Source organism: Myotis daubentonii, chromosome 10 (genome assembly GCF_963259705.1).
Source record: "Myotis daubentonii chromosome 10, mMyoDau2.1, whole genome shotgun sequence".
Lineage (NCBI taxonomy): Eukaryota > Metazoa > Chordata > Mammalia > Chiroptera > Vespertilionidae > Myotis > Myotis daubentonii.
The window spans coordinates 19694263-19982620 of NC_081849.1; positions in this window are offsets into that span (position 1 = coordinate 19694263).

Genomic DNA, 288358 nt, shown 5'->3' on the forward strand with positions numbered 1-288358 from the left:
TTCAGAGATTTTGTTTTCTCTCTTTACTTTATGGTTGTAACCCTGTAGCCTTGGATATTTAGGGATATAAATTCACTTTACACTGTCTTTAACAGTTTTCAATACACCCGTGTACCTGAGTAATAATATAGAAACACCACTTACACTCTACAGGTGAGGAAATTGAGGCTAAGAGACTTTTCATGCCATGATTCCCATTTCATTGCTGTGTATGTTGGAGTCTGACATTTTCCATCGTTTTCAGTCTACATGCTGTACAAACGTGCCTTAGCAGGAATAGCTGCAGCTGTAAGAAAATAGAGTGGTTTGGTTACATTGCTCTTCCCATCCCCCATTTAAATCTTATTGCGATTACTCAGGTCTTTCTGGTGCACTAAGATCCCTCCAGATCCATAGTCTCTAAATATCCAACAGCAGAAATTGAAATGTCATTACAGCATATTATGTGAAATTATCTTCCGGGTAACATTTAAAATATTAGTACCTTTTTATAAACCTGGGCAGCCACTGATGTCAGAGTCTAGTTTTATTTCTTTAGTATCTAGACTACTTAACACCATCACAGATTCTCATTAGTTATTTGCTAAATTAAGTTAACTGATCCTGAACAAATTATTTGATGCCATAATTAAGATGAAAAAGCTTTTTCATCTTAATTTTGTGATGGTCTAAGACAGCCGTGGGCAAACTATGGTCCGCGGGCCGAATCCGGCCCGTTTGAAATGAATAAAACTATTGAAATAAAAGACCATACCCTTTTATGTAATGATGTTTACTTTGAATTTATATTAGTTCAGACAAACACTCCATCCATGCTTTTGTTCCGGCCCTCCAGTTCAGTTTAAGAACCCATTGTGGCCCTTGAGTCAAAAAGTTTGCCCACCCCTGGTCTAAGATAAGAACATATGTAGAGTTTGAAGTTACAAAGATACTTCTCTATCACTGACGCTCTATTTTACTGTGCAAATGCTGTTCATTTAACAGTATTTCCTAAGTGTCCACTCTAAGCCTAGCCTGAGACCGGGTGTCACTATATTAACATGTTATTTTTCTTCACTGCCTCCAAGTGAAATCTATATAAAACCAAAGCCATACTTGAGTTATTTCAAAGAAAAACTATTCAGAAAGACAGTTCCATATTTTCAGGCAACTTAGCAGGTCAGATGCCTTTGGGTTCTTTGCATGACTGAGTTAAAGAGCTAGAATGTATATAAAAGCTGAGTGAATTGTGTTTGCAATTTCACTGAACAGCCGTAGGTAAAACCAGACTTTTTTTGGGTTTCAGGTGTAACCCCTGAAGTGGTTGCTTGGGATTAAATTTCAGCTCAGGTGAAATCCATCACTGAAGTTGGACAAGTAGCTTCTATGGCATTTGCGGGTTATGGTTTGGTTTAGATGTTTGTCCACATGAAGACTCTCCCTTTATATATATCACACTCAAATGGAAAAGTAAGCTAAGAAATAGGATTGCATTGTTTTAAAGTAGGAAACTAACTGTTAATAAAACAGCACTTCTATCTGTGACAAAATAAATTTCAAGCCATTCTTTATTGGTAGAAATTTTCCCTTAAAAAAAGCTTTTAAATGTACTTTATGGAGAAGCTAACCCTGTTAAACTAATTAGTAAGAAACTTTTTTTTTATTAACTACTGAAGTTATTTAAGGATGTCAGTGAAAGTGAAAATATTTAAAGCATAAATTTCCTAATTACTGCTGCAACCCAAATTAACATGAAATTATTAAACTCTAAAACACCCATTAGAAAGACTATATGCACCCCCATGTTCATAGCAGTACAATTTACAATGGCTAAGATTTGGAAATAGCCCAAATGCTCATCAGTAGATGAGTGGATAAAAAAAAAAAAAATTATGGTACATTTACACTATGGAATACTACACAGCAATAAAAAGATAGAACTCTTACCATTTGCAACAGCATGAATGGACCTGGAGAATATTATGCTGTGTGAAATAAGCCAGTCAGAGAAAGATAAGTATCATGTGATCTCACTCATATGTGGAATCTAATGAACCAAATAAACTGATGATCAAAAATAGACCCAGAGACCTAGAAGCATGAGCAGATTATTGAACATCAGATGGAAGGCAGGGGAGGGTGGGTGGGAAGAGATCAACCAATGAACTTGTATACTTGTATGCATAACCCATGGTCACAGACAATGGGGTGGTGAGGCCTCAGGGTGTGGGGGGGGGGGGGAGCAGGAGTGGGCTGGAAGAGGTTAATGGGGGAAAAAGGAGAACAATAAATATTTAAAAATAAAAAAATTTTCATAGCATCTGCTGATGAATCATTTGGGACACATTTTCCTGGACTATGCTTCTTTGAAGAGAGGAGGCGAGAGAGAGACAGAAAAATCAATGATGAGAGAGAATCACTGATCATCTGCCTTCTGCACGACCCCTACTGGGGACTGAGCCCCCAACCCAGGCATGTGCCCTTGACCAGAATCAAACCCGGGACCCTTCAGTCTGCGGGCTGACGCTGTATCTACTGAGCCTAACCAGCTATGGCTGGGCTAAGCTTCTTACCAGTGTTGGATGAATAGTCATTAATTATTACTGGGTATCATACATTTCATAGAAACTGTCAGAACATGCAATTAGTCAGGAATGATAAAACAGCAATAAAAGAGTTAGGAATAATGAATTGGCAATATAAGTCATCCATGTGTGACATATACATTTCTTAAAATGTTTTATAGCCTACTGGTTATCAAAGGTAATCATGACTGGTAAAAGCAGATGGGATTTGATTTAGGGACTGTAGAATGTTTAACTCTCACTTGAAAGTGGGCCTCGTTTGTTTGATGATCTTGGCCCTCCCTATATCATAAACCACTCCAGAATTCTCTGTAAGGAAATCTGCTCTAGATCTGGGGCCGTTGTGTGCAGGCATTTATCACAGAGCGTTGTACAAATGCCGAGGCTGTGATAGGATTTCACAGTGTGAACGCAATGAACAGAGTCTCCAGAGACGCCCTGAAAATGTTTGTGGCGGCTGAGTTCCGAGGTTAGAAATGAAGACACAATTGTAAAACTTTAACTTTTGATATACCTTCTCACCTTGCAGCACACAGTGGAAGCTGTCACAGGTAAACATAAATAAGACCTTATTTTTTAGTTTCTGCAAATGAACAAATGGGTAACAACAAAAAGATGACCCCCCAAACATCCCTATTATCAGCAGCATGCTTTCATATTTTTTATTTTGCAGTCACACACATATTAAATATATAACTGTGATTTAGACAATGCTGCTCTAAAAATAGGCTACAGTTCCCATTTTGAAAAAAGTTCAAGCTTGCCAGGCCTAAAATTTCAATCACTACTTAGTAAAAAGTGATGATGCTATGCTCCATTTCACCTTTGACTGTTGAAATCACACCCTAGAGGTAACTACATTATAGTTATGGATGACGTATTTGGGAAATTTCTGTGTGATCCAGAGCTTTGGAAATGCAAGAGAGTATTTTATAGATGTGCAACCAAAGAGGAGTGCACATCTTGTATTTCTCATCTTGTGATTCATGTTACAGTGGCGAGGGGAAGAGAGCTGCTCATTTCTGAATTCTTGAGTGTGGTGACATCTGACATGTATCTGAAATGGGGGATTGAATTTAATACCCATAATTAAGTGTCAACATTCATGCTTCACGCTCATGCTTGGAAATATTATACTGACTTGCAGAAGAGTGGTACAGAACTTGCTGTTCGGTAGCAGAGTTTTAAATGAGCATATTTCAAAGCTCCCTGTGAAAGAATGAATTAGAAATTGGCTTTGACTTCAACTTAGTTGGCAGTTATTGTTTGGCACATAGATCTCACGAGACAGTAGAGTGCAGTTATACAATAGCTGCTTGGAATTCTGCGTAGCATTACATTAATTATATTAAATATAATTCTTAGGTTTTTCCATGCAAATCAAAACTTTTTGAGGGTTTACTTTCCCACTTGTGATGTAAGGCTGGGGCCTCACAGCACTACTGCGGAGAAGGCAGAATTTAGGAGAAGGCGGATGTGGTTTTGACACTATCCAAGGGATTTATTGCTAGAAATACCTCAAGAATCTCATTGTCTCAAGGCTTCATTTATAATAGAGCCCCCTGGTATGGATCCTGTGCATAGCCTTACAGAATAGTTCTAGGTTTCTAGGACAAAGAAAAGTAACTGACATAAAAGAAAAACAGTATTTTTAACATGGGTATTGGTTATGCATAGTAATGTCTTAGTAGGAATGTTGATTGAGTTACGATATTCTAAGCACTGTGCTTGATAAATATTTGTTACACATGAATCACCTTGAGGCTTATCAACATTCAACATTCTGTTCCTGAGACAGCCAAGAGGGTGGTGTAATAGGGCTTCTCAGTTATTTCCCATGCCTTGGTTTCAAAAGGTTAGCCTACTTCATAACCCATAACATATGCTCACTAGTCATGATGAGGCTAACGCTTGTGACTGAGTTTTCCTTGAATTTTTACTCACTTATATGTAATTTTATTTTTGGCCTCCAACACCTCTTATCTTCATCCACTGGGGGTAAAGTGCTAGTTTCTTTTTTTTTTAATATATTTTTTTTTATTGAGTTTTTACAGAGAGGAAGGGAGAAAGATAGAGAGTTAGAAACATCGATGAGAGAGAAACATCGACCAGCTGCCTCCTGCACATCTCCTACTGGGGATATGCCCGCAACCCAGGTACATGCCCTTGACCGGAATCGAACCTGGGACCTTTCAGTCCGCAGGCCGACGCTCTATCCACTGAGCCAAACCGGTTTCGAGTGCTAGTTTCTTTTATCTTACCTGACACTATCTCACTCACTCATTATGGGATAATCCCAAAATTCTTTGAGCCTGAGTTTCTTCATTTAAAATGTTAGAATAATAATTATCAGTTTTATTCTCAAAATAGAATAGAGTATAGTAAATACAATTTCCTAGCATGTAGGGGTGCTATTGTTCCATTACCTCTATCTCGTTTTCCCCCTTTTATAAAATCCAGTTATGTTCCCTTTCAAATTTACTTCTTTGAGACTGATGTATCCCATTTCCTTATATGAAATTTTCTACATACAGTAGTCCCCCCATATCCACAGTTCCACTCGCCATGGCTTTAGTTATCTGTGGTAAATTGTGGTCCAAAATATTAAATGGAAAATTCCAGAAGTAACTCATAAGTTTTAAGTTGCATGCTGCCCTTCTGATGGCATGATGAAGTCTTGCACCGTTGTGCTCTCTCCACTTGGGCTGTGAATCATCTTTGTTCAGCTTTTTTATGCTGTATATATAGTACAATAAGATATTCTGATAGAGGCCACATTCACATAACTTTTATTACAGTATATTGTTTTAATTGTTCTATTTTTAAGGTGTTGTTAACCTCTTACTGTGCCTCATTTATTAACTTTATTTTTTGGGGGGGTTATTATCCTTTAGTTTTAATATGACATTAGTTTTAGATGTATCACATCATTATTCCACATCTGTATACCTAAGGAATGTCACCATAAGTCTAGTAAAACTTGTCACTGTACAAAGTTATTATAATAGTTTTACTATATTCCTTATGCTGTACATTATATCTCCATGACTTATTTTGTTTTATTACTAGAACTTTGTACTTCTTATTCCCCTTTACTTTTTTTGCCCTTCCTTCTATATCCTCTTTTTCTCTGGCAACCATCAGTTTGTTCTCTGTATCTATGAGTGTGTGTGTGTGTGTGTGTGTGTGTGTGTTCAGAGCCTATATATAATGGAAATTGTACAGTATTTGTCCTTCTTTACCATATGACCCAGCAAATCCACTTCTAGGTATTTGTCTGAAGGCAACCAAAACACTAATTTGAAAAGATAAGTGCACCCTATTTGCTTTGCAGCATTATTTATAATAACCAAGATATGGAAGCAACCTAATTGCCTATAGTAGATGGATAGATGAAGAAGGTATGATATACACAAACATACATAATATGGAATATTATTCAGTCATAACAGAGAGTGAAATATTGTTGTTTGTGACTGAACTACTGAATTCTTGAGTGTAGCTACCTTTCCTTATCCCTGTTTTGAGCTGTGTTGTCTTTTTTTCAAGAATGACACTAGAATTTCATCAAGAGTTCAGAGTTTTTATCAACTCTTATCAGCTTCCTCTAATTGTTTTTACATCCCAAAGGGAACGTGAAATCATGTTGAAACTGGCAGAATGAAGGATTGCTCATTGGCCATACAACCACTTCTCTTGTCACACAAGACTTGGAGTGGGGTGAGAAAAGTGTCTGTGAAGGTTTATGGATGTATCTGTCTAATCACCAGCAGTATTCCCTCCTGTATTATGGCAGATAAACAGAAAGAGTTGACAAAAAGGTGCATTGGGCCAAATAACCCAGTGGACTTAGACAGGCATTATTTACAAACGGCATGGCACTTCAGTGTCATTCTGATGCATCCTGGTATTAAAATTGTTTATATTAAATAATTAGAATTTTACTTTTATATAGGGTGGACATAATTTATTGCTTTACACTTCCGTCCCCTCCCAGGCGTTCACCCCACTATTGCCTGTATCCATGGGCTATGCACATAGGCATATCCATTCTTTGGTTGATCTCTTCCCTTCCCCTGCCCCCTTCCCTCTGAGGACCCTCAGTCTGTTGCATGCTTCCATGACTCTGGATCTATTTTGTTTGTCATTTTTGTTGTTGTTGTTTATTATATTCCACCTATAAGTGAGATCATGTGATAACTTGTTTTAACTTCCTTTTACAGTCTACCTTCCTTTAATTCTCTACACAAATCCTGCCCTCCAGCCAAACTGCTTAACTTATTCTCACACAGACTCATCTCTCTTCTTGCTTTTCTGTTTTCGTTCACAATTTCCTTCCTTATCAATAGCTTCCTCCCTGCTCTTATCTCTGCCTATGAAATGCTGATTAATTTTCAATATCAATTTCATATTCATCTTTTCTTTAAATACCTTTAAACTAGAAGCAGACTATCCATGACTGATTTCTTACAATTATCTATTGAATTTTATTGTGGTATTTAAATACTTATTGCTGTTTTGAACAGAGCTCTGGCCCCATACCCTGCTCCAGCTTTCAAATATTTGATTTTAGTGATAAAGATTCTCTCCTTGACCAAATTTTAGTCAGTATCTTCCGAGCCCTGGTCCTTGGGCCCTGTCTTCAGCCTGCCTAGTCCAGTTGTAACAAGGATCCTGCTAAGTTATTTTATTGATAATCCTCTACCCTTGATATCTGATTACCCTGTCGTGCCTTCAGCAGGAGTCCTGTTAAATGGGTTTAGCAAGAATTCCCTTACCCTTGATCTCTCCTCTTTGTAATTTTCGTTACCCCTCACTCTGCTCCTTGACTATAAATCCCTGGCTGTCTTGCTGTATGTGAGCCTGATCACTCTCTCCTATTGTGATAGTCTTAATACCTATTACACCAGTCCCGGATAAAGTCTTTCTTACTATGTTAACGAGTGTCAGAATATGCATTTTTAACAATGGGGAGTGCCAATCATGTTAACGCACACCCTGGGCTATAGGGTATGGATAGAGCACACGTTTAACCACTGAGAATATTTCTAACTTCAGTTCTCGTAATGGAATTACGTGGCTCTAGGCTGCTCAGGACGGTTCCCTGCTACCACCATTTAGAGAAGCTGGCATTAGACAATGAAGATGTCACATGGGCAGAAACAGAGTCCGGGTCTGTCTGCTCTGAATTTCTTCACAGTCATACTTAAGGTCAGTTCTGGTTTTGCCCTTCCCTGTTGTATAAGCAAATAATTTGCTTATTTTATGTATGTATGTATGTATGTATGTATGTATGTATGTATGTATTTATTTAAGCACATTCAACAAGGTTTCAATGTCTTAAAATCAAGATGCCCTGATTGATATATTTACTCACTTATCAGTTTTCATCTACCCTGCTGCGCTATAGATTTGTATTCTTTGTTCCTAATTATGCTATGTGTGGTTATAATTTGTGCTACTCCACAAAACATAGGCTCTCAACAAATATTTATTGATTTATCTCATTTTCTGTGTGCTTGAAAATTTAAAAATTACAACAATTTATTATATTTAGTTCTATTTTTTCTAAATAAGCTATTATTTAGAACATAGGAAATATGGATTAATGTAAAGATAAAATCATCCGTAATTTCAAAACCCAGAGATGACCTGTGATGTACTTCCATCTACCATTTTCTTGAGATCATAATGTATATATTACTTTCCTTATTTTATTTTTTCTCTGAATAATATATTGTGAACATTATTCTGTCAATTAATAAAATCATTCTATCACATAAAGGCACTGCAATTTACATAAATTACTTTTTAAAAGATATCTGGATTGTTTCCAAAGATTCTCCGTTGGTTTCTAAACATATTCCCTATGTTTACATATAACACAAACAAACAAAACTAAACTAAAAATATTAAGATTTTTTTACATGTTTCTCATATGTTTGGCTATTTTCTGATGATGTGTACATTTAAAACACTTTTTGTGCATATTTCAAAATAATTCTTCAGAAATATTGTACAAATTTATACTCCTAAAGTAATACATTAATAATCTTACCTTTCAAAAAAAAATAATCTTACTTTTCACAATTCACCATAGCTAGAATCTGGAAACAGCCTAAGTGCCCATCAGTAGATGAATGGATTAGAAAACTGTGGTACATCTACACGATGGAATACTATGCTGCTGTAAAAAAGAAGGAACTCTTACCATTTGCAATGGCATGGATGGAACTGGAGAGCATTATGCTAAGTGAAATAAGCCAGTCAATGAAGGAAAAATACCACATGATCTCACTCATTCATGGATAATAGAGACCATTATAAACTTTTGAAAAATAATAGATACAGAAGCAGAGCAGCCTCAAACAGATTGTCAAACTGCAGCGGGAAGGCCAGGGAGGGGTGGGGGGCAGGAGGGAGGGGGGTAAGAGATCAACCAAAGGACTTGTATGCATGCATATAAGCATAACCAATGGACATAAGACACTGGGGGGTAGGGGAGGCCAGGGGATTGTCAAGGGCGGGGGAAAATAAGGGGCACATATGTAATACCCTTTGTAAGACTGTAAGCAATGAAATAAAAAATAAAAAAAATAAAATAAAAATAATCTTACTTTTTTCTCAAGTTGCAGCTAAAAACTGGCATCTTGTTGTGCTTAGCTTTACAGTTTTTTAATATATGTATGTATTTTATATTACATAAAAGATATTTATATATTAAATTATATATTATATATAAAAGACATACATGTAACTTTATCTTACAATTTGGCTTAATTGAATTTATGCCATGTTGTAGCAATTTGACAACTTTAAACTTCTTGGAGAACTTTAAAAGTCAAGGTTATTAAGTAGCAAATTAATATAACACTAAACTGTTAAGAGAGCCCTATGGAATGCAATTTTGGACATTTGTTTCAATCAATCAATTTTTCATTAAATTCTTTAAATGATTCAATACTTTTTTTGGATACAAAAACCAATCGCCTTTCTTACTATTTGCCAGAAGATGGCATTATAGTAATAAACTAGGATCTGTATTTTAGGGAATGCAGATAAATATTGTCAAAGGATTAAGATAAAACAATTCTAAGGCTGGACAAATAACTCTAATAATATGCTCACCTTTGTCTTTAATAGCTATATTTTAAAACTAAGAGTTTGCTATGCATTTGGAAGGGGAGGGTTTAAAATATTTTAATTTCTTTCTCATATTTTTACTCTGCTTCCTTTTCAAGTTATAGATCAACTTGGGTATAAAAAGTTTGCCCATTAGTGAATTTTAAAAGCTATAAATCTATATATTTTAAATACTTTGAAAGTTATATGTTTATACAACATACACATAAACATATACACACAAATACAATAGGCACTTTTGTATTTTTGTAAAAAAATACAACTTTTGTAAAAAAGACAACATACACATAAACATATACACACAAATACAAGCACTTCTATGCTGAGATTGAAAATCTGAAATATAAGAAACCAATGCCAAGGCTTGAAATTGTGATGATTCCATGAGACTAACCACATATAGTAGCTTCTGTATTTATAATTATTTATACTTAATAATAGTCCACCAAAATTCACTTGGGGGCATGTTTATATTGCATTTTATTTACAGCAAGGTATAGTCATTCATCAGAGGTTCTGTAACAGATCAAGCCACTACTTTCACTTAATGACAGTAAATATGGGTGTCCTTTAAAAGGCAGCTAATTTAGTATGAACTGGAATGCCTCAATGTGTGCTAATAACTGAACTTTTGTTCAGTATAAAAAATGAACCTTAATAAACCTCTTTCCTTCTGTATTGCTCCTGGCTCCAGAATTTTCTAATGAGGAGTCATGGGAGCTCGGCAACCACTCAGAGGTTTCTAAACCTGACAGTAATTATGTCTAATAAATAGACCGACCAGAGTATTCAGCAAAAGTTCTATGGAGGTATCCAGTATTACCTGGCTGATTCTTCCTAATGACTGGGATACAAATTGCATGCCTTTGGATTGTCCACAGGCACTGGTTCAGGAGAATGAACCATGGAGAGAGTGGTTCATTAGCAACTTTACTAATGAGCAGAAATAGCATCAGGACGTGTTTCATTTTGTTCCTGTTTTGGTATCATTCCTGCAATGCCTTCTAAATCTATGTAAATCACAGATCTGCAATAGGTCAATCTTTTCAAAAAATATGTAGCTCGATAGTTATCCACCGGACTTACTGAGTTTCTTCTGTGGGCAGAGAGTGTTCAGAGTACTCAGAACTGGTGGGTCCATTAAAAAAGAAATAGAAAGCAAGCCTTTTAAAGAAACAGCCATTTAAGTAGGGAGATGGATTAAACATATTCACATTGAAAATAGCACAAAAGAATTTCTATAGCATTAAGTAACATAGTATACAATGATAGAATTGAGTAGTGGCTATTTGACCTCTGATGAATGCTTTTATTAGAACGCTACCAAAATTTAAATGTGCTGTTCATACTTGTGACTATCCTACTATGCAGATATTATTATTTTTGGTAAATGAGTAAAATAAGTCACACTGAGGTTGGCTGACTTCCCTACTCACCCAGCTGATGGGCCTTGGGACTCACCTGTTCTAGCTCCAGAGCCTGAGTTCTTTCCAAAATGCCAAAGAGAGCTCTGAAACCCTTTCAAGGCAGCCTTGCACCCAACTTAGGCTCACACTCACATCGTCTGCCTCCTAACGTGTCCTCACTCTCTTCAAATAAAAACCCTGCAGCAGACTTTCCAGTCCAGAGTTGAGATGGATTTCTGTGATTCATTTGTCACTGTGAGAAAAGATTAGAGCTGAAAGAAAAGCGACTCATCGCATGGCTCATGTTCACTGCTGCGTGACTGGCGGCTTCTAGAACCGAAAAACAGACTTCTCCTTTTCTCTGGGGAAGAAGCAGCACGAGAATATTTCATTCAGTGAACCAAAGGACATTTTTTTTTCTTAAAATCGGACACCCTCATTCTCCCGGGACCACTGTACAGTCGTAGTCCTCAGTCCATAAAACTTCAGACCATCTTTTCCCAAGGGGAGTGCGTTCTCTCCTCGCAACTGTTTGCATTGTTTGCTTCTCTCCTAATGATTTCCACAAAATGATCCTGTGTATTTAGGCCCTTAGAAGAGAGAAGTTGTCCTGTGAAAGCTTTAAAAGCAGAACAGTTAACACCTTAAGCGCCATGTCAGTCACAGGTGACTGACACTATACTTTCCGTCGCGGGGCACTTCACCTGGTTTGTCTCATTCCCTCTCCACCGACTGATGAGATCCGCTGGTTCTTAGTTGTCCTCAGGGTGTGTGCTTTGGAATTGTTTAGAATATATGACTTTGCTAACTGTAAAAAGGCCGCATCGTTACTAGAAAGTGTTTTGTCTAATCTGCATCTATCTAGGTTGCTTATTTTGATTCCTGGTTTCCAGTAAATGGAGCCCAAAACAGTTTGGTGTAATAATTCATGCTTAACCTAGAAATTGCATCTGTAAGTCACTGATGAAACTACGTATTTATCAAACTCTAGTCGACAAATGCAGAGGCACTGAGAGTTATGAATAAAACTACACTGGAAGGCAGTATCACAGAGGTGGAGTCTGACACACCTGAGCAGAAATCACAGTGAAAGCTCAGATAAATTACTTAAATCCCTTCAGCTTTGGTTTCTTCTCAGTGTCAAAGGCTTCTCATAAAAAAAGGAGACACATGTATTACTATTTGTAATACTTTAAATAATAAAATAAAATTTAAAAAAGAACTAAAAGAAATAGCATGTGTGTATTATATTTTAATGCGTATATATGTTATTTAGCACACATTCTAACACTTAGTGCTCAAATGGTAACTTAAATTATTGTGTTTTGCCTTTTTCTTTTATTTGATGGTTTTTAAGTCTATATTCACAATTCAGACATTTGTTCTCACTGTTTTCATCAAAGGTGAATTCAGTTTCTTATATACAGAGAGAATGACCAATAGTCTAGTGCAGCCGTGGGCAAACTACGGCCCGCGGGCCGGATCCGGCCCGTTTGAAATGAATAAAACTAAAAAAAAAAAAAGACCGTACCCTTTTATGTAATGATGTTTACTTTGAATTTATATTAGTTCACACAAACACTCCATCCATGCTTTTGTTCCGGCCCTCCGGTCCAGTTTAAGAACCCATTGTGGCCCTCGAGTCAAAAAGTTTGCCCACCCCTGGTCTATTGCCACAATAATGCTGAATAACAAACAAGTAGAATCCTCAATAAGATACAATAGCTCTGGTGGTGTGGCTCAGTTGATTGGAGTGACAACCCATGCACTGGTTCGATTCCTGGTCAGGACAAGCACCTGGGTTGCAGGTTGATACAACCTGCATGTATGGGAGGCGGCAGATTGATGTTCTTTCTCACCTCTCTCTCCTTCCCTCCTTCCCTTCTTCACTTCCTCACTCTCTAAAATCATTTAAAAATGCAACAGTAAACACTTGTTTTTGCTCACAAGCCCACAGTTTGGTGTTTTTGCTGTGTCTGTGGTCAGCTACAAATTAGCTGGCTTGTCTAGGACTGTCTCAGCCGAGTCACCTGCTCTCTGACCCACGTGGTCTCATCCTCCAGCGGACCAGCCTCTGCTGTTTCCCCCCTAGAAACAGCCCCAGGAAGTGTGCATGCAGTGCTATTGGGGAATAGGCTTGCAACTGGCGGAAGGTCACTTCTGCTTTATTCTTGTGGCTGAAATCTCTATCTCCTGAAGGAAGGAGCAGCTAAGTCCTTCCTAGTGGACATCGGAAAAGGTGAAGAATTTTTAGAACTTACCATAAAGACAAGGTGGCTAAGAAAGATTTCCCCCAAAAGATGCTAATCTGTTTTTTTGACATTTTTGCATCTGTTGCTTTTCAAGTTCTCATGATTTTTACCTTCGTAGCTAATACCAGTAAAAATTATTAATTTACACAAGTAGTAATCGTTTATCGTCATTGACAATATACTATGCACTAAGCATATTGGTATTTCACATCCCTTTCCTTATTTAACTTTACAACCTTTGAAGTAGATATTATTGTTATCACCTCTATTTTAGAGGACAGTAAGCCTTAGAGAATTAAGTAATTTAACATGGTCAGGATGCTATTAAGCAGCAGAGCCAGGATTTGAATCCAGGTTGGTTGGGGTACAGAATGTGCTATATTGGGGTACCACCTTCCTCCCTTAATCCTATTTTATTGACTTTTGCATGTGTCAGCCAAAACAAAGAAAGAAGCAAACACTGACCAGTTAGGTGATTTTTACTTTGTATTCAACACAAATAAATTAATTCTTGTCAGGGGCTGTGATCTTGAGACATAACTATTTTATATGTAATTATGACAAAAAGCTAGAAAATACCTTCGAGGTCCCTATTCCACCAGCCCGGTAGCGGAATTTACACTTTCGGAGCCTAGGTTCTAATTGCCAGCCATGCTCCCATCGCACAATGCACCAACTAACTGTTTCTATCCAGCTTCTTGCTAAAATGTCAGGACTAAAACTGGATTCATTTAAAGGCATACACGAATAAAGGCGAACAAGATATCCCAGGCTGTATTCCTAATTAGAAGATGGAAATGATTGTTATCCTAGAAATTGTAGCATGTTCTCAGTATTTTCCTAGTTTTATTAGATGTTCTGATGTCTCATAGTACCTGAGCCACTGAGACATTTTTTTGGAAGGTTTTCTAGAACATGAAATAACCTTTACACAGAATAAAAAATAATTAGCTTGGATGTATATGAACTATAAAAATTGACAGAATAACCACTAACCTAGGTTTCTTACAAACCTTAGAATCATCCTTGGTTCCTCTCTTCCTTTTACTTCTACCACTCCCTACCTGCGCCAATTTCTCAGTACACGTTTATAAATCTATATATGAAAGCTCTTTCATTGTTAATTTTTCCTCTGCGGTGTCTGCCCCTGTCATGGTCTTGACTCATTATTTTTCTTTTTGGAATGCCCAACAAACTTACAGATTTTCTTGTTTTTAGTGTCTCTTTCACTCACACTGATTTCCATGAACATTTCAAGACAAATATCCCCAATTTCCTTATTTCAATATGTCCTTAAGTGCTCCTATTATTGATTACCCTCATTTTTTCTAGAATTGTCTCTCACAGTATTAGATGGGTTGGAGAAATCTCTATGTGTGACAGAGAAGTCTCCATCTTACTCCAATCATTTTTAGGTGACAGTTGGTCAGGGTTGGGGAAGTAGAGCTAGGTAGAGTAGGGGAGAATGGCCTGATACATAATTCTGATCAAGGGTACAAGGTATTGCCTGCCTCTCACCATATCATCATAGAGGGATTACATGGCTACTATAGGTCGGGTAAGCTGGGGACTAAATCCAGGGAAATTAGTTAACATTTGGAGGGTAAGTACCAGAAAACATAGTTCTGTGCAGGAATCATGCAGTGGGCTGGGATGACTCAGCTGGAGAGGCATAGGCATATGGAACTAAAGCTGAGCTTCCCAAAACCTTAATGAAGAGTGAGGAACTCTCTTCGAATAAACATACAAATATTGAAAAATCTTAGTCCCCTCACCAACTGTGGGTCAGCACACATTTTTTTATGAAGGACCAGGATAGTACAGGTAAATATTTTAGGCTTGGCAAGCTCGGGCATATAGTGTCTGACACACATTCTTATTTTTTACAGCCCTTTACAGATGTAAAAATCCATTCTTAGCTCAGGGGCTAAGACACAAAAATGGAGCTGTGGGCAGGATTTGATCCCTGGGCAGAGTTTGCAGCCTCCTACTCTGGACCTCTGGAGACCCTCCCCGGCACGACGATATGTAGTGGGTGTCAAATAAAACACAGGACACCAGTTCAATTTGTATTTCAGGTAACGAGAATATTTTTGGTGTGAGTATTACAGGTACTTTCTCATGTCCAGGGGAGGCAGTGTTTATGCACTCACTCCTTACTGCCTCCTGGGTCTTTAGCAAAGTGTTCTCAGGCAGGCTTATGTCATACCTGTGAGGCAGGTAATATCCGCATTTTATAATAGGGGGGTGGGTGTTGGGGGAACAAAGCTCAAAATGGCAAAGCAAATCACCCAGGGCAGACTGTTGTGATCTTCCTGTCGGTTTCTGTCTTCCGGGTCCTCTTCCTTCTCTGCCATCCTCTTGGGGGCTCTTCTTGGACCTTCACTTCCATGTCCTCTGGGCAAGGAAGTGGGAGGCACTGGATGGCAAGGGCTTCACAGCCTTGACTATAGTCTCAGATGGTGCATGTGGGGAGAACATCTGTGCCCTGGGGGAGGGATGTGGATGGTCCGTGAGTGTCCAGATGCCATGGAATTAGAGCAGACGGCACAAGGTTGCCTGGAGGGTCCTTCCAGCTCACCAGGGGGGACCCAGAGGAGACAGTAGTCTTCCCCAGGCCACCGCCTCTCTGCCCGGTGCCAAAGCAGGTGGGAGAGGTACCCGGTCCTAGCAGAGCAGTAATGTGATGCTGATTATTTCTAATGATTTACAATAAATCAATTAAATGATGCACTTATAAAAGACTTTTAACTTCTCAAGCAAAGATTCATTTAAGCTATATTTTATTTAGATATTTATCAATAATAACATGATTAGCATAAACCTATTTGGGTACTTAATATTGCTGTGACATTTTTACCGATCAATTTATTTGAGTAAAGAAATTTTATATAGAAAGTATAAAGACAAAAGATTATAGGTCTTATGGTCATAGTAATTAATTATCTGTCAACCTAGTTTGCTTTATCTGTCAAATTCCTTTTCTCTTTTGAAATTATATTACATTCCAAACAAGTAATAGATCTTGATAATGGTTATCCTCTCATGTCATACCTACTTCATATCACGATTGTAGATAAAATTATCCCAGAGTCCAAGTCAGAGAGTAGTACATTTTAGAGTCTTGAAGAACAGGTAGATTCTGGAAAAAGAGGAATCAGTAGTGATGTTTAGGCAAGATAAGAAAGATAAGGGAAAGAAAGAAAGTAATGCAGCTACTATGGGTGATAAACATATTTATATTATGTACATGTATAACCATGTATAGTTGTGTATATATAATTATAGTGGTAAATGATATGGAAAATTATTGATATTACCCTATGGTGTCACTACTTGAAGATGAGCTCACTATCTGGGCCTAAAGATAAAAATGATAACAATTTTTTGCACCATAATATATACATTTTTCCAAGACTATCAGATTATCTATTCCTTTTGGGAAAACCCCCACACAGACTCCTGGTGTATGGTTTAGTCCTGTGGTCCTAATAAGACAGTCACGTAAGAGTCCTGGTTAACTAATCATAAAGAACACCATGTGTGTTAAAGTCCAGGCCAGATGGGGATTGCCAAGCTCAGTTCAATTCTTTTACAATGTCTTTTTATTGCTCATTTGAAACCTGTGGAACAATGTCATCCCAAGAAACTCAATAAAAAATTTCTCAGGATTATGATAAATAGTTTTTGGCATATGGATTACGGTGAATCATAACTTTAGGGGCTTGGCAAATAATAAAAATGCAAAGGTAATTGTGGGCAATGGTTGACAATATGCAGTCCTGGGGCCAGTAGCATCCACATCACCAGGTACCTCTGAAGTAATACAAATTCTTGTGCCACACCGATGACCTCATGAACCAAAGCTTTGGGTGAGGCCATCAATATGTGTTTTAACAAGCTGTACCGATGACTGTGATTCACACTCAAGTTTGAGGACAACCAGCGTAGGATAATGGGGAGTGATAGACTACAATGAATTAGAGATTGAGCGTCCTAAAGCATTCAAGTCCAAGGCCAACAAACTGAGTGGACCATATCAAAATACCACATACGAGGGAATAATTAAACCCCTGGTACATCCGTTTATGTCTGCAGTTTAAAGGCATTTGGACACCTTTTATTTTTAGAATGGTCAAATTTTCATTGGCCATAATTCAACTATCGAGAAAACACTTTGCTGTCCCCAATTATATGTATGCCCTCGAAACAGCACAGTCTTATCCATTCAAGTCAATTGGAGTCAATGGGATTTCATTTAATGAGAATGGTAGACCATGTGTGCACATTTTAATAATAATTTGTCACAACTGGTTTCGTTATTAAAATGACAACTTTATGAAGATTATTAAAAGACTTTCTGAACATCTAATCCAACCTGTTCATTTTATAGATAAGAAAATAAAGTGGAGAGAGGCTAAGCAATGTATGAAAGATCAAATAGCCACCTTGGGTGGGTGGCTCAGTTGGTTGGAGCATAGTCCCATACACCAAAAGGTTGTGGGTTCAATTCCTAATAGGGGCATGTACAGGAGGCAGCTGATTGATGTTTTTCTCTCACATCAATGTTATTCTCTCTTTCTCTCTTTCTCTGTCTCTCTCTCCCTCACTCCCTTTTTCTCTCTAAAAATCAATAAAAAATAAAATGAACTAAAGATAAAATAGTGAATAGATGTAGTAGTGGTCATGTTGTAGTGGTGGTTATGAGGAAAAGTTAAATGAGTGTATACCATACATTTAAAAAGCTGTATGCTTTTTGAAATAAACATTTATATTTATAAATTATCCTAGCTAATAAAAAGGTAATATTCAAATTGACCATCACTCCAACACACAAGATGGCTGCCCCCATGTGGACACAAGATGGCCGTCACAAGATGGCCAGCAGGGGAGGGCAGCTGGAAGGGACTAGACCTGAAAGGGAGGGCAGTTGGGGGCAATCAGGCCTGCAGGGGAGGACAGTTAGGGGTGACTGGACCGGCAGAGGAGGGCAGTTGGAGAGGACCCAGGCCTGCAGGGGAGGGCAGTTAGGGGTAACCAGGCCTACAGAGGAGTGCAGTTAGGGGCAATCGGGCCGGCAGGGGAGCAGTTAGGCATCAATCAGGCTGTCAAGGGAGTGGTTAGGGGGTGATCAGGCTAGCAGGCAGAAGCAGTTAGGGACAATCAGGCAGACAGGCAGGCGAGTGTTTGGGAGCCAACTGTCCTGAATTGTGAGAGGGATGTCCGACTGTCTGGTGGGATCGTGCCTAAATGGGCAGTCGGATATCCCTTGAGAGGTCCCAGATTGGAGAGAGTGCAGGCTGGGCTCAGGGACAGCCCCCCACCCCATGCATGAATTTCATGCACCGGGCCTCTAGTGCATATATAACATCCAGGAAACAAGCATTTTCAGTAAGAAATCCTTTATGAAATTATAATCAAGGCCAGTGTGAAAATGATTTATTATTCACTTCATAAAGGAGTGTTATAAGAATTCTTTAAGCATTCCTATTACAATTAATGCATTTAAATATGTGTAGCATGCAGCATAACCAAATAATTCATTTTTATGTATTTTGATTCTTTTATTTATGAATCATCAGTTAGAGCGCCATATATACTTGGAGTTCCCTTCACTAAATGAAATATTTGTAAGAGAAGGGTTCCTGTTTATCAAGTTCCTGCTGTATCCTACTTTCTAGAACTCTTGGCAGACTGTCAATACTCAATATTTGTTGAATAGATGAAAGCAAAGACAAGTTATTAAATTTTGCTGCCTACTTAGATCCATTTTTATCTGAAATTATGCCCTCATTGCCCAACCGTGCGACAATGGGGCCTGTATCGCCATGCTGTTACTATGGCATGTGTGTATAACAGATGGGACTAGGACAAATTTAGTCAATTACTTCTTTGCCCTGGAAATATGGAATTGGGACATGAAACTGTGTTTGTCATTTGAACTGGATGTTACTTGGTTGGCTATTTTATGTGAATTTTTCAATGGGAAAGTAAATATTGTCCACCTACTATCTCTTAGGTGGTAAGAATACTTAGGTGACAAGCATAAATCATTTATTGGGATGTATAGATTATTCAAAAATTACATAAATCATGTTAATAAATTAGTGTTATACCCAGCCAGTGTTGCTCAGTGGTTGAACGTCTACCTATGAACCAGGATATCAGGGTTCGTTTCCCCATCAGGGCACATGCCTGGGTTGTGGGCTAGGTCCCCAGTGTGGGGCGGGCATGCAGGAGGCAGCCAATCAGTGACTCTCATCACTGATGTTTCTATCTCTCTCTCCTTCTCCATTCCTCTCTGAAATCAATAAGAATATATTTTAAAAAAGAAACTAGTGTTATCAGGAAAAATAAAGCAGGGAAAAGTGATAGACAGCAAAGGAGATATTATTTTAAATTAGGCAATCAGAGACTGATTCTCTAAGCTGGTACCATTTCATGAGAGAGTTGAATTAAGTGAGGAACAAGTCATGTCGATGGCTTGGAGAATAATGATCCAGACAGAAAATAACAAGCACAAAAGCAGGAGGACCAGTTTGGCTGGAGTGCAATGAACAAGGTAGGTGATGGTAATAGGTAAGACTGGAGATATAGTCAGGAGCCAAATCCTTTGGGATTAAAAGATCAACATATTAGTAAGGACTTCGGAATTTCTCTAATGGCACTGTTAAACCCTTTAAAGGTTTTAAGAAGGGGAGTAATTTGTGTTGTCAAAAGGTCATTCTGGGTGACAAAAATGGGAATAGGGAAATGAATCATTTGTTACATTTTTCAAGGAGTAAGGTGATGGTGGTGGATGTGCTGAGAGTTAGATTCAAGATATATTTTAAAAGCAGAACTGAGAGGATTTGCTGTTGGTTTGTATGTGAGGTGTTAGATAAAGAGCTGATTTACTGGGTGAGTCCACCAGGTGAATGTCGTGCCATTTATGGAAATGGAAACACTCGAGGGAAAGCAAGTTAGTTTGGGGTTACAGTGGCAACAGAATCAAGAGTTTGTTTTGGACATGTTAAATTTAGGAGCCTATTTGACATGAGTGAATGCAGTGTGCGGGTGCCAGTAGCTGTATCTAGAGTTCAGCAGAGTGATTGACGGGGCAGTTTTACTGAATTAAAGGGGTGATTTAAAATGTGGTTTAAATGAAATAATAACCTTTTAAAAATCCAAAAGCAAATTATTAATTACCATTAACATAAAAATTTCTATTTCTTTCCTGAGATGTTTTCTCTGGGCTATGAAGGTGGGTAAAAAATGTAAATGTTAAGAGTTAAGTGCACATTCATGCTATTAGTGCTGAAAATAAACTTCCTTTAAGGTCCTTGGTCAGTAACACGGGTTCCCTAAATGATTTACAATGGGTGACCAGAAAGAAATCACACCATTTGACTGAATGTGGTTCAAGTAGAAAGAAATATACTTGGGTCAATCCAATATTGGTCCCTCAAATAAAGGACATATTTTAGGTATATTTGGGCACATTTGGTGCAGGTGAGAATTTAGGAGCTAATAAAGGAAAAAAACTATAATTTCCCTCTCTGATAAAAATGGATAGGACATGCAATGTATGGAAAATAATAAATCAATGTGACCACCTAAAAAAATACAATATTGGTTCCAAGTTGGGGATGATAACTCTCCTAAGAATTATAATCTAACTCGGGGCCCGGTGCACGAAATTCGTGCACTGGGTGTGTGTGTTGGGGGGGAGTGTCCCTCAGCCCAGCCTGCCCCCTCTTACATACTGGGAGCCCTCAGGCGTTGACCCCCATCACCCTCCAATCGCAGGATCGGCCCCTTGCCCAGGCCTGACGCCTCCGACAGGGGTGTCAGGCTTGGACAGGGGACCCCCATCTCTCCCTGATCACTGGCTCTGACCCCCACCCAGGCCTGGGCAAGGGGACCATCATATCCCCCCAATCCCCGGCTCTGCCCCCCACCCAGGCCTGATGCCTCGGCCAGAGGAGTTGACCCTCATCACCCTCCGATCACCAATCACCGGATCGGCCCCTTGACCAGGCCTGAGGCCTCTGGCAGAGGTGTCAGGCCTGGGCAGGGGACCCCCAGCTCCCCGTGGTTGCAGGCTCCACCCCGGCCCAGGCCTAACATCTCTGGCCTAGGCGTCCGGCCGGGCAGCAGGGACCCGCAGCTGCAGCGGCCCGGAGATCGTGGGCTCTGCTTTAGGCCCAGGCAAGGGACCCCTAGCTCCTGGGACTGCCAGCTTCAACCGTGCCCAGCTCCCATCGCTGGCTCCACCCCTACTTCCTGCTATCACTGGCCAGGCGGCAAAGGCGCCTGATTCTCCGATCATGGCTGGGGGACAGGGCAAAGGCAGCCCCAGGGCCGCCTTTGCCCTGCCCCCCAGCTCTTAGCTCCCCCCTGGGTTTCCAATCACTGTCAGTGGCAGGGGGCTTCTTCCTGCTTTCCTTTCGCCTCCCTGCATTGTGCCTACATATGCAAATTAACCGCCATCTTGTTGGCAGTTAACTGCCAATCTTAGTTGGCAGTTAATTTGCATATAGCCCTGATTAGCCAATGAAAAGGGTATCATCGTACGCCAATTACCATTTTTCTCTTTTATTAGATAGGATTTTTACACAAGTCCCTTAGGGGGAGTAGAAAAAAGAGAGTAAGATTAATCTGTAAATAGGCAAAAAAAAAAACTATGCTTATTATTTTGTATTGGTTTCTCATTGAATATAAATTAGAAAACTTGACTGATACTGAATATGGAAAAATTAAAAAACAAAACAAAATAGTGGGGTTTGGGAGGAGCATAATTATGATTCCCAGAAGTGGGGGTCACCCAGTAGGGCTTATGCACACACCTGGTGTATAGGCAGATGATTTCAGGGAGAAGAAACTTGAGTATCTGAATTTGTGGGTATAAGCAGACACCGACGTTGTATTTTAGGGCAATATTAACGATTTTTACATCTTGCTTTTTAAAATAGGTTCAATTTCTTGAGAAATCTTAATGAAATTTTTGTCATATTTTCCCATTAATAATCAGAATAAAATAAAATTTATAAGTATTTATATATGAAGTCCGTCAGGAGAAACTGCAATAACTTAACTGTCTTTCTGTTAAATGGAATAATCTGTTGCAGTTTGTCTTGTGCTCTGGTCATTTGCTATGAAGATGCAGACAGCCTTCTGTTCTTTTGCTCACGGGGTCTCTTAATTCTGCTGCTCCCCTGGCAGTCATTTATTTTCCTTCCCCCTAAAAGTAACAGAGTTACAAATGCAAAACATTTATTTAATTTGTTTAGATTTATAACACCATGCCCATTTTCTAGGCCTTTGGGGGCACGAGCTAGATAAGAACATATGGCATAATCTATTCTTTTCCTCAACTCCAATTATGTGGCAAGGCATTGTTCACATGTCAATGAGGAAATCTCAGATTGCTGTCCTTGGAACAGGGATTTACTGGGTAATGTTCAGTTAAATTTAATAAGGGGGACATTTTCTTTTCTTTCAGCAACCCATCAGGGCCACAGCTTTCAGTCTTTTAGGGATAGTAGGGAACAGTCAGAATTTCTTTTTCCTGGAAGGCTAACTAAACTATTAGCCATTGTTGAGCACATTATTTTTAAAAATATGTTAATAGTGTACTGTAAGTAATGGATAATTTATTCAAATTGCTCATAGTCATGACATTATTTTCAGCACTGATAGTCTTAATTTCCAATTGAAAAGAAGTAAAAAATGTGGCAAGTCAGGGAATATATTTTAAAGGGTATTATTTTATTCAGAGTCAGTATATATTTCTATGTTAATGTTGGCAGAATGCATGGATTATGTCAGACCAGAGTTTCTGAAAACCAAAATCAAGTTGTTGTTTGTTTGTTTTTTAAATCAGAAGCCAAATCTATAAAACATGGGTTTAGGTTAGGGTCTACCTAAGTGGCCAGCATAGGAGGCAAAAGGATGTTGCACTCCTTGGGAGAGTTTTAATTTGATGCTCTCAGTAAGCAGTTAAGAAAAAACCTGAAACATTGGCCAACTTTTACTTCGGCATCTCTGTCGATAGTCAAAAGAAATGAGATTTCTGCTTCAGCCTTTGAAGCATAAACTGGAACGAGTGCCTTCTCCATTCTAAAAACTACACAGGGCTGGGTAAACCATAACTCCTTGGAGCTATCAAAGAGCGGGGGCAGCAAGGCAACCAAGTAGCATGGAATTCAAGGCAGAAATGGCCCTTCCAGGGAGTCACAGCTCATACTGAGCATGAGAGGAAGGGGTGCTACCAGACAAACAGTTAAGAAACACCAGTTGAACATGTTGTTGGAAGCCATGTGTGGGCACCATGTCAGATCATAGTATATCCCTGGCAGCTAGTCTCTGCTAAGCCTCATGGAGTTTGACCTGAGTATGTGCAACTTAGTACATGGTTAGATATTGAAGGAATCCATATAACATATCGGCAGCTCCTCTTCTCTGGCACGCTGTCCTGCAGATAACCCTTGCTGAATTCATTAAATAGTAGCGATAATTTTTGACTATTCAATGTCACTATATGTAAGTACTCACAGTAATTTAAGAACGAATAAAGGTGTGTGTATGTGAATACAAGTAGACACGTTTACTTGAAGCTTTGTAAATTAATGCCATTATATTCTGTAAGGAAGGGAATAAAGAACACCAAGGGATGTTATGTGTGAAGAAATATTTTCCCTCCATGGGGCTATCCACAAAAGTTGTACGGCATAAAGTAGTATGTTTATTTGTCCTAAATAAATCTCCTTGAGTTTGAAGAACTAGGAAAAAGGGTACTAATATCCCTGATTCTGTACAACAAATATGTGATTAAATTATTCACGAGCTTTATATTTTCAGAAGTTTCAAGGAGATGTAATTATTTGGAACTATTTATAACTCTTTACACTGTGCCCAATATGTCTATATGCATTGGCATAAATACTTTTAATGCTAATACAATAATTACACAAAACTTCATTTTTAACAATGTTTTTAATGTTAGAGATTATATGCTGCATAGAGTAAGAAAAACTTTTTCATAACTTTTATTTTATAATTTTTATGACTAAATATATACATTTTCTCTTCTTCTAATTTAAAGTCTTTCAATTTTAGAAAGATGGAGGAGCCTGAAATATTTAACTTTGAAATGCCAGGTTTCTTTGGTTTATAGTTAACATTTGCATAATCTGAAATCACATAAATCCTGCATCTATATGGTATTTAAACAAACACGCAAAAGTGAAAATTTTAACAAATCAAATTAAATACTCTTAACAGACTCAAACAAACACAAGACAAAAATATATCTAGTCACCAACAGATATTTTAAAGAAATTAAACCTCCCCAGCCCTGCTTTTGAGAGAATAAATAGTGGGAAATTGGTAGTGTATTTGGCCATAGATTAAGATGAACTGACATTTTTAAGGTGACTTAAATGGTCTGTCTAAATGAGTTTGAGGCTTGTCAGAAGTTTTTAAGAAAATCTGACTTACTTTAGTAGTTTCTTGAAACTTTAAAAATATTATCACTATAGCCAGTATCCCTGAAATATGCAATATAAATTTCTATGGGAAATGTAAGCAAATAATTTATAGCAATTATGAACTAGAAAATGCAATGAACTTTTCAAGCAAGAGAACTGCCCTATTAAATTATTCCTGAGTTCAACAAAGCAGCAGGACCACTGGGCCTATACATATTCGTTATATATCCAGAATGCTGATTCACTGGGAACTTTGCTTTTATATATACTTTTATTAGTAAAAATTAAGTTCTCTAAATATGTTATAGTAACTCAGAAAGTGAATAAAACTTCCAAATTAACTCATCTATTCTGCTACAATGATATTCCAGTTTTAGTACATGATTGTTTATATTAGAGTACTCAAACCTTTTGAAGTAACATCTCTAACACTTTAGGCAAAACATATGGAAATAATTAAATAGTGAAAGTTAAAGAAAAAGAAAGACTGACTTACCATTTAAAAAATCACTGATAATGTAGGTTTTTAGGGATGAACAATAAATACCACTACTAATGTTATTTATTGAGCATTTATTACATGGCACAAAACTCCACAAGTATCAGAAACTAGAGGCCTGGTGCATGAAATTCGTGCACTGGGATGGGGGTGCTCAGCCCGGCCTGCACCCTCTCACAGTCTGGGAGACCTTGGGGGATGTCCGACTGATGGCTTAGGCCTGCTCCCAGTGGTGCTGCTGTGGTGGCAGGACCGCCGCAGTGCTTGCCAGCCATGAGCCTGGCTTCTGGCTCACTGACCACCAAGGGGCAGCTCCTGCTTTGAGTGTCTGCCCCCTGGTGGTCAGTGCACATCATAGCAACTGGTCGTTCCGCTGTTTAGTCGATTTGCATATTAGCCTTTTATTTTATAGGATACTGGATTGTTATTTGGGCTATCCAGTATTAGTATATATAGTAAGTATAGCTTCAAACATGATGGAAGAATCAGAGACTTACAACATCTAGGCTTAAGTTAGAAAAAAAATAAATGACATAATTTTTCTTCTTCCTTTATTCTCCCCAGAAATATCTCTACCAAGAGGAGCTAATAAGAATAATTTGACTTGAGATTAAATGAAGCATTCTATTCTAGATTGTTTTTCATCAACTAAGAAAAAGTGGGATAAAATTACAACACTCCATAAACTGGAAACTATTCCTCTCTTATCTGACAATTCGTAAGTCTCCTCAGACCTTTTTGTTGGTTTCTTTTCAATTCCATTACGCATACATTAAGCTTCCATAAGACTTTTAGAGCATGTTAAGAATTTGAGGATATTATAAGCCAGGTTTTTCATCTTCAGCACTATTGACATTTGGGGCCAGACAAGTCTTTGTTGTGGGACTGTCCTGTGCATTGTATGATGATTAGCAGGATCCTTAGCTCTACTCACTAGATGCCAGTAGCACCCCATAATCCAGTGTGACAACCAAAAATGTCTGAGATCCTGCCAAATGTCCCCTGGGGAGCAAGATACCTCCCAACTAAGAAACAATGTTATAATGTAAAATTACACAGGGTTTAGAGTTTCCTTGACAAGAAGAAAAAGCAGAGCCATTCTGTTTCCCCAGGAAACCCCCTACAAAAACATTTTAATAGGTGGGAAGAGACAAAGGATAATATAATTATACTAGAGCTCAGAGCATGAAATTCATGCATGGGTACAGTCCCTAGGCATAGCCTGAGATTAGGGCCATCTTCCCCAGCTGCCGGCAGCTGGCCCCGCCCCCCCACTGCAACCCACCACCAGCTCCCCATTCACCTTCGGGTGATCAGAGCCTGCCAGCCAGGGGAAAGAGCCCAGAGGTTGGCTGTTCCCACCTGCTTGCCAGCCCCCACCCCCCGACTGGTTGCCCTCTGTGTGTAGGGTTACCGGCGGGGAGGGGGCCTTGGCCTGGCACTGCTCCCATCTGCCACCACCCACCCCCGGTTTCCCATTTCCCCTAGGGCGATCAGAGCCTGCCTGCTGGGGGAAGCGACTGAGAGGTTGTCCTGCAGGCCACCATTGGGCAATCAGGGACTGCGTGCTGGGGGCAGATCCTGCATTGAGTGTCTGCCCCCTGGAGGTCAGTGAGCATCGTAATGACCAGTTGTTCTGATGTTTGGTCAATTTGCATATTACCCTTTTATTATATAGGATACATTCTACTGGTATGTTTGTATAGCACAGGAATAAGACACTTAAGACTGAACAGAACACCAAATATATATACTGTATTATTTAAGCCAACAATCATGATCCTGTATACTGTAGTTGTTTCTTACTAAATTTGAATTGGTTCTCAGCATTTAAAATTGGAATTATTTTGTTGAAATAATTGATTATGATTTCTGAAAAATCAGAAGTTCTAGCAAAACTATGTCCCAGTTTTTAAAAGAATAATTCACTAGATGTTGCCTTCTTTAGTTAGGACACATGCATTCTAATTTATCACACCTATTTAAAAATATGCATTACATTACCTATCGAGTTTCAATAGTCATTTGAATTTGAAAATCCAATATGTAATAAATCTAATGTTTAATCAAAAGCTGATTAACTTTAAGGAATGGATTCTAAGCTACAAAATTTAGGAAGAAAAAGAGAAGCATTAGTAGAGAAGGGCACATGGTGAGAGGAAAAAAAAAGAGAATGATTTATTATTTTCTTCAATCCAAGGACCTGGTATTAGCTATTATTATAGCTCTTTAGCATATTAAAAAGCTTATTAGGAAATCATTTGAGCTTTTCAATAACTTTATTTGTAAAATCACAGTGGGGTAACTAAGATAGCCTATAGGGTCATTATTGAGGCTGCAGTTATAATACTGAAAAAACAACAACAAAACAAAACAGATGAATCAAGCTGTGGATAAGAGCCACAGTTTAGAGGGTAGTCACCTTCTTCAAATAAATAGAAACTATGGGTTAATTCTCCATGTCACTCAAGAAAATTGCATCTCTGAAAATTTATACTGGAATTTTTATTTTATGGGTGTATTTTCTCTAAGACAGCAGTTATCAACCTGTGGGTCGCAACCCCTTTGGGGGTTGAATGACGCGTTCACAGGAGTCGCCTAAGACCATCGGAAACACATATATGATTACATATTGTTTTTGTGATTAATCACTATGCTTTAATTATGTTCAATTTGTAACAATGAAATTGGGGGTCACCACAACATGAGGAACTGTATTAAAGGGTCGCGGCATTAGGAAGGTTGAGAACCACGGCTCTAAGATGTAATGCATATGGTACAAATTACCACCAAAACAGGTCATATATTATTTCTTATTTTATTTCATATACCTATTGTGGAAAATGTGCCTAAATAATATGCTCTCTTTATAGGATTCTTTTGAAACCAGCTACAGGCATTTTTTTTTTATAGGATTCTTTTGAAACCAACTACAGACCTGGGGTTATGGACTACAGTTTAGTTTCTTTGGTCCAATTTTATATTAGTACTACCCTGGAAAAATGCCTCCTAAATCACAGTAAATAGCAATCTTTCATTGACTCAGATGGGTCAGGTTGGTTCCAAATAAGAATGAAAATGGTATTTAGCAAAATTTTTTAAACCTATGTGTTGTTTTTTTTGTTGTTGTTTGTTTTTTACTGATTTCAGAGAGGAAGGGAGAGGGAGAGAGATAGAAACATCAATGATGAGAGAAAATCATTGAGCTGCTGCCTCCTGCACACCTCTGACTGGAGATCGAGCCCACAAAGTGGACATGTGCCTTTGACCAGAATGGAACCTGGGACCCTTCAGTCTATAGGCCAACACTCTATCCACTGAGCCAAATCAGCTAGGGCTAAAACCTATATTTTATAGATGAAATAATTCTGAGAAAAGTATTATGGCTATGAGAGGAGACTCTGGAGCAACTTTTGAAATATATATACATATATATATATATGTATATATATACATATATATATGTATACACATATATATATATATTTCTAATTTCTACATATTAATCATTGGATGTGTTTTAAGTTTTAATTAACCTGCTTAAGTAAATAAAAAAAAATTAGATGCTATTTGGAATAATCTCAAAAACACTTTCAAATTATTTGCATCTTGTTATGAAATTTAATTTTAAGTAAGTAAAAGATATATTGAAATGTTTCAAATTATTAATATCTTAAAATCATTTAAAAGGCAAAGATAGTGTCATTCATAGCAAATTATTAACTCATTCACTGTAAATATTTAAAATATGAATGTCATTTATTAATGACTTGGGCTTTTGCTTTATTTGTCTTAAAAATCAAACACCAATATTGGGACTTTTAGTGGAGAGAAGGAAATATTACAGTTCTTCTTTGAGGGCCAAGCAAGACATTATTCTACATTAAGAGTTACCAGAAGGAAGGGGTTTGGGAGAAGGTAATAAAGGATAAAGGGAGTCAAATATATGGTGATAGAAGGAAATTGGACTTTGGGTGGTAAATACACAATGCAACAAAATATGATATCCTATCTAATAAAAGAGAAACATGGTAATTAGCCGTATGTCCGCTACCCTTCCCATTGGCTAATCAGGGCGATATGCAAATTAACTGCCAGCCATGATGGCGGCCGGCAGCCAGGCAGCTTGAAGCGAACATGAGGCTTGCTTGCTTCAGTGACGGAGGACTCCAACGTTCCCCACCTGCCTTGCTGGCCTCTGAGCTTGCAGTTTGAAACATTGTTACAAATATAGAAGCTAAACAAACTCCAGAAACCTACTGCCAGGATCTCAGAGCTGGAGTTGAAACAGTGTTTTGATTATAGAACCCAAACAAACCAGATACCTGCTTTCAGCAGCCGAGGCCTCAGAGCTGGAGCCAAGCCTCAGAGCTAAAGCTGGCTCAGAATAAAAAGAAAAAGAAAAAAAGGAGCAGTTGGGAGCTTCAGTCACCCGCCAGCCTGAAAACAGCCCCCAGCCCCTCACCCAGACTGGCCAGACACCCCAGTGGGGACCCCCACCCTGAAGGGGGTGTGACCAGCTGCAAACAGCCATCAGCCCCTCACCCAGGCTGGCCAGGCACCCAAGCGGGACCCCCACCCTGATCCAGGACACCCCTCAGGGAAGACCAGCCGGCCCCCACCCGTGTACCAGGCCTCTATCCTGTATAGTAAAAGGGTAATATGCCTCCCAGCACCGGGATCAGTGGAGCCGCGAGGCCTCCCGACACCGGGATCAGCATGACAGGGGGCAGCACCCAAACCCTCTGATCGCCCTGCGGCTCTGTGTGTGACAGGGTGCAGTGCCCCAACCCCCCCCCCCCCCCCGCCACGGGCCCTGCTCTGTGTGTGACGGGGTAGAGCCGTAACCTCCCCATCAGCCCTGCCCTGAGTGTGACAGTGGCGGCACCCCAACCCCCTGATCGGCCCTGCTCTGTGGGTAATAGAGTGCGGCACCCCAACCTCCCCCTCCATGGGCCCTGCTCTGTGTGTGACGGGGTAGAGCCATAACCTCCCTATTGGCCCTGCCCTGAGTGTGACAGGGTGCAGTGCCCCAACCCCATGATCCACCCTGCTCTGTGTGTGACAGGGGGCGGTGCCCCAACTCCCCTATCGGCCCTACTCTTTGAGTGACAGGGGTGAGCTCCTCAACCCCCTGATTGGCCCTGCTCTGTACATGACAGGGGGGAGCTCCCCAACTCCCTGAGGGGTCCTGCTCTGTGCGTGACAAGGGGGAGCTCCCCAACCCCCTGATCGACCCTGCTCTGTGCGTGACAGGGTACGGAGCCCCAACCCTCCTGATGGGCCCTGCTCTGTGACAGAGGGCAGCGCCCCAACCCCCTCATTGGCCTTGCTCTGTGCATGACAGGGGGTGGCGCCACAACCTCCCCATTGACCCTGCCTTGAGTGTGACAGGGGGCGGTGCCCCAACCCCCCAATCAGCCCTACCCTGAGCGTGACTGAGGGTGGCATCGCACCCTCCCAATCCGCCCTGCTCTGTGCATGACAGGGGGCGGCGCCCCAACTCCCCAATCGGCCCTGCTCTGAGCCTGACCAGGGCCTGGAAGTAGGGATTGGGCCTGCCCTCTGCCACCTGGGAGCAGGCCTAAGCCAGTAGGTCATTATCTCCTGAGGGGTCCCAGACTGCGAGAGGGCACAGCTGGGCTGAGGGACCCCCCTCTCCCCCCCGAGTGCACAAATTTTTGTGCACCAGGCCTCTAGTCCTATATAATAAAAGCCTAATATGCTAAGTGTCTGGTGGTCTGTTCAACTAATCAAAGTATAATATGCTAATGATATGCTAAGGCCACGCAACTGCTTGCTATGATGTGCACTGACCACCAGGGGGCAGACGCTCCAACCAGTAGGTTAGCTTGCTGCTGGGGTCCGGTCAATTGGGATTGAGACAGGCCAGACATGCTCTAGAGACCTCCTGTGGTCCCTCCCCAGTTGGCCAACCTGCATGTCCGTCCCTGGCCCCAATCATGCACTGGTGGGGTCTCTCGGCCTGGCCTGCACCCTCTTGCAATCCAGCACCCCTCGGGGGATTCCAGAGAGCTGGTTTTGGCCCAATCCTGTAGGCCAGGCCAAGGACCTCACTGGTGCACACATTTGTGCACCAGGCCTCTAGTATTATATAATTGTACACCTGAAACCTATATAATTTCAATTAAATTAAATTCAATTAAAGCCAATGTCACCCCAGTAAATTTAATTAATGAAATAACAGATATTTTTTAGAATTTCAGTGCATGAAAATTTTATACATAACTAAGAAAAATAATATTGATTAGATGAATCCTTTAATATACATAATTTATAGTAAGCTAAAAGCTTTTTAATTAAATTTTTATTAGCATTTTTGTTATCAGAACTTCCTACATGTAAAGAAGGCACAGTATTCTAATCTGGTGTGTGTTTTTCCCTTTTATAAAAAGTAGCCTAATATTAGTTAGCAATGGGTTCTCCCATGAGAAACAGAAACCTTACCTAATAGTAACTTAAATAAATGTGTGTGTGTTTTTCATGTAAAAATAGTTTGGAGGTAGGCAGCTGTTGGTCTTAGTTCATTTCAGTTGGTGATTTATTTGGAAAGTAATGGATCACTTCTGTATTTAAGGCACAACAAAGAGGAAAATACAGTCCCAGCCACATGTCCCCCTTTTTATTAGGAATATAAAAGCCTCTCAGAAGCCAGAACTGTGTCCTATGGCATACCCAAGTCTAAAAGGCACTGGAAACCTAAATATTTATATTTCCAAACCTTGACAGTTAGAGTCTAACAGAAAGGTTTGGATCTATGCCTACATAATAATTTAATTTGATCAAATGATATATCATGCTAATGGAATCAAAGAATCAATATTTTATAGGAAGTAAATTTCCCCCAGTAGACTTTAGTCAAAATTCTAGAAGGTTTTTCTTGTAGAAATTGACAGGCTCTTTCTAACATTTTTATGAAAAAATCAAAGGCCATGAATAACCAAGACATCTTGAACAGGAACAATACTGAAGGATTTATATTCCAGATGCAAGCTTTATTACTTAAGAATAGTAGTTAAGACTGAGATGTTAACGGAAGAGCAGACAAGTTGATCAATGAGGTCGAATAGTTATTTTACAAATCAACAACACCTATATGATGTCCTGATTTAGGACAAAGGTCCCATGATAGTGTGGAGAGAAAAGAATGGTCATTTTAACATGGGTTAGTTAAAAATCTGGATGGAAATGAAAATAAACCGTAATTTCTACCTTATACCATGCAAAGAAAATCTGCTCAAGATAGATTGTAAATTTAATCTCTTTTTTGCTCCCCCCCCCTCATTTAAAAAGTGCCTGAAATCAAAGTCCCTATCTATCTTGTTAGGAAGGAATAGATTTAATCTTGGGTGTTTGGATAGGTCTGAGAGAGGAATGAGTAGAGAGTGGACCTTTTAAGTCAATGTGCTGATCGTATGTGGAGAAGTTGCCTGCCACCTCCATGCTTTTACACCCACTTCCTGTCCAGGGGATATACAGAAGGAAATTGGTAGTGTTTGTGTGGCCTCAGGTGATGACATGTCTGAAACTGGCCACACCAGTGACTGTGGTAGAGGATGCGAAGTGATGAGTGCTGTTAGCTGGGTGATGGAGCTGTGAGGCTATGGGAATATAGGACAGGGAGAAGTCCCGTCCAGCTGAGGGGTCAGAAATAATTCTGCTCAAGATAGATTGCAGAGAAATGGACATTTTACTAGGGATAGGTCATTGGGATTTGGAAGCACAGAGATTGTAATATGAGGCATTGGTGGCAGTGAAAATACAATGAGCAGTGATAGAGGCATGAAACAGATATGTTACAATTACCAGGTATAATTTAAATAATGCAGTGAACTCATTAGAATTATTATATAGGAAGCCCATAGATTATAGTAACAAGATTGCAGAAACAGTTCTAGCAGATTTGGTGTAGTGAATAGAGCATTGGCCTGCTGACTGAAGGGTACTGGGTTCGGTTCTGGTCAAGGGCAAGTACCTTGGTTGCAGGCTCCTCCCCGGCCTGAGCCCAGCCTGGTCAGGGCTCTTGCAGGAGGCAACCAATTGATGTGTTTCTCTCACAACGATATTTCTCTGTCTTTCCCTCTCTCTCTAAAAATCAATGGAAAAATATCCTCAGGTGAGGATTAAAAAAGAAATTACAGAAACAAATGGAAAAGTTACTTTTTAATAAATGGAAAGGATTTAAACTATCCACAACCAGATACTAATCTGAAATTTGTGATTAACCTGATGAAAAGTAAAAGTTCTCACCATCACAACTGTTAAACACATGACAAACTATTTAAGAATGATTCTTCCACATCTTTCATATTAAATATAGTCTTAAAATAAATATCACAATAAAAATTGCACATATTCTTGTTTAGCACACATGTTTAAACTAGTCAGATTATGTACTCTAGTTTCGCTAATAAGAAAACATTCAGGACAGCTCCAAGCAAAAACGGGTTGCATAAGATGAATAGGTATTTCATATTGCTTGACACTCCTCTCTTGCAGTAATTCAGTTTTATTTTATATGAAATAGGGAATTTTGCACAGATACAAACTTTCTGTTGTACACTATTCTCCCTTGACATCCATGTCATATTACCTGCTTATTGTACTATTTTTCCCGCTGGTTCTCAGCAGTTAGTCTGCCATCTCAAATTATAAAGTAAAGAGTTTTACGTTATAGATTAAAGACTGGTACCAGATATGGTTACTTACTTACCTGTAATTGCCCATTTTTAATACTAAAAAAAAAATATCCAAAGGAATTTTCCTTTCTACATTTTATTTTGAGTATATTAAAACAACACATTTATAGCATTAAATCAATTTTGTTTTATGGAAAACTTTATGAAGTAGGTCAAACAGGAAAGAAAAACAACTTGACCTGGCTGGTGTGGCTCAGTGGTTGGGTGTCGATCCATGTACCAAGAGGTCGCTGGTTCGATTCCCCTTCAAGGCACATCCCCAGGTTGCTGGCTCAGTGCCCAGTTGGGTGCAGGAGGCAGACGATCGATGTTACTCTCTCACTGATGTTTCTATCTCTCTCTCCCCCTCTCCCTAAAATCAATAAAACATATTTTTAAAAAAGAAAAGCAAAGCAATTTGATAAAAAGTATGAAGATAATATTAGTTTAGTAAAGGAGAGATTGTATAGAATTCACTGAACATCATCCGTTTCATTGCCAACTAATTTTTTAAAAAATATATTTTATTGATTTTTTACAGAGAGGAAGGGAGAGGGATAGAGAGTCAGAAACATCGATGAGAGAGAAACATCGACCAGCTGCCTCCTGCACACCCCCCACTGGGGATGTGCCTGCAACCAAGGTACATGCCTTTGACTGGAATCAAACCTGGGAACTTTCAGTCCACTGGCCGACGCTCTATCCACTGAGCCAAACTGGTTATGGTGCCAACTAATTTTTTTTTAATGTCTTCTCATCATTGTTAAGTAAATATAACAAGGGTAGAAAGATTCTGATATTGACATCCTATGCCTCGACCTGATGGATGCAGTTTATTAGAACTACAAGGAAAAGGAGTTTGTGGGAGTTTATCTTGGAGGGCGAGTCTAACATAGAGTGAGATGCCATTTAGAGTTTAAGATTTTGCACGTTCTATTTTAGTTCTTGTGGTATTTTGCACAAGTCATACATGGGCCAGAAACACAGGTGTAATTAGGGAATTAGAGTTGGATGAGGCCAGCAAGTAGGCAGAATTTTTGTCTATGGGAATAAATCACATCAGAGTTCCAGAAAGGATTGCATTCTTGTATAGCTTTTTGTTTGCCTTCATTTCAATGATTGTCTCTTTTTTTCTTTGCCTAATTTTCTCTAAACTGTTTTCTGGAACTATATTGTTTTTTCTAAATATGTTTTAACTTTCAGGTTATATCATTGGAACCTCCGTTTCTTATCCTAAGATTTTTGTTTTCTTTTCTCCCTGTGTCATCTATGGTATTCTGATGTTTCTTGTTTTGCTTTTTCATTTTATTGAAACATATAATTTAATAGTTTACTGAGAAGGGGCACAAGGGAAGAAATTCTTTTGAAAACATGAGAATGTACCCTCACAATAGATTGAGAGTGTGGTTCAGCACAGAATTCTAAGTTGCAAATTATTTTCTTTCAATGATCGAAAGCGTACTCCATTGTCTTGCTTCTGATGTGGCTGTTGAAGAATTCAGTGACTTGTCTCTCTTGAACTTTCATAATAACATGCCTTGCCATGAATCTTTTTTCATTTCTTTTACCGGTCACTTGTTGAGTTTCCTAATCAGAAATCCTTCTAGAATCGTTTTGTAACTATTTTCTTGATAATATGTCTCTTAGTATTTTTGTTCCCTTTCTGAAACTATACTCATTCTGATGCTGCATGTCCTGGATTGGACCATATGCCATTTTGTTTGCCATCTTTCCTTTCCCCCAATTTCTCAAAGATTTCTTCAATTATATCTCAACTCAGTCTCTGGAATATATTTTTTCTTCAATTATGATTTTAAAAATTATTCAGGAATATTGTACATTTTTATGTTTTGTTTTGTTTGTTTTGGATATTTTCTTTTGACTATTTCTATACCAAAAACAGAATATATTAGTAAATTGTGGTGTATTCAAGCAGGTGGATACTACACAATAATTAAATGCGTAAACAATGGGCAATGTAGCCATCATGGAAATATTTTGAGATTTAATAACCTGGACCTATTAAAAAAATCTGTTGTAAAAAGTCATATTCACAAAAGAATGTATACTGTATTATTTCGTGTATATCAAGTTTAGGAAGGAACAAAAGTTAAACAGTAGATTGGTTTGATAATTATTCATAAGTAGTATAACAGAAAAAGACTAGAATCATAGGCACAGGAGTGGTAGTGAGTGTTTCTGAGGGAATATGGCAGGAGGTTAATACCTGGGTGTTCATCATATCGTGCTTATTGAAATGAACAGAAACCATGGGGCCAGGATGTTAGATGTTTCATGTGTGAGAGGTAGATATAAGGGAGCGAATCCAGAATGTGACAGGGGATCATAAGGAAGGGAGTGCCCAGAAGTAATGAGCCACGGAGTAACACAGGCTTACATGCAGTGGTCTTCCCAATCAAACAGAAAGCAAGATCGTTATCTCATCACATCTGAAAATGCTATGGGAACAGCATTGTCATCAGGAGTACAGTTTGAAAGTTCAAGTCAGTTATTTGACTGGGTAAAACACAGGAGGGTAATGTTTAGGGAGACAATCCATGGGAAGTACAACCTTTGGTTCTGGAATGAGGTAGACTGGGCTAGTCTTTAAAATCTGTGACAGGACAGTGCGCAATTGGCGTTAAGGCAGTTTAGTTTATGGTCAACAGTGAGGATTGTGTTTAAGTTGTGGGGAAGGTGAACATTTCTTTCTTTTGTTGTCAGTTTGATAGGAGTAACTGGTAGCAAAAGTGAGCTCTAATTGGGTGAATTTAAGGCCAAGTTCAAAGCTGATGAGTTTGGCCCTTTGACTTAGTTATTTATTTATCATCGCCCAATGGCCTGGTGATGCTAGTGGATTTCTATTTCTGACACTGATGTACCTCTCAGAATTTGTAATCAATGTGCATCCAGTGACTTTAGGTGATTTTTGTTGTCACAGTTCTAACATAAGCTACTTGGATATCTCTAAGAGCACAATTGCTTTAGATACTTTTCTGCCCTCTTGTAGCTCTTGGTCTGGGGACAGAGGGAAGAATCATCAATAAAAGGCTTTCCTCTACCTTTTTACTTGGTTAAACCCTGAACATCCTACAGGTTCTAGTTTTAACATGACTTCACCAGGGAAACCTACCTTTGTCTCTCAAGTCTGATTTATATACTTCTCTTAACGTCTCCTTCAGTGCTCTGTCCCTCTGTCAGAACACAGATCTCACTAAACTGTCATTGCAGGCTCAACTGGAATGTCAGTGTTTAGTCAGTTTCCTCTAGAAAACGTAAAATATCCTTCTCCTGTAGACATGAACTTCAGCAGTCTCAGAAAATACTGTTATCAAATATTTTATTAATGCCAATCTCTTTATCACACACCACTGGAGAAGTTTTCCTTTTATGATTGACAGCTAAAACCAGACAAGGGCCAACCATTCAACTCTGATTTGATGAAAGAATAACTTCATCTTGAGCTACTGAAAAGAAGAGGTGACAGGAGTGTGTTCCTACAGTATTAATATGTTAAGAGAAGACAAGTAGGATTTTCTTTTCAGCTAAGGCAATAAAATACCGAACCCGTCAGGCTAAGCTAAGCAGGAGTCTGCTGGGTCAGGATTTGGTGATGTCTCTGAGGAACAGCTTCTATAGAATAGAGATTTAAAAAAAAGCACACAATTTAGCAACAGAACTATCTTTGAGTTGCTTCTGAACCAGCCTTCTGGCCAGATGTCTACAGAGTGCTGTACCAATGGACATGCTGCCTTAAGGATGCCTCTTACCTTTGGTCTGTTATACTTTTGATTACTATTCATCACCAAAGGCCTGACTTTCCCAGCAGGGTTAATCATGCCCTCAGTCCTAGAAGCAGGGGATACTCAACCTGAAACTTTTCAGGACAACGCAGTTTACAATTTAGTCAGTAGGGGCAGAATTTGTGCTTCATTCTCTTCCGCTCTCCCAACACCTAAACAGCCACTTGTTTTAATGCCAGAAGGTTAGGGGTATTATCTATATACTAGAGACCTGGTGAACGAAATTTGTGCATGGAGGGAGAGTCCCCTCAGCCCAGCCTGTACCCTCTCCTATCCGGGACCCCTCGGGGGATGTCCGACTGCCGGTTTAGGTAACCAGCAGTCAGACATCCCTCTCACAATCCTGGACTGCTGGCTCCTAATCACTCACCTGCCTGCCTGGCTGGTCGCCCCTAACTGCCCGCCTCCCCCCTGCCAGCCTAGTTGCCCCCAACTGCTCCCCCTGCTGGCCTGGTCACCTGCAACTGCCCCTTCTGCTGGCCTGGTCACCCCTCATGCCCCCTCCCCCCCCCCACTGGCCTGGTTGCCCCATGTAGCCTCTTTGTTCAGTCGTTTGGTTGTCCCTCACTAACCCCCCTGCTGGCCTGGTCGTAGGCAGCCATCTTGTGAGGCTGTGATGGTCAATTTGCACATTACCACTTTATTATCTACACTAATAAAAGATAAACATGCAAATTGGTGTCACTCCACTATGCCCACCAGCCAATTAGGATGACTATGCAAATTAACCCAACAAAGATGGTGGTTAATTTGCATACACAGGCAGGGAGTGAAGACTGAAGGCTTTAGCTGGAGTGAAGAGTGAAGACTGAAGAGGCTTGGTTTCTCCTTTGTGGCCGCAGCAGAAAATCCTAGCCTCGAAGCCTCGCTGCGGCTGGAGGGGAGAAGTCTAGCCTCAAGGCTTGGCTTCTCCGCTGCAGCTGGACCAAAGGCCTGGGTCCCTGGTGCTGGAGGAAAACTGGTGCTGGCAGCCAGGGGATGGAAGGCCTATTGCTTGAATCTTTGTGCAACGGGCTTCTAGTATAGGCTATAAAAAGCCAGCGACCGAAACTCCATAATGACGGAATGACCGGTCGCTATGACACCCAGTGTGGCCAGTGAACCGACCCAATATGGGGGTGGGAGCAGCTGGCAAACCTCCCAAAGCCCCTCCTCTCAGCCAGCCCCACCCCTGATTGGCCTCTCTCACCCCGATCAAGGGCGGGGCGGACGGCCAATTCCACCCCTTGGCCAGCCCTGCCCCTGATCACCCCCCCCACCCCAATAGGGGGCAGGGCTATCTGGCCAACCTCCTGAAGCCCCTCCCTCTGCCAGGCCCCACCCCAGTTTGACCCCTCCATCCTGATCAGGGGCAGGGCCGGCCAGCCAACCACCTGTGGGCCCTCGTCCAGGCCACTGGCCCCCGATTGACCCACCCCACCCCATTCATGAGTGGGGCCAGCTGTCCCACTGCCCACAGCCCCTCCCCATGGCCAGCCCCACCCCTGATCAGCCCCCAGCACCCCAATTGGCCTGCGGCCCCTCCCCCCAGCCAGCTTTCTCCAATTGGCTGTCACCACACCAATCAGGGACAGGGCTGGCCAGCCAACCTCCCATGTACCCTCCTCTGGCTGCTGACCCTCGGCCGGCCCACCACCCACACCCCCTCCCCACGGCCAACCCTGCCTCCAATCGATCTCCCCCACCCCAATCAGGGGCAGTGCCAGCCGGCCAATTGCCTGCGGCCCTTCCCCCGAGCCAGCCAAGCCTTGATTGGCCCTGATCAGGGCAGGCTGGCTGGCCAATCTCCCGCCATCTTCTCCTCCCAATAGGCCTGGCCCTGATCCTCTCTGATTGGGGCCAGGCTGGTCAGACCCCACCCATGCACCAATTCATGAACTGGGCGTCTCATATAGGATAATGTACATGGTGCAGACCAATAAGACAGTTACCTGACCCATGAAAACAGAGGCCAGCCATTATGCTGAACCAGTATGCATCCATTCACCAGGTTACTATAATGAGCTTATTAAAATATCAGTATTTTGGGTCTCTATTTCCATGCATGAACACTACAATTCTGTGGATATATAAAGTAACCCTAAGTGCCAATTGATCATTATGAAATGATGGTAAACAGGGATAGGAAAACAATTTTTGATATTTGCTAACATTTATGTAGGTTTTATTATTTTACTGAATCCCACAATTTGTTCTATATTTCATGGATCATGTAATTGAGGTTTGAGCAACCACATTGGATGACATGTGCATAGAGTGAACTGCTAGGTGTAAGAGACAGAGCAGCTTTCTCATAGGCCATCTTTAATAAGTTAAATCCATTCATTAAAATGTAACTATGAAGTTTACAAACAATGTAGTTCTTAAAGCAAAGTTCTTCACAGGGAAAGAATATCAGACACACAGTTTTTTTGTGCTGTGTTTTTTTTTGTTTGTTTGTGGTTTTTTTTTTTGACATTTCCATGTATATAAAGATTAAGGAAAGCCAGTGCAAAATTCTGATTAAATTCTTGATTCTTATCTAAGGCACAGTAAAGCTCCTGCTGTTAAATACTCTTAGATGCTCGCTGGCTCCAAGCTTCATGAAGTAAGTTGAAGCTTAATGGTACTGTGTCTTTGTATTTAATTACTAATAGTTTAATTTTTAGATCAAAAGCCAGCAATTAAGGGTACCATTGTGAAAATAATATCATAAAATATATGTCCCCATAAAATAGGTAATTTTTAAGAGTCACATTGACCTGGACTGAAATCATTGTAAAATAGAAGTCTGGTGGATTTTACTTGCTCCATCTCTATCTTAAATCAAATCCTAACTTGATGCTAATGTTGTGGTTTATGAAATAAACAAAGTGGAAAGGAGATCCCTAAACGATCAGATAAAACTGGCTTCCTTTGGAGCATGACTTGGGAACTCTTGGTGAGGTAGGAGCTCCTAGGATAGAGTCTGGTCTTCCCAGGTAAGTCATGAAGAGAACTCAGCTTTCCCTAGCCATTCTAGAACATTCTTCCACCCTGTTCAAATTTTGCCTCACTTGCCCACTTGTAATTACTTTCAATGGGAAGCTTTGGCCTCTTGGATCTGTGGATGTAGCCTGAATGGGTTTTGATTCCCCAAATGAGAGGAAATGGCTGTTTCTGTGACTATTCTTGCCTCTTTTCAGGAAGAAATAATCATTAAAGAGAAGAGTGCATTGTTCTTCTTAATACCTTTTACACTATTTTCTGCTCTCTAATTGCATCCTATATTTGAGGAATCCATTCTTTTACTTCTTACATGCTGCCAGAGGCAATAGAAGATTATTGCAGGAGTTAATCACTGGCCTCTCTTTTATTATATAGTTCGCACATAAAGTTTTCTGACCAGAAAGTGAATTAAACTTACTTCCCACTGAGAAAAAGATTTTTACTTATTTCTTTTTAAAAAATATATTTTTATTGATTTCACAGAGGAAGGGGGAGGGAGAGAGAGATGGAAACATCAATGATGAGGAGAGAATCATTGATTGGACTTAGGGCATGTGCCCTGACCAGGAATTGAACCGTGACCTCCTGGTTCATAGGTCGATGCTCAACCACTTAGTCCAACCGGCTGGGATACTTATTTCTTATAACCGACACAAATACGAACCATCTCTATCTACACGGTGGGAAAAAGTAGGTTTACAGTTGTAAGTGACATTCTTTTAAGTTAACAAAGCTATTGTACTAATCATAACTTGCACGTCTTTTTTTTCATATAAATAACTGTAAACCAAATTTTGCCTATCCCTGTATAATAACAATTTGTAATCTTGTGCACATGATTGATAATTTTGCCACCAAACATACAAACAATAAAGGCTATGCATATATCCAGTACACTCTTAAAATGCAAAGGAGTGGTTACCACTGAAAACACAAATTGTACTAGAATAATGCCAACTATATCATAAGTCCTGTATGATGTTATCTGGGAAGTTTGTTCATTAAAAAACACACACATTGTTGAGTATGGTGATGAAGGCAGAGATAGAAGAATCAGATTCAAAATGAAAAATGGAGAAGAGAACAGGGTTATAGAGTAAGTCTGGAAAGAGAATCTGCTGAGACTATTGGAGTTGGGGCAGGGCATACTATGAGCATTCAACTATGTGAAGATGCTCTCTTTCTAGCAATCCTTGGATCAGTCCCAAGAAGCTGCCACTGCAAAGAAATGCTTTTCTTATAGAAGTTTTTGCTAAAGCCATTCTTTTTTATTTAAATACTAGAGGCCCGGTGCACAAAAATTTGTGCACTCAGGGGGACGAGGGAGGGGGGTGGTCCCTCAGCCCGGCCTGTGCCCTCTCGCAGTCTGGGACCCCTCGGGAGATAATGACCTGCTGGCTTAGGCCTGCTCCAGGGTGGCAGAGGGCAGGCCCAATCCCTAGGTGCAGCCCCTGGTCGGGCTCAGAGCAGGGCTGATTGGGGAGTTGGGGTGCTACCCCCTGTCATGCACAGAGCAGAGAGGGTCGGGAGGTTGTGATGCCACCCTCAGTCATGCTCAGGGTAGGGCTGATTGGGGGGTTGGGGCACCGCCCCCTGTCACACTCAAGGCAGGGTCAATGGGGAGGTTGCGGCACCACCCCCAGTCACACACAGTAGGTGGGTTGCTACTGACAGAGCAGAGCCAATCAGGGGGTTGGAGCGCTGCCCCCTGTCACGCAGAGAGCAGGGCCCATCAGGGGGGTTGGGGCTCCGTACCCCGTCACACACAGAGCAGGGCAGATCAGGGGGTTGGGGCACTACCCTCTATCACCCACACAGCAGGGCCAATCAGGGGGTTGGGGCACTGCCACTGTCACTCTCAGGGCAGGGCTGATGGGGAGGTTATGGTTCTATCCCATCAGACACAGAGCAGGGCCCGTGGGGTGGGGGTTGGGGCGCCGCCTGGATCAGGGTGGGGGTCCCCACTGGGGTTCCTGGCCAGTCTGGGTGAGGGGCTGAGGGCTGTTTTCAGGCTTGCGGGTGACTGAAGCTCCCAACCGCTCCTTTTTTTCTTTTTCTTTTATTCTGGGCCAGCTTTAGCTTTGAGGCTTGGCTCCAGCTCTTAGGCCTCCGCTGCTGAAAGCAGGTTTCTGGCCTTTGTTTACCTTCTGTATTTGAAACAATGTTGTGATCCTGCTGGCTGAAGCCCGACAGACTAAAGCAGGTTTCTGGGGTTTTGTTTAGCTTCTATATTTGTAACATAGTTGCTTAGAGTTGCAGCTCAGAGGCCTGCAGCAGCAGGCGGGGAACGTTGGAGTCCTCCGTCACTGAAGCAAGCAAGCCTCATGTTCACTTTAAGCTGCCTTGCTGCCGGCCGCCATCTTGGCTGGCAGTTAATTTGCATATCTCGCTGATTAGCCAATGGGAAGGGTAGCGGTCGTATGCTAATTACCATGTTTCTCTTTTATTAGATAGGAAGATTAACATTTTCATTTAAAATACGTTCAGTCTAATACTGTCATTTAAATACATGTGAAGATCATTTCACCTCGATCAAGTATGTGTGCTGCATTAAGAACATTGCCATGGAAAGATCAATCACACCTTATTTACATGGGATTTACCTATGTATAAGGATGAATTAATTTTAGAGGTGACTACCTCAAATATTGCTTAAGTGGGTTGCTACTGACTAAATGGACAATTTATTTTGAACATCTTAATAATTAAATTATTTAGACTATAACAAGAGTATTATTTATTTAAAAATCCTTAAGGCAATATTATGAGTGATGTTAGGATGACAGCAATGAATACAGTCAGATGTGTGGGTAATCTGAAAGCCAGAAATTGCTTATCTCACCCTCTTTGCAATGGAGAAATGTGTAAAAGCTAGAGGTATTTTTTTAAAGAAGTGGTTTTAAAAAGTCTTAAGCAAATACTTAGGCACCAAGGAAATAGTAAGCTTTTCCATGGAAGGATTTTTAAATATATATATATTTTATTGATTTCAGAGAGAAAGGGAGAGGGAGAGAGAGAGATAGAAATGTCAATGAGGAGAGAGAATCATTGATTGGCTGCCTTCCACACCAGACGCCCCCCCCCCCCCCACTGGGGATCAAGCCCGCAACCCAGGCATGTGCCCTTGACCGGAATTGAACCTGGGACCCTTCAGTCCGCAGGCTGATGCTCTATCCACTGAACCAAACCAGCTAGGGCTGCCATGGAAGGATTTTTTGACCCCAGCAAGATCCAATTCCAAAATGTCACCTACTAGATCCTGCAGCTGTGAGTAAGTCAGTCAGAATAAGAAAGCAAACCTGGGTAGAAAAACTAGACATAGGAGGTATCCTTAGATACATGCTTAGATAGGACGAAGGAAAAATTAAAGGTAAAAGGACAGATGCATTGACAAGGCCAGGGGATTAGTGCAAGTGGCCACAATCTGTACCTATGCTGGGCAAACATAGCAATTCTGCATGAATACTTGTCATTGAAGCCCTTTGTTCTTCCTCATTTATCACTGACTGTAAATATAGTCATAGTAATCCATCTTAGTGACGAATGGCAGTTAAATTGATTCTCACACATTCCTTTTCTAAACAGACCACATCAACATATTTGGCCATATTTAGATTTAATGTGATGCTAAATCAACCAATCAAATGAATATTTTAGTCAAATTGACCTTTTTAACATGGACGTAATCAGTGGTTCTATAGGTGATCACGAGAGTGAGCAAGTGGTTTGCAATTATGAAAAGATCTTTTAAATATATGCACAGATACATCCCAGGCATCATACTTCCTTTTCACACTAAGTGATGGCATTATTTTTATTATTTTTCCAGCCTTTTCTCTACTTTCCTAGTCAAAATTGACATATAAGAGTGTGCTGGAAGCCGATCGACCCTTGCTGCTTGACGCAGTCCCTGCAGGGATGTTTCAAGGGACCTGCGTATATTCATACTGTTCTTAATATGTTTGCTCCCCCTCTTAATGCTATGTGTTTTAAACAGGACCACCTCCCCGAGAAAGGTTGTTTCCCCAGGTGAGGATTTTTATCAGTAAAACCCCTTAACTAAGTGCCAGGCGGGTAGTTAATCACTTTACGAACAATCACATTTAAGCTACATAATCTTTACTTAGAATAATCTCCTTCAGTTACTTCCTTGTAGCTTAATAGAACAATAGAGTAACCTTGGAATGAAGATAAGAAGCTAACCTTCGGAATTGAGTGGATAGGATTAAGATCAAATAGTATAAATACAAGTGTAAGAGGACAATAAAGGGAGGAACCTGGCTAAGAGGAACCTGGCCATGATGATCACCTGAATGCTGCCTCCATGTCCTTCCTTCTTCGCCGACTTCGTCCACACCTGGGGGAACCCCTGGACCTGTTGGGCCTGGACCCCATCCCTTCAAAATTTTAAGGCCATTATGATCATGTTTTGTCAAGGACACCTTTGTACACAACTAGCCTTCTATTCTTGGGAAACATTAAACACAGAATTGCTAGAGCCCAGAGCTGGAGAGAATTGAAAGGGCAAGGACTACGCCCTCCATCTTGTCCCAGGGTAAGGGCTATGCCCTCTATCTTACCCTGGATCCTCAATTTTTGGGCAGCCATGTGCTCGGCAAGGCTTCTTCCCAGAAGCCCAAGCCTCTGCTAGCCACACCCAGGATTTCTTTAAACTAACCAATGACAATCAAGGGAAGTTCGCACCATAGATTACCCCCTATAAAGCCCCTCTTCCCACAGGGCTAGCTCTCTCTGCCACTTGGCTTGCCGTTGTGTCGGTGAGTGTGATCGGGGAGCCAAGCTAGCTTGAATAAAGACTCTTTGCTTTTCCATCAGACTCGGCTGGCTCCCTGGTGGGCTTTTGGGGATCTTGAAATCTGGGCATAACAAGAATAAAAGATTACCTAATCCAATTTTTATATTATTGATGCCCATCCTTTTCCCCTTCCCACACCTTTATCACCTCAGCATTTATTGCATACAACCCACAGATTCTTGTGGCACTATGCAGAATACATTCATTGCCTAACAAATAACATCCCTTCAAAACACTCCACATTTAATTTCATTAAGCTTATAAACTCAGCCATGATACCACAAAGATCACAAGTTAGTATGACATTCTGAATGGTCTTCTCTCCTTAGAGTTCTACATGCAATTTTCTTATTTCAACATTTTAAATTTATGTCATGAAACCATTAAACTAATCCAGTGGTGTGCGGTGGCAGAGGGCTACCTGCTTTGAGTAGTGCTCAGTTCATTATGATTTTTTTTTTTTTAGAGAGAATGGAAGAGACAGGGAGAGAAACATCACTGTGAGAGCAAAATATCAATTGGCTGCACACACTCGGGGCCCTACAGGGAATTGAGCCTGTAACCTGGGCATGTGCCCTGACCAGGAATTGAACCAGCAACCTTTAGGTGCACAGGGCTATGCCTAACCAGCTGAGCCAAACCAGCCAGGCTCATTATGAGTTTTTAAATGAATAAAAGATCATAATAACTGTCAAAGTAAGTACATTTGCTTAAATAAAGAATCTTTTAAAAGTTGTAAAAAAATCTGCATTTTATTATTATCAAAAGTAAAAAAAGAAAGGGGGGGGGGCTGTGAAACTTAAAGAAACCTTACAGGATAAAAAATATTCACAGTAAATGAAATGTAGTAAGGGGCTACTTAAAATGAATACAAATCAGTGTTAAAGACTGAAAACCATCTGCATGAGATAACTTAAAAACCTAGAAATTACTTCAGATGTCTGTAGAGTTGGGCAAATTTGCAAATCCCTATCTATTTGGTCAAGTAACTCAATTAATTTTACTATTAGAAATTCAACTAGATATTTAACAGCTAATAATGGAGACATGGGGGAGGAATAAGGGGAGAGAAGAGAGGAAGAGAGAGGTATGAAGGGAAAGTAGAGGGGACAAAAGGGAAAGAGGAAGGAGGGAAAAAGAGAAGAGAAGAAGGGGAAAGAGAAAGGTTGTGTGTAAAGAATGCCAAATTAATTTATACTCAGATCTGTTTAACCTCAAATAGACACAAATAAATAAAATAAAATAAAACAAAACAACAAAAGTCTGATGAGCAGTTTTACTTTTTACTTTGAATGTTTTTATCCTTGGTTTTGGAGGCACACCCAGAGGAAAAGTCAAGGAAAATAGAACCAGCTATTCATAAAACAATCTGTGGGTAGACATTTGACTATGAACTCTTAGGGAATTATTTCACCTTTACGTACCGCTTTGATGCTCTTCCCTTCTCTATGTAGACCTGAGTTTTTGACCATCTTATTTTTCTTTTTTTTTTTTGTAAAGAACTTCTTTTCACACTTCTTATAAGGCAGGTCTACTGGTAACAAATTCAATTTTAGTTTCAGAAAATCTGCACTTCTTTACTTTTGAATGATAATTTAATAGGACTCAGAATTCTAGTTAGTAGTTTTTCCCCCTGCATACTTTAACTATTTTACTCCTCTCTCTTCTTCTTTGCGTTGTTTCTGAGAAGTTAGATGTAATCTTTACCTTTTTTTTTTCTCTATAGATAAGGTGTTTTTTCCTCTAGCTTCTTTTACGGACTTTTCTTGTATCTTTGATTTTCTATTGTTTGAACATAATATGCTGAGGTGTTGTTTCTGGTGGCATTTATCCTGCTTAGTGTTCACTGAGTTTACTGGATTTGAGATTTGGTGACTGACATTAATTTGAAGAAATTCCAGTATTTCTTGTGTTGCATTCTCTCTTTCATCTCCTTTTGGTATTCCCATATACAAATGTTACATCTTTTGTAGTTGTTCCATAGTTTTTTTTTAAAAAATATATACTTCCTGTTTTTTCAATCTTTTATTTTTGTTTGTTTCCCAGATTTTGAGGTGTTTATTGAGATATCCTCCACTGAAAGATCATTTCCTCAAGCCGTGTTTAGTCTACTAATAAACCCATCAAATTCATTTTTCATTTTCGTTACAGTGTGTGTTTTCTTAATCCTAAGTAAGTACCAGTACTTCTTTCTTAGGATTTCTTAGTTCTCTTTTCTTGCATGGCCCATTTGTCTTTGCATGCTGTCTGCTGTATCCAATACAGCCCTTAGAATATGTATCATGGATGTTTGAAATTCCCAGTCTGATGATTACAACATCCCTGCCATGTCTGGTTCTGATACTTGCTTTCACTTCAATTTTTCATTTTACTTTTTTGCCTTTGGGAATTCCTTGTAATATTTTCTTAATATCCAGAAATCATGTACTGGCTAAAAGGAACTGTTGTGAATAGGCCTTTAATATTGTGGTAGTAAGGTGGGGGTGGGGAAGGGAAACATTCTTCAGTCTCATGATTAGGTCTGTTTTTGTTAAGAAGAACCCAAGTGGTCTGGTGTATTTGAAAATGGTTTCTTTTTCCCTCTCCCCACGGGAAGCCTGAAGGGATTCTTCTCTGATATTTACTGTGAGAACCCGGCCACAAGTCTCACAAGATTGTAGCAATTTCCCTATGACTGGGTTCCCCTGTCGTTTTTAACTCTCAGAGTTGTCCACACGGAGGCTCCAGCGATTCCCAGTTACAGTTGGGCCTTCCCCACCTGGGTTGTGGTCCTGAGTCTCTGGTTGGGTGAGCGATGACACCCTGTTTTCATCTGTGAGACTACAGACTTGGGGTCAGTGATTTGCCCTATATCCTCATCTCTCCTGTTAATCCTAGGAGAGTTGTTGATGTTTCAGCTTTTACTTGCAGAGCTGAGTGGTGACTTTCAATCACCTTACATATGGCACTGGAAACTGGAAGTTGGTTTCTTATTTTGCACACTTTTTCTTTGCTTATATTGCTGTGGAATTAACATTTTTTGGAGATGTGATGTGAAAATGTCACCTGCTATGTAAATGCAAGCATGAAGAAATGCTCTGCCATTTGCAGTGAACTGCTATCTCATTTTAAAGACACCTGATCATTAATGAGAATTATGTCTTTTTTCTATGTTAGAAAGGAATATTATATCTAGAGGAAACATAATCAAAGCAACACAGTTCAGAAATGCAGCCATTGATTTACTTATAATGGTAACCTTTGGGCTATGATAAACAAAGAATGTAAGTGGAGTGTCATTTCCTTTGGGCTAAGACTTTTACTGTCATTTCAAAAATTAAGGCATGGTTAACCATGGACAAAAAGTTAACTGAACTGCAGTTGTTCTTGATAACTTCCTAGTTCTACTGTCTCTTGTCTTTCCCCTTTAATGGTGTCTCCTCTTCCTGCTGCAAGATTCCTCTGCTTTAATGCATCTATGACAATCATCCACCTCTCCTATAGCTCTATTCTCATTCCCATATATTATCTGCCTCTGTAGCTGTCAGTCTCACTAGACTGAGCTCTTTGAGGACAGGTACTACTTATTTATGATTATATTTTCGATGTCTTTAAGTACTACCAAATGAACATAAAATCTCTTCCAGTACCTCTAAGCCAACATCAGAACTCTTCTGGAATGAAGGTTATACCACACAATAACTGAGCGTCAATGGAATTTGCACAAGTTAACTGGCCCCAATCCAACCAATGCCAACCAAGAATTTATGAAGCATTTATTGGGCATCTACTTAGTTCAAATACTCTTCCAGAAACTGGGAATATACTGGTGAACAAAATTGGCTATGGTCTTGACCTCATGGCACTTGAATTCTAGTAGTATGTAGGATGACATGTGAATAAATAAAGATATACAAGGGAGGGAAAAAGTAGGTTTACATTTGTGAGTACACAAAACAGAGTTTATTTGTGTATTATTATTTAATTATTTTTTTTTTATAGGAACAATTGTAAACCTACTTTTGCCCCATGCTGGAGTATTACAAGTACAAGAATACAGACAAAGCATAATGGGAATATAGGTTGTGACAGGGTACTATTTTGGCTAGATGGTCAAGTAAGGTAGAATGGTCCTTTCTAGAATACTTGCAATTTTTTAAAATATACTTTTATTAATTTCAGAGAGGAAGAGAGATAGAAACATCAATGATGAGAGAGAATCATTAATTGGCTGCCTCCTGCAACCCTCTACTGGGGATTGAGCCCACAACCCAGGTACATGCCCTGACCAGGAATTGAACTGTGACCTCCTGGTTCATAGGTCAACATTCAACCATTCAACCACACTGACAGGGCCTTGTAATTTTTAATTTATGGATTTGCTTTCCCATTTAATGTCTTGCATTTCCTATCTTATTAAATGCTCAGTTCCCTTTTTGTTGCTTCCTTCCACTCTCTTCTGGCTAATCACTCTAGCTGTAAGACAAACTATCATCAATCTAGTTTGAGCTGTCTTTAGGACACCACATCTCTAAGTACACGGGCTAGGGCTGCAAATATGAGGTGTCTAGTGGCAATCTGTGTGTGGATGTGCCCAGTACTTCTCCCCTTTTTTTCTGAGAGCTTCATTTTCCTTTTAGGAACATACTATCCTTTCAATTTAAGTATGACTTCTTTTAAGAACTGACTTCATTACATATGACCTCCCCATGCCAGTCATAGGGAAATTGCACAGGCTGAGCTAGTCATAGAAACTCATTTTTCTGGTTATAGTGATTAGGGGATGGGCATTTATACCCAACTGGGTCAGAATTCTTATTCAAGATTGTAAACCTAGAACCAGTTGATAAGAATTTCTTTTTTACGCCTTCCTGATCACAAAGTCATAGGGATACTATATCATTTAGGATTTAGTCAGAAAAAAGAATCTATGTATTCCTGATGTTAAGGATTTTAATACAGAGAATTAGGAGCTTATTATACTCTTGTCAAAAGAGTTGAGGGAATAAAGATCAGATAACCACCATTGACTCTGCTGTGGTTCTGAAGTTGATCTAGAAGCCACTGCAGTTATGGAGACTCTCTGGGAATTTCCCTTCAATTGCTGAAATCTGCAATTGGAGACTGAAATTGAAGTGAAGTGGCAAACCTGATGCCAGTGTGTATTACTCTGCTCATTTGTGCTCCTTCTCTTCCACTTTGCAAATTTGTCTGAGTGCCTGTATTGGCAAATTACCACTCAAAGTATATAGCAAAGGAGATTTTCAGAAATCTATTTCCTTTGATTTTTCTTCTGTGATTGCAGAGTCCTTATAAGGAGGTAATGGTAATGTAGCATTGATAACAGAGAACCCAGCATAAATGTGATTTTTATGTTTCGCTGACCTTTATCCATTCACTTGAGAATGAAACACACACACACACACACACACACACACACACACACACACACCCCTCAATGAAACCAATGGAAAAGGGATGAGGAAGGAGCAACATATATGTTGTACAACATATCAAGTGTACAAATTTATTCAGGATAGATTTCCTGTTATAACACAAGGCATGTAAGTCTGGGAGTCTCTTTTAATGCACAGATTACTCTATTTATTTTTTCCCTTAGAATTTATTTATTGAAGAACCAGATTTGTCCTGTGGTTTTTCCACAGTCTTCTTGAGTTTATTGTATCCCCATGGGACAGTTTAATATGCTCACCAAGCCTCTGTATTGGAAATTGCCTCTAGAGCAGCGGTTCTCAACCTGTGGGTCATGACCCCTTTAGGGGTCAAACGACCCTTTCACAGGGGTCACCTAAGACCATTGGAAAACACATATATAACTACATATTGTTTTTGTGATTAATCACTATGCTTTAATTATGTTCAATTTGTAACAATGAAATTGGGGGTCACCACAACATGAGGAACTGTATTAAAGGGTCGCAGCATTAGGAAGGTTGAGAACCACTGCTCTAGAGGCTTGATTCTACTTATGTTAAATTTATTTGGCAAGAGTACTTCATTGGTGTATTGTGTTCTTCTTTCAGGAGATATAACATCTTTTATTGTGTCTCTTTTTGTGATGTAATAGACATAGATGTTCAATGTCTATGACATTTCCTTCGTTAAGGATATGTATTTGTTAGTGTGATACTTATTTTAAAGGGAAGCACCCCTAATACAGGGAAGACAGGATAAATATATGATAATTAAAAATTAAGCTTCCTATCTTTCTCCAAAGGAGACTAATACCTTCTTTAAAGTATACTTTTAAGTATGAATTTTCAGAGAAATATCTGAACAAAAGAAATATTGGATACATTCATAGACAAATGCATATTTAAGATCAGGTCAGAAAACATATGAATAAAATTATTTCATTACTCCCTCTTTATTATTGTTTCTTTATTTTCACAGTCCAAATTTTAGTTCCTTAATTACAAATAGATTATACATCATGGGGAATTTTTGAAAGGGGTAATGAAAATGATATTCTATAGTGAGGAATTTTTCTCATTATAAGCATTTGTTGCATTCAAAATCCTAAAAAACTAAAAAAAAAAAAGCACACACAAAAAACAAAACAAAATGCCTGCCAAACATAATCACAATTGTATTGGATTCTCTGTTATCATGAATATGTTTGAATATATACAACATTTTGTATTCAATAAAGATATATTCCATTAAATAGTACAATAAAATAGTTTCATAAGAGTATTCCAAAATCTGTATTTCATGAATGGAATAGCATTGTGCTTCACTATTAAAAGCAATGTTACCAGTGTAGAGAATTTTGACTATTTGTGATGATATGGGATTTGACTTGGAAGGAAGTCTCAGTGGAGAATTTATTGCAAACAAGGGAGCATACCGACCATTTTTGCTTTTGTTATTCAGGCATTCAATCATCTCTCAGGTCATCCTTAGATGGGGAACTGTAGAGGTAGTGACTGTGACTAAAAGCAATGATTCTACATTCACAAGAGCAGCATCAAATACAAGTTGGAAATTTTCTTTTGTTCTCTTTTGGTCTAGGATTTTTGGGTGACTATTGCATGGTTTCATCCTAACATCGCTTTTTAAGAGCTCTTATGAAACAACTAGTGTCCTGGTGCACAGATTTGCGCACATTGAAAGGAAATTAATTTGAAGAAATATTTTAATATCGCTATTCACCCTCTCTCTATAATAGAAGTGTCAGAGATGAAAGAAAATTAGTAAAATGTATATGAAAATAATATATAAATTGATTAATAAATAAACAATAACAACATGTTATAACAACAAAGACATGACATAAAAACAATAAAACGACATGAAAACAACAAAAACATGATATAAAAACAACATTGATAAAAACAATGACTGATATATTGATTAAACATATTCTAATAGCCCCCTGTATATCATATTAAGAATAAAAACACTTTCAGAGTGCTTAACTAATTTCTGTTGTGATGAAGTATTTACAACTTTAACTTTAAAGTTACACACTCTTCAAACTCAAGAGAAAGCAACATAAACTAGTAACTGACCATGTCCAAAAACGGGTTCAGGTAGGAATATTCCTACTCTGTCTAGAGTTTGTCCTTGTGATTTATTAATAGTCACTGCAAATGCTGGCATCACGGGAAACTGTCTTCGAATTAATTTAAACGGGAGGCCAGTGTCAGATGAGGACAAATTCTTGGAATCAGAACCACCTCTCCTTCCTCAGATCCTGTTAATACTTCAGCTTCGATTATGTTAGGTCACAATCTTTTGATACTAAATCTAGTACCATTACAAAGACCCCATTTACTATTAAGATTTCTCAGTAGCGTGATGATTGTGTCTACTTTCAATTTTAATTTATGACACAGCATTCCCGAAGGAGTAATGCTATTAAGAAATTCGATGGAACCTTATATATGTGGCGCGTGTTTGAGTCAACGTTTATTTTTAAATTGCCAGTGCGCATCATATGTACCAACTGGCTGGTCGGTCAGAAGGTTTGATGGACATATGGTAGGTCACTTAGTCTTTTATATATATAAAGATGCTGCAACATAGTGTCTGCTGTAGCCTATGTAATGGCTCCCCTCTTAACACCACAGGATGAAAAATAAAATAAAATAAAATAAACAGAGGTAGCTTAGAGGATACCTTATTATCTATTGCTATTCAGAGCAGCAATCTTAAAGAGGGTTTCAAAAAGGATGTTAGGAAGTGAAGATCTCTGGCACACAGGATGGTTAGCCTAAAAGTATATTGAAATATTTTACTTAACTTGTTAAGAAGTTTCCCTAAATCAAAGACTATTTTAACCTGTAAGAAGATGATAATTTTATTGATCAGTGAAACTCATCTAAAGGGTTGGCAAAAGAAGGTTTACAGTATTTGTATGGAAAATAATACAATAATTAATAAATAATAATATAAGAATAAACTCTTGATTCCCATACTCACAACTGTAAACCTACCTTTGCCAACCCTGTATAAAGCAGAGAGATAGTATATTTAAAGAACTTGTAAATTTAGACTCTCTTCCGATGTATTGAAGTTAAATGTATTGAGCTGTGATTAAATGATTATCACATTACAAATATGCTAGTTTTCAGAGAGTTAGGTATAATGATATTTGTTTTAAAAATTTAAATATTAGTAATTTGGCATCATAAAAACTTTATTTCAAAATAATTTTAATCCTATACATGTTGGTAATCTCATTTTTCCTGCTTGTTCCCTTCCTTGGTGGATGAAAACACAAAATGTGGGTTGATTAATGTTTAAAAGCTTAAAATAACACCTAAATAGGGGCTAAAAAGCAGGTTTTGCTTTATATTTTTTATAAAAAAAGAAAAGAAAGTACGAGTTTTAACTCAGCACCTGCACATCTTCAGGCTGTTGGGTTGCTCACTTGGCTGGAGCTTCCTGCTCTAGGTGAGCTGGCACTTCAGGGAAGCCTCTCAAGGGAAGCATGCTTTCCAGAAGGGGCGGGTCTATGCAAATGTACTATAATATGAGATGTATAAGTGCAACTTAGGAAGCTTGGTATGGGTGCACCCATACCATTCATTGGAATTCAGCAGTTCTATACCATAAAAATGTTTACTATCTCATGAATGTAAAAGAAGACACTCGAGTCAGGTGAAGCTATCATCTGTCTGCACACCTTAAACACAACTTGAAGCTACTTGGGAAAACAAGTCTATTTAAAATAGAATCGGGTTTCAAGGTAGAGGAGTCTAATGAAAAAAACTTTAATTTTTAAAAGGTAATGAATATATTTGTTTCTAAGCTTGGATTTCAGTTTATCATATGGTTTACTTATTAAAGTTCCAAATATTTTTACAATATAAGCCACATTTTTCAAGAAGAAATAGATCACAATATGAAAAAAAAGAGAATTGTTCACCTTGTATAGCATAAGAATGGTATGCCTTCAAATAACTTATTTTCTTATTATCCTATATAATAAAAGCCTAATATGCTAAGTGTCTGGTCGTCCGGTTGTCTATTCAACCAAAGCATAATATGCTAATGATATGCTACAGCTACTCAATCTCTCACTATGACATGCACTGACCACCAGGGGGGCAGACACTCCAACTGGTAGGTTAGCTTGCTGTTGGGGTCCAGCTGATCAGGATTGAGCGAAATGGGCTGGACATGCCCTGGAACCCTCCCACGTCCCTCCCCAGCTGGTCAACCTCCTGTGTCCCAACCCCAATTGTGCACCATGGGGTCCCTTGGCCTGGCCTGTGCCCTCTCACAATCTGGGACTCCTCAGGGGATGTTGGAGAGCTGGTTTCGGTCCGATCCTGCTCAATGCAGGAGCTGCCTCCTGGTGGTCAGTTTGCTCCCACAGGGGGAGCACTGCTCAGCCAGAAACTGGGCTCACAGCTGGTGAGTGCAGTGGCAGTGGTGGGAACCTCTCCCACCTCCACGGAAGCACTAGGATGTCCGACTGCTGGCTTAGGCCCGCTCCCTGCCTTAGCTGGCAATCTGACATCCCCCGAGGGCTCCTGGAGTGTGAGAGGGCGTAGGCCGGACTGAGGGACCCTACCCCCTCTAGTGCCCGAATTTCATGCACTGGGACTCTAATGTTTAAGATAATATAATTAACTGAGATTTAATTTGAGTATAAATTTTCAAGAATTCAATAATGAATTAAGCAAAGTAGTCTAATATAATCACATATCAACTTAAACAAATTAAAATAGGTTAATTATGATTTCTTTGTGTTAATATGGGATCAAACATGGAGTTTGATGTATTTAATTAAAGAATTAACTAATTCAATTATCACTTCTTATGTCAGACATAAACTTAGTCACAAGTATACTTTTTAAAAATTTATTTTTATTGTTGAGAGTATTACAGATTCCCCCATCCCCTCTATCCCCCTCCAGCTGTCCCCCACTCCACCTCAGGCCTTCACCTCACTATTGTCTGTGTCCATGGCTATGCATATATGCATGTAAGTTCTTCAGTTAATCTCTTCCCACCTGCCTCCCCGCTTTCCCTCTGAGATCTGTCAGTCTGTTCCATGCTTCCATGTCTCACACCTGCCAGAATGGCTCCCATCAATACATCAACAAACAACAAGTGCTGGCGAGGATGTGGAGAAAAGGGGACCCTGGTACACTGCTGGTGGGAATGCAGACTGATGCAGTCACTGTGGAAGATAGTATAGTGTTTCCTCAAAAAGTTAAAAATGGAACTGCCATTTTTCCCAGTGATCCCACTTCTGGGAACATATTCCAAGAATCCCAAAACACCAATCAGAAAGAATATATGCACCCCTATATTCATAGCAGTATCTTACATAACAAAAGGCTAATATGGAAATTGTCTCCTGGACCAGGAGTTTGACTAGGAGTTCAACTGGGTGTTCGACCCAGGGGTGGGGTCAGCCAGCCAACCACCCACGGTCCCTCAGCCCTGATCAGGGTAGGCTGGCCGGACCCCACCCAAGCATGCACCGGGCCTCTAGTTACTTATAATAGCTAAGATCTGGAAATAGCTCAAGTGCCCATCACTAGAGAAGTGGGTAAAACAGCTGTGGTATATTTACACAATGGAATACTAGGCAGTTGTAAAAAAAGAAGGATCTTTTAGCCTTTGCAGCAGAATAGATGAACGTGGAGATGATTACGCTAAGTGAAATAAGCCAGTCAGAGAAAGACAAATATCACATGATCTCACTTCTAAGTGAATCTAGTGAACAGAATAAATTGATGGACAAGAATACTTTTAAATATGCAAACTTTTTTGTACAAAACTGAAAGTTATTACTCAATTCTGTGTCCATAAATTGTTCCAGAGTTAGCAAATGAATTTCTAAATCCTAAATCAATAGGTACGACTATCTATCACAATGTTTTTGACAATTAATGATACAAAATTGAGAATAAAATGATACAGTCTTGATTAAAAGAGCTTAGCCACAAAGATTATAAAACCGGAAATTTGTAACTACTTTATAATATACACATGTCTGAGGATTCTTAGCAGTGATGATGCCTGGGTTAAACACCATTTAAAAGTATTTCAGCATAATAACAGATGAATGAACAGAATCATAATTTATGGTTTAGGGATAAAAATGTCATCCCATTGCACTGCATTGCTTCCCTCTGGTATTTATCATAGAAAAAACTTAGGTGTTGGTCAGTTCCATGTCCACTCTTCCCTAAAATAAAGATTCTCCATTATTTTGTACATTTTACTACATTGGAAAAACAAGCAAAGAATAACATAGTATGGTAACAACACTGATCACATATCAAGCCCTCAATAAATGATAGCCATGAGCAGCGTCACTAAATAATGTAATTCCTTTAATGTAAGTTACATTGGGGCATGACAGCTCAGGAACAGAATGAATGGATAAAAATTAAAAACTAGAAAAACATGTGTGTGTTGCTTTGAGGTATAGAGTACAAGAAAGAGATAAAATTATTTGCCAATATCTCGGCTTCACCATCCAAACCATCTAACCTAGAAAGGAAAGGAGAAATTGGGGAAGGAAAAGGTAGATAAATCATTGTAATATTCTATTCACTACCAATAGTCAAAAGTGAAAATTTTAGTCTACTGTAATTTTGAATAGTACAGCAGTATGCTTTCTTTTTCTCTATGTGATAGATTATTTGCGTTCACTAGAACTTGAACAATTCCACTGGGGAAAAAAATAAAAAATAAAATGAGTAATTACCTATTTTTTTCTGTATTTTTGCTAATAGAATTATTTATTGTGGGGTTTTCTTGGTCCATGACTGCAATAATCTATGATTTCATTATTTTTAACAAAAGGCCAAGGACAATTTGCTGCCACCATTTCTTTTGGCTCAGTTACCATTAGTGGCCAATAAATATAGCTAAGTAAGTTACTATTACCCTGAGGTAGCACGGATGTTATGACTCAGAATCCTTTTTTCTGCCCTTCCTGCGATCTCACCTGAGTAGAATGGAATGCCTCAGTACATTTTGTGACAGCTTATATAGCTTGATGGGTTAGTTTGCTCACTCGGTAATACAGTGCAATAGTTCATACTTTATATTGTCCTACAGATGTCCTGGCCCGGGCTTCACTACACCTAGACTTTTCCACATGAACTTCCAAGGACAAAAATCTATCTTTGGATATTCACCAGTAATCTCAAATAAGCAACCATTTATTTAGTGTAAGGGAGCATCTAGGGATCTATTTACTGTTGCAGGAAAAAAAAAATTGTGTTACCGTGATTACAGTGAAGTTGCAAATTGTTACCCAGTCAGTGCCAGCTGTTACATTGAAAATATTTTATTTTTGACCTGAATAATTTCCATTCAAATAAATAAATCAACAAACTCATTTTGGTGTCTCCATTTTTTTAAAAATGGAAATGCCACAGTATTATTAAGGTTGCTTAGCAACCACAAAATGGTGAGGATTAAAGAGCCCAATAAAATAAATGATTGTATTTCCATAGAGTGAGAGGAATCGTGCTGGTTTGGTCAGCCTACAGCCCTATGACATCTACAGCATTCATTGTTAAAACTGTGGGCCAATTTTACAATAGCATCCGTGGTCATCATGTCTAGTTGAAGTACAGCTCTGAGGTATACCATCTGCTGATTTCCTACATAGTCATTCATTGTATTACCTGCCAGGTTTCGTAAAGATTTCAGTGAACTTGCTGTTAATATAGATGGTGTATAAGAAAGATCCTAATAGCTTTCACAAGTATCCTTTTTCAGCTATCTAATATTTTAAGGCTATGTGCAGATTTGGTCTGTTTTATTTTTCTCTGTTTTGTTTGTTTTATGAATTCTGTCTCAATGGTTTTAAGTGAGAAACAATTAATATGTTATAATAGACGCAAGTGAAGTTTGTGTTTATATAAAGAAATAAAATATCCCAAGAAAAAGAAAATTCATTGTAATAGTCTATTCATTATCAATAGTCAAAAGTGAAAATAGCAATTTTAGTCTACTGTAATTTTGAATACTACACTAGAATTGAAATAGCAATTGCTCAATGTATATGTTAATTTAATAAATATGTGTTTAATTACTTTTCATCAGAAAATTACCCCATTTATATTAAGAAATACACTTTTGTGGTTTTATAAAAATAGAATCTAAATACCATATATTGATTGCTTTCTGGTGGCTAATAAATTCATTAATTCATTCATCTATTAAATGCTATTGTAGCCTATTATACACTGCGCTTGGCCCCAGGGAAAGAAAAATAAGATCTTTGTCATACAGAAACTCACAATAGAGTAAGAGTTCCAATTTTAACTACAAAGATATGCTAATGTAGGGGCACACCCAACAGTTTGAAAATGTAGAGGAAGTAATAGCCCTTTCTGAAAGCATCTGGGTAGATCTCATAGAGGAGTTGCCATTAGCGTTGGGTGTTGGACAGCAACTAGAATTGTATGTATGTATGTATGTGTGTATGTATGTATGTATGTATGTATGTATGTATGTATTTACTTATTTATTTAAGAGAGAATGGACCAGAGGGAGACGGAGAGAATGGGAGAGAGACCGAGGGAGAGAAACACAGATATGAGAGAGACACTTATCTGCAGGCATCCCAACCAGGGTGGGGATGGAACCTGAAACCCAGGGAGGTGCCCTTGACCGGGAATCAAATCTGAGACCCTTTGGTAACTGAGACCCTTTGGTGCAGGGCCAACACTCTAAACCACTGAGTGACTCTGGCTGGGCCGACAGTGACTAGAATTTAGGAGGCATAGAAAGCAGAACGGGCCTGTCCTTGAGTGTGTTTGTATGTGGATAAACATGGAGGTGAAGCCAGGGAGATCCAATGTGTCTGAAACTTAGATGGGTCATGTGGAATGGAAAGACACACCACTAGAGAAGTAGAGTCAGTTAAGCTGTTCTTGAAGAGAAATTTATTCTGGAAAAAAAAATGGAAATTTTAAATAGAATGAATAATATCAACAATAGGTCTAAGGAGATGACTTTTCTCAAAGCTTTTATCCAATGATGGGCTTTCCTAATAACCTTTATTTCTCCCTCACTAAATAGGCTGAGCACTTACACAAAATGAGTTATACAACTTCTGAAATTTATTAGCTAGGAATTGCCTTTAATGAGTGTTAGCTTTAAGATGGCCACAGCTGTCATCAATTCCAGCAAGCAATATTTCTAAAATCTGTCTACCTCCACATCCCATATTTCTATCTTGACAATTTCCCATTGCTGCTAGTTCAAGAAATATATAGCTACCAGCATATGATAAACTTAGCAAGATTTGAAAATCCTTAATTTCTTACAAATTCCCTAAACTGATGTCAGAAAACAATATGTGTGATTTTTGCTTGGGTTTCAGTCAAGTGTGAGCAGGAAAAAATAGCACAATCAATTGGGAGAATGTTGAGGTGAATGTTAATGAAGTGTTATTACAAAAGTGTGGGCAAGTCACAAGGAAAACATAAGGATCGTTGGTACCCTGGTGGGGGTGGGAGGAAGGATGTCCGCCAACTCCATGCCTCAAGCGGTGAGGAGGAAGGGTGGTTATTTTCAGAATCCATGGAGAGAAGCCCCTGTCGAGAGAGGGCCACATCATAGGAGCCACCGGGACAAGAGCCTAACCTGACTTCACAGGGAGGGGCCTCAGGAAATAAACTCTAACCCATACTTTCCTCCTTCATTTCCATCTTCTATCAACAAGACGCTAGAGTGTAAAGGAGTCTGAGATGTAGAGTGCAGAGGGCAGCCACTCAGGGCAGCCACTGAGCAGTGTGGAAAGGGTGGAGAGTATGAGCAAATGGAGGATAGCTAACAGAGTTTAAGTTCCATTCACTTAAGTCATCACCACAAGACTAACATAGTAACCTAAGACGATTTGGGGGGACATACGTAGTGAGCTGGCATGGTCCCCTACTAACCGCAGAGAGCGGAACCTGAGGCACTGCACCACTTTGAAAGAGCTCAAGGTGCGTGAAACAGGAAATAAGTTAAGACAAAAGGTAGGTAACTATTCTAACAATTTTAGACTTCAAGTGTTAGTCAAATTTTTACATTTCTATAGTTACCAGGTTTAATTAAAACAGAAATCATAATTCTAGTCATTAGAGGATTGAACAGTCTTACATAAACAGGAATACAAATTGCTGGTAGTTTTTTCAGCTTTTTTACTAATACATATACAGTGATTTTATCTTCACTCATACCTAAATATTAGAAATTTATCTAGCCTCTTCCAAGCCTGTTTAACTTTTCTTATATAATAAGTAACCAAATCTCATTTATAAAATCATTGCCAGGATCTTCTGATGCATTAATTACCCAGTATTTGTCCTATTACAATGTTTGTGATGATTGCAAACATTATACACAGCACATCTTGGAGTACGTATGGCTATCTTTTTGTATTGAACAGCATTTGTTCTTGTTATTCCATTAACATGAGTTAAAAATTACTCTCCTCTAAGACCAATTTTGCAATTCTCAATTCATTCCAATTGTCACTACCGCAAGGAGGATTTCATTCAATATAGTTTGCCTTAGGAGTCTCCTGGATCTGTTCTTTAGAATAGATGGCCACTTCAAAGAAACAAAATACCGAGTAAATCAGTCATTTCAATTGTTTGACAGAACAAATCTGTTTGATTTAATGGCCTAACTTTGTTCATTACATTAGAGCCATGGATGCGCAGAACAAGGCACCAACAGAACAAGGCACCGAGAGAATAGGAACTTGGAGGTTACGTACCAGAAAGTGCTGCTTAGGAATAGCTCTCCTGTGATGGGGAATACCCTTGAGGAGAACCCTGGCTACAGGTGACATAGTGTTAGTTGACAGACCGTCCAGACAAGACACTCGGCAAATGGAATTGGTGACCTAGTCAGTAAGTTAGTCAGGGAGCCAACATTGAAGATATGTAAGAGTGGATGCAAGGGACCCAACCAGGGACTAGGGTTATAGAGTGCGGCTCTCAGTGGGTGGAACAGTTGAAGGCTTAACAAAAAGAAAGAAGGTTCTGAGCCCCAAAAGCTCTTTACTAAAAAAGTGCCCAAGAGAATGGATCAAATCTGGAAATTTGAATAGACTCTGATATTCATGTCACTGTCTGCCAATTCTGTCACATTAATTTTGATATTTATGCTGTTAAACCTTGCTTTAAGCGTTGTATCTATTTTTCTCTTCTCATCCAAATCCCATGTTTATAGTCCCATCTCTAGTCACATCCTTTCTGTAAAATGGCCTCCAATACATTTTGATCTTTTTTGATTGCTGGCCTCCCAGAGCATTTTTTTTTTTTAGTTAAGTGTGTTTTAATTCTTTATTATATTATTATGTATTAACATATAAATTTTCCCATGACAAAACGCATTTTTCTCAACTAAACTGAAAGTTACTCAAAACCAGGGTCCCTGTTATTGATATCCCCACCACCAACACAGTGCTTAGACTAACATTAGATCCATGCAGTAAAGATTCCATGAAAATTTGTAGAAGTATGTAAATTTAATAATATTTGCCGGTTATCATTGAAAAGCTGGTTATCAATAAAATAACCAGCTTCTAAGATTGTTATATGCCTTGTCCAGGTGGCTCAGTTGGTTGGAGTATCATCCTGCACACCAAGAGGTTGTGGGTTCAATTCCCAATGAGGGCACATACCTAGGTTGTGGGTTTGATCCTTGGTTGGGGCATGTATAGGAGGCAACCAATCAATGTTTCTCTCACATGGATCTCTCTCTCTCTCTCTCTCTCTTCCTCTCTCTAAAATTTATAAAAAAAGACCAAAAAACCATACCCTCAAATGATGATTTTTAAAAAAGGATTGTTGGGTTAGAACCATGTTATGTATTTCTTTTAGTTACACTAATTATATTTCCCAATTCTGATGCCATGTGCCTCTGGCCCAATCAAGCTGGTTCTTGATGACAGGGTTATTTTGGAAGGAAGGGGGCTCTTTACATTGACATACAGTGATGGGCACATGTAAACACTCTACAGATATTTGCATTGATATTTACATTTTAATCTGGGTTTGAGTGCCTTGAAACAGCCACAGCGTAAAGGAATCATTTCACCTAGATACACATGCCTATTTGTAAAGTTAGATATAATTATTCTGTATATTTGGCTTTCCACGTTGACTGTTTCCTGTGTTCCAATCAAGTTCTACAGCAGGATCACTGGGCACGGAAGCTGTATTCAGAGTGACGGAGCTCTACCATGTGAAAAATCAAACAGAAACGATCCATGAAAGACAGAGGGCAGTCTGAAAGCTATTGACATGGCAAAATAAAGACAGGTAACTGAAAGCAATTGAGCAGAATAAAATAGATGACAAGAATACCAGGAAACACTTTGCTGCTTGTCTCCGAGTGGCATTACCATTTATTCCCAGGGCGTGAAAGAAACATGTGGCTCAACAAGGTCCTTCAAACAAATGCACCAGGGAATCAAGGAACAGCCATGCGCGAAAATGGTAGGAGTGCAGGCCACACATGGCTTACTTTAGCCTCACTGCTATACCTGGAAACCCTTTCACCAGCAACAGTAATTTTATAAATTTGGTAGCAAAGGTCAGAACTAGAATACTGGCGTACTCCTAATGAGTTCTTCTAAAAGAGGAGGTATAGGAAGAAATCAGCTGGCTCTATAGATGATTTTGAGTAGTTCATGTTTCTTAATTTAAATTCTGTACCTGAGAAGTAAATTAAAATGGCATCTGTTCCCTCATATGTTTAATTTTTTAAATAAACTTTTTATTTTGAAGTAATTCTTGATTTATCTGAAATAATAAGAAATGATATAGAAATCTCCTGCATTCTTTACCCAGTTTCCTTCGGTAGTAACATCTTGCAAAACTGTAATTTCATAGCACAACCAAGGTATTTATATAGACACAGTTGAGATGGAGAACATTTTCATCACAGCAGGAGTTCTTAAATTACCCATTTATAGCTAGACCCACTTTCCTTCTGCTCTCTGCCCCACCTTAACCCTGACAACCACAAATCTGTTTTCCATTTTTCTAATTTTGCCTTTTCATCAATGTCTTACAAATGGAATCAGAGAGTATGTATGGATTTTTCACACAGCATAATTAATCTCGAGATTCATTCAGATTGTTCTATGTATAAACAGTTCTATGGTATCAATGTACCATTGTTTTATGTTGTTTCCAGTTTTGTGCTGTTATGAATAAAGCACTATAAACATTAATGTACAGGCTTTCGTCTTCATTTTAAGCCTTTGCATGTTTAGTTTTCTTTTTAAAGAAACTGCCAGCTTGGTTTTCCAGACTGGCTGTATCATGTTATATTTTCAGTAGCAATGTGTTTGTAATGCATTTCCCCCGCACCCTTGCCAGCATTTGGTCTTGTCGTTATTTCTACTTTAGCTCTTCTGGTATGTGAATAGTGACATTTTACGAAAAGAGTTTGAACATCTTTTCATGTGCTTATTTGCCATCTGTATATCCTCTTTGGTGAAATGTTTTTTCATCATGTCATTGGCATATGACACAGCAAATGTTTTATCAAGGCTGATGTTGGTTGGTAACTCAAAGCATCTTGCACCAAGAAGAGCAGAGACATGGGCTGGTAGCTTGAGGAGGAGATGGAATCAAGGAAGGTTTTTATGAGCTGGAGGGCACTTGCACTGTCTTTATTCTCTCCAGTTTGTCACCTCTCATCCTCCCTGCAGTCAGTGAAGGAGGTTTTTATCCTGAGGTACACATTGTGCTCACCAATGCTTATGTTCTCTTCTACATTTCCCAATTTCCCTTCCCCTATAATTAAACTTTGGCTAACGTGCATGGACGTTACGTTAACAATGTCCAGGCCAGGTCTTTAGAAAGAAAGCATGCCACCTCTCACTCTTCCTCTGCTGTGACAAACTTGCAAGCCGGTTGTTCAAAGTGCCATTTTATACGACGAAAGGGGGCTGCCAAACTGGAAAGGGCCCAATCAATGACGGATCCCTAGCCATTGCATGTTTAACAGAGAAGCCTTTACAGGGTTAAGCTACTGATATTTAAGGTTGATTTGTTACCGCACCATATCCTAACCATCCCTCACTAATACTAGTAGATGTCTTCACAGATCCATTGAGACGCTTTTGCCACAGTCACCGCTGCCCACCATCTTGTTTCTGTCCTCAGTATTCAACACAGTTACATACTTTCTCCTCCTTGAACCATTCTCCTCTTGACATTCTTCACACCACACTTCTCTAAGGCTTCTCCTCTCTCATGGCTATTCCTTCTCAGCTGTCTTTGTTCTCTCCTCTTGCGATAGGCCTGTGAGTGTCGGAGCATCCTGGCCTGGGTCCTCTGTTGTCCCTCCTTATAGCACTATCCAGTCCCATGGCTTTAAATGCCAGCTATCTGTCTATGACTTTCACATTTATATCTCTAATTTATATACCTTTTTTCTCTAACTCTAGACTGATATAGCCAACTTCTTACTTGAAATCGCGAAGAGCTAATATTCAAAGCTAATATTGACAAAAGGAATCTCTGATTCCTATCTCTAACACTTGTTGTTTTAGTTTTTCCCATCTCTCGCAATAGGTCCACCACCCACCATTGACTCAAACCAAAAGCTTAGGTGTCATTTATAGATTGAGTTCTATTCTTCCCTACCTCAGTATTCAACACAGTAATCCTTCTATCTATCATTGCCACCATCATTTCTCAGCCTGGGTTCCTAGGTTCCTCTCAATTGCTCTCATCATTTCTTTTACTTGCCAATAACCCATTTTCCATTCTCTATACACTTCTAGAGAATCTACTCCTTTTTAAAGTATAAATCAAATCATGCCAGTCTTCTGACGATTTGACATGTATGTCCCACTGGGTTTAAAATCTAATTTTCTTACGATCTTCATGTCTCTGACCATTTGCATTTGAGTTGCCCATTCAGCCTCATCCCATATTTAATTCCTTTGCCCTCTATACTCCAACCATACTGACTCCTCCTTTTTCTCAAGTGTGCTTAGCTGCCTATTCCTCCGCCTGACTTTCTTTCTTGTACCATCTTCCTGTGTCAAGCTCCTTGTTGCAGGCTCAAATTTTATCTTCACAGATACTCCAGAACCTTTTATTCTCTCTTTTCTTCCTATTTTTTATAGTCTTTACAAGACTTATAACTATGTGAAATTATCTCATTCACTTTAGTTATCAATATATTCATATTCTCTATTTTATTCTCCTTCCCCTCTAGGAATAAAAAAGCTACACTGAAGGCAAGAAGTTTGCCAGCTGCCTAACCGGTTTGGCTCAGTGGATAGAGCATTAGCCTGCAGACTGAAGGGTCCTGGGTTTGATTCCGATCAAGGGCATGTACCTTGGTTGCGGGCACATTCCCAGTGGGGGGTGTGCAGGAGGCCGCTGATCAATGTTTCTCTCTCATCGATGTTTCTAACTCTCTATCCCTCTCCCTTCCTCTCTGTAAAAAAATATATATATGCCTGCTTTTTTTCACTGATGTACCCAGTTGCTGGAATAGTGCTGGACACACATCTCGTATTCAACACATTGATGAGTAAGTGAGTGAAATGTCGAAGGAATGAATAAATGTCATTACCCTTTGCAGAAAGGGGGCAGCGCATTAGGCTATATAGTTCTGTGGGCAGTATTAGGAGGCTTCCATTTTTTAACCTTCAGTTGTCTCTTACGTCATACATGTAGCATTCATTGCTGCGGCAGCTTCATCAGGCACTCAATACCTTGCTCTTTTATTGGCAAATATAAGTCCGTTCCTTTTTCATATCTTCTTTAAGTTTTTAGGGCTGCGATATTACAGGTTTTCTGACCTTGGGAATGTCAGGGAACCTTATCTCTTAGCGCCTTACCTGGCAGACACCATTTGTCAGTATACCCCAAAGGGAGATGCTCTGTGAGGGCCATAAGATCCTTGTGCTCTTCTTAGGAGTCTAATTCCTAAATCGGGCAAGAAAGGCTACAGCACCACAAACAAAGGAACGCCTAAGAATTTGTGTGCTCACAATGAAAGCTTCTCTTTTCAAGGCTTCTCCGATGTGGTTTTAATTTAATATTTAGATTTAATCTTATATTTAGATTAAAACTAAAGTGCTAGGAAATAGAAACAAGAAATCTGATTGGTTTTTCCTTTTTAATAAAAACAAAACCAAACAGATCTTTATCATTTTGCCATTTCTATGCAGGGGCCTTTTGTTACTTTGAACATGAAATGCTCAAAGGTGAAAAAGTTTAATAGAAATTGGTTAAGGAAATAAGCCACTTTCTGGGGTGAGTGACTTCATTTCTTTAACACATAATAATTTTTAGGAGAATTTATATATTCTACTCCACGCCTCTGGCGAGGGAACACGCAGTGCTGTGACTCCTGCATATTTTCCCTAATCTCTGTCCCTAACAAATGGCTTTGTTTGTTTGATGACCTTTGCTGAGAGCCTTAGATAATAAAGTTGAGAATTAAGATTATCGCCAGACAGTGGTGCACAGATGGGCTTCAGTGATACTTTAAAAAATTATTATTTTCACCCTCTAGCTATTTCTCCATAAATCCAGCCACTTTACTGTTTCACAGAAAACTAAATATCCGTTCTCTGAGTAATTGTGTACATCACAAGCATAAAGTGGAGGTAATTGAAGTCTCATAAGAAGGAAATACTTTGTCCAGAAAAAAGCAAACAATAACAACAACAAAAAAGTGCTAGCTCTTTTGAGGGTCACTTTAAGTTTTTGGTGAGCTTCTTTACATTGGACCACCACAGGTCTGAAAACGAATTAGTGGCTGCATTGAGTCACCTCAGAAAATTAAGTTCCTGTGTTTGCCCTGTCTTTGGAATTTGAGCAATGGGTCTCATTTTAGTTAGAAGGGAACTATTCTAGTAATAAGGTTCTCCCTACAACTTTTTTTTCCAGAGCTATTTCAGGTAATCAAAATTAACTAATGTGCCAGGAATGAAAATAAAACTACCTCAATTGTTCAAGGATGTAAAGAAAGTAGGGAAAATTTTGGAATTCGGTCAGTGGGACTTAAACAAATGTTTGAACCCTCCCCACTCTCAATTTTGTACATGCATGGATGTAAATGTGTGTGTGTTTGTATATTTTTACTGTTAAAGAATCAAGATGAGCCCTGGCCAGTGTGGCTCAGTTGGTTGGGCGTCAGCCCTTACATTGACAGGTTGCTGATTTGATTCCAGGTCAGGGCACAGGCCCGGGTTGCTGGCTTGATCCCGCAGGAGGCAGCTGATCGATGTTTCTCTCACATCAATGTCTCTCTTTCTCTCTCTCTCTCTCTCTCTCTCTCTCTCTCTCTCTCTCTCTCTCTTTCTCTCTCTCTCCCTCTCCTTCTCCCTTCTTCTCTCTCTCAAATCAATAAAAATATTAAAAACAGCAAAAAAAAAGAAAAGAAAAGAAAATAAGGAATAACAATTGGAAAGGAAAGAGAAAAGATTGCTGAATTCGAGGTTAGTATGCTTCACAATTTTAAATGTCTATGGTCACTGAGGTATATTTATATGCTGTAGGCAAATGTGGGAGTAGCATAAGCCTCAGAGGCTGTGGGCATGCTTTCCATTGAGAGATAAAGCTTACAAGCCATCCCTCAGATTTCAGTGCAGCTTGTTACACAAAAGTTGCTTTCAAACATATTGACATTTTTTTTTCCAGAAGGGTCTAGTGCATGGTCTTAAACATTATAAATTCTCAATCATTTACTTAATTCTATTTGACACATCTGCCACCCCCCCCCCACACACATACATTTGCATATATTATTTTAATAATGTTAATATACATATGTGTATATATTGGTACCTTTCAAGCCAGCAAAATTGAGCATTGTGACAGGTTTCTCCACTGGTATGCATATCTCTTATCTCACAGGCCAGGTTATACCCTTTCTAATTCTCTACACTCTATGCTACTGTACTCCCCTGTGTGTTCCCTTAGTGACGCTCTTCACACTTGTCGTTACTGGCTTAACATCTGTCCTTTCTGCAAAAATGTCCTTTCCATGAAAGCGAGCAAGACCATGACTATCTTGTTCACTGTCATATCATCAGCCCCTAACAAATTGAATAGTGTGTAATAAGAGCATAAGAAATATTAAGTATTTAATGACTCGAGTTGAAATTGAAATCCAGTATTCCATTTGCAAAAGGCAGCTCTCCCTGAGATGAGTGACACATTAAGCCATGTTAAATTAATACCATATATTTTCAGGCAATATTCTAGAAGCCAAGGCTGAACAAGAAAAAGTTACTTATAAATGGTATAAAGATGCTTCAAAAACCAATTTGCTGAAATCCAACTTTTGCTTAGGACTATCTCATATTTGAAATATTAGAGTAGCCTGCCATCACTTTGCAAGGACTAATTTTGAGGGGTAACAGGTACATTTGGATAGAAGGAGCAGGGGTGGTGGGTGGGAGAAATGTTGTGCCCAGATTTCAAAGTTCCCAAGACCCCCAGGGAGCCAGTCAGTCCGATGCAAAAGCAAAGAGTCATCTATTTCAAACCCGGGTTTGGCTCCCCTGCCACACTCACCGATGCAACGGTAAGCTCCAGTGGCCGAGAGAGAGCGAGGCCTGATGGGACAGGGGGTTTTAAAGGGGGGTGGAGTGAGGGCAGGAGAGGGGACTGTGGGCCCCGCCGATTGGCCAGGCGCGAGTCGGGTCATCTCTATGGCGCGCACGTCCCTTGATTGTCCTGGGCGTGGCCAGCAGGGGCCTGGGCTTCCAGGAAGAAGGCACTCTCCTGAGCACATGGCGGCCGCCCCAAAAATGGAGAACCCAGGGCAAGATGGAGGGTGCAGTCCTAGCACCCCCAGGGCGAGCTGAGCCCGGGCTCCAGGGGCCAGTCCGGTTGCTGGGGGTCCAGTAGATCGACCAGTTCCAGCCCAGGCAGGAAGTCCACGTCCTCCGTCTCGTTCCCGGGGGCGTCGGCGATCGCCTCCTCCTCCATCTCCTCGGGTGAGGGCACGCGCCCCGCCCCGCCGCCGCTGCTGCCGCGTGGGTCCGGTCCGGGGGCGGCGGGCGGGTGGCAGCCTGCGCCGTGGGCTGGGGAGTCGGTGCCCGAGGCCGCCAGCAGCGTGGTCAGGCCCCGAGACGACTCGCCCTTTCAGGAGCAAGGGGACTCGTGATTAATCTGCCGTCAGGCCTTGGTGATTGGGAATATCAGGGGGCACCGTCTGGAAAGGGAATGTTTGAAGGAAATCCACAGTGGGACTTTGGAAACTGGTACAGATGTAGACTGAGCTAGAAAAATTTATGCCATAATCTACAATGCAATGTATGTATAAAAGCAGTTCTCCCCTCCCCCCCAAAAAAAAGGAAGAAAAAAGGGGAGGGAGGATTTGTAATACTTTCAACAATAAAGATAAATTTTAAAAAAGAAAGTAAAAATAAATAAAAATAAAAACAGGCCCCACAGGCCCCAAATTTTCCAGCCCATACAATGCCCAGTGAAGTATCTCCTACATCTTAATTCTAACCTAAAAGTATTCATTAAAAAAAAATACAACTAAGGTACATTGAAAGTGTAGAACGTTGTCTTTATTCATTTTAAATTTTTATTTTGATCAGCTTTCTGCTCTTAAAATTGGCTGATTTGCCTCCTCTCTGCCCCATGCTCTTGGTATTATTTCCAGGACTGATCAGTCTGCTATAAAGTGTCTAAACTGTGATATGCGCAGGCTACTATGCTTAACACTGTTCTGCCTCTAACGTCAATCATTGGGGGAAAACAAAAAACAAAGCAAAAAAAAACAACCTTCATATTTCTCAGTATGTGATTGGACCAGGACGATCATTCTGCCCCCTCATTACATAAAACCTTAGCTTTTCCAGAAGCAACAAATAGAGGTGTTATTTACAGGTGACTTATCAGTCATATCACATAGACTTTTCTCCCAGGCCTTTTTCAAAAGTTGACCCTCTTCTGACCCCCATGCAAATGAAAAACTTAAGTAACCAGAAATTACGTTACTTTCATTTGCGTTCTATAACATGGGTGCAATTATAATAAATAGGTAAAAAAATAAAAATAAAAATAAAATAAGTGCTACTCCTGAAAAGCTCATGCTTCTGCCGTGGAATATGCGACTCGCCTGGGACTCTCATTTTGCTTGTGGATTCCTGAGCCTCCTGGTATAAGAATGGCTTCTATTTCAGGGCTTGCAACTTAGGCGGCTAGAGAGGAAAGTAACAAAACAACCCCTTATCAGTTTCACTTATTCAGAATCAAAGGTAACTTGGGCAATGGATTAGGAAAGCAGCCTATAATTAGATCACTGACCCTCCTGAGACCCTGTCATTAAAACTTCAGTGTTGAGCCTGCAAGCCTCTATTCCTCTGATTAGGCAATTTACTTTATTTCTACTCTTCTGTCTGCCAAAGCATTCAGTTGCAAATGCTTTCTAATTCTCTAGACTCATAAAATGTTGTTCCGAGGGAAAGAAAAGGAGAGTGAATTATCTTATTTTGTTATTCATCGTGATGGCACCAGAAAACACGGGGGATTCACAGATAATATTATAAAGAGACAAAGGCAGCAGATTGGGCAGCGGGTCACAGGGCCCTGAGGGCCAGCGGCAGTGCCTTGCTCCTCAATGTGTGTGGATCAGAGTAATTACTTAGATCAGTTAGCAACATGGGGGGTGGGTGGGGGGGAGGTGGGGGAAGACAAACTGGACGCTCACTACGTTGATTATTGCTAAATTTCACAAAACAACTGCAGTGCCTCAGTTTCCATATCTGTGCAGTTGAATAAGAATTCTTTCCAGTACCTCCCATGTTTGCTTTGATGCAGTGGTTAATGAGGAAGTGTTTTTGAAAAGTTTGATGTAAATAAAAGGACGCTATCTAACTCATAAATTCCGACTGATTTTTAATTCAGACTTAGCTATGTTGAGGGGTTCACATTCAATACTGTATGGTCATTATGTGTTCATAATGCTTCTTGCTTAAGGCTGATACTGATTAAAGAATTGCAGGGCAATGTCTTATGGAATCATTGATGTGTTTTTGTTCATATCTTTTATAAAAATTCTAAGAGACTACGTGCTACTCCTATTAGGGATGAAGGGAGACACCAGAAGAGACTTTGTTTTTCTTCTCATCTTATTTCTAAAGCAATATGGGAGAGTAAAATTAGCATTTCCTTCTAGTGCCATATTTTCTGTCTCCAAGGGGAACAATACACCCACACCCACATGTTTTCTCTTTTGATACATTATATATACTGTGCAAGGAATGGTTAAGATGTGAATACAGATAGCCAAATGATGACTTCCTTTATTAATCCTGCTTGACCTTTCACCAATACTCATCCTAAATGCTTGTATACTGATAACAGTTTCAAAATACACGAGGAAAATAAAATAATTAAATTAACTAAAATTTAATAAAGAGAAAAATATCCAAATAAAAAGTGCAAGATTAGAATAGACCAGTCGTGGGCAAACTACAGCCCCCCGGGCCGGATCCGGCCTGTTTGGAATGAATAAAACTAAAAAAAAAAAAAGACCGTACCCTTTTATGTAATGATGTTTACTTTGAATTTATATTAGTTCACACAAACACTCCATCCATGCTTTTGTTCCGGCCCTCCGGTCCAGTTTAAGAACCCATTGTGGCCCTCAAGTCAAAAAGTTTGCCCACCCCTGGAATAGACACTGTACAAAAAATGATAAGGAAATGGCCAATAATCACATGAAGAGATGCTCAGTACCATTTGTCATCGGAGTATGCAAATTAAAATTGAGTTAGCATTTAACAACCTCAAATGGCTAAAATTTAAAGACTGACAGAGCAGCAAAATTATTCACAACAATCTCAAACTGGAACTATCCAAGTGTCCATCAACCAGTGATTGAATATATAGATTAACTTACATCCATATAATGAGATATATCTCTACAGCAAAACAAAATGAACTACTGATATGCTCAACAAATTGGATATATCTCATAGACATTATAGTGATTGGAAACATCCAGACACAAATATTACACATTTCATAATTTCATTTAAATGAAATTCTTAAACTAGCAGAACAAACTTGTGTTATGTCACAAGAATTTAAGGGCCAACATGTAGAGGCTTCCCATTAGGTAAACACAGGCATCAAGGATAATGACTGCAATGGGTTGGAAACACATCAAATATGTTTGTATTGAAGAGTTTATAATGACTCAAAAATTAACTTCTTAATACTATGGTAAATGCTATGAAACAGACATGTGAATGCTTATGAACAGAAGAGAATCAAACATTTATTCTGACTTTCCTATACCATCTGCACCAAATCGTTGACAAGTTCCTTTTTACAAAAATATTCCAGATAAAACCTGAAGAAAAAGTGATAGAATTTGGCCAACAATGACTATTTTGTAAGCCTTGCAGCAATAACAGAAACCTGGCATTGAGCAGCAAAAATGGCTAATACCACACACGCAGACAAAAAGGAGATAGTCAGGCGTTATACTATATATGAAGAATATATAACAAAAACAATAAATCTAAATCTGTGAAACTCTGTATCTAAGTATCAATTTTCAGAAAATTCAGCAACAGGAACAGGTTAGATGGCACCACAAGAATGCTATCAGCAATATTCAGACTGTTTGATACTACAAGAAAAACACTTGGTTTCTTTCACACATAAATTGTAAGGAGTAAACAAAGATAGGAAGACTCTGCAAATAAAAAGAGACTTAAGTGACATTTCTGTTCATTGCAACGTAGGGACTTTATTTGGATTCCAATTTGAACAAATGTTTCATTAAATTCTATGAGACTATCAGTACAGTCAGAAATATGAACACTGGATATTTGTTTATATTATAAGGGTTCTTGTCAAAATTTTAATTATTATAATGGCATTGTGGTTATATTTTTTAAATAATTTTTATTTTTTACAGAAAAAATATTGAAATATTTAAGTATATTACGTTTGGGATTTGCCTCAGAACAATCTGGTTGGTGTGATATTGGATCTAGATGAAACAAGATTGGCCATCAGCTATTATCATTGAGATTTGGTTAATGGATACATGGGGTACTTGATACAACTTTCTCTACTTTTGGATGTGATTGAGATGTTCCACATTAAATATACAAATAAAGAAAAACACAATGTCATTCTAGTCCCCACATCAGGCATGGATTTTTATTAGTGAGCCACTGAATACTATCAATGCAAAATGGTGGCTGACAATCGATGACACTATTGCAAAATGCCCGCTAAGTAGACTGTCAGGCAGATACTTGACTTTATTCACTGCGTCCCCTTGACTATTAGGCACCAGCACATGTTGCATGCCAAGTTCCTATTTTCATTTTATCATCTACACAGAACTGATTTCGGTATTTTAAACATTGGTCTCCTGCCCTTGCTGTTACTTCAAAGATCAGAGAGGGCATCCCAGATGCCAAACTTATTGACTTCTTTGCAGAAATCAATCTACTCAATTCTGAACACCTCTTGCTTCTTGAAACAAACTTCTCTCCTTTTTCCATTTTTCATAAGAATCTCTGTTTATTCTAACTTAATAGCTCTTCTTTTGTTTATCAAACCTTGAAATACAATCCGATAGACTAAGCACTGCAAGATAATGGAAGCCAAATGAAGAAATAGTTTTTAAAAAAGGTAGTTGTAAAAAAAATTCAAGATGACAGAAATGCTGAATTTGGTTATTTATTTTTGGACAGGGAGAAGGGTAGTATTGAGGAGTAGAGTTGAGTTCTCATTAGTGAAAACATAACAGCTTTCAGACATTCAAGAAATATTGTAGTATAACACAATAAAAAGACAGGGTAATTAATTAATAGTGCCATATGTTGAAGAGATTGAATATAAACAGGAATATTTATTGGAATTTTTATAAAGACAAAAATTTTTCAATAAATATATATTGAAATGATCTGAAATGAGATCCCTGTAAGAGGAACAGTGGAGTAAAGAGCTCATCACATTAGAATAAGGAATGATCAGGAGTTAAGAAGAGGCACTCAAAATAGACTACACCATTTAATGGGTCAAATTCTCAAACAAGAAGATATATTCTCTATAGATATTTGTTAAAATTATATGAGTACACAGTCCATTTTCATTGTGTAACTGCCTAAGGCAGAACAGAGTGTTTTGATCTATCAGAGATAATTGCTTATTGCTATTTAACCTTATTCCACTCTGCCTTACAATACGCTATTTACTCTCTTACCAGTAGAGAATAATTTTTAGCATGTTTGATGTACTCATTTGACATTGTACTAAATATCTGAGGAAAAAAATTTAATTAAAGAAATGTATCTCTTAAGCTTTCTCCTAATTTTAAGGTTTCCTCAAAGGAAGTTCTACAGGTTTCTATAAAGTAAATGAACTATCTAATGTTTCTCATGATCTACTCATCTTGTGAAACATAGTTCAATACTAATTGGTGACTTTAGCTTCAGGGCACGTATAATAGTCCGCTAGTCTCCTATTGACCATCATTATTTCTTCCCTCAGTAGCAGAACCACTGCATTTTTGGGGATGGCAATATACCCCATAAATAACAAGCAGCTCTCAATTTTTCTTTCATAAATAGGGTTTTCAGGAGATAGAAGTAAAAGTCTGATGGCTTCCAGTTATAAGATAAATAAGTTGGGGTGATAAAATGCACAATATGGTGACTATAGTTAACAATATTGCATTGTATATTAGAAAGTTGCTAAGACAGTAGATCTTAAAAGGTCTTGTCATAACAAAAATAAAATTGTAACTATGAAATATGTTAACTAAACATTGTGGTGATCATTTCACAGTACTAGTATATAGATATACCAGATAATTATGTTGTATGCTTGAAACTATTACTTAGTTGAATGTTGATTATAACTCAATACAGCTGGAAAATAAAAGTATGTCGGAGCAGTTAAGAAAGCTCACTTTGTTTTTCCTCAATTGAATGTAATCCTAGCTCACACACCCACTATATATTTAAAGATACTCAAAATCACTTGTATTTTTTGTAGAATGATTGCTTTTAGTTTTTTAAACCTCAACTTTATGATTAATTTACTAACAATTCCCATTTCTAGGACTATTCAGAATCTATCCAAAATTTTTATTTTGAGGACTTCTATATAGAGAAAAAAAATATCAGGAGTCTCTAAAATAGGAAGACATGAGTAAAACTATACAATGAGAATTTAATTATTATGGTAGGGATAGTTATGTTATTTGCCATCGAGGAATACAAGAAACATGGTGTATCCATTAAAATGAGAGAAAAAGTAATACATGATTTTTAATGTAGTGGCATCAAAAGTAACCAGCCAATCTCCACTTAAACATTTACTGACTCTTGGAGACTGAATGGACTCAACATGTAACCTATCTCAGATTATTTCCTTCTATTTGAGGAGACCAGAATTCAAGCCAGACGTTCTTAAGTGTCTCTCCTCACAAGCATTCAGAAAGATTTGTGCATGAGTAGATTTTGTTGTTGTTTTGTGGTTTGAAATTAATAAGATTTTTTTTCTATACTGAAAAGTAACAAAATTGCATTCTGAAAATGCCTAATTCAGATTTCACTTGTGAATTTGGACTAGCCAGCTCATGGATTAGTAGACATATAAGATATTTTATAAAATACTCTATTATATTTTACACAAAGTATGAGAGAGAAAGAGAAATGTAGAGGAGGGAGCTGGGGAAAATATTTCAATGCATTTGAGATAAAAATACATTCGGAGGAGAGTCAGTTTTATCAGTGGTAATGCCTCCGCAAAATTCGATGTGCTTCTTTAGGTTCAATCCGCTTTCATAGGGTTAGTGAGAACTTCCATGTTTTTAACAAGGATGACATGGTTGTATTTCTGTTAGTGGTCATGCTTTTGGGTTTGTATATTAAATACATTTTAATATTCCATTTGATGTAGGTCACTTAAGCTTCAGTCTTTCAAGTTGCAAGATAGTTTTCAGAATAATCCTTCTGAACCTGCCTCAGCAAGCAATTTTCTGAGAACTTTAAAAAAAAAATTTTCATGGATTTCAGAGAGGAAGGGAGAGGGAGAGATAGGAACATCAACGATGAGAGAAAATCATCACTGGGCTGCCTCCTGCACGCCCCACACCCGGGGTTCAAGCCTGCAACCCAGGCATGAGCCCCAACCTGGAGAAGGGCATAGGAAGAATATATGAAATGAGAATGGAGGTGAGCAGCTGGGGAAGTCAGGGGGTTCATGGCTCCCTGCAAACTACAGGGAGGGATCTTCCTAGAGAACGAATATGAATGGACTTACGTTTTCCTGCAGCTTTTTGTTTTGTTTTCACTTTTCAAAGTGGGAAAAGTTTTGTGTTTTTCAATTGCAAAGAATTGGCCTACAAAACCAAAGAACTACAGGTTACAGTACATAGTTGTACTGTTTCATTTTCTTTTTAATGGATATTTACTCCAAACTTGTTTCCGCAAGTATTGAATCATGACTTGAACACTGACCGCGAGGCAGGGCAGGGAGCGGAAGCTGCCTTCCCCCAGCTCGCAGGCGGCAGTTTTCCCACAGCTGTTATCAGCAATGAGACTTCCAAAGGCACATCCGAGTTAATGATTTGGGGACAATTCAGAAAGAATTTTGAGGTCTTTTATCCTTAAGAAAATGTATTAGTTGTACTTAGAGTAAAATTAAGCCTGAAAAAATTAATCACTAAACATAAAATAGTCCCAAGAACCTGATATATTCTGTCAAGTCAACCCAAGTAATTTCTGTCCACCTCTTTATCAACTAGTGGGGAGTGCAGTGAGGAATGCTGGATTTGGAGCTCAGCCTCCTGGGTTCAAGTTCCAGCCCTGTAACTTACCATCTTCATCACCTTGGAAAACCATTTAATTTCTTTGTTCAAATTTTTTTAATCTGTAAAAATTATTAACTTAATACCTACATGACTGAGTTGTTGGGAGAATAATTACTTAATTACTAAAGGCCCGGCTGCATGAAAATTGTGCACAGGAGTGGTGTGTCCCTCAGCCCGTCTTGAACCCTCTCTAATATGGGACCAGGCCTAAACCGGCAGTCAGACATCTCTCTTGCAATCTGGGACCACTGGCTCCTAACCACTTGCCTGCCTGCCAGCCTGATCTGCCTAACTGCTCTCCCCTGCTGACCTGATCACCCCTAACTGCCTCTGCCTTGGCCCCACCACCATGACTTTGTCCAAAAGGATTTCCAATCTAATTAGCATATTACCCTTTTATTAGTATAGATTATTTATTACATTTATTGAGTGCTTTTCATGTCAGACATAATGAAAACTGCATCACACGGAGTATCTCCATTAATCTCCCAATACATCTGTGAAATAGATACTGTAATAATTTACACTGAAAGTGAAAACTGTAACTATCAGAGTTCTGTTAACTTTCACAAGGTTACAAAGACCCCAAGCGCTGGAGTTGGAATTTGTCCATGGAAATTTGTCCAATCTGTTTCCAGAACTCATGCTTTTAACTTTTATGTCACAAAATAATTTTTATAAATGTAAAGTCTAAAGAAATGTAAAGGAATAGCATTTTTATCATAAAACTTGAACTATGTAACATGGTTACTTATCAAGACTGGTTGATATTGGCAGGAAGATCTTCTATTGGGAGGGTTTTGGGCTATTCACCTCATTTTTTTCTATTCCTCACTTAGGAAGCTGAGGCAGAAAAGATTGAACTAGTGTATGTTTGACCTATTGATGACTCCACCCTGAAACCTGCTTTTGTTCTTGGTATGATCAAGTGGAGTGTAAAAACTATTTTTGATAAAGATGTTTGATCCAAGAGTGTGAGTTAGTTTTTTCTCAGCATGATTCCTACCTGAGAGGAAAGATAGCACACTTTCTATATTCTTATTGTCCAAGTATGTTATTTATATATTGCTATTAAGGATATTAAGTTTTCTATAACATAAAACTTAAAATTTCAAATTGCTTTCTGAGTTACACCTTAAGCTTTGGCTGCAGATGCATTACAGTGATCTGATATCTCTGTGCTAATTTTCTCACTAATTAGTATGTCCTTGGCATCTGGCACCATATGCTGCAATATTATTCCAAAAAGAATTACAATAGCATAACTTTATTACTGTAGACCGTGATATCGATGATGCAGGATTTAGGAAGCACAGTGGTACTGGACAGGATCTTCAGACAATTATTACAGTATATTTGGTATGTATGTCATCAAAGCCTTGTGCATAGTCTCAGAGCAAGTGACCTATAAGTCATACAGAAAGAACACTCAAGCCATAACAAACATGATCGATAATTTCAGTGAGTTAGTACTTTCCATGTGATTTTTAAAATGTTTTTATGTAATCTTGTTAAAAAGATGCCCTCTGAAATATAAAATCAGCCTCAATAACAGAAATAAATTGTACATTTCTACAAACATTTCATGTCAGTTTTGCACATATCTTTCAATTATTTAATGTGTATTTAGACACATTTTTTAAAAACACATTTGAATGTTAATTTATTTTCCTCAGATACTTGTAATATTTTTTCCTACACATATGTGCTTCACGCATGCCTTTAAGAGACTACCACCTTTTATCCTTGTTTTTTAGATATGAATATATTCAGTTGGGATTAATTGGATGTAGTTTTTTTTATTGAGGTATAATTGACATTCACATTATATTTAGTTTCAGGTGTATAACAATGATTTTATATTTGTATATATTTTGAAATGAGCAGCACAATAAATCTAATTAACAAATGTCACCATATATAGTTACAAAATGCTTTTTTCTTGTAATGAGCACTTTGAAGATCCACTCTCTTAGCCACTTTCAAATGTGCTGTACGTAGATTATTTCTTTTATAACTGAAAATTTGATGTCCTTCCTTCATTTCTTTTACCCCAAATTCCTTGCCCTTGGTAACCACCAATCTATTCTCTGTATCTAAGCCCAGTTTTTGGTTTTATTTTTGATTTTGGTTTAAGATTCCACGTGTCAGTGAGATCATATGGTATTTACTTAGCATACTGATGCCCCTATGATCCATCTGTGTTGTTACAAATGACAAGATTTCATTCTTCTTGTGGCTGAGTAATATTTCATTGCATATATACATACCGCGTTTTCTTTGTCCATTCAACAATTGATGGACACTTAGGTGGTTTCCATGCCTTGGCTGCTGTAAATAATGCTGCCGTGAACATAGAGGTGCATACGTCTTTTCAAACTGGTGTTTCTTTGGATAAAAGCCAGAGGTGGAATTTCTGGATCGGATGATAGTTCTCTTTGTACTTTTTTGAGAAACTTCTATATTGTTTTCCACAGTGGCTGCACCAATTTACACTCCCAGAGCAGTGCACAAGGGTGCCCCTTTCCTCCACATCCTTACCAACATGTGCTCTTTCTTGTCTTTTGTGAGAAAGCCATTTTAACAGGTGTGAGGTGATGTTTAACTGTGGTTTTGTTTGCATTTCCCTGATGATTGCTGAATATCTTTCATGTACCTATTGGCCATTTGTATATCTCCTTTGTAAAAATTCCTATTCAGATCTTATGCCCAGTTTTCAATCAGACATTTTTTTTTTTTTTTGCTATTGAGTTGTTTGAGTTCTTTATACATTTTAACCATTAACCCTTTATCAGATTATGACTTGAAAATATTTTCTCCCATTCAGTTAGTTGTCTTTCATTTTGCTGATGGTTTCTTTTGCTGTGCAGAGCTATTTGGTTTGATGTAGTTCCACCTGTTTATTTTGCTAATTGGATGTAGTTTCAATCCGATGTGGAAGTTTTGATGAAGCAAGAGTAAACAATGGCATTACACCACTACCACTATCCCGCATCTTTTGGACTAGTAAGTTGTTTTGGTGTTTCAGGGACCGGAGCTGGCTCCTCAGCTAAAGTCATTTACAGCAAGTACGTCTGTATGTTTAAAAAGTTTACCCACTTTTTCCATTTTTTTAATTATAATTGCTCCTTTGTGTGTTTCTGTATCCTAAGAAGTGGAACTCTTTATCCAGAAAATTTTAAATACAAAACCTTTAAAAGAAAGCCACCATCCTTTTGAAAATTAGAATTTTTGCAGAAGTAAATGGTTTTAGGAAATATGGACGTGACCTTGTTAATTTTACTGTTGAGAGAAATGAAATCCAGTGAGACCCAATGACCGGTCAAGCTCTAGACCTAGAATGACAAATTCGGGACCAGAATCTGGAATCCGGACCTGGTGCATCTGAAGTTGCTTTTTTGATGGTGTTGAAGTTTTATTATTTATGGGGCACAGATCAAGCCGATGGGCATGGATACTTCCTACCAGAGGGTAATGAAACCAAAGACTCTGAAGTGATATCTCTTTGTGACACACACCGCCTATCATAGGAACTCATCCTTTGAATAAGGTATAGGAATTGCAAAATATACTCCTTTAAACTTTCCAGCTCTTTTAAAATAAATTCAGGTATAGTTACTTGTCTTTTCTGCTACGCACTTGTTTGATGGGAAAACAAAGGTTCAGTGTGATATCAACCAAAATTCTATCAGCTATGCTTATAAAAATTTACACATTAGCTAAATTTATATTAAATATTCAAAAAGAATAGCTAGGACCATTCTAAAATAGAACAAATTCGGATATTAATATTTATTTTCAAGCTAAATGCAAAATCGGCGCAATGATAAATAGTCTAATAGACTAGAACAGAGGGTAGGAATAATGCAGACACACAAAGACTGTGTTCAAGATGTAACTGCAAAATATCGAGGAAAGGATAGTTTATCTTAGGGACTGGTGCTAGGTCAAGTGTGTATACAACAAAGGGGGAAAATGCTCAATCACTGCTTCACACAATAGACAAAATTCAATTCCTGGTAGAATATATGTCTAAGTATGAATGATAACCAATAAAGCTTCTTAAAGATAATAATAGAGACTTTTTGATGGACGGTTATAAAAAATCACTAAAAATAAACTACTAGTAATATTATTTTATTAAGGTGCAGTTGATAATATCTACTACTATCAACAAATTTATGGCATCTATGATATTTGTAGCACACAGACAAAGTAGATTCTCAAGCATTCCTAGGAAAACTTTTTTTTAGTTGCATTTATGTTGCTTGGAGAAAAATGTTATTTTTATACTAAATCATCTATCTGAGATAATTGAGGGCCTAGAATTTGATTAAACCAGCTTGTTTGAATCAGACATATTTGGAGATTTGAGAGTGAGGGAGAGCCTTACTTGTATCCTTACTTCTAAAGGTTTATTAAGAATGAGGCTCATTCTTGTGGGGTTGGCTGACTCGTTGGTATTGGGAAACTGGCTCACGGGAATGACTTTTATTTACTTCTGATCCACTTATTTCTAAAATGGAATTAAGATACTATCCTTTATATATTTTATATCTTCAGGCATCTGGAAATGAGTTCTCTGAAGCAGCACCTAGGCAAAAATGAAATAAAGGGTCTCTCGTTAATTTTTTCATCTCAAATAAACAATCCAATGCACACAACTTTATTGAGTGAGACTAAGGAGAATATTTGTGTCATCAATTAATGTATGAATAAATTTTAAGTACTTTGAAGCAACGATTTCCAAGCAAAAATAAGATACATTGGTATATGTTACTAATGCTATGGATGGATATTTCTAATTTTACTTTGATGAATTCAGGGCAAATGATACTTTTCAATTTCTTTCAAGACTTCGTATTTGCCTTTGAAACTGAGTACAATTTTTTTATTTGCTATATTTGGGGCAAGTATCAGAATTTATTATTCACTTAATTTACTTTGTGTGGTCTCTCTGCTTTATAGTTCACCTTTTAGCTCATTCCACCTGCTAATGTATACTTTGTATTTTCCTTCAACTTCCATGTTTCATATCACAAAAAGCACAAAAAGTGATATTTTCGAGCAAATATAATGGCACATAATCAAGCTAGTATTAACAATCAACGGTTAGTTGCTTTATTAGAAGCACATCTCTTTGTAGAAGTGGGGAGCAGTGTACTATCTTAACAAAAATGTACAAAATTTCTCGATATGTGTACTTGTAAATGTCTGCCTGAAGATATGGATTGAATAAATTGTTGAATATTGCAAATGGAGGTTTTATTTGAATAACAAGTTAGAACTGGTATGTAATGCACACTGAAACCACATAAACATAAATTATTGTGAAAATTATTTCTGATGAGGTCATAAAAATGTAAATGCATTTAATGATATTACATTGTCTCACTTTCCTGAAAAATGCATTTTTTAGTCAGGCATCTGGCACGCTGTCAGCTGCAAACTACACGAAGGACAATGACTAAGGAAGAGTAAGATGTATGTTCAATCAGGCTCTTCATGCTGCAATACTAATATAGTCTTAGTCCAATGTTTGAATTTCTTAGCAATAATTTGAGTAGGTCTGTGGTCTTTAACTTATTCATATTACTTGGAGGAATTTTAATCATTGCATAGACTAAAGCATAACTTTACACAAGTGAGGTCATGACTCTCAGGCAAATATAAAACAAGATATGTCAAAGAGTGTATTTAAATCATTAATTAGTGATAGGACCAGTAAGATGCTATGACTGGTCTGAAGAGTCCTAAAGAACTTAGGGTATTTGTAGGCAATTTATCAAAGATGATTTAAGGTAAGATGGCAGAGCTAGAACAGTACTCTTTAATGTCCAGTAAGTCATAAATCTTTGGAGTTATCTGTTCTAGCAAACAGAAAAATGATTTCAACCTTTATTGCACAGAACCTATAAATTGACAAGTAAGTTTATTAGATCTGAGACCTTTAATTAATAATAAGTAATGAAATAATGGAAAAGGATGTGATTCTATCTAGATAGACAATTCGTGGGTAGCTTTTTTCCCATTTGTAATATTGAAAGTATATGTGCTCCAAATTATTTGCCTTATTTTCAAGTTTTGGACAATTTTTCTGATACAAAATAGATATGCAACTTATTTTCATATAATATGGAATTTGAAATTGTGAAATAGAATTTTCCCCACTAAAAATCATATCGCAGAAGGAGTAAAATTATTCCCTAATGCAAGCGCCAGGCTACAGGTTATTAAATACCAAGAAGAATGAAATGTGCTTCAGAAGGTGCAAAGAACAGAGGTGGGTGTTTATATTTCCAGTAATGCGATGAAATTGACTGTAACTAATAGAGTGTGAAATAGTCTCCCAAGGAACATAATGAAGTCCTAAAGAAAATAGCTTAAAACAGGGATGGATGGAGGTCTTGAAAATACAGCCAGAAAAATCACTTCTGCTTTGGAAGGTGATTTTTAAGTTGTTACAAAATGTTGCTGCCTTTAATTTTGTTATTTTCATTCATGACTGACCAAGTGTCATCTTCCTATTGATTTACCAATTTATATATACCCTAGGAAAAAAAATGAAATCAGAGAATCTAAGGCTTATTCCTGGAAATATCAATAAGGTACAGCAAATATTTACTACTCAGGTAGATGGTACTCTCTGGAGACATGCATATTGGTAAGTTGCTAAGCTGATTTCCCCAACAGATCTCACCACTGATTTTGTGCATCACTGATATTCTAGCCATATATCTTGTTAAACATATTGATGGCTTAAGTTTGTAGTGTGGACAATTAGTTTTAGGTGTCTTCACTAAAAGCCTTAACTACTTTAGAAATCAACAGAGTTATATATAAAGGAGTTTCTATTTTAAAGCAAAGATATTACATTAATGAAAACAAATTTAGTGTGTTTTTAATAAACATAATTATAATAAATAGAAAGACACTCCTAGTGTTTTAAATTAAAATGGTACACTTTTTATTTAAATGTAGACTTTATATTTATTAGCAGCACTTCACTATTTTCTAAATACTAATATTGTCATACATCAGTATCATTTTAAAAATAAAAATTTTCATCAAAGCATTTGTTCATCTATAATCTAAAAACTATTTTTCATAATACTGGCTTATCTCCCAAATATGGGTTTGATGGATACTAGCTATAATTTTTCTTAATTAGACTATTTTAAATATAAAAAGTTGAATACCAACACACTTCAGAATTTTCAGTCAATAAATTCCCTAATTGCCTATATTTAATTCTATTTGACCACTGACGTTGCAATTTTTTAGTATAGTCAAGAAAACTGATTGTTTTTGATTTTAGGTTTGATTTCTGTAATTAAACATATATTAGGCTGATATTAAATTAAGTCTGTAGTCATTCAAATTTGAATGGTATTTAAACTCACTCATTTTTACGGAAACTTTTGATCTTATAAAAGAAACACTTTTGCTAGTGCCCCTATACCATCTGTTCTATTAATATTAACTAATTAAGGGATATGGAAAAATTGCTTAGAAAATTTTTTCTATATAGAAAGGAGCCACCATAAAAATATTTTTGTTCTTAAAAATGATTATTTTGCCGAAACCGGTTTGGCTCAGTGGATAGAGCGTCAGCCTGCGGACTGAAGGGTCCCAGGTTCAATTCCGGTCAAGGGCATGTACCTGGGTTGCGGGCACATCCCCAGTAGGAGATGTGCAGGAGGCAGCTGATTGAGGTTTCTCTCTCATCGATGTTTCTAACTCTCTATCTCTCTCCCTTCCTCTCTGTAAAAAAATCAATAAAATATATTTTTAAAAAAATGATTATTTTAACATAAAAACTTGTCATAAAATTACCTTGTAATTTTAAAATTTTTAAATGTTTTGTTCAACAATTATAAGCAGATGCAGATACATTTTGTCTACATAAACATAGACATTTTATGTAAGTCTTTTTGTTAAAGTATGAAATCCATTGTTTTAAGATTATAAAATTATAGGTGCTTTATTCATATTTAATAGTTTTTCTATTTTCAACATGCTTATGATTTATTGTAGTTAATAACAGCAATACAGCTAAGAAATTTCTAAAATTTATAATTATCACTAGATGAAATATGACTAATTTGAGATGACTCACCAAAGAGATGAGTAAGTTGAGCCCATCATGCTGTTATACATTTATAAAAATTGCTTTGAAAAATGGGCTGCATATACTTTTTAGCAAATATTTAATTATTAATAATAATCATTAAAACCAAAATCCTTACAAAACCTCATGCACATTGCAAATGAATTATCTGTGAAAGGTTATCTTTTAAAAATGAATAGAATAAAAGAAGTTCCTGAATTGTAATAATTGAAAAACAACTCTATAGAAAAGTTTTCAAACAGATTTTAAAAGTTGGGGAGAAACTGCCCTGCCTGGCTTAGCTCAGTGGTTAGAGCATCAGCTTGTGGACTGAAAGGTCTCAGGTTTGAGTCTGGTCCAAGGCTTGTATCTCAGTTGCAGGCTCGAACCCTGGTCCTGGTTGGGGCCCGTCCAGGAGGCAACCAATCCACGTGTCTCTCACATTGATGTTTCTCTCTCCCACTTCCTTCCACTCTCTCTCTAAAAAAAAAAAAAAAAATCAATGGAAGGAATATCCTCAGGGAGGATTAACAACAACAAAAACAACAAAGTTGGGGAGACTCTTAAATCCAGAGAAACATAAAGCATTCTTCCCTAGCAGCCCTAGTATATCTGTACGACATGGTTGACCATCACTGCTAAGTGAATAAGGTACTGTGTGAACATGTACTTTATTATAGCACAGGATGGGAATGATTTTTTCTTGATTAACTTTTTGAAACTAGCACATTTTGTAAATATCACCACAAGTGAAATGATCCAGGGGGATTAAGGGTGTATTGTCTATGAGTAATTTTTAAATAGGATTTGGGATTGGAATTTATACAGCGCATTCTTCCACAAGTATTTAACCAGACCTGTAGTGCACAGTACTATATAACACAAATTAAGAAGAATATAATCCTATCTAATAAAAGAGAAACATGGTAATTGGTGTACGACCGCTACCCTTCCCATTGGCTAATCAGGGCGATATGCAAATTAACTGTCAGCCAAGATGGCGGCCGGCAGCCAGGCAGCTTGAAACTAACATGAGGTTGCTTGCTTCAGTGACGGAGGATTCCAACGTTCCCCGCCTGCCGCTGCCTCTGAGCTGGCAGTTTGAAACATAGTTACAAAAAATAGAAGCTAAACAAAACCCCAGAAACCTGCTTTCAGCTAGCCTGGATCTCAGACCTGGAGTTGATACAGCGTTTCGATTGTAGAACCTAAACAAACCAGATACCTGCTTTCAGGAGCGGAGGCCTAAGAGCTGGAGCCTCAGAGCTAAAGCTGGCTCAGAATAAAAAAAAGAAAAAGAAAAAGAGGAGCAGTTGGGAGCTTCAGTCCCAGCCTGAACACAGCCCTCAGCCCCTCACCTAGACTGGCCAGGCACCCCAGTGGGGACCCCCACCCTGAAGGGTGTGTGACCAGCTGCAAACAGCCATCATCTCCTCATCCAGGCTGGCCAGGCACCCCAGTGGGGACCCCCACCCTGATCCAGGACACCCTTCAGGGCAAACCAGCCAGCCCCCACCCGTGCACCAAGCCTCTATCCTATATAGTAAAAGGGTAATATGCCTCCCAGCACAGGGATCAGCGGAGCCGCGAGGTCTCCCGGCACCGGGATCAGCCTGACAGGGGGCAGCGCCCAAACCCCCTGATAGCCCTGTGGCTCTGTGTGTGACAGGGGGCGGGGCCACAACCTCCCTATTAGCCCTGCTCTGTTCCTGACATGGGAAGGCGCCCCAACCCCCTGATAGGCCCTGCTCTGTGCCTGATAGGGGGAGCTCCCCAACCTCCTGATCGCCCTGCGGCTCTGTGTGTGACAGGGTGCGGTGCCCCAACCCCCCCACCCCACAGGCCCTGCTCTGTGTGTGATGGGGTAGAGCCATAACTTCCCCATTGGCCCTGCCCTGAGTGTGACAGTGGCGGCACCCCAACCCCCTGATCAGCCCTTCTCTGTGGGTGATAGAGGGCGGCACCCCAACCCCCTGATCCGCCCTCCTCTCTGCCACCTGGGAGCAGGCCTAAGCCAGCAGGTCGTTATCTCCCAAGGGGTCCCAGACTGCGAGAGGGCACAGGCCAGGCTGAGGGGCCCCCCTTCCCCCTGAGTGCACAAATTTTTGTGCACCGGGCCTCTAGTATTTATATAAAACATATTTGGCATATATGTAAATGAAACATCTAGAAGTTCTATAACCACAAATGATACATTCATGCATACATTACTAGAATAAAAAATGTTTGAGAATAAACAAAGCTACACTAAACTTATTTTCTTTATTCATATTTTTTAAAGATTTAATAATCTTTAAGATAACTTGCTGGTATATACAGTACACAAATATTTATATTAAAAAGCGGTGGAGCTGTTATAATTATGATTAAGCTTAGAAACCATAATGATGCATTAAACCTCAGGATCCTAAAAAATTATTCTGACCCTGGCCTGTTTGCCTCAGTGGCTAGAGCATTGGCCTATGGACTGAAGGGTCCCAGGACCAATTCTGGTTAAGGGCACATGCCCGGGTTGCTGACTTGATCCCCAGTAGGGGGCATGCAGAAGGCAGCTGATCAATGATTCTCTCTCATCATTGATATTTCTCTCTCTCTTCCTCTTCCTTCCTCTCTGAAATCAATAAAAAAATATTTTAAAAAATTATTCTGAGGATTAATACTACCAGTGACTGTTCCTAAAAGCATTTGTTTTTCCTTAACCTGAGAGAAGCACAGTTCCTTTTAACTACCAAAAAAATTGCATATGCTTCACCAGTAGGATTCATGATATAATGGAGAGAAGCAAAAATCTGTAATGAAGCAACTTAAAACTGCCCAAGACATTTTACTTCCTTTATTAGGTTTCACTGATTATCTTTTATGTGCATAATACCAAGCTAAATTATTTAGTTCTGCATCAGGTACTGTAGCAACACATCCCTGACCTTTAGATGCTTTTGAACTACTTGCAGAACTAACAAAGAAGTACAGAGTCTAATTTCTTTCCTACCCACTGCTGTGGTTTAATCACAGCAAGCAGTGTTTAACTTCAGAAATTTGGGGATATGTACCAAGAAGAAGTACAGCAATTGTGCCAATTACTCAGTGAGTTGGTCTCTGACTTCTGAACCTGGGAAAACTGTCTCTTGGATCCTGGTGTTTGTCTCTTGGGGTTGGATGTGACTTCAGTGCCTTTCTCTGAATTATGGCTTGGCTGCACAGCTACCTTGCTTTCCTCGCCCACGATAAAGTGAGTTAGGGCAGGGGAGCAGTAGCAGGTCTCAGGCTGGAGTCCTAACAGGAAGAGATGCCAGCTGTAGGACCCAAGCTTACACTTATCATATGGCCCTGATTCAGTGATGTGCCTGGACTGGTTTCTGCCAGCTCATATTGCAAATCAACTACTGGTTATATTTCCAGGAATTTTTTGAGCTGGTTATTAAATACATTCATTATTGAATATAAATTAAATGAAGTCATAATTAAATAAACTATATTAAAAGCAGAGTTAATAAATACTCAAAGTTCACCACATTCTGATGAATTTTCCACATTTTACTATTATCTATGTGCAAGCTTGAGATTATGGTTCTTGTACCTGAATAGTAAAATATTATGTATTAGTATGTTCCATATTCAGTGACATGCTATATAATAAAGATGTAATATGCAAATTGACCATCACTCCAACACATAAGATGACTGCCCCCATGTGGACACAAGATGGCCACCACAAGATGGCCGGCAGGGGAGGGCAGTTGTGGGCAATCAGGCCTGCAGGGGAGGGCAGTTGGAGGGGACCAGACCTGCAGGGGAGGGCAATTGGGGGGGGACCAGGACTGCAGGGGAGGGCAATTGGGGGTGACCAGGCCTATAGGGGAGGGCAGTTGTGGGGGACCAGGCCTGCAGGGGAGGGCAGTTGGGGGTGATCAGGACAACAGGGGAGGCAGTTAGACATTGATCAGGCTGGCAGGGGAGTGGTTAGGGGATTATCAGATTGGCAGGCAGAAGCTGTTAGGGGCAAGCAGGCAGGCAGGCAGGCGAGTGGTTGGGAGCCAGCTGTCCTGAATTGTGAAAGGCATGTCCGACTGCCCCTTAAACGGGCAGTTGGACATGTCTTGGTGGGTCCCAGATTGGAGAGGGTGCAGGCTGGGCTGAGGGACACCCTTCCCCTGTGCATGAATTTCATGCACCAGGCCTCTAGTAATATTAATAACTGAAAATTTTCCATGTTTGGGATATTTACACTCATGAGTTAGCAAGCACTAGAAACCCATAGATTTATCATTTTGTTGTCTGTCTTAAGAAAGTGATGAAGAAAATGTTAATGGAATTTCGATTGAAATTGTGTTATGTCTGTAGCTGTTTGTGAATAGCACAGAAATTGAGGAAATATTTGTTCATTACTTGAAAACTATGAAGCTGATTAATCAAAGAAGTTGCTCATGTCATTGATGAATGGGTGAAGTTATGACATACATTTGTTTCATTTTCATTTTAATTGATCACATAAATGAAATTATCCACCAACATTAGAACTAAACTTGTTCATCAGTTGCAATAATGGATTGGATGCAGATATATGATTTCCTAAAAATAAAAATCAGTGTAAGAACTGTGAAACTTAATTGATTATGCAGATTTATAATAAACAGAATTATATATTTGTTATTTGTAAATTGTTTTCTAAGCCTTTTACATCAGTAAAATTTTATAATGAACTAGAGGCCCGGTGCATGAAAATAGTACACTCAGCGGGGGGCGGGCCTCAGCACGGCCTGCGCCCTCTCACAGTCTGGGATCCCTCAGGGGATGTACAACTGATGGGGAGTGGGCCTAAGCTGGCAGTCAGACATCCTTAGCGCTGCTACAGTGGCAGGAGAGGCTCCCGCCACCGCCACTGCACTCACCAGCCATGAGCCCGGCTTCTGGCTGAGCAGTGCTCCCCCTTTGGGAGTGCATTGACCACCAGGGTGCAGCTCCTGCATTGAGCATCTGCCCCCGGTGGTCAGTGTGAGTCATAGCAACTGGTCATTTCGCCATTTGGTTGATCTGCAAATTAGCCTTTTATTATATAGGACTAGAGGCCCGGTGCACAAAAATTTGTGCACTCTGGGGGAAGGGGAGGGTCCCTCAGCCTGGCCAGTGCCCTCTCGCAGTCTGGGACCCCTCGGGAGATAACGCCCTGCTGGCTTAGGCCTGCTCCCGGGTGGCAGAGGGCAGGCTCAATCCCTACATGCAGCCCCTGGTCGGGCTCAGAGCAGAGCCGATTGGGGAGTTGGGGCATCGCCCCCTGTCATGCACAGAGCAGGGCGGATTGGGAGGTTGCGATGCCACCCTCAGTCATGCTCAGGGTAGGGCCGATTGGGGGGTTGGGACACCGCCCCCTGTCACACTCAAGGCAGGGTTGATGGGGAGGTTGTGGCGCCACCCCTGTCACGCACAGAGCAGGGCCAATCCAGGGGTGGGGGCGCTGCCCCCTGTCATGCACAGAGCAGGGCCCATCAGGGGGGTTGGGGCTCCATACTGTCACGCACAGAGCAGTGTCAATCAGGGGGTTGGGGAGCTCCCCCCTGTCATGCACAGAGCAGGGCACATCAGGGGTTGGGGAGCTCCCCCCTGTCACTCAAAGAGTAGGGCCGGTAGGGGATTTGGGGCACCACCACTGTCACACTCAGGGCAGGGCCGATGGGGAGGTTATGGCTCTACCCTGTCACACACAGAGTAGGGCCCATGGGGGGTGGGTTGGGGCGCCGCACCCTGTCACACACAGAGCCGCAGCGCGATCAGGGGGTTGGGGAGCTCCCCCCTATCAGGCACAGAGCAGGGCTGATCAGGGGGTTGGGGCGCCTTCCCCTGTCACGAACAGAGCAGGGCAGATAGGGAGGTTGTGGCCCCGCCCCCTGTCACACACAGAGCTGCAGGGTGATCAGGGGGTTTGGGCACTGCCCCCTGTCACGCTGATCCCGGTGCCGGGAGGCCTCGCAGCTCTGCTGATCCTGGTGCTGGGAGGTATATTACCCTTTTACTATATAGAATAGAGGCCTGGTGCATAGGTGGGGCTGGCTGGTTTGCCCTGAAGGGTGTCCTGGATCAGGGTGGGGGTCCCCACTGGGGTGCCTGGCCAGCCTGGATGAGGGGCTGATGGCTGTTTGCAGCTGGTCACACACCCTTCAGGGTGGGGGTCCCCACTGGGGTGCCTGGCCAATCTGGGTGAGGGGCTGAGGGCTGTTTTCAGGCTGACTGAAGCTCTCAACTGCTCCTTTTTTTCTTTTTTTTTAAATTCTGGGCCTGCTTTAGCTCTGGCTCCAGCTCTGAGGCCTTTGCTGCTGAAAGAAGGTATCTGGTTTGTTTCGGTTCTATAATCGAAACACTGTATAACTCCAGCTCTGAGATCCCGGGCTGGCTGAAAGCAGGTTTCTGGGGTTTTGTTTAGCTTCTATATTTGTTACAATGTTTCTTAAACTGCAGGCTCAGAGGCCGGCAAAGCAGATGGGGAACATTTGTTTCCTCTTTCACTGAAGCAAGCAAGCCTCATGTTAGTTTCAAGCTGCTTGGCTGCCGGCCGCCATCTTGGCTGGCAGTTAATTTGCATACCTCACTGATTAGCCAATGGGAAGGGTAGTGGTCGTATGCCAATTACCATGTTTCTCTTTTATTAGATAGGATGGTTTATGTGTGTGTGTGTGTGTGTGTGTGTGCGCGTGTGTACTGTTTTTTCTAGGGAGCGTTTGTTAAATATTGACTATTAGTAGCATGATACTGGCCTTTATTCTTGTCCATTAGAGGAAAAGTAGATTCTTATTAATCCCTCTCGCTAAAGCTTCTACTTTGGCTAGCAGGGCTCATCTTTGGCTTTTTGCCTACTAAAACCACCTTTGTTTTCTGATAATCTCAAGCACTTTCTCACTTATCTTCCTTATCCTTATTTTAGTTTCCATTCTCCACACAGCAGCCAGAGTGATCTTTATAAAACGTAAAACATGCCATGTAACTTCTCTAATTGAAATATTTTAAGGGCTTCTCATTGCACCAACGATATGACCAGAATTATTTAAACTGGTCTTCGGAACTCTGCATGATCTCTTCACACTAGGCTTTCTGTCATTTTCTTCCTCTTGCTCACTAGGCTCCAGACACTGGCCTCCTGCTATTGGTGGAATACACAGGCTCTTTTCATTCTCAGTGTCTTTCCTGCTCCTTCTGCCTCTAATACACTGCTTATAGCAGAGTGGCCCCTTCTTATCCTTCAGATGCATCTCAAATATCATTTGTTCAGAGGCCCTTCCTCGTCACCCTAACTGAAGTTGAACTCTTTCAGTTACTATCACCGCATTTTACTCTCTTTATTTTTTTCACAGAACTTTTCTCACTCCATAGTTATATCGCTAATATCTATATCTACTTACTTGTTTATTGTCCACGTCCCACAGTAAGATGTAAGTTCCATGAGTGCAGACATGCTGTCTCTCTTTTTATTGCTATAACCCCATTCCACTGACTATGGAAGAGTTGGAAGAAAGAAAAGAAAAGTAAGTAAGTAAGGAAGGAAGGGATTAAGGAAGGAAGGAAGGAAGGAAGGGAAGGAAGGTCTAGACCGAAGAAAATAATTGTTATTACTATCAGCTCTACCATTGTTTTTTTACAAATCAAGTTAAATATACCAGATCATTTCTTTTCCTGGGTCAGGATCAGCACTGTAAAATATTTTTTTATTTAGTGGTACATTTGGAGCCAAAATATTCCTCCATTCTAAATATTAATATTCTGAAAATTAATAAGCAATTTACCTTTATTTAATTAGGGGTAAATAATTCTCTATAAAGGAAAAATCTCAGAACAGAGCCGGAATATGCTTTGCTTTTCAATGTGAATCCACAAATTTAAATAATCACAAATAAAGCTTTGAGAAATACCTTTACAAACATATACAAGGTGTACCTATTTAAGTAAATGTTACAGGGTTAATAGAACTGAACGCCAACAGAAAGAGTTAGGAATGCCTTGAGGATGAAGTAGGGGGAGCAGGGCTCCTTGGCAGTGGTAGCTACATGAGTAATGAATACCAGAAACTTAGTAACCATCATTCTTTGTAAGACAGATTGAATCAACTAAATAATTTGTTTATTCTCTACTCTAATTACATAACATTTTTATTTTTTAAATATATAATATTGACATAACCATCCAGCAAAGAGAAATATGTTAGCTCTTTCCCCACTAGTACTTTTCAAACCAGAACCTTTTTTTCTAAATATGGATTTATGCCAAGAGTTGAATGCAGCCATACACACCATTATCTATTTATTTGTTGTCTAGTGTACCATGCCCAGGAAGCAAAATCTTTTAATTTCATTGTAACTCTTTTTTAAAAATATATTTTATTGATATTTTACAGAGAGGAAGGAAGAGGGATAGAGAGTTAGAAACATCGATGAGAGAGAAACATCGATCAGCTGCCTCCTGCACACCCCCCACTGGGAATGTGCCCGCAACCAAGGTACATGCCCTTGACTGGAATTGAACCTGGGACCCTTTAGTCTACAGGCCGACACTCTATCCACTGAACTAAACCAGTTACGGCTCATTGTAACTCTTAATTCAAGGATGGAGGTTCTGGTATCCCAGGTTACTAGTACATCCCCTTTCTATATTGAGTGTCTTGCATGTGTGAGGGAGATCATGGCAGAGGTAATCCTACCTAAGACATGTAAGCACTATTTTTAAAGAATGAAATAACCTCTTTGGAGGTTTCTATTTACTTCAAACCCATAATGATAAAATTGACATCTTTTCATTATGAACTAGAGACCCGGTGCATGAAAATCTGTGCCCTTATATAGGTCTCTATGTTACCTGGTTAAATAGTGACTCAGTATAATAAAAAAGTACTTCTCATCTTTATTAAGTATGAAACATGGTCAATACATCTTCCAACATAGAAAACTTATTAGAAAGATATTCAGTATGTAGAAAAGATTAAAAAAAACAAAACACCAAAAAACAGAGAGCAGTGGGTCTGCTTTTTTTTAGAACTTTTCCACTTTTTAAGAATTTTTTGTAGAGTGAAGCTGTGTTGTAAATTATCCACTGGTAATTGAAACCTTCTAAACTTCTAATACAAAGACAACCATGGTAAGAAGGTTAGAAGCAATGGGTGCATATTGGAAGGGCTTAAGAAAGGGGCGCCTACACAAAAGAGCCTGAATATGGTAAGGTCGTTCCACAGAAACCAAATGAAGATCCTTCTAGATTTTTAAAAAGGATCTATCTGGCCTACTGAAAGCACACTGATGCTGACCCACGGGCACCAGAAAATGTTCCAATGGTAAACATGACTTTTATTGGGCAAAGTGCCTGGTATCAGAAGGAAGCTCAAATGTTTAAACGGGGCACTGGGAATGAATCCCTCCCTGCTGGTCATCATAGCCTTTAAAGTTTACCATGCCCAGGAAACAAGGGCATTATAGCAGACCACCTTTTTTATTTTTTTTATTTTTATTTTTTTTTTAGAAACAATTCAGGGAAGCCAGAAGGAGAGCAAGACCCAAAAGGAAAATGGAAGGACTCAGAGGGAGCCAATCAGTGGGCCTAGTGCAAAGAGGAAGACCAATGGAGAAAGGACTGCCTGGAACTCAAAAAGAAAAGAAAAATAAAAAAGGATAGAAACCCTCTCCAAGAAATATTATCAAGGAATGAGGAATCTGGAGACCCAGGGGCATCTGCAGACGATACCCAACCTATTACTATTTACCTACAGGAGCTCCAGGTACAATGGACAGGGGGGAGTAAGTCCATTGACTTCCTAGTAGATATGAGAGCTCCATACTCGGTGCTAAATACAAAACTACCTAGAAAAGTTCAACTGCAATGACAGTTACTGGAGTGAACAGCCAACCACAAAAACAAGCAACCCTTCAAACTCTAGAATGCCAGCTTGGGGATCAAAAACTTACTCATAGTTTTCTCTGCATGCCAGACAGCCCATTCCATTGTCGGGCCCAGATTTATTTTGTAAATCTGATGCATAAATAACTTTTTCCCCTGAGAAGCAGCAATTATGTTTAGAAGTCCCATTGGAACATGTTTTCCAGCTCCAGGCACTCCTGGCTTGCCCAGAGGGACCCAAAGGTAAACTCTTCCCACCTGTGACCTACAAGCAGGTTGATGGAGCTGCTCAGGCTGATAGGACCCTGGGTAGGGTGGCTAGCACCCAACCAATGAAAACTAACATAGAAGAAGGGGCACAGATCCCATGGAAGAAACAATACCCCCTTAAAGCAAGTTTTAGAGGGAATTCAACCAGTATTGCAGAAATTCTTAAAAGCAGGATTTATTCAACGATACCATTCTCCCTATAACACCCCATTTTGCCAGTTAAAAAGCTTTTCTCTGAAGAATATTAATTTGTATAGTACCTTAGGGCCATCAGTGACATTGTCCAGGACATTTATCCTACAGTGCCCAACCTTCATAATTTGTTATCTATGGTGTCCGGGGGTAGCAAATGGTTTTCAGTCCTAGACTTGAAGTGCCCCAGTAGAGGAACAGGCACAACTACAAAGGGGCCTTGACTTACGAGTTTAATTCATTCCGAGACCGAGCTCGTTAAGGAGCTCATTAACTCAAATTACTCTAGCAACTCAATGCAAAAAATCTGCCGAAAAAATCTGCCGAGAGGCAGCTGGTATCTCAAAAAACTCGTTAGTCGGGACACTCATAAGTCAAGGCCCCACTGTATTATTTTCCTCTGATTGGCAGGACCCAGAAACTAAAGCCACACTCAAATACTCTTGGACTGTGCTGCAACAAGGATTTAAGAATTCCCCAACCATATTTGGGGAAATATTAACAAAAGATCTAAGAGATGTTCCATTGAAATCGGGAGTTCTTCCACAATATGTAGATGACTTACTAATAGCTAGCAATACTTATGAAAACTGCTCAACACCATCACAGTCCTGAGTCATTTGTCAAAACTAAGATATAAAGTACTGCCTCACAAGGCCCAGATTGCAAATAGGAGGTGGCATACCTGGGATTCCAACTGAAACAGGGTACTAGGAGCTTGATGGCTGATTGAAAACAAGCCATCACTACAATAAGCATCCCAGAGAAACAGAGGCAGCTTTGTGGAATTTTAGGGATTACAGGGTTTTGCTGAATTTGGATTCCAAACTGTGGACATGCATCTTGGAGACCACTCTCTGTGCGGAAGACTGAGAAAGTGAATGACACAATAGAGAAGATCCTGGCAAAAATATTCTAGGAAACACATTTGAAATGGGACCAGGCACTCCTTATTGCCTGCTCCAGATTGAGTATTGAGAGGATTATTGTCAGCCCAAATCTAAAAAAAGCGCTGGAGTGAAAGTGATGACATTTTTTTTGAAGAGCTGGAGCAAAATTCTGACAGTGGGACATGGATTCTATAATAAGGAAAGGAGAATCAGCAGGAATATAAGCATCTAAAAGTCGATGTTAAAACCAATCTATGTCTAGAGGCACCATTGCAGAATCAAAGGACTAAATTTTTATGAGTGTAGGCTGGCAATGACAAACATGGATGCAAAATTTTATGAGAATGGGAAGATTACTAAAGTTTCCTATGGCCTCTTCAGACCTGGCAGGGATGAAGGACTGGATCTGGCTTCCTTAGTTGGTCTTAGATTTAGGACCAATTTAAGATAACCTGTGAAATCTCTGAACCATGGGTGGTCATAATGACCAAGGTAAATAATGGTCCAGGTGGACAATATCTTGTAACACATTATCTTATTTGACTGCATACTCAAACGGTAACATTTGTAAGCAAGTTTTATCAAGGAAGTTTTGTATATAAAGATATTTAGACATAAAGATGTTACCAAATTTATACAATAAGATGTCAGGCCTAATGTTCTGACCTATGGATTCTAAGTCCAAGTTCAGTGCTCTTTCTACTATATTGGAAGGGAGAATTATCAGCCCTAGATATTTCACACCATATGTGTTTCAGTTTTCAATTAGCCAAAATACAAAATCAACCAGAATGCTTCATTCCTTAATAATGCTGTTTAATAATAAAAACTTTTCAACTTTCATTTGAAGGGCATCTTATGAAGGTATTAGGTTTGAATACACTAGCTGTATAAGAGTATTATGTAAGTGTTCTCCAAGGCCAGCCATCTGAGCCCTGCCTACAAAGTGTGGAGGAAAATAACTCAAGTTGGTGTCACCAGGACCATGGCAGGGTTCTGAGGACCTAGGTTCTTGTCTTCTTGAAAGGAGGAATTCAGAAGAGAAACATAGATAGCAGGCAGCAGTTTATTAGCAAAGTGAAAGCACACTTGGGAGATTTTTAAGCAGGTGACTCAGACCGACTGAGTGCCTTGCTTGGTTACAAACTTAGGGCCTTTTTTGCTTGCTTGGACTTCTTTCTTGCCTTCTGGCTACCCACCCCTGGTTTGCTCTGGTCCATCACATGCACACATCTCTGCCAATAGTGGGAGATTTTAAGACTGTGCGGTTCATGTCTTGAGGCCATGTGCATACTCTTTTTTAAAAATCATATTTGCCCTTCTATGTCTAGAGCCCCCAGTGGAATGTCATATAGTGGTCATAACCCTATTTGTTAGTCCCTCTGTGCATATTCCTCACAGCTGAGCAACTGCCCTGGCTCTATCAGGACCTTAAAAACCACAGTAAACCATAGAGCTATCAGCAGATGATTATGTTTAAGGCTGATATTTCTGTTTCTCAGGTGTCCCCTCAACTGGCTCATGTAGAGCTTTCTACCTATGATAACATTGGTGGCAACAGTACTGGAGTTATATTTAGGAAGCAGTCCTGTGACCTCTCTTTCCACCTTTCTCTCTCAGTCATATTCCCAGGACTGGTTTTTAATTTAAATCGTCATGTAAGGACCTCTTGTACATTACTCCAAATCCTCTTGTATGCATCTCTCACTACAATCACAACTGTCGTGCGCAGTTTCTTGGAGATGTCCCTCAACATCAATTGACAGTTTCATCTTGGGCAAGGGTTTCCTCTAGCTTCCTGCCCCACGGCTGTTTTTGAGGACACAGCTTGGAACTCTTGCAGGGATCCTATGGACGGTCATTGATGGACAACTGGGGCTGATGTATCGGTGTCTATGGGGCTACGCTTGGCCAATAGGGACAAAAGCTAATGGATAAATACGCTCCTTATTGATCTCTGGGCTGCAGTTCTGACATGTCCTGCAAGATCAAATTCTGGTGCCCCAGTCTGGTCCGTAATGAAACAACGAAACTTTTAATTTGCTTTCTTTATTTTCTTGTTAAACACCCCTCCCCCCCAATTTTGAGGTATCACTGCTGCCTTGCTAGTCTTTGTCCATGGCTTTGCTTTTGACGGAACGCAGGCTAATGAAGCAAACATATAGAGAAATGGCTTAGTTTTCTCAAAATCTAGGGCACCGTTGTTTCAATTGTACTAAAGACAAACCCCGATAACCGGGTAACTGCAGCTTGTAATAAACCTTAATGATCCCTGGCACCCAATTAGGTATGGAATCCCAAGAACTGGCCGAAGTTTTTGCCCAAGAGGATCATAAACTGGCAAGTTTCCTGGCCCAGCATTAAGCAGGGCACTATTATGAGGATCAGAGATTTGTATTCCTTTTTGTCCCACAGGCACCTGCTCCCTCCCTTGCCCCAGGCCTCCTAAGATTGAATCGCTTACCTCTGAATTTATTGGAAAACTCTGCCCTTGGAGCTGTATCCTAGAGCCAAAAGCAAAGTTAGTAATGAGCCCCAGGTGGTAAGTCCATTTGCTATGCTGATTTATCTGTAAACTGTAGCCCAATATTTCATCTTGTGCTTTCAATGATGTACTTAAAAAAATATAGATATACTTTATAACTAAATTCTAAATATATATATATTTATATGTGGAATTATTTATTTTTTCCTATAAAGAATACTAATGCACTTCCAAACTTCTACACTAATGATCAAAATAATGTTCGATTTCATTATAAGCAGCAATTACAGTACATGCAATGAGGGATTATGCTCAATTCATCTCGCAGACTCACTTTAATACTTCCTTTTAAAAAAATTGGAATTCCCTTTATCAGAGATTACAGTTGTTTGCAGTGTTCTGATTGCTAGTAAAATATCAAGTAGCAAATAATTTAAAAGGTTTGTTTTAACGTCTCATTTCTTTTTTTTCTTTCTAGAGAAGTGAGTTACTTAATAGGGTCATTTTAATGAACCCGATGACAGAGCATAAAAAAGTATTTTAATATGAAAATCTTTTTTCACTTCGAATGGACCTATGTAATGTAGGTAAGGCTTATTACAGAGTAAAATTGTTGATTAATCTATTTTTCACTTTTCCTGAGCACTAAAGTACCCTGAAGGGAGACTCTTTGATATATATCCCATATCTAGTTGAAAAGCTGTGTTTTATAAGCTGGCCGTCAAAGCAAAGAAGATAAATTTGTGAATTAATTTATTTGGTAGCTTAATTGCATTTTCAATGTCATAAGCCTTAAAAAATGTAAGTATTCTCTGAAAACGTATGCATACTTCAGTTGCATATGGATTTGCTTATTATCAGTGAGAAAAAAAACAGTAAATTGAAATATTTTAATATCTAAGATTTATATTTTGTTTATCGAAGGTTAAATTTTGGGGGCACACTACATTTTTGTAGTCTGTCCTTGGGCTGTCAACACTTCATTGCCTTCTCACATGTGGATTCACAGAGTCTTACTTAACCTAAAAATATTTTTTTGACTTTCAAAAAGAAATAAAATAGTCTTTGGATTTTATTCATAGATTAACTTATAGTGCTTCTTCACTGTTCATGTTAGCTATCCTTTGATCATTTTCTCTTAAAATTCATATATATAGACTGGCCAGTGTAGCTCACTGATAGAGTCTCAACTCATGAACCAGGAGGTCACTGTTCGATTGCTGGTCAGGCCATATGCCCTGGTTGCAGGCTCAACCCTCAGTGAGGAGCATGCAGGAGGCAACCAATCAATGATTCTCTTTCATCATTGATGTTTCTATCTCTGTCTCCCTCTCCCTTCCTCTCTGAAACCAATAAAAAAATATTTTAAAATGATCCATATATATAAAATAGATTTTAAGCTCGAGGGCTGCATACTATTAAACTATGCAGTATTCAAATTTTTATGGAAATCATTCTCAAGTTCTTTCAGTCAATTTTACTGAACACCACACAATTAACCCTAGATACTGTACTTATTTCCCTAATATAATTTCAGTGACAGTAAAGGATAGTGCTATGAAGCTAACATCACATAGCCAGTTGCTAGAGTGGTCTGTTCACACAGAGAAAAGCTCTAATCCACAACTACCATAATGTCATCAGCTTTTAAGGTCTTAGAAACACTATTGCTTGTAAAAAGGACATTGCTGAGAGGACAAAGATGGTGCTATGTAACCTATTTAATTTACTGAGAAGGTAATACTCCCTGAGGCAGTATGCTCACCAAATATTTCATTTGTTCCTTTTTCATTTCCCAGCCCCTAAAATTAGGCAGAATGTTGTCAATAAAAATGGGCAATGGGCTATGAGCAAAAGCGAAGACTCAGGCACAATTCTGTGTGGTGCAGCTCAGAGGCGGACACCTCTGCTCTATGGAGGGGTGGGTTTCTGAGGACCGTTTTAGGCAGTGTTGCTTGGAAATACACCAAACTTTGTGAGAGAGGAAAATAAATTTTTGCTCTTATAAGACACTAAGATTCGGGGTTGTTAGTGCAGAATAATCAAGCCCATAGAGATAAATCCTGATATTGGAACCTAAATTGGTGAGCTTCTTTCTGTAACAAAAACCTAAAATGTGGGGCAGCATGAAACTGATATCAAAGCCTAAAAAAAGATTAACTTTACAACAAAAATGTGTGGCTTTAGGACATGAGAGGTTGAAGTTTTTAGAATTTTGAGTAGTTCTAAATGGTTGTGTTTGGCAAGATACTACAAGGAGGTGATGAGCTCAGTAGTTGGTTGATTTCTAAGCAAATATGGTGAATAGACAAAATCTGGGTCTCTCGGGATTATGAAAATCCACTGTTTCTGGACTCCTACCAACAAAAAATAAGATTAAGAAGACTTTGAGAAGTTAAAATCCAAAATATCTTTAAATTAACTTAATTGCCTCAGCAGGGGGGAAAATCATGCTAAGGGTATGGAATCAGTTAATATTTTCAACTGAATAAAATGACGGGCAAAAATCTGAGTGCAAAAATGTACACAGCTTCAAAATGTTCATATTTAAATTCACAGGGATTTATGGGGGGCAAAAAGCAAAAATTATAGTGAATCTGAAACTTCTCTGGAAAAGACTAAGATTGCACATATGAACTAATTGGAATCAAACATATAAGAAGCTTAGTTTGGGGGATGTATTACGTCTTAGAGCAAAAAGCTTAAGACTAAGATTCCAAATCACTGTTGGGCTCCCAGCATTTCAGATTAAGGAAAGAGCTAGAGACCTCTTCAGCCAGAAATGTTTGCCTCAGACATGGACAAGGAGGAGAGAGACAGATACAAGGTCCACAGAAAACATTGGATGATAGTCACTCCTTCCATAGAGTACGGTCAATAACCTGTAACATTTTCTACTTTCATGTGAGGAGGTCCCTTACAGTGCCTTCCCAGGGGGGTTGCAGACATCCCCATATGTATGCAACTGGAAAGGAACAGATGGAATAGTGAGAACGCATACTGCCTCTCACATTTTTACATTCTCAATATCTCAATAACTCAAATAGACTACATCACTGTCTCACCTATTCTTCCTTCACCTAAAAGGTAGTGATTTTTCTATTTATTCTGTATAAACTCTATTTATTCTGTTAAGCTTATTACTATACAGATGTGGAAGGGAGTTAACTTGTACTTTTAATTCAATGGTCTTCAAACCAAGCCAAGCCATACCTTGACCAGATCTAGACAATACTGCATATCTCTCAGATGCATTGATGGGATGGAACTTCAAGCTATCTCCCTTGAGGAAAAATTCCATGTGAAGTGGATATTTCGAGGACAGAGGGGCAAACTAATGCAGAGATTTAATGGCCACAGGATAAACCATTTCTTTCTCTCTTATCCATCTCCTTTTCAGTTCAGCAGGGCCAAGGGAGCAGTGTCACTCATGAGCTGAGAGCAGAGGTGATCTGTATCACTGAGAAACCGACCTCAGTGGCAGGTGTGAACTTTTATTTTCTCTTCCCCTGACTCACAAGCTGTGTGTCCAGATTCTCCATCAGCCCACATCACTAAGTGGCCACATGGAAGGTGGTTGTTGTCAGATCCACAGGGGACATTGGAGGATAAGAAACAAGAAGGAACTATTTATTACTACAGAATTAGCAGGCCTTTTGTGACTGAAACATGGATAATTGATTAGCTTTTTGCTCTAAGATGTAATACATCCCCCAAACTAAGCTTCTCCCAAAAATGCAAGAATGGCAAGAAGAAATCTTTTTTTATTGCATTATAATTTTATCTCCCATTTAAGATTTTTACAAACAAATGCAAGGTCCTTGGTAGTATAGTTAAAAGGCATGGAGTACCTTTTGGAGATGCATTCATCACGACATATTTTTTACTCTAAGTAACCTAATTTGCATATGCATTTTAATTGGCCATATGCATATGAAGATTATAATGTATAAAAGAATAATTTTTCAATGAACAAAAATTTCTCTTAATAATAAAAACCACAAGCATTTTTACACCATTTTCAAGTACATTTATTTGTAAGTATTTACTTAATCTTAAAAACTCTAAGTATCCACTCATCCGCTTATGGGCACTTAGGTTGTTTCCAAATCTTAGCTATAATAAATTGTGCTGCTATGGTGAATAAATTCTTTCTGATGAGTGTTTTAGGTTTCTTAGAATATATTTTTGGAAGTGGAATCACTGGGTCAAATGGGAGTTCCATTTTTAATTTTTTGAGGAAATTCCATACTGTTTTTCACAATGGCTGCAGAAGTCTTCATTCCCACCAGCAGTGAACTAGAGTTCCCTTTTCTCCACAGACTCTCCAACACTTGTCATTTGTTGATTTGTTGATGATAGCCATTCTGACAGGTGTGAGTTGATAGCTCATTGTCATTTTGATTTTCATCTCTTGCGTGATTAGTGACTCTGAGCATTTTTTCACATGTCTCTTAGCTTTCTGAATGTCCACTTTGGAGAAGTGTCTATTTAGGCCCTTTGCCCATTTTTTAATTGAATTGTTTGTCTTCCTTTTGTTAATTGTAAGAGTTCCCTATATATATTATATATCGGATATATCATTGGCAAATATGTTCTCCCATGCAGTGGGCTCTCTTGTTATTTTGTTGATGGTTTCTTTTGCTGTGCAGAAGCTTTTTATTTTCATGTAGTACTATTTATTTATTTTTTCCTTAGTTTCCATTGTCTTAGGAGATGTATCAGTAAACATATTGTTATAAGAGATGCCTGAGATTTTGTTGCCTATGGTTCCTTCTAGGACTTTTATGGTTTCACATCTTACATTTAAGTCTTTTATCCATTTTTGAGTTTGTTCTTGTGTATGGTCTAAGTTGGTGGTCTAGGTTCATTTTTTTTGCATGTACTAGTCTAATTTTCCCAACAGTATTTATTGAAGAGACTGTCTTTGCTCTGATGTATGCTCTTGCCTCCTTTGTGAAATATTAATTGAGCATAATGGCATGGGTTAATTTCTTAGAAAAGAAATTCTTAGAATTCTAAGAAATTTCTTAGAAAATTCTATTAATCTGCATATCTGTTGTTGTTGCAGTACCAGGCTGTTTTGATTACAGTGGCTTTGTAGTATAACTTGATATCTGGTATTGTGATTCCTCCAACTTTGCTCTTCTTTCTCAAGATTGCTGTGGCTATTTGGGGTCTTTTTTAGTTCCATATAAATTTTTGGAGTGTTTGTTCTACGTCTGTGAAGCATGCCATTGATATTTTAATAGGAATTGCACTGAATCTATAGATTGCTTTGGGTAATACAGACATTTTAATAATGTTGATTCTACCAATTCATGAACATGGTATATTCTTCTGCTTGTTTATATCTTCCTCTACCTAGGTGGATGACTCAGGAGTTAAAATTCTTCCTCCACCTTTTCTTTCTTTATTTTTTTCACCAATCCCCTTTGAGGATCTTGTGAAAGCCGTAGACCATTAAATACACGATGGATTTCACCTACAAATCACCAGGACCAGCTTCATGGCATGCTTCCTGTTGAGTCCTTCAGGGCCGGTGCACTGTTTTACTGCTCTACTCTCACTGTCTTGAAATTCTTCTGTTTTAAACAAGTGGCTCCACATTTTCCCTGTGTACCTTAAATTATGTAGATGGTACTGCCTGAAGCTCTTGAATCTGATTATGAAGCTTTGGTCTAAATGTTCTCTCTAAGAAAATCTCTTTAAGATTTTGATCCACGCCAGGTATACCATTAATCCTTACTGATGTTCACGGTTGCTCTTGAATTACAGGAGGCTCTTCTTTAACCTTATCCCTGAAAAAAAAGTGTGCCCTGTGTTTCAGAAAACATTTGGTCTCAGGCTCAAATAAGAGGATGCTGAAATATTAATTGAGCATAATGGCTTGGGTTAATTTCTGGGTTTTCTGTTCTGTTCTATTAATCTACATATCTGTTGTTGTTTTTCCAGTACCAGGCTGTTTTATTAAAATTTCAAAGGAGACAAGAGCATACATCAGAGCTTCATTTTAAATAATTCTATTTAGTAATGATCATATTCTTTCAATTATGTTCATTGGTTTTGAATCAGAATTTCTCAGAATGTTCCACTTTGTGATAATTTATTTATATAGCTGGTATTAAAATTAAGGTGAGAATGAATTTTTTTTCAAGAGTAAATGTAGATGATGAACTATGCCTAAAATCATGTTATTCTATTATTGTTAAGAATCAAATCCCAAGAACGCATGTTTTAAAAAAAAAAAGACAATGCTCTTGGGCTTTTTATGATTAAATGAGCAATTTCCTTTTTAAACATTTTTTTCTACTTATTTCCAACCATATGTCTCAACCGCAGAAAATTTGAAAAAGTACAGAAGCATAATATGAAAGTAACTCCTTATCCTGAAATTTACTCCATGATTGCAAACTTTTTAAAAAATCTGCAAGAACAGGTATCAAAAGTGCATGACTAATATAATTATGGTTTGATATTTTTTAATTTTAATTTTTGAATAGTCCTAGAGACCCTAGCTGAGTTAGTAATAAAACGTAAAGTTGCATAAAGAGAATGGATACCAGAATCCACTTGATTATTAAAATCTTTTGGACATAGCTGGGAAAGAATACATGGTTGACAAGTGTAGGAAGAGAGCAAAGGATTGTGCTTTCTGTCTGCCACTCTGTGTTGTATTATGTGGGGCATTTAAATGAGCTTTGAGGAAATATTATGTTCATGATTTGATATTACTGAGGCTTGCCACTGTCATGTGGAAAATGATCTGACTACCAATGTTTTAGGAATAAGGGGAAATTTGAGTTTTTGTCTATCATTCAGAAATGTTTCCTTGGGTTTTTAATATTTTAGAGGAATGTTTATGATGATGATATGGGAATTTTTAAATAAAGAAGTTATCTAAATTCTACACTTTTATTTATTTTATTGAAATATATTTTTATTGATTTCAGAACAAAAAGGGAAAGGGAGAGAGAGGGAGAAACATTAATGATGAGAGATAATCATTGATTAGCTGCCTTCTACACACTCCCTACTGGAAATCAAACCTGCAACCCTGTTGGGGAATCGAACTGTGACCTCCTGGTTCATAGATTGATGCTCAACCACTAAGCCACATCAGCTAGGCATGCAGTTGTTGTTTTTTATTTCACCTTTTAAAACTTAATTTAGATTCTTCAAATTTTTATATTTCTACTTTCCTAAGGAAACCTCAATCTTAAATAAATGAATCTTGCCAAATTTTTAAAGGTTTTTCTAAAGGACAGCTAGATAAACTTATCAAGTTATGTTTGCATCTAGTTAAGTCTAAACCAGAACTTATATTTGAGCTGGTTGCCCAATTTATGAAGAAAACATTAGTGAAAACAGCTATTTAATGGAAATAAAGGCAGTTCAAGTAAATTTGCCAGACAAAATGACCATAAGGGTAGCCTTTACTAGGACATTCCTAACCTCAATGCATTGGCCTGCTAAGAAGTCAATTTACCATCAAATTTTATTTCTTATGAATGTCATACTTGAAAAGGGATAAGCTTGAGTATACTCTTGAGTTATGTCCATATTTTCACATATGAGGAGATACCATTTCAATAGATAGCACTTTATGATTGACCATTTGACTAGAAAAGAGGTCATTCTGATAAAAATTTAGATCTTACTATTAAAACAATTCTATGAACTCCCCTCCCCAAGGCAGAATTAATAGAATTGAAATATTATAATTCAGAAACACTAATGCTCCCCACTTAGAGAGTCAGCTCATGTTATTATAGAAAACCATTATAGAAAATTCTTCTAAGTACCTTCAATTATCTTTCTTTCATTTAAACAGAAGGATATAATTAAAATACAATATTTGAAAGTGTAAATATGCTGTGATTAGAGTACTCATTGTTCTCTATTTTCATAAAGTAAAAAGACCAATGATTGAAAATATTCTTACTTTTTGAAGCATTTACAGTTTCTAGTGTATATGTTTAGTGTAAGGAGAGAAAAAGGCCTCTCCTTTTCTTTGTTATGGCCTTTCCACAATTTATGAGAAGCACTTGGCAGTTAAACATGGAGATTGCTGACTTCCCTGATTTAAGCTGCCTCTCTATTCAAATAGCAGGATAGATAAGGGCTGTGCCCAAGTCTGCATTCTCCACCCTAACCCCTCCTCCCTGTAGCTGGTCCATGAATTAATTGGAGTTTGCTTAGTTCAGTAAACTTTGGCATTTCATTGTAATGTTACTGGGACCCCAATGTTTGTGGGTATCGTTCACTCATTCATTCATTCATTCATTCATTCATTCATTCCAAAGGCCCTCCAAAAATGAGCAGTTTGCAGTATAGAAAGAAAAATAGTTTAATATTTAATTTGCCAATGTGGAAGTGGGGAGATTTTTGTCTAAAGACTCTACTCCTTTATGACATGTACATTACAGATTATATAGGATCCCAGACAGCCAAGGGGTCCAGGATGGCTGTCACTATTTCAGCCAATTACGCAGAAAAAGGGTTGAATCATATATGAGCATTTATTCCAATACTGCCGGCAGTATGGGAGAGCAGCAGGTCATCCATAAAAATCTGCTCTGCAACCCACCATAAGCCAGCTGCTTATATTGAGTAGAAGGACAAAGATTATGCGGGGAAGTAGGAATTATAGGTATGGGAAAGTGGGGCACGGGATAAACATTAGAGGTTATGAGTCATGTGCACTGGTGATAGGGACAGGGGTTGTAAAGAGCGGGTGCCTCCACGACTAGATTGTCTCAGCCACAAGGTTGTAAATCTTTCCACAATGACAGGCAGATCCTGGGACAGGAGGATGGACTGCATGCCGATGCTAGCTCCTGTGTCCCAGGGCATATAACTCCCACACAGGTGAAAATGTGCTTTCTAATGAGAACAGACCCATCATGCTTAACAGAGCATGATTAATATTTCTTATAATTATAATTAGTTTCTAATATTCTATTTTTGACTATAACAAAATCACTAGGCACCATGAGTTGGGGGTTCTGGGTCTTGCTGGGAGCTGATTGGTCAGAGGCAGGGTAAGAGTAATAAATCCTTTCTGCAATTCTTGAGGACAGTTCTGAAGTCTGCTCCAGCTTCTCTCTGTCTTGTCTCCTGGGAAAGTAGCCAGAGGGTTGATCCACCTCAGGGCTCAGGAGCTGAAATACAACTTAGGTCAAGATGTTATCTTTAGCCTCCCAGATGCCTAAACCTTGCGACCCTCATTCGGGTCTGGGCTACTGTCTTCTGTTATTTCAGGGGTTGCTCATTATCTGGGGGGAAGGCTAGATCTCTGAGGGGTATAGAGAAAGAAAAAGGGAAATAATTTCCAGAACCAGGATTTAAAACTAAATTGTGTTCCAAGGAGACAAAAGGGAGCCCATTTCTTATATAGAAAGTTCTTACTTAGGTTCCAACTAAATCTGTTTTATCCAAATTCATATACTTCTGATTGATCTGAACCTCACTGTCCTGGTTGGCCGGCATTAAACATCCTGATTGGTTGTTATGGAGCAGTTCTGATTGGACAGGGCAGGTCTTTGTCCATTGGTCAAAAGCAAAAACCAGAAATTCTCTTATAATAGTTGACTCAGACAGTAAAAATGAGCAGGGCATAGTGGGGGAAACTGAGAGTTCAGTCTGAGGTTCCTCCAAGTACACAGAGTCCATGAGAAGCCCCGATCAGCAAATGGCTCCGAGGCTTTTATAAAATTTGCATCCTCAGTTGACTATGGGGAGTCCATCTCAGCAGATACATTTTTTTTGAGGTTCACATCAAGTGAATCTTTCTTCTCAGGGTCCAGAAGCCTATTAGTAGCTAAGTTTTGGGGGAGTAAAAATTATACCCAAATTTTCAAGTGCGTGTGGGGGCCAGCAGCCCTAACTTCCACATTGTTCAACAGTCAGTAGTACATCTTTTACTCCTTAATATCTGAATGCTAATGAAACACAAACGTATTTTTTGGTGACACATGTGGAAGAGAAACAATATACTTTATCCTACAGAAATAAAATGTACCCCAAATTTCTAATTAAGTGCCTTTGCTTTCTCAGCCGTTAGTGAAAATAATTAGTGAGCTGGGAAATATACCACTCTTCTCTCTGGACTAGCTCTCACATCCTCATGAAAAGATTGAAGTCTCCCCAGGGGGATCCGCCTCACAGTTTGAGAATCTCCGTCCCAGTTAGATAGAAAATCAGATAATTGCAAAACAACCTGCAATCTCCAGGTGATGTAGAAAACAGAAGTTGACTGCAGGCTCTATTATTATGTAAAGTGACAAAATATAATTAGTGCATAGGAGGTCTTTGTTGTTTGAAGCTGCAATCTTTATAAATACAAGGGTGAAGTGAACCACTTTCAGTTTACTTTCTATCTCTGCTCCCATACTGGGTTTAACTTCTGTGATTAGACTGAAGTTGAGAATTTTTTCTTTTTTTAATGATCTGAGACAGGAATCAAGTTAATATTTTAAAAATTTATTGTGGCTCTGCTGTCCTGGTTCAGTGGTTGAGCGTCGACCTATGAACCAGGAGGTCATGGTACGATTCCTGGTCAGACACATGCCTGGGTGGTAGGCTCGGTCCCCAGTGTGGGGTGTGCAGGAGGCAGCCAATCGGTGATTCTCTCTCACCATTGATGTTTCTATATCTCCCTCTTCCTTTCTATCTAAAATCAATAAAAATGTATTTTTTAAAATGCATTGTGGCAGTAAATCTTTTGGAAATTTATATTCTACATGAACAGGAGATTTTGTATGTTGCTAGTAATTTTGGTGGAAAAAAAAACATGTTCATAAATGAAAAAATACTTCTTGGCTATTCAGTAACACCTCTGTCAATTATAATATTTACTATTCTGACTAAAAATTTCACATTTAGTTTGAAATTAAACTGTTTTAGGACTAGGATCTTCTGGTTTAGCCTGTCCCGTGACTTTCTTAAATATTCCTGTCATGTAGCTTTGGCCTAGGGATTTATATATGAAAGAAGTTTCTGTTACTGTTACAGGTTCAAGGTTCATGTGCCTGACTCTTTAAAGCCGAATATTCCGTTTGGAGTAAGGAAAGGTTTGTTGATTAAGAAGGCAGCTGCATGACAAGATAGAGGGCCTTAGGGCTTCTTTAAATCGGTAGTAAGAGACCCCAGAATTCAGGCTTCTTTTATGTTAAGGGAAGGTAGAATGGGCCCAACAAGAGGTGTGTGCGGGCCACAGATATCTAAGCACCAACAGAGATCCAAGGAAGCACATGAAATCTCTAAATCTCTTTTTTCCTGGTCTTTTGACCCACGCCCATGTGAGTTTTACCTTGATGCCCTTGCAAATCTCAAACCTCAAGTACAATTCACCTAATAATAAGCATAGCTATAGCAGGAGCTCTTTGCCTGCAGGCCATGGGAGAAATGCAGGCTAGAATTAAGATAGAGTCAGAGAGAGGGAGCATTTCACTCTGATATATTATATAAGAAATTGAGCAATGACCCCTAGTTTATGTAATTATTATGGCTTAATTTCAATTTGGAGCCCCACCATTGTAGTCTGTTTGTAGTGCTCTGAAATGACTATATGACTGGAATGCTTCCCAAGTACTTTGTTTAGGGTTTAGTGTAAGATTTTATTCTTATTTAATTTCTTATCTTCTTTTACCTCATTTAAGAGCCCCAGTTTTCTAACAAAAGCAATTCCATGTTTGAAAATGTTCATAATTTTACTAGAAAGTCGAAGGCATTGTTTGAGGCAACATAAAATACTTATGGTAAAATAATAATTTCAATAAAATAATGGATGATTATTTTTATGTCTGTCTTCAGTGTGGTAATGCATATGCAAATTTAATGAAACATAGAGTCTTATCTTTAAATTGAACAAACTGACAAAAAAAATTTAGTGATAGAATGGGATGGCAAAAGAATACAAAGTTGTAGAATGAACTAATTTTAAGAAAATATTATGCTACCAGGTTGAATTAAAATAACTTCTACCTTGTTCTTTGCGTCTTATTTAATGTTTATTTTTTGCCTTTATACATGTGCGTAATTTAAAGAGTTAAAATGACCCATGCATTTTAGAGCCACGTAACTGCATTCCCCTGTGCTTCTCCTCACCCCAGCTTTCTGCCCTACACAGCCTGACATTTGCAACTCTATATCTTCTTGTGTTGACTTCTATATACATAAATAAAATACTTATACTCATTTCTCTTTGTAATTAAAAGATTGTGCTTATTTAGAAGCATTCAAAATGTCCGCAAAACAGCTGCAACCTTTTTTTTTGCAATTACAGAATGACATTCAGTTAACAGAACAACAATTATTTCATATAAGCTGCATCAGAGACCACTGAAGATGAAAAAGCTACCATCCCCATAGATTACTAATGTGTGCTGTGCCTCAACAAGAACCTCTTTGCATTTCCACACCAACTTACAGCCCCCATACTGTACCAGGCAAGATTAGTGGCTATTTAAAATACCACCACGACGGGGTTATCTAAAGACACATTCGGTAGTGTGTTAACTACAAAAACTGACACTGTACCGTTTAGAAACAAATCTTACAGTCTTACATTTTAATTTTTTTTTAGGAGTGAGTTGTGCACAAGGGGTTAAATCCTTTATAGACAAGAAAACAAAAACTGTGCTAGAACCAACATATTCATTATCATCTTGTTCTTTGTCTCCCTCCTCAACATCTTCCTCATCTGCCTCTTCTTTTTCTTGCTTTTTCAGCCTCGACTATACCCTTCTTTGCTGCATCAGGCTTTCCTTTAGCTGGGGATGCAGGGATATGCTTTCTCTATTATCCTTCAGCTTAGCTGCCTTTGCATAAGGCTGCGTGTCACCTGCAGCAGGGTTGCTCCACACCTTTCCCAGCTCCTTCGCAGCATCACCAGTGGACGGGCCAGGATACTCTCCTTTGATTTGGGGGCAATGCCCAGAACAAAACAAGAAAAAGGCTGAAGGAGGCCTCTTGTGGGTGCACTGAGGTCCTTGAATTTCTTTTTGCTTTCCCTTTAGGAGGGACATGTTTTCATTTCTCTTTCATAGCTATCTCTTGGTTTTCAATTATGGGCAGTATACAATTTTAATTGGAAGATGAGGACTTCTCTCTCTTGTATCCTCACTTCCCCCCACTCTTTCTGCTTCCTTTGTCCCCGATATAGTTATGTCACAATTATTTGTCAAACCGATGTTTCCTGCTTATGTTATTGTGACTTTGTAGATATTTTCCCCATAAATCCTATTACATACTCTGATTATTTTTTCTTTTTTGTATGACTCTCTGCTTCTCTTGGTGTTAATAGGGACTTCTTTTTCCCTTGCCTATATGCCTATTTGTCTTTTAGAAGCCTTTGTCTGATATTTGCCACCCATTCATATTTAAAAATGGGGCATTAAAATGTTAATTAGAAACCTTGTACTGAACTGGGCCTTACTGATTGCTGAGCTTTACAGTAAATTGATCAGACATACACCCAGATATTTGGTTGTGAATTTGTATTGTTGGAAGCATGGGTAGCTTCTAGAACAAACTGAACCTGAAATATGTAAAGGCTTAACACAACAGGAATTTTTATTTATTTTACTGGTTAATGAGTGATTTTTTTTCTCTGGAGATATTCAGAAACATAGACTGTCTTTTTCTTGGAATTGTACTCATCTCACATGGCAGAAAGGCAGAGAGAAAGACACACATCATGGGTGCTCAGACTAGAGTGGCCAGAACTAGTTCCGCTCAAGGTTCAAGGTGGGCTGGGAAATGTGATGCCAGCCTGGGCTACGCCTTCCCATTGGCCATTCTAGGCTAGGGAAGAGGGGGTAATCATTGTGATGGGAGCTAACTATCTCTGTCACAGGAAACCTCCCTGAAACATCAGCACCTGTAGATCTTTGCCGTGGGGCTTGCCTGGTAAATGTAAACTGGATCGCGACATTCTTTCAATTAATACCATTGCTTCTTAAACTGTAATGTGCCCATAAATACAGAGTAAGATACAGATTCTGATCCCACTGGTCTAGTGTAGAATCTCAGTTTCGGAGTTTCTAATGAGATTTCAGGTTATTAAAAATCCTTCTAGCCGAAACCGGTTTGGCTCAGTGGATAGAGCGTCAGCTTGCGGACTGAAAGGTCCCAGGTTTGATTCCGGTCAAGGGCACGTACCTGGGTTGCGGGCATATCCCCAGTAGGAGATGTGCAGGAGGCAGCTGATCGATGTTTCTCTCTCATCGATGTTTCTAACTCTCTATCTCTCTCCCTTCTTCTCTGTAAAAAATCAATAAAATATATATTTTTTAAAAAAATCCTTCTAGTCCATAGAACATATGTTGGGCAGCAAAGATCTGAGTTACAACACCGCCTCTATCTAATCTGTCCATGTCTTAGTCCAGAGCCTTTTTGATTAAACTTCTCCAGAGAATAAACATCCTCTGCAATGTGTTGGGGTGAGTAGTTTCCTGGTGGAAAGGGGGGTGGGGAGGATCCTTAGTAATCTACTTGCCTTTTATGTAGCTTTTCATAGTGAATCTAATATCACTAAATATTAAAAAGAGGTAGTTTTGAAGAGTAATAGTGACTCGGGCATCAATCTACAAGCAATATATAAAAGTGACTCAGATCATTTAGACTGAGGGTATTTAGAGGGGAAGAGAAAAAGATATGCTGGAAGTGGCAATGAGAACAAGAGCATCTACCACATCTCCAGGTCCAGTGGTTAGAGGAGGCAAGGAGACAAGCACCAATTAAATGGGCCCTATTGGAATCCTGATTAGAAAAAAGAAAGTGGTAGAAAATACTCAGAAAAGAATTTGAGGATGTAATGAGTTCTGGATACCAAAGCAGAAAAATGTCTGAAGTTGTAGAAGGGTCAAGGCAGAGCATTCTGGGAACTGAAATCTGGGATATGAGGAATAACTTGGAGACGTGAGCTTCCTGTGGTGATGGATATAAAAAGAGATAAAGGTTATCAATAGTTTAGATCTGATGATTCCAAAAACATAGTGGTGGAGTTCAGAGAAAGAGGGCATGGAGTTAGAGTATGGGTCCCTGTTGGTGGAGGTCATAGAGGAGGAGGGTCTAACTCTGAGTGTGTCAAGGAAGTTTACAAGGAAAGTAAAATAATGTACCTGGCAGGGGAAGGATGATTTAGGTACTGTACAGTGCAGAATCCAACCCCTCATATGGTACTCTTATTGTTACATTTTGTTTTGTTTTCTGTTTAATATATTTTCTGTACAAATTTGGATATTATCACAACTTGATTTTTTTATTTATATATTCCACATATGGCCAATTGTTTTACCTCAGTTTTGTGGATGATTTTGAAAATAATGTCATTTCTAAGAGATGTTATCCTGTATAAGATATAGGCTTGAAAATTACCTGAAACTTAAATCAGAGCTGATCCATCAGTATATGTTGTGTGAGTTGGTTATTAAAAAAATAAATAAATCATACATTTGTGAGCAAAGTCAATAATAAACATAAAGGCTGTGATCTAAAACTGATGCTCTCAAACAAAAGACAATTTCTGTATTATCCTTAGACAGTTACACATTTGTGAGAAAGAATCATGCGCCGTGTCTCTCCATTATACATACTTACTTTCAAATTAGTTCATTTCATCATCAATCACCCACTCTTTCAGGAAACATAAGCTAGCACTTATGGAACAACATTTTCCTACTTAGCAATGTGTGAAACTGAATTTTTCATTTTAAATTCAGCATTATTTAATCTAAAGGAATTATAGACATGGGTAGGGACAGACACAGGCAGAGAGTAATCATAGAAATTGTTCTTTAGAATTTTCTCTAAACAAAAGCTCTGAAATCATGATATTTAGCTGTCTTTTCATTTTATCCTAATGCAGTGGTTCTCAACCTTCCTAATGACGTGACCCTTTAATACAGTTCCTCATGTTGTGGTGACCCCCAATTTCATTGTTACAAATTGAACATAATTAAAGCATAATGATTAATCACAAAAACAATATGTAATTATATATGTGTTTTCTGATGGTCTTAGGTGACCCCTGTGAAAGGGTCATTCGACCCCCAAAGGGGTTGTGACCCACAGGTTGAGAACCCCTGTCCTAATGTGAAAGAGACCCACAGTCCCTTAACATTTAAGATACTAGAGTTGAGATATTGCAAAAGAAGTAACTTCTTGTTTCCTCTTTATCATTTGTAACCACTTCTATATTCAGTTTTGCAACAGGGATTTCCAAAGCACACAGATAAATAAAGTGAGAGTTTACCCAAATTCTGGAACACTTATAATATCCTGGGTAAAGGTTGCTGGAGGCAAAGACCAACAAGTAGTTAGCGTAATAAATTCGAGAGGTTTGTCAGAAGGCTGATGGACCTTGGGCTTTATCAAGGGCTAAAAGCTATGCACTGATTGTTCTGTAGAGACAATGAGGGCAATCCCCTAACCTGATAACCTTTCCCTGTTTATCAAACCTTACCTTTGACATGCATGTTTGCTTTGCTAAAGGGCAAATGTATATTCCAGTAAATAAAAAGCCATGGGTCTGGAGATTCAGAGAGCCATTCCACTAGAGAAGGACCTCCACCTGGTTCCCCCAATGCCTTCTAAATTTATATTTCTTATCTATTATATCCATTTGCATGTAGCCCCTTCTCCAGATTCTGAATCCTTGCTGCAAAAGGTTACAGCAAAAGATAGGATATATATGTAATTAATATTAATCCTCACTTGAGCATATTTTTTTCTTTTATTTTTAGATATAGTGGAAAGGAAGGAGGGTGGGAGAGAGAGAGAGAAAGAGAGAGAAAAACACCAATGTGAGAGAGACGTATCCATTGGTTGCCTTCCGCAGGCATCCTGACTAGAGCCAGGGGAAGAACCTGCAAACGCAGGTACATACCTTTGACTGGGAATCAAACCTGAGACTCTTCAATTCATGGGCCACACTCTACCACTGAGCAACACCAGCAAGGGCAAAGTAGAATATTTTAATTATATAAATACTTCCTATCATTTAGAGGTTCAATGGCTTCTGAGAAGTTTCTTTATCAAATGGCCCTAGCTTTTAAAACATCCTATCTAATAAAAGAGAAAAATGGTAATTGGCGTACGATGATACCCTTTTCATTGGCTAATCAGGGCTATATGCAAATTAACTGTCAGCCAAGATGGCGGTTAACTGCCAACATAGGCACAATGCTGGGAGGCGAAAGGGGAAGGAGGGAAGAAGCTACCTGCCGCTGACTGCAATCGGAAACCCAGGCGGCAGCCAAGAGCCAGAGAACCGAGCTGCCTTTGCTCGGAGAAGCCAGGCCTCCTTTATTGGCTTCTGTGATAAGAGAACCTGGCCGCCTTTGCCGGCCCTGGGCCAGTAATGGGAGAAGCTGGGTGGGGCAGGGAAGAGGCGGATGTCTGCCTGGCTTCTCAGATCACTGATCACCAGTGATGGGAGAACACCCAGAGGCGGGGCCAGAGGCCAGGCTGCATAGCTGCCTGGGGACACCATCTGGACCCCAGGGGCGACGCAGCCAGGCCCCAGAAGGAGACCCAGAAGGTGACCCAGGCGCTGGGGCTGCGTTGCCGCTGAGGCATGCGATCCGGTCCCCCGGGGGCGACGCAGCCAGGCCCCAGAAGGAGACCCAGGGCCCGGGGCTGAGTTGCAGCTGTGGTATGCAATCCAGTGCCTGGGCTGAGGAGACCCAGAAGGAGATCCAGGCGCTGGGGCTGTTTTTGCCGCTGGGGCACGCAATCTGGTGCCCAGGCTGAGGAGACCCAGGGCCCGGGGCTGCGTCGCAGCTGGGGCACGCCATCCGGTCCGGGGGCAATACAGCCAGGCCCCAGAAGGAGACCCAGGCACCAGGGCTGTATCGCTGCTGGGGCACGCGATCCAGTACCTGGCTGAGGAGACCCAGAAGGAGACCCAGGGGCCTCGCAAGAGGAGAGTCTCCATGGTCAGATGGCGTGGTGTCGGGACAGGAATAAAGACCCGAGGTGACTCAGATGCCTGGCCACAGGGTTAGAGCAGCCAGCAGGGCCTTTCAGTTGGGACTGGGGTGGGGGTGGGGCGAGGGAGGCAAGCCAGAAATAGAGAACTACAACTCCCAGGAGGCTTAGCGGCCAGGGCCTGGGTGCCTGGCTGTGAAATCCAATGGGCTGTAGTTTCGCAAGCCACTTTAAACTAGAGGCTTGCAAGGTTGGAAGTTCTGCGCCTGGAGCCAGGGAGAAACGGAGCTGGAGCAGAGAGAGGGGGCCATGGCAGCTGTGGGCTTTGAGGAGTTCTCAGCACCTCCCGGCTGGGAGCTGGCGCTGCCTCCGCTGAAGGTGGTCACATCCTGGAGAGCGAGCTTGAGACCGAAGTGGAGTTCGTGTCTGGGGGTCTGGGCAGCTCCAGCCTCCAGGAGCGAGACGAAGAGGAGGAGGCAGCCTGAGGCCAGCAAGGGCGGCGCCAACAGGAACTCAATCCAATCGCAGGAAGTACCAGGCGCTGGATCGGTGCTGCAGGGAGATTGAGCAGGCGAAGGAGTGGGTCCTGAACAGGCTCCATCAGATATAGAGGATAACATGGAGACTCCAGCAGGAGCGGAGGTTCCTCATGAGGGTGCTGGACTCCTACGGTGACAACTACCGGGCCAGCCAGTTCAGCATCTTACTGGAGGACGAGGGCAGCCAGGGCAGAGACGCCCCCAACCCAGGCAACGCTGAGAATGAGCCTCCAGAGAAAGAAGGGCTGTCCCCACCCAGGAGGACGCCAGCGCCCACAGAAGCCAGCAGCCCGGCCCCTGGCGAGGGGCCCAGCAGTTGGAAGAGGCGGCGAGTGCCATAGGAAGGGCACTGGGCAGGAGTCCCGCTGACTCCGGAGCTGGCCCCCGTGCAGATAAAGGTGGAGGAAGACTTTGGCTTCTAAGCCCTCGAGGCTCTGGACTTAAGCTGGGTTTCTCGGGGGCCAGACAAGTAGCTGCCCTACCCCACCCTTGCCAGCTCCCCCTTTGACTGACCCCCCAATAAATGGACCCGATGCAAAAAAAAAAAAGCTTATAGAGGCATGTTTATAGGATCAAATAGTATAAATATAGATGTAACAGGACAATAAAAAGAGAACCTGGCTATGATGATAACCTGAATGCTGCCTCTGTGTCATTCCTTCTTTGGGAACCCCTGGACCTGCTGGGGCTGGACCCCAACATTCCTCTTCTTATAAGGACTTCAGTGAGATGGGCTAAGGGTCCCACTGGAACAGCCACAATTTAATGTAATCCCCTCTTTAAAGATCTTATCTCCATAGACAGGTACATTCTGAGGTTCTGGGGATTAGGATTTTAACATACATTTTGTTGATTACCCAAATCAGCCCTTAACAACCAGCATGTTTCAGAAAGTAGATTCCTACAGGGTTATTTACCAAACATTCAGAAGTATTTTTAAAAGAGCTAAGCCCCTCGCCCACCGTGTGGGCCCCTCCCAGCGAAGAGCGAAGGCCTGGGTTCCGGGCACCGGAGGAAAACTGGTGCCAGCAGCCAGGGGAAGGGGCCCCCAAGGGGCCCCAGATTGCGAGAGGGCACAGGGTGGGCTGAGGGACCCACCCGAGTGCACAAATTTTTGTGCACCGGGCCTCTAGTTTTAAATAATTTGTGTACTTATAAATTTAATCACCAGTTTGACAAAGTTTGAAGAAGATTAAAAATTTGGATGTGTGCTGGGATGATTCCAAAGAACCAACAGAAAGGATTGTGTTTTTTTTTTTCTTTTTAACAATTGCTTTATATTGATGTTCTTTCCTTTACTGCATTTCCTTTTCTTTACACTGCTGATCTAATTGTCTGCTGACACATCCATTATCCTTTATAGTCATTTCAAATAGTAAAAGGATAAGTTGCATATGACTTTTACAACTTCTCTTGGACTTGCAACCAGTTCTCTGATTGTTTCATTTTAATAGCCTACATAATGCAATTAAAAAGCTCCAACACCACATTGGATGTAAGATGGTCGTGACCAGTAGAGAGGCAAATTAAAGACCTTGAAAATGATACTGTGTATACAAAGAAAACTGCTTTCTTTGGGGAAAAAACATGAATAAGTAAAACCACAATGTTCGGACTATAGGAAGGTATATAGGGAGAAAAAATTGAGTGTTTTTTTGTTTTATTGTTGTTTTTGAGACATATGCTATTATTGCAAAATTTCTGAAGTTTCTTTGTAAGCCACATGGATGAGATTATCAAATCTGTTTTTAATGGCAGAAAAATTTTTGGCATATTTTTATATTTGAATAGAATGCTATCTTAGTAGTCATACCTTTCATGATTCTAAATTATAGAATCTAGAGACACTTCTCAAAATAATAATCACATTTATATTCTCCTGCATTCCACTCTTAAAAAAAGCAGAACAACCTCAATAAAATATGTCTTCATGAAACCAAAACAAATGTTTTTATATTTTTAAGACTGAAAAGAAATAAAGTTGTTTGATATTGTGAAGACATTTGTAGATTGGTATTGTTGTTTTAATCTTTTCATTAATTATTTTTTTCCCTTTCTTCATCTTTCTTCCTTCCTTCCTCCCTCCCTCCCTTCCTCCTCCTCCTCTTCCTTCTCTCTCTCTCTCTCTCTTTCTCTCTCTCTCTCTTCCTTCCTTCCTTCCTTCCTTCCTTCCTTCCTTCCTTCCTTCCTTCCTTCCTTCCTTCCTTCTTTCTCTTTCTCTCTCCAAACTAAAATAGCATCTAATTCTTGGGGAACTAATTAAAGGAGTCCTTCTCTTGGTGAGATGTTAAGTCTTCTGTAAGATAAAGTGTCATATACTTTTTCCTTAAATGTCTTGAATGATGTGTGGAGTTCAAAAGAATACATTAGCTTTCTATGTGTGCAAAATGAGTAAAAATTGGTTCATGTCCGCTGGAAATCACAGGATATGTCAAATGCTGAAAGGTATGTGTGATGGTTAATTTTGTGCAACTTGACTAGGCCATGGGTTGTCCAGGTTAGCATTATTTCAGAGTGTGTCTATGAGAATATTTCTGGATAAAATTAGCATTTGAATCTGTGGACTCAGTAAAGTAGATTTTCCTCCCCAGTGAGGGTGGGCATTATCCGATCAATTGAGGGCCCAATGAGAATAAAACAGGGAGGAAGAGAGAATTTATATGTTTCTAGTTCTATTGGTTCTGTTTTTCTGGGGAAAACTGATTAATACAGTACATTTTTCATTTCTGAACATTTTTAGTAAAAATACCAAATCCTCTATCTGGAACATCAAAATAAGAGGGCATCATATTTAATGATATTATCTATTCGTAAGAAGATCAGAAACTCTTCTGCCTAGATGGCCAGGGGAAACCCACAAGTATGGTTTGTGGAGAAAGAGAAAATAAAATAAAACAAAATCAGGAGAAAGGGAGTAGGAGAATAAGGAAAGAACAAGTCAATGACATTTTCGGTACTATGATGAGTGGATGACAACTAGCATGGTGTGACCTGGAAGAGAGCCACTGACATCACCTCTGATAGCAGCCCATTCGCTCATAAACATTGATGGTGGAACCAGTCTGTGTCAGACCCCTTTCCTGAATGGGAAGAGCTTGGTTTCTAGGCTTTTCAGCTATTGATTTGTCATATTTTAAAAAATAAAAACAAAAAATTACTATGGTAGGCAAGAGCAGAGCTTAACACAGGTAAAAATACAATTGATGCCAGTTACTGAAGATCTATTTTAGCATAAACACACAAGTTCTCAATGTCAAACTCTGAAAAGCCCCATGAAATGAATAAGAACTTTAAACTGTATGGCTTTTTTGAACAGTGCATGGTTAGCATAGGAACTCTGTTGTCAAAGTTGAAATTCATCACTTACATTCCCACAAGAAATTAGAAAACTTAAAAGAAATAAGAAAGATTCAGTGATAGGAAAGTGAAGGCATTGAAGTCTCTGATGACACCCTATGGCTTAATTAAGAAAATGAAAAGGAAGAACCTTTAGTTTTAAAACTGACAATGAATTATCTGATATGTTTAAGGAAAAAAAGTGGCAAATCTCTTCTAATCTCATTCAAGAAACTCTTTTCAATTCATAGATTATTTTAAAGTCATCATTAAAATGTTTTAATATGGAAGAGTATTATAATTTACCAGAGAGCAAAAACTTACAGACAAGCTACATCAATTTAGCAATCTAGTATTTGTTAAATATCTATTATATAACCAACTCTTCCTTTGAAATTATAGGGTATAATTTTCCTAAATTCCAAGAAAGTAATAGTGGATCCATAATTTTGTTTACTATAAAAGTGAGTCACGTATTTCAAAGGAATCTCTTTTGGTTAAATTGTAAGTCCTAAAATTGAAAGTGTAATTCTTGAAAATCAATGAAAAGTTGTAAAAATCTTTATATTGACATTTCACAGAAAATGTTATAGTTAAAGCCCTCACTGCATTTGTAATCTTACTGTGTGACATAAAGTTCTAAAGATCTAAGAAATGACACGAGTAAGAAACAAAAGCTCCATATATATCTTCAAAATGTTTATTATATACAGTGAATATTGTGATAATTCTCTCATTTAATGACTATCAATTATAAACACTATTCATTTAGGCAGTTGTGCTGCTTGGAAGAATTTAAAAATGGCTCTCTCTCAGAGTATCTCCCCTACACAGTTATGGGTCATCTACACAATTATGGGTCCCCTGCACAATTATAGGTCCTTTAACTATGCAGGCTGTGCTGTAATCATTTTAAGTGAATTCCAACTTTGTTCTTTTTTATCTTCTCGTTTGTCTCATTTATGGACTGTGAAATACAAGGGAACTTTCTTTGTAGTCTTATTGTGATGAATAAAGTCTGTAGTTTAAACGGTGAACCAAGAAACTTCTTGATAAATATTTAAATATTATTAAGTGAAGTAGCTAAGCCATGCTATGAAGGTAAAGGAAATTGTGCAACATTTTCACCTCTCTCCTATATTATTACTTATACATTCTCTGTAACATGAAATATAAGTTCTGGGTTTCTCTACTTGTCTGCTTTGAAATACTGAAGACTTGTGGTGTAAACTTCTTTTAATTTAGTTTTAAGGCACTACCATGGCTGTTCGTTCCTCCTCCATTAACATCAAACGTATGAAGAATAGGTTTTATTTCCTAGTCTACCTTGTCCATTCCATAATGCTGAGATAGCAGCATGATCACTTGGGGTAATTTAATGTCAGGCCATTAAACCCTATGAGATTAAACATTATAATCATGTTTAACTATCTCCTAACTGTTATCAAATGTTCCTGAGAAAACACAGTGCCACATTTGAATAACTTTCATATATTGAGAACGTGTCAGGTTAAATAATTAAATCATTATTAATATTATTTTTTAATATTCACTTGAGGATATGTTCATTGATTTTTAGAGAGAAAGGAAGAGAGGGAGAGAGAGATGAGAAAGAAACACCAGTCGTGCCCTGACTGGGGATAGAACCCACAACCTAGGCATGTGCCCTGAACTGGAATTAAACTTGCAACCTTTTGGTTTATGAAATGACACTCCAACCAATGGAGCCACTCGGCCAGAGCAATCAAGTCATTATTTTGATTAGTAACTAGCTGGCATGTGTCTTATTCATGTCCTCTACACAAATGCTTAACTAAGTTGTTAAGTTTTATCAGCAATTCTGTTCATGCCCATGTTCAAATGTTATAGCAACTTATCAAACCACTGTTGTTTTCATTACCAAGCCATCATTTTAGTAACTTATTCAGAAAGACTAGAATTATTTCCCAATACCTTATAAGTCAACCAGGATCCTTTTAAAGTTGACATGAATCTATTTCTAATATCTATAACTTTTCTTTTTTGAAAGGCACAGTGTAGAACAGCAGATTCATTATGAAACACAGCAAAAGTAAAAGAAGCTTGTAAAAAATTTTTTTTACTTACTAGGCATGAGAAATTTCTACATAGTCTAAAATTTATTTGTTACATTGCAACTGTATAAATCCTCATAAAATTCCTATAATAAATCCTAAAAGAGAGTCACTGAAATGTCTTCTCTTTTACTAAAAGAGGGCAAACTTAGATTGGGAGTAGGTGGTGGTTTTAGTACAGAAAGTGATCCTGGAAATTTGTTTTCAGATTTGCATATCAGTAATTTATACCTTGATGATGCACAACATAGCATGGCATCTATGTGTAGTAAGTTAGTCCCATGACTATCTTTAAATATTTAATAACTAGGGGCCCGATCCACAAAATTCGTGCACTGGATGAGGGGGATCCCTCAGTCCGGCCTGCGCCCTCTTGCAGTCCGGGACCAGGAGTTAGTCTGGGAGTTTGACCAGGGGATGGGGCCAGCTGGGGGAAGGGAGGGAGTACCTGGCTGGAAGCCAGCAGCCACTAGGGACCTTACCAGTGCATGGATTTCATGCACTGGGCCTCTACTATGTTCATGTTGACCCCATAAATTCAATTAAAAAATAAATTAAAGTTATAGTCTTCAGCTCAGTCTTCTGCCCATCCTCACTCACACTGAAGACTGCTTTGTGCACTGGTTGGCATCAGAGTATCAGTGAAGGATTGAAGCCCCGCCCTGGACTGCTGCAATGTGTGAACCTCTGCTCCCAAGGCCTCTATCATGAGTCTCCTGCTGGCTCTTACTAGAGCACCAAGTGAGTTCCGTGTTTCACTGAGTGAATGTTGGCCCGGTTCTAGTTCACTGGCAAGTATAATATCACTTACGATAAAGCGTACTTGACAGCCGTACCTGAACAACTTAAAATGACATTTCCTATAGAAACGCCTAACTTTCACATCAGTAATTTATTCTTTAGACTACTTTTGTGCAATAGTCTCTGAAAGAGCAGTGGCCGAATGAATGCTTTCCTTCTGAAGGATTCCATCCTGATATCTGAATACAATACAATCACGTTTTAAAATGCAACTAAGAGTGGAATTCAGAGTAATCAGAAAGATCTAGATTCTCAGCAAAATAATTTACTGACTAAAATATGAAAAGAATCTCATATGTATTTCTCCTCCATTGATGTGCCCCAGAACATATTACACAGGGTGTTGCATTATAGTGCCCAATATTCTTCCGTAGCACAAGTTTGCCGATCACATTGACTGTGAGAGGGCCTTACTGTATCTGTATCTGTGATTTATGTAAACTGATAGGAATTCAGAATCTAAGCAAAGTGAGACATAAAGCCATAATGAGGGCATAAAAAAAAGCAATTGTTCTCAGGTTGAGCAGAGTTATTTTTAAAAAATCTTTGTTGAATAACTAAATACTTGAGTCACATTATGCAGCAATTAGCAGTAAAATTCTGTAACTGAACTACATACATTAAAAACTGATTTAGCTGAACCAGGTCTAGACCTAATGTTCAGCACACAGGAAATGCTGAAGGTATGTAATGGTCCATGCACAGATGCAGCGGAGGAGGAATGTAACAAAATTGGCGTTGGCTTTTATTGGATCTCACATGGTCAAATAGCATTTATCTAATGTGAAGAATGAATTCAGTGAATTATCAAACAAACAGAAGCTTTTTTCTGGTGGTAAATCTCTTTGGATTTATTGTAAAGCTCATTGGAGAGCATAACAACCTTTAAAATTTTGCTGCGAGGTGAGAAACTATCAGGCAAAGACCAGCTATTAACAAGAGAGGATACATCACTTTGAACTCTAAACACTTGTTCTTTACACATGATGACTCTTACAGCAACAAATACAATGACAGATGTATATGATTTACAAAACATTTTCTTGTTTAGAAAAACAAAGGGATAAAATTGAGTTGATGGATATAGTAGCTGTGAGAGAAAAATCACTCTTTGTCTTTGCAATAAAAACTCTACAATAATGTCCTCTATTTCTTAACTCAGAGGCTGCTGCTATTTATATTATCCAGTGATCTGGCAAGTAATTCTCTCAGTACTCTGAAAATCTAAATCATTACAGTTGATATACAGGAAATGGAGAAGTATGATTGCTAACTCAAAGAAAGGTTCCCATTGTATTTTTTTTCCTGAGAGTAAACAAAAGGGGTGCTGTGGTAGGTGGAAAAGTGGCTTTCCAGAGATGTCCACGTCTTCATCCCTGGAACCTGTGGATATGTTACCTTACCTGGCAGAAAGGACTTGGCAGATGGGATTAGTTAAGATCTAAGATGAAAAGATTATTCTCAAACAAGAATAGATCCAGAGACAAATGTTAGGGGAGGTGGGGTGGTTAGAGAGCAACTAAAGGACTTGTATGCATGCATATAAGCATAACCACTGGACATAGACATTGGGGCGGTGGGGGCTTGCCTGGGGTGGGAATGGCTGGGGAGGGGGAGTCAATTGGGGAAAAAGGAGACATATGTAAAACTTAGACAATAAAATAAAGAAAGAGTCCTAACCGGTTTGGCTCAGTGGATAGAGCGTTGGCCTGCGGACTAAAGAGTCCCAGGTTCGATTCTGGTCAAGGGCATGTACCTGGGTTGAGGGCACATCCCCAGTAGTGGGTGTGCAGGAGGCGGCTGGTCGATGTTTCTCTCTCATCGATGTTTCTAACTGTCTATCCCTCTCCCTTGCTCTCTGTAAAAAAATCAATAAAATATATTTTAAAAAAATAAGAAAGAAAGAAGGAAGGAAGGAAGGAAGGAAGGAAGCAAGGAAGCAAGCAAGGAAGGGAGGGAGGGAGGAAAGAAAAAAGAAAAAAAAGAAAGAAAGAAAGAAGGAAGGAAGGAAGGAAGGAAGGAAGGAAGGAAGGAAGGAAGGGAGGGAGGAAGGAAGGGAGGGAGGGAGGAAGGGAGGGAGGGAGGGAGGAAAGAAAAAAGAAAAAAAGGAAGAAAGAAGGAAGGAAGGAAGGAAGGAAGCAAGGAAGCAAGCAAGGAAGGGAGGGAGGGAGGAAAGAAGAAAGAAAGAAAGAAAGAAAGAAAGAAAGAAAGAAAGAAAGAAAGAAAGAAAGAAAGAAAGAAAGAAAGAAAGAAAGAAAGAAAGAAAGAAAGATACTGGGTGGGCCCAGTATCATCACAAAGGCTCCTGTGAAGGAATGCAGGAGAGGCAGAGACAGGTAGAGGTGTAAGCAGAGAAGCAGAGTCAGTGTGATTTATTTGCTGGCTTCTGTTGAAAATGGAAGGGAGCCATGAACTAAGGAATGAAGGCAGCCTCCAAAAGCCCCAAAGGGCAGAAAAACTGTTTTTTCCCCTGGGACCCTCCAGAAGGATTCAGCTCTCCTGACACCTTGAGTCAAAGCCCATAAAACCCATTTCAGACTTCTAATCTGTGAAATAATACATTTGCACTGTTTAAAGCCACCGAGTTGGTGGTAATTTGTTCCAACTGCAATAGGAAACTAATATAATCTGTTACCTATGGCCACTGTTGGGTATTGTCTAAAAAATGGTTTTTATCTTTATGTCACTGTCTCAAAGTGCCTTTATTATTATTACTAGAGGCCCAGTGCATGAATTCGTGCACATTGAAAGGAAATTAATTAGAAGAAATATTTTAGAGGCTAGGAGGTTGGCTCCAGGGCTTGTCCAGCCTGTCTTGCCCAGTCCTGATCAGCCAGACCCCAGCAGCAAGCTAACCTGCTGATCAGAGCGTCTGCCCCCTGGTGGTCAGTGCACGTTATAGCAACTGGTCGAAGGGTCAAACAGTCAGACACTTATCACATTAGGCTTTTATATATATAGATTATTGTTTTCAGTTTACCTAAATTTTATTTTACCTAAAATAAATTTAAAAAATTCTTTATTGTTTAAAGTATTACGTATAGTATTACACATATCTCTTTTTTTCCATGTTGACCTTTCCCCGGCCACCCCAACCCCGCAGCACATGCCCTCACCCCCCTAGTGTCTGTGGAAGTGCCTTTAAATATGTGGCGAATCATGCATTATGTGCACTTGAAGCCTCTGTTTTTGATGTATCAAGTCTAAGCTTAGGCATGTGTCTGATCCCATCACATGATGCTCAGTGAATGCTCAGCACAACCAGAGGGAGCTCTTGTCCCTGGTTCTTGAATATTTTCACTTCACTAAGTGAAAGACCTCCTTTGTGGTCAGCAGTTGGACTTATGTGCATATGATATGACAACATCCCGCAAATGTGACAATATGAAGCAAACAAAATCTGTTTCAGATGGGTTTACCAGTATGTTCTCTGAAAAACACACAAGTAGTCGTTCCTTATTTTAAAAAAATCAACTTAAAAGTAATTTTGGAAAATACAACCAAGTATAACTGTAAGTGTGTATTTTCTGTGGCTTAGCTCTAAAGAGTAGATCGCAATTGACTGGAAATAAAATGTTGTTTTTCTAACTGATTGTATAAGCTTTGCAACACTTGGCAATAAAAATGGGATTCCTTTAAAAATAATTTGATGAGTGCTTCCCAGAGTATGCTAAGAGAAACTAGTCCCAGGAAGCTCACTTTAAAATAAAAGTGTGGGGGGAGCAGGCCTGGTATTTGACAGTCAGTGCATACTGACCTTACCCTCTGCAGCTTTTGGACGGGCACATTATGAAAGCCTGCCATAAAGAATCATATTCACATTTAACTAAGCTTCTCCTCAGTTATTTAAATATGGAACTCTTTTATTTATTAACTATAAAAACTGTTGAGCTAAGGAAATATAAAATCTATTTTATAAAACCAGTGATAAATAATGTATTGATAAACTTTCAATTCAGGGAGATGCTCTTGAAATTATTGTGGTGAGGCATAATATTTTCTATTATTTCTAGCCTTGAGATAAACTTCTTATCTCCATTCTACAGATATAAAAACTGAGGCTAGGTAGGTTATGTTATCTGTCCTTGATTACATGAAATTTAAGTGATAGAAATAGAATACATGGAAATAGAGCCTGTCTATACTTTGTGTTATATGATACCTTGTTTCTCTGACATTTTGAAATTTTTACTATTTGTCCTCCTACATTTTTTTAAACTCATATGAGTAACAGCCTTTTATTTTAAAGCAAAAAGATGTTTCAGAGAAACCAGAAAAGAGGCCTAGCATGCTTCTGGTGGTTTATGTGCCCCCATACTTCCCCCAAATAGTGCTTTGCATACTCAAATTAGATAATATGATGAATTTGTGGTAACATTGAATAGAAAATGAATAGCATAATAAGCAATAACAATTCAGAGACTCTAAAGAATTTACAATATGATAACATCCTCTCTATGTATATTGAAGAACTGAATTACCTGTTGATACAATTTCGGTGCTTTCCAATTCAGCCCTTTATAATCAAAATCAACTTTTATTCGCCTCTTTTGACTCCATTAAATTTAATATTCAATTGCTCAAGAAGGATAGGCAGTGAGACTCCAATTCTATATATTCCCAAAGTGAAAACTGTAACTTTTATATAGAAAAAATTTGCAATTTTTCTTTGGCTTAAGACAATCAAACGTATACTCTGCTTACAAAAGCCAAGTATGGACTTCAGCTTTTTTTTTTTTTAATATATTTTATTGATTTTTTTTACAGAGAAGAAGGGAGAGGGATAGAGAGTTAGAAACATCAGTGAGAGAGAAACATTGATCAGCTGCCTCCTGCACACCTGCTACTGGGAATGTGCCCACAACCAAGGTACATGCCCTTGACCGGAATCGAACCTGGGACCCTTGAGTCCACAGGCCTACGCTCTAGCCACTGAGCCAAACCGGTTAGGGCTGGACTTCAGCTTTAAAGCTCTCTTCTTTCAGGTCCATGATATTAAGTCCAAAAATGGTTATGACAGTTAAGATTGTTTGTCAACAGGTGACTTTATTATGCTTAAAAATATGAAGCTTAAAATGGAAACATTTTTATATAGTCTAGGGAAATTTGCCATGCACAACTGTTAATTATAAATGACCATTTACATGAGAGAGTATTATCATGGTTATGCTATACTAATAAAAGAGAAAAATGGTAATTGGCGTACAACCGATACCTTTTTCATTGGCTAATCAGCGAGATATGCAAATTAACTGTCAGCCAAGATGGCGGCTGGCAGCCAGGCAGCTGAGAACAGGAGGCTTGGTTGCCCCGGCGATGGAGAAAGTCAAGGATCCCCGCAGCTGCGGGGCTCTGAGCTCCTGAAGCAACAACTCCAAAAGATACAATGTTTCAATTATAGAAGCTAAAAGATGGCGGTTAATTTGCATACTCAGGCTCCAAGCAGAGCGAAGCCAAACAGCCCTGAAGCAGCAGGGCAGAGAGGCCTCAGGGCCTGGGATCAGCAGAGTCGAGAGGCCTCCCGGCCCGGTGATCAGCAGAGTCGAGAGGCCTCCCGGTCCCAGTGATCAGCGGAGTCCAGAGGCCTCCCGGCCCGTGATCAGCGGATCCGAGAGGCCTCCTGGCCCCGGTGATCAGCGGAGCCGAGAGGCCTCCCGGCCCCGGTGATCAGCGGAGCCGAGAGGCCTCCCGGCCCCAGTGATCAGCGGAGCCGAGAGGCCTCCCAGCCCCGGTGATCAGCGGAGTCGGAGGCCCCCGCGATCAGCGGAGCCGAGAGGCCTCCCGGCCCCAGTGATCAGCGGAGCTGAGAGGCCTTCCGGCCCCGGTGATCAGCTGAGCCGAGAGGCCTTCCGGCCCCGGTGATCAGCGGAGCCGAGAGGCCTCCCAGCCCCGGTGATCAGCGGAGTCGGAGGCCCCACGATCAGCGGAGCCGAGAGGCCTCCCGGCCCCGGTGATCAGCGGAGCCGAGAGGCCTCCCAGCCCCGGTGATCAGCGGAGTCGGAGGCCCCACGATCAGCGGAGCCGAGAGGCCTCCCGGCCCCGGTGATCAGCGGAGCTGAGAGGCCTCCCGGCCCCAGTGATCAGCGGAGCCGAGAGGCCTCCCGGCCCCGGTGATCAGCGGAGTCCATAGGCCTCCCAGCCCCGGTGATTAGCGGAGTCCATAGGCCTCCCGCCCCGGTGATCAGCGGAGCTGAGAGGCCTTCCGGCCCCGGGGATCAGCGGAGTCGAGAGGCCTCCCGGCCCCGGTGATCAGCGGAGCCGAGAGGCCTCCCAGCCCCGGTGATCAGCGGAGTCGGAGGCCCCACGATCAGCGGAGCCGAGAGGCCTCCCGGCCCCGGTGATCAGCGGAGCCGAGAGGCCTCCCGGCCCTGGTGATCAGCGGAGTCCAGAGGCCTCCCGGCCCGGTGATCAGCGGAGTCCATAGGCCTCCCAGCCCCGGTGATCAGCGGAGTCCATAGGCCTCCCGCCCCGGTGATCAGCGGAGCCGAGAGGCCTCCGGGCCAGGGATCAGGGGAGCCGAGAGGCGTCCTGGCCCTGGGATCAGTGGAGCAGGGAGGCTTCCCAGCACCGGGATCAGTGTGACAGGGTGCGGAGCTCCAACCCTCTGATCGGCCCTGCTCTGTGCATGACAGGAGTGGCGCTGCAACCTCCCTATGGACCCTGCCTTGAGTGTGCCAGGGGGTGGTGCCCCAACCCCCCAATCAGCCCTACCCTGAGCATGACTGAGGGTGTCATCGCAACCTCCCAATCCGCCCTGCTCTGTGCATGACAGGAGGCGGGGCCCCAACTCCCCAATGGGCCCTGCTCTGAGCCCGACCAGGGGTTACACCTAGGATTAGGCCTGCCCTCTGCCACCCGGGAGCAGGCCTAAACCAGCAGGTCCTTATCTCCTGATGGGTCCCAGACTGTGAGAGGGCACAGGCCAGGCTGAGGGACCTCCTCTCCCAACCCCGAGTGCACAAATTTTTGTGCACCGGGCCTCTAGTCCTATATAATAAAGAGCTAATATGCTAATTAGACCGAACAGCAGAATGAGCTTCCAGACACCCTTCCAGATGACCTTCCGGAAAAAGCTGGAGCTGAGAAGACTGGCTGAGGCTATAAGGGCCGAGCCCCTTGCACAAATTTCATGCATCAGGCCTCTAGTCTAATCTAATAAAAGAGAAACATGCAAATTGATCCCACCTCCGCTACACCCCAAGCCATGCCCACCAGCCAATCAGAGTGACTGTATGCAAATTAACCCAACCAAGATGGCGGCTGGAAGCAACGGAGCTGGAGCAAGCAGGAGGCTTGGTTGCCCCAGCGATGGAGGAAGCCAAGCTTCCCGTCTGCCCTGGCCGGCTGAGGCCTCTGCTCAAGGCAACAAAGTTTCAATTATAGAAGATAAATAAATCCCAGATACCTGCTTCCAGCCAGCCTCCACTGGGAGCTTGGGTGGCTGGGGGCCATGACCAGCCTGAAAACAGCCATCAGCCCCTCACCGAGGCTGGCCAGGCACCCCAGGGGGGACCCCTACCCTGAAGGGGCTGTGGCCAGCCTGCAAACAGCCATCAGTCCCCCACCCAGGATGGCCACACCCTCATGGGGTGAGGGTCCATGCTGGGGGGCTTGGCCAACCTACAAACAGCCATCAGCCACTCACCCAGACTGTCCAGGCACCCCATCAGGACTCCCCACCCTGAAGGGACTGTGGCCAGCCTGCAAACAGCCACCAGCCCCTCACCCAGGCTGGTCAGGCACCCCAGCGGGACGCCACCCTGATCCGGGACACCCTTCAGGGCAAACCAGCCGACCCACACACATGCACCAGGCCTCTATCCTATATAATAAAGGGGTAATATGCAAGTTGACCCTAACAGCAGAATGACTGGGAATGACTGGTCACTATGACACACACTGACCACCAGGGGGAAGATGCTCAATGCAGGAGCTGCCCCCTGGTGGTCAGTGCACTCCCACAGGGGGAGCTCTGCTCAGCCACCAGCCAGGCTAATGGCTGCAAGTACAGCGGCGGTGGTGGGAGCCTCTCCCGCCTCCTCAGCAGCACTAAGGATGTCCGACTGCAGTTTAGGCCTGCTTTCCGCTGGCAAGTGGACATCCCCCGAGGGCTCCTGGGCTGCTAGAGGGATGTCTAACTGCCAGTTTAGCCCCAATCTCCCAGGAGCGGGCCTAAGCCAGCAGGTGGTCATCCCTTGAGGGGTGTCAGACTGCAAGAGGGCACAGCCGGGCCAAGGGATCCCCCCCCCCCCGAGTGCACAAATTTTTGTGCACCAGGCCTCTAGTAGTATATACATAAGTAAAAAAGATACTTTTCACAATAAGTATTTACAAGACTCGTGGTACCACAAACAGAATTGCTGATCCTGTGTTGCTTGTACATTAGCTAGCTGTGACCCGAGTTCCCTTCATTAAAGTTTATATTTCTATCAGACTAGGGCTTCCTCCCCTATCAAGAAAATTGCCCAAGATTTGAGATCTCCAGGTTTGGAAGCACTAGTATTTCCAGAACACCTTTACAAATAAATGGCCCCCCAAATTCAGCAGTTTGTCTATTCCCTCAATGATGAATCTGTTTTCCCACGCTTGTCATGTATCAAAAGAAGACTCATAGTGGGGAGGGCTCAGTGCTTCTGCACACCTCTCTGTGGAATGATGGGAGGACCGGGGCTTCTGAAAACTTGCTTGTTGACCTTGGCCCTGTGAAAGCTTTACCAGGAAAGTGTATTCCTTAATCCATGTCATATATTATGAAATTCATTTTGAAGCTGGTGCACAGCAGGTAAAGACCAAGAAGTAATATGATTTGCAGCAAGAGTCCTTATGATGTTTCAAAACTTACTTAAATTATAGTTCCCATGTTAAGAAATAATTATACACTGACTTTCATATGAAAAGAAATCAATGAGAAAAATCATAGTTCATCATGTTTAGCATGAGGAAAATGAGGCACTTAAGTGAAAACCAATATTTAGCAATAGCACTTTGTCATTTTATTCAGGGAAAAGAAACATAAAATGAAATATTATGACAACTGTAGATTCATGAAATTCACAGAATTTTTAATATGCTTCATTTATTGAATAAAAGCATCCAATATTTCATTTTCCAGTACGTAATTTATAATCATAGTTTTAAAGCTTGTAAAATCCTCTTCACTGCTTCATGTAAATTATTCTAACCCTTTTAGATTAAGTGTATAATGCTGTCTACACATCTTGCAAAATTAAATTAAGATTTTGAAAGCACGCTACTCTAAATTCCACCTTACTACATGTAAATGAGCAAGTATAATGTGATGCTTAATATGGTAGAGTGCACATGCCGGTTTGCCTGGGACATTTCTATTGTCCTGGCATTTACCTAGTTTAATATTTGTCTCAGATTTTTCATTTTCTAACCAAGTATTTTTATAAATATTTGTAATTATAAACAGCAAGGATGTGGTAAAATATCTTATTTCTAGTTGTAATAGTCTCAAACTTAATTAAATATTTTTGGTTATTTAAGAAGACAATGCTGAAGAGGGTGCATTGATATATTTTCATATATATATATTTGTAAAGCATGACTTTTCACATAAATCAAATGATTTCTAAATTAACATACTTGACTGAATTCTAGTTTTCTTATACATCATAAAGAATGAAGTGATAGATGTTAGTGCCTTGGCTCTATTAGAAGAAGTGCTTTAAAAATGTTTAAATTTTTTTTCTGTTTTTAAAAATTTAATGCCATCAAATGTTTATTTTTTATTATTCATTTAGCAAGAGACACTGGAGCCCTGTAAGTTTATTTTTAAAAAAGGAAACATCTAAGATGTTATTGGAATTTTAGTTAAAATTTGACATGAATAATACAACTATTTTACCAACTTTGGTAGAGCAAAGCTTTTTAAATATTTTTATTCTGGAATGTAAATCTCTTTTTAATTAAAATATAGAAAACATACAAACATTGCAGGCCAGAAGGAGGGAGTGGCACCATATATTTAACACAATGAAAGGGATAAACCTTCAACTAATAATACTCTACCCAGCAAGATTATCATTCAGAATTGAAGGAGAGATCAATATTTTCCCAGACAAGCAAAAGCTGCGTTACTTCATCACTGCTCATGGAACATTAAAAGAAATATTAAAGGGAATTCTTTAAATGGAATAGGAAAGGCCAAAACCTGGCATAAGAAAATATATAAAAGAAAAAAATCTCACTAGTAAAGGCAAACATATAGTAAAGATAGTAGACCAACCATTTATAAAGATAGTATGAAAACAAAATGGCAATTAGTACATTCCTAACAATTACTTTAAATGTAAAAGGACAGAGTGCTCCCTTCAACAGACATATGGTGGCTGAATGGGTTATACAAACAAGACCTTTCCATGTGCTGCCTACATGAGACTCACTTCAGACTGAAAAACACACAGACTGAAAGTAAAGGGATGGAAAAAGATATTTCACAAAAATTGAAACAAACAAATGAGCAAAAGGCTGGGATAGCAATACTTATACCAGACAAAATAGACTTTTAAACAAAGGCAATAACAAGAGACAAAGAATTCCACTTCTGGCTGCTGATCTGAAGACAATGAAACACTAATTTGAAAAGACATATATGCCCTTACCACAGTTCATTGCAGCAGAACTTACAATAGCCAGGATATGGAAGCAACCTAAGTGTCCATTGGTAGGTAAAAAAAAATTAAGAAATTTTGCACTAAATTAAGAAATCTACAGAGCAAATATGTACTTGGAATTGGTTCTAGAATATACATAAATTAAATTATACCCAAGCAAAATGGCTATTCTGCCAATGAAAATAGAAGCTTAAAGTCAAAATTTATAATTTTTGTCCATACATATCTAGAGTAAATTCACTAAAAATTTTATGGTAAACTAATGTTGATGACACACACAAACAAAAGCTCAGTCTAGCAGTACTTATAGCCTTCTCTCTTTATTTTCTACAATACATTGAAAGTCAATCTAAGTGTAGTAAAATAATACTGATTTTTTGTAAATATTTCTACTAAGTTTGCATTGCTTTTGATTATAGTCACCCTAGCAGGTAAGGCAAAAGTAGGTTTATAGTTGTTCATATGGAAAAATCTACACTAATAAAAGAGAAACATGCAAATTGGTGTCACTCCGCTACACCCACCAGCCAATCAGGATGAGTATGCAAATTAACCCAACAAAGATGATGGTTAGTTTGCATACATAGGCACAGAGCAAAGACTGAAGGCTCCTGCCAGAGTGACGACTGAAGACTGAAGACTGAAGAGGCTAGGCTTCTCCGCTGTGGCTGCAGCGGAGAGGCCAAGCCTCGCTGCGGCTGGAACAAAGGCCTGGGTCCTGGGTGCCGGAGGAAAACCGGTGCCAGCAGCCAGGGGAAGGAAGTCCTATTGCGCGAATCTTCGTGCAGCGGGCTTCTAGTAACATTATAATTAACAGATAATAACATAAGAATAAATCTTGTGTTTTCATATTCACAACTGTAAACCTACTTTTGCTCACTCTGTGTGTGTATGTGTGTGTGTAACTGAGGGTCAGAGAAGTCTGTACTACAACTTAGAAATCATTCATGGAGGGCTGATAATCTAAACCTCTTCTGAGTTCAAAGACGATGGATAACACTACATTTTGATATAACTGGTTTTCTTTACAGTCTTATACATTTAAATTTATTCGCTAAAGTCAATATTCTGAGAAGGCATCCATAGACTCTGCCCAATTATTAAGGGCTAATGGCACTAAATGTGTTAAGGGCTGTTCTCTAGGGGATCCTGGTGAAGGCAGGACTGGAATTGGCAGGTTCTATGGATGCAATCAAATCTTACTGCTCTGGATGGGGTAGGCAGGATAGGGTCCTTGGCCATGGTGGACACAAGTCATATTAATGTAATTTTCCCTTTTATAGGATGGTTGGTCCCACTTCAAATATAAAAGTATTCTCTGTTATTCTTTTAAAATACATATATGCCATGTTTACTGTAATACATCTTGAATATCTTTTGTGAAGTGGATATTTATTTCAAATGTAAAGCTTTTTTAATTGTCATTATTTATACAAGCATATCCACTTATTAAATCTGAAAGAGCTCTCCAGAGGTAGTTAAAAACATGCCATGATATTAGATTAAGATTCTATTCATTTTTACACATGTCAAAATAAGTTATGCCAGAGACAATAAAGCACATGTCTTACCTGATTGTAATTTCCAGTGTCGTATATTGTCTTCAGTGAATACTAATTGCTACTAACTGGCATTTGATTGAAGTGGTGAAGAGGTGGATCCATTCTGTTTCCACTAATTGATTCAAATTGGATTTCGGCCAGGCCTTATAACCTAAATGTCCAACAATAAGGGAATGATTAATTGAATCTTAGCACATCCATATGACACAATAATGAGGTCCATTAAAATAGTATTTCAGAAAAATACTTAGTAAAATTGGAAAACACTTACGTTAAATTTACTATCAGTACACAGAGAATAGAATCTAGATTCATCAATCTGGACTCTAAGACCTTAAATAAATGGGTCCCCACATAACTATACTTCCCATCTCAAATACCTGTCTTCCTCAGTCATCACTGATATTTATTCTATGTCTGTAACTTTCCAAGACCTTTGCACCGTCAGGACTTGGCAGTAGCTGTTCCCACTGCTTGGAAAGCCCTTCGTTATATCTTCACAGGAATATCGCCTGTTTGTCACTGAGAGAGCCTTCCCGACCACTCATTCATTTTTCGGTACAGTATTCACCCCTTCCCAGTGGTTCCCTTTCTGCAGTTTCACTGACTTGTGGTCAGCCATCGTCTAAAGATGTTAAATAGGAATTTCCAGAAATAAACAAGTCGTAAGTTGTAAATGATGTGCCATTCTGAGGCGTGGGATGAAATCTCACACCATCTGCTTTGTCACGCCCAGATCTGAATCATCCCTTTGTCCGGAGCGTCACCCTGTACAAGGTCCCCACCCAGCGGCTGGCCACGCAGTAGCCCTTTTGGTTATCAGACTGACTGTCCTGGGACCACAGCCCTTGGGTTCCAGGAGCCTTTATTTAACTTAATAATGTCGCGTTCACATAGCTCTTCTTGTAGTATTTTGTAATTGCTCTCTTTTATTATCAATTACTATTGTTAATCTCTTCGCGTGCCTAATTAAACTTGATCATAGGAATGAATGTATAGGAACAAACATAGGGTTTGGTGCTACCTACCCTTTCAGGCAACTACCACATATTGCCTTGTTATATTACTTATTATTTCTCACTATCGATATTGTCTTACTTATTTTTCTACACCTCTTCCCAGAACGCGAGCTCCTTGAAAGCAGGGACCTCATCTGTCTTGTTCACTGCCTTGTTCCCATCGCTTTGAAAAGTGCCTGGCACTTAATCAATGTTCAACATGTGTTTGCTGAATGAATAAACTAGCAATCTTGTCTTAAATGCCAAAAGTAAAAAGTATTTTAGATATCTTTAAAAGCTATAAAGGAGAAAAAAGAGAATATAAATGACCAAGAATGACTTTATTCAGAGATAATTATCAGACACATATGAAGGCATGGACATGCAATATATGACATGTTGGGGTCATCCAACTGCACTCCCTCTTTGGTTTTCTTTTTCCTTAAATTTTCCTCTCTTATCCCTCCGAGTGTAACAAAATACATTTAAAAAAAAAAAACATAGATTCCTGTATGACAGTGTATGGGTCATTTTAATTTCCTGGAAATCACTCTACATAGCTTATCATTGTATTTACTTGTCCAAAAATCATGCTCTTCCAAAGAGGAATTTTGTTACTTATATTTTCCTGCACTTCCAAAATGTGGACTGGAACGCAACGATGAGATAGTGCCGAGTGCTGTGGGACACGTAGGGGACACAGCACCTTTTCCTTTGTGGTGCGTCGGAGAAGACCTTCAGGAGGAAGTGGCTTCTCAGCTGAGACTTGAAATGCGTGCAGACCAGTCTCACTGCATTTATAAAGTGTACGAGGCTGGAAACCTGGAGGATGGGAGAGGTAGAGAATCCTAAACCGAGAGAAACACTGTATGTGCAAAGGCCCTGAGGTAAGAGAACACTGAACTTTAGGAGACGTAGATGTTGTCCCATGTTACTAGTGCATAACGTGTGAGGGGACTTTTGATGCTGGAGATATAGGCAGAAGCCAGATGATGAGGTCTCTGTAATAGGCAGTCTAGCTTGAGGGCCATAAGAAGCCTCATAAGTGCTTTCAGCATAGAAATATCATGATGAGTTTTGCATTTTACAAAGATCATCTTAACTGCTCATGGAAAAATATGGAAAGAGAAAAAAAAATTGTAACTTTTGTGCCTATACAAACATATAATGGATATTTCTTTATACCTTAGAGAGAGAAGACAAGAAAGTCTACATGCATGGTGGTGGGCTTAATTCAACCACCCAGGTACCAACCACAGGAAAAAGGAAATGAGACTCTTATGATCTGTGTCTAAAGTTATCTCTACTTGTTATTATGTCATCGCCGAGTTAGGTGTGAATAGTCACGGTGATTTCGCTGGCGTGGCGGCCATCAGAGGGGGCTATAGAACACTGTCTTTCCTCGTGTATAAAAGGCGCACTTGCAGCTTCCTTTTCTAGATGGTCTTCACAAGAAGCACCAACAGGACCTCTATCCGCAACCTCACTCTCTTCGGCCCAGACGCACTAGATACTAGTGCTTTCGTCCGGTTCCACATGCTGAGCAGGATCAGTCTTCCTGCACACGAGACCAATGGCCGGTGGGCTGGCCTTCCCTCAACTGGCTGTTCTCAGCACTGCACCTTTCAGCCTTCACTTGTTATCTCGGGCATGTGGGTGGCGCCCTTCTCTCCTTGTTGTTACTTGTCTGCATGTTCCTCTGCCCTATTTTCACAAACATTCCTTTAGTCTTTTCATAGATCATGTTGGTAGAAGCAAGGTTTTTGAAAGGATAGGATAGACAAAGCAAGTTGAGAATACAAGTTAGAAATGTATGTAGTTTTTCACACTACAGAGGTCTATAATTTAGGGGACATTTTTAGCCTTTTGTATCTCACCAAATAGTTATTGAGCTCATATATATAATTAATAAGAATCAAATGTAAGAAAAAATCTCTCCCCCCAAAACAAAGGAAAAAAAAAGCCATTCTCTTAGTCTGTTTTCCATTCCCTCACAGCCACTCAAAGACTTCACTCTTTTCAGTATTCCTCTTGTCTTTTCTAGTGTTATTTTTTTATTGCTGCTACAACAAATTAATAAGAACTTAGTGGTTTAAAACAACACAGATTTATTATGCTACTAGAGGCTCGGTGCACAAAATTGTGCATGGGGCGGGGGGGGGGAGGGCGTTCCCTCAGCCCTGCCTGTGCCCTCTTGCAGTCTGGGAGCCCTCAGGGGCTGTCCAACTGATGGCAGTCAGACATCCTTAGAGCTGCCTTCGCTGTGCTTGCCAGCCTTCAGCCCTTCAGGCTTTTGGCTGAGCAGTGCTATCCTGTGGGAGTGTACTACCAACCAGGGGGCAGCTCCTGCGTTGAGCGTCTGGCCCCTGGTGGTCAGTGCACGTCATAGCAAGTGGTCATTCTGTTTGGTCGATTTGCATATTAGCCTTTTATTATACAGGATAGTTCTAGAGGTCAGATACATGAAATGGATTTTATGGGCTAGCATCAAAGTGTTGTCAGCAGAGCTCCATTCCTCCAAGGAAGAACGCACACCTTGCCCTTCCTAGCTTCTAGGGGATGCCCACATTTCTTGGTTTCTGGTTGTATTTCACTCACCTCTGCTTCAATAACCACTTTTCCTTCTGTGACTCTCACGCTCCTCCTCTCTCCCTCTTATAGGGACTCTTTTGATTACGTTGAGCTCACCTGGAAAACCCAGAATTATCTCCCCATCTCAAGACCCTTAAACTTAGTCACATGTGCAAAGTTTCTTTTAACATGAAAGGTGATATTTTCACACACTGTGGGGATTAGGGCATGATCATCTTTCAGGGGGGTATTATTCTATCAGGCTCCTGTATCATCAATCTAGGTAGATGGCACTTGGTCTTCATTTCTTCTCATTTACTTTTATGGTTTTATTTTCTCATCTGTAAAAAGTAATAACAGTAGTGCATACTACATAGGGCTGTTGTGAAGAGTAAAAGCTTAGAAGAGTCTGCCACACATCACACACTTAGGAAGCTATTATTACTATAGAGACTAATATAATTTCACAACTACCCTTATGAGGTTAAACATTCCACCATCCACATATACTTACGGTAAGAGGTAGGACTTATGAGGCGATACATGAGAATTTAATACGATTTAATACTTTAGTAATAATTCTAGGAACACATGTGCTCACATTATGAACAATATCGTCTTTGAATTACCCTTGAAGGATCATCAATATTTTAGCAAAACTCTAGCAGAAAGCTATAAACAGGTTGTTTGCAATGTTGGCTTCCTTTCTCATCTGTGATGAGGGAAAAACACTTACCTTTGAGTATTTTCATTTTTCTTCCTCCCAGTATGTTCAAGAAGATTACGATTGTCTTCTATTGAGATGCTCCACCCCACCCACATCTAGGAAGCAGTATTCCCTTTGTGTTCTCTGTTTCTTTAGGGTTTTATGATGCAGTTTTAAGATAACAAATAGAGGTACCCTCAAATAGAGCTTTATGGATTTAGGACCAGTGGAGGGTAAGATATATAGATTTAGTCTCTGCAAAGGATTTTGCTTAAACAAGAGAGGATGGGAAGACTAGTGGCTCAAAGGCAAAAATAAAAACATAGGGGTTAAGAGTCATAGTGAGGAGGGGATTTTAAGGGACTCAGTTGTAATTCACTCCTGTAGGATATTGATAATGACAGAAATGAAAACATTTTAAAGATTTTCCAGAGCAATGAGGATGCTTCTTACCCTTTGCCATTACGTGAAAGGTTGCAGTAAATAGTGGTTTCCTTGCATGACTTTCAGTTGCTAGGTTCTATTTCTTTCAATCTGGCTCCAGCTTTGACTGGTCATGCGAGGTTTAGTGTTGGTTTAAATTATGTATCGCCCAGTGGATATGCTACATTCCCTTCAAGTTTCTTAAACCCTTTATGTCGATCATCCTCATCAAACCATTTACAGACCATCTGTCTTCTCCTCCCGCAGTCTTTATCACTCCCAACCCTTTTCCTCAGAGGAGGAGCTGACCTTTCTTCAGTCCAAGTTCACCTGTTCCACCTGTTCTAACAATATCACTCCTACCTGCAATTTACAAACATGTCCTCAACACACTATCGCAGTGACTTCACCAATGCTTGGTCCTTGCAAACAGGTGCTCTCGCTTTCTGCCCTCTACAAACCAACTTTGTAAAAGAGTCTACAAAGATACTAGTTCTTTTATGTCCTGTTTGTTATTAAACTCATTTAGATCTGATGTTTTTACTTTAATAAGATAAAACTGCACTTGTAATCATCAACTCCAGTCACTGTCTTCTTTTTAATTTGACTATTCTATAGCATAATAATATTGATCATGCTTTTCTCCTTTTTCTATAGTACATTATTTCTGCCCCCCCCCCTTTTAGCTTATTATTATTCTCTTCTGGCTTTCCTCCTTATTCATAACTATTGGTAAATCCCATGATTCTATCTCTGATCTTAACCCATTAGACTTGCTTTTGTGGGTGATATTATTCATCTCTGCAAATTTTATGAACACGAATAGATATTCACAACTAAGCAAAATATAGAAGGCCAAATTAAATTAATCTCTAAAGCTGCCCATAGTTCCTATTTAAATTTGTTTTGCTTTTATTTAACTTTTTTGGTGACATCAGTTAACAAAATTATACAGGTTTTAGGTGCACAATTCCACAACACATCATCTGTACACTGTATTGTGTGTCCACCACCCCAAGTCAAATCTATGCCCATCACTATTTAAATAAATTCAGTGTCTTTATTATTAACTAGAGGCTCAGTGCACGAAATTCGTGCATGGGTAGAGTCCCTAGCAGTTGCTGGCTGCTGGCGAGGGCCTTCTTTGGCTTGGTGCCACTCCTTGGTGGTCAGCGCACGTCATAGCGAACGATTGAACTCCTGGTTGGTCGAACCCCCAAGGGGACACTTCGCATCTTAGGCTTTTATATCTATAAATGCAAACCTCCCAGCTTGGAAACTCTGATATCCTTGATATGCCTTCCTTTAGCACCATATCATTTAGCAACCAAGTCACTCATCGATTCTGGCCATGTTAACTATAAAATGCCTCTCCTCTCCTACACAGCTCTAACAGTTCAGATTTCCTTTCCAAATTTGTTACATTTTTTCAAGCCACCATGCCTTCTTGTAACATCTCCTACTCTTTGATTCATCTTTCTCACATACTTGAGCATGAAACTGCCTACTTGACACTTGTTATAAATTTGGCCAGAAAAGGATAATATATAAGTTCTTTACAATATGACCACTGACTCTTTTCATTCACTTATTAAGCCACATCTCATTTTTCACTATATTAGTTCATTTTTAAAATGGCATGTGGGACTGAGGTGACCGCTGTCAGGAATCGAGAAGAAGCTCTCACGGCTCACTCAGCACGGCTCACAGTGTCCCAGGGCTGGAAATGTGGAAGGAAGCTCTAACGGGCAAAGCACTTGAGCACAGAGGGCAGAGAGAGGCTGGTTGAATCTGTGGCACTCCAGAGGTACGGTCATAAGCATTTGACAAGTGCTGATAGTGGCTCATAAAGTGCCAACCAGTGACAACACTGCAAAGAAAAAAACAGAAATGAGCTACTTGGCATCTTTATAGCTTCTATTACCCTTTCTGAAAATTCTTCTTTCTCTGTCACTTCCCCTTTACTCTTCTCTCTCCCTCCACAAATATGCATAATACCATTTAATCCAGGAGTTCATCACTGGCCCAGACATTTCCTGATCCTGAATTTTTGCCCAAACTCATCCACGTAGAAAAAGCAGAGTAATTTCTGTGACAGAATACCCAACAGAGGTTTCTCCTTCTTCTATTTTGTCTGTGACAGATGGTATTTTCCCAAAGATGGCTACATAGAAGCTCTCATCTCATATGCTTTTCTAGCACCTTGCCACTCGCATATAAAAAGATGCAGGTTCATTCTCCTACCCCTAATTCTGATCAGACTTGTGATTTTGATATATCTAGGAGAGTGTGGCAGAAGGATGTTATGCTAATTTGAAGGCTGGCCTTAGAAGGGGGCAGCAGCCGTCTTGTTAGCTGAGTTACTCACCTTTTGAGCCTGGGCTTGGATGTGAGCATTCTAGCTGCCTAGGCTGCCATGCTCTGAGGAAGCCCTCAGTGGTCCATGTGGAGAAACCATGGCGGGTAGGGTAGGGGGGAGATTACATGGAAGGAGAGAGATGCTTGCTTAGTCATTTGTTGTTCTAGTTTTTTAATTCCTGCCTGACTACAATCACATGATATATTCTGAGGCAGGATTATCTAGCTGACCCCAAATTCCTGACCTAGAGTAATTATTAGAGATGAAAAAAAATGTTTTTTTAAACAAGTAAATTTTGGTATGACTTATTATATATCAATAGTAATTGGAACACTGTCCAAACACCCATTTTGTTCATTTTTCTACCCCTCTACTCCATGTTCATAGTAAATTCTGTTTTGCCTAAGTTTATTTAAGTGTTCCCACTATCTGACTGACTTGGTTTAAGAATAAACATGGTTTGTTAGTGACTTGGTTATGGCCAATCAGGTATGGGGCAATATTGCCTGGGGGCCACTGGGAAAAGAATCATACATGCAACGAAAGTACATGTATGATTCTATCAGAGATCTTCTTCTATCAGATATCTTCTCTAGAAATGGTGCTAATCTATACAAAGCACATTGAGGGGGACAGAATGAAAAGAGAGAAGGAAACTGAGTTCTTGATATTGTTGATCAACTGAATTAGCCAAACCTGCAAGTTCTGCCTTGATTATCTCTTTAATATGAAGGAATATACTCTGATTTAGTTAATAAAATTTGTTTTCTGTTAATTGTTGCTTAAATCATCATAAATTTTAATGCCTCACTATAAATGCATGTGATAGTCAAGGATTATCACTAGAATATCCCTGGCATTATGCTTTAGGAATAGGGACGCTCAGAAGAATCAAACTATGAGAAACAGTGAGAAGTTGGCAACATAACACAAAACCAGGACAGAGATAATTGGTTATAAAAATTTACCGGGCTGCCCTGGCCTGTGTGGCTCAGTTGGGTGTCATCCTATTCATTGGAAAGGTTACCTGTTCCATTCCCTGTCAGGGCACACCCCTGGATTGCGGGCTCAATTCCAGGTAGGAGGTGTGCAGGAGGCAGTCCGATGGATGTGTCGCTTTCATGTCCATGTTTCTCTATCCTTCTTCCTTCCTCTCTCTCTAAAAACCAATAAAAAAATCTTTAAAATAATTTACCAGGGTGTAAGATAACTAGACATATATGAGGCTAGTACCAGGATATCTGAAGGAAAGCACTGTTATTTAATTAAGACAAAATCAGCAGCAATCATCTAAGTAATTAGCCCCAGGGCCATGGTCTTTCAGAATGTCTGGAGTAATAGGGAGATTAATGAATAAAATATAAACCATAGAGAAAGATAAGTTTTTAGCTCATTTGGGTAAACACCTACGAGTGAGATTGCTATATTGTTCAGTAAGATTATGTTTAGCTTTGTAAGAAACTATCCAACTGTCTTCCCAAGTGACTGTACCACATGGATTCCCACCATCAATGGATGAGCATTCTTGGTGCTCCAAATACCCTCACCAGAATTTAGTTTTGTCAGTGTTTTGGATTTTAGCTATTCTAATAGGTATTTGGTGGTGTTCATTGTTTTAATTTGCATATCATATTGAAAATCTTTTAATATGCTTATTTGCCATCTGTATATCTTCTTGTTGAGCTGCTTATACAGACCTTTTGTTTGAACATATTTGTTTTTTAATTATACATCTTTGTACATTTTTTTATTGAGTATTAGAAGTTCTCTGTATATTTTAGATGCAAGTTCTTTATCAGATTACATGTTTTGCAAATATCTTCTCCCAGTATGTGTCTTGTTTTTTAATTCTTTTATAGCATTATTTGCAGAACGGAACTTTTACATTTTAATAAAATTCTACTTACCAATTTTTTATAGGTAATGATTTTGGTATTACTTTTCACCTTTTTGTAAATAATTTAAAATAATATCATTAATAATAACTAAGCTATGGATTTTCTATTATGATTTATATAGTCATACTTCCCAGTTATCAGCCTCCTTTATATATTTCATCAATGAAGGATTTAGACATTGATCAATGTATATTGTTAGTGGTTTTATTAATAAATGAAGAGTTTTATTTTTGAAATAATTATAGGTATCAGATGGGCTAGAACAAATGTTCTAAGAATTTTCATTTAAAAAGAGAGTACTTCCTTTTTCAGCTTCAACATGAAAAGAGCTTAGATGTCATCACTCCTGTCCTTACAATAAGAAAAAACTTGAAAAACTGAAAACCAATGACTTTTCTTGACCCCATCAGAGGATTAAGGTTTCAGAGAAAATCACATTCTTAAATCTACAGAGATTGGTCTATCTTGAGAGTCACAGTGAGATCTGCTTATTAGAGGCAGAAGCTGCTAAAGTCATCAAATATTTCTAGTATCTTATATAACATATCTTTCTTTCAACAAAAGGTTACAAGGCATGTCAGGAAATAGGTAAAATCAACAAAAGCAAAGGCTGGTTCTTTTAATGGATAAATACAATTAATAAACCTCTAATTGGAATAACCAAGAAAAAAACAACACACCCATAAACTGTCAAATTCAGGAATGAAAGAGGGGGTATCAATACTGATCCCACAGACATTGAATGGGTAATAAATTAATGCTACCAACAATTCTATACCCATAAGTCTGATATTTTACTGAAAAGGGCTAATCCTTTGAAAGACAACCTATCAAAACTGAGACAGGGAGAAATAGATAACCTAAATAGCCCTGTTTCTATAAAAGAAATTGGATCAATAATTAATAACCTTTCAAAAAAGAATGTAGCAGGCTCAGATAGTTTCATGTTGATTTCTACTAAGATTAAGGAAGGAAATAATGCACTTTTTCATAATCTCTTCCAGAAAATTATATCAGAGGAAACAGTTCCTGACACATTCAATCAGGCCAGCCTTACCATAATACCCAAATCAGATAAGAGATAATAAGAAACAAAAGTTACTGAGAATTCTCTTATGAACATAGGTGTAAAATTTTTGGCAAATATTAGCAAATCAATTTCCACAATGTATTAAAAAACATTACACCAGGTATTCAAGGATGATTAAACATTCAAAGATATAATCCATCACATTTATAAAATGGGCTAAAGAAGAACATTTATATGACCATATCAATTGAAGCAGAAAAATGTTTAACATCCAGTACCTATTCATGATAAGGATATCAGCAAACTAAGAATAGAGGGGAATTTATCCAACAAATATGCAAAATACCAATAGTTAATGTTATGCTTAATTGTAAAAGAGTGAATACTTTTCCCCTCACCTCTCCTATTTGTTCTAGTTGGTTCAATAAGAAAATATACAAAATGCTTGAAAACTGGAAAAAAGAGAAACAAAACCATTTTTATTTGTAGGTAGCATGATTAGCTGTGTATAAAATACCAAAAATTGACGAAAATAATCTATAGACTAATAATTGAGTACATAAATGTTGCAGGATGCAAGGTTAACACTCAAAAGACAATTGCTTTCCTATATACCAGTAGTGAACACTAGGAATTTGAAGTTAAAGTAATACTATTTGTAATAACACACAAAGGAAGTACTTTGGTATAAATCTAGGAAAATATGGATATGAACTAAAGGGCAAAGCTAAAAAAAAACCTACAATAGATGAAAACAATCACAGAAGGTCTAAATAAGTGGAAAGATAGATTCAGAGAGTGGAAGGCTCAATATTGTTAAGATGTCAATTCTTCCCTCTTGCTCCATAGATACAGTGCATTCTGAATGAAAAAATACCAGCAGGCTAATTTACAAACTGATTCTAAAGTTTATATGGAAAGGCAGTAGAACTAGAATAGCCAACAAAATACTGAGAAGAAAAAGTTGAACTCACACTACACAATTTTAAAACTATATATATATATATATATATATATATATATATATATATATATACACACACATATTTGATAAAAGGTTTGTATCTAAAATATACAAAGAATGCTTAAAACTCAGAACTAAGAAAATGAACAGCCCAGTTTAGGAAAAGGGCAAAAGATCTAAAGAGATACCTTATTAAAAAAGACATACCAATAGCAAATAGGCATATAAAAAAACTGCTCAATATCATAGTCATTAGGGAGTTACAAATTAAAACAAAACACGGCAACAAGATACTCCTATACATCTATAAGAGTAGCTAAAATTTAAAACAATAGACACTAATAATTGCTGGTGAGGTTGTAAGACAAAAGGAACTGTCATATATTAATGCTGAAAATTAAAAATAGTATAGCCATTTAGAAGACAGTTTTGGAGTCTGTTGCAAAGCTAAATACAAACTTACCACACAACCCATATCCCTAGTATTAGAAAGAATTATCATATTTTCTAATTAATATTACTTCTATTGCATTATAAATGTAGACATTTTCCCCCCCCACCAGCGTTTGTACCAGCAAGGGAAATTCTAGTCTTGGCAATAATGTGAAGTCTGATTTTAACATTGCCCAAGTGGTGGTGATGTTCACCCTTCCAGCAAATGGAATTTTCACCCGTTTTTAAAGTGATCTACAGAATGTTTCTGTCGCAGCTGGCTCCATAGAAAAGGCCTTCTGTGAGGCAGAATGGATCATTTTCACACTACCATAGTGAGATTTAATGACATTTTTTAATAAATAATAATATCCTGTTTACACATACTAAAGCATTACCGTTTAAAGGATTTCTGGTTTAGCTTTATAAAATGTACTAAGTCAGTGATGAAAATCGGAATTTGTAATTGTTCTGTATTATTTCTGAAACTATTTATGGTTGGAAAGGTTAGTAACTGCTTCTGGCACTGTGGTAGCAGAAAGTTAATGGCTCTCTTGTCTTTTAGTAGAGTTAGGCTGCGGTTCATGTGCAAAAAAAATACCTCAAGGCTGTGCGTTAAATGCTTAGCTCATTTATCTCTCATCAGTTAGGTAAATGAGATATGGAAGTGGTTCCCAGTTTCTAAATAACTTTTTACACACTACCGAAAGCCTTAAAGGGTCCTAAAATGCTTTTTCTTATTAATGAAATTTCACTCATATAATCTGTTCCTTAGCCTAGAAGACTCATTTTTAAGCCTCCAGGCAGGCTGCTGCATCTATGCTCAGTATGCCAATGTTTATAAGCTCCTTTTCACTATATATTCACTCGCATATGGGGACAATTTGAAAATATATGTGCCATAGTTACATAAAATGTTAACATTAGGGATAGAAAAGTGAAGGGTGTACTGAAACTCTCTTACTATCCTTGCAATTCTTTGAAAACAAAATGTTTTTAAAAAAATATCACATACTAAAATACTTGTATTTTTCTCCCAAAAGATTAAAATATATGTCTGGTTAGCATAAATTTTGAAATGTATAGTCAAAGAGGAATTGCCACAAAATATAATCTATACTAACAAAAGGGTAATATGCTAATTAGACCAGATGTCTTCCAGACATCCTTCCGGACATCCTTCCTGAGAAAGCTGTGTCCCAGGTAAAGCCAACCGGGGTTCCGGGTGCCTGTGGGCGGCCCAGGCGAAGCCAGCCACGGATACCGGGCGCCTGCCTGTGGCGGGAGGAGGGAAGCCCGGGTCCCAGGTGCCGGAGGGAAGCCGGTGTCGGCAATGGGGGGAGGGAAGGCCTACTCTTGCACAAATTTTTGTGCATTGGGCCTCTAGTGCCTAATAAGTATGTACAGCTTAGAGTTCCAGCTGACACTACATATTCCTTTCTCACAAATCACTACCAATGCCATGGTAGTTGAAGAAATAAAATAAATAACCTAGTGTTGAAAGTCTCTATACTCTATAGTCCATCCTGAGATCTTCATCAGCCATTTTGGTTGTGTTAGATGCAATTAATTCTTTTGTTGTCCTTCATTGTTTATTCTCAACCTTTTGGTTTTTCCTGTGTCATTGAAAAACTCTGAGGTAGAGTAGAATTGTTTTTCTGTCCTTCACTTAGATAAGTTCTTAAGGACCAGTAAATAGATAGGTTTTTCTTTTTTAAAAAACATATTTTATTGATTTTTTACAGAGAGGAAGGGAGAGGGATAGAGAGCTAGAAACATCGATGAGAGAGAAATATCGATCAGCTGCCTCCTGCACATCTCCTACTGGGGATGTGCCCACAACCAAGGTACATGCCCTTGATGGGAATCAAACCTGGGACCCTCAGTCTGCGTGCCAAAGCTCTATCCACTGAGCCAAACCGGTTAGGGCAATATGTTTTCCTTTTATAGATCAACTAGAGGCCAGATGCATGAAATGTGTGCAAGGGCTTGGCCCCCGCCACCATGGCAGCTGCCTCTGCTTCAGCCCCCGCTGCTGTGGCTTGTCCAGAAGGTCGTCCAGTCTAATTAACATATTACACTTTTAAAATTATAGATGACTTGCTATTAATGACTGGACTATACTTTCAGAAAAATAAGACACAGTTCTCAATTTAGGAGATTGTAAACAGGTGATAGATATTTGGAATTGCTATTGATGTTTTATTTCCTAGAGAAAGTTAGAGAACCTCCCAGTACTGAACTATTTATTTTCTCATTCCAACATTTTCTTATTTAACTAAAAACCCCATTAGTTAGATAAAAATAACATGAAGCTTTTTTTGGGTGTGATACTTAAATATATTTGTATGGTTATGGGCCTAAGATTTTATTGGACTTTCAACCAAAGATGAATTCCAGTTTGGTCTTTGTTATGGTTCCTTTGGGAATGTGTTATGCTATTGATTAGTTAAAGTGTGAAACCTACTCATAATCCCTGGTCAAGTGTTTCATGACCCTTCTATCTTTGAATTAATTATAAATTGCTTTATAACTATTTCTCGTCACTTCCCCCTTTCTTTTACTTATTTGATGTTCTTCCTCTGGCACAGCTATGATTAATGACTTTTCCCAAGTTTATCTCTTGACTCTGTAAATCTTGTGGACAATCTTGCTGATTTCCATATTAGATTTCTGTACTCTGGAAGTGCTTGTCTGGGTTATTGAGTTCCCACATCAGTCACCCTGTTCCCTGCATGGGATTCTGAAATCATCGTGTCTTATTTTTTGTTTCATCATTTCAATAGCAGCAGGCACTAACTGAGTCAACCTGACTTTTCTTACCTCCTTGCCTGAACACCTTTCTCAGGAATAAGAGTAACTCTGACACGAGCTGAAGCCCAGAAGCCAGAGTCAGTGAGGGTAGGTAGGGTGGCTGGACCTGTGCCCACAGAACCTGAAGAAAGGAGAAATTAATGTCAGGTAGGCACCTGCGGGCTCTTGGACCAAGAAAGACTCTTCAGAGTGACCAACACAGAAGTTAGAGGCACAGGATAAAAATCAAAAGCTGATTTTGATACAGCTACACAGGACGGGCAATGACGTGCAGTGAGATTGATCAAAAAGGACCAGGAATGCATATAAAGATGACTAATTGAGATTTTCGGACAAAGGAAGCCCCTTGCAGGACACTTGGCTCTTAGCCATGCGCCGTGAGAGAAGAAGTAAGGTTGGCTTTGAAAATAGTTCTATTAAACACTGACCCTTTTAAAGTCATGCATGCTTCATTATGTAGCTATCAAAAAGCAATTTTTTGTTCATATTGCTTTGACCAGATCACCTTAGGTCTTGCAAGGCATTTCTTCCTGCCAAGAAACAAATTAGGCATTTATTAGGGGGTCTCTAAGGCATCATTACAGGCGTAATAGCTCACTACAGGTTCTTGTCATTAGTTCATTTGTTACCTTCTCTGTCTCTTGCAAGCTTTATGGACTCATGGATTTTTAATGTCTTGCACTCTGTGGTGATCTCAGGTTTGTTACTGCTCATACAATTCCTTTTTGTTTCCGACAGCTTGTTGTTTACAAAATAATTTCTCCTTCCTAGAAGAAATCCCATAAAATGGCTTGAAGGATGCTATAAAATAGGCAATTTACTGGAGAATATAAATTAATGATGATAGTCAATCTTCATCATTTCTGACTAAATTACTTTCTTTCACTTCTTTATTTTGTTATTTCCAGTGTTAGGTACGTTATGTATTTCAATAGTTAAACCCCAATGAAATCTAAAAAGAATGCCATTGAGAGGCTCATGCTGTAAAGCAGTGGTTCTCAACCTTCTGGCCCTTTAAATACAGTTCCTCATGTTGTGACCCAACCATAAAATTATTTTCGTTGCTACTTCATGACTGTAATGTTGCTACTGTTATGAATCGTAATGTAAATATCTGATATGCAGGATGGTCTTAGGCGACCCCTGTGAAAGGGTCGTTTGACCGCCAAAGGGGTTTCGACCCACAGGTTGAGAACCGCTGCTGTAAAGCTTCCTCTCCCATCAGTACTCCAGCATGGACACTGTCTACAATGGAACTCTCCATCTCTCTCCCTTAATAGCAAAGGCCACTGTGGTTCACGCAAGGCCTTAGTGCGCTACAGTATTGGCCCTGAAATAGGAGCGGCACAGCACCCTTGTCCTGAATGCACCCTTATGTTTCCTTTCACTTTCCTGAAAGGGAATCTCATTGCCTTGACTCTCACACAGGAGGCTCCTATTTTGCAGCTAATTTTTATACAAGAATGATCTCCTTATGATATAGTCAAGAATCTTTTCATGCCGATATAATCAAATGAGGTAAAACTGTAGTTTACACTGTTATTTTCTAAAGTATTAACAATATCGTGTGATAATGCCATTCTATATAAATATTGTAATGCATTAAAATGATGTTTTTTTTTCTAAAATACTTGGTATATGGGACTAGCTGGAATGTAATAGGAACTCAAGTGTGGATAGAATAATGAGTTTATCATTAAAATTCTGTGTCTTTCAGTGCAAGAGAACTCCTTGCTGTGCTCTGTATTTCAGAGCTTCACACGTTGGAATGCTGCATTAAGAGTTGTAAACAGTTATAGATTATGCCTGAAGATTCTCTAAGAAAGTGCTCTTCATTTTCAGTTAGAAAAAATTGAATGTAACTGTAAGGACAGAAAAAAAAAAACACGCACACCTCTTTTTCCTTGCCGTACCCTTCCACAATGTATGAGAAGCACCTGTTAATTAACCCCCAAGATTGCTAGCTCCTCTGATTCAAACTGCAAGGCAAGATACTTTCAAGGCTACATTTTTGCCTATCCCCTTCCCTAAGGTTTCATAACTCCAGGGAAATCAGCAAGAGAAAGTTTCTAGTCGTAGAAATTCTCTACTCCCTCCCTTTCAAACCCAAGCTGCCCCCCACTTTCAAACTCTTTGTACCTTTCGCTGTAAGAATGTTTTAGGGGCTTGTGAAGGTGCTGATACACATCCCTAGGAAATCTGCCTGGACATCTCCTAAAAAGCAAACAAACTTTTCAAAGACAGCGCCTTGATGTCTGCTCAGTTTCAGCCCCCAAATCCCTCTCCCTTCCTTGTCACCTAGCAACAGCAGCCAAGGCTTTAAAAGGGGGAACTGCCTTTTGTTTCTCGCCCTCGCATTGGTTAGCAATGCAGGGGCCTTTTCCCTTGGGGAAAGTAAAATAAACTTTCTCTCTGCATCTAAAACAAAACAAAACTACACAAACACAAAACAAAACAAAAAACCCTAACAATAGCCAGTATCACAACCTTGATTCAAATAATGCATGTAGTAGTCATAAGTGCAATTCACCAGTTATGCCTGCTTCTCCTCCCCTGCCACCTTGCAATTGAGAATGGACAGATAGACTGCTCTGGACAATGAAATGTGAACAGAAGTGACTTGTGTCATTTCTGGAATGAAACATGGGTGGACCGAGTCAGCATATGATCCACTATACTTTCTCTTCTGTTTGTCACAGTGACCAGTGTTATTTTAGGAAACGCTTTCTGTGACAATGGAGGCTCCAGAATGAGGGTGACTCAGAACAGAACCTGACCTGCAAAGTACATATAATGTGAATGAAAACTTACCTTTAGTGTTTTGAAGTCATTAAGGAATTTGAAGTAGTTTGTTCTGCATTTTAACTTAGTATCTTGACTGATTTAAAAATGAATACTGCCATTAGGGGAAACATGTATGTAGGGTTTGTTTAGGGTTGGACTGGTGGATAGCAAATAAATGATGACGGATGTTGGGAAATATGGCATCTATCTGTCGTGGTGAAACCATGTACAATTGTTGCTGAGATAATTTGGAACATAGACCAACACCTAATCAATTTGCTGACTTCTGGAAGAGGTTGGAACACATAGTGTTAGGAGCATGTGTTGGTTGTTGTTGGTTACATTTGGCAATATATTACAAACAAACAAAAAAGATGAAATGAGAAAATAATTAACAAATTTGCAAAGTAACACAAGAGAATTTAAAAACCCCATAAAAGCATGCTTACAGTTATGTTTATATAATTTGCCTTTTTCAGATTCGGTTATCTTACTCTATGTGGTTGGTAGCATTTGTAGAATGTTACCTAAATAAACATATTTAATAATAAATATTACCAAATGGAGTAATTTTAGATATATCCCATGTTATCAAAAAACTATTTTTATCATATTTTCTGCTATAACACAAAAACTGCTTTCTGTTTTCTCAACTGAATAGATTTTTTTGAAAATGATATTCTTTATTTATACTTCAGAAAGGCGAGATTTAGAACATATATATTCAAATATAGAGCAATCAGTAAGTGAGCCTACATTTGCATTTCATAAGTATATTTGATTTCCATAATATGCATTTTACACCAAAGAATTCTGGATTTAGAAAATACAAATAGGCTGTTACTATTGATAAATGCTGACAGTTTAAATAATTATCTGATCCATTTTTAGAAAACAGGTGAAATCAAAGCATAACTGAACTCAATGTGGCTTCTACTATGGCTATTGGTAAGTGTTCATTTTTTTACCTTTCTGTGTAAGATGTGATTTTTCCATATGCAATTGTGGTAATAGTTACCAAGGTACATTTTATGCCCATTCAGATGTTCATATTTAACTACCATTACTGGATAGTCATCTCATTGGAACTCTTAAGCCCAGTCCCAATGAAATGTGCTGTTCAAGCATAGAATTTTTAATTAAATTTATTGAAGTGCCATCCTATCTAATAAAGAGGGAATATGCTAATTGACCTTCATGGTGTTACAAAGATGGCAGAGCCCACAGCCAATAAGGAGGGAATATGTTAATTGACTCCCATGCCCTCAAAGATGGTGGCGCCCACAGCCACAAGATGGCAGCACCCAGTCCCCTCAGCCTCCCAGCCACCCAGGTCTGGTCCAAGGCACAGGCAAGCCTCAGCTGGCGGCTGCCCAGCCACCCAGGGCCACCCGAGGCCCAGTTAACCAGGGCAGGCCAAGGCTTGCACTGCCAACAGTGGCAGCAGCAGAGGTGTGTTGCCTTATCCTGATCTCCGGGTCACCTCCTGCCCCTGAGGGATCCTGGACTGTGAGAAGGGCAGGCCGGGCTCAGGGACCCCCCTCCAGTGCATGAATTTTCATGCACCAGGCCTCTAGTTGGTTAATAAGATTATATACATTTCAAGTATACCTTTCTATGACACATGATCTGTATATTGCATTGTGTGTTCACCACCTAAAGTCAAATCATCTTCTGTCTCCATATATTTGGCCCCTTTTACCTTTTACTACCCCCACCCCTCCACCCTCCTTCCCTCTGGTAACCACCACACTCTTGTCTGTGTCAATGAGTTTTTGTTTGATTGATTTTCTTGTTTGTTCATTTATTGCTTTCAGTTTTATATCCCACATATGGTTCTTAACTTTTTCTGACTGACTTATTTTGCTTAGCATGATATCCTCAAGGTCTATCCATGTTGCGCAAATGGCAGTATTTCATGCTTCCTTAGGGCTGAGTAGTATTCCATTGTATATGTGGACCACATCTTTATCCAATCATCTATTGAAGAACACTTCAATTATTTCCATGTCTTGGCCACCATGAATAATGCTGCAATGAACAAAGGGGTGCATATATCTTTACGAATAAATGTTGTCTAGTTTTTTGAGTGGATAGCCAGAAGGTGGTTGCTGGTTATATGGTAACTCTGTTCTTAATTTTTTGAGGAGCCTCCAAATTGCTTTCCAGAGTGGCTGTACCAGTGGAATTGATTTTTTTTTTTTTTGGTTTTAAATATTCTTACAATGCCTGAAGACTCACAATCATTTACATCTCCTGACTCCTCTGATTCTGATGATAGCTAAAAGGCATCCCCAGTCTGTTACTATTTCAGCAATCTCTTCTTTGTTAAAGACACTAATTGACTACATTGGATTCAGAGTTACTTAAAAATATGTGATTCAACTCCCCATTTCCTCTTACCCCCAGCTTCTGACAACCACCATTCTATCCTCTGTTTCTATGTATTTGACATGCAGCATATGGGAAGTTGCTATTCAATGGATATAAAGTTTCAATTATGCAAGATAATTAAGTTCTGTATGGAACATTGTGCCTATAGTTAACAATACTGTATTGTACACTTGAAAAATTTCTAAGAGGGTAGATTTTATGTTAAGTATTCTTACTGCAATAAAAATGTGATTCAAATGTTTAATTTTTTATTTGTAGAGCTAATATACTTTGATATTAATTTTAGTAATAATATTTTGAGAAAAATCTTAGGTTTAAATAGAGGTGACAAGATTTGTTATAAGAATTTTCCTTATTCTACATTATCAGAAATATGTCTTTAAATATGAAGTACATAATTTAATGTATTTAGTATCAATCACTATTATTAGAGTACTATATCAGTTTATTATGAACTACTTTATTTCCAGAGTTTCTGACTATAGTCTTATAATAGCTAGTAATTCAGTGGATTCTATCATCTGTTCTGATAGAGTTTAATGCTCTTTAAAAAAAGAACTGACATTCTATGCATTGTTTGAAGTACATAATACTGTGTTTTGAAGACTTCCTTAAGAGTAATAATTTTTAAAAAGTAATGAGTAACATGTTTACATGCCAAATTATTCTTACACAGAAATAATAAAAAAAGAAAGAAAATCTGAATTGTTAGAAAGTCTGATTTTTAGAATAAAAGTTAATTTCTTTAATTAAATTTATACCAGGTAACTCTAGTTTGACCAAATTAGTATTGATAAGGATTCAGGTAGAAGGATGTAAGAATTTATGATTAGCACTTCAAATGATAGAATATAAATGGATCAGTCAAAAAACCATGTTTTACTAAAAATATTTCATTTTTTTCTAAAATTCTTTTTTATTTGATCCAAATCATATATTGATCATAATTATATATATATTATTGATTTCAGAGGGAAGGGAAAGGGAAAGAGAGATAGAAACATCAATGAAGAGAAAGAATCATTGATCGGCTACCTCCTGCACACCCCACACTGGGGATTGAGCCTTCAACCGGGGCATGTGCCCTGACCAGGAATCTAATCATAATCTCCTGGTTCATAGATTGATTCTCAACCACCGAGCCAAGCTGGCAGGGCTTGATGATTATTTTAAATGAATAAATTGTTGCCAGAGTATTGAATCTAATATATACTATCATTTTGTTTTTATGTATTTTATTTCTAAATAAAAATTATATATATTTAAGGTGTACAACACTGTGAGTATATATCCTATAGAATAAACCTATATAATAAAAGTATAATAAAAGGCTAATATGCAATTCAACACCCCCAATCTGGGACCCCTGGGGGGATGTCCAACTGCTGGTTTAGGCCCACAGGGATAGGGCCTAAACCGGCAGTTGGACATCTCTCTTGCAATCTGGGACTGCTTGCTCCTAACTGCTCACCTGCCTGCCTTCCTGATCACCCCTAACCATTCTGCCTGCCAGCTTTCTCACCCCTACAGACCCTCCTGCTGGCCTGCTCACCCCTAACTACCCTCCCCTCCCGGCTTGATTGCCCCTAACAGCCTCTGCCTCGGCCTTACCACCATGGCTTTGTCTGGAAGGACGTCCAGAAGGTCTCCCAGTCTAATTAGCATATTACCCTTTTATTATTATCTATACTAATAAAAGAGAAATATGTAAATTGGTTGTCACTCTGCTATGCTAACCAGCCAATCAGGATGAGTATGCAAATTAACCCAACAAAGATGGCAGGTTCATTTGCATATGCAGGTGCAGAGCTAAGACTGAAGGCAACTGAAGACTAAAGAAGCTTGGCTTCTCCACTGCGGTCAGACCAAAGGCCTGGGTCCCGGGTGGCAGAGAAAAACCGGTGCAGGCAGCCAGAGGAAGGAAGGCCTATTGCGCGAATCTTCGTGCAACGGGCCTCTAGTATATATATATATAATGGAAAATTATTTTGTGTGTGCATAGACACACAGACATACAAACAAATTGGAATATTATTTATCCTTGGGATAAATCCTAGGGATGTTATGCTATGTGACATAAACCAGATACAATTGCACAGTATCTCTTATATGTAGAATCTAAATCATTGAATCAACACCATTTTTTTCATAAATGAAATTTAAACTATATCCTCTGAATTACTCAACATTTTAAATCAACATTGTCTGAATAGTTATTTTCATTTGAAGTATTGCAACCAGAGAAAGTAATCAATAAGAAGTGCCTCAGGATATTTTAAAATTACAGGTTTCTACATTGATGATTAAATTGTCATCCAACCACATATACCTACATGGAAAACTTTGTTTCAATGTTTTGTACAGTAAAGACAATGAATGTACAAAATATAAAGATATTTTATTTAAACAGTTATTAAATAGTATAAAAAGACTGAGATTGAGGTTTCTTCATAGCAACTGGCATATTTTGGACATTTTCCTCGAATTAACTAACCTGTAAGGTTCCTTTGTGTAGTAAAGTGAGATTTTGATTAGGTGAATTTAAATAATTTAGTGTTTAGTTTTTTCATTTAGCCAGATAGCGAGTTTTTATAATGCCCTATAAGCCCATCTCAGTACACTTTATTTGTCCTCTACTTGTCCTTACATAAACTGTGACTCTATTAAAATAAGAACTTTGCAGATTATACAGGATTCTTGATTAATATTTCCAGAGAAAAAACAAAATTTCATATATTGTAATTTAGTAACAAGATTTAATTTAATAGTTTTATAAATAACTTTATTTCACAGATATAACTGAGACTTATTTTTTCAAAAAAATTTCTGACTTTGTGATAAAAGTTATAAATTGTACATAAAATTGAAGATATTTAATCTTTTTATATGGCAACTTTCATGTAGGAAATGGATATTGAACTATTTTTCCCATTTTAGTCAGAGAATGTATTATGAAGAGGTCCAATTCTTAGCAAAACCATGTAACATAAAAATTGTTCTTACCTTATATATGAATGATGTTCAAACAGTTCTTTATAAGATATTTATGGAGAATTCCAAATGTGTGTTCCCTGAAAAGGGTAGTATTTATGGCAGCTAGTGAGCAAAGTTCTCAGAACAGCTTTTTAAAACTTTTCTCTCAGACCATTAGTGTTCCCTGAGTTTTTAATAGGTATTCCAAAGAAAAGTAGAATTTTATAAATACATACATTGACTAGTGCTGGAATTAGTGATTGAATAAGTTGAACAAGTTTTCATCCTGTAAAATTCGTCAATGTTTTTAATAATAACGTGCATTAATATGCATTGCAAATACAGCATAGCATGTTTCTGAGATGTGTTTCACTATGAGAACCCTAATGCCTTTTAAAATCTCATGGGACATTTAATTTTCTTTAAGGTAACAAATAGTGCTTATTAAGATTACCTCATATGTATTAACTTTTTAAAAGTTTTGTATGTAATCTGGAAAAAAAGTGGAATTTTGCTGGCTACTTTCAAATATGGTTTAGGTTTTAATGTACAAATAATATTTTATTTATTTCTTAAAATTTTAAAATTACAATTTGTAATCAGTATTATTTTGTATTAGTTTCAAGTGTACAGGATAATGGTTTGACAATCCCCACTTGACACCATGCACAGTTATTACAATATCATTGATTATACTTCCTATGCTGTACTGTGCATCCCAATGACTATTTTAGAACTACCAATTTGTACCTTTTAATCCCTTCACCTTTTCCACCATGTCCCTTAATTCCCTTCCCATCTGGCAACTCTCAGACATTTCTTTCTGTTTATGAATGTCTCAAATTTGTTTACTTTGTTCTTTAGATTCTACATATAAACAAAATCATATGGTATTTGTCTTTCCCTGTCTGACTTATTTCACTTTGCATAATTCCCTCTAAGTCCATCCATGCTGTCACAAATGGTAAGAGGTTGTTCTTTTACATGGACAAGTCATATTCCATTGTATATGGGTACTGCCACTTTTTTACTCACTCATCTGCTGATGGGCACTTGGGTTGCTTCCATATCTTGGCTATTGTAAAAATGCTACTATGAACATAGGGGTGCACAGTCTTTTGAATTAGTGTTTCGGGTTTGTTTGTACATATTCCCAGAAGTGGAATCACTGGCTCATAAGGTAGTTCCATTTTTTAATTTTTGTAGAACCCTCCATACTGGTTTCCACAATGGCTGCCTTCCCCAACAGTGCATGAGGGTTCCCTTTTCTACACATTCTCGCCAACACTTGCCGTTTGTTGATTTATTGATGACAACCCAGCTGACAGGTGTGAGGTGATACCTCATTGTGGTTTTAATTTGCATTTCCCTAATGACTAGTGATGTTTGGCCATCTGTATGTCCTCCTGGGATAAGTGTCTATTCAAATCCTTTGACCATTTTTTTTAATAGATTGTTTGGGTGGTGTTTTTTTTTGTGTGTTTTCTTTTGGTGTTGAATTGTATGAGTTCTTTATAAATCTTGGATATTAACCAATTATCAAATGTATCATTGGTAAATACGTTCTCCCATTCAGTGGGTTGTCTTTTCATTTTGTTGATGCTTTGTTTGATTTTTGTTTTTGCTGTGCAAAAACTTTTTCGTTTGATGCAGTCCCATTTGTTTACTTTTTCTTGTGCTTTCCTTGCTCAAGGAGATATATCACAAAAATATTGCTAAGATACATGTCTGAGATTTTACTGCTTATGTTTTCGTCTAGGAGTTTCATGGTTTTGAGTCTAACATTTAAGTCTTTAATCCATTTTTAGTTTATTCTTCTGTATGGTGTAAAGAAGGTGATCTGGCTTATTTTTTTGCACACATCTGTCCAATTTACTCAACATCATTTATTGAATGGGCTGTCTTTACCCCATTGCATGTTCTTGTCTCCTTTGTTCAGTATTATCTTACCTAATAATAGACAAACATGTAAATTGACCATACCTTTGCCACACTAACCAGCCAATCAGGAGTGTATGCAAATTAACACAACAAAGATGGCGGTTAATTTGCATATGTAGGCTCCAAGCAGCAGAGCGAAGCCTGACAGGTGTGTTTATGTCTCCCGTCAGGCCCCAGCAGCCCCAAGCCCCTCCACCAAGGTGCTGGGGCTGCTAGGGGTATCAGAGACACAAACCCGCAGGCCCAGCACCCAGCAGACCCAAGGCCAGCCACCGCGGTGCTGGGGCAGCTGGAGGCTGGATGAGAGACATAAACACACAGGAGGGCCCTGCACTCACAGAACCAAGCCCCGCCACCACGGTGCTGGGGCTGCTTGGGACAGGATCATAGACACAAACCCGCAGCCTCAGAGCCCAGCAGCCCCAAGCTCCCCACATTGTGTTGCTGGGGTTGCTGTGGGGAACAGAGACACAAACCCAAAGGACTGGCACCCAGTAGCCCTGGCACCCAGCAGACCCAAGCCCCGCCACCACAGTGTTGGGGCTGCTGGGGGCATGATCGGAGACATAAACCCACAGGGGGACCCTAAACCCAGCAGCCCCAAGGCCCACCACCTCGGCGCTGGGGCTGCTGAGGGCAGGAATGGAGACACAAACCCTGCGAGCCCTGCACAGGACGGGTGCTCCACTCCAGGCGAAGTGCTTTCCCTCCGACCCCACTCTCCCTGAGAGTCAGGCACAGAGGGCACTCTCCCTGGGAACCTGGAAATCCTCCTCTGGGGTGACTGCACAGCAGCCATGCCTGGTGAGCCACGAGAGGGTGGTCTACCCATGTGGATGTGTACGCTGGCGGAGGCCAGGCAGCTGCCATAGTTGAAGTCATCCTTGATGTAGGAGAGGGGGTAATGGGGATCAGAGTGGGCAAGGTTGGCAATGGAACCCCAGCTCCCCACCGAATGACTAGAGCACACGGTCCTCAGTCACTTCCTGACCAGCAGTCAGCCCCAACTGGGGATCAAACCCGAAACCTAAGTAGGTGCCCTGGCAGAATGGAACCCAAAACTTTTGCTGTAGCAGAAGGGCTCCAACCCACAGCAGGGACCAGGGCAGCCAGAGGGGTTTTGTTGAAGTGCCCTGACAGGCAGCGTGCAGCACAGTGGGTTAGAACCTACTCCCGATTCAGCAAGGTTGCGGGTTGGATCCCTGGTCAGGGCACAGAGAAGAAGCAACCAAAGAGAGCATAGTAAGCGGAACAACACACTGGTGTTTCTTTCCCTCCTTTCCTCTCTCTAAAATAATCAATCAATAAAAATTAAAATAAAAAATAAACCCTCTGGCTTGCAGAGTTGCTAAAAAAGTTAGAAAATGAAGTCCCATCCCTTCCCGCTCATTTAACAAATACTTCATATGCTCCTTCAATAATCACACTGGGGATGGGTGTTTGTTGGTTTGTTTTGGTTAATCCTCACCTGAGGACATTTTTGCATTGATTTCCCCCCCCCCCCCCCCGGAGAGTGGAAGGGAGGGAGAAAGAAAGAAACTAATGTGAGAGACATCAATTGGTTGCCTCTTGTTGAATCCCGGACCAGGGCCTGGATTGAGCGTGCAACCCAGGTACGTGCCCTTGATTGGAATCCAACCCGGTACCCTTTAGTCTGCCTGCAGAAGTGCCATCCACTCAACCAAACCGGCATTTTTTTTTCTTTTTAAGTCCTCCCCTAAGAATATGTTTTTTTCATTGATTCTAGAGAGAGAGGAAGGGAGAAAGTTCCCCAAACATTCTGACAGGGATGGAATCCACAACCTGTGTATGTGCCCTCACCTGGAATCGAACCCAGTACCTTTTGGTGCATGGGAGGACACTCTAACTACTGATCCACACTGACCAGGACCTGGAGGTACACTTAAAAAATTTTTTCAGATCTGCCCTGGCCAGGTGGTTTAATTGGTTGGAGTCTCAACCTGTACACCAAAGGATTTCCTGTTGGATTCTAGGTTAGGGCACATACTTAGGTTTAGGTTAGATCCCAGTGGGTCAGCAGGTGCAGAGGCAGCCTACTGGTATTTCTCTGTCACATGGATGTTTCTCTCTCTAAAAATCAATTTTAAAAACATCCTCAGGTGAGAATTAAATATATACATATATCAAAAAATTTTCAGATCTAAAATTTTATTTGGTTCTTTTTTAAATTTTATTTTTCATTTACAGTTCACATTCAATATCTTATCCTATATAATAAAACCCTCATATGCAAATTGACCGAATGGTGGAATGACTGGTGGCTATGAACTGACCACCAAAGGATAGATGCTCAACGCAGGAGCTGCCCCCTGGTGGTCAGTGTGTTTCCACAGGGGGAGTGCCACTCAGCCAGAAGCGGGGCTCACAGCTGGTGAGTGCAGTGATGGTGGCGGGAGCCTTCGTGGCAGCACTAAGGAGCAGCAAGCTGAGCCATAGGAAGCAGCAAGCAGGTGGGCGGTAAGGAGGGAGGGATCCTGGACTGCAAGAGGGCACAGGCCAGGCGGAGGGACCCCCCACCCATCCCCAGTGCACAAATTTCGTGTACCAGGCCTCTAGTTTTAAATAAATGTCACTTAATGGGCATATCTCATATTTATCCTGTGTCTTTTTTAACCTCCTCACATGTAATCATGTTCCTTTGCAAAGCCCAGTTTACAAAGTGTACAAAATGTGCCATTTGCTCTTTACTGTAACTTCCTAAAATATGACTCTGAAACTCAGAAAGACTCACTATCTCCAAGCTTGGAAGCCTATAAAGGGAAGAGCTGAGGTTTGAATTTGGGATCTGGTGGACAGTGATAATAGATGCATCCAATATCTGTGTAATGTTGTAGTATAGTATTCTCTTGGAAATCTGCTTCTTTCTAATCTTCCATATTTTTCTTTTTGCTCTTTATCTTCTTTGCGTTTTACCTTTATTCTCACTCTAAGAGTTGTGTTATTTTTCTTTGTTTTCTCCATGGGTCTTTATCATTCTGGACCTTTTACAGAAAATGAGTCATAAAACATCTGCTCCATCTCCTAGTCACCAATAAAAGCTATTAGTTGGTGCTTGTATTTTCCCTCTTAATGGATGTTGTTAAAAAGTACAAAGAAAAAAAAATTAATCTCCCTCCTTTGGTTCTACCATAGTTATCTTTTGGAATTAATGAATTTAAAAAGTCGAGATTTTTTTCAGTATGTAAAAGTATAAAATAAGTTTATTTTTAATCTGTTTTTAGGGAAATCCTAAACACACTAGTCATTTTATCAAAGTGCTATCTATGTAACATCCAAAATTAGTCTGTTGGGGCTTGCAATAGAGAAAGTGAGAATGACCTACTCTGATCTTCTCTCCCAGGACACCTTCTCCAGATGTCAGGACAGCAGAAAGGCCATGAAAGAGTGAGAGTCAGGCCAGAGGATGAACGTGATGGGTCTGTCCTGTTCAGGCTGGGGGATGGGAGGAGTACAGGAGCCCAGCCTAAACCATTGGTGAGGGAATCCTGGCAATGAAGAAAGTGAGAAATAAGATACGATATGTTTTGGAAGGTAAAAGTAATATCTATAGAAAGGTTACCAAAACAGATATTTCCTGTGATTAACCATAAATATATTATTTTCTTGATTTATCTATGAAGATATTTAAACAGAAGTGTTAAAAATATTAGATTTAGAATTGGCCATGCTAAATTCAAATATCAGATTTGCCAATTATTAGTCATCTAATATGAGCAAAAATGTTTAACTCATATAAACTTAAATTTACTCATCTGAAAAATGGGGGGTATCAACTATCGACACATAGGTTCTAAACTGTTAGTTAAATGTGGTACTTTTTGTAAAGTGCTTGACAGTAAAAGTTCTCAAGAAATGCTAGCTGAAGTTATTGGTATTGGGGGGGGGGGGGGGAGGGAAGCTGTATATATAAATCTGGGACTGCCTGAATATGTACTTTAGATTTTTCAGATCCGTTTACAGTTTAAAATCAGCTCTTTCCTGCTGGTGAAAATGCTATCAACTAACTTTATAATAATTGCCCCTCCTGCTATAAACGTGTAGCTTCAGTAAATAATGGCCCAACAACAGATTTCAGGAAATGTACTAAATTTTCCAAACTGATTTCTTTGATTCAGTCAGCAGCGGTTAATTCGACTATGTAAATAAATTCTAAAAATCTCATTTCAGCACAATTGGCTACTGTACTACTTCCAGTTCGTATTTTTTGGACACACAAATGTCTCCAAACAATGAACAATTTGACTTCTTTTATCAAAACCAAATATAGACCTAAAACTATAAAATGAGAAAAAGTAAAATAAAAACAACAAACCATGAGATATCATTTTTCTATTGTGGCCTAATATAAAATAACTAAATGACATGCTATTGAAACCATTAGTAAATTCTTGTTCAAACATTGATACGCTGGTAATCTGCTATTTGCCAAACTTTCTGATATAACTTTTGAAGCTTTTATCATATATAACATTTAGAAGGGAATAACTGGAGTTTAATTGGCATTGTAAAACAAAAAGTTCATATTTACTGAGTGTCTACTATGTTTCTGGCAGTATATTAGTTTCTTTATCATTATAATTATTGAATATATGATGTTATTTGTATTATTTTATTCAGATGCCAAGAATAACTCACAAAGCTAATTGACTTACTCAAAATTACACAGCTATTAGTATGCTAAGTCATGGAGCTAGAATTCCAACCGAGTTTGTCTTATTCAACTGCTAGACCTTGCTGACTTTCTTATCATTATTCAAAAATAAGCATTCTTAACATTGAAAACTTTCAGTTCGCTGAAGTTAATACCTCAAAATTCAATCCCTGCCATATTATATCAACATGAAAATTAGACGATTGGCTATGATAGAACTAGTAGCTACAGTTTACTGAGTAATTAATAGGGGCCAGGTTCTCTACTCTGAATTTTGATGTGAGCTATTTAATTTAATATTTACAACTGCCATTTCAAGAAATAAGTAACTGTTTCTATCCCTTTTTTACAGATAAAGCAACTGAACCTTAAGGAGGCAAATATGCTATACATAACTAGCATGTAGAAGCAATGTGATTTAAATCCAGGTATGTCTGGTTCTAACACTATTTACCATTATACTATATTTTCCCCACAGTATCATGAATTATATATAATTTAATAATTTTTGTAATGAGTAAAACACATTTAAAGAACTGAGAGAAATGTCCAAACCTGAGATAATCTAAATAATTAATTACTAATAAATGGAAAATACTCAAATAAATATTCTATGGGCTCCACATTTGTGTGCAACTTAAGATTAGATGTACATTTATATAATGGAATACTTCTCAGCCATAAGAAAAGATGAAATACTGCCATTTGTGACAACATGATGGGCCTTGAGAGAATCATGCTCAGTGAAATAAGACATACAGAAAAAGTTAAAAACTATATGATTTCACTTATGTGGGATATAAAACTGAAAGCAACAAATGAACAAATGGAAAAACAAACATAAACTCATAGACACAGACAACAGTATGTTGGTTACCAGAGGGAAGTAGGTGGGAATAGTAAAATGTAAAGGGTGTCAAAGATATGGTGATGGAAGATGATTTGACTTTGGATGGTGGGCACACAATGCGACATACAGAGGATATATCATAGAAATGTGCACTTGAGATCTTTATCATCTTATTAACCAACGTTAACCCAATAAATTTGATTAAAAATAAAAACAAAATAAAACCAAAATGACATATTAAAAAAAATTTCCGGTGAAGGGGACTTGGAAGTGAAGGTGCCTGTGGATAAGTGGCACCACCAAATGGTTTGGAATTTTGTTCATTCATAAATGTGCTGGTGGAAAATCACATAACGCTGCACATCTTCATACTCTTCTAGATAATTGAACTATGATAATCACCTAAAAAAACTAGCTGTGTCCTTTGCTTTTCTGCCATCAATTAAGCTGCTTTTTATCACCCAGAATGCTCCTGGTCTTCTACAATCACAAGCATTTTAATACAGTACCGAAAGGGTCTGGCCCTAATGACTTTCACTAGGAGGCAGCTCAGTGCATATAGAAAGGGAATCTGGAGCCAGAGTGTCTGGGTTTAGACATCTTTCTAGGTATGTGATTTTATTTAAAATTTTTACCTATTTGTACTCGAGCTTTCTCATCTGTAAAATTGAGATAATATGTTTCACAGAAGGTTGTTATAAGAATTAAATGAGTAATATTTGGAATACTATTATATGTAGAGTGATGTCTGGAACTGACCAAGTATTTGCTAAGTCAATGATTGGGCCCTGGCCAGTGTGGGTCAGTTGGTTGGGTGTGGCCTGTGTACCAAAAGGTCGCCGGTTCAATTCCCAGTCAGGGCACATGCCCAGGTTTTGGCTTAATCCACAGTAGGGGGTGTACAGGAGGCAGCCAATTGATGTTTCTCTCCCTCTCCCTTCCTCTCTTTCAGGAATCAATAAAAACATGTTTAAAAAATTCAATGACTGGGAGTGGTCTCTCTGTCCCTTTTCCTGATGCACTTGACTGACTCAGGGCTCTTGTCACGTTGCCTTCTCTTACATAAAATTACTTATTTGCTACCTTTTTACCAATAGTAGACTTTACACTTCTTAAAAAGAGAGACGATTTCTTTCATTGCCTCAAGATATTGTTCAATAAGACTCATGCCTGAGTGAATCAATGACCCTAGAGGGAGGTAGGCCAGGGATTTCCTTCCATTTCCTTCCACCTGAGAGAACACTGCTGATGATTATAACATGACTAGAGGCCCACCACACGAAATTCATGCACAGGTAGGGTCCCTCGGCCTGGCCAGTGATCAGGGCCTTCTGGCTACTGGCTGGGGCCTTCCTTCATTTTTCACCACCCCCTGGTGGTCAGCACACATAGTTAGTGACCGAACTCCTGGTCTCCTGGTCAAACTCTGGAGGGGACACACTGCATATTAGCCTTTTATATACATAGATTACACAATCTTCCACAAAAAGATGGCAGTTAGCACTGGTGGAAATTATTAGCTTCTGCTCTGATCATTTGGTACCTTCTATCTTACCAGGGGCAGAAAATAAAACATGGATTGTTGGGGGCAAAATTTTAAAATGAGTGCATTAAGTATTTTCTTCTTGGAAGTTGGTAGAATTATATATGAAAATTACTCTACCATGAGCTTTTTAAGGAAAGATATTAAATCAATACCTTAGTTCATTTTTTTAAATTATTTTTTTATTGACTTCAGAGAGGAAGGGAGAGGGAGAGAGAGATAGAAACATCAATGATGAGAGAGAATCATTGAATGGCTGCCTCTTGCACACCCTCTATTGGGGATCAAGCCCTCAACCTGGGCATGTGCCCTTGGCCAGAATCGAACCTGGGACCCTTTAGTTAGCAGAACGATGCTCTATCCATTGAGCCAAACTGGCTAGGGCCCTTAATTCATTTTTGAAATGCAGGCATCACAAACCAAGTGCAGAGTTTCTTCTTATAAATTCACTATTGGGAAAGTGAATAATTTTTTTTGAAACATTGTCTTATAACAAATAATATTTGTTACCAATCATGCCTCCCCTTCCAGGTCCTTTCATCTGCTGTCCCTAATTCTACCTCCAACCAGAAGCAATGGTGTTCAGGGCGGTGGTGAGAGAGTAAACAGAACAGCAAAGGGGAGGATGATACACCTCACTCTCATTTTAATGAAGAGTCTACAGAAATGCTAAACAGAAGCTTTAATAGCATCCCCGGCAATAACCACCCCTGCTCCCCATGTATTTTGAATCAGATTTAATTTGAATTAAGTAGAAATAAAAACTCTTTCCTATTGCACCCTAATGACTCCAATTTTCTCTCAAGCTGTTACTTACAGACACATTATGCTGCACCTTCAACAGAACATTCTTATCCTTTTTTATTGCATCTCAAGGCAGATATCTTTATTTTAAAAACTAACTTATTTGTTAAGGATAAATGTTAATACTGTGAATTATTATGACACATAAGCCTCTGTATTTTCCACACTTAGATGTCTTCCTTTTGTTACAATAACTCTAGCCAGCCCAGTGACACCACCCAGTTGGTCTTTTTCAGGCTGTAATTCTCCTGTCAGCAGCTCTGCATGGAGCATTTAACTCACCACATCGCTGTAACCCTAATTGCCAGAGCCAAAATGTCTCCAATACGACTTAAGTAGCTCAACTCTCTGGTGCCAGATGGCATGCAAATTAGTCTCTTTTCACAGATACAGATGTCACTGTGCCCAGAGTTTGTTAGAGTGTCTACATCTATTCCTGCTGGGAATATAATTTGGTAGAAAAACTCCTTGGCTTACCTACATAATATGTAGAATATAGACCCATTCCCAGACGACAGCATTCAATTGTGCACCCTGCTATTAATCAGAATAACAAATAAACAAAATTCAAAATTGGGGATAAACATATAGTTTTGAAGCTGGATGGAAAGAGAACTTTGCTGAGAAAGAAAGAAAGAGAGAGAGAGAGAGAGAGAGAGAGAGAGAGAGAGAGAGAGAGAGAGAAAGGAAGGAAGGAAGGAAGGAAGGAAGGAAGGAAGGAAGAAAGAAAGAAAGAAAGAAAGAAAGAAAGAAAGAAAGAAAGAAAGAAAGAAAGAAAGAAAGAAAGAAAGACTCCTAAAAAAAAAAAAGAATGTTTACTAAAAAAATTCACTGATTGAGAGATGTAATTTATTGCCATCTTTCCTCGTTGTAAATCCTGCCAAGGATAATAACACACTGTTTATAAGAGATAGAGTAGGGGGACCTGTTCCATCTGTTACAGGACACGAAAGGGTCTGGGCTGCCCATCACTGTCGGAGTCAAACAACTGGAGATGAGGTTGGATCTTTGTGGTGCGTTTACTAGTCAGAGAGGCAGCAGCCTGAGAGAGCAGCAGGTGAACTCTCCCGGAAAGACTGCTCTGACATTTTATTTCAAACGAGCTCTTATATGGGGCTAGCGGGTGCAGAAAATGTAAAGTTAGTGGGTTCCTGGGGTTTGTCTTCTATCCCTGTCCTGGCAAAGATTAGCCGTGGAAAAAAGCGAGACCAGAATGCTGTCTCCTTTCAGGTAGGTTCTGTCCTTGATCTGCACTTGAAAAATTTATTTTCTTTTCTGAGTAATGGACCCATCCGTGTTCTGAGGTCACCTTATCTGCACAGCCCTGTTCTTGCGACACGTCCTTCAGTGTCACAGGAGCTATAAGAAAAAATCTCTTTTCTATTACGTGCCCTCCCCCAATCACATCCATGTTTCAGCTCTTTAATATTCAAAAGAAGACAAAAATAAATGGAGGGAATGTCAGTGTTAATACAAATGATCTGAACTAGATACATTTTTAAAATGAATAACTGAATCCAAACCCTATATCCTAAGTCTTCTCTTTGTTAATATTTGATAGTTACATCCAGTTTTTTTAAGAACTTTTCTTTTTTTCCACTTCTACCCCATGGAGTGGTGGAATGGGATTATTTGTCTGGCTTTATGCACTTTAGAACATCTTAAGACCTAACAGGTTATTCAACTGATCATATATTTAAAGATTGGGAGGAAATTTTAGCCTTAGACAAGTACACTTGGGAAGATAAGTCTGCTTTAAAATAAATTATTTATCCCACAAAGCATTTTACAATTGTTTGTGATTTAAAATAGCTACACAGCTATTATCTTTATTAGAAAAATGTACAAAATCTGAGAGTGTTCTATATACTCAAGCATAATCTTAGGAACGAAATGTAAGGTTGTCATAGAAGCCTAATACATATTTTTAATGGTTTTTTAATTGTTGTAATGTGCTGGATTTCATTCAGTCTTTAGTGTGGGCAAATAAAAAGAGAGTTTTTTGCTTTTGCCAGAATTATAAAATTTGATATGAGACCAATATACTTTCAGAAATTACCCTAGATAAAACTCAATAACTGCATCCTGTGTGTAAGCCAATAAAAGATTGGCTTGGAGAATTGCCTTTGTAGAATGGATGTGCTAGCTTGAATTTGAGGTAGGATATTTAGTGTTTAGGAAAGAAAGCAAAATGGTTGTTCCAGGTAAACCCTAAACATAGAGCTATTATTATTAAGAAAATGTCTAAGAAGAATTAATGGGAGAACATTATATTTAAAAATGTTACAGTGTTCTTTTAAGTTTATCATACTATATTCTGCATCAATGACACAAATGATATAAAATAAATAAGTACACTTTTAAACAACTGCACTGATCTAATATAATAAGTCAATGGTTCATCAAGAGGTTAAATGGCTAAAATACTTGCCTAAGCTCATTCTACTGATGGATGAGGTAGGAAAACAGGCTGTGGAAACTCTGACAGCTCTCATTCACTGATCTGTAAATTTTAGAGACCAGCTACCTTGAGGAACTGGTGGACACCAGTCTAGTGTCTGACTCATGGTAGGTAGTCAATGATTTTTTTTTTTAGCTGTGATGATGTCATTAATAATGTTGATTGCATACATTATAGATATCTAATAAACCTACAGGTATAACAGATTATCTTGTCAACTTGACGTGAATATACAATCCTTCCATTTTGAAATGTTATGTTTTTAATGGTCCTATAAAATTTTCACTGATTATTTTTCTTCAACTTTTGTGCTTGTATTTTATTTTTCCTTTCTTTGCCTCATTGCCACATGTATTTACCAAGTATGCAGTCCCTATGATACTGGATGAATATCCAGTTACGGCCTTTCTTATTAGGAATTGGGAAGCTCTGGCTGCACATACTTGTAAATCTATATTCTACCTTCCCTTTCAACATCTCCTTACTCTTATTTCTCATTTTATTTACCTACATATCAATATAGTACTGTTTGAATGCATGGTCTCTTTATGGCTCCCTGGTGAAAATTGATTTTTGTTAAGACCAGCCTCCAATTCTCATCAAGTTATCTTATAACTATGAGCTATACTCAGAAATATAAAAGAGACAATTGTTTCTAATCTAAATCACAAATTGATCTTGTTAGTAATAATTGCATAATGGAGACTTATTGTTCTTCAATTTCCCTAATATCTGGCAAAGGGCATCATGTTTGATTTCACAAAGTTGGAATAACTAGTTCAATTCTTTTGCTCCGCTGTTCTTTGTCAGAGTTACAATGTTACTTATATTTAAAAAAGCTATTACCATCACCACATCAGAAATACTGGTATTTATTTTTAAGACAATATGGAAAAAGCAATTAAGAAAAATAAAAGGTATTTAATTTAAAATAAAGAATTAGTCCATATGCTGTGCTTATTAAGAAAATTGACACTAGCATGTTTTGTCAGAAAACTGAGAAGAGAGGGTTTCTATTGCTTTTGCACCATCAGTTTATAATCATATAGAAGAGTATCCTTATTCTCTGTGTCTCCTTCCATGTAATCGCTTCTGTATTGAAAACTGAGGCTTATGGAGGAGGCTACAGTAAATCACTAACAGTAATGTGGGTTCTTTTGTGCCTCTTAAAATCATGTAATTATGATTCAGATCCGTTATAGCTCATGTATAATGAAGCTGGGTCCTGCACATCTATATTGGCATTTGAACAAATAAAAGTTTATGACTCTGTAATGCATGTTGGGAAGAAATTTCAACTCATTAATGTAGACCTTGTGGGAAAAATCTACGTGGAATACAATTACGGCTGGAAAAACTTGAACTTTTACTTTCTATTGCCCTAAAACAGTAAATGCAAAATATTTGAAAGGAATGATTTTTTTTTTTTGTAGTTTGACTACTTTACTATTATTGTCCTGTGTAGTGTGGGGATAAACCCTTAAAACAAGGGGTCTTTGTAAAGTGCATTGAAAGTGAAATTCTTCCCAGCATGTCATTTTTATCTTAGCAACCTGTTTTACATTTCCCCTGGGGGGGACAATGATACTATATTAAAAGAATTTTAACAAAATCTTAAGACTGTGTGCTAATGAGAGGAAAGGAATGGTGGTGATGGTGAAAGTTTAAGGAGGAAATATAATCAAATAAATTCAAACAAGATTTTAATCTTGCAATGAAGATGGCTTGTCATAAACTATGGAATAGTTACTTTAGGCACATGAATTTCAAGTGATTCTATATATATAAAAGGGTAATATGCAAATCGGCCAGACGGCGGAACAATCCATTGTGATGACTCACACTGACCACCAGGGGGCAGATGCTCAGTGCAGGAGCTGCCCCCAGCCCACAGGCTCCAATCGTCCAATGGGGAACGAGGAACTGGAGGTGGATGCAGGCGGTGCAAGGCCACGGCAGGTGCGAGCAGGGCCCCGATCGCCCGCTGGTCCCCCTACACACAGAGGGCGGCCGGTGGCAGGGGCAGAGCCGGCTGCCAACAGCTGGGGAAGATCTGCCTGATCACAGGCCAGGCCTAGGGACACTATCCATGCACAAATTTCCTGCACCGGGCCTCTAGTATATGTTGGGGTCCAGCCCCAGCAGGTCCAGGGGTTCCCCAAAGTGTGGATGGAGTTGGCAAAGAATGAATGACACCGAGGCAGCGTTCAAGTGATCATCATAGCCAGGTTCCTCTCTTTATTGTCCTCTTACATCTGTATTTATACTATTTGATCTTAATCCTATCCATTCTATTCCAAAGGTTAGGGCGTTTCTTATCTCCATTCCAAGGTTACTCTATTGTTCTATTAAGCTACAAGGAAGTAACTGAAGGAGGTTATTCTAAGTAAAGATTATGTAGCTTAAGCATGATTGTTCGTAGTTTAAGTGATTAACTACCCGCCTGGCACTTAGTTAAGGGGTTTTACTGATAAAAATCCTCACATGGGGAAACAACCTTTCTCGGGGAGGTGGTCCTATTTAAAACACATAGCGTTAAGAGGGGGAGCAAACATATTAAGAACAGTATGCCATATACGCCAGGTCCCTTGAAACACAAGCTGTGCAGATGTTTCTTCCCTGCAGCGACTGCGTCAAGCAGCAAGGGTGGATCAGCTTCCAGCAAGTATATAAATAAATATATGTCGTGAAGTGGCTAAAGACAGCGCTTGAACAAAAATGGGCAGGCCCCATACCAATATATGGGAGTCAAACCACCTTCAGCATTGTGATCAGACCTCAGCCACGATTGTATAGGAATCTCACATACTAGGCCTCTCTCCAACAGTAGGTCAGTGATGCATGCCATCAAATTGAAATGTGAGCTTCTTCACTTACTCAATGTGCTTATTTTATGAGTGATTTATTAGTATATAATTTTTCTTTTAAAAATATATTATTCCTTAAAATAGTGGATTTCCAACTACCAGAACTTGTCAATAGATGTTTGAAACATTTGACACCATTTATAGAAGTTGGTTTCAAAAATTGAGCACAAAACATCTATTTTTGATATCTTAAAAGAGATTCACAAATTAGTACGTCTACTTTTACTATTCTGTTGTCATACTTTTAGTGCAAAATTGATGCTTGAAATGCCAAGATTGATATCTTCTGGAATAGATTATCCTTCAAACATTGAACGTAAGTTTGGCCAGAGTAAAAGAAAAACACCATGAACCCAGGGTTTTGTTCATGAAAGCAAGAATAGCCTTCTCTTTCTCTGAGGGCTGAGTAGTACTCCATGGCAAGCGGTGTGTTACAGAAGAGTTTTTGTTTGCTTGTTTTAGAGTAACTTTTACAGTAACTTTGGGAGAGTAAAAGTAGGGCATATATACCTACTTTGACTTGGGGCCTGCAGTCACATAGAGAATTTGGTATTACTTTTCTATTGTTACGGTGATGTTCTTACTAACGATAACTGTCTCTTCTCAGTGAGGGGCTGTGTCTACATTTTGAATGAATTACTATGGAAATACTTCCATAACCAGTGCCTCGGAAAACTTCAAAGAGTGAAGATAAGGTTTGAAATGAGCTGTCTGGTAGAGGTTAAACAACGAAATATGTAACCCCCTGAGACTTTCTATAAATGCCTGCATGAGAAAATGTGGCTTAAAAGGAAATAAAGGAAAATCTGGCTGCAACCATGATGCCAAATGAAGAAGTCGAATCAGCAGCAGCCAGGGGTCTAACCCCACTGCCTGAACTGGAAGCAACTGGAGACAGAAGCGTGCAAGTCCCATTGCTCTTCACGGAGGTCCTCCCGGGTCCAGGGCACCAGGCATTGATTGCACCAGTGCTGAGTCTCCTGGCTCCTCCCTAGGGCTGAGGACCAATTTGGAAAGACCTGGCCCCACATCTGGCCTGAATGGTCATGGTTGGTGGAGGGTGGGAATGGTGAGCCTCATTTTTCTGGGCCAGTTCATGGCGGTCTTTCCAGGGCAGACTTTCACAAAGAGCAGAGAAACCATCAAAGGCTCAAAAGCTGGTGTCTTATCAAGGTACCTGCCCGCCCAGGATGCACCCCAGCTTCTGGAAGACAAATCTGACCTCCCTGTCTGCCGGCACTTTGCCAAAAAGGGCCATTGTTGGTACAAAGACATGGTGCCTCAGTGGACTTCCTCTCTGAGACTGTGCCTTCCCAAGCAGGTGGAAGGAGCTTGCTGGGACCTAGTGGTCACGTCATGCCTTTTCCGGTGGCTCCAGGATGGCCTCTGTGAGGCCGTTCCACCCACCGCCTCAGTCAGCGGTGTCTACCCTCATCCCCCACTGCCTCCATTTGGGGTCCAGAGTTGTGTTCTCACCAGTGGTGCAGTGTGCACGCCTTTTGATCCAGCCTGTAGAGCCTTGCCTTCAGGACCCCAACTTTGCTCCCTCAGCTGCTTCCTGAAGCCTCTTTACCCGGGACAAACGACTGCTAAACCAGAACCCTCTCTGTTGCTGTTTCCTGTGCACCTGGCTACCATGTCCACAGTATCGCTGTCAATTCCTGAGAGGCAGTACTGTTCCCTGGAACAGCCGACCACCATTCCCTTTCTCTAGATGCTTGCTTTTATTTTTATGGGACACCCCTCCCCCCAGTATGGTCAGCTTCTCTGTGAAACTCACCAGATTGCCTGACCTGGGGTCCGGTTTGGATCACTGGGACAGAGTCTCCCCCTGAAAGGCCACTCTCCCTGCTTTTGAATTTCACAGTTTCTGGGTCAATAACATGATCCCACTGCTATGGTCTGTGACAACAGTGCTTTATGAGACTGGGCATCCCCTTGCGGCCCTTCTCAATGCCTGTGGCATCTCTGTGACTTCTCAACACTGGAGTCCATTTTTATGGCAAAATGAGCAAGGCTGTCTGTGCCTTATAAACGTTTTCCACCTCCCCACCTGGGAGGATTGTGACACTTTCCACAAGACTGCCTCCCTGTCCTCCCCATTCTTCTGGCATTTGACACGGCTCATGAGACATCTTATAAAGCCTCTGAGGGGTCTGTTCTATCTCCTCTCCAGCCCATTTTAGCCAGTGGTTCTCAACCTTCTGGCCCTTTAAATACAGTTCCTCATGTTGTGACCCAACCATAAAATTATTTTAGTTGCTACTTCATAACTGTAATGTTGCTACTTTTATGAATCATAATGTAAATATCTGATATGCAGGATGGTCTTAAGCGGCCCCTGTGAAAGGGTCGTTCGACCGCCAAAGGGGTCGCGACCCACAGGCTGAGAACCGCTGAGTTAGACTATGTCATTGTGAGGCCAGCAGCCCTCTTGTCTGAATTCTGTGGCTCTCCGCCTGACCTAACTCTGGGTGGAATCTGGATGGCTGGCGCTGTGGCCCTTTTCTAACCCTCTTCCCCTCCATCTCTGGCATGGATTGTATTCTGTGAAAACACAGTGAACAGGTTCAGTTTGGAACTGACCTTGAGGACATGGCTCAGGAGTTCTGTGGGCAAGAGGGAGGGATGAGAGCCACTAGAGAACTGAGAATTAGTTTTTTTCTTTTAAAATTTTAGGAATAAATGTAGTGGAAACAAAAAAAGAATGAAAGGAAAAGATCGCAGGACAGAAGGAGGGAAGAAAGGAAGGAAGGAGAAAATAACCCAAAGATAACAAAAAACTCCACTTCCTGTGAGGAGGCATAAAAAGGAAGCTTTACTTTTAAGCCCTGGAAAAAAATATGGCACATCTAGGTTACAATTGCAAGAATGTCTAAAGCAGAATTATATAGCCATTTACTCTGCATTTGAGGAACTTAAATGTCTCAAGGCCAAAAGGTGCATTCTGTGTTTCTATTCAATTAGACCAAATACCTTTGAAACTTTAACAAGCAATTTTAATTACCCTGTTGCATGTCTGCCATGTGCTTCATAAACTAAATATTTATATCTTTGATGTATGAGCTTGGAATTATTATGACCATCATTTTTACAAAAAAAAGTGATTCAGGCACAGTGAAATTAAATAACTTCTCAAAGTTCTCACCAGTAGCAATTTTAGAAGCTGGTTTCTGATTGAGTCATCTAATTCCAGAGCTTGTGCTTTGGCTACTCTGATATTGTTCTGGAAATTATGTTCCTTTTAGTTTCACAGACCTCCTTGGGCAGGGTCAACTGGGCTATTTCATTATAGGAGGTGCACACATGAAAACTCTACATCTCTACTCCTCTGGGACCGAACAAGTCAACATATGATAACTTGTGTTTCTTCAAATGATACCTATTCTAATAGCTAATGTATTGAGAATAACATTATAGATCAAAGTTTCCTCAAAGTACTTGAATATGTATCACAGAGGATATTTAAGCTTTCTTAAATCATCATAACATTTAAGTTTGACTCTTATGTGTTTTTATTCGAGTATGCTGAATAATAATAAAAAATAATTACTGAATGACTGGATATGAAAATTTCCCATCTGTGAAAGCTTGAATTCTAGCTTTATGCACCGTTTTGCCTACCTTTGGAATATACTGACATCAACCATCAACCTAGGAGAATATTTTTCTCTTTCTTTCATTCTGTATTTTGTCTTAAGGATAAATGGAGACAAGGCAGATATTATGGAAAAGGTGGCCGTAATCCTAAGAGTCACCAGAAGAGACTAGATATATATCTACAAATTTTACATGTTCCTGCAAATATAATGTAAAAGTCCCTTCAGTATGATCTGGATCTTCCATTTTTTTATATTGTTTTTCTCCTCTGAGATCTTGTGGCTCCTTATAGTTAAAAATCCAAGGTTTTTTTATTTTCTGTTTAATTATCTACTTTGAAGAGAATAGCAGAAGATTAATAATATCTGAATGTTTAAGTAAATTGAATTTCACTCTTTGAAATTCTGTTGTATAATAGAAATACAGAGTTATTTTTATTGTAATGGTAATGAAGAAAAAATTGATTAGTTGATAACTTAGAAAAATTGTAGTGCCTCTATTTCCTTGAATACACCAAAATTAATAAATTTTTTGGTACCAGAAGTGCTTTAGTGGGGACAGACTTGAGGTTGGGAATCTGGAATTGATTCTCTGGTTTAATTCGATTTAAAGGCATTAATGATCCCATTGCCAATGTAATCAGGACCCAATTAGGCCAATATTAAAAACACATATCTGAGATATCAGATCTTTGGATGTCCAAGGCTTAAAGAAGTAGAAATGGTAGAGCGGATTTTTTTGTATGTCACCTGTTTTCTCCATCCCTAACTGGTCAACTGAGAGGATCAAGAACAATCTCTTCAGTACAGCTTTGAGAAGATGTGCATGTTTTTTTCCACTAGGGATGCCTTAAGGAATGACCCAAACCTGGTGGTATTAACAATAGAAATGCATTTTTTTTCAGAGTTCCAGAGGCAAACAATCGAAAATCAAGCTGCTGGCATGCTCCCTCTGAGAGCACCAGGGAAGAACCCTTCCCTGCTGCCTCCAGTGCTGATGTTACCTCGTGGCGTCCCCAGGTGTGCTGTGTGCCTCCTCCAGGACCTGTGAGCAACAAGTTTCTCTATTCCATGTCTTTCTTGATCTGTTTCTGACCGGTGACTCACCATTCACTGGCCATCCTATGCTCCTATGCTCTAATTAAACAAATGTTAATACTAATAAATGTTTTTCTGTCCTTTTCCCTTGCACCATGCAGCAAAGAGTATGGGATAAATACAGTTATTCGTGTGGAAAATCTAAATATATAAAAGGCTAATATGCTAAGTGACCCTCTGACAGTCTGACCGGTCGCTATGATGCACACTGACCACAAGGGGGCAGGTGCTCAAAGCAGGAGCTGCCATGACATACACTGGCCATTTAACAATAAACGGCACCATGGACCTGGCGCCCACAAAGCAACACTTGGCTTCCCCCAAGTGGGACACAGGCCCCGCCACCACTCTAGAGAGACACCCCATCAAATCGCAGCCAATGCTGCTAAGACCCCATGGCACAAAATGAGGCCCACAGCGCAGCCCAGCCTGGAAATGGTCTATGTGGGCACCAGGTAATGACATCATGTAGCAACGCCCAGCTTCCTCTCCCTAGTGACTAGCCTTCTTAAAGTTTTTTCAGCCCAGGAATACAACTTGTTTTATAGCCAGGTGCAAGCATTTTACACTTTACCCAAATGTCTGTAAAGTGTTTTCATGTGCTTCATCTCATTTGATCCTCACAGAAGTCCTGGAGTAGGTAGATAGGAGGCTCAGTAGAATCCTATTTTATTTTCATTAGCCGGAAAAAGGAGATTTAGAAAGTTTATAAACTTGACCCAACTGAAAAGAAGTAAGAAATGACTTCAGGTTTTCTCACTGCACAGAATATAGTCAAACACTGCTATCGTTACATATTTCATCCTTTGTTCTCCCTGCATGACCTAGAATAATAATCTGCTTCATGTTGATATTTACTGCTGTGTTGCTGACAGTTATCTGAAAGAGAAGTTGGGGTGCTTCACTGGGCTGGAAAAAGTTTACCTAAATCAGAAAGCAGGTCTAATTAAACAATTTTATCTATATATATATAAAGCTTCCACTGGCACCAATCAAAAGCATGTGTTTCCATCTGTCTTTGTTGATTGTGAATTTGGTTGACACTTCTAATATAGAGAAAGGGCAAATAGTAATATTAAAATATTTCTTCTAATTAATTCCCTTTCAATGTGCATGAATTCATGCACCAGGCTGCCGGGAGCCGGTCCATGCTTGCTGTTTCAAGGGACCTGGCATATATGGCATACGGTTCTTAATAAGTTTGCTCACCTTCTTGGCGCTGTGTTTTAACCAAAGTCACCTCTCTGAGAAAGGTTGAATCCCCAGGTAGGGATTTTCCCCTGAAGTTAGGGAGGGAATAAAACCCCTCAAGTAAGTGCCAGGCGGGTAATTAATCCCTTTAACTACGAACAATCATGCTTAAACTACATAATCTTTTCTCCCTGGAATGGAGATAAGAAACGCCCTAACCTTTGTAATAGAGATTGATAGGATTGAATCAACTGGTATAAATACAGTTGTAACAAGACAGAAACACACAGAACTCAGAACAAGACAGCAAGAGACAGAACTCAGACAGGGCTTGGAAGACAGGACCAAGAGAGACAGAGCCTAGGCACAGAACCTACACAGAACGTTCTCTAGAGACAGAAGAACTTCGCTGGAGAGAGCATGCCGGAGGATCCTGGAGAGGGACTGGCCTCGGAGCCTACAGACAGAGCCTAGCAGGAGAACATGGCAAGGGATCCTGGACTGAACCTGACTACAGAGATTGGCAGGAGAACCTGACTGGAACCTGGACACTGAACCTGACTGGAGTACCTGGCCACAGAACCTGGCTGGAGATCCGAAGCAGAACCTCTCTGGAGATCCTGGCTGGAGATCCTGACTAGGCTGCTGATCAACTGAACACTGTCTCCGTGTCATTCCTTCTTCGCCGACTCCATCCACACCTTTGGGGACCCCTGGACCCGCTGGGGTTGGACCCTGGCATATGGCGCCCGAACAGGGACCCCTAGGTAAGCGCCCTGCACTCGGGACGGATCGGACTCCACCGTAGGAAGAAGGTGGATAGTCTTCGCCGACTCCGTCCACACCTTTGGGAACACCTGGAAAAGGATTCCCCTAGGTAAGCGCCCCCCCCCATTGAGAACCCCCACACTCGGGACGGATAGGACTCCACCAGGGTGCTACAGACCCCCCTATAGAGGATAAGTAGGGTAAGAAGGTGGATAGTACAGAACTTAGATTGAGAAGATGTGCCATACTGAGTCCAAAGAAAGAAGACTCTGTATTGATCTTTAGATTAAGAAGATGTGCCATACTGAGTCTAAAGAAAAAAGACTCTGTATTGATCTTTAGATTAAGAAGGTGTGCCATACTGAGTCTAAAGAAAAAAGACTCTGTATTGATCTTTTAACATATGTGCTTGCTAGCAGAGGAATTAAGGTTACTCCCAGTCAGACAGAACGTTTTATACAAGAAGTATGTCCATGCTTTTCTGAGGAAGGAAAGGTAAATGTAATGGCATGGGAGGAGGTAGGCCCAAGGTGCCTTATCCTTAACCCCACTGCAGCCTTTCTATCCTGGGAAAGTGCAGGATTGGCAAGCTCTCCCTGGGATGATAGATCAGGACTCAGGTAATAGCGGAAAGTGCCAATCCTACTCTTAAAATGGATATAAGAGAGCATTCGAGGTTTTTCTTTTTAATGCTTGCTTTTAAAAAATAAAAAAGGGGGAATTTGCCGGGAGCCGGTCCATGCTTGCTGTTTCAAGGGACCTGGCATATATGGCATACAGTTCTTAATAAGTTTGCTCACCTTCTTGGCGCTGTGTTTTAACCAAAGTCACCTCTCCGAGAAAGGTTGAATCCCCAGGTAGGGATTTTCCCCTGAAGTTAGGGAGGGAATAAAACCCCTCAAGTAAGTGCCAGGCGGGTAATTAATCCCTTTAACTACGAACAATCATGCTTAAACTACATAATCTTTTCTCCCTGGAATGGAGATAAGAAACGCCCTAACCTTTGTAATAGAGATTGATAGGATTGAATCAACTGGTATAAATACAGTTGTAACAAGACAGAAACACACAGAACTCAGAACAAGACAGCAAGAGACAGAACTCAGACAGGGCTTGGAAGACAGGACCAAGAGAGACAGAGCCTAGGCACAGAACCTACACAGAACGTTCTCTAGAGACAGAAGAACTTCGCTGGAGAGAGCATGCCGGAGGATCCTGGAGAGGGACTGGCCTCGGAGCCTACAGACAGAGCCTAGCAGGAGAACATGGCAAGGGATCCTGGACTGAACCTGACTACAGAGATTGGCAGGAGAACCTGACTGGAACCTGGACACTGAACCTGACTGGAGTACCTGGCCACAGAACCTGGCTGGAGAACCTAGCGAGGAACATGGCTACAGAACCTCGCTGGAGATCCGAAGCAGAACCTCTCTGGAGATCCAGACCAGAACTTGGCTGGAGATCCGGGCTAGAGATCCTGGCAAAGCTGCTGATCAACTAAACACTGTCTCCGTGTCATTCCTTCTTCGCCGACTCCGTCCACACCTTTGGGGACCCCTGGACCCGCTGGGGCCGGACCCCGGCACCAGGCCTCTAGTAATACAATAATAATAAAAAATAACTTGTGTTTGCATACTCACAACCATAAACCTAGTTTGCCCCACCCTGTATTTGGTGGCATGAATTCTAGAACCTTTAAAAAATATGTGTGTGTGTTTTCTTTTATTTCAGAGAGAGGCAGGGAAAGGTAGAGAGAGATGGAAACATTGATGAGAAAGAACCATCAATTGGCTGCCTCCTTCACATTCCCTAATAGAGATTGAGCTCAAAGACAGTCATATGCCCTGACTAGGAATTGCACTGGCGACCTCCTGGTGCATGGGATGACACTCAAGCAACTGTGCCATACCGGCAGGGCATGAATTCTGGAATTTTTATATTATAATATAATTTGCTACATTCTACATAATTGAATTTTATCATATATTTAATACATATTATGCAAAGGATTTATAATAAGAAAAAGATTCCAAAGTTCATTGCACCAGTATATTATATACAATAAATCAAATCATATCCACTAAAACAGGCACTGGTGAATATAATCTGGGGCCAAATTCAGCCACCTGTCTGTTTTTCTGTAAATAAAATTTGTTGGAATACAGCCAGACCCACTCATTTATATATTGTCTATGGCTGCTTTCATACTATAGTGGCAAAGTTGAATAACTACAACAAAGACTATGTGGTCCATCAATCTAAAGACATTTATTATCTGTCTCTTTTTAGAAAAACATATCCTACTCCCGCATTAAAATATAATTGGGCATAATAAAACATTTCATTATACTGTATATGGTCTGCATATAACATATGTGCTACTATTTCACCATTATTTACCTCAAAACATCGCTTTATTGTGGTTTTCTTTTTTTCTTTTTAAGAGATTGTAAATTGGCTTTTGGAATTGATTTGTCATTGTTCCCCAATCTTCACCTAATTACTATAGTTCAGACAGTAGTTGTAGATAAATGTTTGTTGAATACTTATTTAGTTCATTCATTTAATCAGATATTTGTCAGCTGAAATATATTGTTGAAATGTTAGTATTAATTAGATATTGATGTGGTAATTATAGGTTTTCAACTGTACCATTAACACTAGCATAAGCATATTAATTGTAAAGATTCTTGATGAATCTGCTGACAGAAATGTGAGGATAGAAGCTGCTAAGTCAAAATTTCTTGATGCTAATGAAAGTGAAATCAAAGATACTAGCTTACTCACAATCAGGGATTTGAAGATGAGAACTATTGGGAAAGGAGAAGAAAGCACATGTTCAGGCACCTGGAATCGTTCCTTGAAAGAGAAATAAAAGCATCACATAGAGCAAGATCTCCAAGCCACAAATCTGAGAAGAATGGCTATTACAGACGAGAGGAGTTTTCAATGGAAAACTGGTGAAGTGAAATGAAAAGCTCTAGATAAACAGAAAAGTAGAGGCATGACAGGTTGAGCCTTAGAACAAATAGGCTGAAAACATTAGAATGACCTTTCTTTATCTGTTTTTAATTTGTTTATTTGTAACACAGATTTATTGAATCCTAATCTTTGGAAGTAGGACTTGGGATCTGTATTTTAAGAGGCAATAGGCATTTTGATAATCATGCGGGTGTAAGAATCACTGAAGTAAGGTATAAATGAGTTAAAATTTCATCACAAGTATTTGGGGTTTGGTATCAAGCTTGAGTCTGACATCCACATGGTGATTCCAATTCTGACAGCTCTTCTCTCATATATATATATTTTTGGTTTGAATTCCTGTCAGAGTAATCCATTTAATGCTGGGTCCATCTGTGTATCTTTGTTTTGCCTTTGTCTTTTCTCTTTTCTCTTCATACATTTTCTAATTTCTAGACACGATATGGCACTAAGGCTATTCTTGGCTGCAGATAAAGTTCTCTGGCACAGCCTGCTGTCATGAATTTTTGAGTGACTTTTGTCCCTGGGTTTCCTTCTCATTAACTTATTCTTTTTCTGTTCTTGTTTACCATGCCCTTCAGGTGATGTTTTCTATAAATGGCTCATTCTCCACAAATAAGTCTGGGTTCCTCACAGACTAAATTTACAGAATCTCTTCTGACAACTGCCCAATCCACCCCTTTTTCTATTTTTCCTAAAACTACTAATCTAATTTTGATAATATTCTTCCTGAAATTTTAATTTCAATAGAAAAAAATGATTTTTCAAATTCCCCTAATTAATGTAGTTATGTCATATATTCTGATAGTGGAATAAACAAAATAATGAAAGTAACTATTTTTGTTTGCCAATGGAAAGCTTCACAGAAAATGTGACATTTGACCTGATTCTTAATGGATATCAACAATAACAATAGTAAAATTTCAAGGATCTCCTAAATAGTGTGGTGGGAAGACTGATTTGAAGTAAATATAAGTCAAAAGATCTTGGAATACTTAGGAACAAGTCAACAAATAAGATATAATGGTACAGATGACAGAAGAAACAAATTGAAACCAGATTAAAAGCCATTCAAATAAATGTAAAAGTTTTCAAAGTACTGTACATAGCCAGCAACATATTTTGTTTTGGAAAGTGACATCATCATATTTGCATTTTAGAAGATGACAAGAAAACTAAACAGAGTTGTGTATGAAATACGGTCTTGCGTCTATATGAGCCAATCTTTGTTTTAAAGGTATGTTAACATATACATAAACAAATGGGAATGTTCACTTGTATTCACCTGAGAGGCTATTAAACTGTTTTTAAAATGTCTGTATGTATTCTTTTAAAAATTGAAATTATTTAATTATAAATATTGTACCTGATTTATATACACAGGGTAGGCTAAAAGTGGGTTTCAGTTGCTTAGAAAGTGTATTTTTATTATAACTCATAAAATAAATTATAAGATTAAATGTGTATATTAAGAAAATACTCTGCCTATTGCTACTCAAATTTCCTTTTAAGAGGATTCTATCCTAATTGCAAGAACATGTGAGTTTGAGCAGCATTAAACTGGCAATAAAACCTTAAACAAAAGAGTACTTTATTTTTTAAAGTAAGTGTAATCTAAATTACTACAGCTATAGTTACAGCAACATACCTGCACAGGGCTGTCTTTGAATTGCCATGTAAAACACTCTAGTACAGCGGTTCTCAACCTGGGGTTTGCAACCCCTTTGGGAGTTGAACGACCCTTTCACAGGGTCGCCTAAGACCATCAGAAAACACATATATAATTACATATTGTTTTTGTGATTAATCACTATGCTTTAATTATGTTCAATTTGTAACAATGAAAATACATCCTGCATATCAGATATTTACATTATGATTCATAACAGTAGCAAAATTACAGTTATGAAGTAGCAACGAAAATAATTTTATGGCTGGGGGTCACCACAACATAAGGAACTGTATTAAAGGGTCGCAGCATTAGCAAGGTTGAGAACCACTGTTTTAGTAAGAAGTCTAGGTGGTCTTTTAATAGAATTGCCTTTTGAGTAGTGATGACATTTTTGGTCCTGGAGCAACATAGGGAATAGAGACTGATGGATTAAATGATCTCAGGAAATTTTAGCACGGTCAGTTTCTTTCACTAAATAGTTTAGAAACAGAACATGTGAACAATTTCAGTGAACATATATAGTCTTCACCCTAATGAATTCTAAAGTCTGGAATCTAGACAGACATTAAATAAAAATTATAAAAACATTATTATTTTGAGTAGTTGCTGAGAAATATAGAGCTTTTGGGAACCTAACCTATTTTGGGGGTCTAGAAGTCTTCTGGATGGAAGTGATATTTACATTGCTATATAAATAATTCATAAAAGGGGTTGACTAAGGAGTAGGGACAGAATGTGTGAGGAATCGGGAACCATAGCACATTAAAACATGTGAAATAAGGCCACTCTTTCTGAAGCATGGAAATCCAGGGACAAGGAAGAGAGCAGGCCTAGATGAGCATGGATGGGCAGGAGAATCACCCTTCCATCGACATTCCCCACTCTAAAAGCAGAAATGTTTGTCTCATCTCTGTTATCTCCTCTTTTGTATGAATTCTTTACTACTTGGAATGCCCACCTACATATCTTAGTGCTTGTGTTTCCTGCGAGTTTCTGTTATTCTCTAGAGCTGCTGTGATGAAGTCCCACAAACCAGGGGGCTGAAACACCAGGAGCTCAAGTCTTACAGTTCCTGAGGCTACAAGTCCAAGGTCAAAGTGTCAGCAAGGTTGGTTCCTTCTGAGTGCCCTGAGGAAGAATCTGTCCCATGACCTCTAGCTCTGAGGGTTTGCTGGCAATCTCTGATACTCTTTGGTTTTTAGATACATCACCCAAATCTCTGCCATTATCTCTGGGGTTCACACTAGTCATATTGAATTAGGGTCCCCACCCCCCACGCCCCAGGGACTTCATTTTAACTTGATTTTGTCTCTGAAGATCCTCACTCCAAATAGGTCACATTCTGAGGAACTGGGGTTAGAACTCTAATGCCTCTTTTTTGAGGGGACAACGTTCAACTCATTACAATAGAGTTGAAACACTGCTATTGCTTTGTGGTACAATGAAAGCATTTTTAGTAAGTTTTTCTAAAATAACAAGCAGCTGATATTAAAGAAAAATCTTAAATAATGAAAATAAGCCATGTAAAGGCTTGACATATATCACACTGATTTTTACTACATGTTAGCTAAAGACTATTTTATGCTCAAATGTGGAATAACATATAAAGTTAGTGATCTAAGGAACATTAAAACAAAACGTTTACTTCAAATCTAAACCAAAGAAGATTAATTGTGAAATTTATGAGAATTTTTTTTCAAGTTTTTTCTCCTGCTGAGAATGCCTTCTTCTCATTAGAGTGGCCTTAGATGGCTAATTTGTGTCTCCGAAGGAAGCTATGTTGAACTGGTAATCCCCAGTACCTCAGAATGTTACCTTATTTGGAACAGATCATTGCAGATATAATAAGTTAAGATGAGGTAATACTGGAGGGGGGTAGGCTGTTAATCCAGGATGACGAGTGACCTTGTAAAAAGCGAAGAGGCACATAGGGAGGAGACAGCCTTGTGAAGATGAGGAGAGGAGTTGGAGCTATACTCTTACAAACCTGGGAATGCCTGGGACTAGCAGAACCTGGAAGAGGCCAGGAGGGATCTCTCCCTGGGATGAGAGGGAGGATGGCCCTGTTAACACTTTGATTTCCAGATTTAAGAACAGTGAGAGAATACATTTCTGCTGTTCTAGGACACCCAGTCTGTAGCATCTTGTTATTACAGCCTTTTTAGCTTTAGGAAACTAACAGACCCTCTACCTATTTGTTTTTCTCCTGAAAAATCTCATATATCCTAGATCCAGAAGAAATTTTATTCATTCCTTGGAGACTTTTTGGACTCTACCAATGCATGGATACTGCATTTCTCTTGCCCCTGTACTCTCACTGTCTTTTTAAACACTCGTGGACCAAACTAATTGCTTTGTAACATTTTCAGGTATTTTTGTAGTGGCCTGTATTCTGTACTCTGATTCTTCTGTGGGAGATATGTATAAGCTCCAGACATTTTTCATCCAAGTTTGATTAATATTAGAATTGATCCTTGAGGCCACAAATGTCAAGCTAATATTTGGTGATAAAATTTTAATGATAATATTTAAGAATCCGCTCACACAGTGCTTCTGATCTTGTAAGGCAATGGATTATCTATCACTTGCATTTCTATAGAAAAGTAATAAAGCTTAGCAAATATGTACATGGCACTTACCATGAAAATTAAGTGGAATCTATTTTGTTCTGTATCCTTTTTCTTAAGGGTTTTTTTTCTAGAAAAAGGGAATGATTTTTTTTCTGTGATATTATAAGTTTTGATAGTTCCAAGGACAAGTAACTTATAATCTTGCATTTCTGGATGTTTGTTTTAAGAAAGAAAAATGTTTAGAATTATGGAAATCTGTTCATTCAAAATGATAAGCTTTGTTTGGCATATGAGGTTAGTTTCCTCAGCACTCCTGTGTTAAATAACCTGCTGATTCTGACCTCGTTCATCTGGTTCTGATGAACTCTAAAGAGCTATTAGTCAGAGAAGATAGAACCAATAGGCTATCTACAGATATAGTAGAGGCCTGATGCACAAAATTTGTGCAAGGGGCTCAGCCCTCACAGCACTGGCTTTGTCTGTATGGTCATCCAGATGGTCATTCCACTGTTCAGCCATCCGGTCTAATTAGCATATTATGCTTTTACTATTATAGATAGAAAGAAAATTCTTATGAGAGACTGGCTCACATGATAATGGCTGAGAAGTCTCTTGACCTGTTATCTGCAAGCTGGAGGCCCAGGACAGCTGGCGGTGTCGTTTCAGTCCAAACCTCAAGTCCTGAAACCCAGGAAAGCCAATGCTCTAGTCCCACTCTCAGACCAAAGGCCAGAGAACCAGCACTGATGTCGAAGTCAGGGAAGATGGATGTCCAGCTGGAATAAAAGGTAACTTCATTCTTCCTTCATATTTTTGTTCAGTTTGGGTCCCATGGATCAGATGATGTCCACTGGCATTGGTGAGGACAGTCTTCTTTACTCAGTCTACTGAATGAAATGTTAATCTCCTTCAGAAACACCCTCACAGACACACCTAGAAGTCATGTTTTACCAACTACCTGGACACCCCTTAGCCCAGTCAAACTGACACAATTAAACATCAAGCAAAGATTATAGTATTTTATAATGTCTCATTTTCCAAGTAAAATAAGGGTGGCTAACAAATTCAACTTCAAAACACAGTGGTGAACAGTGATTTTCCATTGTGTTGTAAGGCTTGCATCATAGTGTGTTCTCATTATGCATCGGAAATATACTTGATTTTTAGCAGATATATTTTAAATGGATGTATAAATGGCCATATCAATATAAGAAAAATGAAGGGCAGTGAGAGAGACCATTCTTTTTTGGACAAGGAATGAATTTAAATTGCTGAGCAATGATTTAATGTGTATTAGGATTTATAGTTTATCCTATATAATAAAAGCCTAATATGCAAATTGTCTTCTCGGGAGTTCAATCACTCACTGTGCCGTGTGCTGACCACCAGGGGGCAGCGTGGACTGTGGCGGGTGTCAGCAACACAGCACTGGCAAGTGGCAACAGTGGAGGTGCTGCTGGCCTCAATGGGCCCCGAGGAGAGCGGAACTGCAGCTGGATGGTGGAGCAGGTGACCAGGCGGCACCAGGCCAAGGCAGGTGCGAGTGGAGCCCAATTGCCCCACTGATCACCTCGCAGACGTCGACCAGTGGTGGCAGCAAGGGGTGGGGCCAGCGCCAGGCTCCCAGGAGCTGAGGGAGCTGGGCAGGGGCTCAATGACTCAGGCAGAGGGTGGGACGTGGGAGTGTGGGGGCAGCAGTGCTTCCCAGGGCACAGAGGTCAGCTGGGACCTGCCCTTCCACACTGGATGCTCGCGCATCAATTGCCAACCAGGCCTAGGGACCGCACCTGTGCACAAATTCTGTGCACTTGGCCTCTAGTATGTATATGCAGTGATTTTTGTTGCCAAAATGTTGGTACATCAGTAGAGGCTGAAATAATCAGTTGAGTCTTTCCATAATCTACCAGGAGCTGTTAAAGTCTAGAATGTGAAGGGTGACAAATTCTCCTGCTTTTGAAGCCTGATTCTCTGTACACGATGAGTATTAATCCAGTTTAGACTATGCAGCTGTGGATTCTTGTAGACGGGTGAGAAAAAAGTCGGTCCTAGAAATAATAGGGCATTCATCAGAATATCCAGCCAAGATTCCTTTTCACTGAAAATGGAAGAAATTCAACCGCAACACATTTACTCAGAGAGTGGCATTTGTGGTGTACCTAACCAGACTTCAGGAATTACAAAGCAGTAGCTATTTTCAGAAATGGCTGAGAACAGGGATGTGAAAGACAGCAGGTGTTGCTCATTCTCTGCATCTTCACCTTGGTGTTTTCTCTCAGTTTTTACAGCTGACTATCACTCTCATGGCTTTGGCAGCTCTCAGGCTAGTATGTTCTCAGTTTTGCTATGCAAGGGACATTGTACAGACTTCAGTCCTCAGATTTAAAATGTTGTAGAAGGATGTGCTAATTAGTGTGATTTTCCTCAAGTGTCCAAAAATGCCACTAAAGTTCTTGAGCACAATGATAGCCAATTCCCTCTACAATAGCATGGTTGGGTCAGGGGAGGAACAATTCCCTCAAATAAGAGGGCACTATGTTATTCGTGGACATTCAGTAATTAAGCAAATTAATTAACCTGAGACTATTAGCCAGAAACTGGTTATCATTTACATTAAAGAAAACTAACAGTCTCCATAAAATCCCTAATAGCATAAATTGATCACATCCTAGAAAAAAAGCTCTGCTGAATTTTCTTATGCTCATTCCATGGAGAGAAACATTTTCTGTAGTTTCCTTTTTTTAATGAATATGAAAGGTTTACTGTTTGATTTTAACATCATTATAAAGTCTTCTTCCTACTCAATACGCTGTAATGATGCTTTCTCAACTTTCAAATTTTTCTTAATTGATTCAAATTAGTTTTAATTAATATTGATATCAGGATTCTTGGAATAAAAATACTTATGATGGATTTTCATGATTCAGTTTGCTCTTTAATTTTAGAGTGGCATTCTTTGTCTTGGGAAAAGGTTTTCCCCACTTAAGTTTAAACTGTTGATATAAGATTATGCTTCTTGTTTTCTTTTTACTTGCATTTTCTAGATATATCTTTGACCATCCTTTTCCTTTCAGATTTCTTGTGTTAGATTAAGCTATGTCTAATATTTAATAAATATTTATGGGGTTTTTTTCCTTGTGAACTGCTGAGTACAAACATATGTATGAGTATGTGTGCGGTGTATATGAATGTATATTCTTCTCCTGATGTACTTGGCCTTTATTTATCACCTTGTTTTATATTATTTTTTCACTATTTAATTCTTTCTTTTAATCTTCCTTAATATCTTTATTTGTTTTGCATTGTCTTTGTCTTATTTTCTGTATATATGTTGGGGGCTTATACTCATACTAGGTTCTTATCACGATTATATTTATTATTATATATCTCATCAACTTTTATAAAATGCCACTTAATTGTTTGGTGTGAATGATAAGTACTCATAAAAAATTAAGATTTCCTATTTCCTCATCCTTTCCATCCTGCCTCTAGTTTTCGTTGGCCTTCCTGTTTTTGTATTCTAGCATATTTATTCCAGCTTCACAGTAGAATTTTCAAAGGTGGAGTATGAAGGGAGGACCTTTTAAAACATAGTGATGTCTGGATGTTATTCCCAAAGATTCTGATTGTCTGGGTTGGAGCCAGTGGGTTATTAGCTGTAAAATTCCTGAGCTAATGCTGAAAACCACAGTCAATAGGTAACTTTTAGAGACTTTGCTTTGGGTGATGGGAACACCATGCAATGTGCAGATGTTTTGTTGAGTTGTACACTTGAAACCTATATGGTTTCGTAAGCCAATGTCACCCCAATAAATTCAATTTAAAAAGGCAATGAGTTCAATTGAAAAAATAGAACTTTGATTAAAACACAGCCTCACTAGCCTGGACATTTGGATGTGGCTCTGCTTGCTGCTCCTTGCAAGCAGGAAATCTGTCAAGTTCACAATGAAGCCGCGACAGCTGTGGCAGTTCATTTGTGCCTCTGTGTGCGTGTGCATGTTTGTGTGAAGACATTTTTTCTAGTGTGATTTAGTTGTTAATGCTTGTCAGATGGCAAAACTTGGCAGGTGCACCTTGCCACCCCAGCAGCCTGCTTTTTGCAGAAGTAGTTCGTGCAATTGTTCTTGCAGAGACCTCCATCCCAGCCCCTGTCTCTGGGTCCTACTAAACAAATTTCAAAGACGCTATCACAGTAAGTTTCTGCCGTACGACCTTAGAATTCCAAGCATGAAATCCTTATCCCTATTTTGGAGGCCTTTGGCCTCTCTGACCTGAAAGACCTGCTAGTTAGTTCTGTGTGCTCTGTGGCAGTCTCTATCACTGCATACACTTGGCTGTCCTTTTCATATAGTGTGTATAGGGTAATATGTATTTTCTAGATCATTAAATTTTTCCCCCCCATTTTTCACTTGCCTGTATTCTAGTTGTTTTCAAAGCAGGGTGAGAATGAAGATAAGAAATCTCAGTCAGCTGAAAGCACTTAATAATTCTAAAAAGTGATTTTTAAGCACCCCCAACGATATAATAAATTCAGAGTATCTTCTTTCTCTCCCTCCCTTTGATAACTGTGTAGTATTCCATATCTGTTACTGAACTGATAGCAGTGGATATGGCCAGGGTTAATGTATGAAATATGAATACATTTAAAGTCCTGTAAACATTAAATCAAATTAGCACCCCCTTATTTAGGAAATCATGAAAAAAAAGGCTTTTAATAGGTTTTGCCTGTTTAGTCAATTTGCTAATCTACACTAATAAAAGAGAAACATGGTAATTGGCGTACGACCGCTACCCTTCCCATTGGCTAATCAGGGCAATATGCAAATTAACTGTCAGCCAAGATGGCGGCCGGCAGCCAGGCAGCTTGAAACTAACATGAGGCTTGCTTGCTTCAGTGATGAAGGACTCCAACGTTCCCCGCCTGCCACTGCAGGCCTCTGAGCCTGCAGTTTCAAACATTGTAACAAATACAGACGCTAAACAAAACTCCAAAAACCAGCTTTCAGCCGGTTGGGACCTCAGAGCTGGAGTTGATACAGAGTTTCGAGAGACACAGCGGACTCTCATAGCCAGTTAGCCTGGAGGTCAAATCACCCCCGGTATTGCTGACAACAATCAAGGCTTAACTACAACAAGACCGCGCACAAAGAACACTAGGGGGTGCACCAAGAAAGCATAAAAAATGCGGAGACAAAGAAACAGGACAAAACTGTCAATGGAGGATATTGAGTTCAGAACCACACTTTTAAGGTCTCTTAAGAACTGTCTAGAAGCCACCAATAAATGTAGTGAGATCCTCAAGAAATCTAATGAGACCCTCGATGTTATGATAAAGAACCAACTAGAAATTAAGCATACACGGACTGAAATAACAAATACTATACAGACTCCCAACAGCAGACCAGAGGAGCGCAAGAATCAAGGCAAAGATTTGAAATGCGAAGAAGCAAAAAACACCCAACCAGAAAAGCAAAATGAAAAAGAATCCGAAAATACGAAGATAGTGTAAGGAGCCTCTGGGACAGCTTCAAGCGTACCAACATCAGAATTATAGGGGTGCTAGAAGATGAGAGAGAGCAAGATATTGAAAACCTATTTGAAGAAATAATGACAGAAAACTTCCCCCACCTGGTGAAAGAAATAGACTTACAGGTCCAGGAAGCGCAGAGAACCCCAAACAAAAGGAATCCAAAGAGGACCACACCAAGACACATCATAATTAAAATGCCAAGAGCAAAAGACAAAGAGAGAATCTTAAGAGCAGCAAGAGAAAGAAACTCAGTTACCTACAAGGGAATACCCATACGACTGTCAGCTGATTTCTCAACAGAAACTTTGCAGGCCAGAAGGGAATGGCAAGAAATATTCAAAGTGATGAATACCAAGAACCTACAACCAAGATTACTTTATCCAGCAAAGCTATCATTCAGAACTGAAGGTCAGATAAAGAGCTTCACAGATAAGGAAAAGCTAAAGGAGTTCATCACCACCAAACCAGTATTATATGAAATGCTGAAAGGTATCCTTTAAGAAGAGGAAGAAGAAGAAAAAGGTAAAGATACAAATTATGAACAACAAACATGCATCTATCAACAAGTGAATCTAAGAATCAAGTGAATAAATAATCTGGTGATCATAATAGAATCAGGGACATGGAAAGGGAATGGACTGACTATTCTTGGGGGGGCAAGGGGTGTGGGAGATGCGGGAAGAGACTGGACAAAAATCGTGCACCTATGGATGAGGACAGTGGGTGGGGAGTGAGGGCAGAGGGTGGGGCGGGAACTGGGAGGAGGGGAGTTATGGGGGGAAAAAAAGGAACAAATGTAATAATCTGAACAATAAAGATTTAATTAAAAAAACAAAAAAAGATACAGAGTTTCGAGAACCAAAACAAACCAGATACCTGCTTTCAGCAGCGGAGGCCTAAGAGCTGGAGCCTCAGAGCTAAAGCTGGCCCATAATTAAAAAAAAAAAAAAAGGAGCAGTGGGGAGCTTCAGTCCCAGCCTGAAAACAGCCCTCAGCCCCTCACCCAGACTGGCCAGGCACCCCAGTGGGGACCCCCACTTTGAAGGGTGTGTGACCAGCTGCAAACAGCCATCATCCCCTCACCCAGGCTGGCCAGGCACCCCAGTGGGGACCCCCACCCTGATCCAGGACACCCTTCGGGGCAAACCAGCCGGCCCCCACCCGTTCACCAGGCCTCTATTCTATATAGTAAAAGGGTAATATGCCTCCCAGCACTGGGATCAGCGGAGCCGCGAGGCCTCCCAGCACCGGGATCAGCGTGACAGGGGACAGCACCCAAACCCCCTGATCTCCCTGCTCTGTGTGTGACAGGGAGCGGTGTGCCAACTCCCCTATCGGCCCTACTCTTGTGAGTGACAGGGGGGAGCTCCTCAAGCCCCTGATTGGCCCTGCTCTGTGCGTGACAGGAGGTGGCGCCACAACCTCCCCATCGACTCTGCCTTGAGTGTGACAGGGGGTGGTGCCCCAACCCCCCAATCGGCCATACCCTGAGCGTGACTGAGGGTGGCATTGCAACCTCCCAATCCGCCCTGTTCTGTGCATGACAGGGGGCGGTGCCCCAACTCCCCAATTGGCCCTGCTCTGAGCCCAACCAGGGGCTGCACCTAGGGATTGGGCCTGTCCTCTGCCACCCGGGATCAGGCCTAAGCCAGCAGGTCGTTATCTCCCAAGGGGTCCCAGACTGCAAGAGGGCAGAGGCCGGGCTGAGGGACACCCCTCCCCCCCCCGAGCGCACAAATTTTTGTGCACCGGGCCTCTAGTGTTATTCTATAAGAGAGACTTTACCTTAAATGTACTCCATGATATAAAGTTTCTATAGTATAGAATGAGATTTAAGATATTTCATATATTAATATACTTTCTCATAAATTAAAAAAAGCATTGGTGCAGGGGGGATAAGTTGGGTATGGGCGGATAAATGGTGATGGATTGAGACTTGATTAGGGATGGTAAACATACAAAAAGTATACAGATAACATGTTGTATGCAGAATTGTATTCCTGAAACCTGTATAATTTTGTTGACCAGTGTCACCCCCATAAAAATTTAAAAAACATTTATTCTTTATAGATTATTATTTATTTAAAACATATCAAGCACCACTGACTTTAATCCTCATGAGAGCAAGTATAACATCTCTGCATGTATATTTATAAAAACAAAGAGAGTCATGGAGATGATATATGCAAAGTTGCCAGCAAGTATGGAATATCTAATACATGCCACACAATATATTTATTTTATTTTTTGATCCTCTCAATAATTATGATAGATGTTAACAAAATAGTGTAAGTACTATGCTAGGGAGGAAATTAAGTTAAAGATAAAAACAAGGATTTCCAGAGATAGAGAAGCATCCATCACACCAACAAACCTCAGAGGGAAGGTAGGGGAGGGCGGTGGTAAGGGGGAGAGATCAACCAAAGGACTTGTATGCATGCATATAAGCATAACCAATGACATAGACACCAGTGGGGTGAGGGAATGAGTGTGGTGGGGGGAGGCAAGGGGGGGGATAAGTAACACCTTAATCAATAAAGAAATAAGTAAATAGAAACAAGAATTTTAAACAAGATGATGGAATGAGTTTTATTTAAAGGATATCATTCTGGCTACTGAATGATATCAAATGAGGTAGGAAGAAACATATCACAGAAAAGTTAGCAGAGATAAAGAGTTAGATTATTTTTTAAGGACAATTAGAAATGTATCTTAAAAGATTTATGAGGAATAGATTGATGTAAAACACTTTCAAGAAGAATATTTTTGCCACTGTTCAGGTAATCCTTCTTGCGGGAGATGTGCGTAGAAAAGGAGAGATCAGTGATTATACTGTTGCCATGGTGGACTGCACTAGAATTAAGGCAGAGAAATGGAGGGTCATTAATCACATGTATACAGTCAGGAAAGAAGATGAATTTAGACAGACTTTTTGATTTAATAACAAGCAATTTGGTGAAAATTTTACTGCTATGTGAAAGACTGGGGTTTAGAGAGATGAAAATATTATTTTCTAAGACATGTAAAATACTTATGACTGTGCAACTTCCAACAAGGAATCTTAAGTAGCAAGTTTGACGTGGAGATTACAGCCCTGAAGACTGAATTTGGCTAGAGATACTTATTTTGGAACTATCAATTGGAGAGAGTGTAGAGGAGAAGAAAGGAGACTTTTGAGTTGATCTCGATTAACATAATTATTTTGTTAGAACCTTTATTTGCCTTGTGGTAAATTATTTTCTTATTTTGTACATTTTGGTATTTTTTTAATAAATCACCATTACCCTACTGTTAAATTTTTAAAAATATATTTTCTATTAATTTTAAAGGGAAAGGAGAGGGAGAGAGAGAAAGAGAGAGAAACATCCATGATGAGAGAGAACCATTGATCAGCTGCTTCCAGCACATCCCACACTGGGGACTGAACCCACAACCCAGGCATGTGCCCTGATTGGGAATTGAACCCTGACCTCCTGGTTCATAGGTCGACACTCAACCACTGAGTCAGCTGGACTGTTAAACTTTTTGAATGTTAGTTTCTACTTTAGCTATTTTAAAACTAGCCAGAATAAAGCTTTGGTTACCAGTTTAAAATAAAAAAGTACATGTGTGAGCCTCTGAAGTCAAAATGTGGGGTTAGATTAGTGACATGCGATAAAGACCTTCAAAGGATCCTTCCTGGATAAGTGCCCCAATTCTTTAAGTTATATTTTAACAAATACTCTAAGACCAATTCACTTCACATTGACTGTTTTCTTTTTAATAATGTCTTTCCTTTGATAATAGAAGCTACGTTATGTTTTTGGATATTGACAAGGAATTTAACAAATATTTCAAGCTATCTTTGCAAGCAAAACTGAGACATATGTGCTAAATAGTAATGTAATCTCGTGCCATTCTAAATAACAGAATAAACATGCCAGAAATGTGTATAATTATCTTTCAGCATCAATAAGGAAGGAGTAATTTTAGTAGAAATTCCATTGAACACTGTTATGAATTTCAATCACTGTTTACTCCTTTAATAAAAAAGGTACAAATAAACCCGATAAGTATTATTTGAATTCATTTTCAATAATAATTTAATTGTAGCCAGGAAAATTGTGAGCTCCCTCACCATTTTTGTCCAATAAATACTCATAATTTGATATGTATCTGTGTATATGTACATGGTTGAATGTGAGTTGACATTTTCTGCTGAAAGTTCACTGAAAACACACACATACACACACACTCACACACACAGCAAGAAGAATGTTCACTAGGAGCAAGATTTCCTAAAACAAAGGTCTATATATTGTTCTCTAGAAGTACCAAGGTAAGGCAAAGGAAGTCAAGGTAGGGGTCCATGTGGACATAGACAGAAAGTGAGGAGGAAACAGGTAGATGGTACTGTCCAGGCTGCAGGGGTTCCCTTACTCACGAGTACCCCATAACCCAGGCGGTAGCTATCGAAATGCAGGAACCACCTTCACCAGGATGTGCCACAGGCATCTCAGATTACTATCCACAAAACCCATCTCAACATCCACTCTGTGAGATTCTCTCTTAAGTATATGTTGCAAAGACACCCCATCGCCCGAGCCAGAAATGTTGTTCTTATATCCTTCTGTGATTCCATATCATACAAGCCTATTGACTCTATTAACTTCTATTTGTACCCATTTCCACTACCTTCTATTGTGGTAATATTACATGGCAATGGCACACAGCCTCCTCACCAACATTCCTGCTTGGAATCTTCAATTATCCAATGTATATCCTGTACACTTCTCAGAGTAATTTGAAAATGCAAATCTGATCACCTCTTTCCAATGTCTACTTATTGATTTGGGGATAAAATTAAAGTTAATATTAATACTCACTAGGACATTTATTCATGGACAGGTACTTACCCTCCCAACTGCATTCATTTAAAAAATTTTTTACCCTTGGGGTGCTACCTACCCGTGAGTACTGTATAGAAGATGTTTAACTTCTCAGAAGTACAAATCTCTTTCAACTTTGAAGCTTACAACTAGAATTCAGGGTTAGAGCAAAAAATGCAAATGCCATAAATTATGGATCAGAAACAATGTGCAGTTAATAACTGTGAGCAATATTTGTCCCAATTAGTTTAAAAATAATTGGAATGAATATTATTTGTCAATTTTATTTGTAATAATTCTCCATTTAATACATTATTAATTAAATTTCTCAAATATATTATGCTGATCACATTTGTGATTCATACAAATGGAGGAATGTAAAGGATATGTTACTTAGAAAACAAAAATAAATATGCTAGTATTGAGCAGAGAAGGCGCTTTCTACCTCAGGAGAAGTCTAAATAGAAAAATCTCATTAAAAAAGGACTAGACTGTCTTTCAGGAAGACAAAAAGCAGAAAGAAGAAACATCACTTGGTGATTTTTGACTGAATGCTGGATGTTTGTTTCTTTAAATATATTTTTATTGCTTTCAGAGAGGAAGGGAAAAGAGAGAGAGAAATAAACATCAATGATGAGAATCATTGATCTGCTGCTTCCTGCAGGCCCCCCACTGGGGATCCAGCCCACATGTGTCCTGATCGGGAATTGATCTGTGACCTCCTGGTTCATAGCTCAAAGCTCAACCACTGAGCCACACTGGCAGGGCGGATGCTAGATGTTTTGAATTCCTAAAAACATTCTTAAGCTTTGCTCTGGGAGACAGTTGAGCTATCTGAGAACAGTTGATTACTTTTTGTCTTGATCTTAACTTTTGTTAACAGTTTAGGGCTAATTTTGACTCCCTACTAATAAAAACAAACAAATAAACAAAAGCCCCCAAACTCAGTACTCTATCCATGACCTAAGTTCACAGACTGACTGATGAAGATAGGAATGATTCTGGCTCTCTGTGTGATCTCCGGTTACTGTTCCAGCTATCTCTCCAGACTTCAGAGAGTTTTTTAATCTACATGCCTTTTCTTTTTTAATATTAAAAGTTTAATTTTAACATAATTGTAGATTCACAAACAATTGGCAAATAAATACAAAGAGAGCCCATGCATTGTACCTTGCCTGCACAATGGTCCCAGTAATGACATTTAGCAAAACTATAGTACAGGGGTCCTCAAACTTTTTAAACAGGGGGCCAGTTCACTGTCCCTCAGACTGTTGGAGGGTTGGACTATAGTTAAAAAAGAAAACTATGAACAAATTCCTATGCACATTGCACATATCTTATTTTGAAGTAAAAAAACAAAACGGGAACAAATACAGTATTTGTATTTGCATGTGGCCCGCGGGCCATAGTTTGAGGACCCCTGCTATAGTACAATATCTCACAGCAGGATATTGATATTGATCTAATGAAGATACAAAACTTGTCACAAGGACCCCTCAGATTACACACACCCTTTTTTCTCCCTTCTACCATCCACATTCTTAAACTCTGGATATAATCACTTTACCATTTCTAAAAATTTTCATTTAAAGACATTATATGAATGGAATAATCCTATATAATAAAAGGCTAATATGCAAATTGACTGAACGGCAAAACGACCGTTCCCTATGATGCGCACTGACCACCAAGAGGCAGATGTTCAATGCAGGAGCTGCCCCCTGGTAGTCAGTGTGTCCCACAGGGGGAGTGCCACTCAGCCAGAAGCTGGGCTCATGGACGGCAGTTGGACATTCCCCGAGGGCCCGTGCACCAGACCACTGGTATAATATGTAATCTTTTGTGATTGGATTTTTTTTGCTCTGTACAATTCTCTGGAGATTCGTGCAGGTTTTTGCATGTGTCAATAGTTCATTCCTTTTAATTGCTGAAGAGGATTTCATGGTATGGATACACAAAGCTTTCTTAACCTTTCACCTGCTAAAGAACAATCTAGGTTGATTATTCCTGTTTTTCACAATTACCAAAAAAAGTTGCTTTGCTATGGCTGGTGTGACTCAGTTGGTTCAGCATCATCCTGTGCAATGAAAGGCTGCCAGTTCAATTCCCAGGTTAAAGGCTCCACCCTTGGTTGGGGTGTGTGCAGGAGGCAGCTGATGGATATTTCTCTCTCACATCAATGTTTCTCTCTCCCTCCTGCTTCCTTTCTCTCTAAAATCAATAAAAAAACATATTTTCAAAAAAGCTGCTGTGAACAATTATGTGAGGGTTTTTGTGGGAATTAAGTTCTCATTTTTCTGGGCTATATGTGCAGGAATGCAATAGTTGGTAGTTGTGAGTTAGTTATTTTAAGAAACTGACAAATTGTTTTACAGAATTGCTGTGCTGTTTAACATCCCCACCAGCAATGTATGAGTGATCCAATAGAAACCGGGTGAGTGAAATCACACTGTAACCAACATTTGGTGTTGTCCATATTTTTAGTCATTCTGTTAGGTATGTAGTGACAGTTTATTGTGGTTTTAATTTAAAATTTTCTCACGGCTGATAATATTAAATATATTTTATGTGCTACTGATGTAGGCATTCTTAGGGCCATGGCCCACTGTGGTTCTTAGCTTCATGTGGGAAAGAATTCAAACACAAGCCAGCACAGAGTTTAAAATGAAAGTGAGTTTATTAGTGAAGCAGAGAGACAGACAGTGGGCTACTCCACTGGTAGAGCAGCCTCTCTCTAGTGGGATTTACTTCTGTTATTGAGGCTCACTTAATCGAGGGGTAGGGCATTCAAAGAGGAGGAGGAATATTCAGGATCTTTCCTGAAAAGGGGTGGAGACTTCTTAAAAGAGCCCTGTCAGCAATTTTGTACCCTTACATAAGCTTTTCATTTCCAATCATGGCAGCGTGGGGCGTGTTGTTTACTATGTTAATGTATTAAAAGGAGCATATAATGAGACAAGGGGCTACAGATAGGTAAAATTAGTGGCTGTGTTGAATCCAGCTGCTCTCTGCTTGTTCCAAGCCAAAAATCGAGTGGAGAGTGGGGGTCCCTCTTTATGACAGCTCCTGTAGCTTTCATGGATTGCAGTTGTCTGCGACATACCCTGTCTCACCAACTTGCCATCTGCATGTCCTCTTTGTTGAAATGCCACTTCCAGTCTTTTGCACATGTTTGTATTTTTACTCGAGTTTCAAAAGTTCTTTCTTTATTTTAAATACTAGTCCTTTGTCCAATATGTAGTTCTCCAACATTTTCTTCCACTATTTAGCTTGTCTTTTATTTCTCTTAGAGTCACAGAGTAAAAGTTTTTAATTTTTTTGACATCTAGTTTATCAGATTTTTCCCTTCATGGATCATACTATTGGTTTTAAGAACTCTGCCTGGACCTAGACCCTGAAAATGTTTGTCTGCCTTTTATTTTTCCCTGTAAGTTTCATAGTTTTACACTTTAGCTTATATCCAGGATTCATTTTGAATTAATACTTATATGTAGTGTGAGACCTAGATCAAAGTTCATTTTCAGCCTGTAGACTTTCAAATGCTCCATTATTGAAAGGGCTAGTTGAAAAGACTATCTTTCTTCATTTGACTTGCTTTTGTCATTGAACGGAAAGTTAGAATGATGTTCAAAGAGTTGTAAAGTGATTTTAAAAAATTACTTCTCGTTTTATGTTAAAAGCAGACCAGTATTCACCAAATATAATGTGAAAATAAGAGCTATAAATTTTAAAGAAAAAAGATCATACAAAATTGAGTGTGAGGACAGAGAAGAAGAAACAGAAGAACCTTTTTTAAAAAACATATTTTATTGATTTTTTTTTTTTTTTTTTTTTTTTTTTTTTTTTTTACAGAGAGAAAGGGAGAGGGATAGAGAGTTAGAAACATCAGTGAGAGAGAAACATCGATCAGCTGCCTCCTGCACACCCCCTACTGGGGATGTGCCCTCAACCAAGGTATATGCCCTTGACGGGAATTGAACCTGGGACCCTTCAGTCCACAGGACGACACTCTATCCAAACCATTCAGGGCAAGAAGAACCTTTTTTTTTTTTTTTAAACAAAACAAAACAGAACAAACAAACAAACAAAAAAAACACAGAGAAAGAGAAAACAAAGACATCTCAAAATTAGCCTCTAAAAGAATTTTGAAAATATATTTTAACCATGATATAAAAATAAGATGTTTTATGAAAGAGAGAATAAGGAGCAGTTTTTAATTTAAAAAGAATGACTATGTATCTTTTAAACAGCCATTATTAGGATAGAACAATTAAGTTAAAGAAATTCTGATATATTAAAACCAAAACACAACTATGAAAAAAATGAGAGAAAAAAGTGAAAGTTGTAGAAATACAGCCTGGAGTCTCAGCATCTGATTAGGAGAAACTCTATAAAAAAAACCAGAGGAAATGAAGAGAAGTAAATTATCAAACTTAATACTAAATAATATTTATGGTGCTAATGGATATTAAAAAACAGATTAAAAGGATTCCTGAAGTATAGCACAATAAATGAGAAAATAACCAATCTTAAGCACAACCTTACAGACTAGCAGAGCATCAATGATAAAGAGGAGCATTGATTGTTAAACCTGGAATACAATGCTTGAGATTTTAAGGGGTCATCTGATTTCAATAAATACAGTATATTGCCCCAAATAGTGAATTAATCAGACAGCATATGGAGTGTTGTGTTTGGTTATACATACTCTAGCTTAATAGGGAAATTAATAAACTGGAAGGACCAAAGCTAAGACAAAGATATTCTAGCTAAGTGGTTCTCAACCTTGGCTGCACATTAGAATCACCTGGGAATCTTTTTAAAATCCTGATTTCTGGGCCTCATCCTCTGAAAATTCTGTTCCTTTGTTATGGGGTGGGGCCACAACATTAGTAACAAAGAAACAGAATTTCCAGAGGATGAGGCCCAGAAATCAGGATTTTAAAAAGATTCCCAGGTGATTCTAATGTGCAGCCAAGGTTGAGAACCACTGTTCTAGATAGAGAGATAATTTTTAGCTCTCATAAGGGAGAAAAACCTTGGGTATTTGGGTGTGATATGTTTTTATGTAAGTGTCTGTTTGTCTGCTCCTCTCTTTCCCTCTCCATATTATTTCTAAAAAATGTTCTGAAGTGAGTACTGTTTCATAGACAATATATATGAAATTTAAAATGTAAAAATTTTGCCCCCAAAGAAAGAATAATGTAAGTGGATCATCACAGAAACAACTATATGACTATTTTATTTTTGTGAAATGATAAAGTAAAATCCAATTTTAACAAACACTATACCATTTAATTATAGTCAAATTTCATTATACCTGTAATTGTAAGAAAGCACATTCATAGTTATAGCACCTGATGATGAAATGTAGCTCAGACTAGCTTTTTGTAATAGATTAAAATGACAATTGCTTTCATCTCTATAAGAAAAGCAATGCCCATACTTCATTCTCTAAGCTCCAGAACTATTAGAGGCGTCATCTTATTGTGATGGGCAATTTGTGAATTTACCTCTTTTTTTAAATGGGTTGACAGATTTTGGCGTTTTGGAGCAAGGTGTACGATTGAAAGGTAATGGTATTTTTATAGGAAGTCAAATAAGTCATATTTAGAGTTCAGTTTACTTTTGTTCTTTGCCTTACTAAAAATTCTAAACACCATATCATATCATCATAAGCCAACAAAACACTTTTTTTTGTTTGGCTTCCTTATCACCTGATTAAGAAAACCTTGTTATATTAAGGTTCCATTTGTGAGTTTTATTAATTATAATGAAAGGGGGAAAGACTTTACTTGTGCTGTACTGAAATATATTTATAGCCTTCTAACAGATTAATATTCAAGACAACAAACAATTTCCAAATATATAGCTTATATTACATGTAAAATACATGGAGTTCTAGGTCAGAATCCCAATTCTGCTATCAACTGATTGTAACCTTGAGAAAATAACACCTATATTCAAAATGCCTTTTCAAATAAAGCCTGTTTCAGTATTTGACATTTAAATGGGAGGTTACTGTAAAGACATCATCTGAGATGTGTATATATTACAGTGATGGGAATTGTGTTTCCTGTCAGGATTTGTAAAAACCTTCCTGTATATTTTTATTCCTGAATGAAGAGTTTTCCATAACTATCAGTTACAATTACTAGTAATAGCTTTGAAGATTTTTTTTTCAAATTTGAGTGTAATGTGGCTCCAAAATCTATATATCCTCATGAATATTTTCAAATATCACTAAATCCTCATACACAGATCCACATGTTCTGTTTTATTATCTTCACAAGCATTTATCAATATAGCGTGGAGGAACCACAAACCAATGCTTTTAGAGTCATTGAATTCTACAAGGAAAATACAATTAATTGTTTTTCCTCTTTATCATGTAGACTCTTTTTAAAAAAATTGTAGATTAAAATTATAATGTGAATAAAGCATGTATTTAACCTCTCAATAAAGTACTGCTCTTTTTTTGTACAGTAAGTGTTCCTATATATTTACATGAAAATTTGTTCTGATAGTCTTTATTCTTTTGTGAATTTCCATGATTTTGTTTCTAGGGTTATTTTCCTTTTGCCTGAAGAGCTCATTTTAGTTTTTCTTTAATATTGCTTGGGGTTTGGGGTGAAGAATGAGGAGTTGATAATAAAATTAGCAAAAGGTTTTGGTTAAGATAAATTCTAGAGATCTGCTGTACGACACTGCCTATAGGTAACACTACCATATTGTACATTTAAAAATGTGCTAATCTTGATTCATTGGCAACAAATTATGTTATTTACCTTTTTTAAAAAGCTGGAAACAGGATTTATTTTTTTTCTTCATTTTGAAGGAAATTTTCACCAGGTCTAGAACTCGAGGCTGGTAATAGTTTACTTTCAGCATGTGAAATCTGTTCTTTTATCAGCTGCTCATTTAATTGCCTACCTTTGAAGAAAGCATATTATTTTCCACCTCTGACTGCTTTGAAGATGTTTTCTTTTGCCATTGCCTTTCAGTAAGTTTACAATGATGTAGTTTTCTTCTTATTTACTTACTTGGGTTTTGTACAATGTCTTTAATCTGTGGCTTGATGCCTTTGGTCAGTTTTGGGAAGTTCTTGACCATTAATTCTTTAAATATTTCTTCTCTCTGAAAGGCGAGGGCTATGCCCTCCATCTTACCCCGGATCCTCCATTTTTTGGCAGCAGCCATTAGCCATGTGCTCAGCAAAGAGCTTCTTCCCAGAAGCCCAAGCCTCTGCTAACCAATGACAATCAAGGGAAGTGCGCGCCAAATCCTGTGTAAGAAGACCCAGACTTGCGCCTGGCCAATCGGCAGGGCCCACAGTCCTCTCCCCTCCCCTTACTCCAACCCCCCTATAAAACCCCTCTTCCCGCAGGGCTAGCTCTCTCTCTGCCCCCTGCTGCTGCGTCGGCGAGTGTGGTCGGGGAGCACGAGCTAGCTGGAATAAAGACTCTATCTGCTTTTGCATCAGACTCGGCTGGCTCCCTGGTGGTCTATTGGGGATCCTGAAATCTGGGCTTAACACTCCCCTCCCTCCTCTAGTCTAGGACTGAAGTTACACTGTGTTACACATTTCAATGTATTCCTACTTTTCTCTCCAAGGATAAGTTACACCATCATTTGCCAGAATCAGAGGAGCAGATCAGTCCTATCCAATTCAAGACAGAGATGGCTGATGGCAAGTTTTGGAGCCTCTTTCTCTTTTTCTTTTTTCTTTCCTTCAGATTTACCCTCACTCTTGTAGCCCTTTGTAGTTACAAATGTGCATTCTAGAATTTTCATAGGATCTCTCATATTTGGTGATTTCTGGATCTTAAATTTTGTGTCAGTGAGCTATCCAAAATCTCTCCTCTATATTTCATATATTTCTGTTTGGCTTCTAAGTCCCTTACCTTAGGTAACTGTCCTAAGGGGAAAACCAGTGTAAAGTGTTTCACTTCTCTGTGTTACCCTTTCTTGAGGATCTAGTTTGTCAATTTCTGTATCCCTTGGCAATCCCAAATTCAGTGTTTGTCTCAGAGTTCTTCAGAGATTGCTTCAAATTCTGCTGTGTTTTTTTTCCCCCTACTTGTTATCAGAGGTCTTCTGTCGCACTTCTCAGCCTTCTGCCTTCTTCTGAGACTTGGTAAGCATCCCAGTGGTGAAGGGCATGCAGAAAGCTGGAGTTACCTTGATGTGCATCCCTGCATTAGTAGCTACCCAAAGCTTTCAATCACAGGCTGGGCTGATTTTAATGAGTATGCAACACTGAACCTTGAACAAAGGAAGGAGCAGCACAAGTAGAGCAACATTCTATGCAGAGTCACTGCAAAATGTATGCCTGTAGCATGTCTGCAGAAAAAGAACTATTTTGCTTTCACTAGAGCATGATATGAGTAAGAGGTGATGTTATATATCTAGAGAGAGGGGAGGAAGAACATGTAAGAAGTTTTATGTCTTTTAAAGAGCCAACATTTCTCCCTAAACCTTCTCTAGTCATTTGTATAGAAAGGTTAGCAACCTAGTGTCTCCTCTGAGTATTTATCCCCAGGCTATCTATAATACTCCCCCTCCTCCTTGTCCCCTCTTTTAAATAATATCAGTCTCTGTGTTGCTCTTCTAGCTCTATGCCTCAGGTATCTGAGTCAAGTGCATTGAATTAGTGTAAAAAAAAATCAAGAAATAAAAAATGCAAGAGGAAAAGAAATAGGCATTGCAGGAGAGTGGTTTATGACTTTTCCATTGCACTTTGGCCACAGGCATCACATTTCAAAAATTTGGGTCCTATTTTATGCTTTACTATTTATTTCACTTGAAACTCTTCTGACAGAAGAGTATTTGTAAAAATATAAATGCACATTTTATCTATGCATCTAAGGCATGTAAGTGAGGCATATGTAGTCTTCCTATCCTATATAAATAAAAGCCTAATATGCTAAGTATCTGGTCCACCAGTCGACCATTCAACCAATCAAAGAGTAATATGCTAATGATATAGTAAGGCCACCAGGAAGCAGTCAACTGTCGAACAGTTGCTATGATGTGCACTGATCAGCAGGGGGCAGATGCTCCAATTGTTAGGTTAGCTTGCTGCTGGGGTCCGGCCAATCAGGACTGAGGGAGACGGGCTGGACATGCCCTGGAGCCCTCCCTGCAGTCCCTCCCCAGCTGGCCAACCTCCTGCATCCCTCCCCAGAACCAATCATGTACCAGTGGGCCTGGCCTGGCCTGTGCCCTCTCGCAATCTGTGACCCCTTGGGGAATGTCAGAGAGCCAGGTTCAGCCCGATCTTGCAGGCCAGGCCAAGGGACCCCTGGTGAACAGATTCTCGCACCAGGCCTCTAGTTAAATAATATTATCCTGGAAACAGGAACTCTATCTGCTTCTGTTCAGTAAACAAACCCATTTTGTTTTTTCCTGGCAGGAATTTTTAACTTTTCTCTGTTTAGTTGTAAACATTTAGTTGGTCTACATGTAACTTTCTAAACTTAGTAATACTGGCTTCCATTTAAAACAATAACATATAAACAATAACATAAAAACACTGTCTGGCATTTCAGAAAATGAGTAATAGAGAAGTAATATTATCTTTTCTTAGTTTATAGACCCCACAATTCCTCAGAAACTAGCACAAATCCAGCACTGTTTCTCAGTGCTGTGTGCTGAGATCTCATCTGTAGTAGCTGAAAGAGCTATAAGCTCGCCCGTGTAAAATGGCTCCCTGAGGACATGCAGCAGCAGGTGCTAGAAAGTGAAGCGTAAGCTGCCCAGATCTCTCAGTGCATTATGTGAAAATGGTCTCTGCAAACATTTCTCCCCCTTATGAGGGTGTTGATGGTCACATTTATTTGATTTCCACTGATTTTTGTTCAGATTGCATAATTTCAGGGATATTAGACTTCAGAAGATATGTTTGTTGAGTTATACTTTTGAAAGTACATCATGCCCTGGCCAGTGTGGCAGAGTTGGTCTGCACACTGCACATGAAAGGGTCACGGGTTCAACTCCCAGTCAAGGGCACATACCTGGGTGGCAGTTTTGATCCCCAGCTTGGGTGGGTCATGTGCAGGAGGCAACCAATCAATGCATCTCTCTCACATCAGTCTTTTTCTCTCTCTCCTCTCTTTCTCCTCCCTCATCCATCCTCTCCACTTACTTGAAAGATCACTGGAAAAAATATTCATACTCCTTGGGCAAGAATTAAAAAAAAATGACATTTACTCATAATCTCTGGTCAAGTGTTTCATGACCCTTCCATTTTTGAATTAATTATAAATTGCTCTATAACTATTTCTCATCTTTTCCCCCTTTCTTTTATTTTATCAATGGTCTTCCTCTGATGGCTATAATGAATGACTTTTCCCAAGTTTATCTCTCAACTCTGTAACTTTTGTGGACAATATTGCTGATTTCCATGTTAGATTTTGGTGCTCCGGAATTGCTTTTCTAGATTATTGAGTACCCACATCAGTCTTGTACCTGGGTTGCAGGCTTGAGGCATGTACAGGAGTTAACCAATTGATCTGTCTCTCTCACGCCAATGTCTGTCTCTCTCTCTCTCTCTCTCTCTCTCTCTCTCTTTCTCCCAACCTCTCTCCCTCCTTTCCTTCTACTCTCTTTAAAAAATAAGTGGGAATATAACCTCAGGTGAGGATTTTAAAAAAAAGTGCATCATGGCAGCATTAGCATAACTACACTTGATTTCACGGGGATTCTCATGTTCTGTTATATAAGTACTAGAAAGGATACTTATGAATAATATAAAATTATAGTAAGTTAGACTTTAAATATTTACCTAAAAACGCTAAATAAAAATATATATATGTGGTTTGAAGCTTAAAAGTATTTTCCCTAATTTTAAATCTAGGAAATTTTTCTTAATAAAAAATTTTAGAATGAAAATAAATCTACATCTCTATAAAGTTGTCACTCAAAGAAAATCGATTAATATTTGAATATTTTTATTTTTATTTGTGCTAATTTATTAAAAGAAATAATTTTTCCTCTATATAGACTATATACTTTTATTTTAATATGACCATCATACTGTAACTGACATTTTTATTATGTGATTTTACTTAACATTATAGCATTTGCACTTCCCCAGGCCATTGAAGTTGGGTTTGTTAATGCCTTGTTACAGTTATATGCTTTTCATTATAATTATTTACTATGAATTATTCAAACATTTTGTTATTGGACACTTAATTTTTTATATTTATATTATACAATTATATAAAGAACATCTTTTTGTGCATTTAGCCTTTTATATATCTCTTGTCTATTTATTATAAACTACATGTAGAGTTGATTTTAAAAAGCTATCCATTAATATTTTTAAGACTTAATGTACATAACTAAACTGGTTTGTACCAATTTAATCAACTGAAAACAGTACATAGAAGGACATATCCCTCACTACTCTTGACTTGGAATTTTCAATGCTTATTCAGTAAACACAGGAATTCATACGTGGCATATTTCAACTTCCTTTGGAAGAAGTACCTTTTATTGGCTTCCTATAAAAAATGATGTGAAATCCCTTTGTTTCTATTTATAAAAAAAAATGCTTTTCTACTTTTTATGTCATCTTATAAGAGCTGAAAAAATCCCTTTGTTTCTATTTATAAAAAAAAAATGCTTTTCTACTTTTTATGTCATCTTATAAGAGCTGAAAAAATCCCTTTGTTTCTATTTATAAAAAAAAATGCTTTTCTACTTTTTATGTCATCTTATAAGAGCTGAAAAAATCCCTTTGTTTCTATTTATAAAAATGATGTGTCCAAAACTCCATGCTATTAAGCTACTGGCCCTTAACAAAGGCTAAGGCTTTGGGCTTTGGGGAGATCTGGTGTTGTACATTCATTATGAATATATTTTTTCTCTTATTGTTCTTACTTCCAATCCTTCCTTAGCCACTGTAACTAAGTGCTGGGCATGCTGAGGACACGTGTCGGAACCTGCGTGTGGAGGCCTCATGGAAAAGCTGAGGAGTAGGTGAGAGTGCTCCTTGGGGCACATGTTTTTAACTTGTCCACATATTCACTCTTCAGGGCAGGATTGTGGCAGATTATTCCCTTGATTTCCTATTCACACAGTGTACTCCAAAGGAGCAAGATGGATTCTAAGCACAGCCATTAAATCATTTTACTTACTAGTCAGACTTAATACCGCTTCAAATAATCATTACTGGCAAATAATTTTGCTTTCACTAAATCACTAGTAAGATTTTGGAAGAAGCTCCTAAAAAGTGCTTTACTGAACATAAATTAAGAGGGTGTAGTATTTTCAATTTTTTTTTTTAAGAATGCACTTTCTTTGGCAATGCCTGTCATTCTCTTTACCTAAAAAAAAAAAAAAAATGACTATGTCTTAATCATTTCCTTCTCAAGATAGGCAATAGCAATAGACACTCCATTGTTATTCTACTCAGATGTAGCTCGCTTTTATTTTCCTTTACTTAAAACATATTTTTAGATTAATAAGATCGAACTGAAAGCAACAAAAACCAAAAAATCTGTGACATAAAAAAAATTATTGCAGAAAACACCACCACTGTCATTTCATGTCCTCTTTTACATCTCCTTACCATCACACAAATAATAATGCCCTCTTTTAATTCTTGCCTCCCTTTAGTCTGTGGGTTTCTTGACAACAGGAATTAACTTTTATGTCTGTGTTCCCAGTGCTTAAAACAACATGCAGTAGATGGCCATAGAGCAAAAGGAAGGGGAAGTAAAAACAAGGAAAGTTTTTGATGGTAAGAAAATCATTTACATTAAACATTCCAAGCACTAATACAGTAGTATTCTCATTCTTTGGGAGTTATGCTCTTTGTTGTATAATCCCCAACATTAAATTGAAAAAGTGATCATGTATCAATAAAAGAACAATATTTGTGAGTTGGGAAACTGGTTTTAGGTGCCATTCAAACATCTGAGCACATTTCAAGTTCTTAAAAGGATACTATTGTATAATTTTATTTACACTAATAAAAGACAAACATGCAAATTGACCCTACCTTCGTTATGCCTTAAGCCATGCCCACCAGCCAAAAAGAGTGACTATATGCAAATTAACCCAACCAAGATGGCAGCCGACAGCCACAGAGCTGGAGCAAGCAGGAGGCTTGGTTGCCCCAGTGATGGAGGAAGCCAAGCTTCCCTCCCACCCGCTGTGGCTGGCTCTGAGCTCCTCTCAAGGCTATAAAGTTTCAATTACAGAAGGTAAATAAATCCCAGAATAAAAAACAAAAAAGAAAAAAAGGAGAGGCTGGGAGCTTCCGTCACCGGGGGGGCTTGGCCAGCCTGAAAACAGCCCTCAGTCCCTCACCCAGAGTGGCCAGGCACCCCAGTGGGGCCCCCCACCCTGAAGGGGGTGTGACCAGCTGCAAACAGCCATCAGCCCCTCACCCAGGCTGGCCAGGCACCCCAGCAGGACCCCCACCCTGATCGGAGACACCCTTCGGGGCAAACCCGACGGCCACCACCCGTACACCAGGCCTCTATCCTATATAGTAAAAGGGTAATATGCAAATTGACCCTAACAGCAGAACGACTAGGAATGACTGGTCACTATGACACACACTGACCACCAGGGGGCAGATGCTCAATGCAGGAGCTGCCCCCTGGTGGTCAGTGCACTACCAAAGGGGGAACTTTGCTCATCCACAAGCCAGGCTGATGGCTGCCAGTACAGCGGTGGTGGTGGGAGCCTCTCCCGCCTCCTCAGCAGCGCTAAGAATGTCCGACTGCAGCTTAGGTCTGCACCCCGCTGGCAAGTGGACATCCCCCAAGGGCTGCCGGGCTGCTAGAAGGATGTCTGACTGCCAGCTTAGGCCAATCCCCCAGGGAGAGGGCCTAAGCCAGCAGGTGGTCATCCCCTGAGGGGTCCCAGACTGTGAGAGGGCACAGGCCAGGCTGAGGGACACCCCCGCAAGTGCACCAATTTTTCTGCAGTGGGCCTCTAGTATCTTGATAATGAGAATAAAAATATTGGATACACTGTCTTAAATCACAAAGATAATAGGGATGCCAAAACCGGTTTGGCTCAGTGGATAGAGCGTCGGCCTGCGGACTGAAGGGTCCCGGGTTCGATTCCGGTCAAGGGCATGTACCTGGGTTGCGGGCACATCCCCAGTGGGGGATGTGCAGGAGGCAGCTGATCAATGTTTCTCTCTCATCAATGTTTCTAACTCTCTATCTCTCTCTCTTCCTCTCTGTAAAAAAATCAATAAAAATATATTTTTTAAAAAAAGATAATAGAGATTTAAATTGGAGCATCAGGTATTACTTGTGGCTGGCAATTGTGCCAATACATTATATGCATTATCTCAGGTAAGCCCCACCCCAATCCTATATAGGTACTAGTCTTAATGACCTTTTTCCATTAAGATACAAAGATTTTAAGTTACATGTAAGTGATGAAGATAGGATTTGAATCTGAGCAATCAAAATCTAGAATCTACACAATTTAATTAGATTGCTATGTTATATAAAATATTTAGAGCAGTAAAAAAACTGTGAAAAATAGAAAATTATATTTTAGTTCAAATATAATCATTGGGTTTTAATATTTTGTGTATATTCAGGTATTACAATGTGAAATTTTAAGAATTAACATTTCATATATAAAAACTAGTGTCTGTAGTACTCAAATAGGTGCATGAAAATGAAAAAAAAATAATTGGTAATTTAATACTCTTTAATCAAGTAAAATTTGTCAACTACACAATTAGTTTTCTATATTTAAAAGGTAAATGCAGCCCGACCAGCGTGGGTCAGTGGTTGAGCATTGACCTATGAACCAGGAGTTCATGGTTAGATTCCTGGTCAGGGCACATGCCCTGGGTTGTGGGTGTGATCCCTAATGTGGGGTGTGCAGGAGGCAGCCAATCAATGATTCTCTCTCATCATTTGATGTTTCTATCTCTCTCTCCCTCTCTCCCTTCCTCTCTGAAATCAATAAAAAAAATAAAATAAAAATAAAGGTAAATGCAAAGTATTTTACTAAATGTTCTCATATCAGGCATTAGCTAATTTTTAAGGATAAATATATAGAAAGGAAAGATCTCCCTGTTGGTAAAACAAGGTTTTAGAAAAACTTCTGACTTCTTACTGTGACAACCCAGCTTTTAGTAGACCACTTTTCCCAGAGTAAAATTAGAAAAACTGGGTAACACAAAACAAGCAAATAAGAATCTATTTTAAGGCATTGGAGAAACAAGCTGAGCTGAGTCAGTCAGATGTTTTCTGACATCTAAACAGCAGAGTTGATGAATGAGAGAAGCCAACATGCAACTCCAGAAGAAAAAAATAAAAGCGAGTTGCTGTGCAGTTATCTGTGTGATGCTCTTGCACAAATTATCTTCGATTCATTCCTATTTGATACTATTGTTGGCTATTGCAATTGATATCTTAAAATTTCTATTTTTAAATGCAGTTTTAGAAAATAATCCGTTTTCACATGTCAGCCTGTGTTCCATAATTTTGCTGAACTCACTGATTTTTAATACTTATCTCTAGAAGCTTTCCTATTGTTTATATCACCTGTATTTTTTTAAAAAAGTTTTATTTCTTACTTTGCAATCATTATACTTTGTGGTCAGGTGGTCAGGGCCTCCGTAGTCCAGAAGCTGGGTCTGCTTAGGGACTCTCCCTTCAATGTTCTTGTTCTGAGCTGCTCTCCTCTCCTTGTGAACTGGAACTGGGCTTTATGGAGGTATCTGGGGCCCAGTCAGGATGGTTTAAACAGACTTGTATTGGTGCTGGTGCCTGTAGCTTAGAGGAGGGGCAAGAGGGCACTTCCTCTCCTTCCAATGCCTCAGCTCTGACTGGTTCTAGAACATATTATTTTTTAAGAAGTGTTTTGTTTTCAAATTGTATACCCCTCTGGGTTTTTGAACATTTCCTTTCTAAATACTATGAAACATGATATTCTATGCATCATAGAGAAGAGACATATTTCAAATTAAAAATTCTGACCACAATCCCCAAAAGAAGCAAATAAGAATTCCACATTGGCAGGTCACTAGGGATAGTAAATAAGATCACACTGTATTTTATAGCATGGAAACATGTAAAAACATCACCTTCTGTCTTCAGAACATTCCCACTGGGATAGAGCAGCAATGACTTGTAAGACATTTTGTAAGATTATGGGATTATTTTGGGTTAACTCCAATTGTTATTTCCAATTGCAGGCATCATTTAAGGGATTCTAGCTGTGGTTTCACTTGCATTTTCTTCCTTTCAATGTAATTGTCTTAAAATTAACAATCTAAAAGGAAGCAAAAATTTTTAAGAGATGTATTTGGTCACATATAAAAGCGCTCATTTTCCCATTAAGAAGAGAGCCATAGAGGATTGCTCCTTTGCTCTTGACAGATGGTGCTAGAAACTCATCAGTTACTCTCAAGTTGCTTTTTCATAATCCTAGGGTGGGTGGGAATTATCATCTAGTGGTTAAATTTATAGCACTTAAATTATGATGCCTTTTAAGTAAAAGCCAGAATTATCATCAGGGGAAGATAAATTAACTGTGTTATCCATTATGTAACCAAATGCTGAAGGTGAACCATTGCATTTAGAATTTCAAATGAAATAAAAAAAGTTGGATTTAGGTTTAATCTCCCCAAATTATCCAATAAACTCATTAGGCCTCTTGAGGAGTGGCAAAAGTATAAATAGAAAGGCAGACTGGCAATAATTATAACTTTATACATAGATTTAATTGAAATGAAAGTCTTAAATCAGCTATCATAAAGTAGTATGCTTTATGAATTTCATTCCCATTAAATGTGTACTTTAAGGTTTTCATCTTAAGTGTGAATGTTAAAGCTCAGCTAAATGTTATGATTTACTATGAGAATGAAAGTAGATGAAAAGAAAAAACAGGCCAAGATCACAAAGAGAATGCTCTCCTTGTTGCTATTTTTGTTTCTAAAGCCGATAGTTGGAAAAACAACTTTCCTTAGTTAAAAAAAAAAAAAAAATATATATATATATATATATATATATATATATATATATATATATATATATATATCAGTATGTATATTTTTATTAAAACCTTTCAGAATGTTTTCTATGAAAAAGAAGTTATCTAGCTATCTATATAAATATATTAGCCTATATTTCCAACTCTGTGCTACTTTTATTCCTATAGTCTAGAACTAAGATGTGAATCAACAATTTTTAAATTTATATCCTATACCAACCGGATACATTCTATCTTCCTTTTGACCTTTAATTTCCTCACTTTATCTAGTTCTGGCAATCATTTCTCCTTCAACCGCATCAATATAGAGTCTCCCAAAGCTGCGTGGTCTCTAGTTCCCTTCTTATATTCTCTGCTTGAGATTTTATGTAATAAATTTAACTCTCACATTTGCAAGCACAATGTGAATTCTACCATGACATATTCAACAGGTATCCAACAACAATCAAACTCATAATTTTGACAAAGAGGCTGCTCTATCTAGCTTACCCATTTCTGTCGATAACACTGTAATTCTATCAGCTTGAAATTTTGAGCAGGCTGGAGATTTATCTACTGTTAAACATAGTTCAATTATACAAATAAACTATCCTTGCATAGCTACTATGTATGTTCCATTTGGTTCTGTTAAAGGAATACAATAGAAGCCACCTAATACAATAGAAGCCACCTAAGAATTAGAAGAAAAGACTCATAAGATAACTAATGGAGTCAAGCTTAACAACTTACATTTTAAGAGCATTCAATAGATGCCCTGGGAAAATGGAATAGAAGATGATTACTTGGGACTCAGAATCAATTGAGGCTCCGTAAAAATACATTTTTTTGAGTTTGGGTTGCAAAAATTACCTTTTAATATTCAGGAAAAAAATTTCAGGTAAATATGTTAATATCAACTAAGTTGAAAAGAGACAAAGATCAGGCATATACTAACTAGAGCAAAGGGTTATTGAGAGGCACTAACAGAAGATGAGATGAGAAAGGTAGATTGGGAGTATAATGGAAACAGCTTTAATTCTAGCCTAAGAAAGTGAACTTTTAAATAGTCATGAGGAACTAAGACAAGGACAGCTATGCTTTGATTTCTTTTATAATGATACTTTTTGGCATACTTTGGTATAGAATGAATTGTGCCTCCTCCCCCACCCCCCACCCCCATTCCCCCCCCACACACACACCAAAAATGTTGAACTCTTCATCTCCAGTATCTATAACTATGATCTTATTTGGAAGTATAGTCTTTGCAGATGATCAAGTTAAGATGAAATTATTAGGGTAAAGCCTAACCCAATAGGACTGCTATCCCTATACAAAGAGGAAATTTAGGCGTAAACATATACATACAAAAGGGAAGATGCTGTGGACAGAGAGAACACCATTTATAAGTCAAGAAATGCCTGAGGCTACCAGAAAGTAGGAGAGAGGCCTAGAACAGATTCTTCCTTCCAGCCCTCAAAAGGAAGCAACCCTGCTGACACGTTCACTTTGTACTATGGCCTTCAGAATGGCGAGGCAATACAAATTGCTGTGTTTTTTAAGCCACTTAATTTGTGGTACTTAGTTTTGGAATCGCTAAGGAACTAATACAACAATACTGTGGATTATGGATGTAAGGGTCTGAAACTGCAGGCAGAAAAAAACAGTGAAGTAATTTCAATAATTTGGGAATAAGTGATGTAGAATGGAAACGTTGGCCCACATATAAGAAATATTTTAATAAAGAATATAAAGATTTTCAGTAAATTAATTGTAGAAGAGACAAGAGAAAGGAAGAATAAAAATGACTTGCAGTTTTCTAGCTTGATCCATACACTCAATATTGAAAGACATGAAAAATATGAGACATCAGAAGAAATCACCTTGAAATGGAAGAATGAATTATTTTGTCAGAAATGTTTGGATTTGAGGTTACTCTGAAATATTCAGATTGTTGTTTTAAAAGAAAACTTGAAAAATATCTTGGCTGGACATAGAGATTTGAGTTCCATTGACATTTGAAGTAAAGAGCTTAGGCAATGTGGAGTGGAAGTGAAAATAGCTGAGGCTGGCACTCTAAGGAACAAGACCAGCTGATAGAGAAGGGATTTGTGAAAATCTCAGAAGTATTCAGACAAATAGAGGAATTCCACAAGAGTAAAATCCTAGAGAATTCAAAGAAAAAAACAAGTTTTGAGACAGACTGAATGGAAAACATTATAAATGCTATAGGGAAAAGAAGTACCCATTAAAGAACATTATTGGTAAACACACTTCTGATATCAGATATTAGATTAGCATATCAATTTAAGGAATAAGTAAGACAGCTGTCTCATAACAGCAAAGAAAGGGGTATAAGGAGCAGGTATACAAAATTTCATAATTTTGAGGGGCAGTGATTTTTAACATTTTAACATCTCCGAAATTGCTTTTAGAAACCAAGTCATTTTATAAACACTGCTGGCCTGGATTATTGCATTTTTCCAGAGACAATATGAATTTGCTTATGCCAGTCACAAGAGGTCTTACCAACCTGAGACCATTTTAGATTAAATTTTCTTCCTAAGAATTTTTTTTCTTTGTACCACACAGGTAGTCTGAATTAACTGTATGTGTATTGTAATTCATTTTCTCAGAATATAATTTATCTTCCACTTTTGTCCTAGACTTAGTCTCATACTTCCCAAATATTCTTATTGTCACTTTCTGATTAGTACATTTATAAGTCATTAAAACATGGATGTACCCTTTGGTGACATAATTATCCAACTGTGTGCCAGAATCTTTTCCAAAGCAGTGATTTCCATCTTGGATCATGCCCTCTCCTTTTCAAAGACTTTATTTTAGGTTTACAGTAAAATTAAGAAAAAAGTACAGAGAATTTCTATGCACTCTCTCCCTCCCCCCACCGTATGCATAACCTCCCTCATTATCAACATCCTCTTCCAGCATGGTACATTTCTTACAATCCATCAACCTATACTGACACATCTTAATCACCCAAAGCTCATAGTTTCCATAACAATTCATTCTTGGTGTTATAATTCTGTGAGTTTTGACACAGGTATAATGGCATATATCTATCACTATAGCACGATTCCACCTCTATAGTATTTTGGCACCTCTAAAATCCTCTGTGCTCTGCCTATTAATGCTTCCCCCTTCCCCACCCCTAGCAATCACAGATCTATTTACTCTTTCCATAGTTTTCACCTTTCCAGAATGCCATAATGTTAGAAATATGCAGTATGTAGCCTTTTCACATGTCTTCTTTCATTTAGCGATATGCACTTAAAGTTCCTCCATGTCTTTTCATGGCTTGATAGCTCATTTCCTTTTAGTGCTGAATCAATTCTATTGTCTGGATGGACTACAGTTTACTTATCCATTCACCTACTGATGAGCATCTTGGTTGCCTCCAAATGTTAGCGATATGAATACTGCTATAAATATCATGAGTAGATTTTTGTGTGGACGTAAGTTTTCAACTCATTTGGGTAAATATTAAAGAGCACAATTGCTTGGTCAAATGGCAAAGTAGCTATAATTTTGTAAGAAGCCACTAAACCATCTTCCAAAGCGACTGTATCATGTTGCATTCCCACCAGCAGTGGATGAGAGTTCCTGTTGTTCCACACCATGGCCAACATTTGGTGTTGACAGTGTTTTGGATTTTAGCCATTCTAATAGCTGTGTGGTGGTCTCACACTGTTGCTTTAATTTGCCACTTGGTAGTGACATAAGACATGGAACATCTTTTCATACCCTTATTTACTATCTGTGTCTCTTCTCTAGTGGAATGTCTGTTTAAACATTTGTGTTCACACAGATGCCTGCACACAAAAGTGTACAGCAGCTTTTTTCATGATTACCAAAAATTAGAAGCAACAAATATGTCCCTCAACAGGTGAATGGATAAATGATCTTAGGTATATACATGGAATGTATTATTTTTCAACAATGAAAAGACATGAGCTCTCAAACCCTGAAAAGACTGCAGTTTACTTATCCCATCTTGGAAATGGCCAAACTCTGGAGACAGTAAAAAAAAAAAAGGATGGTTGGAGAAGGGATGAAGAAGAGGAGCACGCCAGGTTTCCATGGCAGTGAAAGTGATCTGTATGATAATGTAATGATGGATACATGTCATTTTACATTTGTCAAAACAGAATGTACAACACAAAGAGTGTAAACTAATGCAAGCTATGGACTTTACCTAATAATAATGAATCAATATAATTGCATTAATTATAACTACTGTATCACAGTAATGCAAAATGGTAACAATTTGGTATAATTATGGTGAGGATTAAGGAGGTAAATGAGAGCTCTCTGTACTTCCTGTTCAATATTCTGTAAACCTAAAACTGCTCTGAAAATAATGTCTAGTAAATAGAAAACAAAACAAAACAAAATGAGTGCAAATGCATTATGATCAGAAGCTACACATATACCTGGGGTCTTTTAATGGTCCTTTTGTGATTGCCTAGGATGGGACCTAAAAGAGGTCATGTGCACACAGATACAGCAAACATTGCATGTGTGTATGTGTGCTTGTGTCCTTTTGAAAGTCAGCACTTCCTAAGTCAATTTATCCACTCAATTATCCATTAATCTAGCTATTCAGTAACCCTTAATTGGGCAGTCCGATACTATGGCAACCATCGGAGATAAAGGGAATATGTGTATGTTCACCTATGTGGTATATATATACTGCCTATCTGTATACTCATGCAATAAATACAGATAGGTAAATGGATGTTCACACTATATATGTATATATTACTAGAGGCCCGGTGCATGAAATTCATGCATGGGTAGGGTCCCTAGGCTTGGCCGGCAACCATGGCCAATCTGTGGGTGACTGGTTGGGCAATTGGGGAGGGGGGGGCTGCTGGCACCTGCCTTGGCTGGCCTGGCGCCACCCCTCTTGCTGCCACCGCTGGTCACCTCCCTCTGAGGGCGACCAGGTGGGTGATTGGGGGGTCCCCGCTGGCACCTGCTTTGGCTGGCCTGGGGCCTGCAGGCTGGGGGTAGCTCTTGTGTAGAGCGTCTGCCCCCTGGTGGTCAGTACGCATCATAGCTACCAGTCATTCCACTGATTGTTCCACTGTTCAGTCTATTTGTATATTAGGCTTTTATTATATGGGAAACATGGTACAGAGGTACATACAGAGTGGGGCAAAAGGAGGTTTACAGTTATTCATATGGAAAATAACACAATAACTAATACCAGAATAAACTGTGTTGCTCATAGTCACAACTGTAAACCTACTTTTGCCCCACCCTTTACATGTGATATATGCCTGTAGACAACTTAAAAGTGATAAGAAGAAAATACTTAATCATTACATCTTTGTAAAACTTATTTAGAGTCACTATCAAAATGTTACTGCCAGAAAACTCACTTCTGGGACCCAAAGACCCAAAGAGAACATTTCAACGATAATTAATAGTTCAAACAGTTGAAGACAAAGAGGTCAGAAAACACGTGGACTTATTCCTGTCCTGGGGGGATGGCTTGTCTTTGAGGACAGTGCCCATCTTAAAATGGATGGCTTCATCTGGCTTTTCCTGTGGACTTCAAGGACACCTGGAAGGTAGAACATTAGAAAACTCAAGTATTACAAAGTTTATTTAAAAAGTAAAGAATAGGAATGCCACAATACTTATTATTGAAAAACAATAACTGACTAGAAATTGAACGTTCATTTGAGAAAGTATTTGTGGAATAATTCCTTTTCTAGGGTCAGTAAAAGTCATTGGATGTACCTGATTTTGTTTGGTTTCTAATATATTTAATGTACATAAACTATATAAGTTGAGAAAACTCTGGATGCTTTTATATTTTTCTCCCAATTTCTTGTAAACCAATTAACATTACTGGGAGGGAGAAAGTATGCATCAGCATTAGCCATGGAAACTTTAGAAATATATCAATACTTGGACCCTATCCCAGACCTACCAAATCAAAATCTTCAGATGGTATTTAAACCAAACAAAGGCGTAAGAAAAGCTTTCAGCTTTTTCCCCCTAATGAATGGCTCAAGATAAGAACCACTATTCTTGCTGACAACTTTATAGACCCCCAACAAGGTGAGACTCAAATTAGCCAATCACAGAAAATAACACAGAAAAGAAGTAAAGAAAGGATAAATTATCTTGGAGAACTTTGAGAAAATCAATTAAGCCACCCTTGTGTGTTTGTAACTACAGGCCAGCCACTTTATTTTAAAAACCAAGATAGTATAGGTCTTTGATTATAACTTTCAAATATTCTATAATTGAGTAGATAGGGAAATCAACTGATTCCTTATTATTTTTTTTCCCTTTAATTGAACAAGGTTCTAATTCTCTTCCATCCCACCCAGGTTTACTGTCAAAGTCTAACCATTCTTTTCTCCTCCGCCAAGGATTGTAAACTCACCAACTTTTATTAATAAAATCTGACTAGTTCAATACAGATTGTTATGATTAGTTGGTTTGTAACTAGAATAGTCTTGAAAAGGATATGAACTAGGAAAAAGGATATGGTGAGGAAAATAATGCCATTCAAAATAAAGCATTTACAGAGAGACTTTTGAAATGAAGTGATAAGAATATGGCTAAATATATATGACATGCCCAGTAAATAGTAATTAATTATTTAAATTATTATTATCAAATGTGTAAAGGAATAAATAATAATGACTTCATCTATAGTACCTCTATAGAGAACAGAAATTTTGGAATAAACCTGTTTAGATAATTGGAGAACTTCAGAGTCAGAATCCAGGTTTGGCCCTAGCTGGTTTGGCTCAGTGGATAGAGCATTGGCCTATGGACTGAAAGGTCCCAGGTTTGATTCTGTTCAAGGGCACATGCCCGGGTTGCAGGCTTGATTCCCCAAGAGGGGGCATGCAGGAGACAGCCAATCAATGATTCTCTCTAATCATTGATATTTCTATATCTCTCTCCCTCTCCCTTCCTATCTGAAATCAATACAATATATTTATTTAAAAAAAGAATCCAGATTTGAATACATCTGTGATCCTATTATTCCAAAGGATATACACACTGGGGCAAAAGTAGGTTTACAGTTGTGAGTACATGAAACACGTTTCCTCTAAGATTTGGTTTTCTTGTTATTTTCTTTCTTCTCTTTTCCCCTTCCTCCCCTCTTTCCCTCAGTCCCTTGGTCTCTCCCTACACATTCTAGTGTAGATAGCTGGGCAGTAAAATAGATGGCATAGCTGATGATAATAAGAGAGGTAGAAACATCAATGATGAGAGAGAATCATTGATTGGCTGCTTCTTGAGTGTCCCCCACTGGAGATGGAGCCCACAACCCAGGCATATGCCCTGACAGGGAATCGAACCGTGACCTCCTAGTTCATAGGTTGATGCTCAACCACTGAGCCATGCAGGCCGGGCTGTGTTGGAGTTTCTTGATATTTAGTCTGTAATGAAGTTAAGCTCTTCTAAGTGGTAGTAGCTATAATATTTCTGACTATATTTTCTGTTCAATTTTTAAAAATAGAAAACTGCATATATTAAAATTTCTTAATTGAAAATAAATACTTTCATAACAAAAAATATAATCTGGCCAATTCTCATTTCCTTCACTGATGCCATCTTAGCCTATCAGTGATGGCGAACCTTTGAACTCGGCGTGTCAGCATTTTGAAAAACCCTAACTTAACTCTGGTGCCGTGTCACATATAGAAATTTTTTGATATTTGCAACCATAGTAAAACAAGGATTTATATTTTTGATATTTATTTTATATATTTAAGTGCCATTTAACAACGAAAAAAATCAACCAAAAAAATGAGTTCGTGTGTCACCCCTGACACGCGTGTCATCGGTTCGCCATCACTGGCCTAGATCATCATCAGGTTTTGCGTTGTTTGGCCCCGCTCCTGTACAGGGGCTCTAAGTTAGAGGCCAGAGTGATCCACCTGAAACATGTCTCTCCTCTTTCAAAATCACGCCATGGATTTTAACTCAGAGTTGAGTGGCCTACAGTCATCAGAGCATCCTACATGATTATATATGATTTCCCACCACACGATTCTATATGCCTTTAACTTTTGACATCATCAGTTGAAATTCTTCACCCACTTCACTCAGCTCTAGCTTTATCCACTTTCTCTTTTTTGAACACATAAACTACCCCCAAAAGATTTTCATTCTGTTCCATCTTCCTGGAATGATGTTTTGCCAGCTATCCTAATAAGGCTTATTATCTATCTTCTTCAGTTCTTCTCAATTGTCACCTTTTCCGTAAGTAAAGACCTCCTTGATAGCCCTATATAAAATAACAAAAAATCCTTCCCACAACTGTCAATTCTCTTTCCTTGCTATGTTTTCTTTAAATAACTTTTTATTTATTTCATAGAGGAAAAGAGAGAGGGAGAGAGAGATCAATAATGAAAGAGAATCATGATTTGCTGCCTCTTGCAGGCCCCACACTGGGGATTGAGACCGCAAACGAGGGCATGTGCCCTGACCTGGAATCAAACTGTGACCTCTTGGTTCATAGGTCGATGCTCAACCATTGAGCCACGCTGGCCGAGCTATATGTTTTCTTAATAGCTCTTATTATCATCAGCTATGCCATCTATTTTACTGCCTAGCTATCTACACTAGAATGTGTATGGAGAGACCAAGGGACTGAGAGAGAGGGGGGAGGTAGGGGGAAAGAGAAGAAAGAAAATAAAAACAAGAAACCCAAATCTTAGGGGAAACATGCTGAAATTATCACACTAAGTAGTTGCAGAACCATGACCTAGCCCTAAATCCAGTGAAATATGACTAATCCATGGTTTGTATATGACAATTTATATACAATTTTGATACTTATATTATTAATAGCTCCTACCTAACTTTTTTATCATGATAGCATCTTAGAACATATTTGTTTGCATTCATGTTATTCTATGAGGAGAACTATGTGAATATGAGAGAAGTGTATTCATTTGAAACATTAAGACAATGCTCTATATAAATAGGGGAAGAATATTTTTTAAGTAGAAGACTGGTGTTTGATTCCATCTTTATTGAGCCAACAAAAATCTTTGTGTGTATTTTTTCAGAGTTATTTTTAAAAGAGACCGCCCGAAACTTTATTTCAACAATGGATTGATCCCCATGGCATTTTAAATCTTGGGGTAAGCTGCTTCGGGTTAAAAATTAAAACATCCCATTATAGATCTACCAAATGGCCTTCTGTGCTTCAGGCATGGGGCTTGTCTAAAAGTGCTGCAGAGCGTATCTGTTTTGTAAATGTCTTTTGTAGTAAAGCATGAAGGGCTGAGTTTAACTGTTAGACAAAAGGAAGGATGTAGGCATAAGCGAATAATGTAGCTGTGCATGTAAGGTCACACCAAACGGCATCTTAGCAGAGAGAGGAACCTTACTTTTGAAAGATCAGGAAAAGGTGTAATTTAACTGAGGACATGTTACTCTGGGTGGTGTTTTGCTTGTTTGTTTAGAACTCAAATATTTGTGTGCAACTGAAGAAAGTCAGCTTCTTCCCACCATCATGCTGCCACATTATGATTTTCATTTTTACAATATTTAATTTCTCTTTTGGATGAACAAATTATCCTTGTGTCCCCTGAAGCCAACGGTAATGATTTCCACTGACTGCCTTAGCGAGGGCAGAACTGATTAACTTTAGACCTTTCTCCCACTAAAATCAGTAAACAAGTTACCAACAAAAGATGTATATATCTATATCTATATCTATATCTATATCATCTATATCTATATCTATATCTATATCTATATCTATATATCTATCTATCATCTATATCTATCTATTAGCCATAGATGATATAGATATAGATCTAGATATAGATCTAGATATAGATATAGATCTAGATATTCTTGATAAACAAATGAGAATGCTCTTATCTTCCTTTCTGCCAAAGGGGAAGAACATTCAGTGAACCCGCCAAACATGGCAATTGGCAGTTGGCCAGAGGATCGGCCACTGGCATGTCCCCTCAGCACAGGGCGGGCATTTGCATACTTGGCTGCCCTCTTGTTTAGAAGGACAGCTGCACTGGTGAGTGACCTCAATGGGATGCAGAGGAACTGTCATGAATAGCTTACTTTTAACCCATTTTAAACAGAGTTAAGCTGGACTATAGAGCTCTGTCGAGGAATCATGCTATAGATGAGAGGTATAAAAGCTAAAAGAGACCTTATTTTACCCATATATCTAAAACATGTACCGTTTACCTACTCGTCTTTGATCATTAGACATTTACCTTGTTTTATAGATGGAGAAATTATGTCTGACCGCACCTACTATATTGTGAGGAAGAGAGCCCTCTTTTCTGGATATTTATTTTGTTCTTTGCAAAAGAACAAAGAATCTTTTACTGAGAAGTTTTTAACTCAGAATTTACCTGGAAATGGCATGTCAGTTAATTACACAGATCAGAACCTCTAAACTCCCATGCGGATTTTGGATGATCATTATATGCCTTGCATTTCCTTGGTACTATGGGTGCAACAAAGAAGGAAGAGAAGCACATTCTACTCTAAGGAAGTTGTCAATCTAGTTGTTGAGCAAAAAATACCTAGAATTCTGCATTTACTGTATTTGGTACCTACAGCATCTTACAAATATCTCTTGTAGAACACCTGTTATGCCTCAGAGTAGTTATTTACATAACAATCTCTCAAGTTAATGAGAACTTTCTAGGTAGGAACTATTTCTCATCTATATATTTTTTTTATTTTTTAAAAGCATTCTAAACACAGTATCTTCTTTTTTTTTAATATATTTTATTGATTTTTTACAGAGAGGAAGGGAGAGAGATAGAGAGTTAGAAACATCCATGAGAGAGAAACATCGATCAGCTGCCTCCTGCACACTCCCTACTGGGGATGTGCCCGCAACCCAGGTACATGCCCTTGACTGGAATCGAACCTGGGACCTTTCAGTCTGCAGGCTGACGCTCTATCCACTGAGCCAAACTGGTTTCGGCATCTCATCTATATTTTTAATCAGTGACACAAAATATAATTTTATAATAGACATTTAATAATATTTTATATAAGCAAATATTTTAAAGGTTTAATTTGTTTCATGCTAGATATTTATGTATATGCAATATTTACATATATTCGCCTTAAATCTAAATATTTGAGCCCATTTTAGTTAAAAGGCCAACTAAAGAACTAAATTCATCTCATTGTCTCTTTCTGTCACTTATATATCCAATCCATTATTAGGTCTGACAAATCCAGCAAACTATATATCAAATTCATTTACTCCTGCTTCTCCACTGTTGTTATCCAATCCATAGCATTATTATCCATTACTTAGAGTTCTGTAATTCTCTAGTTTCACTTTTGCTTCTTCAGGCTCCACACATAAGAATCAGAGTGATTTCTTTAGAATGTTAGTCTAGGGAATGTCACCTCCCGGATTAGAACACTTAGAATAAAGTCAAACACCTCAGCCCATCAGTGTGATGCTGCTACAGCTCTATTCCCACCTCTTTGCTTACCCTCATCCTTCCCATGAGCCCCAGACACATTATGTTCTTTTTTTGAAAGCTTTTTCCAGTTATACGTTCTTTACACCAGCCATTTTCTCTGTCTGAAATATACTTTTTTCCTGACGTGGTTATAACTTGACTCTTCATCATTCGTGCTTCAGATTTTGTGTCTATTAGAATGCTTTTCCTGCAAGAAAAGAAAGATGCACCTTCCAGTAATCTGACAACGAGTTTCACTTTTCCACTCGCACAGTTTCTGAAGGAGGATGACTACCATGCTAGTGCATGGAGGAGCTCAGGGATACCAAGGCACCTGGGCGGGTTCTCTGCTCATCCTCTTTACTTTCCTCCCAAGTTATGATCCTTCCCAAGCATTATGTCCAAGAGCGAATATCAGGGGTGGGGAACCTTTTTCCTGCAGAGGGCCATTTGGATTTGATAACATCATTTGTGGGCCATACAGAATTATCAACTTAAAAATTAACCAACTATATTTGGTCATTTAATTAACTCACCCCTAATGCATGGCAGGGCCAGAGCAAATGATTTCATGGGCTTATTCGGCCGGGCCAGACGTTCCCACCCCTGGAATAGATGAACGCAATCAATACTTTTTCAGGAGAGAGGTGTCAGGGGAAATGACTGTTAGATCAGCAACTAAGGATGTTTGCTCTACTTCCTCAAAGCAGTAATCTTTGTTGGGGCACATGCATGAGGCAATTGATTGATGTGTCTTTCTCACATCTCTCTCTCTCTCTCTCTCTCTCTCTCTCTCTCTCTCTCTCTCTCTCTCTTCATCTTTCTCATCCCTTCCACTCTCTCTAAAAATCATTGGAAAAAATATCTTCTGGTGAAGATTAGCAACAAAAAAAATATACAATGTTACATAAGAGTACATTGTATATTCTTACAAAATATGTCAAATATACCCAGAAATTTTAGTTCCACATTGTCAATTTCAAAGTTTCTTTCAATAATTAGATACAATATTAATGCTTTTTCAAGCCTTTCTTTGATTTTCAGCTATGGTTTGTTGCTAGTGGGAGCTACATGGTTCAAAGAGAAGAGTTATAATGCAATAGCATATAGCAATAAAACAGGAACATTAGGGATAAAATAGAAGAGGTTTAGGAAATTTTGGAAATTAAGAGGACCATGGAGGAAGCACAGGGCTGCAGAGCAGTAGAAGGTATATTTCCATAGAATAGGGAAGCTGAAAAGCTGCAACAGGTATATTCCATAGAATGGAGGAGCTGAAAAGCTGCAACAGGTACATTTCCATAGAATGAGGGAGCTGGGCACAGCAAAAGGTCTATATTTACAAACTAAAGGGAAGGAAGCCCTGCATCCAGAAGAAGAAGGAAGCCCAAAGGGAATAGGAAAACAGTAAGGGAGGAGGGGGGAGAACCTCACATGGGAACCTCCTGGGCTTCAACCTTTGAGCCCAGGAGTTACCATAGAAACCAGTCTAAGGGAATAGTGACCAATCAGAGGGGGTATCAGGGCACCAGGATCTGCAGCCTTTATAAGCCATAGGGAAAAGGAACACAGTGGGACCTTTCCCCCCTCCCCACGTGGGAGTCTCTACTTGTTCTCCAATAAATCTCCACCTTTGCTATACTACCCTCTGTCCATGGATTCATTCTTCAACTCAGGCAGACAAAGAATCCGGGTTATAGTCCAAAAATCCCGTATCAGCAACATATATATCAAGGGGTCAACATGGAAGTCATGTGGGGTCTTGTGCCTTAAAAATTAGGCATAGTTACTGCCATCAGATAATGTTAGAACATGGATTTTGTGCCAAGTATTTAATATTTTATATTGAAATTCTAATAGGAAAGTTACAAGTATTCTTTCCAACTAGATGTTTTCTCTAAGTTCATGTGCATATTTCTAATATTTATTTCTTTATAAATAATTTTGTAGGCTGTTCACATAACAACATACATTTCTGTAACCTAGCTGCAAAGTCACTGCTTATGTAGACAGTACTAACACATTCCCACAAATTATTTAGCTTGTATTAGAGAGATGGACAAAACCTAAACATGTATGTATTAAAAATTATCTCTGACATTAAAAGCTGGTTCAATATCTAAAGTGTAGCAATTATTACAGCCACATTGAGCCATGCATGGCCTGTGGATTTGATTTCAAAATCAGTTAATAGCATATAGCACTATGTTTACTGCAGTCAGAAAATGGAGATTTGCTACAACTGGACTTCTGGTAATCTTTTTTCTCCCTTAGGCTCTTACTTAATAAGTTTTTTTTTGTTTTTGTTTTTTTTTTAAAGAAAGGGCTTATATTTCATCAGGCTTCTCATCTATAGTTTATTTCCTTCAAAGGATAAGTGTAACAGAGCCAGCAAAAAGAAACTAAATAGCAACATAAAACAAAAGTATAGCAACATTGTTCTTACTCAAATTGGGCTTGAATATCTCTTTAAAGCAGTGATTTTCAGCCAATGTGCCACAGGAATTTTAAAACATACAATATTTGACTATTTAGTCAGGGGCACTGACCTCTTTCCCCTGAGATTATCAAATTAAAAAAAAAATGACAACAGCCAACACAATAGTTATCTGGTGTGAATGAATCATAATTACATCTGTGGGTTTTTCTTTTTGTCAGATTAGCGAAAGATATAGCATATTTTTTGGTGTGCCACAGAACTTTTGTAATTAGTTTGTATGTCATGAGATCAAAAAGTTTGAAAAATCACTGCTTTAAAGAAATGAATGACAAATGAAGAAGATTCTTCCTCATTAAAAACACAATTAATATGTGGTAGCAGATAACTGAAGGAAGAGAAAAGAAAAAGATAAAGTCTACTTAATAGGAATAAAAAAAGTAAATTATTATTGAAAGACAAAAAAATTGTTGATTTTTTAAAAAGTATTGTTTAAGAAAGGAAAAGTAGCCCAGCCAGTGTGGCTAGGTGGTTGAACGTCACCCTATGAACCAGGAGATCATGGTTCCAAGTCTGGGCACATGCTAAGTTGTAGGCCAGATCCCCAGGAGGGTGCATGCAGGAGGCAGCCAATCAATGATTCTCTCTCATCATTGATGTTTGTATCGCTCTTTCTCTCCCTCTCCCTTCCTCTCTGAAATCAATAAAAATATTTATTTTTTAAAGAAAGCAAATGTAGAGAAGCAGTATAGATAGAGGTTTAAGTGGTCATTTCCTGGTGGTGTGACTTACATGTAAAATCTGTCAAATAGTCTTGAATCAAATAATCCTGTCTCAGAGGTATTTTGAGTATTTGCTGTACAACTACATGTAATATACTTAAAAGAGATTGGGCCTGTGGTAAATGCTTATTGAATGTTAGCTATTAGTATTTCTTAAAATGCCATAAGTGCTTAATTTTAGAAGGGTTAAAATGGTGGTCAAAAAGAACATTGATTCGGGGTTACACAGTTATACTTTCTGAGAATACAAACAGTCTCTGCTTAAATATGTGCATAGGAAATGGTGTATTAAGAAAACTCTTAACAGGTTTCAGGAATATTAGAAATAATATGCTGAAAACATGAGGAGTGTAGAGGTCCCTTCTTTAAGAAAAAGAAGAAAAAAAGACAAAAATATGACCAATAAAATGGCAATAAATGCATATCTATCAACAATTAAATCTAAAAAATAAACAAGCAGAACAGAAACTGACTCATAGATATAGGGAACATTTTGATGACTGCCAAATAGGAAACAGGTTTGGGGGATGGATAACAAATTGGTTCTTACAGAAGAGTCATGAGGATGTAATATTTCAATAACTATGCAAGGTGTCAGATGGGTACAGGATTTATTGGGATGATCACTCCGTAAGTTATATAATGTCTAACCACTGGGCCATATACCTGAAACTAATATAACATCGTATGTCAACTGTAAGTGAAAAAGTAACATATAATAACATAGTTAAGCTCAGTAACACCATAATAAACTGGATATATTTGACAAATATAGACTACTTCTCCCAACAATGGCAAAATACACATTCTTCTTAAGTTCACATGGAAATTCAAGATAGAACACACCCTCCACCATAAAACACACCCTTAACAAATTTAAAGCATTAGAAATCATACACTATCTGCCCTCAGACCACAATAAATTAAACTAGGAATCAATAACAGAAATATAACGGGGAAATACCAAATCCCTGGCAATTAAACAACACACTTTTAAGTAATGAGTCAAAGAACTCTCAAGAGAAATTAAAATAATTTCAACTAAATAAAAATGAAAACACAACTCGCTGAAATTTGTTGGATGCAGTAAACGCAGTATAGGGAAGTTATAGCAATGAATGCATATATTAGAAAAGAAAAAGGTTGAAAATCAATAATCTAAATTTCTACCTAAGGAAATTAGAAAAAAAGCAAATTAAATCCAAAGTAAGAAGAGAAAAAATAATCAAATCTAGAGCAGAAATCAGTAAAATTTAAAACAGGAAATTAATTGAGGAAATCAACAAAACCAAAAGCTGGTCCTTTGAAAAGAGCAACAAAATAACTAAGCCCTAACCAGGTTAATGAAGGGGAAAAAAAAGAGAGGAAATAATGCATAAATATCAGAAATGAAAGAGAAGTCATCACTATAGAACTGAAACAGAATTTTTGGACTGGAACCTGGATTCTTTGTCCGCTGGAATAGAAGAATGAATCCATGGACAGAAAGTGGCATAGCAAAGGTGGAGATTTATTGAAGAATAAGTACAGACTCCCACATGGGAGAGGGAAAGAGTCCCACAGAATGGACTTGCAAGTAGGGATGGGGGAAAGGGTCTCATGGAGTTCCTTTTCCCTGTGGCTTATCAAGGCTGCAGATCCTGTGCCTTGATATCTCCTCTGATTGGTCACTATTCCCTTAGACTGGTTACTATAGTAACTCCTGGGCTCAAAGGTTGAACCTCACAAGTGACATGTGAGGTTCCCCTCCTGCCCCTCCTTCCTTCCTGGAGTTTCTTCTTCTCCTTCTGGATTAAGGGCTTCCTACTCTTTATTTTGTAAATATAGACCTTTTGCTGTTCCCAGCTCCCTCATTCTATGGAAATGTACCTGTTGCAGCTTTTCAGCTTCCCTAGTCTATGGAAATATACCTTCTGCTGCTCTGCAGCCCTATGCTTCCTCCATGGTCCCCTTAATTTCCAAAATTTCCTAAACCTGTTCTATTTTACTCCTAAAATTCCTATTTCAGAACCTATGTACACTAAAAGGATAATATTATGAAAAACATACACAAATTTGATAATCTAGGTGAAATTGACTAATTCTTAGAAAAATATAATTTGCCCAAAGTCATACAACTGAATAGGCTTATAATATGTTAAAAATTGAATCAATAATTAATAACCATCCAAACAGAAAGTTACCAAACATACCATTTGCTACAAACTCTTTCAGAGGATAAAAGAGGGAATACTTTCTAACTTAATTTATAAGTTCAGCATTACCAAAACCAGACAAAATGTTAAAAGGAAAAAGGCTAAAGATCCATATCTCTAATAAATACAGATGCAAAAGGCCTTAACAAAATATTAGCAAATCATCTCCAACAATGTATAAAAAGAATTATATACCACACCCCAGTGGAATTTATCAACATTTTAAAATCAACTAATGTAATCATATAAACAGGCTAAAAATGAAAATCACATGATTATATCAATATATGCAGAGAAAACACTGGACAAAAATCTAACACTCATTCATGATAAAATAAATCAAAGTAGTACTAAGTAAATGGAGTGATATCACATGTTCATGGATAGGAAGACTCAATATTGTCAAGATGTCAGTCCTTCCTAACTTGATCTATAAATTCAGTGCAATCCAAATTAAAATCTCACCAAGTTACTTTTGAGTATAGATAAATTGATATTACAGTTTACAAGGACAGGCAAAATACCCAGAGTAACCAACACAATCTTGAAGGAGAAGAACAAAATAGTAGGACTGATACTACCCAACTTTAAGACTTGCTATAAAACTAAAGTGATCAAGACAGTGTGGTGTTGGTGAAACAATAGACAAATGGATCAATGAAACAGAAGTAGAAGGCCTAGAAATAGACCAATATAAATATAATAAACTGATTCTTAACAAGAGAGCAGAGCCAATATAATGGAGCAAAGATAGTCTTTTCAATAAATGGTGCTGGCACAACTGGACATCCACATACAAAACAAATGAATCTGGACACAAACTTTACACCCTTCACAAAAATGATTTCAAAATGGGTCGCAGACCTGTGAAATATAAAACTGTAACACTCCTAGAAGATAATAACATAAGAGAAAACCTGGATTACCTTGAGTATGGCACAATTCATGACAGAAATGACTGATTAGCTGAACTTCATTAAAATTAACTTCTGCTCTGCACAAGACAAGATCAAGAAAATGAGAATACAAGCAACAGACTAGAAGAAAATATTTTCTTAAGACATATCAGATAAAAGACTGTCATCCAAATATACAAAGAACTTTTAAAATCAACAATAAGAGACAAGCAACCCAATTAAAAATGGGCCAAAGATCTTGATAGACACCTCATCAAAGCAAAGCAGATATATAGATAGAAAAGAAGCATATGGAAAGATGTTCCACATCATCTGTCATGAGGGAAATGCAAATTACAACAGTGAGATACCACTAACACCTATTAGAATGGCCAAAATCTGTAACACTGACAATATGCTGGTGAGAACGTGGAGCAACAGGAAGTCTCATTTATTGCTCGTGGAAATATAAAATGGTACAGCTACTTTGGAAAAACAGTTTGAAGATTTCTTACAACACTAAACATGCTCTCATCCATACAATCCAGCAATTGTGTTCCCTGATATTTGCACAAAGGAGTTGAAAGTTTATGTCCACACAGAACTGCAAGTGGTGTTTTTAGCAGCTTTATTCATAATTGCCAAAACTTGGAGGCAACTAAGATGTCCTTCAGTAGGTGAATTGATAAATAAATGCGTGGGGTACATTCAGACAATGGACTATTACTCAACGCTAAAAACAAATGAGCTATCAATCCAGAAAAGTCATGGAGGAGCCATAAATACATATTAATAAGTGAGAGAAGCCAATCTGAAATGGTTATATTTTGTATAATTCCAACTATGTGACATTCTGGAAGGCAAAACTATGGAGACATTTAAAAAGATCAGTGATCACCAGGGTTTGCGGGAATAGAGGGAGTAGGGTAGAGGAGGAGGCTGAATTGAATAGTCAGAGCACAGAGGAGATTTTAGGACAGTGAAATACTTTGTAAAAAAAAACAAAACAGTAGCTTTAACATTATCCTTAAAAAATGAATCTGGAAGACAAAATTACATCTATGGTTCACTGGTCAACAGGCTCTCACCCTGCTGAGGAATAAACAAACTTCATTTTTCCAAATCTCCTCCTTTTCTGTGGTAAATGTTTTCATTTCACTTTCTATATTCAATTTACTCTGAAATTAACTACAGAGAGGAATTGTACATGAGTTATTGGATGACTTCACTTTAACTAAAAGCTCAGCACCGTTAGAGATGGGTGTGAAGAGTGAGTCTTCTTTTGGGCTCTTCTGGTGGTGGGAGGAGGAGGGGTGCCTTGAACCAACTGCTGTGTTTGTGCGGTTCACAGGCCTCTGCAGTGATGGTTTATCTCATCTTCCCCTTCCTTGTCCTGTCTGCAACTGCTGCTAAGACCTGGCGACTTTATGTTGTCTTTTCTCCCTTGCCTATATTTTCGCTCCTTAATCTTTGTTAGCATAGTTAGTTTACAATCTGATTCAGGGAAGTGTAATATGTGGGGCCCCTCTGGGTGGGATGGCCAGATAAAATAAAGAATACCTAGGTGGATTTAGATTTCACATAGACATCAAGTGAAGTTTTAGATCAGCAGTGCATAATCTTTTAGTATATGTATATTTCAAATATTGCATGTGATTGTCAATATTTATCTGAAATTCAAGTTTAACAGGGTTTCTTCTATTATATTTGCTACATATGGAAACCCTACCCAAGAGTTTATATTTCTGTCTATTGATTACCTTGACTTGTAAGGCATTATTGTATTGTCTTCTTTCCTCATGTATAATGTGGTATTTATTTATTTACTAGAGGCCTGAAGCACGAAATATGTGCAAGGAACTCGGCCCTCGCAGCCCCAGGTTCGTCTGGAAGGTCGTCTGGATGGTCATTCTGCTGTTCGGTCTAATTAGCATATTCGCTCTTTATTATATACTTGAGGCCCAGTGCACAAAATTCATGCATGGGGGTAGGGGGGTCCCCTCAGCCCGGCCTGTGCCCTCTCCAATCAGGGACCCCTTGAGGGATGTCTGACTGCCGGTTTAGGCCTGATCCCTGTGGGACCATTGGCTCCTAACTGCTCACCTGCCTGTCTGCCTGATCACCCCCAACTTCCCCCACCCCCACCGACCTGGTTGCCTCTTACTGCCCCCCCCTTGCCAGCCTGGTTGCCCCCAACTTCCCCCCTGCCGGATTGGTCTCCCCACACAGCCTGCTGTTTGGTCATTTGGTCATCCCTCACTGCCCCCTGGTCGCCCCATGCAGCCCATTCAGTCATCCGTTCAGTTGTTTCGGTTGCAACGGTCGCTTAGGCATATATATATATATATATATATACACACACACACATATATATATATATATATATATATATATATATATATATATATCTCCTATATAATAAAAGGCTAATGTGCAAATCGACCAAACAGTGGAATGACTGGTTGCTATGATGTGCACTGGCCACCAGGGGGCAGACGCTCAATGCAGGAACTGCTCCCTGGTGGTTAGTATGCTCCCACAGGGGGAGTGTTGCTTAGCGAGGAGCCGGGCTCCCGGCTGGCAAACTAAACGGTGGTGGCGGAAGCCTCTCCTGTCTCCACAGCAGTCGGACATCCCCCAAGGGCTCCAGACTGTGAGAGGGCACAGGCTGGGCTGAGGGGTTCCTCTCCAAGTGCACGTATTTCATGCACCAGGCCTCTAGTATATATATATATTTTAAAGCATAATATGCTAATTAGACTGGGCATCCTTCTGGATGACCTTCCAGATGAAGCTGGGGCTGCGAGGGAAGCCCGGGTCCTGGGTGCCTGCTGGCGGCCAGAGGGAAGCCTGAGTCCCTGGTACCAGAGGGAAGCCCGGGTCCCAGGTGCCAGAGGGAAGGCAGGCCTACTCTTGCACGAATTTCGTGCATCGGGCCTCTAGTGTATATATATATGATTTTCATTTGTTTATTATTTCTTTTACATTTGTTTATTATTTCTTTTACATTGTGTGCTCAATATTGTATCAGCAAAGTTGTCTGAAGAAATAGTTTGGTCTTAGATGAAATGATCCTTTCTCAAAATACCTACTTGCTTCATCCATGCACTTTGAGATACTAGCAATCCAGGATCAATTTAATCAAATTTCAAGGACTGAGTAGATTTAAGTCTGAGCCTGAGTTATTGTGATTTTCAACTACTTATTGATCATACTTATCTCAAACCAAGATGGGTTCACCAGGTTACCATCTCTGAACTCCAATTTCTACTTCCTCGCACAGCAAGACTGTTAATGTATTGTTTATCCTCTCAGCTTCTCTGGTGCTTTCTCTTGAATGGGAAAATACTTAGAAGAAGCTGTAAACTTGCCTCTCTAGCTTTCCATCCTTCCATAGATCCACACTAATTATTCTTTGTAATCTTACATCTTTTATGTCTTCCAGTAGGTATTTGTGTCTAGGTTCTCTAATTGTTCTCAGCAGGAGTTTAGTGTAAATCAGTCTTGTTTAACATGAACACAGGCTGATGTCACTAATAAATGCTCCTTAAGGATATGGGGCAGAATTGCATGAATATAAAGGGGAAACAGAAGTGGTTTTCCTTTCTTTACCACCTTAAAATGTCATGGAAGAGATGGTATCTGATTTAATGCTACATGTTAACCTCAGCCAATCTTGAAAGGCCATGAAGACCAGCAAACAAACCCCATTCACATTCAGGTATCAGATTTCAGAGGCACCCATTATGGAAGTTCTCAAAATATTTTGTTTTTAAAATCCCCTTGTGATTCCTGAACTATTAATTTGGGATATTTTAAGTATCTCCAAATAGGCAGTGAGTTTGTTAATCTTGCAGCTGGTTTCTTAATGGAGAGGCAGTGTTCATAAGGATGTTGTTTAATACTCTTAAACCTGGTTGAGTGAGTTTTCTTTGTGACAATTGTAATTGATTGCAGCTACTCTACAAAAGGTCATTTTATATCTCATGAATTATCAATTTTACTTTTATTAGTAGGCTATAAGCATTAAGTTTCATTTTATATGTTATATTTAACGCATTTTGTAAAGGTTTCCTATATAATCACTTCTAATCTGAAATTTTAGGAGCAATGAAGGGGATAGAACAACTTTTATATCCAAATCTTCACTTAAATGTAGCAAATGTGTTGAAAAAAATCTAAGCTTGTTTATACATATCTTAAATAGAAACCTGGAGTGTAGAAATGCTTCTAATCCTAAAAATAATTATCCATGAATTGGAGCACAGCTATGTGTCCATGTATGAAAATAAAGTGACGAGAAACAAATGGCTATGCCTCATTAATCTGACAAAAGCATTTTTAAGTATCTGTCATCAAAAGTTAAAATACATCCTTTCAAGCCAATCATTTAATTCAAATGTTTATTATATAAAGACTTAGATCACCATCTTCAAAGAGAACAGTGTTGATATTTGAGTTCTTCTAATAAAAATGTGAACAAATAATATTATCATTTGAAAGCAGTATAATATTTGCATACAAAGGAAAAAACACAGATTTGAATGCAAAATTCATTTTGTAGCTTCTAGCAAATGATAAGGATAGCAACCTCAAAGAAGAAGATCCCAGAAGTAAACACAATAAAAAGAATAACAATCAAAATGCCTGTCATACCCCAAGGCGCTGGGATAAGAAATAATACCATTCGTCTGTCTGGCAGAAGGTATGTTTCTGGTAATAACTCTTAGATGCTGATAGCAAGATGATTATTTATCAAAAAAAAGATATTTGTTTTTCAAGCTCCATTGGTGGGAATGACTTAAACTTTCAGTTTGGAAGATACAAGAATTATGTCTTGTAAGTTAAATACTCTTCATACAAACTAAAGTAAATAGCAGGAACTCAACTGAAACCCAACTGTTTCAGATCTTATTAGCCTTATCTTCACAGTAAATTTCCATTTTCTAGAATAGCCTGTGCTAGGGTAATGATTTTAAAAGTAAAGTTTTAGAATCAGATTTCTTGGGTCCTAACAGTGATTCTACCTGTTACAAAATGTGTGTACTTTGGTAAGTTACTTAATATCTTCGGACCTCCAATTATCCTATCTGTTAAATGGACTGGTTTTGAGAATTGAAAGGAGCATCTACACTAATAAAAGAGAAACATGGTAATTGGCGTACGACTGCTACCCTTCCCATTGGCTAATCATGGCGATATGCAAATTAACTGCCAACTAAGATGGCAGTTAACCGCCAACAAAGATGGCGGCTAACTTGCATACTGCAGACAGGATGGGACAGCACCATTCTGCCTGCCCCTCCGCCATCCAGGCCTGTTATCTGTGACCTGGATGGCGGCGACCCAACCTAGGGCTGGCGGGGCGTGACCGCAGCTGTCCCCTACTGGCCAAGACCCCAACCAGCTCTCCCGCCAGCAGACCGGGGCTGGCGGGGCGGCTGCGGCTTCCGCCCGCAGTCACGCCCCCCACCCGCTCCCGCCGGCAGACCCAGACCCGGGCTGGCGAGGTGGCTGCGGCTTACGCCCGCAGTCACGCCCCCGACCCGCTCTCGCATCAGTGTTGTTTTAACATCATGAGTTTGTTGTTATATCATTTTGTTACTATTTATTTATTAATAAAATTATGTATTATTTTCATATACATTGTACTCATTTCCTTTTATCTCTCACACTTTTATTATAGAGAAAGGGCAAATAGCAATATTAAAATATTTCCTCTAATTAATTCCCTTTCAATGTGCACGAATTTCGTGCACTGGGCCACTAGTCTCTATATATAAAAGCCTAAGTGACCATTATGACCAGATGACTGGCTGGTAGCTATGATGCACACTGACCACCAAGGGGCAGACACTCAATGCAGGAGTTGCACCCTGGTGGTCAGTGTGCTCCCACAGCCAACCTCCTGTGGTCTCTCCCTCTAGCTGGTCAACCTCCCACGAGATGGCCCTGATCAGCCAAATCGCTGGCCAGGCCGAGGGACCCCACCGTGCACGAATTTGTGTACCAGGCCTCTAGTTAAATATAAAGGGCTTAAAACAATGGCTGTCTTATAATTAGATTAATTGCTAGAATTACTTACTATGGTCTTTTTTCGAAGGTTTCATTCCAAATAAAAACTTGAGTGTCTTCTGGATTACTTATGCTTATTTTTGAACCAGTCTTTCCCAAATTCATCTGAGATAACCTTCCAAGAATCAGATGTCCCAATGAGGCAAAACTCTGAAAAGTGACTGGCTGGTGACTCTTCCTCTTCATCATTTTGGCCTCATTCTCAGGACAGGAAAAGCCTTTATCTTTGCAAATCCAGTGGCTCCCTCATGATGGCCACTTCTATGTGTTTATTCATGCAGATAAGATGGCTCCTTTTACTAAGGGAATGATATTCTTTTCAGTATGACACGCAGTGAGGATCCAAGAGCTGTCCCTTGTGATCCAGCATGTTATAATGAACTCTCCTCAAGTTCTCACTGTGAAACTAACACTCAGATGGGGATTGTTATTCTTTTTTTTTTTTGGCTTTTTGGGGGGTCATTCTGCATTAGCTGCATACTGTGCTGATAATCAACACTTGATTTTGATATCTGAGGCTCTAACATTGAATTTAACTACCCAAGGAGACCCATTTTCCTATGGCGAGCTTCCCCTCTAGGGAACTACTGTTATTTTTCATTTTTCTCTATCTGACTGAGAGTATATCAGACAGCTTTAAGTAAGTGTTTGATTATCGATTATTCTGTTCCATGTTTATTCCTCTACTGGGAAGTAAAAAAATATATAATTCGCCATGTTGCCTCCAAATCCCAAACCCAGTGATTGTATTTGGGAAGACAGGACACCTGTATGAGAGCAACTCCTCCAGTTGGAGTACCAGGCTCTTGACAAACCCAGCTATCTTGTTAGATTAAATTTTTAATTAAATAGTTAAATTCAGAGTGTGGTTCATGTTATCAATTTAGGCATTAATGCACTTTAACATGGAAATAATGACTTAAACATAATATTCCTTAGGGAATTACATTTTTTTAAGTTTTAAAACAAACACATATGCTGGTGATAAGGGTTAATTAGATAGCTTAGTTAGGTAGACAGGAAGGAGGGGGGAGTGGCAGTCCAGGCAGATGGTAACATTTCTGGTCTGAGTGATTAAAACAGCCATAAGTTAGATCTAAGGGGTAATAAAACATCTCCAGCCAGAACAACTGAGAGAGGGTCCATGGGAGAGGAAAGCATAGATGGGGGCTTGGAGATGCCAGATGCTTACCTTACTTGTACAGAGGATAAAGGAATGTTGCAAGATAAGGGGAGAGGAGCGGGGGGGGGGGGGGGGGAGGCACCACATGGACTTTGAGCTTTGAAACTAATACCATGTAGCAAAATGACCAATGAGGAAAGCACAGGGTCCTAGATCAAGGAAGGGTCCAATTAGAAAGGGTCAGTTCCAGACAAAGAACTGCAGCATATACTGGTATAAACTGGAGACAAAGAGACACGAGACGCATTTTTTAGATTGGCTTTCCCATTAAAGAGAGAGAGAGAGAGCAGGCTTTTTCCCATTTGGGGCTCCCCCCAGGGGGGTCCCCTTTGGGGAATCCCCTGCCCAGATGGAGTTTGTATCTGCTTCCAATAAACTTCTACATTTTTATTAAAGAAATCTTCATTGGAAAAGAACCCCCTAGAAGAAGTCTGTACCCCAAACCACACGTTTCACTGGCTTATTTATAAAACTCTTTTGAGATGAGCTTCTACTTGTTTTTACTATGAAATATAACTTTAGCATGGAGAGACTTTGGTGGGTTTTGTGTGTGTGTGTGTGTGTGTGTGTGTGTATGTGTGTGTGTGTGCGTGTGTGCACAGTTATAAAGTGATTTTGATCTCTTTGTGCCATTTTGTTACATTTTGCAATGCAACTAAAACTTTTAGTATACAAGGCCATTCATTAGAAACATCATTTGACAGAGTCACAGTGGCTTAAGTTGTCACGTAATTTTGGTAGCTTAAGGAATGGATTACATCTTTTGATATAAGCATTTATTATCAAGAAGAAGTATGTAAACTGAATTTAGGAAATGATTTTGAAAAAAGTGCATTTTCACTTTGTAAAAGTAATAAATTAAATTATTTAATAAGGTGCTATTCTAGTATTTAAAAGGAATGTCATTTATGTCTAGAGACATCTGATAGGAGAAGGATTTTGAAAGGATCACATAGATTAATCAACATGCATTATTTTATTGAGATCAGTGTGTAAATGCACTTAACGTATGAATAAAATTTGAATCAAAATTCAAAAAAAGACTGTGACTTAAATATTAACTATATTTATTATCCTATATAATAAAAGGCTAATATGCAAATCGACCGAATGGAGGAACGACCAGTTGCTATGACTCACACTGACCACCATCAGCTCAATGCAGGAGCTGCCCCCTGGTGGTCAGTGTGTTCCCACAGGGGGAGCACCACTCAGCCAGAAGCCGGGCTCATGGCTGGCTAGCGCAGCAGTGGTGGTGGGAGCCTCTCCCGCTTCTGTGGCAACACTAAGGATGTCTGACTCCCCCGAGGGCTCCCAGACTGCGAGAGGGTACAGGCCGGGCTGAGGGGACCCCCCCCCACCTGTGCACCGGGCCTCTAGTGAAATTATAATTTTTATTTTTCGTGTGCTTTTACTTATTAAAGGTGTGAGAAAGTGTCTCTTACATAGTATATTTTTTCAGATACGTTACTATTGCTATAAAAGAAATGGATATATTTTAATTACTCTGGTTTTCACAGTTGGAATACACTCAGTATTAAAATGGATGCTATGAATGTAAAAGAAAGTGTAAGAAGCGGTTTTAACGATTATCCCTGTGTGTTTGACTCCTGGCGACCCTATGAGTGAGTGAGGCCCACACTTTCCTGTCCTCAAGAGCCCTGCTCCCTTCCTGTCGACTCATGCCCACGGCTGCTTTCATGGAGTCAGTTCATCTCATACTTGATCTTCCTCTTTTCTTGCTGACTTCTGTTTTTCCCAAAAGTATTGTCTTTTCCAAAGACCCCTGCTTTCTCATCATGTTCTTGAACTAAGCTTCAGTTTTTTCATTTTTGACTCCAGTGATAGTTCAGGCTTAATGTGCTCTAAAAATCAAATGAACAAATCTTAATTTGTTCATTTTTCTAAAAATCAGATTAACTGATTTGCCCAAGTGTACAATATATGTATGTGCATACGTGTATGCATGGATGTAGACAGATTGATTGATAGATGAACAGACAGGCAGATAGATCCTTTACTTTGAGTCATGGGCTCTGAAACTAAGAGTTGGTTTTACAGTCACCTCTAATGTTTACACTGTAATGCATGGAAAGAAAATTTTTTACAAGTTCCTATTGATGCTAATTTAAATTTCTTGGGTTTTCAAAAAAACACACTCTTTAAAATTCATATTCATGAATTTTTTCAAAGTAAATTATTCAGCGCCTACACACTCTGTTATCTATTATTACTACCCAAATCATAATAAAACATGCTCAGGAGTCCAGAGTCCTTGGGTGACTATATAGCTTATGGGGTGATTATCTATCTATTTATCTATATCATCTATCTACCTACCTCTCTATCTATCTTCATCTCCCTATAAATATAAATATATATCCAAGTAAATATAGATATAAGAGCTATGGAAAAGAGACTGGAGAGTCACTAACTGAAGCGAGGGATTCAGAGAAAGGTTTAAACCAGGAGTGGGAAACGTCCAGCCAAAGGCCGTATAAGACCTGGGAAATCATTTGGCCTGGGCCTGCCAAGGCAACCGCAGGTGGGACTTGCATACAATAAATCTAGGAGCTTTTTTCGTAGCAACATAAATTTATATTAAGTGAGTTATATTAAGTGGATGATGTTATAAATATGCAGACGGTCCTTGTCAGAAAAAAGGTTCCCCACTCCTGGTTTAAACCATTCAGTCCTGGGCTGCACTTTTTAATTACGGAAAGGTCACTTTACAGGCAAACATCCAGATTTGGTAATAGTTTTTGTTACAGAAAAATTATATACATGCTATTTTTTTTTTTGCAGTATCTTCAATAAAGACTAACTAAATCCAGGTAGGTCATATGCCTCCATTTTTTTATATTTTCTTTTCATGTATTTTATTCAAAATTGTTGAAGCAACTGATATTGCTAAGCCAAATCTGCAAATTGGAACTGGTAATGTCAGGATTTCTGGGGTATAAGCAAGGCAAAGCAATTCATCATTGTTCATGCTCTCTGAAGACAGACTGCATAGTAATCAACAGAGACATTTTCTCAGAATCATGAGGCAATGGAAACTTTTTACATTTTCATTGACCTGGGTAGCAGAGCTGCCTTTTCATGACCTTATGTAAAGGTCCAACATAACATCCAGGAACCAAGACCACACGATATCAACACAGGGCTCCATAAAACTGAACCAATGGGATACTAACAACATAGACATCTGCTCATGATGAGCCGTAATGACTCACCTTAGAATTGGGGCTGATTGCTTCTGACATAGAAGGCATTTCAGTCATTTTATTGTTATGATTGTATTCCAATAAGCTCTTATTATATATCATCAGAAAAGGATTAATACTGACGTTACCAATAAGGTTCAGGAAGAATATCAAGAATATCTAAACCTATCAGTCCCAACACAGAATTGCCAAATGTGATAACATATAAAAATAAATATTTGGCATTTTAACAATAAAAGTCTAAGAAGGCTAATGATAGACAAAATGAAGAGAAGGAGGGACTATGTCATGGCAGGTATAAGGCCTTGGCCTTTGGTATCAGTGACGGGCGGTATAGAAGGGATCTTGAAGGGACCCCCACATCCCAGACTTGTTACTATTATTAAGAACATTGGTATTACGTTAAGAAGAACAGTGAAAATGAGAAGCAACTGAAATATGGATAGAAAAGTATAAGTGAACTCTGGCTTGTGTTTGTTTCTAGCTACTGAGTATTGTGGACAGAGATCTGGGCTTCAAGAGACTCCAGGAATGGCTATGACACAAAAGGAAATTTTACTCTGAGACTGTTTTATCACAAACAAAAGCCAGTCATTTCGCTTGTTCTGTCTGCTTTGGATGGCTCCCTAAGCATTAAGTAAAATAGTTAATGTGGACATAGTTTTTCAAACATGAAGTCTTCTGAAAATAAGTGTCACTCATAATTATTTCAGTCCGTGATCACTTATTGGTATAGACTACACTGCAGTGTTTTTCATGGGGGTTGCTTTTCTTCTTCATCTTTTTGCTCCTGTGACTCTCCCCCCCTCCCCAACCCTTTTTCTTCCAAAACCAGCAGGTGGTCAAAGTGCCTGTGTAGGATGGGCCGCTGGTAGGATGGATCTGAAGGCTGCAGCCAAAGTGACTATTTCAGTAACTGTCTCCTATATTCAGTTACAAAAAAAAGCCTGGCCAAGTATTTGTGGTAGTGGTCTTAAAGCCAGAGAATGTCAGAAAACAAACCTACTTGTGTTTATGAGCTTTGGTATTTGCTGTTCACCTGAATAGGATATAATATGCAATATGTTTATTTTACAAATAAGCAGTATGTTTGGTGGAACTGATGTCTGGACTCCCTCGGCATTGTTGTGAAAAGAATAAGAATGAAATGACTTTTTAAATTAAACTCCTTGGAGCAATCACTAATTTAGGTAACAAAGGCCAAAATCAAACAATCTCTCATTCGTTCTTAAGTGATTTTACTTGAGCAGGAATAAATAACTCTGTGCAATATTTATCATAGATTCTTTCCTCATAGCTTTCCCTTTTCTTGGCCTTTTTCTTTAACGTCTCTTAATTTTTATTTTATTTTAAAATATGTTTTTATTGATTTCAGAGATAGGAAAGTAGAGGAAGAGATAGAGCCATCAACGATGAGAGTGAATCATTGATCGGCTGCCTCCTGCACACCATCTACTAGGGATCAAGCCAGAAACCCAGGCATGTGCCCTGACCGGGAATCGAACTGCTAACTCCTGGTTGATGGGTCCACGCTCAACCACTGAGCCACACCAGCAGCCAGGCATAACATCTTTCAGTATGTATATCCTCATACTCCAGAAGCTGATAGAAGATGATGGGCAGGGTTAGGGTTCAAGTGCTGTGATCCATGAGAGTGATTTAGGAGGAATGTACACTGTCCTTATTTCCTGCACCAATGTTTATAAACAAAACAACAAAAGCTTAAAAATAGAAGCAGGGATAGTCTGTAAAGACATTTAGCAGTTTTAGCAGAACATAAAATTACCTTTAAAACAAACTGGTGATAATTGGTTAATTAGAAGAAGATTGGCAAGGCATTAAGAGATTTCTGAGAAGAAAGCATGAGCATAAAGGAATAAAAGCGGAGCTAGAAAGATCATTCTTTTTTAATATCTAGTTTAAAAAATATTGGTGATCTTTGGATTTTAGGAAAAAAATGCCATGTATAAAATAGTCAAAGTAATTATAAGAGGATCATTACAGAGCAACATGAATAGTTTGCTTTATTCACTGGTGATCCACCAATTTTAAAAATGCTGAATAAAGAAGAGATTTAAGTGTTGACACTCTTTAAGCTGATGTTAATAATAGCTCAAAAATTCTATTTAGTCTAACGTGCAGTCATCAGCATTAAAGGAATGAACCGTTTCATTATTTGGGAAAGAGGGTATCTCTTTACAAAGGAGAAAATATATATATATATATATATATATATATATATATATATATATATATATAATATATATATATAATCTTAAAATTTTTATTACTTATTTATTGAAAATTTTTATTTTTTTTACTTACAGTAAAATACTATTTTGGGTGTACAATAGATATTTGACAAATGTATGATGTTATGTTGCCTCTACCATCTTTCCAAAGAAACTCCTCATATTGCCTATTTGTCACCAAACTCTACCCCCTCCTTCCTTAAACCCTGACAACTGCTGAAATGTTCTGTCCTATGGTTTTTCCTCTGACACATCACACTGGACCAAGGGACACCCTTTTCATAAAAGGGTATGTATGTACCAATGGCGATTTTCCCATGAGATACCAGTAAATGGACCTTTTCATGTTGCCCCATGAAATGGCCTCATGAAAGTGCCAGCTTGTAGAAGAAATTCTGCATTGATGAGGTACTATCCTCCACGATGAGTTTGTACTCTAAAGTCATTGTTTTGTTTTGTTTACTCTACATGACCCGTGGACTTAGTCATAAGCTACTTGGCTATGAGAACTTAGAGGAGCAAGCAGGAATGGCTGTACTTACTATCACACCCAGAGGCTCACTGGGATACATTTATTTCCCATACTAATAACTCTGGTCCCGGCAGGTTCAGATGGCTTCCATAGGAAAATGCTTTAAATAGAGGACATAGAAAAACTATCACTACGTTTTAAGCTCTTTCTAGCCAATTGCTTTAGTTGACCCAAAGAATATCAAGGAAGAAAGATACTTGACATGATCAGCAGAATATTGTAGGTGGAATATATGAAGAAATGTGGAGAAATATATGACTTTTAAGAAACTGAAATAACAAAATTTTAGTCACATAATTATTAGGACATGAGCCAGTGAACATGTTAATATAGTTAATGCATGGAGCCAATCAGGTTGAGGTTATGTATAGACATTTTTAGACTTTTATGAATCTTAGTTCAATGATGTTTACTTCTTTGACTTTTATTTTGACATATTATTTTGAGTTCAGCCATTCATTCTGCAGCTTTTGTAGGCATGTTCATCTTCAACAGATTACTTCACTCTCTCAACAGTTATCCCCATTTGGAAATAATGGATAACAATGATTATGCTTCACAAATCTGGGGGAAATGAATGAATAGTTTATAATCAGTACAGTACACTTATTAACTGAAAGTGCATTGATAATTTATTTAAACTCTTCGAGGCACATATTCTTTATTTGTATACTGAAAATCTTAATAGTGTTTAAAATGAAATAATATTTCAAGTAAAATGCTTAGTTTAGTGCCTGATACAATGATCGATGCCATACTTTGTTGCTGTGGTTGTTACTATTGTTCTAAAAATTCTCCTTGGTTGAGCAAATGCATATTCCACTTTTTCTTGCAATGAGCAAAGTTGTCATAATGGTAAACATAGCAATACGGAAATTCACCGTTGTAAGTCAAATTATTGAAACAGGTGTTTCCTCAAATGTGGTTGAGATAAACATCAAAGTTACATTAATTTAATTAGAATTCCAAAAACTGATAACATGAATCTAATTAGGCATTTACATGGCAGTTATTTACAATTCACCAACTTGGGCTTAAAATGATACTTGATCTCTTTCCACTCAGCTGGCTATTTACTCCTAAATCCATGTCTTCGGATGCAAAGAGCCAATGTCTTACTACAGGAATATAATGGTGATAACAGTACTAATAGTAATGAAAGGAAAATAAATGTCAATTTTTCAGTTCATTCTTTCTTTTTTTTAAAAAAAATATATTGTTATTGATTTCAGAGAGGAAGGGAGAGGGAGAGAGAGATAGAAACATCAATGATGAGAGAGAATCATTCATTGGCTGTCTCCTTCATGCCCTCCACTGGGGATCAAGCCCACAACCCAGGCACGTGCCCCTGACCATAATCGAACCCGGGACCCTTCAGTCTGCAGGCCTACGCTCTATCTACTAAGCCAAAATAGCCAGGGCTTTCAGTTCATTTTTATTAGACATTGCACAAGGAATAGAATTAAATACAAATTTAAATCCTATAAAAATATAATTAGGCCTAAAGATACAACCAAGTGTTTTCCAGCATCATTTGCCCTATATGCTTTTTAAAGTTTAATGTCCTCTTTAAGTGAGACCACAACTATGACACTTTATAATCCTCTGAGCCAGAGATGTACAATTAATGCAAATTAAATTTTGTTTGCATTTAATGTTAGATATTTTATCCTCATTTGCTATGACTTACCTTATTTGTATCCTTAAGTTCTTCATGTTTCATTCAGAATGAGAACAATAAAAATATAGACTTACAAATATTCTCTTTGATTTTATAAGATCAACATAATCTTAAGCCCTGCTTCTGCTCTTTAAAAAAAAAGACTGAAAGTCTTAGGTAACACGGTCATAGAAGCTACTGAGAAAATTGCATGTGAAAATCTGTTAGATGATATTGGCCTCAAAAATTGAATTTAGAACCCAGCCCGCATGGCTCAGTGGTTGAACATCGGCCTATGAACCAGAAGGTTACAGTTTGAATCCCAGTCAGGGCACAGGCCCCGATTGCTGGCTTAATCCTCAGCGTGGAATGTGCAGGAGGCAGCCAATCAATGATTCTCTCTCATCACTGATGTTTTCACTTCTCTCTCCCTCTTCCTTCCTCTCTGAAATCAATAAAATATATTTAGCCATAGCTGGTTTGGCTCAGTGGATAGAGCGTCGGCCTGCGGACTGAAGGGTCCCAGGTTCGATTCCGGTCAAGGGCATGTACCTTCGTTGCGGGCACATCCCCAGTGGGGAGTGTGCAGGAGGCAGCTGATCGATGTTTCTCCCTCATTGACGTTTCTAACTCTCTATCCCTTTCCCATCCTCTCTGTAAAAAATCAATAAAATATTTTAAAAAAATATTTAAAAAATTGAACTTGGAAAATACAAGAAGAGAAGATCAAGATCAAATGTGAGATATAAAACAAGTTCCAAATTTCGTATGACATTTGTATAAGAATGACAGAGGTGATGTATTGGTAAATTAATTATTTTGGAAAGCATTCTAATATATAGTCCTAAAGTGGTAAATTAGCACTCTGTCTCTTCTCCCTCAGTTCTTTCTGAGTGTAGTAACCTTGAATGGTGTTAAGATGAGATATTTGGCTTCGCTGTACCCTGGTTTTAAAACATAAATCACTTTCAGGGATGTCTCTAACCTTACACTCTCATATTCTAATTTATGTTGCAAAATTGTGTTAAATGTTTCAGAAATTGTCATCGAAACACCCCTTCCAATACCCGGCGGCGGGGGGCGGGGGGGGGGGGGGAAGCAATGCCTTTATTCTTTTAAGGAATAGAATTAAATACAAACTTAATTTCTTTAAGGTAAAATGATGAGAACTTTTTATATCAATAGATGCCGAAAAAGCATTTGATAAAAACCAGTACCCATTTATGATAAAAAAAACTCTTAGCAATGTGGAATATCGGGATTATATCTCAACAAAATAAAGGCCATACATGACAAATCTACAGTCAACATCACACTCAATGTGCAAAAACTAAAAGTTTTTCCCTTAAGATCAGGAACCAGACAGGATGTCCACTTTTACCACTCTTATTCAACATAGTACTGAAAATCCTAGCCACAGAGATCAGAGAAGAAGAATAAATAAAAGGCATCCAAATTGTAAAAAAGAAAATAAATCTGTCATTATTTAGAGATGACATATTACACATAGAAAACTCTAAAGCAGTGATAGCGAACCTATGACAACCCGTGTCGCGAACTCATTTTTTTTGGTTGATTTTTCTTTGTTAAATGGCATTTAAATATATAAAATAAATATCAAAAATATATCTTTGTTTTACTATGGTTGCAAATATCAAAAAAATTCTGTATGTGACACGGCACCAGAGTTAAGTTAGGGTTTTTCAAAATGCTGACACGCCAAGCTCAAAAGGTTCGCCATCACTGCTCTAAAGACTTTACCAAAATCTACTAAATGAATCTGGCATGTTCAGAAACCAGTGGCATTTTTATACACCAATAATCAACTATCAGAAAGAGAAATGAAGAAAATAATCCCATTTACAGCTATAAAAAATGATAATAAGATACCTAGAACTAAATTAACCAAGGAAGTAAAAGACTTGTACTTGGAAAACTATAGCATATTGAAGAAAGAAATTGAGGAAGATACAAATGGAAGTGGAAGCATATACCATGTTCATGGATTAGAAGAATTAACATCATTAAAATGTCCATACTACCCAAATCAACCTATAGATTCAATGCAATACCTATTAAAATGCCAATGGCATATTTCACAGATCTATAACAAATATTTCAAAAATGTATATCGAACAAAAAATAGTCCCCCAAAAGCCTCAGCAATCTTGAGAAAGAAGCACAAAGCTGGAGGGATCATGATACCAGATATCAAACTGTAGTAGAAGGCCATTATAATCAAAACTACCTGATACTGGCAGAAGAATAGGCATATAGATCAATGGAATAGAATCAAAGCCTTCATAGTCAATTAACATTTGACAAAGAAGGTAAGAGCATACAATGGAGTAAAGATAGTCTGTTTAATAAATGGTATTGGGAAAATTGGACAAGTACATGCAAAAAAAAAAAAGAAAGAAAGAAAGAAAGAAAGAAAGAAAGAAAGAAAGAAAGAAAGAAAGAAAGAAGAAAGAAAGAAAGAAAGAAAGAAAGAAAGAAAGAAAGAAAGAAAGAAAGAAAGAAAGAAAAGAAACAAGACCACCAATTTACAACATACACAAGAATAAACTCCAAATAGAAATAAGACAAATATAAGTCATGAAACCATAAAAAATCCTAGAAGAAACCATTGGCAGTAAAATCTCAAGCATCTCTTGCAGCAATAATTTTGCTGATATGTCTCCTTGAGCAAGGGAAACAAAGAAAAAATAAACACAGTGGGACTACCTACATCAAACTAAAAACCTTTGTACTGCAAAAAAAAAAAACTATCAACAAAGTGAAAAGAGTACCCAATCTATGGGAGAACATATTTGGCAATGAGACATCTCATAGGGGTCTAACTTCCAAAATAGAGAACTCAACAAAAGTAGACAAACACTCCAATGAAAAAATGGGCAAGAGACCTGAATAGACACTTCTCCAAAGAAAACATATAGAAGGCCAAGAAACATGAAAAAATGCTCAACATCACTAATCTTCTGAGAGATGCAAATTAAAACCACAATGAGGTGTCACCTCACACCTGCCAGAATGGCTAACATCAATAATTCAGCAAACAAGTGATGGCAAGGATGTGGAGAAAAGGGAACCCCAATTGGTGGGAATACAGACTGGTGTAGCCATGGTGGAAAACAGTGTGGAGTTTCCTCAAAAATTTTAAAATGGATCTGCCTTTTGACCCAGTGATTCCACCTCTGTGAGTATAACCTTAGAAGGCTGAAACACCAATTTGAAAAAATATACACATCCCTATGTTCATAGCAACATTATTTACAATAGCCAAGATCTGGAAACAGCCCAAGTGTCCACTAGTAGATGAATAGATAAAAAAAAACCATGGTACATTTATACAATGGAATACTGCATAGCCATAAAAGGAATTAACTCTTACCTTTTGCCACAGGATGGATGAACCTGGAGATTAATAAGATAAGTGAAATAAAGCAGTCAGAGAAAGAGAAATGCCACATAATCTCACTTATATGTGGAATCTAATGAACAAAATAAACTGACAAACAAAATAGAAACAAAGGCATGGTTACATAGAATAAAAATGAAGTAACTTGCCCAGTCAGCTCTAACAATGAGCAGACACTACAACAGAAGATTTCAAAACTTAGGTCTCTATACTGAAGTGCCAGTGTTGATACTTACAGCCCACGTCATAGTGAGCGATAGGTCTCCTGGTCGAACTCCTGCGGGGACACTTTGCGTAGTAGGATTTTTCATATATAGATAAGCATGCATTTCTATTGGGTGTTTTTGCTGATTCATAAGTGTAAGAACATAAAGTATACTTAGGTAAGGCCAAAGCATTTTCCAAAGTGGTTGTACCAATTTGTATTCCCATCAGCAATGTTCAGATATTCTTGCTGCTTCACATCTCCTTTTTTTAAATGTCTGGTTCTGGAGTATTTAATGATCTAATTACTGGTTTAATTTTAATGTTCCCCAATGACCAAAAAATGGACACTTTTTCATTTGGAATTATCCTTTTTGAAGATAAAATTTAATACTATAATTTTTCTCATATAAAAATTTTCTAATTATATGTTTTAAAATTTGAAATGTCCTTAATATCACTGAGGTCAGTTCATTCCCATTGTCGTTATTTTGTTTTAATTTGGGAGAAATGTATTTATCTTCAGGTGTTGACTTACATTTTAGAATCTTAAAAGTCATTTTTCATTCTCTTTCATGTTATATGTAAGCTAACCCCAATATTATGGATATGCAATATCTACTATTATAAAATATATCACTTTACAAAAATGAAGAGTGAGTATATATACACATATACATACATACATCGTATATAATAAAGAGTTAATATGAAAATTGACCATCACTCCAACACACAAGATGGCCACCCCTATGTGGCCACAAGATGGCCAGCAGGGGAGGGCAGTTGTGGGTGATCAGGCCAGCAGGGGAGGAACCAGGCCTGCAAGGGAAGGCATTTGGGGGCAATCAGGTCTGTAGGGGAAGGCAATTAGGGGTGACCATGTATGCAGGGGAGGACAGTTGTGGGGGGCCAGGCCTGCAGGGGAGGGCAGTTAGGAGGGAGCAGGCCAGCATGGGAGGGAAGTTTGGAGAAACTAGGCCAGCAGGGGAGGACAGTTAAGGGCGACCAGGCTGGCAAGGGAGGGTAGTTAGGGGTGACTGGGCCAGCAGGGGAGGGCAGTTGGGGTCAGCCAGGCCTGCCTGGGAGGATAGTTAGGGGCAATCAGGATGGCAGGGGAGCAGTTAGGCATTGATCAGGCTGGCAGGGTGGTGGTTAGGGGGTGATCAGGCAGGCAGGCAGAGGCAGTTAGGGGTGATCAGAAAGGCAGGTGAGCAGTTAGGGGCAATAAGGAAGGCAGGCAGAGGTGGTTAGGAGTGATCAGGCAGGCAGGCAGAGGTGGTTAGGGGCGATCAGGCAGGCAGGTGAGCGGTTAGGGGCAATCAGGCAGGCAGGTGAGCAGTTAGCAGCATCAGGCGAGTAGTTAGGGGCATCAGGAATGCCAGCGGGATCAGGCCTAAACTGGCAGTTAGATATCCTCTTACAATCCGGGACCACTGGCTCCCAACTGCTCACCTGCCTGCCTACCTGATCACCCCTAAGCCCTCTGCCTGCCTACCTGATCGCCCCTAACCCCTCTGTCTGCCTGCCTGATTGCCCTTAACCCCTCTGTCTGCCTTCCTGATTGCCCCTAACCACTCACCTGCCTGCCTGATCACCCCTAATCACTCTGCCTGCCTGCTTGATCACCCCTAACTGCTTGCCTGCCTGTCTGATCACCCCTAACTGCCTCTGCCTTACCCCCGCCACCACAGCTCCATCCGGAAGGTCATCTGGAATGATGTCTGGAAGGTCATTTGGCTCTCCAGTCTAATTAGCATATTATGCTTTTATTATTATAGATTGTTGTCCAGCCTCCCTTTGGTTGACTATAGGATCACTGTTAATTGCAGTGGGAAAAGAAAGTAGGACAATGGGGAAAGCTGTGGGATGGAGCACCTAAGCCCAACTCCAGAGAGGGAAAGTATGGGAAAACATATCTGTTCTTGCCCCCTATACTCCACCCTCCCGCCCTGATTCCTACCTAAAGAAAAGTAATCCCTGAAGAAGCAGTGTTTGATTGAACTGGGAAACTGAAACAGGGAACTGAGCAAAAGTGCCCAACTCAGCTTTGGCTTCATCTCATGACGCTGCTTTTCTGAAATTCCCCAATTCTATTTTCATCCCGTGGGAAACTCACTGAGACAGCTTCCCTTCATCTGCTGTTTAAACTTCTTTGAATTCAGAGTGTATAAGAAGCACCACTGATTATAAATATGAATGTGTTTAAAATGTATAGTTGTAAAATATTCTCAAAGGTGTACACTGGGAATACACTGAGGATAGCTAGGCAATCCTGCCACACAAATCATCCCGGCTTGGGACCGGTAGATCAGCCACAAACAAGCTACTCTTCCGTGAACTGATGGCTATTTGGGGCACCTCCATGCCCATGTCCCTTAGATACAGCCTTCTGTGGGGTTTTTTTTTTTTTTCAATCATTACATCAACTTGTATTTTTTTCGTCTGAGTTTGATCTATCTCATTGGTAAACTTGGACCTTCACCTCTGCTATGTATTCCCAGAAAATTAAAGCCTTTTCTATTTCAACCTACCATAGGTTTCTTCTCAGTCACTCTTCCCACACGTAACTCACTTCCTAGGCAGCCAGTACCCCCAGCTCCCTACATCCCTCCCTGAGTCTACTAGCGCCCATTATTCACACACACAACTGACATCTGATCTAAATGTTTTGAAGAAAACTCCCAGGCTTAATATTGGAACTTTCAGCACCAAAAGACTTAACAAGCAATATATTTTTCATTTAACAATGTGGTTTTTTGAAATATTTCATTTCTCTGTCACTATTTATCTCTTGAGCCATACATTTCCCAGTAACATCAATGTCTTTCCTCTAAAATAACAGACTGTGCAAAAGTAACCAAAGATAAATGAATATTCCAGTGCCTCCAGAGTAATTCATAAACTTGAAAGAGGAGAAAGCATTACTGGAAAGCAATGAAATGTCAGAAATATAGTGTGCCAGCTTTAAATTACCACATAGGCAAGATTTTTTATTCTCTGTATTATTTGCATTTCAAAATTTAGCTCAATTTTTTTTCTTTTTTAGAAAAAGAAATAATAATACAGTAATGAAGGAGTCTCACTAAAGCAGCAGAAATCACAAGTGTGTGACCAGCTTTCGGCACGGGTCTGAATTTATTTCCCTTTGATCTTTTGCCTAGCCTTTCCAAAATCCCGTAAAAGTCCGTAAGGGCCCAAAGCTGATCGCTTGTCTAGTTCTTATGAAGCATTTCCTTAAAAGAGTGAAAATGATCAGACAGCTGCAGCAGTTCAGCTTACAGGAAAAACACGAAATGTCATTTTCAAGGTAAGTATGCAGCTGTCTTTCTGTCACTTAAGGTTTTTAAAGACAAATCTAATTAAACGTCTACCTAAAAGGCTGACAGAATAATTCTTCGCATACTAATGAAATTTGTCTAAAGGCAGCGCAACCATAATTCTGTTTCTCTAGTTTGCATCTGGCGAGCAAACCTGGAAGCCCTTCTTTTTTGAAGGAAAATATAGAACTGCCTTCTTGTCTAAGATGCTTATGGCACATATTATATTAAATTGTATTCAATTTTTTAAGTGAGTTCCTTTCTTCAATAAGAGAGAGAACATTGGTCAGGATGGGAAATCTATAATAATAAAAGCATAATATGCAAATTGACTGAACGGCTGAACAGTAAAACAACCTTCCGGACAAAGCCGGGCATGTGAGGGCAGAGGCAGCCGGGACTGCGAAGGCTTAGTCTTGCACAAATTTCATGCATGAGGCCTCTAGTGCTTAATAATCTCGTGAGTGAAATAGGAATGTTTTTAATCTTATCTTCTGACTTAAATATTAAATTTTAACTCCCTCGTCTCTGCCTACTTTTTCTTTTGTAACATGAGAAAAGTATTTTGAAAATATTTAAGTTAGAAACTGAAATCGCGCCTATCAGTGTCATGTGCTTTTCTCTGTTCGCAGGTAGATGTTTTTCTCATTTTGAGTTATGTAGCTGGCCAAGCTCTCCAAATTCCAAGCCATTTAATGGAATATAATTCTAACAAACTTTCTTTCTCATCATTATATGAGTTTGTGTTCAGCTCCTATATAGAATAATTTGATGACTAAATTCTTGGCAAAGTTACATTTTGTTATGCAACTGCGGCAGGCGCCTCAGTTGAATATAATTTTTTATGTGTTTGCGTTGCTTGTTTATGTATTTTCATTCTCCACAATTGAAATGGAACTGTAAATTGTTATTGTTTTGAAAGATGGATATGAGTCTATGAATTGAGCTGTAAAATGTGCACTACATGAGACATTGGCTAGTGTCTCCATGATGTTTTTCTTAGTTCAGGTTTATAGTCAGTATTACTCATGTGTATAGATTAGTACATTTAAGACTGCATGAGTGCAGGACTGTGTACCAGTTCTTATAAAAATTAGGTCATTAGTTGGCCCATGATTTAAATATTTTGTAAGGAAAGGCTATCGTATAAAGGAGGCCAGTGAAGGTGAGTCCAAGGTATACTTTCTTATTGAATAATAGAGATAAAAAAAATAGCTCTAGGGAAACATATTGCTGAATTTAAATGGGAAGAGTCCATATTTATAATACCTCTTTATATAGTTTATGTTATTTTTAACACTGGAAAGAAACTTAAAATATACCTGTGAGAAAAGAATAGCGAGAGCCGGGTCTATTGTATTTATTTGAGGTCATGCAGCATTATTAGTAATAGAATCTGAGCTCTGCCTCCTACTAAAACCTGGTTCCTTAATATTTGGGTTTTCATATGTAGAATTCTTGTTTCACCAGAATTCATATCCCTCTAGTTATGATGTAGCCTAGCAGAGGAAAAGTTAATAAATGTGAAAATATTCACTAATAAATGGAACACTAGAAAATTCTGCTTAAAACTGGTGGTTTTTTCTTGCTATATTAACATCAGTGTCTATCTCTTTTTCTTCTTCTTCTTCTTTTTATTGTTTTCAGAGAGGAAGTGAGAGGGAGAAAGAGATAGAAACACCAATGATGAGAGAGAATCATTGATCGGCTGCCTCCCCCATGGGGGATTGAACCGTGGAATTGAACCATTACCTCCTGGTTCAAAGTTTAATGCTCAACCACTGAGCCACGCCAGCCCGAGATTGGTCAAATCAAGGAGTATGTTGAGGTATCAAATTTTTAAATCTACACTAATGAAAGAGAAAAATGGTAATTGGCGTACGATGATACCCTTTTTATTGGCTAATCAGGGCTATATGCAAATTAACTGCCAACTATGATTGGCAGTTAACTGCCAACAAGATGGCGATTAATTTGCATATGTAGGCACAATGCAGGGAGGCGAAAGGGAAAGCAGGAAGAAGCCCCCTGCCACTGACAGTGATCAGAAACCCAGGGGGGAGCTAAGAGCTGGGGGGCAGGGCAAAGGCGGCCCTGGGACCACCTTTGCCCTGCCCCCCAGCCATGATAGGAGAATCAGGCGCCTTTGCCGCCCTGGCCAGTGATAGCAGGAAGTAGGGGTGGAGCCAGGGATGGGAGCTGGGCACGGTCGAAGCTGGCAGTCCCAGGAGCTAGGGGTCCCTTGCCTGGGCCTAAAGCGGAGCCCACGATCGCGGGGCCGCTGCAGCTGCGGGTCCCTGCTGCCTGGGCCGGATGCCTCAGCCAGAGGCGTTAGGCCTGAGCAGGGGTGGAGCCTGCAACCGCGGGGAGCTGGGGGTCCCCTTCCCAGGCCTGACACCTCTGCCAGAGGCCTCAGGCCTGGTCAAGGGGCTGATCCGGTGATTGGTGATCGGAGGGTGATGAGGGTCAACTCCTCTGGCCGAGGCATCAGGCCTGGGTGGGGGGGGGGAGCCGGGGATTGGGGGGATATGATGGTCCCCTTGCCCAGGCCTGAAGCCTGGGTCAGAGGCGTCAGGCTTGGGCGGGGGGTGGAGCAAGCGATCAGAGGGAGATGGGGGTCCCCTGCCCAGGCATGATTCCTGGGCCAGAGGCCTCAGGCCTGGGCGGGGGCCAGAGGCCTCAGGCCTGGGCGTGGGCCAGAGCCAGTGATCGGGGGGAGATGGGGGTCCCCTGTCCAAGCCTGGCACCTCTGGCAGAGGCGTCAGGCCTGGGCAAGGGGCCGATCAGGTGATCAGAGAGTGATGGGGGTCTACGCCTCTGGCTGAGGCATCAGGCCTGGGCAAGGGGCAGAGCCAGTGATGGGGGGAAATGAGGGTCCCCTGCCCAGGCCTGACACCTCTGTCAGAGGCGTCAGGCCTGGGCAAGGGGCCGATCCTGCGATTGTAGGGTGATGGGGGTCAACGCCTGAGGGCTCCCAGTATGTGAGAGGGGGCAGGCTGGGCTGAGGGACACTCCCCCACACACACACCCAGTGCACGAATTTCGTGCACCGGGCCCCTAGTTGTCAGTAAGTTAGATAAGTTAACACCTGCAATGGAAAAAATATGTAAAGATGATGAAAGAACATGTGAAAGAGAATTAATTCCAATTATTCTGTGCTTCATAGGAAAATTGATGAAATATTTTATATTGTGGAAAAAATGTTTTAATGTTCAAATCAAATTGAGATGAAGAATACCATATCATAACATAATATCATTTAACCAAAAATATTAAAAATCCATATATGATTAATTTTTAATTCTTACTCAGAAATGCATTGTCTAAATACAAACTAAGAATTCCTACTTAATAGAAAAAATGTGATTTTTTTTTTAAGTAAAACAAATTAAATCTTTCCCCTGTATTTACTTTGAAATATTGTTCCACATTCAAGTAAATTTACTGTAAGGCAACTTTATTGGAGTGTAAAATGCACCCATATTAAATATAGGTTTTAATGATTTTTGATAAATGTATTGATACCGAATTTTTGGACTGGAACCCGGATTCTTTGTCTGCCAGAATTGAAGAATGAATCTATGGACAGAAAGTGGTATAGCGAAGGTGGAGATTTGTTGAAGAACAAGTACAGACTCCCACGTGGGAAGAGGGAAAGAGTCCCACAGAATGGACTCCCATGGGGGGAGGGGAAAGGGTCCCACTGAGTTCCTTTTCCCTGTGGCTTATAAAGGCCGCAGATCCTGGTGCCTTGATATCCCCTCTGACTGGTCACTATTCCCCTTTGAATCGGTTACTATAGTGATTCCTAAGGCCCTCCTCCCTCATAGTTGGTCCACTCTGCTGGGCTTTCTTCTTCTCCCGAATGAAGGGCTTCCTTCTCTTTATTTTGTAAATATAGATCTTTCCTGGCTACTTCCAGTTCCCTTGTCCCATGTAAATGCAACTGTTGCTGCTCCCTTATCTTATGGAAATGCAACTGTTGCTGCTCCCTTGTCTTATGGAAATGCAACTGCACCTGGCTTCCTGTGTTATGGAAATGTACCTTCTTCCAGTCTGCAGCCTCACGCTTTTCCATGGACCCCAATTCTAAAAAATCCCTAAGCCTGCCTATGTTCCCCCAAAATTCCTGCTTCAGTATCTATCTGTGTAATCATTACCACATCAAGAAAAAGAACATTCTCTCATTTCATATCCATAAAAAAATATTTCTCATTTGCTTTTGCAACCTATTTCCCCTCTCACCCCTGGCCCTAGGCAATCACTATGGCTCATTTTTAAATTTTGAAATAATTTTAGATCCACCGGAAGGATCTGTTGGAAGAAGTCATGGGGAGGACGCCATCACCAGTTGACATGGAGGAATTTCTGGGCAATCCCAGGTTCCTTATTCTCCCCACCCTCCTTGGAATGTGTCTTCACCCACTATGCTGGGAGCCTCTTCAGGGAAAGGGCTTTGAGAGATGAGGGACACATTTACCCTTTACTACCCCCACACCCTCCAGACCACTGTGCCAAATTGGCTAGGGCAGTGGTTGGCAAATGCATTAGTCAACAGAGCCAAATATTGAGAGCAATTTTTTTAAAAATATATTTTATTGATTTTTTTTACAGACAGGAAGGGAGCGGGATAGAGAGTTAGAAACATCGATGAGAGAGAAACATTGATCAGCTGCCTCCTGCACACCCTGTACTGGGGATGTGCCCGCAACCAAGGTACATGCCCTTGATCAGAATCAAACCTGGGACCCTTCAGTTCGCAGGCCGACGCTCTATCCACTGAGCCAAACCGGTTAGGGCGAGAGCCAAATTTTTCAAACTTAAACTATATAGGTAGGTACATTGTTATTAACTTAATTAGGGTACTCCTAAGGCTTAGGAAGAGCCACACTCAAGGGGCCAAAGAGCCGCATGTGGCTCGCGAGCTGCAGTTTGCCGACCACAGGCTAGGGCCATCCCCATATATTTGACTCTATTTACCTTTCCTACCCCCTCTACCTGCTGGTCTTTCACCCTGAGAACTCGGGGTTGCAGGCTTGCAAACCAACAGTCCACCACACCCCCTGGTAACTGCCCCTCGATAGTGGAAGTTCAGATTCGTGTTCAACTGTACAGCTGAGGAAGAAACAAGTCTTCCTTTGTCCTTCGGGTGGCGTAGGTATGTATGATCAGAAAGGCTACTTTCCAGACCTCCCTTTTCCTGATCCTTTGGCTGGACTGAGCAGGCTTTTCTAGGAGCTCCCGTTGTCTGTTCCTGTAGGAAGGTAATTTCTTATATGAACTGTGTATACTGCAATATGGATAAATCACACTCTTTATGAATAAAGACAATTTTACTTCTTCCTCTTCAACTTTGATCTTTTGTTTGTCTTTCTTTTTTTATCCTCACCCAAAGTTACATTTATTATTGATTTTAAAGAGAGAGGAAGGGAAAGGGAAAGAAAATCATCTATGTGAGAGAGAAACATCTATAGTCTCCTCCCATATGTGCACTGACCTGTGGTTTTTTTTTTTTTTAAATATATTTTATTGATTTTTTACAGAGAGGAAGGGAGAGAGATAGAGAGTTAGAAACATCGATGAGAGAGAGTCATCGATCAGCTGCCTCCTGCACATCTCCCACTGGGGATATGCCCACAACCCAGGTACATGCCCTTGACCGGAGTCGAACCCGGGACCTCTCAGTCCACAGGCCGACGCTCTATCCACTGAGCCAAACCGGTTTCGGCTGACCTGTGGTTTTGATCACAAACTGGGTATGTGCCCTGAGGAGGAATTGAACCTGTGACCCTCCATTGCATGGGACAATGCTCTAACCATTAGAGCCACAACAGATGGCTATTTCTTGTCTTTTGACCTGTCTAGAGCTCCAGTACAACCTTGAGCATAAATGGTGACAGTGGATTTCTTTGTGTTGGTTTTTTTTTGTGTGGAAAGAATTTAATTTTCCCTATTAAGTATGGTTAGCTTCAAGGTTTTCTTTTTTAAATATATTTTTATTGGTTTCAGAGAAGAAGGGAGAGGGAGAGAGAGAAACATCAATGATGAGAGAGGATCATCCATTGGCTGCCTCCTGCACGTTCCCCCACTGAAGACAGGTCCTGCAACCCAGGCTTTTGTCCTTGCCCAGAATCGATCCGGGACCCTCCAGGCCACAGGCCTATGCTCCATCCACCGAGCCAAACCAGCCAGGGCTTCAGATCTTTCTTTAATACCCTTCATGTGGTTCAGGATACACCCTTGTGTTCTTTGACTGCAGACATTTAATGTTTTTGTCGACTTATTTTTCCTTATGGTAAGGAGTGGGTGTTTTTCTATGTGCATTTGAGAGTATCATATGGTTTTTTAAAATTGTTATATGGTGAATTAGACTGAGTAATTTTCAAATAGTAAACCAAATTTACATTACCGAGATAAACCCCATAGGGTCATGAGATATTATTATATATGCTTTGTGATTTAATGTACTGATATTTTGTTTGAAATTGTTGCACCTATGTTCATAAAGGAGTATATAGTTTTCTTATAATGTGTAGAGTAATTCTAGTATGTTTGAATGAGTTAAAAAAATCCTCCGTATTCTTCAATTATCTTGAAGAATTTGCATAAAATTAGTATTATTATTTCTCTAAATAATATTTGTAGAATTTACCATTAAAATCATATGCACCTCAGTTCTCTTATGGGAAGGTTTTTAACAACAAATTCAATTTTATTATTAGATGTGCAACTTGTCATGTTATCTATTTTTTTAAAGTAAATTTGTGCTGCTGTTGCTTTTTCAGGTGAAAGGGTAAATGATACCATGATCTCATTCCTGTTACTTCACCTTAGGATGTAGCAAAATCCTCTTTTCCTTTATTTGCAAACACCTCTGCTGAATGTTGCTTAAGGGCATAACTACCCCATGCAAGGAAATACCAGGCCTAAGGAAGTACAGGGAAAAACCAAGATTCTAAGGGTAAAAATAAAATAAATAGCAATGATTAGATTGAAATATGGCCTATGCATTTTAAAATTAAGTAATTAAAATTATAGCAAGAATAAAATTCTGCTTTCTAATATTTTGATAGGACACCATCACTGAAATAAATGGTGTGTTTTCTATGTTTAGAGAACTCATTGAACTTTATCTCAAAAATATATTTAGGCATCAAGTCCTGAGGCCTGAAAATAATAGAGATAAATTTCTTGCCATTTATGTACACCTACAAAGTTATTTTTAACTTTAGATATTTTGAGGAAAACATTTGACAATTTTTTGTTGACTTTAATTTCCCCCAAAAAAGAGATAAGATAGGATATAAAATTGTTTTGAAACAAAATTTTTTAACTGGAACCCAGATTCTTTGTTCATGGGAATCCAAGAATGAATCCATGGACAGAAAGTGGTGTAGCGAAGGTGGAGATTTGTTGAAGAACCAGTACAGACTCCCACGTGGGGAGAGGGAAAGAGTCCCACAGAATGGACTCCCATGGGAGGAAGGGGAAAGGGTCCCACTGAGTTCCTTTTCCCTATGGCTTATAAAGGCTGCAGATCCTGGTGCCTTGATATCACCTCTGATTGGTCACATCCCTTAGACTGGTTACTATAGTAACTCCTGGGCTCCTAGGGGGAACCTCACATGTGTGAGGATCTCCGCCCCTCCTTCCTTACTGTTTTCCTATTCCCTTTGGGCTTCCTTCTCTTTATTCTGTAAATACAGACCTTTTGCTGTTCCCAGCTCCCTCATTCTATGGAAATGTAGCTGTTGCAGCTTTTCAGCTCCCCTAGTCTATGGAAATATACCTTCTGCTGCTCTGCAGCCCTGTGCTTCCTCCATGGTCCCCTTAATTTCCAAAATTTCTAAAGTTTCCTAAACTTGTTCTATTTTACCCCTAAAATTCCTGTTTCACAGTCCATGCAGATATTTAAAAAAAATATATTAGAAGTACAATGACCAGGGTCCTGATACTTTCATTCAGCTTAATAGCTTTGTTTAACACACTTTGAACTATGCTATCTAATAATAGACAAACATGGTAAGTGACTATACCTCCGCTATGCTTCCCATTGGCTAATCAGCAGGATATGCAAATTAACTGCCAACAAAGATGGTGGCCGACAGCCACACAGCCTAAGCGAGCAGGAGGTTTGCTTGCTCCAGTGATGGAGGAAGCCAAGTTTCCCCGCCTGCTGCAGCCCAGCTCTGAGCTCCGGAAGCAACAATGTTTCAATTATAGAAGCTAAACAAACCCAGATACCTGCTTTCAGCCAGCCACGGCCTCAGAGCTGGAGCCGGCTCTCAGCTCCAGTGACAGCTATAGAAGGTAAATAAATCCCAGAATAAAAAGAGAAAGAAAAAAAAAAAGAGGCTGGGAGCTTCAGTCTCCCACCAGCCTGAAAATGGCCCTCAGCCCTTCACCCAGGCTGGCCAGGCACCCAAGCGGGACCTCCACCTTGATCTGGGACAACCTTCAGGGCAAACCAGCCAGCCCCCACCCGTGCACCAAGCCTCTATCCTATATAGTAAAAGGGTAATATGCAAACTGACCCTAACAGCAGAAAGAATGGGAATGACTATTTTATGACACACACTGACCACCAGGGGGCAGATGCTCAATTCAGGAGCTGCCCTCTGATGGTCAGAGTGCTCTCACAGGGGGGGAGCTCTGCTCAGCCACAAGCCAGGCTGCCAGCTGCCAGTATAGCGGTGGTGGTGGGAGTCTCTCCTGCCTCTTCAGCAGTGCTAAGGATGTCCGACTGCAGGTTAGGTCTGCTCGCTGCTGGCAAATGGACATCCCCTGAGGGCTGCTGGGCTGCCAGAGGGATGTCTGATGGCCATTTTAGGCCCAATCCCCCTGGGAGCAGGCCTAAGCCAGCAAGTGGTCACCCCTGAGGGGTCCCAGACTGCGAGAGGGCACAGGCCACGCTAAGGTACCTCCTACCCCCGAGTGCACAAATTTTTGTGCACCGGGCCTCTAGTAAGTTTATACTAAGTATAAACTTTAGGGTTGCATTTGGAAAAAAATAACAGAATAGACTTGTTTAGTACAGATTTTTAGACCACAGTGATATTAAGTTCTCATTCTGTTTATTAAAAGAAAAATTGTTCTCATACAAAAACATACCACCTATTTTGCTTGGTAAAGAAGAAAACCTCATCTAATTTAATTACAATATGCTTCAAATTTTTATCTGTTATAAAGTGTGAAATTCACAAATAAGTCATAGTGGTCACCCAACAACTGAGGTTTTTATTATATGAATTGCATACCTTTCTTACATTGTATCTTTCATTGTCTAATAAATGACCAGAAACTTATTACCACTTATTCAACATTTGTTGATTTACTGATTAATTTATAAAAATATAAGTGGCAAGTGATCCAATGTTTATGTTGTTTGATTCAATGATTAATCCTTTCTATGTATATCAGCATTAGATGCTAGTATGTAAATAATGTCTATGTTCATTAAAATTTAATTGTCTATTCTTGGTTTCAAATGCATAAGGTACATGAATTTTAATTTTTTTAAATTGAAAGACAAAAATCTAATTCAATATCCTAAATCTATGATCTGGTGTTTATTTAGCTAAATTATCATGTCTAATGATACTAATGTATAATCAACATACAACTAGTTTCTATTCCTTTGCATTAATTTAGTTGCTACTGACTACTATTCAGCATACTCATATATGAATGCTATTTCAAAAATGTAGAGATATTCATTACATATGTCTTATTTTAGATTTTAAAAATATAAAAAGTTGGTTTAAAAACTTACTTTCCTATGATTCACCAATTACCTTTAATTCTTGAAAGCCATAACATTTTTTGGGGGAAAGTATTTGTCATCTAAATTTTGATGTCATCTCACAAGTTTGATTTTTAGATTTAACACATCCAGTGATTAATCAGCATGTCTGTGAGTGTCTAAATTTTATTGCAGTATTCTGAAGAATAACAAGATTTGTCACTCCTCTAGGAGACATTTAATATTTGATCTTGTTCACATGAGAAACTCTAAATTGATAAATCCCCGAGGAAGGTTGCAGATGACCATGGATATCTTTTCTGGAACATGTGGTTTTATGTAACAACATACCATAGTAATGAGTCTGCTTCCATGATTCATCACGTCATTAAATGAGTTAATACACTTTTGGTTTTTATCTATTGTGCTATGAACTACTTCAGTATAAACGTGCTGCCTCTTCAGGCATTATCATTCATTCTACGCACCGTGTCTCTTGCCTCACCTCTATGCCTGCTAGTATGTATTTATCTTCGGAACAAGCAACCCTTTCTGCGTCTTCAATCCATTGGTCTTCATTAGTGCATTTCTTTTTCAGACATAACCAATTGCCACCTTAACTGTCTGAGTCTTCAAAGTGTGCTGTATTTTGATTTTCCATCTGATGAACTTTGTTTTCCTGCCCCTTCTTTTTACAGTTCAAATCTATCTTTTCATTCTTTGCTGTCAACTTGAGCTTCTTGATCACTGTTTCTGAAACACCATGTTATTTGAGGTATCCAGACATGATTTTTTTTCAGAACTAGATGACATGTAATCTAATAACTTTTAAAAATTAGCATACTCATAATTTGAAACTTTAAAAATGTTGATAGAGATTAAAATAGCATATTTTTCTCATTTGACTTCTGAATATTTTTTTCATGTATTTTCACTCGATAAAACATATTTCTGTACAGTTTCTTTATCAACTCCTTGTTTCCGTTCAGACATTGAATTTTTTATAGAAAACTTTTTATTAAACAGTTTTGTATTTCTATTCTAATCAGTGTCATGTAGCAGATAGTCACTAAATAAGAAATTGTTCAAGCTTTCTGAGCAAACAGCAGCTTGTTTTCTTTGTCTCCTAAATATGAAAAAATAAATTACATTATAAAGAATAATTAATTTTTAATTGATACAATATCAAACTTATAGATCCTACAAATTACAAGACAGTGATAACACTATGATGATTATTTTTTATTAGCCATCACAAAAATAAAAATACAATATCTTGTGTTTTCTCTTTCTGACTTTCAGATTTATAGCATAAAACCAGTGACCCTTATAATTAGAATGAATCATTAATGAAACCCAACCAAATAATGTAATTAATGAACCCTTCTGCACCATCTCAAATATGTGGTCTTCCAGCTTCTTCTTAGTTGAGTGATCAAGTACTCACCAGCTCATAGAACAATCTATGCTGCTTTTGGTGGGACTTTTCCTTATTTACACATCAACCCTGTCCTTTTGCAACTTCTGTTTACTGGTCTTAGTTGAGTCATAAGGAGCGTAGTAGAGGAATGTTAGATTTCTGTAAGTGATCATCCAATATTAAAAGGAAAGTAAATCCTCACATTTTTTTCTAAGCTAAATATCTTGTTAATCAACGCTCATTTGATGAGTTAGTTAAAGGGCCCTCATTTTTCAAATCAGGCTTATAGAGTTACTAGAGGCCTGGTGCATGAGTTTTGTGCCTGCACCCTCTCGCAGTCTGGGGCTCCCAGTGGACAGTCAGACATTCTTAGTGCTGCTGCCACTGCTGCTGCGCTTGTCAGCTGTGAGCCCGGCTTCTGGCTGAGTTGCTCCCCCTGTGGGAGCGCACTGACCACCAGGGGGCAGCTCCTGCATTGAGCGTCTTCCCCCTGGTGGTCAGTGTATGTCACAGTGTCATAGCTCGGTTGTTCTGCTGTTAGGTTGATTTGCATATTAGCCTTTTATTAGATAAAATAATTTACATATGGCAAAATTCAGTCATTTATAAAGTTTGATTCAATGCATTATAACAAATTATTTCTGTCATGTGAATACTATAACATCAAGACTAAGAGCATTTCCATTGCTCCTTTGCAGTGTATCCTGTGCATCCGCAGTCAGCGACAAGATGTACCTCTTTTCACTATCTTATATTTAACCTTTGGATATGTGGTTGTTTCTTGTTCTGAGCTATTATAAAATTGCTATACAAATCCACATGCAGGACTTTGTGTGCACATGTGTTTTATTTCCCTTGGGTAACCTGAAGGAAGGATTGCTACATCCTATGGTAATGTATGTTTAATTTTATGCAAAACTCATAAAGTGTTTCCAAGGTGATAGTACAATTTGCATTTCCATAAAAATGTATACAATGTCCTGCCCATGTGTCTATTTATAATTTGGTTTTCATCATTGTATTTTTCTTATTATTTTGAAAATTTTATTTTTCAGTTACAGTTGACATTTAATATTATTTTATCTTAATTTCAGGTGTACAACATAGTGGTTAGACAATCATATAATTTATAAAATATTTCCCCTCATATTCCCATCTGGCACCATGCATAGTTATTACAATATTATTGACTATATCCCCTATGCTGTACTTCATAACCCTGTGAGTAATTTTAACTATCAGTTTTTACTTTTTAATTCCTTCACTATTTTCCACCCAGCTCCCCTAACTGCCCTCCTCTTTGGGGTGCCTTGAGCCATTTGCCCACTTGCCCAAGGCCTGGTTCTGGTGGCAACCAGCTTGACCCCTCCCAGGCTCACCCAGGCTCAACACTGGCAGCTACCAACAGTGGATTGCTTTGTAGCTCCTCCCAACAGGTAGCCCAGAGCTGGTCACAGGCATCCTCTGACATTGACCTGCATTGGAGACCCTCCCAGAGGCCCCAGAGCCAACATAACCTGTGGCTGGCTTCAGAACACAGCAGAGCACCGCCAGATAGAGTCCATCTTTTTAATTTCAGTTATTCCAGCAGTGTCTTCTCTCATTGCCATGGAAGCGTATTCTTTGCAGGTGACTAATGTTGTGTAGGAGTGTTTGCCTCATTTGTAGTTCTTATTGGACATCTATAACACTTTTATGAACTATCTCTTCAAATCTTTTACATTTTTAAGTTAAGTTGTTTGTCTTAATATTGAGCTATAAAACATATTTATATACTTCGGGGGGGAAAAAGCATTTACTAGATATGTGTATTGTCAAAATTTTCTTCCAACCTGGATTGTCTTTTTATTTTTATAGCATTGTCTTAAATTTTTTAAAAAAATTTATTGGGGTGATATTGGTTCACAAAATCCTCATCTGCACACTGAATCATGTATCTATCGCCCTAAGTAAAGTATTTTTCCATCCCCATCCCCACCCCCCTTTGTCCAACTCCATCTAACCCCACTCCACTTCTCCACTTTCACTTTGGCTAATACCACACTGTTGCATATATGTATATGGTGTTGTTTTTTTAAATTAATTCCTTCACCTTCTTTCAGCCAGCCCTCCAAGCTCCTCCCCTCTGACATTGTCTTTTGAAGACAGAGGTATTAAAATTTTGAAGTCAAATTAGTTTTGTATTAAGAATTAGTGCCTTACATGTCCAATTAATATATTGTTGTCTGAAATAAGATCTAAAAATCTGCTTTTTCCTGGAAATTTATAGTTTTAACACATTATGGTTTCTGATCCATTTCAACTGAATTTTTCTGTATGCTGCTAAGAAAGAGCTGTTCCTTCAGTTTTTACATTTGGATACCCATAGTCCAGAAATATTTGTTGAAAAGGCTGTTTCCTCAATAAATTATCTTAACAATCTTATGGAAAATCAATTGACCATATATGTGTTGGTCTATTTCTGGACTCATTATTAATTTATTTATATTTTTAATATTTGCCTATACTGCACTGCTTTCATTACTCTAGACTTATTGGTCTTAAAAATTTTATTTGAAGAATATTTGTATTTATTTTCTAGAATATGTTGCATAGTCAAGAATTCTGGATTGATAGTTTGTGTCTTTTTATGTTTCCTCCTTGGCTATTTTTAAGGTTTTCTTTATTTTTAATTTTAATCACTTTGCTGATGTACTTATGTGTGGTTTGCTTTGTATTTTCCTTCTTGAGGTTTAATAAACTTCTCAAGTCAGTAAGTTAATTTTTTACACTATACTACTTGGCACATTATGGTCATTACTGATTTAAACACTTACTCTATTCCTTCTAGCTATCCTCTCCTTTTGTTATTTCATTTTCATGTATGTCAGACAGCTTAATTATTTTTCCACAGACACCTGAGGCTATTTTAAATGTTCAGTCTTTTCCCCCTCACTTTTGTAAAATGAGTACTTTCTGTTCATCTGTCTTCAGTATCCTTAACCTTCTCCTCTTCCATCTAATTTGCGGTTACTTCATACAGGTTTATTTCTAATTTCAGATATTTACTACTGCAACCCAGACATTCATTCATTGAAACCATCTTTACTTATATGTCATTGAACATATTTCTAATTGCCTCTTTAAAAGCTCCTTCCTGCCAGGCCAGTGCAGCTCAGTGGTTGGAGGTCGACCCATGCACCAAGAGGTGGCCAGTTTGATTCCCTGGTTTCAGGCTGATCCCTAGTAGGGGGCATGCAGGAGGCAGACAATTGCTGTTGATCTTTCTCTCTCATCATTGTTTTTTACTATCTCTGTCTCCCTCTCCCTTCCTCTCTCTCCCTCTAACATCAATAAAAAGTTTTGTCCTGTTGATTACAAATGCTGAATCATCTTGGGGTCCATTTTTTCCTGACTGATACTAGTCATTATTTTAAATAGAAAGACATTCTTCTGTGTTGTTATATTTATAGTAATTACTAAATTTACTAACTTAGTGGAAAGCAACAAAGCTTTATTATCTTACAGAGTCTGAGAGGCAGAAAGGCAGGTGCATCTTAGCTGGGTCTTTAGGCTCAGGATCTCTCTCTCTCAAAGCTGCCACTAAGGGAGTGAGCAAAAGCGTAGTCATCCCACGGCTCAAGGGAGGGAGAATCTGCTCCCGAGCTCCTTCGGGTGGGTGTTGACTGTTGTGCCCAGAGTTCGGGGTCCCCAATAATCCACCACCAGGGAGCCTCTTCCGATGCAAAAGCAAGGAGTCTTTATTTATTAATCAATCCTAGGATTGGCTCCCAGCCTCTGTCCGACGCAGCGGTAAGGCGAGAGACCGTGTCCCAGGAGAACAAAGGTTATATAGAGCTAGTTATTTGGGTGGGCTTAGGGGGTGACGTGGGTTACAGAGATTGGTCATTTAGGTCAGGGTTTTTCATCGGGGTCTTACAGCACAAAGGTCAGGAAGTGACCAGCACATTCTGAGGCTTGGGCCGTCCCCAATATAGCCTTATCAGGACCTTAGCCGCATTCCTGGAGCTTCATTGGTCCACTCAGGTGGTGGTTGGGGGAGTTAGGTCAATACCGGCATTCTTGTGGTCACTCAGAAAAAGAGGGGGCTTGGGCTGAGGGCCCAGCCCTACAAGGCAAGATAGGGGAGAGGGAGGGGAGTATGTTTCTGCTTTGTCCTTTCATTGACAGGCCTCAAAAGATTATTTTCAAGCTCAGACCCCTGGATGCTCTCTGTCAGTGCCTTGCTTCAGGTTCCACCACTTGGAGCTTGAGGCCTCCAATAAGAGTGAGCAAGGTGGCACCCAGTCTTCCTGTTACTTTTGCCATGTTCAGTTTGTTAGAAGGCGTTGCCACCGGGTTCAGCCCACTTTCAAGCCGAGGGGATTACACAACAGCATGCACGCCAGGCAGCAGGGACCTTTGGAGTTCATTTTAGGAAAGACCCTCTGAGGAAAAGGCATGTGGGCGTTGCCATTCTTTCAGGGACAGAATAGCTCTTGCCAGTCCCTGGCCGCTTCGGTCACTCTAAGTGGTGATATAAATAAATATCTAGTTTTATATTTATACAAATTGATATATTTCAACATAAAATTATATATGTGCATTTGGCCAGAGTTCATAATAAACATCTGCATGAAGATAATGCATTCTATGACTTTTCTCCAGTTACCAAAAGTGGAACCTTTAGAGGCATATTTTGTTGAATAAAATTCTATTCTTCATTACTTATGATTACTATTTTTTTCAATGATATAAAATGCCTGGCTATTATTTCCCTTTAAATGTTTGTGTTAGTGGCTGTGATATATTCCATTGGTCATTCTGTTGAAACCAGTTTTGAAAGTCATTAAGACACATTGTATACTGTTAACACCTTTATTGACTCCATGTATATCTGAATATCTAAAGTCAATACATTTATTATATGGTGTGAAGATCTTTTAATTTTGCTTTATTTTATTGTTCCTCTTTTTTTCTGTTTAGGGAGTCATGATGTTCTAATTTTGGTATATAATTTCTCTAGCGAGGAAATGATTAAAGAATTGTAAAAGTAGTGGCTTTATTAAGCTAAATGACAGCAACTTACACAGTATTCTTTTTGTATTTTCTTGTGTATAATTTCTTCAGTAGATTTCAACTATACATGTCTTTCACACTTGTAATTCTTGTGATTTAATTCACTTTATTTTTGTACTCAAAATTATTTTTCTTTGCATTTAACTAACCATGCTTATGCCAGGGTGTGACTGGCAACAATTAAATTTGATAATGTTTAATTACCAAGACATCATTTTGAGATATTCAATGATTTGATTTGATTTTTGCATGAAGTGAAAAATAAAGGTGAAATAAACTGAGGGGAAGAAGCTAATGTGATATGGTACTTTGAGAAAACTTTATTAATTGGCATGCATTGCTTAGTATTTCTGTTACTGTCCATATTGCCTAACCAGGAAACTCAGGCTTAATAGCTTGCAACAGGAATCTGTGGGACTATTTTGTGCCTGCTCTGGCTGCTGCAGTTGCTACTGGCTTCTGGCTCTTTCCAGCATTGTGGATACCCAGTCTTGATCTGCAGAGCCATCTAGAGTGGTCAGATGCTTCCCTAGCACTGTCTTAGTCGTTCTTAGCGATGATGTGGGACTGTGACAATAATTTCCTGCAATACTTCTTTGCCAATTAAAAACACGTGCCAGAAGAGACTGGAGATGTATGAGAGTCTTCAACACAATGACAAATAAATGTCAAGGGAGGAATATGGCTTGAGAAGAACTGAGAATTGGATGGAGAGGTTATCCTCTTCAAGTCATTCATTTGTGCTGATAGAGGCAGTGCTCTGCAAGATCCTTTCTCTAGCCCCTCAACCTTATATTTTATTTCCTCATTCCCCTTTTGTTTCAGCTCCTTTTTCAGTCTAGTGAAAAGACATTCTGTCAAAACAATCATAATTTTTACCAGAGATGGCAGAAATTAATTTCACATAGATATATGCCTCATGTTAACATAGCTTTGACCCCATAAGTTTCAAAAATTATAGTCTCTAAGATCATCCTGGGAAGAAACCTTTCTTTCTTTTTTTGGCTTTGATATCATTATAAATATACATTCAACTTTCCTGTTCAAAGAAATATTGGACAATAAAACTTATCATTAACCCTGAATAACATTTACTAAAAGATTAATCAAAACATGACTGAAAATACATTGAATGTATTCAATGAAAATAACAAATATGATTTAGGAACACATTTGTCATCGTAAAGATAGCATCCAAAAGTATAACAATTCTAGTAGAAATGTGATGCATTATGAGCAAAACAATCACATTAGTTGCTTCACCGGGAACAATCATAATGTTACTGTTAATCTGTTCTTTGTCCACACTCAGGACTTAGTTCTATTTCTGGTTTATGGCAGTCACTAATAAATCTGTTGTATAAATATTAAATGAACATCAATTTGTCACTGTGCCATCTTTCATAAGTCGTCAAGTAGATATGGCCTGGGTGACGAGGCCTCATGTGCTTCATGATTCTGTCTCCCTGGTGGCTCTCCCCCTCACTAACATTAGCATAGTTCTCTTCATATCTGAACAACCCATAATGCCTTCATTGCTCAATGACTCAGTCTCTGATTCACGTGCACAAGAGCCAAGCCACGTAAATTAAAATGTAAACGCTACACTTCTCTGTAGTTAGGGCCTTCAAATCTCTTTCGCCCTGTTCTCAGAACTTCCTCTTGTTTCTCCATCAGATAAGTCCTCCATAGGATGATGTGGGACTGTGATAATAATTACCCTTTGCAACAGCATGGATGGACCTGGAGACCATTATGTTTGGTGAAATAAGCCAGTCAAATAAGACAAATATCACATGATCTCACTTATATGTGGACTCTAATGAAAAAAAAAAATAAAGTGAGGAGCAAAATAGGTCCATAGGCATGGATGCATGCAACAGACTAACAGACCTCAGAGGAGAAGCGGTAAGGGGGGATGAGAAGAATTTAGCCAAAGAGCATATATACCACGGACACAGGCAATAGTGTGGTGAAGGCCTGGAGTGGGCTATAGGTTGGGTGGAAGGGGTAAATGCAGGGAAAATAGGGAATATCTGTAATGCCTTCAAAAATAAAAAAAATAAACTTAAAAAAATATTTTAGAGCAAGAACTATCATTTCCAGCTCAGGTCTTTTTTTTTATCAAGTCCTGTGTATGATATAAACCATGTTCTCTATGCCACTATCCTCCTATGTCTCTTCTTCACAATGAAAATATTCACTTTTGAAAAGCCTTAGGAACAAGAAGAGAAAGGAAATAAAAACCTTAGAAGTTCTCAACTGCCTGAGAAACATTCAGCATTTTAAACTGTAATAGCCAAAATAAATGACAGCGTGGCTGATTAAATCTTTTAATTTCCTTTAATCCATGATGAGTAGCTAATGAGAAATTTAAAAGTACACTTTGTAAAGTGAGGAGGGTGGGCATCTCAGGCAGCAGTAGATTTAACATGACATTTTTGTAGTTCTAAAGTATAGAGAGCCTTCTAATAATTAGATATTTTTCTGATTCGTAGTAACTGATTGTAACATACCTCTAGCATTATCAGTAGTATAATTTCTACTCCTATTACTCTTCAGGAAATAAGGAGTTAAACACATACACACATATATTTATGTGTATTTATACATAATGCATATTTTTGTAAAATGTTGTATACATTAATATTAGTCTCAGCATATTAACAGGTATTAATATTATTATTAGCATGTTTCATATGATGGTAGACATTGATGTTTAGGTGATCTTCAAGACTCTGTATTATTTTATTCCCCTTTAAATAAATAAATTAACCAAATATTTTCTGAATGGCTACCGTGACATATTTTTATTATTTTATGAACACGCTATGTGTAGCATCATAATTGAAATTGTTAAATTGACTTATTTTTCTTGAAATTTTCACTGAATTCACCAAATCATCAAGATTTTGTGTTCCCTTGCCTTAGGAGTACCAAAAACAAAAGTTGCAAGCCATCTGCTCTTTTTCAGTAGCCTGAGTTATTTGAGAGGATTATGCAAAGTGAATGAGGAGAGCAGCCCCCTTTAAGGATGGGGAGTTGATGGCTGTAAGAAAGCTGTAACTGCTGAAACCGGTTTGGCTCAGTGGATAGAGCTTCGGCCTGCAGACTGAAAGTTCCCAGGTTCGATTCCGGTCAAGGGCATGTACCTGGGTTGCGGGCACATCCCCAGTGGGAGATGTGCAGGAGGCAGCTGATCGATGTTTCTAACTCTCTATCTCTCTCCCTTCCTCTCTGTAAAAAAATCAATAAAATATATTAAAAAAAAAAAAAGAAAGCTGTAACTAATAGAAGTGTTCCTTGTTTGGCTTCCTCATAAGGACCCGGGAGGATACCATACATCTGAGGCTTCTATAACCCAGGAACCAGGGGCCTTTTCTAAGAAATATTTGCCTTGTCCAAGATTGCACAGAAATAGCAAAGCAGCTGGGTTTAAAAGTGTCATAAAACCAGACTACCAACATCTCTTTTGTGATTATGGTGAACTGGTAACTGGAGAGGATTTCCTGAGTATTCCGTTCAGGCTAAGATCTGGAACCTCGCATGTCTGTGAGAAATATGGCAGGAAGTCAGGATAATGACACAGATTAAATTCCCATTCACCTTTGCGTGATTGGAATAATTTGTTATTTACTTTAAAGGGAAATATAAAAGTAATGTTTCTCCTCCATTTGAATTTATTATATAAGGTTTTTATTCACATCACTTGTTCCTTTCTATCTCAAAGCTTAGGTCATTTGTGTGGCTTCTACATCTTCACCTAGCTACTTTATGATCTTCACTTAGTCACTTTCTCAAGAAGTAGTTTTATTACCTTTCTTTCCACAGTAGGTCTATTTCCCCCATTACAATATGTATTGACCTTATGTCTCTTCCCTTGTGCCATTTATCACAATTTATGTAAATAATTAATGCTCTTATTGGTAATGTAATGCATGCCTTGCCCCTCCCCCTGCAACAAAAATATAAGTTCCAGTGTCAGAGGGCTTGGACTGCATTATTATTGTCTCCAGAACACCTCGCGTAGGTTGTATAAATGTATGGAGCAGTCACTCAGTGCACATTGATTGAATGAAAGGGTGAATATGGACGTGAATTACTGAAAGTAAACCTGAGTTGGAGATGAAGTCATGTCTGAATGATAAAATTTTTTATAGTAAGAAGACAATATGTAAGGCAGATTTCAAGACACAGGAAATACTGAGTTGGCACTGAACATCTACCAATTTTCCACCAAGGTTCTTGAGATACTATCATTCTAAAGCCTAAAAGGCGTCTGGATTCCTCAAGCCCCATGTATCATGCACACACGTATAAAATCCCTGCTATACACACAAATACACACACCCCTGAAACCATCTCATGGGTAAAGAGTGATAGTCAGGTAAAGAATGGAAAGTTGTTCACTGTTGAATCTTCACTAGTTGGTACATAGACAACATCAATAAATAAATTATTAGAAATTAAATAAATTGTGAGTAGATGAATGGATGTTCTAATAAAATAGGTTGGGTAAATTAATACCAATAGGGAAAACAATTAGCAGAAAATACACAGTAAGCAACTTACCAGTAAGAGAGGGATGCTTTCAAGACTAAACTAGCAGTGATTGCAAATTGCTAAGTTGATGTTAGTTATATCCTATATAATAAAAGCCTAATATGCAAATTGTCCCCTCAGGTGGTTGTTCAACTGGGAGTTCCACCAGGAAACCAGGAGTTTGACTGCTCACTATGACGTGCACTGGTCACCAGGGGGCAGTGCAGAACATGGTGGGCGTTGGTGACACAGCACTGGCAGCGGTGGCAGTGGAGGCACTGCTGACCCCGATGGGCCCCAGCGGGAGTGGGACTGCAGCGGGATTGTGGAGCAGGTGAGCGGGCGGTGCCAGGCCATGGCAGGTGCGAGCAGAGGTCCGGTTGTCCCCACAGATGGTGACCAGCAGCAGTGGCGAAGGGTGGGGCCGCTGTCTGGCTCCCAAGTGCTGAGGGAGCCAGGTGGGGGTGAGAGCCCCGATTGATCGCCCTGCAGGTGGGATGGGGGAGCAGGTGAAGAGGCAGCACCAGGCCAAGGTGGGGTGCCAGGCAGGGCTGTGGAGCTGCAAGGCTGGGGGCGTGAGCTGAGGCCCGATCTCTGCAGGCTACCCCGAGGGACCCCACCCATGCACAAATTCGTGCACCAGGCTCTAGTAAATATGTATCTTGGCTAAGTTATTGCTATTTTGAAAGAAAAACAGACTTGAAAATCAATTTTGTAATCTCATTTTTAGCATTGTGTCCACCACATGAAAAAGTTAATATTTTTGTTGCACTGATATACCACAGATAATATATCCTAGTCATTTTAGGGTCAGATTTGGCAAAAACTGAGTAACTTCCTACTTACCACCCTACTGCAAATTCTTATATTGTATTTTCCATTCTTTTCTGTTCTTTGCAATTTTTATTCTCCATTCTTTCTCATGCCCTTGAGGTTTCTCTCTTAGATACACTCAGAGCCCTGCCATTGGTGTTGCCATAGCAACATCTAAATTGGCGATCTAGTACTCAATCTTCTCTACTTTCTTTCCCCTTCTCTGGAATGTACTTTCTTTCCACCTATGTCACTGACATTCAAATAGGCCATACTACAGTTTTAAAGAGAAATAGAGTATATGAAAAGGGTGATTAGTAAGTTGGGGTTAGTGAATCAGGAAAGTAAGAAAATATAATTAAAATCTCTAGCAAATTTAAATATAGTTTTTTTAAAAAAACATTGTGTAGCCATTGTTCCAAAGATTTTTTTCTGTCAACTTTAGATTAAACTGCTTATTTTTTTTCAGCGTTGAAAAATATGTATTTTAAAGAATCAGAGAGAACAGAGACACTAAGGCTAATTTTCAAACAGGAAGCAATAAACTCAAGGTTGTTGGAAGGAGAGGATAAATCACTCAGGGAATTAGAAATACAGAGCCTTCCCAGACTAAGCCCATCTCAGCTGCCACCATCCCTCTAACAATTCCCTTCAGCACTTGGATATCTCTGAACAGCTGAGTTTGGCCTTTTACTTTTATAACTAAAACAACAAATGACAGAAATTTCTCTTCATTGTCTGATGTTAGTCCTGATTGAATTGTACCCTCTGGGAAGGCAGAGACTGTGCCTTCTGTTTCGTGAAACATTTCATCACCAATGGTAAAAATTAGATAGGAGTCAGGCTTCTGCATACATTGAAGAAATAAAATATCCTGGGCAGCACCGCCCCTTGGACCAAGACACTCTCTCATAAAATACTAAAATCACTCACTCACCCCTTGTTCCTATTACTACGGGAAGAAATATAGGCAGGGATGAATAAATTAATGAGGGCAGGTAAAGGACCTTCATTAAGTTTATTCCTAGGAATCTTATTTTTTTTTTGCCAAGCTATTTAAAGAATTATATTTCACCAATAAACTAAAAATACTTCAGCTGGAATTGAGATAGGGTATGTGGCATAACAGCTGCAAGTGCTAAAAGATACAGGAGCTGTCACAAAGACGGAAGACCAGCTCTCACTGGATTTATGGCCTAAAACTGGAAGAGACAAGCATGAGCCGACATGGCCACTAATTTTGAAAGGGAAAATAAGACATTTGGGGGACCAGCCATCTGAATCTGCACCAGTGACCTGCATTCGGACGCACACTCTTGCTTGCCGATAAACTCCACTCTTACCTGTGATGCCTGTCCTGCCTTGCAGAACCTGTGTCCCGGAATACTCCCATTTTACAGAGGCCATAAGCTGTGAACCATATACACCCCCCTGAGGGGGTTGGCTGCACTGGCACCAGACAGGACTCTGAGTGTAATCTCGCTTCCCCCATCCCAACTCAAGGGGGCCAGCAAAGCCCGTGAAAAGTCCCAAAGCCTGATCCATATTTGGGGGACAAAGGAACTAAAGGTATAAAGGGAAAGCTTCGGCCATATTCATCGCTCAGTGCCGGGAGCCGGTCCATCCTTGCTGTTTCAAGGGACCTGGCATATATGGCATACGGTTCTTAATATGTTTGCTCACCTTCTTGGCGCTGTGTTTTAACCAAGGTCACCTCTCCGAGAAAGGTTGAATCCCCAGGTAGGGATTTTCCCCTGAAGTTAGGGAGGGAATAAAACCCCTCAACTAAGTGCCAGGCGGGTAATTAATCCCTTTAACTACGAACAATCATGCTTAAACTACATAATCTTTTCTCCCTGGAATGGAGATAAGAAACGCCCTAACCTTTGTAATAGAGATTGATAGGATTGAATCAACTGGTATAAATACAGTTGTAACAAGACAGAAACACTCAGAACTCAGAACACAGAACTTAAGAGACAGGGCCTGGAAGACAGGACCAAGAGAGACAGAGCCTAGGCACAGAACCTACACAGAATGTTCTCTAGAGACAGAAGAACTTCGCTGGAGAGAACATGGCAAAAGATCCTGGACTGAACCTGACTACAGAAATTGGCAAGAGAACCTGACTAGAACCTGGTGACTGAACCTGGCTGGAGAACCTGTACAGAACCTGGCTGGAGATCCTAAGCAGAACCTCTCTGGAGATCGAGACCAGAACTTGGCTGGAGATCCTGGCTAGGCTGCTGATCAACTGAATGCTGTCTCTGTGACATTCCTTCTTCGCCGACTCCGTCCACGCCTTTGGGGACCCCTGGACCTGCTGGGGTTGGACCCCGGCAGCTCAGATTGGAGACTGACTCCCCTGAGTCGCGGCACTAGTGCATCTGCAAATAAAGGCTGCTTTTCTGAATATCCTCTGAGTGCCCAGCTGATTAATTCTTCCGTGCTGCCTGGCAGCTTATCTGAAACAATTTCACCTACCTGTAATCACTCACCTTATTATACACTCACTAGGGGTCCAGTGCACGAATTCATGCACCTTGAAAGGAACTGTGGGCCATGAGGCTGCGGTAGGCACAGGGGCGGGTCTCGGTTCATCCTCTGCGACCCGGCCCGGCCCCTCCCGCCATGGCCCTTGGTCTCCTGTCTGCTGGCAGCCCTACTCCTGCAGCCTCAGCTCCCATGCGCTGACGGTGCCAGCCCCAATCGCTCCATGCCATCAGCGGGTGCAAGCGGGGCCATCGCCATCAGCGGATGCAAGCAGTGGCTGCTGCCCCTCATCACCCCTCAGGAGAAGGGGGAGGTGGAGAAGCCCTCAGGGGCGTTCAGAGCTGGCAGCCACCGCTCACACCCACTGATGATGCTGAGTGATCAGACCAGCACCGGGCACCAGCAGCAGGTGTGAGTGGTGGCTCCACTGCCAGCTGCGGGTGCAAGCAGGGCCCACACCGGCAGCAGGTGCGAGCGCCAGGCAAGACTGCAGCATGCAGGAGCAAAGAATTTTCAGTAACCACCAGAGGCTAGCCCCAATGACAGGGACCGGCGCCCCACCTTGATCTGCCCACCACTGCCCCCCCCCCCCCCCCCCCCGCTCACCTGCTCAACCATCCTGCTGAGGCCAATGCCCGCTATGTTCCATACACGCTCCCTGGTGGTCAGTGCACGTCATAGTGACCAATTGTTAGGTTGTTCGGTTGTTAGGTTGTTCTGCTGTTCGGTCTGTTTGCATATTAGTCTTTCATTATGTAGGATTGTAATACATTAGCATGCTGAATGACACACCCTATGCCAGCATGATGGGAAACAAAAAGCCCATAAAGGGACACAAAATAACAGAGCCAGCAGAGCCCCTCTAAGAAATCTCCCTGTCTTTCCCTGGAAGATCCTGAATAGTCTTTGCCCTCATTAAGTACCCTATCTCCTGATTAAATGAACCTCAGGAAAGGAAGCAAATTGTGCTATGGGGCGGCTGTCCTGTCTGTGAGTAGCCCATTTTCTGTTCACTGCTTCATTAATAAATTCATTTTCTCTTTAAACTCTATGCTGTCTTGCCTTTGAATTCTTTCCTAGATGATTCTTTTCTAGAATGATTAATTGAAATCATACAGTATTCAGCCTTTCCAAACTGATTTCTTTCACATAGCAATATATTCACTCAGGGTTCATCTCTGTTTGTGTATACCTAGATAGCTCATTTTTTTCTTTGCTGAATAATATTCAATTGTGTGGATGTACTAACTGTGCTTATCCATCCATCTATCAATGGCCAGCTTATTTACTTCTAGCTTTTAGTAGTTGTAAATAAAATAGTTATAAACATTTGTTTGTAGTAGATACTGATGGTGATACAAGATTGGAATAAAAGGGCAGCAAAGTACAGTATAGTTCCAAAGGATCCAGAAGATGAAAGGAACATCAAAAAAACCCTAAAAACTGAGTAGACTAATCAGAATCTTCCAGGTTCAGTTCTGGGAATACAGATATTCAAGTTGAATTTTTGCCGAAATAGAGGGCATATTTTAATACTCAGGCTTTCAGCAAAACCCTAGAAAGATTTAAGAAATAATAACCATATCTCAGGAAAAAGGGATTGCAAAACCAAAATAATTGCACCCAGGCAAAATATTTTAAAAAATCTCCATTTAATCAAAATGAAACACCAATAATATGCCTGTTGGACAATGTTCAGTAATCTTCAATGGAACATAAAAGATTTTAGAATCTTTACAATGTAATTTTTCAATGTCCAGAATATGATAAATATTGCTCTATATAAGCAGGAAAATAAAGCCATAATCGAGAGAAATTAAAGAAGAAGAAAGGACAAACAAATGACACAGATGTTAAAGTTGAGAGAGAAAAACTGTAAAAATAACTAAGTAAGATATGTTTGTACAGTTGATAGATGTATATACATATATTAAGATGAGATAAGACTATGCAATATATTAAAAGAGATATAAAACTTCTGAAAGAATGAGATAGGAACTGAGAAATAAAATATGTGATATTTGAAATAAAAATAATTCACTTGGTGAGCATTACAGATCAGACATAGTAGAAAAGTCTATAGAAATTATACTAACTAAAGTGATAGAAAAAACTGAAATCAAATGCACTGAGCTTAAATTGAAAAATAATATTATTATATTAAAATTCATTCTGAGAATCCTATATAATAAAAGCCTAATTTGCTAAGTGTCTGGTCGTCTGGTCAGCCATTCAACCAATCAAAGCGTAATATGCTAATAAATGCTAAGGCCGCTCAACCACTTGCTATGATATGCACTGACCACTAGGGGGCAGACAATCAACTGGTTGACCCGTCACTATGATGTGCACTGACCATCAGGGGTTAGGCACTCTGACCGGTAGGTTAGCTTGCTGCTGGTGTCCCATGGTCCCTCCCTGGCTGGCCAACTTCCTGAATCCCTCCCCAGCCCCGACTGTGCACTGGTGGGGTCCCCCAGACTGGTCTACGCCCTCTTGCAATGAGGGCTGAGGGACCTCCCCCTCCCCGAGTGCACAAATTTCATACACCGGGCCTCTAGTAAAAATAAAATAGCATTCTAAATGTTTTATGGCTTAATATTAAAAAAAGAAACAATTGGAGACACAGAAGAAAGGAATTTGAGAAGGGGAAAGAAAAAATATTTGAAAAATGATAAGCTTTCTTCCAAATATTAAAAACTAAACCAGCAATTCATTGATTAATTAATTGTAGCCAGGGTTGTATGTTTTTATTTTATTTTATGTTTATTTGTGACTAATTCAGGACTAATTTCTCTATCATTATCAAATGTGAAATGCCAGATATATTCTTTATACAAACTTGTTACTGTTTGTTATCAGTTTTCTGCTAACCAACAGATATTTTAATTTCATAAATTGCTATTATTTATTGAGTCAAGTAAAATGCATGTGCATATGCTAAGCACCAATATTTTACTTATAGTTAATCCTCAATCTTAGGAGGTTACATTATTCTTGATAGCTTCATATGAGAAAACAGGTATGAAGCCACATGTGTAATTAATTGCAGGTCTGGGACACCTGAGTTAAAGCCCCTATATTTCCAGGTCTATAAAGTATAAGAAATTGTCAACAATTATTACTGTTATTATAGTATTCTATAAAGTAGGCATCTTTATCCACTAGACAAAACTTCTAAATGTCATCTAAGTTAAATACTTGATATCTTACTATGGGACTATATTAAGTCAGAAAACAAGGAAATGTTTTTGATCCCCTTAGAATCAATATATCTACCTCAGATAAATCAGTATTTACAGGAATATTTTTAACTATAGTCATTCCCAAATATCTATTTATGGAACATTCAGAATATTAGATTAAAAGATAACTATTACAAAGTTATTCTATAATAATAATTAATTCCATATTACATTTCTTTTAGATCTTATAAAGACATGTGCTTAGAGAGTAATGTCCAGTGTTAAGCATCATTGAACTATATAAATTTAATGTGGATTGCACTTAAATTTGTTCTTCTAGTTTTAAATGCCAAATATGAAATACAGTATTACAGTGAATATCATAAAAACTTTTTGCAACATAAGGGTGTTTTATTAAGTCAATACTAAAATTCCATTATTTTGAAAGCTACTTTTGCCTATAAAATATAGGTTTATGGTTTGGTTCATCAATTGTTAAATTTCAGTTACTGCAGAAGGAAAACCTTTAAAATGAAATTGTAGAAAGCAGATTCTGACATTTACAGCATAAATTGTATAGCCAAAGAGTGATGGAGGAGAGGGAAGAAAAAACCCTCCCTCCCTAGGTGTTCATTTGTCATGCATTTTTTTATTATTATGATGATGAAAAACATATAATATATAATTTTCCATCTTTTTTTCCAGTATGGTTCACATTAAATATTATTCTGTAATAGTTTCAGGTGTACAATCTAGTGGTTAGACAATCATATACTTTACAGAGTGAGTATATTTCAAGTATTCTCCTCTCCCTGGCCCATACATAGCTATTACAATATTATTATTTTTTCCTCCATTGACCTCTCTCTGGCCACTCCCATCCCCCAGCATATGCCTTCAACCCCCTAGTGACTATGTCCATTGGTAATGCTTATATGCATGCATATAAGCCCTTTGGTTAATCTCTTACTCCTTCCTCCCCAATTTTATAGTAAGGTCCTAGCCAACCTTTATAAAGTGGGAAATGCATACATATCTAAGATTTGGTGCATCTTATTGTATCTCCCCAATTTTGAAAGAAGCTGGAGAATTTTTAACACAAAAATAGATCAATCCTATTCACACAAAATTTGTCCTAGGGTCTGCAGGGAACAGGGTACATGGTAAAATAGCAATCTAAAAATGATTGAAAATCAGAGGTAGAGAAATTATAAAATAAAGCAACTTCAATTTTTCTTAGTGACTGTGGCTGGTCCCCCAAAGATATCTATGTCTTCATCTCTGGAATCTGTAAATATGTTAGGCTGTGGGGATTAAGGTTGCAGGTGGAATTAGAATGCTAATTAACTGCCCATGAGATGATTTTATCCTGGATTATTTTAGTGGGCTGGATGGATGGAAACTCTTGATTCCTTATAAGTAGAGGAGGAAGGCAGAAGACAGAGAGTCAGAGAAACGTTTGAAGATGCTTTGCAAATGGTGGTGGAAGGGGGCACAAGTCAAGGAATGCAGGCTGACTCTTGAAGTTAGGAAGGCAGGGAAGCAGTTCTCCACAGAGCCTACAGAGGATCACAGCCCTTGATTTTAGCCCATCTTGGACTTCTGATCTCCAAAACTTTAATAAATTTGAGTTGTTTTAAAACACTAAATCTGAGGTAACTGGTTAAAGCAGTACTGAAGAATGAATACAATGGGTTGGTACATTGACTAAATTAATTCCAATTTTAAACAGAATCCAAAAATTAGAGAGTTGATTTTTTCCAAATAATAGTTAAATTTAAGTAAGAGAATATTTCCCAGAACAGAATATTTTATGGTGTTGGTTTATCTGAGATTATGAACATTAATGAAAATTTAAATGGTCAACATGTATGGCATTCTTCTGGTCTGTGGAAAGAGGCTAAAGATCATGCCAAGATCCCCATTCAGCTCCAGCTATAAATAAAGTGCACAAACTATATAAATCACTAATCAAGTGAAATGTGGAATCAATAGGTACTTGTATATTTTCTACTTATTAGGTGAGGAATTTATTGCAATTAAACTAGCTAAAGATTTCCATCTATAATTAACATTTTAAATGTTTCTGCTACATCTAAATTGTGCTCATCAACTAAGGTACCACCTGATCACTCGTCAAAATTTTATGAAATCACTGCTAATGAAATCAGTTTTTATTTAAAAATTTTACCAGTTCAGTTTTATTCAGAAAATTTGCCAATTCTATTTATATTTTTATCCAAGTGAGAAATTTTCTTTAATAATTGAAAAGTATCTTTGGTGTATAGGTGTAGAATATTTCATAAAATATCTAGAAATATTTAATTTTTATAAATTATATTATTTTAATTAGATTAGGATTTTGTCAGTATTAAAAAGACAAATATTTTAAAATTTAAAAGGTAGCAGATTATTGCATTATTATAGATCAATACAGATGGGCCTAAAACCTTAAGCTTTTCCTTTTTACTCACATTGAAATAGTGCATCATAAATATTTAAAATTTAGTGAGTTATATGATTAATTTATTAAAGGTTTTGTGAGTGATTAGGGAAGTAAAGGACATTATAATACATAGCATCTAACATTTTACTCCAAAATTTTTCATTTTGTTCTCCATCTCTTTTTTTCTTCATAAATCTTTTGCTTCCTAGCTTTCCCCTGTTTTCAAATTTGACTGTGTACATCATCTTACTCAGTAAAAATACCTGATTTTCCATTCTCCTTAGAAAACAATAACTGTTTGTAAATAAATATACTTTTCATGCTATTTTTTTCCATTTCCTGTCACAGCAGGACACTTTGAAATCAATCCCTTTTGAGGACTATTCCATTGAGAAAATAATCACCCTTTCTTACCTACTAATAAAACGGAACTCAAGAAGTGACAATTTTATATTTATATATTTACTAGAGGCCCGGTGCACAAAATTTGTGCCCTCAGGGGGGAGGGGGCCCCTCAGCCCGGCCTGTGCCCTCTCGCAGTCTGGGACCCCTCAGGAGATAATGACCTGCTGGCTTAGGCCTGCTCCCGGGTGGCAGAGGGCAGGCCCAATCCCTATGTGCAGCCCCTGTTCGGGCTCAGAGCAGGGCCGATTGGGGAGTTGGAGCACCTCCCCCTGTCACGCACAGAGCAGGGCAGATCAGAGGGTTGGGGAGCTCCCCACTGTCACGCACAGAGCAGGGCAGATCAGGGGGTTGGGGTGCCGCCCTCTATCATCTACAGAGCAGGGCCCATCAGGGGGCTGGGGCGCCGCCACTGTCACAGTCAGGGCAGGGCCAATGGGGAGGTTATGGCTCTACCCCATCACACACAGAGCAGGGCCCATGGAGGGGGGGTTGGAGAGCCACCCTCTATCACCCAAAGAGCAGGGCCGATCAGGGGCTTGGGGCGCCACCACTCTCACACTCAGGGCAGGGCCGATGGGGAGGTTATGGCTCTACCCCGTCACACACAGAGCAGGGCCCATGGGGGTGGGGGGGCTTGGGGCGCCGCACCCTGTCACACGCAGAGCAGGGCCAATCAGGGGGTTGGGGAGCTGCACCCTGTCACACACAGAGCCACAGGGTGATCAGGGTGTTGGGGAGCTCCCCCCTATCAGGCACAGAGCAGGGCTGATCAGGGGCGCCTTCCCCTGTCACGAACAGAACAGGGCGGATAGGGAGGTTGTGGCCCCGCCCCCTGTCACACACAGAGCCGCCCAGCCATCAGGGTTTTGGGCGCTGCCCCCTGTCACACTGATCCCGGTGCCGGGAGGCCTCTCGGCTCCGCTGATCCCAGTGCTGGGAGGCCTTGCGGCTCCGCTGATCCCAATGCTGGGAGGCATATTACCCTTTTACTATATAGGATAGAGGCCTGGTGCATGGGTAGGGGCTGGCTGGTTTGCTGTGAAGGGTGTCCTGGATCAGGGTGGGGGTCCCCACTGGGGTGCCTGGCCAGCCTGGGTGAGGGGATGATGGCTGTTTGCAGCTGGTCACACACCATTCAGTGTAGGGGTCCCCACTGAGGTGCCTGGCCATTCTGGGTGAGGGGCTGAGGGCTGTTTTCAGGCTGGCAGGTGACTGAAGCTCCCAACTGCTCCTTTTTTTTCTTTTTTTTTTTTTATTCTGGGCCAGCTTTAGCTCTGGCTGCAGCTCTTAGTCCTCCGCTGCTGAAAGCAAGTATCTGGTTTGTTTGGGTTCTATAATCGAAACACTGTATCAACTCCAGCTCTGCGATCCCAGCGGGCTGAAAGCAGGTTTCTGGGGTTTTGCTTAGCTTCTATATTTGTAACAATGTTTCAAACTGCAAGCTCAGAGGCCGGTAAGGCAGGCGGGGAACGTTGGAGTCCTCTGTCACTGAAGCAAGCAAGCCTCTTGTTAGCTTCCAGCTGCCTGGCTGCCGGCCACCATCTTGGCTGGCAGTTAATTTGCATATCACCCTGATTAGCCAATGGGAAGTGTAGCGGTCGTACGCTAATTACCATGTTTTGTCCCGACCTGCGGGACAACAACGGGGGAACGAAGAGACACCCTAGGAGAATGAGACAAACAAGGGACACGAGAGAATGGAGGCAAGACAAGAATCTGATCAAGCCTCAACATTTTTATTTTACAGCGGCAGAATATATATTGTTCCAGGGATGGGGGTGGGTAGCAAAGCTTACAGTAATAGCCTATCAGTGGCAGCTATTTGCTTATGGTGTGTGACAAGTGGTGTGAGACGGATTCTTAATTGCTGACCAAACCGCAGGACGTACGTGGTTTCTGGTAACTAGGAGTTACTACCAGAAACTTATTGTTCTTAAGATGGCTTTGCCGTGGTCTCTGGTAACTAGGAGTTACTACCAGAAACTTATTGTTCTTAAGATGGGTTTGACTAGGCCAGTTTCTCCAATAGCTCCCAACAATGTTTCTCTTTATTAGATAGGATATAATTATAATATAGTAAAGATAGCATATATATACTGCACATATGTGTATAGAAGTATATATGTATATATAAAGTATATGTATATGAAATATGTATATGTACATATATATATCATCTAATCTAATAATAGACAAGCATGGTAATTGACCATACCTCCGCCACACTTCCCATTGACTAATCAGCAGGATATGCAAATTAACCCAACCAAGATGGCAACTGGCACCCAAGCAGCTGAAGCGAGCAGGAGACTTTCCTGCTGCAAAGATGGAGGAGCCAAGGTTTCCTGCCTGCCGCGGCCCGGCTCTGAGCTCCACTCTAAGCACAAAGTTGCAATTATAGAAGCTAAACAAACCCCAGATACCTGCTTTCAGCAGGCCCTGGCCTCAGAGATGGAGCGGCAACAAAGTTTCAATTATAGAAGGTAAATAAATCCCAGAATAAAAAAGAAAAAGAAAAAAAGGAGAGGCTGGAAGCTTCCGTCGCTGGCTTGGCCAGCCTGAAAACAGCCCTCAGCCCCTCACCCAGACTGGCCATGCACCCCAGTGGGGACCTCCACCCTAAAGGGGGTGCGGGCAGCCTGAAAATAGCCATCAGCCCCTCATCCAGGCTGGCCAGGCACCCCAGTGGGGACCCCCACCCTGAAGGGAGTGTGACCAGCTGCAAACAGCCATCAGCCCCCAACCCAGGCTGGCCCGGCACCCCAGTGGGACCCCCACCCTGATCTGAGACACCCTTCAGAGCAAACCAGCTGGCTCCCACCCATGCACCAGGCGTCTATCCTATATAGTAAAAGGGTAATATGCAAACTTACCCTAACAGCAGAAAGACTGGGAATAACTGGTCACTATGACACACACTGACTACCAGGGGGCAGACGCTCAATGCAGGAGTGGCCTCTGGTGGTCAGTGCGCTCCCACATGGGGGAGCTCTGCTTAGCCACAAGCCAGGCTAATGGCTGCCAGTACAGCGGTGGTGGTGGTGGGAGCCTCTCCTGCCTCCTCAGCAGCGCTAAGGATGTCTGACTGCAGCTTAGGTCTGCTCCCCGCTGGCAAGTGGACTTCCCCTGAGGGGTGCTGGGCTGCCAGAGGGATTTTTAATTGCCAGCTTAGGCCCAATCCCCCAAGAAGCAGACCTAAGCCAGCAGGTGGTCATCCCCCGAGGGGTCCCAGGCT